Source organism: Eschrichtius robustus, chromosome 2, assembly GCF_028021215.1.
Source record: "Eschrichtius robustus isolate mEscRob2 chromosome 2, mEscRob2.pri, whole genome shotgun sequence".
In the NCBI taxonomy this organism is placed as follows: domain Eukaryota; kingdom Metazoa; phylum Chordata; class Mammalia; order Artiodactyla; family Eschrichtiidae; genus Eschrichtius; species Eschrichtius robustus.
This window is the reverse complement of record NC_090825.1, coordinates 33,553,751-33,820,323: the sequence shown is the minus strand read 5'-3', so window position 1 is coordinate 33,820,323 and position 266,573 is coordinate 33,553,751. Positions and strand designations below refer to the sequence as shown.

The window sequence follows — 266,573 nt, the reverse complement described above, 5'->3', positions numbered from 1 at the left end:
GGACTCATTTAACAACACCGTTATCAGGATCATTCATGAGCAACATTATTTTTTTGCTATTATTTTTATCTTATTGACATTTAAATTTCAAACACTGAGCTCAAGTATATGCTGGCCCTTTGTTCAGATTTTTGAAATAAAGATAAATAGACAGACAGCTTTAAGGGTGCAATGTATTTAACATTGCACGTTAAATAATTAGAGAAAATCTAAGGGGTGGCATAATTCTATACCTTTATACATTTAGTAGCACAAGTATAGGGACTAGGCATGCAATTGGAGGAAAAAACCTGTTCAGGACCGAACAGAGAGGTCCTTGGCTGCTGACAGAATCTCCCCTTAACTTCAGACTTGAGAAAAACCAGGAGTCTGTCAGTGTACAAAAACCACTGAATTCAGGACAAACAGTAACAGGATATTAAGGAATTGGCTCTGGCCAGTTGGGATTGTGGAGGCCAGTCTGAAGTAAGCAGGGTTGGCTGGAGGCTGGAAATGTTGCAGCTCAAGTCCAGGATCTGTAGATTAGAACAGCAGTCTAGAGACAGAATGGTTAGTGCATTCTTCAAAGATCCCCAGTTTTCCAAACAAGTTCTAGGATGCTTTACTCAAACAGCGGCAACTTATTAAACTGATGTTCCTCTTTATAAATCCCTATCACCTATATTCTAACCCCTTCATCCCCAAGCTCTTTGGGAAAGCATCTTTGGTTTCTACAAAACATTTTAAGAACCAAAGGAATCTTTTAGGTCAGAGATTTTAGATCAGAGTCCCATTTATTCATTCACTTAACAAATATTTGTTGACTGCCTATAATTTACAAGGCACTGTTACAGCCACTGGGGCTACAACCGTGAGGAAAAAATTAGAAAAATTCTACCCTCATGGAGCTTATACTCTATGACATCTGTGTAGAAATTCCAGAGGATGGAGCCAGCCTCCAAGATGGCTCCATGATTCCTTCCTCCTGATGGTTATGTACCTCCCTCCCACAGTGAACAGAAATGCCCTGTGCAATCAATACAATAGTTCAGAAATAACTGTATGACTTCCAAGCCAAGATCGTAAATCGTATTGCACTCTCTTGAATCACTCACTCTGGGGGAAGCCAGCTGCCAACATAAGGACACTCAAGCAGCCCAGAAAGAGGTCCATGTGGCCAAGAATTGATGCCTCCTGCAAACAACCAGAGCTAACTTACTAGGCTCGTTAATGAGCCATCTTGGAAATGGATCCATGAGCCCCGGGTAAAGCCTTCAGATGATTGAAGCCTCAATTGACACACTGACTGGACTATGGGATAAAAGACGGACTGCCCAATTAAATTTGAATTTCAGGTGAACGATGAGTAATTTTTTTAGTTAAAGTATGTCCTGATTATTGCATGGGACACACTTCTACTAAAGAATTATTTATCATTTTTCTAAAATTCAATTTTAACTGAGCATCTTATATTTTTATTTGCTAAATCAAGCAACCCCAGTGCAATCTAACAGGAGTCCTGAGCTGGAATCACTAAGCTAAACCACTCCTGAATTCCTGAACCACAAAACTGTATGAGATAATAAATCCATGTTGTCTTAAGGCACTAAGCTTTAAAGTAATTTGCTACACACCAGTGGATAACTATTACACAGAAAGTCTGTGATTCCACTCAAAGTCGTATGCAAATTTCTGTGCATAATTGCATAGGTGTATTTTCTGGGTAATGGCTTTGATTAAATTCTTAATGGAGTCAGAAGCTATTCCCAAGCATAACATACATGAAACAGAGCAAGAAAAAGAAGGCAAGAGACGCGGGTTTAGTTGACCTCTTTGGCGGGTTAAGTCAAATGACATTTCCAATAGAACTTTCTGCAGTGACGGAAATGTTCTATATCTGCACTGGCCAATATGGTGGCCATTAGCCACGTGTGGCAACTGAACATTTGAAATGTGGCTAGTCCATCGGAGGAATTAAGCTTTTAATTTTAAGTTTAAGTAGTCATATGTAGCTAGTAGCTACAGTATTGCACAAGACGATATCAGAACATGGGGCAAAGAGTCGTAACAGAATTTGGGCTGAGCCACCCAGAACTATAGGACGTTCTCAAGAAGTATAAATTCACTGACACAAGACCTTGTCTGATACTTCTTTATATATCCATCCCCACTGTTACTCTCCACCCATCCTAGCAACCAGCAGAGCCTTCCTTATCATTGATTGGTGGAAATTAGGTAGAATGGCCCCACAAAACGTGCATCACAGCTAAATCTTTGTCTAAACCCTAATCTTAGAAGGATTCACCCTGACAAGAATTTCCAAGACTCTTTTTATCATATTCCAGCTTCACCCCTTACTAGCTGTGTGACTTGGGAAAATCATTTTACCTCTCTGTACTTCAATTTCCACATCGGTAAACTGGGATCATAATTATCTACCTCAAGGTGCTATTGTGAAGATTAAATGTATTAATGTGCATGTAAAGCACTTAGAAACCTCGCACAGAATCATTTTTACGCAAATGTTAACTATACAATGTAAATATTAATATAGTAACAAATTTATTATTAGAATCACAAATTTTAACATAAACTCAGCGGCTGGCATATAAAGCCAGCTGATTATCCTACCCCGCGTGGCCACGTTCCTGGCTCGGCGAACGTTGCTGCCCTTCTGGAGAGGATGTAGACAAGGCGGCCCCTCTAGTCAGAGGATCCCAGCTCAGCTGCTCTGGCGGCTGCTTACTGACTGCGATTCCCCATCGCAGCCTTCTTACTTGCTGTCTTATACAGAATGAGCCACAGTCAGGCTGTGTGACAGGGGAAATTTAGACCTATTTGCTCTCCCCAACAATTATTTCTCGTAATCCCTCCCAACCACTACCATCCGCTCTCAAAGAGTTGCCCCCGCCCCCCTTGATGCCTCTCTTTCCGTCAGTCCTCCACTGGCCTCCGTGCTTCATCTCTATGGTTCAAACACAGCCATGTTACCTGGAGCAGAGAGACTTACTGAGGGTCTTAGGGAAGGAGAGCTCTAGAGAAAAATTATGTTCAAGAACTCGTGAAGAAATTACAGATTTGTTTTTCATTGTTACTCCTGCTGCTTGCCTCACTATTATTTGCACATGTAATCGTTTTTCAACTTGTGTTTACTTTAGGATAGAGATTCAACGATGTTCACAGACTGCTTAATGGGCCAGCGCTACTTTGAAGCGCTCTGAATCACATTATTTTGCAATTCAGCGCTCTGCCCTTTAACCCAACAATGAGAGCCAGTGTTCTGCTGGTAAATCAGGGACGTTTAGCTTGGCTGACCTTGCTAAGACGGCAGTTTTACCAGAAAAGAGGAAAACAAAAAATCACAGATGGGAAGAAAGAAATAGGCTTCCAAAGAAAGAAGCCAGGGGGATTGCTTGATTGGAATTGTCGCCTTACCGCCATAGTTCTAAAAGTTAAAATCAAGACCAGGCACTTCTTCTGGAGCCCTCAAGAGACTCCAAGATTGCAGCAAAGTATTTTCTAAAAGTGTTTTATTATCACTTGATTTAGTCCCCAACCCTGCCACTTTCCTTCAGATTACCTAAGTATAAAGCTAGAGAATGCGTGTCAGTCACACATGGTAGCATCCTGTGAGCTAATCAGGAGCTTTGATCTACACCCCTGACAGAAGGCAACTCTCTGACAAGCAATCTTCTATAGCTGCAGTCTGGGAATTATCATTTCTTGGAATTTCTCTTTCTTTCTAATTTACTGCAGGTATCCCTAAGACTGGGACAGTAGAAAACATGGGTAGAGTCACGAGCAACATGAGGGAAAGACAGTGGGGTTCATTACAAAAATGTACGTGTGTTTGCGTACATATAAAAATCACCAAGTCATGACCTGAGAAACGGCATTTACTTCTTACCTCTACTTTGTCAAACTTTATTTATCCAAAAAAACAATCTTACTTATTTGTATTCCTTCTGGACACACTGTCCTGGATTTTATTTATTGAATTATGTGGTCATCCTGAAAGCAAGATAAATTTGGAGAGCACGATTTTCTAAATATATGTGACTCATAGTTTCTTTTTCAATTTGGGAGCCACCAAAAAACACAAGATAAGAAATCCTTCCTTCTACCTTACCTACCACTTCCTCCAAATATTCTGAGGTAAATCTTGAGGATTAAATTGACCAATGCCCTAACACCTCAATTGAACATTGGTCAAAAAGAAGCTCAATCTTCAAAATGGGAAACCTGGAGAATTGCTTATTAGTCTGCAGGACAGTTTAACCAGGACTTTTAAATTTTTTTCTGGGAAAGATGGGGGAGTTGAAATTTATCTTTACCTTGAGTCCAGTGGAATTATAAGAAAGTCATTAATTACCCCACATCCAACCCTCAGTGACTCTGCTTAGGGCTGGGATGGTGAGAATGTGCCAGACCTGTGGATGGAGGTAGACAGGCCTGTGGGGCCATTATCCAATCTGCAACTTCCATAGAGGATGGAATGGAGCCCCGTGACAATAGCAGAAAGGTGTTACTAAGAGATGAAGACGGCTAAATAGCAAAGGGCCAAATATTGAATGACAAATCAGGTTACACTATATCTGGAGGACACTGGGTAGCCAGAAGAAGTTCTTGAACAAGGTAATAAAATAATAACTTAGTATTTTAGCATGTAATTACCAGAGTAGATAAACTGGTAAGTCAGACAGTAGGTGATAGACTTTTGGACTCAGGAACTATTATAAAAAGAAATGACAGGGTGGTCAATTACTAGTAAGGAGACTGAATCAGTAATCAAAAACCTCCCAACAAACAAAAGTCTAGGGCCAGATGTCTTCTCCGGTGAATGCTACCAAACATTTAAAGGAGAGTCAATACCAATCTTTCTCAAAAGCTTCCAAAAAATAGAACACTTCCAAACTCATTTTATGAGGCCTGCATTACCCCGATACCAAAAGCAGACAAGGATGCTACAAGACAGGAAAGTTACAGACCAATATCCCTGATGAATATAGATGCAAAAGTCCTCAGCAAAATATTAGCAAATCAAGTTCAACATTATATTAAAAGGATCATACACCACGATATGCTTGAGTGAGATTTATGGCATAACTTAGTTCATAGGAATCTAGATCAACTTTCTCTTCTATGAAATATCATGTCAACCAATTGCATTGATGACATGCTGATTGGACCTAGTGAACAAGAAATAGCAACTACTCTAGACTTATTGGTAAGACATTTGTATGTTAGAGGTTGGGAAATGAATCTGACTAAACTGAGAGTATCTCAGTGAAATTTCCAGGGGCCCAATGGTGTGGGGCCATGTGGAGACATCCCATCTACAGTGAAGGATAAGTTGTTGCATCCTGCCACTCCTGCAACCAAGAAAACACAACGCCTAGTGGGCCTCTCACTTCACAGCAAAAAAATTTTAAAAAGTCCTGGAACAGGCCTTAGTATTTTGGAGCCAAACCCTGCCATCCTCTGCAAATAACTACTCTTCTTTCAAGAAACAACGCTTGGCTTGCTACTAGGCCTTAGTAGAGACTGAACACTTAATTGTGGGCCACCAAGTTACCACGTGAGCTGAGCTGCCCATCATGAACAGGGTGTTATCTGACCCACCATGCCAGAAATTTGGGCATGCACAGCGGCACTCCGTCATCGAATAGAAGTGATGTATATGTGATTGGCAAGTTATGTGAAGAAGTGATGCAAATGCCCATAATCCTTACTCCTGCTACACTGCCTTCTCTCACCCATGTTCACCTATGGCCCCACGGTACACGATGAGCACCGTGATCAGCTGACAAAGGAAGAGGGAACTCATGCCGGGCTTACAGACGGGTCTGCACAACATGCAGCCACCACCCATGAGCATACAGCGGTGACACTACAGCCCCTTCTCTGAAAACAGCAGTGAAGGGAAATCCTCCCAGTGGACAGAACTTTGAGCAGGGCACCTCATTGTCCACTTTGCTTGGAAGGAGCAGTGGTCAGACGTGCGATTATATACAGATTCCTGGGCTGTGTCCCATGATTTGGCTAGATGGTCGGGGACTTGGAAAGACATGATTGGAAAATTGGTGCCAAGAAAATATAGGGAAGAGGAACATGGATAGACCTCTCTGAATTTTCAAAAAATATGAAGATATTTGTGTCCCATGTAAATATTCACCAAAATGTGACCCCAGCAGCAGAGGGCTTTGATAATCAAGTAGAGAGAATGACTTGTTCTGTGGAACCAGTCAGCCTCTTTCCCCAGCCATTCCCATCATAACCCAATGGGCTCATGAACAAAGTGGCCATCGTGGCAGGGATAGAGGTCATGCTTAGACTCAGCAACATGGAGTTCCACCCACTAAGGCTGACCTGGCCATGGCCACCACTGAGTGACCAGTCTGCCAGCAGCAGAGACTAACACTGAGTCCTCAATATAGCACCATTCCCCAGGGTGATCAGCTAGTTACCTGATGGCACATTGATTACATTGAACAAAACATCTATTATGGAAGGGGTAGTGTTTTGTTCTCACTGAAATTGACACTAAGCGTGCATATGGATTTGCCTTCTCTGCATCCAATGCTTCTGCTAAGACTACCATCTGTGGACTTACAGAGTGTCTTATCCTCTGTCGTGGTATTCCACACATCATTGCTTCCAATCTAGGAACTCACTTCACAGCAAGTGCCGCAATGGGCACATGCTCATGGAATTCACTGGTGTTACCATGTTCCTCACCATCCTGAGAGAGCTGGCTTGACAGGATAGTGGACTGGCCTTTTGAAGACTTAGTTACAGTGCCAGCTAGGTGGCAATACCTTGCAGGGCTGGGGCAAGAATCTGCAGAAGATTGTATATGCTCTGAATCAGCATCCAATGTATAGTGCTGTTTCTCCCATCCACTATTCAGAGATCCAAGAACCAAGGGATGGAAATGGGAGTGGCGTCACTCACTCACTGGCATCACTCACTGTTATTATCCCTAGTAATCCATTAGCAAAATTTTTGCTTTCTCCTCCCGTGATCTTATGCTCTGCTGGCCTAGAAGTCTTAGTTCCAGAGGGTGAATGCTTCCACCAGGAGACACAAAAATGATTCCATTGAATGGGAAGTTAAGACTGCCACGTGGCCGCTTTGGGCTCTTCAGGCCTCTGAATCAACAGGCAAGGAAGTAAGTAACTGGGCTGACTGGAGTGACTGATCCTGACTACCGAGGAGAAATTGGAGTACTCCTCCACAGTGGAGGTAAGGAAGAGCATGTCTGGGGTGCAGGAGATCCTTTAGGGCCTCTCTTAGTGATACCATGCCCTGTGATTAAGGTCAATGGAAAATAACAACATCCCAATCCAGGCAGGACTACTAATGGCCAGGACCATTCAGGAATGAAGGTGTGGGCCACTGCATCATGTAAAGAACCACAACTAGCTGAGGTGCTTGCTGAAGGCAAAGGGAATACAGATTTGGTAGCTGAAGAAGAGAGTTAAAATACCAGCTACAACCACATGACCAGTTGTAGAAATGAGGACTGTAATTGTCCTGAATATTTCCTCTTTATTTTGTTATGAATTTGTGTGTGTATATTAAGCAAATATTTTTTTCTTTCCTCTCTTATTTCCGGATCATGCAACATAAGATTATTTACTTTACATCATAGTATTTAAGTATTGTTCATTTTACATCATAGTATTTAAGTTACAGGATATCAAGGGGAAGTGTAAACATCCCTCAAGTTCTCTACCTCCTCTTCTGGGGAAAGGGTTAGTATGTTTTCAGTTGTATGTAAGATAGTTGTATCATGTGAGATGGAATTCTGACCTTATTATTATCTTTATTTGGGGATTAAGTATGGTTTATAGAGATGTGTATGGAGGTTAATAAGTTAAGCCAAGTTAATAAGGGGTGGACTTGAGATGACTAATTTTCTGCGTCAACTTGACTAGGCTGTCGGATGCCCGGATATCTAGTTAAACATTTTTTCTGAGTGTGTCTGTGAGGGTGTTTCCAGAAGAGATTGACATTTGAATTGGTGGACTGAGTAAAGCAGATTGCCATCCCCAATGTAGGTGAGGATCAGTCAATCCATCGAAGACCCAAATAGAACAAAAAGCAGAGGAAGTTTGAATTCTCTCTCTCTCTCTACCTAATTGCTTGAGCTGAGACTGGTCTCCTCCTGACCTTGGAATAAGGCTTAAACCATTGGCACTCCTGGTTCTCAGGCCTTCAGAGTTGAACTGGAATTTACACCAGGGGTCTTCTGGGTCTGTAGCTTGCAATGGGAGATCATAGGACTTCTTAGCTTTCATAATCACATGAGCCGATTCCTTATAATAAATTATATATATATATAATTATAGGGTTCTCTGAAGAACCCTAACTAATACACTCTACTTATATGTACAATATTTATATACACTACTTCTAAAATCAAATGAAAACTGAAGTAGCTATATTAATACCAGACAAAGTAGACTTCAAAACAAAGAATATATCAAAGAGACATTTGACTGGCAACAAATAGGTCAATTTATCAAGAGGACATAATAATCCTAAAAGTTTATGCACCTAAATCCACACAAAAGTTAGAGATTTCAATACTCTCAATAACTGATAGAACAGGCAGTCTGAAGGTCAATAAGGATACAGAAGACTTGAACAACACTATGAAGGTGAACTTATTGACATGTGTGGGAACACTCCACTGAACAACAGAAAGCAAACACTTTTGCAAGTGCACATGGAACATTCACCAAAATAGACCATATTCTGGGCCATAAAACAAATCTCTACAAATTTAAAAGGATTGAAATCGTACAAAGTATGTTCTCTAATCACAGTGGAATTGAACTAGAAATCAATAACAGGAAGATATCTTGAAATCTCCAAAATATTTAGAGAATTAAATGTTATTCAATAAAGAACAAACCAGTGTTTATTAAAGCTCCATATCCTCAAGATCAAAATCTTGGCAGTCCCATTCCTAGGTGAGTATACCCCTAGACCCATTCAAACACACATACACACACACACACACACACACACACACACACACTAGATTCATGGAGCATTAGAGCTTTAAAAATTTATTTCAATCCATTTTAAAATATCAGTTTGAGAAATTCATCATATGTATACAGCTGAATCTTTCTGAAAAGTTATGGAAATTAACTACTGTATTTTTATTTCAGTAACCAAATCTTATCTTGAATGTTGGCTTATCTTGAATAGGACAAAGTATTGCAAAAAATTTAGGACCTGTTAACGTCCTGTATCAATGAGAAGTGCTATTACCATCTTCAACATACCAGAATAGTGGTTAAGAGTATGATCTACTGAACCAAAGGGCTTGGATTTGAATCCTGTTTCCTCCATTTGTTGTCTGTGTGAAATTGGGTAAATCACTTACTTAGCTTCTCTATGCCTCCATTTCCTCATTTGTAAAACGAGGCTAATAATAGTACTTATTCCTAATGTCCTTGAGCTGATTGAATGAGTTAATATAGGTAAAGTGCTTCCAGCAGGTTTAGGTTTAAATATTAATGTTGCTCTTTTCCTGCATTTGTGTCTTTGCAATCCACAGCCCAAGACTGAGTTCCAATGTTCCTTCTCAGAAGAGATGGCATATCCTAGCCTGAGTTGCTTGGGACTTGTATTAGGCATTTAAAACGCTGTCATTATAATGTGAGAGAAAAATGTCTCCTAGAATATGTAGAGAGAATATATCACGTTCCATAAATTTACTTTGCTCTCTTTCCATTATTTGCCAAGATTGCCAAAGGGCAAGCTCGTGAGATAAGATTCCTCACCAACCCACTGGATGAAGCAACAGGCTTGACCAATAAATTACAGTAATTTATGATCCCTTCTATGGGCTAAATGTGTCCCCTCAAAATTCATATGTTGAAGCCTTAATCCCCAAGGTGATGGTATTTGGAGATGGAACCTTTGGGAGGTAATTAGGTTTAGATGAGGTCAGAGGTCATAAGGGTAGAGCCCCCATGATAGGATTAGTGCTCTTATAAGAGGAAGAGACCAGAGCTCCCTCTCTTTCCATCATGTGAAGATACAGCAAGAAAGCAGCTGTCTGCAAACCAGGAGGAAGGCCCTCACCAGACACCCAATTTACTGGGACCTTGATCTTGGACTTCCCAGCCTCCAGGACTGTGAGAAGTAAACGTTGTTTAAGCCATCCAGTCCGTGGTGTTTTGTTATAGCAGCCAGAACTAAGACATTCGTGTTCTCTCTCCCACCAACATGGGAAAGACTGTTGATCACAGATTAGAATTCCCAGTCTGCGTTCCAGGGAACCGTCAGCTGCAGCCACCCCCACTGTTAGAAGCAGGAAAAACAATCTCTTAATAAGCCAGCATCCCAAGATCAACTTTCCCAGAACTTAGCCTTGCTTGTCAATATCGTTTGGATCTCAGGAATTTCTGTTTCTAACTTAAGTCCTCTGCCTCATTCTCTACTGCAATTCTCAAGAGCGGGCATCCTCGCCCTCCGTCAATCTTCCACAGGGGACATGAGACAAAATCTCCTAACTGTATTCAAAAGAAAAAAGGGAGAGAATTAAGAGGCCCACACTTCCATGGCACAAAAGATTAGTATTTCAGAATACCTGCCCTGTAGGTGTCTCAAGAGAACACTCCCACACTGCACATGAACCTGCCCCTGCCTGGCAAGACACAACCCAAACATAACAGCCACGTGTCCACAGGACAGTAAAGGGGCCAGGTATAGTGAAACGGGATGAGCACCCCCCTGGGAGGCAGAAGAGCCATTTCTGGAGTAAACCAGCTGTGTCACAATGGATAATAACTGGAAAATGGCCGTTTTATTGAATATATACAGCCAGTGTCCTGAGTCACAGCGGGCACAGAACCATATCGTCAAGTCCCTACCCCCACCAGTCCAGAGGAGGCTTGGGGACCAGATCTCCTCAAAGGTGGCTTTCTCCCACATTTAATGAATCTGTGCACCACGTCCATGGGAAACAGCCAATCATTGCATTTTTAAGAGACTCCAGACGCTTAGGAAATCTCCTCATCATCCTACCAAAGTATTTAATCCTATGGGGCCACAATCATCCCATCAGAGAGCTTGTCCAGGTTTACATCACACCTGACTTCAGCAATTCCCCCCTCAACACCCCAGTGCTCAGTGTCTGTGCAGAGTAGAGTTTCTGGACTTAGAGTTCAGTGGGGGCCCTTTATGAACTACTGTTATGGTACACACTAGGGCTGCATATGATCTAATAATACACCAATCCTGAGACTTTCATGTTAATCACTTTCTCCTGAGGGTGTCTGGTAAAACTTTCCTTTGATGAGAAAATTCCACTTCACTATTACAGAAAATTCCTTTGACCTGTCTGTGTTCCCAGCCCACTTGGTCAGCTCATTATTGCATAACAGGCCCTCATCCAGCAGCACATCTGCTTCATTCTTTCAATCAATGCTTCTCTGTCTTGAGCATCATTGATCTGTGATGTACTTGAGGCCCCTCCCCTGGGATTCAGTACCAGCCCCCTCTCATAGGGATGCACGGAAATAAGTGATAACAGAGTAGTTCTTAATGTTTGTCCTTTCACAGGAAATTGTCCTCAGCCTGTGAATCAAAAAGAACATTTTATTGTTCTTTCTTGTGCCCACCTTTTCACCTTCAGCCCACCCCTTCTGAAACGACAGTCTTCCCATCTAGTCTGGTTAACCCTTGGATGAAAAAAGCAAATTTTTTAACATGATTGATGTTTTGAGGATAAAGCTGGAGCTTTGCCTGACAGGAATAAATAAAAAGACAAATTGTAGGTGCTTTGGTGGTCACAGCAGGGACTCCTATCGTGCCATCAGCTTTCTTGTCCCCAAATGTGTGAACTGCCTGAAAGACCAAGGTAATTGAAAAGCATGCATATACCTCGGGTTTCTCAGATATTAACGGAAATTGCCTCCTACTGCGGTTGCTTTCTGGCTCAGTGTTCTGAAAGAGAACAGGTCATTCCATTTCTAGCAAAAGTACTGAATACACTTTAACTAGTCCATCAAGGGGGAAAAGTCTCAGTGGACTGGTGGGTAGCAGGACTAATGCAGCGGCTCAATTCTGCCCCTCCTGTACTAAGGATGCTCCAATCTCCCCCCCCTTCCCTCCCTCCCTCCCTTCTTTTCATTTCTCTTCTCTCCTCTTGTGTCTCCTCCTCCTCTCCTACCTCAGAGAAAGAAAGAGTCGTAGATACACCTGAACACCCTAAGTTTGTAACATCTTCCTTTATCTTCAAATTTATGATGACCACCTTCACTAGCTATTCTGCTCATCTTACAAATAATCCAAACGCCTGTGGTGAGTCAGTATGTGTGTGAGTATGAGGGTGTAAGGAATGTTGGTAGGTAGAGAAAAAAATCTAGAACAAATGATAAACTGTGGGGTCGGTCCAAACATACTGATGAATCCACATATCTTAACCAAAAGGAAAAGTGATGAATAATTCATGTGCAGCTGTTTCGGGGAATGCTGAGTAAACCAGCCGCTCAGCACCTGCAGCCCTGAGTGGCTACTTAACAACAGGCGGGACTCACAAGTCCCATATGAAGCTGAGATTAGCAATGACCTGCCTAGCTGAGAGGGGGAGCTCTCAGTCCAATGAGCCAGTTACCTGGCTTGTTGCTAGGCAACTCAAGAGTTCCAGGGGTCATTTGTCAGATATTCCTCTTGCCACTCCGCGTCCCCACCGTACCCCCACCTGAATACCAGGAATATTCCCTCTGTTTCAAGGGACTTACAAGCACCCTGGACCGTTGCTGTTGGGAGGGAGGTTCCATACAGAGCAGTTAGGACGGGGCTCACTAAATCTCAGGGCATTGATAAGCAGCACTCCTGTTGGTCAATTATTAGGAAATGTGTGGAGTGTCACAATAAGGCACACTCCGACGCAATTAGGAGACCTTCCAAAGCAGCGTCTCTGCCCAGGTGACTTAAAGTGTCCACTGAAAATGTGAGTGATGGCCAGTAGGATGTGACTGGGCTCCCATGTAGCTCCCTGAAACTGGTCAATGCACCAGCTGATTCCCTCCTCTCCCTCTGTCCCCTGCTAGGTCCAGATGACTTTAACTTCAGCACTTTCTGCCTTCTCTTCCAAGGCTAGATCCCATCCCAGCCCAGGTGTCCCTCACCTGGTCTGAGGCAGAGAGAAGGGCAGATGGGGACATTCTCACACTCTCTCTGCTCTCATTGCAGTCAATTTTCATGGCATAAACAGTCCTCCCAGCTTTCCTCAAAGCCTTCTCTTCAGATGTTCAAGAACTTATTTTGGAAGTTTCAAAACGTGTTTGAAGTCTTAATGTTGAAAGTTTCTTTCTTCTTGCAGCCCTGCTGCCACGATCCTAATTCGCGCATAGACAATTGTGAAGGTCTCTGTCCAACCAGAGGAAAAGTCAAGTATAAGGGTGTTTGGAAAACGTAAAAAGGCATGAAATTTCGTATTTCAAGACAGCAACTCTCTGCAACATCATTCACTGGTCCCCTCCTTCTCCACCAACTATTCACTCATCCCTTGGATAGACCTGGAGGACATGATGCTGAATGAAAGAAGCCAAATACAAAAAGATAAATTCTGTATAATCTCACTTTTAGGAGGTATCTAAAACAGTCAAACTCATGGAGCAGAGAGTAGAATGGTGGTTGCCAGGGGCTAGGGGCAGGGGAAAATGGGGAAGTGATGGTCAAAAGATACCAAGTTTCGGTTATGCAAGATAAATGAGTTCTAGCGATCTACTATATAGCACAGTGCCTGTAGCTATCAATGTTATAATGTACACCTAAAATTTTCTAGCAGGGAAGATCTTATGTTAAGTGTTCTTACCATAATAATAATAATAATAATGAGGGTGGGAGGAAACTTTGGGAGATGTTGGATATGTTTATGGTCTGGATGGTGGTGATGGTTTCACAGATGTACACTTATCCCCGAACTCATGTACAGATCTTTACATGTCAATCATACCTCAATAAAGTATTTTGAAAATTTTAAAAATATAAAAAAGAGCACATTAGCCATCCTTCATGGAAAGTCTTTAAAATTAAACATAACACAGATTTTAAAATTCTAAAGTATAGTATCTTTAATGAGTTTTTTAATCATTGTCATTTAAACTAAAGTTTCATTGAAATGTATCAGAAAAATACAGAGATATTATTTGTATATAAAAGCGTATTTTAGATTCCATTGAAGCCCACTCATTTCATCACCTACAGCTGTTATTTTGTTTTGATGAAAGATGAATAGGGACTAAATAGAAGGCTGATGCCTCCCATGGATCTACCTGTAGAGCCCCCTGAAAAGTCTAGGTGTGTGTCCACATTAGAGAGCGCTGTTCTCCCAAATACACAATCACTCAACGGCTCAGGCACGAATGATGCTTCCTGCAAAAGGAAAGGGGAGGAGGGGGACAGATTGCAGGTCTTGTGTCTGGAAAACACAAGAAAAGCTCCAGAGAGAAGCCTCAATTGTAAATACTTGTTCTCAGACAAGAAAGTAGAAGGTGCCCCTGTGACCATAACATGATGGATTCCACTCTGATAGCAGTGATTCAACCTCCTGACAAGATTAGGGATCTCTAGGTGTGGTGCCTGGGATGGAATAATTGTATCTGCCTTTTTCCATTCAAGGTCCCCTTTGTACTCGGTTTCACTGAGCGAAGCCAGCCTCTCTAATCTTTCTGTTTTTGTAATCAATTTGTAGAGTGTGTTCTGGTCGGTTCTTTTAATCATACTTAAAAGAATCATAGAGCATTCAGATTTCTCTAGTCCAACCCTCTAATTTTCAGATTAAAAAGAAGTCAAGGTCCAGAGAAGTCAGCAATTTTTCCAAGAACATAACAGCTCCTTCAAAGGTTCATCAATAGCCTTCAGCCTGACTGACATTTAAAAAGAGAAGAAAAAGAGGATCTGGATTCAGGTTTGGGAGAACAAAGGGTTGTGTAATTATGCAGGGCCTGGGGATTGCGAGAAGTGGACACGGAGCGGAAGGAGAAAGAATGGGCCCGCGTGCTGAGAAGCTGTCTACAGGGCCGGGCGTGCAGAGGTTCTAACTCGGCCACGCGGCGGCAGGATCGCGAGCAGGCCCACCGGCGCCGGGAGCTACGGGGCTCCGGCGGCGCAGGGCCGGATGCTGGTGACGGAGATGCTCTGTCCTCGGCATCTCAGGACGCCGGCCTCACACTCTGTCATCGTCCGCTCCCTGCCATTCGCTTCCACGCAGACGCTGAACCCTGTTTCCTCGCACTCCGAGGCGGCTCTGCAGACACATTTGCTGCTCTGGGCTGGAAAAAGAGGCGAGAGAGGCTTGGTGGCCCATGGTGGACGCGGGGAAGACAAGGCGCATCACGTCCAAAGTCGTGATGTTTGGTGACTGGAGAGCTATAGACGCTCCTGTCTCGTGTGATTCAATCAACTACCCTCCCCTCTCCCGGACCCCCAGGAAAAGCCGCAGGATTGGGCAAGGGAGGCATTTCGCTCCACTCCGACAGAATAAGCAGGTTTTGAGGCTGCTGCCAGGCTTCCTATCGATGGACCCCCGCGGATTGGTTCTCTCCTCCACGTGCTGCACGGGGGCGGGGGGGGGGGGCCCAAAGCCCCGGTGTGATCCCTCAACCCCCAGACCAAATGCAGAGACCTCAGCAAAGAGCCGGGCGGCAAGGCTCAAACAGAGGGAGACAAAAGAAGAATTAACTTGCTTTGAGAGAGAGAGGGCATGAGATGCAAAAGGCCTCATGTCCCGTAAAGACCCATCAGAAACGAGTAGGGGAGGAAAGCAGTGTGTGCACTGAAGGTGCGAGGCTGGAACACACCAGCCAGGCGTCCCCAGAAGGAGGGTAACCAGGTCTGCCAGACCACTGTGGTGACTGCCAAGCCGAAAGTGACCCAGACGCGGCTATACGTGTCATCGTCTGTGCTGCAAATGGGACGGGAGTGAGGGGAAAGGTGCCCAGCGGGTACCGGCCAGGAAAAGGAGGGCCTGAGGAGCTAGCAGAGACCTTACAGATCAAGATCACACAGTCCGGCTCCCAAATTGACAGATGGGGAAACTGAGGACGGTGACTTGGCTCTGGCGACCCAACTCTTCCCCCCGCGGAGGAGGGCTGGCCGGTGCTGGTTGTCAAGATCACTGTTAAGTGCTCCCTGGACACGGCACCAGCAAGTATGGAATCGCAGCTTGAGAATGTAGTACCTCCTTTCCTATTCTCTTCACATCCTTCTGATTGCTTCTAGGAGGAAGTGTCAGCTTGGCACGGGTGTGCTTTCAACACGCCCCTGACACTTGCTAAACACCCTTTATCACCAGGAAGCATCATCCTCCAAGCTTTGAGCAGCATCTGGCTAGAATCTCCTACCTTGTTTTGTTTCATTGTATGTATTTTCATGGTTACCTAATATTTACGGCAGGGGACATTTCCTATTAAAGATGTGATACAAAGTTTCTTCTTTTAAAAATTGTTATTTTTATGGGAGTCTGTTTCTTTCTCAATGAGTACATAGTATGGATAATACAAGGACAGAGCAAAGATCATGAAGGTGGAACGTGATGTTTGGGAGGACATTCAGACCGTCAGGGAGAGTTCTTGCTCCACCCCCTCCCCGGGGAAGGCAGTGGGGGAGGATCGTTCATGCTCAGACCAGTCGGGGTCTTTGACATCCTCAGGCATTTGCTTTGATCTGCTGCTAAACTAGAAAGCTACATGTTTGAAAACTTCACTCCTATTACTTTAGCATTTTTATAGTTACAAATATGAAATGCCCCTTACCATCACATTTTCCCCATAGTGGACACACACCGCAAGCTTTCTCAGCTGAGGCAGGTAGAGTACAGCTCTCCCTACCAGCAACAGTGTAATTTCTACCCTGACATTGGAGAACATGCATCTTGCAAACTGTCAGAGTCAGTATCCTTTTGCTTCTCTCATCTCGAGCACATACATCCAAGGAGGATCTGAAACAAATTTTTTAAATTACTTTATTTACAAGATTTTCATTCTTCAAAGCTGAGAATGAGAAGTGAAAGGTGAGGCTCTGGGTTCAGTGCCTCAGATGTTGTCACCTACAGCAAAAAGATGGAACAGAAATGCAAATGCCTCTCATTACTAGGGCCCAACCCCCTCCAATCTTCAAAATGAACATATTTTGCTCCTTATTTACTCACAAGTTTTACAAGCTTAGATATCTAGTGTCAATGTAGTTTCATCTAGAACAGACCAGATACAGCAAATTAGAAGAGAAGGCAACGTCTGCTAGCCACAGCTGGTAGATTGACGACAAAGAAGGAGACAGAAAATTAGCAAAGATCAAAACACTCAGAGGAATGGTAGTCAAATGGGACCACTGACTGCAGAAGAAAGCACCTCCTCCCAGGCCAGCAGCCCTGAGAGTTCAGGTCCATATTATAGCATTATCCACAGCTGATGACTGAATCCTCAAGGGAAAATGAACTCTATTTTTCAATGTTATTTTTAGAGTATCTACATTTACAAAATAGTTTAGAAATATCTCCATAAAATGGGTTACTTTTTTTCGTATGCATTGGTGTTAAAATAGTGCCAACTATTTGAAATGCCACTAATAAAAACAATCACATTTCTGAATGCTGATGGGTAAGGAAACAATTACTGTAGTGAAACCCTAGACAACAAGGCATTTTTGAATAGTAAACAGAATCTATATTTACTTATATATATTTAGCTCTAATGCTTACTTCTCTGACCAAGAGTTAAATTTATCTGGACATTTACATAACAGAAACAAATCCTAGTATCTCTTTTTTATCTGTTTATTTAAACTTTAAATAGAAGTACTCAGAACAGCTTAAAGGGCAGAGAACTTACAAGGCCATCTATCTGATTGTTATCAGTATCTGATGTTAAAACTCTTACGTATTTATAAACAGGTTGCAGATAAACTCGATGAATCAGAGAAGTTGGAAAGAGGATGAAAGTGAGTCAAAGTAAACAGTGATTAATAGAGAATAACAGCACAGTCAGAAGATTCTGGGCTGACCATCTCCATTTATGCTATTCAGTTTTATGTTCTCCTTCACATGAGAAGTTACTTCTTATAAGATACCACCATAGTCATCATTACCCAATGTAGGTGTTCAAGGAGATGTGTTTTGATGACCATACTAATTGAAAGCCAAGTAATTGGCTAATAATTTGTGTTTTGATTCTTAACCTTAAAGATGGCTAGTAAGTCCTGGGGACTGGATAGCTTCCATTTGCCTCTCCCGATTCACCCTCCACTCTTCTCCACCCTGCCTGGGAGGCTGACACGTATGGACCACATCAATAGACTTCCTTGTCCTCTAGCTTCAGGGGTGTTTGATCAATGGGGGAGTCTGGCAAGAGACTGGAGGGAGAGAAGAGGGTACAATGGGGGGTTTTATTCCCCTGGCTCACTGCTGGGGATCTCTGACGTCCCCAAATGAGGGACTCAACTCCTCCTCAACTAGCCCTCTGTCAACAGGTTTTCCTAAGTGCTCCTCTCTCACACCTTCTGGCTTGGGCATGGAGATACTATAAACCCGAACTGCTACCATCCCAGGAGTACTGCCCTGTGGCTTGCAGTTTTCTTTACTCTGCCCACATTTCTGTAAATAGTACCACCAGTAAACCTCCTCTTGTCCCAATTTAATCATGCCATCTGTATCCAACATACAGTAATTACTTCAGATATCTTTCTACAATGGAGTGATTTCAAGTGTGGTGGTGTTCTTAGAATGCAAATCTAGAAATAAACATATTTCAAGAATCAGAAAAGCAGCTGCTTTTGTTTCTCTTGGTATCTTTAAGAGTTTATGTCTCATGGGAATTTCAGCCCTAATCTCCTCAAGCTCTAAATCCTCAGGTGACAGTTTTGTCATTTTGCCCCATTTTATGTAGAGAACAAGCAATCTCAAGCAGTCCTTCAGCCTTTCTCACCAGCCAGATTAGAACACTGCCTAACGTCACCAATGGTCAGCCCTGGTGACCCAGGCAAATAACAAGCAGCAAATGGGCTGGATTGAAATGCAAAGACCCTTAACCCGTGGTAAGTAACACCTTTGAGCTAACAGAGACTAGCATCTAAGAAATCATCCCATCTATTTTTTTTAACTTAATTATTATTTTTTAACTTTTTATTTTATATTGGAGTATAGTTTATTAACAATGTTGTGTTAGTTTCAGGTGTACAGCAAACTGATTCAGTTATACATATACATGTATCTATTCTTTTTCAAATTCTTTTCCCATTTAGGTTGTTAAATAATACTGAGCAGAGTTCCCTGTGCTATACAGAAGGTCCCTGTTGGTTATTTATTTTAAATACAGCAGTGTGTACATGTCAATCCCAAACTCCCTAACTATCCTTCCTCTGCACCCTTCCCCCCCCCCCCGGTAACCATAAGTTCGTTCTCTAAGTCCGTGAGTCTGTTTCTATTTTGTAAATTAGTTCATTTGTACCAATTTTTTTTTTTAGATTCCGCATATAAGTGATATCATACGATATTTGTCTTTCTCTGTCTGACTTACTTCAGTTAGTATGACAATCTCTAGGTCCATCCATGTTGCTTCAAATGGCATTAAGAAATCATCCCATCTATTTTAAATAAAATAAAACAGAGAAGAAGACAGAGCTTACCCACATTCATAAGGCATTTTACAAACACATCTTGAATTCTGCAGTTTCTCCCAGCGCTGACATTCAGGCACTTCCGGTGCCAAAGGGGCATCTAAAAGAAAACGATAATGGAGAGGCGATCATTAGGTGAAAAGCTTCTTTATAGCAAACAAGGTATTATTTTAATTGTTGAACCAGGCTCTGTAATAGTCTCAACTGCAACAAGTTTGTACAGTAAAAAATAAAGCTATAAAGCATTTTACAAGAGCTAGAGCATTCCTAGGACCACCCAATTTCATTGGTCATAATAGCCGCCATTTCTTGAGCATTTACTCTTGGCCCTGCCCTTTTTATACATTGTGATATTTAATCCCCTTAATAAATGCCCGTTTAAGAGATGAGGAAACTAAGAGACAGAAAAGTTAGGAAATTCATGCTAGTTAACAAATTGGCCAAGCCAGGATTGAAGTCCATGTTTGTCTGAATTGAAGGCCCACAGAGTAGGTTCCCTTTCATCAAGTACATGGGGGTTTAAAAACTGTTTGTTATGTGGACGCATTTTGCCCACTGTGCCTATAATGAGACAGAAAGCATACCATCACTTGACCTATACAAGAAGAGCTCTCAGTATCTCAAGGACAACTAGAATAACCTCTTACATGTAAATGTCCAAGTGGTCTCCCCTCAACAGTGACTAAATGTCTGGAGGTACTTACGTTAATAAAATCCTTTCCTTTATTTTATGTTTCCTACAAACTGATAGAAAGCCAATCATCATTCCAGTTTTGACAGGAAAACACTTTGGTCCAAATTACAAGAGCATAATTTGCCACGGCCTAGGCTATGCCTGCCTACAACGTGAACAGTCTATACCACCCTGCAATTTCCACCTCCTGCCAGCTTCATTACAATGGAATTCAGTGGCATATACTTTTGCATCATAAAACTAGCTACCTGCTGGATATATCTATAAAGGTCATTTGCCTGAAGGATGTGTTTTTATGGGTACACAAACTATGGAATACTTCCTTACTTCAGAAAACATAAGAGCTTTAGACATGACAGGAAAATCTCATGAACAAGGAAGGCATAAACTTGTAAAAATGGTAGCAAGGTGAAGTATGCCTGCCGTGTCCAGCAAGGTCTCTACCAAGTACTTATTCTTTAAACATTCTCTTTGAAATGGTATTATCTTTTTTTTTTTATACAGCAGGTTCTTATTAGTCATCAATTTTATACACATCAGTGTATACATGTCAATCCCAATCGCCCAATTTGAAATGCAACGTAGTATCCTGAATTGGATCCTAGACCATGAAAAGGATATCGGTGGAAAAACTGGTGATGTATGAATAGAGTCTGTAGGGTAGTCAATAGTATGGTACTGTTTAATATTAATGTCTTGGTTTTGACCAACTAAATTGTGTCAAGGTATGTAATGTGTTAATATTATGTGAAGATGGGTAAAGGGTATATGGAAACTATACTTGCAAATTTTCTGAAATCCTAAGTAACTCCAAAATAAAATATTTTAATGGTATTATCTAGATCAATGCTTCTCAACCAGGGGCAAATGTTTGCTCCCCAGGGGACATTTGGCAATGTCAACAGACATTTTTGGTTGTCACCCCTGTGAGACGCTACTGGCATCTAGTGAGCAGAGACCAGGGATTCTGCCAAACATCTGATAAGGCACAGGACAGGCTCCCACAACAAAGAATTATCAGGCCCCAAATTCCAGTAGTGCTGGGGTTGGGAAAGTCTGATCTAAATGGACCAAAACTGAAGTTCAGTGATTAAGTCATGTACATTAGTTCTGCATTATTATTAGCAGTTTATTTGCTAACCGTTCATAAGGATAGAATTTCAAATTTTAAATATTTTCTCAAAGTTATTATAATTTCTTTGCAGAAAATCGCTTGTAGAATTACCTAGACCAAAGACGTTTGCATTTAAAAAGAATATAGCTTTGTTATCTTCATGGCTTGACTAACCAAGTAAACACACTCTTAGGACCCACCTACAGTATATACGTTTACTGTTTTAAAATCAAATATCTTCACATCAAGACTAAGTACTGATGCAGGTGCGGATAAATAACGGGCTAGTGTTTAAAGGATACAGAGTTTCAGTTTGGGAAGATGGAAAAGCTCTGGAGACGGATGACAGTGATGGTTGAACAATAATGGGAATGTACTTAATGCTACTGAATTGCACATTTTTAAATGGTTAAAATGGTAAATTGTATGTTGTGTATATTTTACCACAATATAAAAAAGACTAAATACTTGTACATCAGGTATTTTAAGACTCTGGAGGCTGACAAACCTGGAACTTTTGGTTTGTTATAGGCTTATTTTAAGGGTAGTTATTATTGTTATCTAAGTCTTCCGAAAAACATCCTTAATTAAAACCTTAATAGGATTTGCTACTGAGTGGGAGAAAATTCATACCAAATGTGTTATAAAGTGACTGAAAAAGACATTTCAGAAAAAAACAAGTATATAAAGTATATAATCTCATTTGGAAGAAAAGAGCAACCTCATCAACTGTACATTGTTCTCCTTAATTTTAGCATTATTGGTACAGGTCCATTACTTTATCCCAAATAAACTCATAGTTATACTTCAGTGCATGTAGAAAACAAAGCAGCTGTCTCTGCTCTGACAGCTACAAAGCACGTGAGAACAGGCAGGGCAGCCATTCCACTGGACACGCAGCCCTCCCATTCTGTCCTCTGTGATCTATTTAACACAATCAGTCACAGACTGCTCCATCAGTCACAGCCTGCTCTCTTTTCAGCTGTGAAGATCGAATTCACCTAATATTACTACTCATGGAATCAACTACTTCATCTTCACCATAGAAGATAAATTTCAGCATTGAATTAAAAATTATATACTCAACAAATAAGAATATCATATAAAATAGAATGCAAGTGCGATTTTCTTCTTTCTTGTTTTTAATTGTTACAAACATAATATTTTCCATTTCTTAAAAAAAATGTAGGGCTTCCCTGGTGGCGCAGTGGTTGAGAATCCGCCTGCCAATGCAGGGGACACGGGTTCAAGCCCTGGTCTGGGAAGATCCCACACGCCGCGGAGCAACTAGGCCCGTGAGCCACAATTACTGAGCCTGCGCGTCTGGAGCCCGTGCTCCGCAACAAGAGAGGCTGCGATAGTGAAAGGCCCGCGCACTGCGATGAAGAGTGGCCCCCGCTCGCCGCAACTAGAGAAAGCCCTCGCACAGAAACGAAGACCCAACACAGACAAAAATAAATAAATAAATAAAATTTTTTAAAAAATGTAAACAAAGAAGAAAGAGGAGGTTATTTTGAAAATAAATCTATCCCATTTTAAGTATCTCTAAAAGAAATAGTTTGGCTTTCTAAATCTCTTCCTGCCTTAGCTTCTTAAAAGACCATTTTATACCAGTGGACTTATTTACAAAACAGAAATAGAGTCACAGATGTAGAAAACTAACTTACGGTTATCAGGGGGAAAGGGGGGAGAGGGATAAATTGGGAGATTGGGATTGACATATACACACTACTATGTATAAAATAGATAACTAATAAGGACCTACTGTACAGCACCGGGAACTCTACTTAATACTCTGTAATGGCTTATATGGGAAAAGAATCCAAAAAAGAGTGGATATATGTATATGTATAACTGGTTCACTTTGCTGTACACCCGAAACTAACACAACATTGTAAACCAACTATACTATACTCCAATAAAAAATTTTTTAAAAAACTATTTTAATTTGCCATGTGTTCAAAATACTGGATATTTGGATTTCTACTATTAAGAACAACTTCACAAACCACAATACTTTTCCTTCAATAACTCTGCTTTGCAGGGTTATATGTAAGCGCTTTTAAATTTTCAATTTCAATAGCACTAATAAACTCTAAGAGCCCAAAAACGAAACATACAGAATTTTATATAAGTTATGATCTCAACTCTGTACTTCATAAAAGTACATTTTTAAAAATCAGGAGGAAACCAGAAATCAGCTTTTAGAAATTCTTTATTTTCTTGGCACCTTAACAAATATAAAGCTAATCTTTGATATGAAGGATTTAAGTTAAAATTTCAGAATCCCCGGGGCAATTCTTGCCTTTCCTTGAATTCTGTGAGTCTATCTGTGCCATGTGCAAAAAAGTCTGTTACCCACTCTATGAACTGACCTCCTTCTTGTAGCAGGGCAGGCACGGAGGGAATGACTCCGTTATGGAGGTTCAGTGCCTTGAGGAACTGCCGCAAGGACTCTCATTCCCTGAGTGTATGTGTCCTTGGACAGACCCAAGAGCCACTCACCTTTTTGCACACACTGGACATTCTTCATCTCAGGGCTCCACTTAAGGCTGGATCCACAGAGAAATGTCGAAGGACCTTCTAAGGACCTGCCACCTGAACAGGAAAAGGTCACCTTCTCACCAACGGTGTAGAAAGGTTTGTGGGGATGACTCTGTATGCCATCCATCAGTGCAGGCAGAACGCAGGCAATTTCTAAAGAGAAAAGAGAGAAGAATACAAGGGTCACTGCTTTCCTAAATCATCTTTTAAAAAAGAAGTGACAGCCTCGAATGGTGCTGATACACTTGTTCTGCTTTTTCTAATTAGAGGACAAGGAGGAAGAGGTGAGTTCACTCTTAGGATGCCCTGAAAGACATATCCCAACATGCCTGGCATGTTAATGACATGAATGACTGAAGGCCAAAACAGTTCCCACTCTCTCACCCCTGCCCTCAAAGCCATGTGACAACTTAAAATGAATAAGCCTTTTGGAGTCCTGAAGTCCAGCCTGCTGTTAAAACCAGACTTTTTACAGCTGCTACTTCTTGTCTGGTGAAGCCCCACTAGAATTTTCCCAAGAGTTGTGTTCATTTGCATATCATTAGCATATACCCAATTAGATATTTTGCTATCTGAAATCTTTAAAGAACCACCTTTAACCTTGCAACCATAAAAGTGTTAAATCATTTTTGGTTTCCCAGTTCTATCTTTTCTTATTCCATTACATTCATTAGCTCAAATCTTCTACTTGAAAAAACAACAAGGAGAAAAATGAGAACCATGCATAGTCATGGAAAGCGAGTCAGAATTCTCTCTAGTGGACTTTGGACAATATTCTACAAAGTACTGCTTTATTTTTGCACCATTTTAATCAGAAAACCCATTCATTCATTCAAAATCAGCATTCATTGAGTGTCTATATTTTGCCAAATACGTTGTGTGCTACTAGGGACACAAAACACTAGTCACATAATCTGCCTTCAAAAAGCTAATAATTTAGCATCAGATTTGTTTATTTCTGGCCATGACACATTTGCTGGTTTCACACTAATGCTCCCACTAAGACATATAGAAAGGCTGTACAAAGTTAAAAGAAAAAGTATTTCTGAGAGCATCAGACAACAATCAGAGCAGTGGAAATTTGAAGGCCCAAGACTCTAGAAAAAGGGAAGTCTAAAGTAGTGATTACAACGTTTGGTAATGCTTTTGCCCTTGAGGTTATTTGTAAATTTGAAAAAAAACATTTTTTTTTTAATGTGCTGAAGGGCTGCTAAACTAAGGAGAAAGCTGCAGCTCAGAGGCTGAATAGCTGCATGGAGTTTTTAGCAGTCTCACAGGGCTAGGAGACCAAAAATTAGAGTCCAGTCCTGTTACAAAGGAGGAGCCTCAGTAGAAATCCCATACTTTCCCTTATGATCCCTTAATGGATACAACCTGAGATAAAGGTAAACCAGACATAAACAAGCCTTGTTCTTGCCAGAAACAAACCTAAATCTTTTCTAGAGGAAGATAACATCATCCATATGTATTTTTTTTACATATAAATCTGGCATTCAACCAAAACTAATCCAACATTCAAAAATACAATAGAAACATCAACAGCAGATCCAGATGATGGGGTTAACAGACATGGACCATGAAATAACTATGATTAATATGTTGGAAAAATGAAATTAGAAGATGGAGAATATCAACAGAGAATTAGAAAGTATAGAAAAGTAGACAAATGGAATATCTAGAATTGGAAAATGAAATTAAGAACTCAGTAGAGTTCTTGAAAGCAGATTGTCACAACTGTACAGAGAATTAATAAACTGGAACATAGATCAATAGAAAATATTTAAAATGAAAGAGAGAGAGAAAAATCGATGTAAAACAAAAAAATGTAGGGAATTCCCTGGCGATCCAGTGGTGAGGACTCGGCACTTTCACTGTCTTGGGCCTGGGTTCGATCCCTGGTCGGGGAACTAAGATCCTGCAAGACACAGGGCATGGCAAAAAAAACCAAAACAAAACAAAGATAGATAGATATATAGATATATAGATATATAGATATATATATATATACACACACACACACACACACACACGTATGTATATGTATATACATTCTAAAAAATGTATAATTTGTGTCTCATGAGGAGACGTGAGCAAGAATGAGACAGAGCAATATTTGAGGACAAAGGTGAAGAATTTTCTAAAACTGACAAAAGACATTAAAGCATAGGTTCAAGAGTGCTTTGAAGATCAACCAGGACAAAGACAAAGAAAATCACACCTAGGCACATCAGAGTAGAGTTGCTTCTGGAAAAGAAAAAAAAAAAAAAAAAAAAAAAATCTTAAAAGCAGCCAGACCAAAAAAATATGATTTCCAAAGGAGAAACAATAGACTTGAAAGTTGACTTCTCACTAAAAAACAATGAAGTCAGAAGGCAATGTAATAAAATCTTTAAAGGCTTTAAAGAAAATAACTGCTAACTCAGAATTCCTTATCCAGTAAAACTATCCTTCAAAAGTAAAGATAAAATAAAAACGTTTTAGATGAACAAATACTGGGACAACTTTTCACCGGTAGATACACAATAAAGAAAAAGAAGCTCTTCAAGCAGAAGTATCTTATTAATCTTTTAAAAGAACTAAATTTTGGCTTTAATACTCTTAGCTAGGGAATATTTATATTCTATTTCAGCAATATTGATAGTTTATTTCTTCCCAAGGACTCTAGGGCAGAGAGACAGAAAGACAGACAGAAACAGAGAGAACAAGAGGAGACCTTACAAATCAGTAAGAAAAAGACTAACAAACCAACAGAAAAAATGCCCAAAAGATTAGACAGCCACTTCACAAAAAAAAGTATCCAAATACCCAATAAATATATGAAAACAGGCTTAACATCATTAGTCATCAGAAGAAATACAAATTTAAAAATACAAATTAAAAAATAAGATATTGCTACACACTCACCAGTATAGCTAAAAAAAAAAAATATTTAAGATAGACAATATCAAGTGTAGGTGAGGATACAGAGCAATCTTGACGTCTCAGATTCTGTCCAGGATGTAAATTGGTACAACCACTTGGAAGACTGGTAGCAGCTACCAACTCTAAATGTATGTATACCTGACAGCTCAGAACTTTTACTAATATGTATGTACTCAAGAGAATAAAATGTACCTGTGTGCACTAGGACTTTCCTCACATAGCCTAGACCAACTGATATAGAACAAATACATCCCTGTAGCTCTGTCTATCCATCTGCTGAAGAATCTTACATTGTAGTACAGCTGAGATAGAAACCAGAAAATAGCGTTAGGGTGATACAACATGCAGAAGCACTTACTCAGATGCCTACATCTAAACAAAATAGGATCAAAAGCATTTAAGGAAGTCGATTGTGGTAAATCCCTGGTGATTAAACTCTAAAGAATGTCCTGATGGTCTTAACCAGAACTGAGCTCCCTGACCTATTCTAATTTGCACCAGAAACTTTAAAATTGCAATAAAATGTGCCTCACCTAACAGGAGCACTAGCAACTAGAGAAAGCTGAGGGGTTTTTCAAGATATTCCTGAAATTTGGACAGGATCATATAAGCTTTTCAGGAAAAGGAGATCAAGACATGGGCATATGGTAAGCTGTTATTTATCCTGATTTTTTCCTTTCCACACTATTCTTTCATCTTAAATTATGTACTATAATCAAGGCCACTCACTCTGACAATGCATTTTCCCGACAAGCCACTGTAAATTTTCTCCACATCTGGCAACAGGGTCTCCAACAAGAGAGTATCCTTCATGGCAAGTATACACTATGTTTTTCCCAGCAGGAAACATGGCACCTTCATCCTAAACAGAAATAAAAGATGGAGAAAGGAAGAATGTATCTCTTTTGCATTAACAAAATGTTTCTTTAGATATATTCAGCCTATAAATCATGACTTCTTTAATCGTCAGGCAGCCTACATTCAAATAACTCATTTTGAAAATTGTCTGTAAAATTATTTTTTCCTGTAGAGTCCTAGCCAACAACACTGGTACCACCATTAATTGAAATAAAGCTATTAATGCCACTGTACTATAATTTATTGGCAGCTCCCCAAAACCAAACATTGTACTAAACATTTTACTAAAATTACTTTAGTGGACACTGCTCAAATAACTTCTATTACACTTTCAGGAAAGTATCGGATTTTGGAAATGTCCTTGTCAGTCAACTCTTCCTAGTGAGGTGTTATGGGCTGTCCATTGGCAATACTGCCCAAAAAATGTCATTAGGAACAGGCAGAAATGTTCAAATGTCCTATCAACATGTTCACGGAAGTTTGAGGTTCCCACGGATGACTTTCAGGGGAAGCATGATGTTGATCGTCACCCACTACCCTCCCCAGCCCCATCCTGTAAGGGAAGTGATGCTGAGGCTGGGTCAGATTCAAGGACGTGCCATTAGCCCATAATGCCAGGAGGTGAGATTTCACTGTGAAGCAAGGAAGAATCTGAGGTCTGAGCCTAGAGGGAGTCATCATTCTTGTTTGGTGTCTCTCTTGGTTCCTTTCCTTATCCATCTAGTTCTCGGCTACTCAAGAAGATGGGGAAGAAAACTGGCCTGGGAGAGGGCGTGGAGCTGGACCAGCTCTGCTGTAGGCAATAGAACAAAATTCTGTGGCGCCTTCTTCTCACAGACAGTCTTGTTCCTCCTGGCCCAGTCTGGCTCCATCATGAGAGTTGGTAGGAAAAAGAGCACCCAGATTGGCATTGTGATTTGAAGAAAATGGGGAAAGATATTTGATCTGCCTTGGTTCTAGCCCCTAGGCCTTCCTCTGCCTTGCAGAAGGGACTTCTATGTGAGAAAGTCTAACTCCACAGTGTCTAAACCTGACCTCTCTGTCAAAACCATTAGTAACAATTAAAAAAAAACAAAACTCTCAGGCTCTACACTAAACTTACAAAAAGAGGGAAAAAAAAATGGAGAACAAGGGGCAAGCAGCAATCTATTGTTAAGTTTCCTGGGTGCCTGTGATGTAGCCAGTCCACGGGACAGTGTTTGGAACCCCCAGCTCCTTACAGGACACCACATGCACTACAGTTGAAGACAGCGGCTTCGTGGTTTGCTTAAGTGTATGAGTCTGCCTGGCCTCATTCTATAAGCATGTTTCCTTCAGGAACTTCATGGATTGTGGTGGGACAATATGAGTGTTAGAGATTCTAGGTTCACTTTCTCTCTCCATACACACACACACACATCTCCTAACAGTACCTACATTCGAGGAAATTTCAGCAAACACTCAGTGAGTATATGTTCAAGGGCCTGGCATTTGAGAGACAAATTCTTCACCCAGAAACCAAGGCTGGTGGCACTGAGAAAATCCTGATGAACAATAGCTCCTATGTACCATGAAGAGATACTTCCTGGTGTTTGGAGGTAAAGCCTCATCATAAGAAGGAGTGAGAAGAGCACACGAATTAATATGGCCCCAAAGCCATATTAATTTCCCAGAATGACAAATGGCAGATGACTTGTGTTCCTTCCTGAACAAGAAAATTGCTCAAAGTATAATACAATGACCCATATCTCACCAGACACTGGCTAAATGTCTTACTGGCCCCTGGAATAAACCTAATGCTTTACCCCAACCCTTGTATTTATGAAAAATTTAAAAAGACTCCTTGCAGTGAAAAGAACAGGGTAAGTTCTCTATGCTGAAAAACTTGCTTATAGATTCCTACTTTCGTGTTCAGAATGGAAATGTTTAGCAACCCTCTGGCATGATTACATTTCTAATTCATTGCGTGGCGATATTGATTTCCCTTACCGCAGGAGATATATTACCTCCTGAAGAATTCTAACCACCTTGGGCCAAAGAAGAAAACTCACAAACTAAAACCCTCACTGCTAAACTAAAACGCACACATAAAATGTTTTTAGCACTGTTTCATCATGGAAGGAGGAAATAGATTATGACATCAGTAGAGAGCTAGAACTTGGAATGAACAGTGTATGTAAAGGAAAAAAGTATCTTTTATAACCAACTTGAACATATCCGTCTTTCAAGGCAGGAGGTGATGGACAGAATTCTGTTGGAACCAAAGACAAAGGAAAACAATGTGGTTCAAGCAATCTGAAAGGAAAAGGAAACAAAACATAATTAACATGATGGATTTTCCACAGTTTAATAAATATTTTACAGCACAGTGAATTTTTCATTTGCATCTGAAGGGACTCCATCAAGTGAGTAGTGGACACTGTGATGTGATGTGATGTTTTTGTCATTCTCAGAATAAAATATCTGATCCCATCCCATGATAGAAAACACAAATATCAACTCAAGCTTCCAAAAGATAACTACCAGATCAGTAGTATAGAAAACAAAGAAAAGAAAAAGAAATAAAGCCATTGGACAACACATATGCTTTATGTGCTTCCTAGAGGTCATCTGTCCCACACCCACTTTTTCTCCTGCTATTTGGTTCTTAAATACCTTTAACACACAATTCATTCGGTATTGAAAATAAGGTAATTCAAGTTCGTGATCCTGCGAGAGAGGTAACACAAAATAATAACTGTTTTTGACTGAGTGCTTACTATGTGCTAAGCACCTTGGCAGATGTTCGACAAATGTGCCTCAGCTCAATTCACACTCACAGTAACCCCATGAGATATGTGGAGAAAGGCTCAGCAAGTTTGAATAACTTGTCCAAGGTTATAGAGTAAAAAATACCAGGGCTGGATTCATGTCTAGTTAGTTAAGCTCCTAAAATCATGCTATTTCTACCTCTCACAAGGCAGTCTCTAGGGGAGCTCACAGTAACTGAAACCGAGCAGGGCCCTGTGGGGCTCCAAGGCACAGAGGCCTTTTTTTGTTCCCCATTTCTTGTAGGCAAGACTCCAGCCTCCATGACCTTCCCTGAGTTCCAAAGGGCAGATTTGGACAGTTGCTAATCAAGGGAGGAGCATCCAAGTAACCACCTGAGGCAAGATTAAAGAGGCCAGAGGGACTTCCCTGGTGGTACAGTGGTTAAGAATTCACCCTCCAACACAGGGGACTTGGGTTCGATCCCTGGTCAGGGAACTAGATCCTGCATGCTGCAACTAAGGAGCACACATGCTGCAACTAAGACCTGGTGCAACAAGGAGAAATTAAATAAGTAAAAATTTAAAATAGATGTTTTAAAAAAATTTTTTTAAATGTTTCATTGCTGAATCATACCCCTGGGTTAGAGTTCTTTATGCCACACCCCACTCTTTAATACTGTCCTTATTAACCTTTTCTGATCAGGGATTGGCAAAAAATCTAGAAAGATAATTTGAAGGTCATGTGAGTTGAGGAAATGTGTAAGATGCTTGGGTGTCTGGTATTAACATAGGGAGGTGAGATGCCTTATTCCTGGGTCTTGGGTGCCTCGTAATCCAACAATAACCAATATCTCTTGGCTGAGGAAGCTGGCGAACATGTGAGATTCTGGTAGGAGAACAATGTTGCCTTCGAGGGCACAGATCTCTGGGGAGATGAGGGTCTCTGAGGAGACCTCTCCCTCCGTGGGCATATTTCCTCTGCCTGTAGACATAAAGCTGGATGGACAGGGGCATCCTAAGGGAAGCACTGAGAGAATTCTCACTCTTCTTGGTGCTCAGAGGAGAGGAAATATCCTCTTCCTCCTTAGTATGAAAAGGAAAATTATGCTTAATACTTCACATCTCTGAGTTTCCTCAGTGTGTGGCAAGAATATAAGGAACTCAGCTCAGAAGGAGGCGACATTCACAGGCTATTTGTAAGGCTTCCCCTCAGATTTCGTGTTTCTGGAGTGGAGATAATACTGGTGTAGAGTGACCTCAGAGGCACTGCTGAAAATCAATGGTTAATGATAGATGTCATTGTTATCATGATTATGATGCCAAAATCTCGGCCTCTCTGTACACCAATGCCGAATCAAATCTCGGAGACAGAGTTTTGGGTGAAGTAGAAAAGGATAGCTTTATTACTTTGCCAGGCAAAGGGGGACACAGCGGGCTCCTGCCTTGAAAAACTATGTGTCCCCACCCCAGAGGATTTGATGAGGGGTTTATAACAACAGTCCAAGGGTGGGGTTTCTGACAAGATCAGGGTGTGTGCAGGGCTTGCCCTCCCTTGTCTCCGGTTGGGCTCCTAATCTTGATGAGCTTCTCTGGTCCCTCCTACCAGAATCTCATATGTTTGCCAGCTTCCTCAGCCAAGAGATATTGGTTATTGTTGGATTACGAAGCACCCAAGGAATAAGGAATAAGGCATCTCACCTCCCTATGCTAATACCAGATACCCAAGCATCTTACACTTTTCCTCAACTCAATGACCTTCAAATTATCTTTCTAGATTTTTTGCCAATCCCTGATCAGAAAAGGTTAATAAGGACAGTATTAAAGAGTGGGGTGTGGCATAAAGAACTCTAACCCAGGGGTATGATTCAGCAACGAAGCATCTTTTTTTTTAATATTGATTGATTGATTGATTGATTGATTTTTGGCTGTGTCGGGTCTCAGTTGCCCTGTGGCATGTGGGATCTTAGTTGCCGACCAGGGATCAAACCCGCATCCCCTGCATTGGAAGGCGGATTCTCAACCACTGGACCACCAGGGAAGTCCAGCAACGAAGCATTTTTGAAGATAGCTTTTGCAAGATCCTGGCAAACAGGAAGTTGGTATCAGACACCTGGACTAATAAGTGAAGATGTTAGCCGTCTCAAATGTATGCTTCATGCTTAGTCCAAAGTAAATAAATAAGAGAGAGTGGTATATCTGAAAAATAATGCAACTATTAGTGAATGCCTACTATATGCCAGGCACAGTACAAATCACTTTATCTTCTTAACCTCAGGCAATAAACCTATTAGCATTGTATCTACTATTTTTATCCTAACTTGCCCAAGTTCACAGAGCAAGTAGGTGGCAGATCTGCCTGATGCCAAAGCTGCTGCTCGCATGCACTGAGCCAGACTGCCTTCCAGTTCCCCAGCCTTTTGTAACACCTGCGTCAGGAAAACTTGAAGCACACAAGTGCAAATTGGCCACACTATGCCTCTCTCCTTCAACTGACCCCAATGCTAAGAGCAAAGCACTCCCTGACAAAAATCACCATTTAAGGTTTAAATCTTTCAATAGCAGCAATCGTGTATTCTGTGCTTACTGCAGAGGGCACTGAGTTTTACATAACTGCCAGGAGGTCTGGTCTCTATTACCGCAAGTGCTCCAACTCCTCGTCTTCGCATTGTCTGGTTTCTGACGTTTCTCCAATGCAGGATTTCCCACCCTCACTGGGAGGTGGGTTATTGCATTCTCGGCTCCTTGTTTTCTTCCCTTGAACACAGGGGCCCCAAGAGGACCAGCAGCTCCACCCTCCATCAACCCCTCCTGTAAATAAGAGACACGTTGTTCAGAGAGTCCTTGGAGAGGAAGATTTCAGAGCTCAGTAAGCTAAGCTTCCTACTATGTGGTTATTGGGGGAGGGGACGATCTGGGGTTTATTACCTTCACTCTGTTCACAATGGCCAGACTGTCTCTGCACGCTGACTAGGATTGTCCGTTTTAAGGCTGCATTAATGAACTTCTTGCAATACTATCTTAAATTTGTTTATTATTTTACAACTGTTTCAAAGCACTTTCACATGCATTTTATCATTCATTTACTTCTCACGAGAACGAATGGAGGTGGCCAAGAGGTCTGTTAACATTCTCATTTGATAGGTGTGGAATCCAAGACAAAGTGGTTAAATGATATGTGCAATGCTGTACTGGTGGACAAGAGCCACATCCAGACTGTAACCTGGTCTTATGGCTGAGTCCAGGCTCTTTTTATCACCCCACAGTCTCTTAGTAAGGCAAATAAGTTCCTAATGTTAAAGCAGTGATTGGGCATGAGAAGAGCATAGTCTATTGCAGCGGTCCCCAACCTTTTTGCCACCAGGGACCGGTTTCATGGAAGACAATGTTTCCACGGACTGGGGAGGAGGGGACGGTTTGGGGATGATTCAAGCGCATTACATTTATTGTGCACTTTATTTCTATTATTATTACATTGTAATAGATAATGAAATAATTATACAACTCACCATAATGCAGAGTCAGTGGGAGCCCTGAGCTTGTTTTCACTTGACACTCACTGATAGGGTTTTGATATGAGTCTGCAAGCAGTTGATTTATTATGGTCTCTGTGCAGTCGAACCTCTCTGCTAATGATGATCTGTATTTGCAGCCACTCCCCAGTGCTAGCTTCACCGCCTCAGCTCCACCTCAGATCATCAGGCATTAGATTCTCATAAGGAGCACGCAACCTAGTTCCCTCGCATGCGCAGTTCACGCTGTGAGGGTTTGTGCTCCTATGAGAATCTAATGCCGCCGCTGATCTGACAGGAGGCGGAGCTCAGGTGGTAATGAGAGCGATGAGGAGCGGCTGTAAATACAGATGAAGCTTTGCTCCCTCGCCCACCGCTCACCTCCTGCTGTGCAGCCCTGTTCCTAACAGGCCATGGACCAGTACCGGTCCGTGGCCCAGGGGTTGGGGACCCCTGGTCTATTGGGTACTCCAGGCTGGCAACCCCAGGGCTGGTGCTGTACAAAATGAGGAAATATGTAAGTAGGAAAAATGCTTCTACCCCCTGTCAGCATCCTTCTCCAATCTACAGGAACCTCCTCAACTCACTCTGGCCACCTTCTACCTCAGGGCTGGTTCATGGCTCACAGTTTTTAGTATTTTTCCCATCATATTCCTTGGAGGAGGTAAGAGAGAATTTGAAGCATATTCTAAGAGCTTTGCTTTCCTAGGTAGAAACTGATCTCAGGAACCATTCTCCCAAAGCATGACTTCTGATAATAGATGGGTGTGTTTACTGCTCCTTAGCTATTTCTTTTTTTTTTTTTTTTTTTTTAAGATTTATTTATTGATTGATTACTATGTTGGGTCTTCGCTTCTGTGCGAGGGCTTTCTCTAGTTGCGGCAAGCGGGGGCCACTCTTCATCGCGGTGCGCGGGCCTCTCACTATCGCGGCCTCTCTTGTTGCGGAGCACGGGCTCCAGACGCGCGGGCTCAGTAGCTGTGGCTCACGGGCCTAGCCGCTCCGCGGCATGTGGGATCTTCCCAGACCAGGACTCGAACCCGTGTCCCCTGCATTGGCAGGCAGACTCTGAACCACTGCGCCACCAGGGAAGCCCCCCTTAGCTATTTCTACTGTGTGACCTACATCCCTCTTCCCTCCACTCCCTCCACAGCCAGTCCTCAGTATCACACACAAAAAAACTAAAATAATTTATACAATTTTTCCCATGATCTTCCTAACCCCTTCTTCCACAATTAGAAATTGAGTTAATAATATAGTCCCCTGAGTATGTTAATAGTAGGTAATAAGAGCTTGATGTATTATGATTGCTACTCCATTCCTCACCAGCAGGGGGAGCTTCCATTTTATCAAATAGCTGTAAATCTAAGCCTCAAAGGAATGAATCACCGTGGTGGCATTTTAGTTTACCAGGACAGGCCACTTGGGGAGACATTTGGAGGCAAGGATGCTTTCCTGATGCTTGTCTATAAGCAACCGTGGTTTAGTCATGTACTTATTCATTGATCAAACATTTATTAAGTGACTTTATGAATCAAGAACTATGTCAGGCTGTGGGAATAAAGAAAGGAATCAAACAGTTCCAAATTTAAGAAGTAAGCTTTCTAGAGGAGAGAGACACACAAATAAATATAAAAATAAATATACACAAATCATCTCATACTTTGCCTACTCATAAAGTGAACGTCACATACTAAATACTTAAAACACCAAATGCACTGTTGAGCACACAGCCAATGTTCAACAAATATTTGTGAATGATTGATTGGTGGGACATAACACAAAATAGAAACAGAGGTGTTTCCAAGAGCTTGCCACCAGAAAGGTTAGTCAGTGCAGACGCAAGCTCTGTAGACCTAAGTTATGACAAAACCTTACTGAGATGACTATGGAAGGATGGAAGGTGTTTCAGGCATAAATCTGTTCTAATGGAGGAGAGTGGAGAATAGAAGGCAGTTCTGTTAGTTCAGATGGGAAAATAGAGAGATAGCAAAGGGCCCGACCTCAGTAGCTACAACCCGGAGGTGGAATAGGGAGGGAGAGACAAATTCAAAGCCCTATGAGACTTCCCCTTCTCCATACACGAAGAAGCACAATCTCAGAGGCCAGAGGGAAAGGGTAATTCCCTTTTCATTGTGTCCAGCATAACTTGAGAGAATGCAGCACACTGACCTGCTTGATCCCCTACGAGGGCTCCTTGTTCACACGCCACACCAAACGTGTATGGTTTGCAATGGCACTGACACTGGGTCCCCTTAACAGTGGCCATGCCACCATTTTGACAAGGCCGGCAATGACAGGGGTCAGATTCATCCAGATATTCCTCAATGGCCCGTTTCAGGTACAGCCTTTTCACAGAGGCACAGGGTACTTCCTTTACCAGCTCATACAAAGGTGTCAGCTACACAGATAAAGACATCACGGTCAGTAATCAGGGTTTTGGGCGAGAATATTTTCCTTTCAGCATTTTGGCTCAATCTCCACTAAAACAAAATCAAAAGCCACTCTTATCTTAATTCCAACTATTTCTTGTTCAAATAAAAAGAGAAAGCAATTCACTACCTTTACAAGACAAACCTAGGGGAAATTAGAAACAGATAGGGAGGGAATATTTTTTGTATTTTGTGTGCATACATAAAATTTTAAAAAACCAACAGGATGTTCATTTTCTAGTTACTGAAAGATTATTTTGAAGACAACAAATTTCCACCTCTGCAGAGGACAGAAGAAAAGGAAATGCACTTAAATTACAGTAAGGAAGCAAATGCAATTAAATTTGAGATTAAATATCCTGACTCTGAGATACTTAACATATCTCTCTAATGGAGACTATGATTGTCTCTCCCTGAAGAAATTTAAAACAGGTAGGCATTATCGCTCTGTGCTGGATAGTTCTGATGAAGAGCAACTTCAAGACCGGAGATGGATTGGCTACGCTCTAACAATCTGCTCTCCCAGAAACAAAAAGGCTCTCATTTGTAGCCTTTGCCGATTTCTGCAGCGTAACTACTCTCACCATGGCCAGTTTCCGGCTGCCACCATGATGTCACTGAGCACGGAGCTGGGAAGAGATCTGCACCATTGGCTCTTGAGAGAGTCTGAGTGAGCTGGTTAGAGCACCACTGCGAGTATGCAGATCAGCTCAGAGAGTCACATTGCCCTCCGTCTCTGCCCAAGCTCTTCTGAACTGAACAGCATTGCATGGTTATCTACCTGTAAAATGTCTCTTCTTTCTCTGTCCCTTTCCTGTCCAGCTAATAAGTTAGCATAGCTACGACAGTCACAGTCCTATGCAGGAAAGCACATAGTTGAGAATAGAAAAGAATGTCTGTTTTTTACCCTAAACAACAGTTTAGGGTTTTTAAAGATTTGCCTGAGATACTGACAATGAAAATAGGTCATTTTGAATATTAGTGAATGACACTTTAAGGTAAGGCTTCCCAGGAAAAACTCCCCCTCCCACTGTCACTGTTATTGGGAGGCAACCGGGGTCAGTATGGTGTTAGGAGGGTACCTGAGGAGCACTCGTAATTTTTGAGTTCATAAATGTGTCCAAGTTTCTTAATCTCAAACGTCAGGTTGGGCCTGGGATACTGCCTGACTCCTGGGGCAAGGAATAGATCATAGAATCACTTCTGCTACAACATGTGTTTTGGAAATGTGAATTTGCTCCATTGAGATTGAGATATTAAAAAATAAAACGAGCATATCACAAATACTGTGTTTTCTTATGTACGATTTTGTCCATAAGAAACACGGGCTGAACACAGAAAACTGCACACAGCGGAACCAAGCTGCATAAGAACACACAAAACACTCACACGCAAGCGCACATCTCAAACACCCATCTAGTTCACCGCCTGTATAATAAACCACACCAACCACAAATTGGTGCTACGACTGTCTGTCATTTCTGATAGCGCTCCTTCTACCACTTCACAATAATTCACAATCTGTAACCCTCCCATCACCCAGCAAGCTTCAGATCCTCTTCCAGGTTAACGTGCCACCTTTATTGTCGTCCGTGCATTTCTCAACAATTTAACGTGTATAAGACTGCTACTGTTTTTATTGGTGCCTCTCTTTTTTTTTTTAATGAGTGTCACAAAAGTTGTTGAGTGTTGGTTTCCTAACACCTTTTTTCCCACGAGCCCTGTGGTCTTTATTGTGTAATTTTGCCTAGCTCTCTGATTCTGAAGAACACATACGTTGTGTTACGAAAGAACTGACTGTGCCAATAAAACGTCCTAAAACTCTGCCAGCCAAATTGATTCTATCTTTTCAGAACTAATTTGCATGACCAGGAGCCTACAAGCCATGGCCACAGGAAGAAAGGTGACCTGACAAATGTAACACTAGACAAGCCCCTAAATGCCTTCCTCTTGCAAGAATCTGTAACTCCTCTGAATCAGGGACCAAGGAAAACATAATCGAATTTAGGTCAAAAGCTCGAAATGCAAATTTTAGCATTAATTTCTCTTGGGATTTACAAGACATTTAACCTTTACAACTGAAATATGGACATACAAGATAATGAAACTTGTTTCCTATTATGTATGCATTCATTTTACTATACAAAACGTAACTGAGATACAGAAAACGCTAATTACAGCCTTCTCTGTTTAACCACCTTAATTTAATCTCGTTTTCCCAGTGCAAATAAACATGACTGCTTTCTGGTGCTTTCAACAGAGTGTCACGTACCTTTTGTTTTACGACTTGGGGAAGTTCAGTCACAGATCCTGCCCAGCGAGAATATCTCCATTTGTTTCCAGCAGGATTGTCCAGTTCCAGGTAACTAAGGCCAGACACAAGGCCAGGACGTCCCCCTCTGACAAATGGGACCCCTCGTAACACATTGCCCTGAGCTCCTACTCAAGGAGAAATCAAACGAAATAAGTCTGGATGCACAAATGAAATGAGAATGAGAATATGAAATTGAAAGTCAATGAAGTAACACAACCCATTCAACTGTATGACATTCTGGAAAAGGCAAAACCATGGAGAGAGTAAAAATACCTGTGGTTGCCAGGAAGTGGGGTAGGAGGGATTTTTAGTATTTTTAGTGGATTTTTAGGATCTTTAGAGGACTTTTAGGGCAGTGAAATTGCTCTGTATACTATAATGGATACACGTCATTATGCATTTCTCCGAACCCACAGAATGTACAAGAGTGAACCCTCATGTAAACTATGGACTTTGAGTGATTATTATGTGTCAATGTAGTTTCATCAGTTGTAACAAATGGACCACTAAGGCCTGGATGCTGATAATGGAAGAGGCTGTGCCCACGGGGACAGCGGGGATATAGGGATTCTCTGTACTTTTTGCTCAATTGTTTTGTGAATCTAAAACTACTCTAAAAAATAATATCTATTAGGAGAGAAAAGAAAAGAGACACAACCATTACCTAACAGTAGATGATTATTAAGAAATTATTATTCATATTCTTAATGTTCTTAGTGTAAGAAGAAAATTTGTTATACAGGTGACTATCTTGTTTCTTAGAAGACACATGCAAGTATTTAGGGATGAAACATCATGACATCTGAAACTTCCAAATGGTTCAGCAAATATCACAAATATTTTAAATATATATTTCTGCATTGCTAAACAGTCAACATTATAAATACTATATGTAGATGTATATATCAAAACATCAAAATAATAATTATTGCATGTATGAGGTGGGTACGTTGGCGTTTTTTACTATGTTTTTTCAACTTTTCTGTATGTTTGAAATTTTTCATAAGAAAATGTTGGGAGGAAAAAGTTCATTGCATCTGGAATACTAACAGTAACCAAAATGCTATTAACAGGCATATATTAACACATAAAAAGTGTTCTAAGAAGTTTGAATACTAATCAAATCCTTTTTCTCATTTCTGTGCCTTATAATTTCAGAAATATTTTCATCTCCATGTATAATTGATTTCCACACTGGTCATGACTGGAAGTTCCTAACTTGCTGATCAGACTTATGTTGATTTTCATTTCCTTTTTTTAATTAAATTTTGCAATTTCATAACATTTTCATAAAATTTTGCAAGTTCAAAAATTACACTTTTATCATCAGAAGTGATTAAAGTCTCATATTTTTAAAGAAATGCCTGAGTGCTTCCTCATCTTCCTTGTTAGCTACGTTGTAAAATGCAAATAGTCACACTTTTAATGCAGTGTATTGCCAAGTTCAGTCCCTGAACTACTGGAATCAGAATCACCTAGAATGACTGCAGATTTCTGAGCTCCAGCCAAGACACAGAAGGACGTAGCTGAGAGAAAAGTCAAGTACTCAGCATTTGAACAGGCTGCCCCAGGTAATCCTCTTGCATACCAAAGTTTGAGAATCACCACCTAAACTGACATGCTTGTTTACAAACTACAGAGTCTAAGAAATCAGCTTTTATATTTATTTCTAAGCCTGTAGCCTCTCTCTCTACACCTCAGTGAGCTCTGTGCTCCAGCTGGCCCTCTTCCCCTAGACAATCAGCCTGGGGCAACAGTGAAGGGCCCAGATTGTGAAGCCAGACATTGGAATCTTGTGCCTGACCCCAACTGTGGTCTTGGGCAACCTTTCTGTGCCTCAGTGTCCCTGTCGGTAAAATGGAAATATGAATAATACCCAGTTCTTAGGTAGGAGTACATTGGTTAATTTTTGTAAATCACTTAAAATTGTGCTGGGCACATCATAAGTGCTACATGTTTGTTAAACACAAAATAAAATAAGATAAAACAAAGCAAAATTAGAATAAAATAAAATAAAATCAGTAAGTAGCTTCCAATCACCAGCCCAACTGATAACTGATGTCAACAACTTCTCAAAGCTCCCACTTTCATTTCTATTTCCAGATCAGTGTATTTCCATGTTGTTCAAAAACTTGTCCTCCTCCTTCGTCATGTCAGGTCCAAGAAGACAGGCACTTTTTCTGGCATGTTCACTGCTGTATCACCAGTGCCTAGAACAATTTCTGCAGGCACTATAGGTTCCGTAAATAGTTGATCAATAAAGTAAGTGAATGAGGAATTAAGCCTGGCTTAACACTTTGTCTCCCTCCTTATTGCAGTCATCTACTAAATGATTCTCACTTCCTTGATGAGGACTTCAGCACCTGGGTCAGTCTTCTCCTTCATCCCAATTTCTGCCATCACCCCAAGAGAACTTGAGCTCTAATGCTGATCCATGGCCTCACACAATGCACCACAGTCTCATTTCCATCCCTACTACACTAAGAATCTCTTCATTTTAAGGCAGTTAAGCCTTAATCACCAAATCCAATGAAGTCTTCAGACCTTCTCTTACGTCACTTCGCTGTAGCATTTCTCGCTGTCGATTTCTTCTCTTTTACCTTCCATGTTACTCATCTTTTCTGGTTCTTACCCTATCAGATTATTCCTTTTCAGTCCCTCTTCTTTCGCTACAACTTTAAATGTGTCATCTTTCATTTAATCACTCCCTGTATTAAATCCTTTAACGGCATCCCTTGCCATCAGGATGAAACCCAAACTCCCTAACACAGCATCTAGACACGGTCTAAATCAGCTTACCCTTCCAGTTCCTTCTTTTTTTTTTTTTTTTTTTAATTATTTATTTACTTATTTATGGTTGGGTCTTCGTTTCTGTGCGAGGGCTTTCTCTAGTTGTGGCGAGCGGGGGCCACTCTTCATCGCGGTGCGCGGGCCTCTCACTATCGCGGCCTCTCTTGTTGCGGAGCACGGGCTCCAGACGCGCAGGCTCAGTAGTTGTGGCTCACGGGCCCAGTTGCTCCGCGGCATGTGGGATCTTCCCAGACCAGGGCTCGAACCCGTGTCCCCTGCATTGGCAGGCAGATTCTCAACCACTGCGCCACCAGGGAAGCCCCCAGTTCCTTCTTCAATCACTCAAAGACTAACACTCCACCTCCCGCACTCTGCCACCACCGTCACCACCACCACCACGCACCAAAAACTTTTAACTGCACTGAGTATCCATGTCACAGAGTGAAACTGAAGCTTCTCCTCTTGCTGTCATTTTTCTAGGCTTGTTTGTCAACCTTCCTCACAGGAGACAAAGATGGTGTTCACTGAGGACATAGTTACAGTACACAGAGATACCCAGTGAAATTTCCACTCTGTATGATGGCTCACTGCCATGACATATGACAGAGAGATCAGAGGTAAAAATAACCAAGTATTTCAAAAACACAAAACAGAACACCCGCTAGAATTTCAAAGGCCCTTGGAGACCAGGAATTAACCACAAGAAAGAGGGATGGAGGTAAGTTTGTAATGAAAATTACCCCCTTCTCATTTACCTGAAACCAATTTTAAGGTCTCTTCCATCTGCTTGCATGTGTGCTCTGATAATTTAAACAAAAAATTGATATGTGAGGAAGCACATTTCTTCTTCTCCTCTGAACTAAGACCTGGGGGGAAAAATTTTAAAGGTGCTTAGTTTCCACATTTGTTGAAAATCTCCTTTGAGATGCTGGCCAGGTGTGAGAGTGGGATAAGAGGTTGTTTCCTACCACTGGGGCCATATAATCAAAAATATACTATACGTACAGTTTCAAGTGCTCTAGAAGGGTCAAGGGTCAGAAAAAGCAATATTTGATGTTTGTTATAAACAAAATAAGATACATGCATTATATTTAGGGGTAAAGCATCATATGTCTGAAACTTACTTTCAAATGGTTCAGCCACTCTTGGTTTCTATTAACTTTGACCAGAGGGTGGGGGTCGGTGAAACAGTGAAGGGAGAAAAAACTGAGCACTTCACAGATTGATACCTTTTACCCAACTGCAGTCAGCTTCTCAGGCATAAGGCAAATAGGTAAAAGTAGACGTGCAATGGCCTCCAGCCCACCCACTGGAGACCCCAAAAGCTGGGTTCTGGTTCTACAGTAATTAATTCCTAAAATCCTAGTTCTAGTGCCTCAGTCTCTCTATCTTTAACATCTCTGGTTTCTACATTTTCTTCCTATGACACATAATCTTAGATGGTTACAATTTCTACTCATTATCAAAGGGAGTTTTGCCAATGCATTTTTTTAAAAGAGGATAGAAAATAATAAAGGGTAGAAATATATTTTTATATAATTTTACTAACTATATTATAATAAACTCAGAATTTCTTAAAGAACAATTGGGGGCATATAACATATCCCAGAATCCTTGATTAATTTCACTTAAAACTTTTAAGAACATAAACTGCTCAAGAGTAAAATTTTTACTCAAAATTTTTTTACCAACTCAGAAAGCTTTAAAAAAAAAATCCTCTTCGTTTCTTTTTAAGTGTTAAAGAAAAAAAAAATGGTCATGAAACTGAGTTTAGATCAAGCCCCTTTCCGGATTAATTCCCCAAAGAAATATTACCTCTGTTGTTGCTACAAAAACCTGTGCTTGTGCATTCATTTCCAACCTGCTGAGGTTGGAAAAGCTCACATTCTAATTAAATCTTAATTGGTAAAAATTAAGCCCAATAGAAAAAAAAAAAAAAATAGTCAATGGAAACACAGAAAACTATTGTAGTTCACTCACAAGAGAAGGCTACAGGGCCTCCTCCGAATCTCAGGTAAGCAGTCTTACTCTCCTCCAAGGTGGTAAGAGTCTTGACTGAAGAGTAAGATGCTAAGGAGACGATTTGGGATAGAGAAGCAAGTGTGGCCACGAGCTTCAGGTCAAAGTTGGAAAGGAGCAGGTTGGACTTGGAACGTAAATAAGCCAAAAGGTCTCTGGAAAGGAGGAATGGATACCAGGACACACACTCTTCTCCAACATGGCAGCAGCTGGTGAGGAACATCCTCTCACTGTGAAGTCAACCAAGTATGAACTCAGTGGTGTGCCCTGAGTCTAACAAAAAGCAGGCAATTCCAGCAGCAACATAGCGTAAGGAAAAAGCTAAGTTGACGCTGGAGCCAGTTAGACCTGCTTACAATCAGTATGCCCCTGGATTTCACTTGGTAGCAGTGAGGATTATTGCTAACATAGGCAACCTGCCTGTCTAGAAGAAGGCATCCAATAAATTTAAGCTATTGTTACAAGTTTTAGGTAGTAAGCAAACTCATGATATCCAGAGCAGATTTTTTTTAAAGGAATGTGAGTGGTAAAGAACAGAGGTAAATAAGAAAAGACTTCATTGAAACGTTTTGATTTCTGCAATATCAGTAAACTCCTCATTAGTTTTCCTCGAGGAATATTACTTAATCTGAGAAACGGGGAAGATTAAAAAGTATTCTAAAAATCCAGTCAACACCCTCTAGAGATAGCAATAATGATAATGGCTTAACTCTCACTTTAGGGTACTATCCAAAAGAGTAGGCAGGCTTTTTCTTAAACCCTGGAAGATTTTGAGTAGAGTATAATAGATTCTTGCAATTTTGGATTCTTTTGCAATTTAATCTCCATTTGTCATATTTTAAAGCTCTAAAGTTTAACTACTCATTAAAATCCCTGCGATGCTTGTATATAACAATATTTTTAATACTCTACCGCTTTGTTTGATTTTTTCTGAGTCCAAATAAAAGATAACTTTGTATTCTCCTCCTAAGGACCCAGACTGAAGATAATGTGTCCCATACTGGTCGATCAGTCTTCGATAGGCGCTGTAGTCATACAGAGAGGGAAGGTAGGAGAGTTCCTTCCAGAATGACTCAGCAAGTTGTAAAAAGTCCGGATTGTTATTGATAAACTGAGCCACTTCAACACTGTTCTGAAGAACCAACAGCTGATAACTCTATAGGAAGAAGAAAGAGTAAAAGGAGTTTTAGGATGAAGACTAAAAGGCAATGGAAATAGTTCCTTGTCCAATGTCTCCATCAATAGCCACCTCCATCAATGCAGACTAAATGAATTTTTATTTTTGATGCATAATGAGGTCTCTTCTGGGCCCACCCACTTGAAGCAATCTAAGGAATTTTCGGAATCCCAAACAGAAATAACATCTGAGTGATGACATGGTAACTGGTTTTATACACGACTTTTAAAACCCCCACGACCAAGTTGTTATGCCTTCCTCAACTAGAAAAAAAGATTCAACATTGTTAACTGCTAAATAATCTCACAAACAGGGATATAATATCCCTAGAGTCCACATCATAACAATGACTTATAGGTAAGGTGACCATATAATTTATCTCCCATACTGGAGTATTTACAGGGTAAGCTACTTTATAATGAGGTCTTTTAAACCCTTCCTAAGCATCTTTTCATGATGTCCAAGACAGAGCTACCTCACACCAAATCCTCACTTATGTGAACAATATAATATGGGTATAATAAATGTTTTTACAGCTCATATTTCCACAATCAACTTCTTAGTCATAAAACAAACAAAATTATATTCCTTTATACCTCGCTTATGTGATTTATTAATCGTTACTGACTTTAAGAATGAGATGAATTATGTATATTATGAATGATGATCAGCCTGAAAAATTCTTCAGCAGTAAGTGTGAATCAATTAGAACAATTCATTTCAACTGTTCAGGCTGCCCATGATGAAAGTTTTAGTATCTCAATACAACAGAGTATCTAAAATTAAGTCTTTTAACCTCCTCGGATGAAAATGTTGGTATCTCCAAAGTAGTAAAGTATTTTAACATCTTTTATTTTCATGCACCTTCTTTAAAAAACTAGTATTAGTGTTTGGGAAGCACATTTCATTGGATTTTTGAAATTGTATATAATACTTAAAATAGTAGCATCAGTAATCATGAATTAGAAATTTAGGCTAGTTTTAACTAGAAGATTTGAAAGTAATAAGTTTTTTTTTTAGATTTTTAAATAAGAACAAATACGTCAATGAGAAAATAAAAAGTGTAAATAAATGTATTATCAAAGAGAATTAACAAGACAAAAACCATATCTTTTAAAGAAATACATTGGATTATCTCTTTGAAGAAGATACTGTGCCCTAATTAAAAAATGAAAGCTGATTCTTTTAGTAAATGCACTTCTGTTAATGTTAGAAATACCTAAACCAGTAAAATATGGAAAAGTTAACTAATATTTCATACTAACCTTTTCCTTATGGATTTCTTCAATATTTGAAGAGTAACTGTACGAAGAAGATGAAGAACTAAAAAAGAGGAAGCGTCCTTTACTAGATGATGAATGTTCTGTTGATGTATCTTTTACATAAGACCAGGTACTATTGTAAAATTCATAATTAAAATCATTATTTATTTTCACCTATAAAGAAAATGAAAAAGTTAGATCTCTGGGGCTTTGTTTTTGAAATGTTCTATGTGATCCAGTAGTGGATTTAAATTTCTAATTCTGTTCGACTTGAACAAATGTTAAGATTGGAATTGTTTTTCCTATGCTAGACAGTAGAAGAAAAAGTCATCCCAAACAAATTTAAAAACAGACAACAGGATAGTCACATGTGGTTGAGAAGGGACAGCTCCAGCATTCATGAAGACTACTATTTCTTTATCCTTTATTTTGTCCTAGATCAAGTGTCAAAATGAAATGCCCACAGAGGACTGGCAAGTAATATAAATGTTGGAAGCATCCAGTGGAAGGCGGGGTAATGAAGAAGTGAGCACACACCCTGTCTAAAAGGGTCTAAAAGGTACCCAACGCTCAAATCCATCCGACAGTCCTATACATTACTACAGGTTCTAGCACTGACAGATATCTGATTTTTCAAGAAAAGAGATATATCTGAATCTTCATGAAAAAGTCTTTAGTTTTTTTTTAAATCATAGGCAACTATCTTGCTAAAAATGTCAGTCACCATGAGAATAAAACAACATGAAATATGACTCTCAGTCTGTTCTATATAAATATTCAAATCAGTAACTCTCCTTTCACAAGTATTTGTGTTTTTATTATATGTCCATACACATCTGTATTTGAGATCAAAGTATAAATAAACACAGAGAAAATTTAAATGATGAATATGATACATTTTAAAAATAAAGCTAAAATCTAAAAAAGAGTGGATATATGTATATGTATAACAGATTCACTTTGCTGTACACCTGAAATTAACACAACATTGTAAATCAACTATACCCCAATAAAAATTAAAAAAAAAAAAAGCTAAAAAGAAAATAGAATATTATGCAGCCATCGTAAAGGATGAGTGTGAGGACAAATTGTTCATGTTAAATGAAAAAGCAAGTATAAATGTGATATTTACAAATTCTATTAACCACAAATATGCAAGTATATGCCCAGTCAAAAAAAGACTAGAAGGAAATTCAACAAAATGCCAGAAAATATTAAAAATACTTTCATCACTACCCATGTTAAAAATCAGGCATTCATGCTAGAAGCATGACAGAAGAGAAGAAAAAATAGATTTAACCATACCTTTTATTCCAACATTATTTTCATTATATTATGAAATTGGTTTGTTTAAAAGTCAAACGCAAAAATTCAGCTCAAGTCAAAATGAAGAGTATATTATTATTCTTAACTACAAAGAGGACATTATTATTATTATTATTATTATTGAATACAAAGAGGACATTATTTAAAAATGTACTAGAGATTTCTAGAGTCACTAGATAGTGTCTCAGTCCTATTTGGTTTTGGACAGACACAGAATTTAGTTTTTTCTCTCGAGAAAGAAAAGTTACCTACCTTCCTTTCAATGCAAAAAAAAAAAAAAAAATTAGCCTATTTTTTTCTCTTCTTCAGATGTACAATTCAAATACTTGATTCATGATTTATGCAGATAAGCCTCTTACGAACTTTAGTTCAGCGTCTCCTCACTCCCATGTACTCTACACATAGCCACAAGAATCCTTTCTCAGGGTAGTGTGATCTTAAATTTTCTTTAATACCCTCTTCCTTCCAGCTAAGATCCTGAAATTTCCCCAGACTGAGTCTTCCTCTGAAGTCACAAATTCAAACATCCTACACTCTGACATCTCTTACTCTTTTGAAACTCATTCTATTATTGCCATATCTATTATTCAACCTCATAGAGACAGCCTTTCAACTTACTTTCCCTTCTCTTTCCCTATCAGCACCTTCATTTTGTCACTTCCTTCATGTTGTAGTTAAGTTTCATGGTTCATGACTTACTATTCTCTTGCCAATGAACCTAACTCCTGCCAATGAACCTTGCCTAGGTATGTTCTGCCACCATATTTGCCAGGCAAAAATTCAACCTTTGTTCAGTGCTCGCAGCCAAGCACCTTAGCACTGCTATAGAAAAATCACACAACTATCGATTGGTGTTACTGTAAGTCCATTCATAATTTCCAACCTCAGTGGAATCCTCAATACATTCCAGCAACCCTAAATCTCTAGCCAATTCTTTCTCTCATTCCCTACAGTGTCTATTTCAAAAGTTCTGCACCCATCTCAATCCCCCACTCTTACAATCATTTCCTTCAGTCTCAGAAGATAAACTTAACCTCTTTCTTTACAAACACTCCCACTATCAGACAGAGACTTCTTACACTTCTGGCTAACAAATTTACAGACTTACGAATGTCTTCGCTTCCTTTCCTGTGCAGGTGTTCCTCCTCCTGTCTAAGGCTAATTTCTCTGTCTTTTTTCTGTACTGCATTCCCTCTCACCTCTTCAAAGGACTAATTAAATTGATTGATTACTCCCTGTCTTACAGCTTCAACTTTTCTTTCTCTACTGGCTCATTCCTATCAACGCTTATACATATTCTAACCCCACCTAAGTACAGTGCGCTGCAAGGGCTCTGAGCCACACTTCTAGGGTTCAGACCCCATAGTTGTCATCTGCTACCTCTGTGATTGTAGGTAAATTACTCAGCATTCTTTGTCTCAGTTTCCTCATCTGTAAAAACAGTAGATGACAGTACCTACATACTTAGGTTATTATTAAAAAAATGTTCTATTTAAAGCACTTGAAACGGTGCTTAGTATATAAAAGGTTCTTAATATATGTGAGCTACTTTTATTATCATTCAGATTATTTTCTGTTAACAAAGTAGATTTAGAAATCTCAGATATCTAGACACATACCAACAGAGGAAGCAGAGGATCAGATAACTAATCATTAGTTAAAATTGCCTTTAGAATACGTTTTTGTTATTCATTTGATATACATATAGGATCTTGCTTTAAAAAATATAATGAAGTATACTAAGTGAACTAAATCAGAGAAAGACAAACATCATATATCACTTATATGTGGAATCTAAAAAAAGGATACAAATGAACTTGTTTACAAAACAGAAACAGACTCACAGACACAGAAAACGAACTTATGGTTACCAAAGGGGAAGGAGAGGGAGGGATAAATTAGGAGTTTGGGATTAGCAGATACAAACTACTATGTATAAAATAGATAAACAACAAGTTCCTACTGTATAGCACAGGGAACTATATTCAATATCTTGGAATAAACTGTAATGGAAAAGACTCTGAAAAAGAATATATATATCTGAATCACTTTGCTGTACATCAGAAACTAACACAACATTGTAAATCAACTATACTTCAATAAAAAAATTTTTTTAATATAATGAATTACATTCAAGAGCAAAACAGGAGGGTTCAGGAAGCTCTTTTCTCCATCTTAATCTTTGCTCACTCCCATCTGCAACTCATTACACGCTGAGAATAAACAAGACAGTCTTTCAGCATCTCCCAGGCTAAGCTAAGCAGGGTGGCACCTTCCCAAAGTGACCGTGGAGCTGGAATGTGCTTATGTTTCAAAGGCTTCCTTGTGGTATGAAAAATATGAGCAAACAGAGAATGTGCATAGCATCAAAGTAAGTGGCTTACTCAATAAGAAACTGGGTTTGTCCTAGATAAACTACCATGCTGATTTCCAAAACAGAGATTAGAAGAGAGACTGACTGATTCTGTTTTATGTTTATTTACTAACATTTATGTTCCAACAAGCCAAAAGTCATGTTCCACCTGTAGAGGCCTGAATCCCCAGTGGCTCCCCCTCTATTTGAACTGAGGAGGACGTTGAGTTTCCCGCGGCAGTGATTGACTCACTGCCTATTGCTTCCACCTCACTTCCCTCCAGCTGGATCCTAAAAAACAGGCTATAATTTCCCTCTGCCTCTGACAAACACCTTCAAATTCAGTGACTGGCAAGGCATTTCAGATGTCAATCCAAAAACCAAGCCATGCTGTAGAAAATGAATGTCAGGATTATGCTGTTATTAAGTTATTTTTCTTCTTCAGAAGCTGCAGGTTTCCAGCATGTCTCCTTTCCAACCATGTCAGAAACTCTCTCCCTTATTATTCCTCTGTTCTGTAACTTTCTAAATTTGACTACATATATAAACACACACACACATATACACATATATATGCATATATATACATATGTGCAATTCTCCCCCTTATAATTATGACAGAATTATCAACACATCCTCTTAGTTATACGAGAAGAAAAAATTCTCTTTATATGCCTATCTCACATTCTCCCTTCTGGCCAAAGGGTAAATTACAATATATGTTTTTCACCAAGTAGAATTTAGAGTCAAAAAAGCGGTTAATACAATACTTTGGGAGAGTAAAATATACTAGAAAAATGAAGGGCTGTGAAGTCTGACAGACTGGATCCAAGCTCTACTGCTTATTAATGTGGTGACTTGAAGCAAGTCTGCTGAAGTCCTCTGAGCCTCGATTTCTATATATATAAAACAGTAAAATATTACTTACCTTCCACAGATGTCGTGAGGACTAAAATTACACAAATTGCCTAAAATAGTGCAGATGCCACAGGAAATATTCAAAAATTGGTAGCTATGATTATTTTTCAAGTCAGTTCCACTTTCTACTTTCATGATTCAATAACTCTTGAATGTAATTTAATTCCATTATAAGTTGGAGGTTGGTGGGTTTGCTCCTTATAATCAGAACTGCTTTCTGAAGATGACTAATTTTGGTAAACTAAAGCCCCTTCCTTCTGAATATCCTAATAGTTTTGGTTTACAAATTTGGGAGTAATCAGTAAGGAGGGCTGAACGGGAAATTTTTGAGCTCTGGGAAGATAGGAGGAAAGGCATGAGAGAGGAGATCTTGGAAGAGATGAGCAAGAAAGAGGCTAAAAGAGGATGAGACCAGAAACTTCTTTTGGCTTAGGTTGTGGAAGGACAGACAATTTAAGATAGAGGATCTCAACTGTTTTTGTCGGAGGCATTGGCACTATGAGGTAGATAATCTCTCCTCTGTGTTCCCTCTAAATCTTCAGGAATTTCCCCTAAAGCCATTACTGTTTTGTGGGAGTAGATTTTGTGTTGAAATCAATAAACAGGATGAGTTTAGGTGTGTAGGACAGAAACAGCCTGCAAGAAGCAGAAGCCTGCAGAGGAAACCTTGAGACCATAAACAAAATTTTAAAGTCTGGCAATATGGTTGCTGGCAAGGATGTGGAGCACAGGCCACTCTTCCACACTGCTGCTGGGGTATAGATTGGTCATATATAGGGTTTGGAAACTTTAGTAAAGTGTAACCTAAACATAGCCTACAAAGCAGCAATTCGAGTTCCAGGTGTCTGCACTAGAGAAGCTCTAGCTCATTTGTATGGAACTCATGCACAAGAATGTTCAAGGCATTTTCATAAGAAAAAAATAGAAACAGCAGTAAAAATGCCATCTACATCAGCATGAATAAACTTTAAAACTCTAATTTTGAGTGAAAGAACGATTCATAGAAGAATATATACTATATGATTTATCTATATAAGTGGCAAAGAACAAGCAAAACTAAATCACAAATTTTTCTTTAGGGACAAAGACTTATGGGATAAACATATACAGAAAAACAAGGAAATGATTAATACAAAATATAAGATAGTGGTTGCATGGGCAGTACAGGTAGAGAAGATGTGACAGAGAGAGGTAGATAGGAGCCTTTAAGTCACTGGTAATATTCTATTTCTTGAGGTGGGTGGTGGGTATATATAGTCCTGTTTGTATTATTAGTTTTCTCCAAACTGCAAGTATATGTTATTCACAGCCTTTTGTACATATGAAATATTTCATAATTTAAAAAAAAAGCATTTTTAAGTAAGGTGACTCTGTGGCAGTGGTTAGGAGACTATCACAACCAGTCATGAGCAGGGCCTTAGGTTTTAACACCCACACAGGGACAGACCATCAGGTTCTGGACCCACATGGAGTATGGAGTTCAAAAGGAGACAATGGATATTTCAGCTTGAATGACACAAATTAAAAGTATCATTGCCTTATAACACAGATTTAAAGAATATATATTCTTAAATAGTGAATGTAACATAACAGAAGAAGACTCACAGATATAGAGAACAAACTGGTGAAACGGGGGGGCAATATAGGGGTGAGGGAGTGGGAGGTACACACTACTGTGTGTAAGACAGGCTCAAGGATGTATTGTACAACACGGGGAATAGAGCCAATATTTTGCAGTAACTGTAAATGGAAAGTAAACTTTAAAAATTATATAAAAAAAATTTTAAGAATAAAACATTTCTTAAAAAAAGAAAAGGTATTCTTTTTAAGCCTATATAAGACATTTCTAAGAATTGACCACATATGAGGCCACAAGTAAATTCTCAACAAAATACCAAAAAAATCAATATCATATAAATAATGATCTCTGGCAACAATTCACAGATTAGAAAGAAATCAAATCAATGTCATTAAGTACCTGGAATGTATAGGAGAGGATATTTCCGCTCAGTCTGTAGAAATCTCTCCCATCCCCGCTAAACACCTTTCTGCATTGACCACCAAAACTTTTAGTGTTGAGGACTTTGTTCCTAAACTGGCCCGTGAGCGCATTGTAACTGTTTTTAAAAAAATGAAAGAAGAAAAGGCTGTTAAAAACCAGAAATACCACTTGCTGAAACAGGCATCATTAGAGAACTCTAGATATTCTTGAAATACATTACAGTTAAACATCTCTGCGAGAGCTCAAATAAAAAGCCTCCTAAAGCACACTATGCATTACCCAACTCCCCCTGCTTGCTATAATGGCTAAAACTAATAGCTGGGGAAACCCAACATCCTTTTAGCCTAAGAACATATTTAGGAAACACACAGCCCTTTTGTATCTATGGCAACAGCTGGTTTTGAATTGAATCTATAGATAAAACCAAACAATTAAGATTACTCTTGAAGAGAGAGAACTCTCTACAACGATTTACAACTAGTTGGCCTCTTAGCATGCTAACTGGTATACTCTTTAAAGTAATTTTACCATTTTTCCGTTAATGAATTTTATAGTAGTATAGAAAAATCACATCTAACTATCACTCTCAAAGAGATTATTTTAAAACCTTGAAACTTTAACTTGGGTCTGACCATAAAAGTTTTTCAGAATTCTTTTTAAAAAGGTTAAGAGGATTGCCTCAACTTCACTTGAAAGTTTAGGTGATTACTTTTTAGTCTGAGTGTTCCAACACACTTTCTCTCTTCTTCCGCAGCTCTCATTCTGTTGTCTCTTCATTCCCTTAAGTAGCCCCACATCATTGAATTAGTTCTCCCCCCTTCCCTCCCATAGCGGGACTGACTGGCCAGGTTTTCCCAGGTCTGAGGGGTTTCCTTAGATGCAGGACTTTCAGTGCCAAAACTGACAGTCCAGGGACAACTGGTCCCTCTGTGCTTTACCACATATACTTACAGGTATATAGATAGGAATTTTTTAATTGTTTCAGGATGTGGCAAAGAGCTCTAAGCAAAGTCTTGACTATTAGGTGATTTGTTATTAGACTTACCAAACCACAAACTAAAATACAACAAAATAAAAACTACAACCCATCGATGGGTACAGGAAGACACCCAACACCTTACCCATGTCCAGTAAGTTCTATGTTGGGAGGAGGTTTATCGAGGTCACAGGAAGGCCTGCTTTCTGAGTCCTCACACTTGTCTTCATCAGCACCGTCCTCTTCACAGTCAGAATCCCCATTGCAAACCAAAGATCTGCTGATGCACTGACCTGAACACAAGAAAAGCCACCACACAAAAATAAAAGAGGTGAAAAGGAAAACGCTACCTGGGATCAACAGATTTCACCCTGGACCCCCAACATAACACTGATACTCTCATGTGAGTTCGAGATAAACCCTCAGCGCCCAGGGAAGGACTGCTGATTATTTTGGTCCTCATTTTTCAACATGCAAATTGATTCTGACCTTGGCTGGACACAAGATTGAAAATAGAACCTGAATTCAAATTCCAGGCTCTCACCCATAAACATCAAGCACTTTGTCTGAATTCTCCAAAATCACACAATGCCAATCATTGGGAAGACAGATTGACCTCCTGCCCTTCAACTTTCCATTTCTCTTCTGTAATCACTGACCAAGATGCCAAAGTGCTGTCTTTCTTGGTGATTTAGATATATATGCTTTGAGAGCATGGGAACTGGATTAAAAGATTACAATTCAACATTTCTTTAGCACCTTCTCTGTTCAGGACACTCTTGGGTGTTGGGATACAAATATGAATAAAAAGGGTATTCACCAGGGTTTTCATATACTTTACAATCTAATAGGAAAGAGTATGAAGTTAGATCATTACAATTCAGCAATGTAATTGTTGTGATAGATATAAGCCCAGGGTACCAGAAGCACGAGGAAGCACTAGAGGGTCCCAGATGATCTAGCCCCGGCCTCCCTCCTCAGAATTATATCCAACCATTCTCTTACTAGCTTCCTATGCCCTAGTCATACTGGATCATTTACATAAATCAAAGACCAACCTTTTTTGCCATCTCCACTGACTTTGCACCTACAGTTCTTCAAAAACCAAATCACACATTACCTCCTCTCAGAAACCACCCTTGCCCCACAAGCTACAATGTATGTCCTTCATCTGTGCCCTTATAGTATGCATGGCACAAAACTGTCCTGATAGCACATCCCACTGTGCTGTCACTTGATCCAATGCAGCAAACATTTGTTGAGAGTCCACTATGTACCACACACTCCAGATGCAAAAATAAAAGAAATATAATCCACACCTTCAAGGAGTTCAGTCTACCAAAAGATATCCAGGGCAACAAATATTTCAGATTACAGATGATACAATGCACATAGAGAACACAGACAGGTGATCTGTTGAATAGCTCTATCAGTTGGGCGTCTAGGGAAGGTCTCCCTAAGGCGGCGTCATCTGATTTGGGTTTTGAAAGTACAGTAGGAGTTTGACAGGTATTGTTGAAAAACACGTCTAACACAGGAAATATTTATGTACTATTTTGCCCATAAAACTTTAAGAATTTTGAGGGAAGAGGCTATGTGTTTCATTCTACATCCAAAACCCTCATTTCTGTATCTGGAACATAACAAGAATAATAAATGTTTGCTAAAAGTTGTTGAATTAACCTTTCTGCACAAATGCAACATAGACAATAGGTCAAATATTAGTCAATCCAAAACTGTTTCATTCCCCCATGCATAGAGATGACCCGTATTGCTCCTTGATTAACTAATTAGAGTTGCTTTTCTTGTAAACATAAAAATAATTTGGGCAGTAATATTGTTTTTGCCCAATTTCAGTCTTCATTCCAGACTCATTCTACATCTTCACCAAAAATGCAATGTCAAGAACTGCTTGGGTCTGTCAATAGCCATATTTCTTTTTCAAAGAAGCAAAGAGTATCCCCACCTTTATTACCAGATGACACCCGTGCATTTAAAAGAATGACAGTTGAGTGTGCAACTAATATGCCAATAAAAATCCAACTGATTTGGGGGAAAATTAATTTATAGGCTAATATAAATGCAGTACAATTCAACAAATACATACTGAGCAAATTAAACAAATAGCATTTGAATTTACACTCTGCATGCCGAACCTATGGGAAGCAAATACCTGAAAAACACCTGAAACGTTCTCCACATCCCTCTTCTGTTGGACATCCTCGTGTAGGTTCACACGATTGTGGTTCAAAAGCACTTCCAACACAGGGATGGCCGCCATACTGCCCATAAACAGCAACTGACCGCCTGCGAGTCTAAATACAAACCAAATAGCTTTTCAATATCTCCAGTTTCCTTTATCTGAGAAATAAAATCTGGGATAAATTAATACAATTGGAGAAATAATGTTTGTAAAATTGTTCTGGTGTACTACAGAAGTAAAGCCTACAAAATCAATGCACCCAGAAACCCACTTGTCTTTGAGTCCAGTGACACTTGGGTTATTATTTATAGAGCACTCCCAGTTATATATTTACTCTTAGGGTTGAATGAAAAAAAAAATTAGTGAATCTTTAAGAAAGTATGCTGGATAGACCAGATCACAACACAGAATGACTAATTTTTTGCCAAAGCAATGTACCAAGAGCTAATTAGAAAAGGTGAAGTGAATTTTGCTGGAGAAAGGGTAAGCATATTGGGAAGGGAAGTTAAGATGAACAGGAGTAAGGGAAATCTTTAGAAAAGTGGTAGTAATTAATTTGAGCTGAACCTTAAGCCTTCTTCAAGAAGGCAAGGTGAGGCAAAACAATCCAGAGAGACATATATGCTAACATGGAAGTCAAATTTACAAAACAGAAGCCTAAGTGGTCCACAGGTGAAGGTACATCTACAATGATACTTTACTGGACAACCAAAATTACTGACCTCTGAAATGGGAAAGATGTCAAAGGCCTATCTTAGGGTGGGGTGGGGTAGGAGGGGGTAGAAAAAAATTTGAGGAAATCTCTAAGGAAAATGAGAAAACTAATTCATCCTAAAATTCATTTACTCAATATGAAGACATGTATCTAATGTTTAAACAAAAAGAAAGATCTGCAAAATCCTTTTCCTCCCCAAAGGCAATCAAAGGTGCATCTTTTAAGCCTCTTCCTATACTCAACTCTTACCAGTTAATAAAAATGGACAAAATCTGAGATTCCAGAGAATTTAAACCTTGAGCAACAGGGAAGACTAGATATACAAACCAAAGTTGAATCTATTCATTCATCCTAAATTGGGACAAAGGGTCACAGATATGTAATTTGAACTCTGAGCAGGTTTGCAACAGCCTGGGGCTTTCATTGCGCCTAAGCAGAGGAGTCATAGAGGAGTATGAGTGAGGAATGGAACTCAGTACAGTTTCTCAGTAAGTTTTTAGTTTCTGTATTTAATTGATGAAGACACCTCTTATATGTGGCTTAGTAACATCGTGCTTTTCTGAAGTTCCAAAGCATAGATTGCGTTGTCGTATACGTAATGTTTTCCTTCTCCATAGACACCAGGATGACCTTGATGGCTGTCTGCTCTCAGGGTCTCATTCTCACCTATCAAATTCTGACCTTAGAACCCCTTTTTCATTTTCACTTGTCTTCTTCTGGATGAAAATTCTGTTTTTATAATCTAAGCACGATGACCTTCACTCAAAAAAATTACTCATATGAAAAATACCTTCTATCTACCTCTATTTAATGTTCTTTCTTAACTTGTTTTTAAATTATAAAAATTTTTTCTGAAGTTGGTGTTTGACTTTTGTTTTGTTATTCATGTACCTGTTTGCCTGTAATCAGAGTTGTCATCTAATATTATATTTGCCAGAAACCAAATCCTAGTTACTTGTGTAACTTGTTTTGTAAATACCCCTCATGTAGATACTAAATAAATGCTGGAAAATGAGGATAATGATGATGCTTCAAAACACAAGTTATCTTCTATAATACGGTTCTGTTATTTTAATAATTTTAAAATGATTTTAAATGCACATTTTTATCTAAACTGAACCACCTTTAAAATATTTTACAAATATCAAATCATGTTGTACACCTGAAACTGTATCAATTGTATCTCAATACAAAAAAAAAAAATTTAGCCATTCAAATGTCCAGAACCTTTGAAACCAACATTATATTTTTGGAATTTATCCTAAGATGATTATCAGAAAAAAGACATATCTATGTGCAAAAATGTTCACTAATGTTTTATTCATAATAACAAAATATATAAATAACCTAAATCTCAAACAATAGGAAGTGGATAAATAAGATTGGTATATACATATAATGGAACATAATTCAGCTGTTAAAATTCATGCTGATAGTATAATGTTAAGTTAAAATAGAATACAAAATCATGATCAAATAATCCTATTTTAAAAATCATAAGCACATAGAAAGAAAATAAATTGAGGAAACACCCAAATGCCAGTAAATAGAACTCTTATTACATTTTTTAAATGTACATTCATACAATAAAATGCCATGTAGCTATTCAAAAAGAATAAAGCAGATTTGTGCTTACATGGAAAAAAAAAGAAAAGAAAAGAAATTGAAAGAATAAATACTAAAATGCTGACATATTGGTTTTTTCTAAATGGTAGAATTATAAGTAGTGTTTTCTTTATTATATAGAAATAAACCATTTTATTTCATTTATAAAACAATAAATCATTTTCTCCAATGATTAATTTATAATAAGGAAAAAAAACAGACATTTTTAGAAGTACTCTATAATCTCCCAGTCAAGTCTGGTATTTAATTTATATTACTTTTGTATTAAACTTTAAAAATGTTTGACTTTCCATGGTCATTCACTATTAGTTAGGTAAAACGAAGCAGCTATTTTGCTACTCTTTAGTGTTTGTTTCAAATGAAAAGAAAAGTTGAATTCAGTAAATATGAAATTTTGAATTATCTGCTAACTTCATTCCACGCTATTCTTATTTCTCTGATAGTGAAAGAGTTAGTGAGTTGCTTTTAGCGTCTCTCCTATGTGTATTTCTAGGCTCAAATGTAAGATTTAGAAAAGTCCTGCAAGAAAAATGAGAATGCAGAAATTTTTTATTACAATATTAAGTATGAAATAAGTCGTACTTTTTCCCTTCAAAATTACTAATTACATTTTCAAAAAATAAAACAACATTCAAAATTAATGTCATTGTGTCCACACCTAAGCTATTTCTACATATAAATAGTAAATACAAAGTTTTCACATGGTCCTACCTGAGTCTTGGTACAACCATTGCATTCTGACCAAGGGGCATAGGAAGCCCACTGGCAATTGACTGGCGAGGAGGCACTGTCATAGTGTCAAATTGTCCATCATAAAGCCGACAGAAAGGTAGGAGAGAAGACAAAAAATTGGCAAGAATAGTCAAAAATTGCTTCACGATTTTTTTCCTAAGAGTCACCAAGAGGATCCCAAAATATATAAAAATATATGTGGGAAGGGCTCACTTTCTCAGAGATTTATTTAATATCATTTATGAAATATCTAGAATGTACCAGGCACTATTTAGACACCAGAGCTATAAACATAAAAGAGATAGGATACTAACAATTGGTGGAGGGGAGGATGAAGACACAGATGTGTAAACAAATAATCATAACACAATAATATAATCATGATCCTTTATAGAGTATAGCTAATGAGATAGATTTCCTAACAGAGATGTGTACAGTATAATGCATTGTGGAAATACACATAAGAGAGTGTCCAAAGTTGGGAGGCTAAGTGAGAACATATACAAGAAAGGTATTATGGCCTTTGACGGGATTTTGGACGATGAATTGAAGAGCTATACAGAAATTTAACTGAGAGACAACAAGCTCTAAAACAACCGTATGAGAAGTAGGAAACCAAAATCTGGCAAAGGCTAAATGGACAAGAATTTAGTTTAACGTGCTCCCCCTGTTTATTTAGGTCACTTCTCAAGCACACACCCAAGTACAGTAGGGTCAAGTGGAGCTCAAAGAATTCCACCCAAATAAAATACATGTGGAAAATGGCAAGTTGACTCTCTTACAATGCTTAACTCTGGCTGTGTCCAAGAGGTCATGTTGCTTAGTCCAAAGAGATTAAGGAAGCCTTACCTAAAACCACACTTTACAAGGGGTAGTGGAACCAGGACTCCTGATTTCTGGACTTTGAGTACATTCCTAATCTGGGAGACATCTCAGGTCAAGGTGATTCCTGCTTAGTTAAGCATAGCACTGCCAGGTGCTGCAGATAAGGAGTCCCGTTTGTGGCTCAGGTGCCCTCATGGGGCTAATCTTGCTAACCTGTAGTCTTGATATGGCATCAGTGATCCAAATGCCTTAGTGTTTTTGACCTTTAAACAATCTGAACTTAATGCTATCTGTCTATTTTGTCTCCCAGAGACAGGCAGAGGCCTTCCCCAAACACCGAGGCTTAGGAATGGAAGCTCGCTTGGCCTCACCTCCTCTGTGCCCCCTGTCCAGTCCCCTCACAGAGCCCTTATCACACCTGCATTGAAATCAACTCTTTCAAGATCTCAATCACCCCCTCTACTCTCAGTACCGTCTGGCTCCTCTGTGTCCCAGTCACTGGCACAACTCCAGACACATGTTCTGACAGTTCGATGAGGTAAACCGACCTGGTCCTCTCCCATCAGCCAGTGAAAGCAAAGCAAGGCCGTGAGTAAATGACGCTGGCTTTTTTCCAGGTCTCAAGAGCCGATAAACCTATTTTCTTAAAAAAAAACTCTCAACTTTTAAAATCCCAAAGACTATTTTGCAAAGATTACATTTAAAAATCAAATTCTGCTCTAAGATGTGTAAGTCAGCTGCCATTCCCTGAATTGCAGGTAAAACCATGATACTGGGAGAAGCAGGAAACCTTGAGGTGTTTATAGTTTTCAGGTTTCTTCCTTACAGGGAATAAAATAAAGTAAAATAAGAATAAGAATAAAACACACTTTCTCTATAATTGCCTTTTCTAAAAAAAGGGAAAGAAAAAAAGTGTTGAAGGGTTAAACATGCTCAGGCTGCAATGTAAAAATCAGACCATACTTAAGAATTTCCTTAAAATAAAAGAAATAATTGTTAATGATTTCCACACACAATCCAAAAAATTCTCACCTTGGAAAAACTTGGAACTCTCCTATAAATCCCACCAAGAAGAATAAACTTATTGCCTAGGAAGGGGGAAAAAAAAACAATAAAGCAATATTTTAGTTAGCATTGCTTTAATGAGTCAAAAGTGAATACATTTGTACAAGTCAAGATTTGTGAGTTGGGAATAGAAAGAGTGAAAGAACCATGGAGAAGCCTCAATGATTCTGCTTGACTTTTAAGTTTTCATTTTAAATAAAAATTTAATGCAATTCTTTTTTTTTATTTTTTTGGCCGCATTGGGTCTTTTGTTGCTGCGCATGGGTTTTCTCTAGTTGTGGAGAGCAGGGGCTACTCTTCGTTGTGGTGCGCAGGCTTCTCATTGCGGTGACTTCTCTTGCTGCGGAGTGCAGGCTCTAGGCACGCAGGCTTCAGTAGTTGTGGCGCACGGGCTTAGTTGCTCCGTGGCATGTGGGATCTTCCCGGACCAGGGCTCGAACCCATGTCCCCTGCATCGGCAGGCAGATTTTCAACTACTGCGCCACCAGGGAAGTCTCTAATACATTTCTCTTGAGTTCACCTCCCACTATTCATTTCTGGAAAGACAACTAGGGGCTAGGTGATGTCATTGACAAATAAATTGAAAAGACTCCCTAGAGTTAAATGTTCACAAACATTTCTTTAGGGTCCCATCATCTTTTAATTCCTTACTCCACTCTCCTCTCTAACGTTGGTACCCGTGAGGACACCAGAGAAGAGAAAGCCTGGAAAGAAGAACAGTTCCAAGGGCTGAGAAGCTAAAAGAGAAATAGCTTCCTAAATGGAAAAATCAAAAGTGGAGGTACATTCCTAGCCAGAGGTGCCGTGATGATCTTCACAATCCTTAGTTCTGCACGTGGTTCCTTCAGCCTTTAAAACACCACAGAGGCCCTTTATAATCACATTCATGTGATAGCAGCAGCCTAAATATTGAGCATCTGACAGGTTATGAAATTGTATGTGAAATGTGATTACATTTTGTTTGAAAATCAAATGTGTATTGAAAACAAATCTAGAAAGAAACATAACAAAGGAGAATAGTTCATTTCTGGTTGTGAAATCATAGGTGACTTCTATTATTTTATTTTCATTTCTATGTATTTTCCTACTTTGACAACTGAAGGTGAAAGGAAATACAATTCAAATCTGTACCGGAGACTCTTTAAGAATATCAAACACATTCAATTCATAACCCAGTAAAAAAAAGTCCTTAAATCATCTTACCTCACATTTTACCAGGCCAATGTTCTTTCTCTTCTCTTGATCTCCCCAAACCTCTTTTCTCTCAGGGTAGCTGTGGAATGGCTTCCCAACATTTTTTCCAGACCCTTCTACTCACCTTCCTAGATCACCCATCCTCTTATTAGGTATCTTTTTTTCAGTTGTAAAATCCTAGTTGCCTTCTTCTGCCTTTTACAGCCTTACAGATTTTTTAGCCTATAATCTGATTAACATAATCAAAAGGGCAGAGAGGTACCAACAGCTGTGGGCACCCTGGAAATGTGAACAATGGTGGGAGAGGCTATGGATACTTTTCTGATTTTTCAACAAACACGTGAAGCACATAATGGAAAGCAACACCTTTTAAACGTTGTTTTTTGTTTTTTTTAAAATATAAACTGCAGTGGGTTTTTTCTTTTCAACAATATGTCTTTTTTTGTATTATGTAAGCTCATTTTTCCTGCCCTTGGGCCAGCCTATCTCATAGCTTTATTAGTCACTCCCAGGCGTTCTGGAACAATCTAACAAGTCAAATTGCAACGTATCATCCAATTTTAAATGTCTATCCTACTCCCAGGTCCTGCGGGAGGGGTGGGGTCCACTTCGAAATTCCTCTGCTTTATTCTCCTTCTTCTCTTCCCCACCTTCCCAAGATGCCTGTCTTCTTCAGAGTCAGAGCAGCAGGAGTGAGAGGGGTAAGAGCCAAAAGGATCTTGCTTGCCCGATGCAGCTGGAGTCTAGTGATGGTAAATCAGGGTGTGTTAGATGTTTGAATGCCAATTCTTTATCTCTCATGGTGTTTTTGTCATTGTTTGGATATCCCTCCTTTGGGAATCTACAACCACTGTTCTCTGGCACAAATGATTCGTCTCTTTGTTCAGCTCTCTTGAGTCTCACCAGTGCCTGCTTGCTTCCTGATGCTGTCTGCTGGGGTTGCTTCATCCTGCAGGCGTCTACCAGGCAGAGTCCCTGACAACCCAAGTCTGGCCCCTTTCTAAAGGTCCACATCTGGTCCATGGGATACCTGCACACATCCTTGTCCTGTCAAACTCTGGATGTCAGGATGTAACCAATACTGCTGTGTTGACTTACTTGCTAACCACAGGGCAGTGAACCAGCCTATGCCTTTAGATTTTCTCAAACGTGAGTAGGGTATCATTCCCTATACACCCTCATGCTCCAAGGGACACAATATTGCATACTTCTGAGGATGGAGATGGCCAAAGGGTCACCAAACAAATTTAGGGCTACTCTTTTGGTATTGCAATAATACTGCATTGAATGTACAATATCTCACTTTAAAATGTGAGGGTACTGAGCACCTATTACTATTGGCCTTTGACTCTCAGGCAAAACAGGCATCATGAAAAAATCCATTTTAACATTCTATTACATACTTTTTTAAATGTCAACGAAGTTTTAAGGGATATACTTTTTCATCAGAAAAGATAACTTTGCCACCATCCTCCTTGTATACATATTATAACCCATGAAGATCTGCTTATCACAAGTTCATGAGTTATACAAGCTGAATCTCTTAACCAAAAGAATGTCTTGAAAATTTGCTAGCTGGGTACCTGAAAATGAAGCAGTTGTCGTTCCTTGCCTTTGGAAAGAGTATCTCATCAAATGGACAAGAGAGAACAATTACAAATTAATAAACAAATTAATGACAGACATAGACATACAACTGAGTTAACTCTATAAAAGAATTGCTTCGTTGAAAAGATACCATATCTTCGCAGTGTGTAATGTAGCTAAGCTGGGACTACATTTCCCAGAATTCTCTTCTCTTCTTTCTTATGACTGAATGAGCATTAGCTCTACCTCCTTCCTCTGAAGTGTTCCAGCTACAACCATTGTCTCTATGCTTCTAATTTCTCCACATCTGGTCCTTTACATTTGTCTGTTGAATCATGAGCCCATTTGAGGTAAAAAATAAAATATTAATTTCTGTAGCATACACTGGGTTCCAAATATCCAAATTCCAAGAGAAAAAAGTATGGAAAAATCAAATCTAATTTCTTAACATGCCCTAATTAATATCTTGATCAATAAATTTAGAACATAGGGCACCAAACAGATGAAGAAGAAGGTAGATTTTAAAATCAATTTACTTACATCTTTATCAGAAATAGACATCAATTTGCAACACTTCTAATGACAAAGAAATGCAAAAGGGCACAATAATATGATTTGAGTACTTTGTAGTCATTAGAAGCACGTTATAGATTGAACAATGACAGGAGAACATGCTTATGATATACTGAGTAAAAAGATTCAGATCCAGATTGATAGCAATTTCATAAAATATATTTTGTACATGTTCATATAAAAGTCTGAAAAGAAATAGATTAAAATGTTAATAGTGGTTATCTCTGAGTGGAGAAATAATCGATATTATCTTCTCTTTGAACTTATTTTTGCCAAGATGGTAGTATTATAATCTGGAAAAAGACATTTTTTTAAAGGCACAAACACCATCACAGTATAATTGACAGAAGACAGCTGATAACATCAGATCAGCTCTGGGTGTGGCGAGGAAGCAGAAAAGCCCTCATCTGAGACATCACTGTGCCTGACCACACCCCAGTACCATGTGAATCATGCTTTAGGTTTACAAACCCCAGGTTCATCTCAGTCCACGGAAGAGAAAGTGAAGGTCTGGACCACAGCCAGCTCAGAGGGAAACACTTTTTGCTCTAAAGCCCTGAAACACTTCAGACCCAATTATCTCCTATCCAAGGGATACAAAGAGAATGAAAAGAATTCTGGGACCACCTCTCTGAACTTAGTTCACATGAATGGGGGGTGGGGGGCGCGGGGTAGAAAAAAGAATACTCCCTCTTAAAAGGCCAGACCTGAAAACCATTTCTAGTGGTGTCTTCATAGCCTAAGTTTACCTTCTCCGAAACGTATCACAAAAGCATACCCTTCAGATTTACTGTAAAAATATGAATCTCTACTTTCAAATATAGGTGAGAACTCTGCATGCAACTCACAAAGAAATCATTTCTTTATTTGTTGATATTTTATCAACCAACTGAAAGATAAAAGTAAATATGTCACCCCAGCAGAAAAATGTCATAATAATCAATGATCCATCTTTAAGCACCAAACAATTATTAAGTTGTCTCATCATAAAATAGTAAGGAAATTGATTGATGGTTAATACAAATATTAGGAGAAAGTATACTAGCTAGATGACTCTAGGAAATGTATCCTATTCTTTTTGAGCTAACAAACATTTTAAATTTTTAAGTAAAAATAAAAGACAGAGTGATAGAGATTAGATTATATCATAATTCTAACTTTGTATGGTTACTTGACGTTCTAGCATCATAACATTAAACAAATTAACTTTATGATTTGTGTGTAATTTTCAATAACTTAATTAAATGTAATTTCACCCATGAGTTACTCGAGACCCACCTCTCACTCCGCCTCCAAAGCCCCTGGAAAGTGAGCGTAGATTCAGCATTGCAAATCGGTGGCATAGTGATGACAAAAGCAATCTAGCAGCTGACAGGGCTGAGAAATTATTGTTCCAGCATTGTAATGTAAAATTTTTAAAGTTTAAATACAAACGTCTGCAATAATAAAATTGTAATAGCAGGTTCAACTTATTTTTGCATCCCAGAATTCTAGTCTATGATAGTGATTTCTGTCTTCAGTCCTGCATTTTTTTTTCTTAACATTTGGCCATTTTCCATTAGACCAATATGTGTTTTTGGTAAACCTTTAGTTTCATTCCATTTATCTGTATCTTCTACTCTCACAAGCCTTATCTTCTCATCCAGATTCCAAACTCTAAAGTTTCAAGTCTCCAAATTCACTTTTCTATAAAGCTCTTAGATAAGTCAGATCAAGGGGGTTCATTGCGTGACTCCAAATCAAACAAACGAAATCCATGGGAGAACATTTTTCCCTAAGGAATAACAATTGTATTATTGTATTTTATTTCTTAATGGCTTTCTTGGGACTTTCATAAACATTGTCTCCAATCTCTGATTCCCAGACCTCTAAACCAATAAATTAACTGCAAGAAAAGAAAAACAAATTCACTTTGGCTGAATTGTTAACTATATTTAATTAAGGATTTTTTTAAAGTCACCCTCGGAGACTTCTCTTTCCTATTTTCCCATGTATTCTCATTTTTTTTGTTTTGGGTTTTTTTGAGTTATTTAAGTTAAGCCTTACTCCCTTTTGAGTTAGCTTCGTTCACAAAAATAATGAAGTTATCTTACCTTCATGTTTGGGAAAACATTCAGGGCAGAAGACAGAAGGAAAATTTCCTCCTCCAGCGCCCAGTGAATTTTCAACAGGAGGAAGAGCCCAGCAGTCTACTCCCCGCCTGTCTCTCCCTGCTGGGGATTCACTTGGCACTCATATATACAGCAAGTGGTTCCAAGACTTAGCTGTGACCCCAACCAGGTTCTCTGGGGACACGGAGAGCCTGCCCTGTACTTAGTCTGTGTCTTGAAACCAGATGCATCTTATCAATTTACCCAGGCCTTAGCTACAGTCAGCTGGGACTGTTTGGAAGTGTAGTTCTGAGAAAACATCTGTAAATCAAGAAAAGCAGCAAATGTTCTCACTTCAGTGTTTAAGTGATTTTCAACCAAAGGAGACTCTGTGTAAGGCAAGGGATAAGCCTCCTTCCTGTTTCAATCTACCACGCTAAGCAGATGTTTTCATGATTCTCTAAAAGGTTGTTATACAACAGACTTTGAGATTAAACACTTTGTGGAAGAAAAAATTTAAATGCAATTCTGTCACTCAAAATGTAAATGGAACATTCTGGAGTGGAATCCCCCCAAAATATATAATATCCTAACACAATATAATGCACATCCCTTCATGCTTGACTTTCAAAGAATGATCAAAAAGAGCATGTTTTTTTGCAAACATATTTAAAGGCATCACTAATTTCCCCAAGAACAGCCCTTAATCCTATGATATTCAGATCACTCTGTTGGAAAGTTCTTGCCACGGTCATCAACCATGTCTATGTTCTCTTCTTCAGTTGCCTTGTCTTATTCTGCCAGATCCTCACTTTCCATGGCTTTGCATTGATTCTAGCACTTCTCCAACATCATTTTCATAGATTTCACGAAAGGTTGCATTTTTGCAAGATTTCAGATTTTCTATTAAAGTTGAGCTACAGTTTTTTGGGTTTTTTTTTTGGTTTTGGTTTTGGTTTTTTGTGAGCTACAGTTTTATTTGCATGGTTTGGCCAAATATTCTGAAACTTGCTGTTAGGGAATTATGGGTAGGAGTGACATAAGTGTGAAGTAGGAAAGGAAATTTGAACTGAGAGTAATTTTATAACTAAACATTCCATTCGTGAATATTTACCAGTTTTAATATTTTTTCTTTTTATATCCAAAAAATTTGAATAATAAAGAAAGACCCCCACCTTCCATTTATAAATTAATGGTGGTCTTCCAGAGGCAAAACTTCCACATCTTTTGTGCAAACTGTTAGTGCTTTGTGTGGGAAAAAATTTGCCACAGAGAAGATGATGTCTGATTCCTGAAAGAGTTCTTTTTTTTAATTCGACTCCAGTTGCATGAATTCCAGATGTCATGGACTCTCCTTAAGCACTCAATGTACAATTCCACATTCAGTGGCTGTCTTAGTTTGGGTTCCCCCAGAAGCAGATCTGAGACAAGAATTCAATTGCAAGTGGGTTTTTTTTTTTAGTTTTTTTGGTTTGGGGGTTTCTTGTGTTTTGGGGGTTGTTTTGTGAAGTGAAGTGATCCTAGAAAGCACTGCTGAGGGATAAGAAAGTGAGACTGAGAAGGAAAGGAAGTCAATAAAAGGTACTTTAATATGCAAGATACTGAGGCAATTATAGCTCAGTCCCAATGAGGAAATCTGGGAGACATTGAAGAGCACGTCACAGAGTTATTCCAACGAGGGGGTAAGGCTATATTTACCAGCACCCTGTTTATCATTGGTTAAGGGTGGCTTCTGGACTCATCAACTCTCTGACACTTCCAGCTTGAACGGGAGGTAGGTTGAGAACACATCTGTAGCCAGGAAAGAAAGAAAAAAAAGACTTCCAGTAGAAAGTTGCTGGTATTTTCAGTATTTGCAAGATATAGGCAGGACACCACCAGCACCTGCCACAGTAGTTTTCCCATTCATTCATGCATGCACTCATTAATTTGTTCATTCTAAATTCAACAAATATTGACAAAGGTTGCATAATATGATAGGCTAGGGGCTTTGACAGATGGGAGGCTTGAGCAATATCCTTCTTTATTTTCATCATTTACATGCTATAAAGATCATAGTAGCCCATTTATAGAGTTTCCTTAGTCTAGAGGATGAGTCACACACATACAGATGTTTCTGCGATAATTTAGAACTTGCATTGTTTGGCTTCCAGAGATTGTATGCCAGAAATTAAATCTAAAAAGTTTACAAAAACTTCCTTTCACGAAGTGCTTTGCACTTGCCCCTCTCCACAGCTTTGCTCTCATATGAACAGTGTTTTTTCTTTCGGGAATTTCAATGGAGGAGCCATTGGAACAAAGGTTTCAAATATAGGTGGGAGCCACACTGTGGGAAATTTGACTGCCGGAAAAAGTTGTGTAGACTTTATTCAAAGGACAATGGGAACTCACTCACTGGAAGTTTTAAGGAAAGAATCAAAGTGATGTTTTAGGATGATTTAAACACTGGTAGTGTGCAGGCTACATGGAAAGGATAAGGAGGGGAAACAGGAAGTGTGATTTGGAATTTATTTCAGTAATCAGACAAGGGGCAATCAAGGCCTCATTTGAGAAAAGAAAGACGAAGGACCAGAGGATTCACCAGACTTAGTGATTAAACATAATCACATATCAGATTGACTGAGAAAATTGGAAGAATTTAAGAACAAATTAATGAAGGAGGGAAATAGGAAATTGATGAGAAAGAGGTAGTTTTAGAAAAGGGACATTTTTATTTTGAAGAAAATATCCAACACATAACTGGAAACGTAGATCTCTTTGGGACAAAATATCTTGGCATGAGGGAGAGAGTTTACAGAAGAAGGAAAACCAGAACAATTAATCGTCAAGCCAATGGAGGGGAATTTCAAGGAAAGGCCAGTCAACAAAGACAAGTGCCACATGGAGGTCAAAGAGAAGTATTAAGGGAAGACCACACCACGCAGCAATTAGAACATTGTGGATAAACTGAAGGCAAAGTTTCCCCACAGATTTTCCACTCTAGTCCTACAAGACAATTCAAGAAGAAATAATTAATTTCGTGGTTGAATGAGTGTTAACAAGCTGTGTATGTTACAGAGCAGGGTTTCTCAATCTCTGAATTGCTGACCTTTTGGGCTTGATCAGTCTTTGTTGGTGGAGTGGGGGGGTGCAGGGCGCTGTTCTGTGCGTTGGAAGACGGTCAGCAGCATCACTGGTGTCTACCCATTCGATGGCTATAACACCCTTCCCCAGTCAGGACAATCAAAAATGTCTCCAGACAATGTCAAATGTCCCCTGGAGGCAAAATCACCACCCTCCACTGAGAACCACTGTTAGAGTATCTACCCCTAGCAAATGCCCAGACTTAGATTCACAAAGCGCAATGCACAGGGTAATGTCAATTAAATGTTCTGAAAGTTCTACAGCAAGTAAAACTTTTTAAAACTTTTTCAAACCAGAATTTCCCAAATTCATGTGACCACAGAACTTGTATTTTCTTTTCTTTTTCTTTCTTTTTTTTTTTTTAATTAATTTTTTATTTTTGGCTGCGTTGGGTCTTTGTTGCTGCGCGCAGGCTTTCTCTAGTTGCGGCGAGCGGGGGCTACTCTTCTTTGCGGTGCACGGGCTTCTCATTGCGGTGGCTTCTCTTGTTGCAAAGCATGGGCTCTAGGCGCACGGGTTTCAGTATTGTGACACGTGGGCTCAGTAGTTGTGGCTCGCAGGCTCTAGAGCGCAGGCTCAGTAGTAGTGGCGCACGGGGTCAGTTGCTCCGTGGCATGTAGGCTCTTCCCAGACCAGGGCTCAAACCTGTATCCCCTGCATTGGGAGGAAGATTCTTAACCACTGTGCCACCAGTGAAGTCCCAGAACTTGTATTTTTAACAACCCCCAAAACTGGTACATGTGCCAGGCTTTGGCAAATTGTGTCTGAGCCAACACTGAATCAGTAGAAGGGGAAGCAGATTTCTGCCATACTGTGGAAGAGTCTGCAAGGACCCAGCCCTCTCCCCTTCTCCTGCAGAGACACACTCCCTGTTCCCGACTAGTCCCCACTTCCTGAAGTAGCACTTCAAAAACTGTTACTGTCCCCAGACCCTAATGAAACTGTTAGACCACTGATGATATCAAGAAGCTGTTCTGGTCCATCTCGGAGAGATACTAGAAAACATTTTAACAAGCCTATTTCATTTACTAGTTATTTTGTTTTGTTCTGAATTGTTCCAACAGATTCCACTTACTCTGGGGACATACGAGGAACACACTGGGGAAGGATAAATCCTCCTTTTTTCTGTTAAGTCTGACAAGGTCAGAATTGAAACCGCCAGAGGTTGGAGTAAAGAAGCAACAGCACCCCCTAGTGGCAAGTATGCTCCAGTCCCTTGAGGTAAACAATAGCATTACGCTCTGGAGTTAAACCACTCAGAGGGAATGAGAAACATGGAATCTTCTTAGGCTCCCAGTCAAGGGCTTGTTAAGCTAATAAGTACTCCAGATGGTATCTCTTTTTCCATTAAATTGTCACTGTGTGAATAGTTTGAGAAAGAAAAATGGCTGCTAGGCAATGACTTAGCTAAAGGAAGATTTCAGCAAAATAATTATTGTTAATGCTTTATCATTACCCCTAAATACTGTGATTTGTGCATTAATTTAGAGTGAGGTCACTAGATGAGTATCCTCTGCTGGCATCAAGTTCTTCTTAAGAATGTTGTTTTAGGTTTAAATAGATTAAGACGTATGAACAGGGCTTCACACTTCCCTTTTAGGCAAGCTGTCCTTGCCCTTTACAACACTGGACACACCTTTGCCCTGGTGGTCCTGATGGCTGCAGATGGCAAGGATCAAATGACAATCAGGAGGCGATAAGACATTTTGTCATGATGGTTTTCAATAGTGGCAGGCACTTGCTAAATTTAGGAGAGGACCTGGATATTTTTGGGTTTCTAGCTATCATCTGGGTTTTTCAGTTCTTTGCAGTATGTGGCAGGAGCCTGCAAGTCTAAGAAACATTTCATTTGGTTTATATTTGAATGAAGTCAAACAGCTCTGAGAAAGCAGATAAGAAATGCAAAGATTTCCGTGGCTCTATAACTGTATTGGGTAAAATCCTGCAGAGGAAGTGTGAATATCAAAGGGCAAGGTCATTTATTTGATCTTCACTTTAAACTTGTGGTGCCCAAGTAAAAAAAGGTGGGTTTTTTTTTTTTTTCTCAGACTAAGACTTCAGCATATTATACTAAAATGAAAAAATCAATCACTTACAGAAAAATGTCAGTCTGCCCCATAATTTTAAACATTACCTCCTTAAACTGTCTTTAAACAGATATATTTTGATATCAGATTCATCATTACATACTTCACAGGTCAAGAAAGAGTAAAGAATGAGTGGTGGAAAGGAGTAAAATCCTGAATTGTACAAATTTTTCAAATGTTTGTGATAAAATCTTAGAAACCAATGGAAAACAGTTATAAACACATAACTAGAGACTTTTCCTTAAAAGTAGGACTTTCCCCAAAAGCAATAAAGGGTACTAATTTGTGTTTCACTAGTACAAATATGTGCTCTAAAGGTTGACAGTCTTTGTTCAAATCTTGAGCAAGTTGCTTAGCCTCTTTGATCCTCTTGATTCCTTATCTGAAAAGTGGAAATAATACTATCTAACTCAAAGGGTTGTTATATTAATGAACCCGAGTAAAGCAATTAGCACAGCACCTGGAATATAGTAAGCTTAGTCCAATAAATGTGAGCTAGCATACAAAAGATTAGAGACAACCCAAATATTCATCAGCAGTGGATTGGTTAAGTAACTTGTACAGGATACACATTAAAAGAAATAATTTGCAGCTATTAGAAAAAACTGAAGAAATTTTCTATGCACTGATATGGAAAGATCTACAAAATACACTGTTAAGAAAAAGAAAGATACAGAACAATAAGTTACTTTGGAGTTAAAAGGATGAGGGAGAATAAGAATACGTTTGGGGGAGGGGGTCTCTGCACCATCCCCAGGTGCAATGGTGCTTCTCTGGGTTTGTGGGGCTCACTGGGTGCCCAGGGAAAGTCAGGAGCAGAGCTCGGCACCAGCTGTGGAAGTGGGCTGCGCTTCAGTTTGGTCTACGTACCCAGATGATTTTCATCCACCTTGGGTAGTTATCCCCTTTGATAATCAGCACTGCTATATGTTATATATGAAAGTTGTTAAGAAAGTCCATTCTAAGAGTTCTCATCACAAGGAAAAAAAAATTTTTTTTCTGTTTCTTTAATTTTGTATCTATATGAGATGAGGGATGTTCACTAAACTTCTTGTGATAATTATTTCATGATGTACGTAAGTCAAATCATTATGCTGTACACCTCAAACCTATACAGTGCTGTGTATCAATTATATCTTAATAAAACAGAAGAAAAAAAGTTTAAACAATTGATTCAAAAAGAATACTTTCATACTTCTTTGTATTTGCATGAAGAAACTCTGAAAGGATACATGAGAAACTAATAAAAATTATCATCTGACGGGGGATACATGGAGAAGGGGACTAGGTTGTCGACTGAAAAAAAAAACCACGCAACCTAGAAGTGGAGAATTGTGTTTTATTCAGAGGATCTTCCAAGGGCTTAAGCCTGGAAGACAGCCTCCCAGAGCACTCTCAGGCACCGCTCCAAGGAGGCAGGCGGGAGCCAGGATACACAGGAGTTTTGCAAGAGAAGCCAGAGAGCTGGAACATCAAAAGATTACTGTTAACGAAGAAAACCAGACATCTCAAGTTATTGAATTTAGCGCTGTTCTGTGTATGGGAAGATGCAAGAGTCTGGGCTCACTGAAATCATTCCTTTGTCATGCACCTTAGCTATCTAGGGCCAGTATCCTGCTTTTCTCCATCCTGAATCCCCTCAGGGTGCACAGTTGGGGGTGATTGCAGTGGCTGCAGGCTTGGTGGCTGCAACATCCTTTGTTTACTGATAACATTTTTCACCCACCAGGCGAAAAGATGGAAACAGGTTAGATGGAAAAAGGGATGGAACTAAGACTTTATACCTTATACTAGCTTATATTTTTAATATGTTAATGAATGCATTTCTTATTCGCAAAAGAAATTTTAAATTATTTAATTTTATTTTGTTAGCTGCTATTACTTTTTTATTCACAGTGCAATAAGATGAGCATCCTAAAGATGCTCTGTCTTTTGTATGTCTGCTTGTTTGTTGGTTCTTTCGTTTGAAGGAACCGGAGAATATTGTGATGATACACAGAGCCGTGATAGAAACAGGAATCTTACTGAAATGCTTCATGGGCACCAGGGACAAAAGGATGGTCTGGATGCAAAGTAGATCTGGTGATTCATAGATCTTCACTTTAATGCACTGCTGGTATAGTTCCTTGATATTTACGTGACCGTGTTTCCAATGTATGCTCTTTAACAGTGAGCATGTGGGACTTCCCTGGTGGCGCAGTGGTTGAGAATCCGCCTGCTAACGCAGGGGATATGGTTTCGAGCCCTGGTCCGGGAAGATCCCACATGCCCTGGAGCAACAAAGCCCGTGCACCACAACTACTGAGCCTGCATGCCACAACTACTGAAGCCCACGCGCCTAGAGCCTGTGCTCCACAACAAGAGAAGCCACCGTGATGAGAAGCCCGCGCACGGCAACGAAGAGTAGCCCCCGCTCACCTCAACTAAAGAAAGCCCGCGGGCAGCAGCAAAGACCCAATGCAGCCAAATATAAATAAATAAATAAGTAAATTTATTTAAAAAACAGTGATGGGGATATATGTATATGTATAGCTGAATCACTTTCTTATAAAGCAGAAACTAACACACCATTGTAAAGCAATTATACTCCAATAAAGATGCTTAAAAAAAAAAAAGTGAGCATATGAGTGAAGTGCACTGATGGTATGTATTTAAATATACATATAGATGTAATAAGTTACTTGTACTCGTAAAGAAATTAGTTTCACTCTCTTCTCTCTTCTTGCTCCTTCTTCAGCTTCTACTAGTATGAACCTGCTTCTTGGGAGAAAATGTGGCTTGCCAGAAAACCATCAGACAAATCTTGTCTCAAACGTAGGCTTTACTGTTTGGTATCTGAGTTATCCTCTTAAGCTTCAATTTTCTTACTTAAAGGATAATGAAACCTTCTTTATAGGGTCGATGAAATCAAGATATATAAAATACACACTGCAGCATCTTGAACACATATAGGCTTCCACACCCTCCCCACCCATGGGCAATAAGTGAGTTTTTAAAATATATGCATAAGCAAATATGAGCCAAAGAAAAATTTTAGCAAATATTTTTAGCAGTTTATCCAAAGATATTCCTCCAGTGATACACAGTTTGGGTGTCAGTCTTCCTGAGAATAATCAAATCAACTTACAAACATTCAGTCCAGAAGGAACCTGATTAATAATTACCAGGGAGATTACCCACTATCTGACATTAGATTCTTATGAGTCTGTGAAGATAGTTACTGGGGAACCTAGGGCTATTTTACTGGTCTAAGTTTATATGATCTAAAATGAGAATGTACAGGCTTATTAAAGTATCAAGACCCTTTTCTTTAGACTGAAATTATATCAACTAGCATTGCGATAGTGATGGTACAGTTCACGCAATGGGAAAGGCCAGTTGACAGTTGCATTACTATAACTTTGATTAGGCAAACAGTGAAACCAGTTATGTTAATAACTGCTTTTATTGTCAAGAAATCTTTCAAAACCTGTGGTCCAATGCAGGGTGAAATGAAGAGGGCACCTCATTTGTGAAAACATCAGGAAGAACTTGGCAGAACATTTAGCACTTAAGAGTCAGTAGAGGTTAGTGGCTTCTCCCATCAAGACTAAAGTGGGGAAACCTCAAAATGGGAAGTAGCTTTTCACCACTGTCCAAACACAGGAAGTAACCTCTCAGTTCACAGGGGAAATTGAGCAACACTCTTGAATTGTATAAAACAGACCCATGAAAATGGACGTACTTGTTAATGTTTGCTCTGAAGTGTGTCTAAAACTGCCACTTACTTCTCCCCCAGAATAGACCCTATGTTTTTAGGTAGCAGGGTGAGAAAGACATATTTTAACAGGATGGGTACATACATAAATGAATCAGTGCAATACAAGGTGATGAGGCACCTCAGAATCATTCTTGACTTTTTCTTCCTTCTCACTACCTCCCACACCCAATTAGTCAACAAGTTCTGTAGAACATACTTCTGAGTTATACACCACTTCACTCTGTTCTACTGTCAGTGTAGAGCCAAGCCCTCCATATCTTTTACTCCCTATCTTCTGTCTGGTATATTTGCTTATTGGGATATAATTCACACAGCATAAAACTCACCCTTTTAAAATGTATAATTCAGTGATTTAAAAAATATTCACATGAGTGTGAAGCCATCACCACTATCTACAGAAATCCTGTAACCCTTAGCAGTCACTCCCTATTTTCCACAGCCTTCTAGGTCCTGGAAACCACTAATCCACTTTCTGTCTCCGTGAATTTGCCTCTTCTAGACACTTTATATAAATAGAATCATACAACAAGTGGCTTTTTGTGTCTGACTTCTTCACTTAGCACAATGTTTTCAAGGTTCACCCATGTTGTGGCATGTATCAGTACTTTATTCCTTTTTATGGATGAATAATATTCTATGGCTGTACTGCATTTTGTTCATCCATTCATCAGCTGATGGACATTTGAGTTGTTTCACTTTGGGGCTATTATAAATAATGCTGCTATGAACATTCATATAGAAGTTTTTATATGGACACATGTCTCCATGTCTTTTAAGACTATACCTAAGAGCAGAATTACTGAGTCATATGGCAACTCTTTGCGTAACATTTTGGGGAACTACCAAACTGTTTTCAAAAACAGCTGCACCATTTTACATTCCCACCAACAATGTATGAAAGTTTTTATTTCTCCACATCCTCAGCAACACTTCTTACTGTCCAACTTTTTAATTACAGCCATCTGAGAGGGTACAACATGGTATCTCATTGTGGCTTTGATTTTTATTTCTCTAATAACTAATAATATTGATCATCTTTTCATGTGCCTTTTGGCCATATGTATTTCTTCTTTGGAGTAATGTCCTTTACACATTTTCTTAATTTGGTTTCTCGTTTTTTTTGTTATTGAGTTGTAAGAGTTCTTTACATATTTTAGTTACTAGACCCTTATCAGGCATATAATTTACAAATAGTTTCTCCCATCCTATAGGTCGTCTTTTCACTTTCTTAATAGTGTCCTTTCATGGACAAAAGTTTTTAGTTTATATGAAGTCCAATTTATCTAATTTTTTGGTTCTTCCCTTGCTTTTGGTGTCATAGCTAAGAATCCACTGTCAAATCCAAGGTCATGAACATTTAGTCCTATACTTTATCAAAGAGTTTCATAGCTCTTTTTAGGTCTTCATTCATTTTGAGTTAATTTTGTATATGGTCTGAGGTAGGAGTACAACTTCATTATTTTGCCTATGGATATACAGTTGTCCTAGTACCATTTGTTAGAGACTTTTATTTACCTATTGAATTGTCTCAACATCCTTGTTGAAAATCCCCATCTTAGGAGGAAAACTTTTTTAAATCCTTTACCATTAAATGTGATGTTTGTTGTGGGTTTTTCATAAATTCTCTTTATCGTGTTGGAGAAGTTCCCTTCTACTCCTATTTTGTTAAGTATTTATATCATGAAATGGTGCATCTCATCTGCATCTACAGAGATGATTGTGGGCTTTCTGTCCTTTATTGCTTTAATATGATGTATTACCTTAACTGATGTTCATATGTTGAACCAACCTTGCATTCCTGGAATAAACCCTCATTTGGCCATGGTATGTACTCCTTTTTATATGTTGTCAAATTCAGTTTACTAGTATTTTCTTGAGGAACTTTGTGTCTATACTAGTAAGGGATATTGTTCTGTAGCTTTCTTTTCTTGTTATATCTTTCTCTGGTTTTCATGTCAGAGTAATACTGGCCTCTTAGAGTGAGTTGGAACATGTTCCCTCCTCTTCTATTTTTGGGAAAAGTTTGTGAAGGATTGGGAGGACTCCATCTCTGTCACCTTACCCTCCTATTAGTAAACATTTGTATAAGTAACCATTTGTGTTTGTTTGGGGTGTCTTTCCAGTATTTCTTTCATGCAAATATAAGAAATACAAATATATGTTCTTATGATTGGATGGATGAAAAGAGAGAAGAAGGATGAAACAGTTATCCACAAGTCTTTCAGTGTAAGAAATCTTGGATTCTTACAGTCAAAACTACCCTTGCCAATTCTCCCCATTCCACCCTGTCAATTATCCCTAATATATATGTCAAAACCGCAACGCTTATTAAATTCAGTCTGCCTGTTCTCTTCCTGTACCTTGTGATTGGTCTTACTTTAAAGGGATGATTATGAACCTCAAGTGGGCCTTTAAATGGTAATCACACTACTTTGCCTAGTCCATTCAGTTGCTCATCCTGACTATTTCACACTTCTTTCTCTAAACCGTTCTCCACAAATTCACTCTCTGGTAATAACCTTCTTCTCTACCTCCCTGAGAAAACTGAACCAAAAGAGAGAGCTTCCACATACCCTCACTGAACCAATGTATTTTCTCTCTGGTTAGTACGTTGCTTCTTTACACTCCTAACTCAGTAGCTAGAAATTCTACCTCACGTTTCTCTACTAGAGTCCTGAAGAAAAGAAAGATAACTTTGGACTCATACTGAGTCTTTTTTTGATCTCTAGAATCCCTGGCATGCCTATCAGAGAACATTGGTTCAGAATACTCTCAGGCAGGCATTCTAAACAAGAAAGGAGCCTCTGCCCCAACTTCAGCCCTGAAACTAAACTGGTGTCTTTTGGGGCACTGGGATGGATGTGAAGATGGGTGAGTTGATGCTAACAAGATTTTTCTTTTTTGTGTGTGTGTGTGTGTGTGTGTGCTTTAAATATTTGTTTGGGGAAGGGGGTCACACACTTCTACTCAATTAAGAGAAACATTTATACAGTCCAGTTCTTTTGTTTTCTTTACACCCATCATGCCATGAATTCATAGGGAATGGGCTCCAACAGTTCAGCTTCCTTTCCACTGGTTCTCAAGAAGTGTGCTTCTCTGGGTGGAGCAGGCTGGCGCTTCAGTTGAACCCAAGTACCTTTCTCTTTGGCTTCCTTCTTTTTCTGATTATTTTCCTTCACCTGTTTCAGGAAGCTATCTTGGCTCTTAGAGTGCTTAATATGCTTGATAGGCACATTAATTCTCTTGGCAAGAATCTTGCCCTTAACTTGTTTGTTTACAATGATGCCAACAGCATGCTGGGTAACATTGTAGACTCTGCCAGTTTTGCCATGGTAACATTTGTGGGGCATTCCTTTTTGAACAGCGTCCATTCCCTTGATATCTACAATACCATCTTTCTTGTAGATTCGCACGTATGTGGCCAAAGGAACAACTCCATGTTTTCTAAAAGGCCTAGAGAACATGTAGCGGGTGCCCCTCCTCTTTCCCTTTGTGTTGGTCATTTTGGTGAATTACTGGAAGATGGCGGTTCCGGCCAAAAAGCTTAACAAGATTTTAAGTGGCAGGAACAGAGCTCTCTCTTAGCCCCATAAGGCTTAGTAGAATCAATACTGGGCTTAACCAGTGTTTGTCTTGCCTGTCTATGCCCTATGACATTCCTCTCTTATTTGTCTTGTCATGAACCTTTCTTTACTGGTTTTTACTTAATATTGATAATTGGGATGCTAGGGATAGGTAGGGGGTGCAATGGGGAAAGCTGGTGCCTATAACTTAGACTGAAAACATCCAAGAATTCTTACACTGAAAGACTTGTTGATAACTATTTCCTACTTACTTTCCCCCTTATACTTTCAAGATCTACTATCTCACATTTGTTCTTAATCAATGGCTTTCTTATTTCACTGAAAAAATGGAATCCATTATAAAGGACTTCCACACACTCCCACGGTGCATCCATGCACCTACCAGCATCTAAGACCGAATACTCTGCCTTACCCTTTGTTACCACAGGTGAACTCCACGTGTTACTAACTGAGGCCAACTCCTCCAACTGTTGACCAAATTCCATCTTGTTCACTCACATTTAGAACCTCCAAAGCCAGCGTTCATTATCCTTAAAAACTCTGTTTAGAAACAGTCCTGCACTCAGTGAGATCACATCCCCACTCCCTTTTACAATTAAGCATTGCATGGTGGAGTGATTATGTGACCCTTGTTCCAGCAGAGAGATTTCAATGTTTCCCCAAACAAGTACATTTCCAAGACCCAATGATTCTCTGCATTTGGGCCCAAGGTAGGTACTCAGAGCATTTTGCAGAATGAATAACATTCACAGACACAACCCCAGATCCCAGGGTTCAACTCCAGCCAGAGAGTTTCTAACTCTCTCAGGAAAAGTTTTGCCTAGTGTTTGATTCATTACTGATGAATGCCCCCAATAAAGTACAATAAAGTATGTTGATTAGGCCTATTTCAAGAAGAAAGCTTACTATCCTTTTAAATCCAATAGGTTCCCCACACCTTATACCAGAGGAATTTTTTTTCACTCTCATAACAACTAAGCACTCTGCTGAGTGATATGCCCCTTTGGTTTAAAAAAGAAAAGATAAAATTGAACCTCTACTTACCCTAAGTTTCTTCAGCAAGAGTATAAAAAATATGATGCTGCCCATAAATAAAATTGAATTTCTAAAACATTTTATATTCTATATGAAAGCATCTTTCAAAAATATATGGGAAAAAAATGCCACTGACGATTTAAGCTCCCAGGTAATGAAAGGAGCTATTGCTTAATTCTTCTAGGATAAATTCAAGACATTAAAGCAGTGTTTCTCATGAATTAGTGGCAACATTAGGTCATTGCAAAAACTTTTCCATGTGTCCCAGCCTCTGTCATCTGCCCTCTCTTTTTTCACTTCTCTTTCAACCAAAAAAAAATTCCCCCATGTCAATTTTCAGGCATATTTTCCAGATACCCTTAACCCCAATATTTATCTCCCATGACACCTGAAATTACAGCTTTAACAATTTCTTCTTTGCTTCAAACCATCCTCCCCCAGGCTGGACAACTTAAAAGTCCTACTTGAAGAGAATAATGACTATGTAGAGGGAAAGAGAAAAGAAAGGTAAGGAAAAGATATAAGAAAGAAATTAAGCATATTAGCCTTTCAGTCTGTGTCAGGGCTGAGCCAGTGATACCAACATTCCTGGATCTCAAAGCTCCCACTCTGGCCTTGCATCCTCCTCCAGCCCATTCTGCTGCCATGAGAAAACAGGTCATCTACTGTCTTTGTATAGTGACAGATGGTAACTAGACTTATCATGGTGATGATTTTGAAATGTATAGAATATCGAATCACTATGTTGTATACCAGGAACTAACATAGTGTTATAGGTCAATTATACTTCAAGAACAAACAAACAAAAGAACTCATAGAAAAAGAGATCAGATTTATGGTTACCAGAGTCAGGGGATGGGGGAGGAGAAATTGAATTGAAATTTATGGTTACCAGAGTCAGGGGATGGGGGAGGAGAAATTGAATTGAAAGGTACAAACTTCAAGTTATAAGATAAATAAGTATGAGGCATGTGATGTACAATGTGATTAATATAATTAACACTGCTGTATGTCATATATGAAAGTCTTTAAAAGAGTAAATTCTAAGAGTTCTCATCACAAGAAAAAAAACAGGTTTTTTCTTATTCTTTTATTTTGTATCTATAGGAGATGACGGATGTTTGCTAAACTTGTGATAATCATTTCATAATGTATATAAGTCAAATAATTATGCTGTAACCTCTCTGCTCCCATGCTGCAGCTTCGCCCACTTGATTGGACCACTGCAGCCTGGGAGATGGCAGTGGTGATGCTGCAGTCAATAAACCCCTTGTAAAGTAGATGACCTTTCAAGTTTTAACCTTTTTTTTTTTTCTGGCCGTACCGTGTGGCACGCGGAATCTTAGTTCTACGCGCAAAGTAGTTCTACGTCCAGAGATCGAACCCGTGCCCCCTGCAGTGGAAGCACGGACCCTTAACCACTGAACCACCAGGGAAGTCCCAACTTTTATAACCTTTTTTTATTCCAGTTTTATTGAGACATAATTGACATAAGGCACTGTATAAGTCAAAAATGCAGGCGGGGACTTCCCTGGTGGTGCAGTAGTTAAGAATCTGCCTGCCAATGCAGGGGACACGGGTTCGAGCCCTGGTCCGGGAAGATCCCACATGCCGCAGAGCAACTAAGCCCGTGTGCCACAACTACTGAGCGCCTGCACTCTAAAGTCCGCGAGCCACAACTACTGAGCCCGTGTGCCACAACTACTGAAGGCCACGTGCCTAGAGCCTGTGCTCTGCAACAAGAGAAGCCCGCACACGGCAACGAAGAGTAGCCCCTGCTTGCTGCAACTAGAGACAGCCCGCGTGCAGCAACGAAGACCCAACGCAGCCAGTAAATAAGTAAATAAATAATAAATTCTTTTTTTAAAAAATGCAGGCACATAAGCCTTTTTCTAGGCGCTTTATTCAAAATTCTTAGGGGCTGCATGGAGTCCCTGTGTTTGTCCTGTACGATAAATTGAAGAAAGCCATCTAGATGCTGTCTAACTAGAAATGGAAACCAAGGGAATCATGTAGAGTACTCATCATACTTACCATATGAACCACTGGCCTTTGAGAAATTTCTGGTGTCTTTTTATCCAAGGCAGGTTATATTTGCAGGTTGCTAGGGAAAGCTCTAGAAACAAGAATCAATTATGATCACACCCAACCACTGGCTCTGATGCTTCCACATAATGACTATTTCAGTTTGGGCAGGGAAAGAATAACTGTAATTTGGGGTCTAGAGATAAGGCAGCTCAGCCAATTGGATTTAAAGATCATCTAATTGAAATACTATTCTGTAAGACCTCAAATTACTTTCAAGTATTTATCTTGACAAATTAAGTTTTCCATTTGAACTTAAGTCCTACGTACCATTTTGCACAATTGAATATTTTCAGTTATGCTCTACATTGGACATTCTGTTGTAGAAAAATAAATACACAGAACACACTTTAGAAAAGATCTATTGAAAAGGAAAGCACAAGTTATGAAAGAAAAGCTACCTTACTTATCATCTCACACTGGTCAGAATGGCTATTCTCAAAAAGACAAGAAATAACAGGTGCTGGTGAGGATGTGGAAAAAATTGGTGCAGCCACTATGAAGAACAGTATGGAAAATTCCTTTAAAAACTAAAAATAGAGCTACCTTATGATCCAGCAATCCCACTCCTAGGCATATATCCGGAAAAGATGTAAACTCTAATTCGAAAAGATACATTCACCCTAATGTTCATAACAGCAGTATTTACAATAGTCAAGACATGCAACCTAAGTGTCCACCAACAGATGAATGGATAAAGAAGATGTGGTATATATATATATATACCATGGAATATTACTCAACCATAAAAAATGAAGTATTGCCATATGCAGCAACATGGATGGACTTAGAGAATATCATACTAAGTGAAGTAAGTCAGACAGAGAAAGACAAACATTACATGATGTCACTTATATGTGGAATCTAAAAAATAGTACAAATGAATCTATATACAAAACAAAAACAGACTCACAGACATAGGAAACAAACTTATGGTTACCAAAAGGGAAAAGGAAAGAGGGATGAATTAGGAGTATGGTATTAACAGATACAAACTACTGTGCATATAATAGATAAGCTACAAGGATTTACTGTATAACACAGGAAACTATATTCAATATCTTATAATAACCTATAATGGAAAATAATCTGAATATATATGTATATATATATGAATCACTTTGCTGTATACCTGAAACTAACACAATATTATAAATTAACTATACTTCAATAAATAAATAAAATATTATTAAATGCAAAAGGAGAAAAAGAAAAAAGAAAAGAAACATTACTTTACTTACCATTTTGCCTATAGTTGACCTTGGATGAGAGAACTCTTTCTTATTTCTCTCTTGGCTCTTCCAAATGAGAAAATATATGTGAAAGTATCCAATCAGGTGCCTGGCACATTGCCAGAAATAAATAAATACTCTTTTCCATTACGTTTTATCTCCTCAGCTCCCCAAGCATTGCTATGGAACATAATAAAACCCAGAGTAAGTTACAAAAATAGCAACCTTTGGAACACTAACTAGAAATTATGAGTAGTAAACCATACACAGATGACTTGAAATAATTGATGTTACTCCACCTAATGTCTACTTCGGGGCTTCCCTGGTGGCACAGTGGTTAAGAGTCCGCCTGCCAATGCAGGGGACACGGGTTCGAGCCCTGGCACGGGAGGATCCCACATGCCGCGGAGCAACTAAGCCCGTGCGCCACAACTACTGAGCCTGCGCTCTAGAGCCCGCAAGCCACAACTACTGAAGCCCTCGCGCCTAGAGCCTGTGCTCTGCAACAAGAGAACCCACGACAATGGGAAGCCCGCGCACCGCAAGGAAGAGTAGCCCCCGCTCACCACAACTAGAGAAAGCCCGTGCACAGCAACGAAGACCCAACGCAGCCAAAAATAAATAAATAAATAAATAAATTGATTTTTAAAAAAATGTCTGTTTCATAACTGGATCAGAGACTGTTTCTGGTCCCTTTATGTTCATTCTCCCCTTGTTATATAGCAATGGAACTCTGATGTTGAACTGGACACACTATGACTTGAAATAAAGACTACATGTTATAATCTCCCTTGTAGTTAGGTGAGGCCATATTGCTAACTTCTGGCCAAAGTGATATTAGCAAAGGTGGTGTGTGCAACTTCCTGGAAGAGACCTATTCCAGCCCCTCCCCCTAAACACAACAAAACCCCAAGCCTCTTTCCCTGCTCTCTCAAGCCATTTTTGGACCAGCTGGAAAGCTTGCCCAGGTCTTTTTCCCCCAGAAAGCTTCATTATGTAATTCTGATACTCTCTTGATATGTGTATGCGTCATCAGTTTTGACGTCCAAACCAAAATTTTGGGTGGAGGGTATAAAAATACATAATGGAGCTTTCTGAGGATCTACTTTTTGGGGGGTATCTACATGTTTAGCAAGATCCCAGGAAGTTTCATAACCCCTAAAACTTGGGGAGCACTACTCTGAAGTATACAAATTATACAGAAGAGCAAAACAATAGTAAGCTAACATGGCACAGTCAAAAAGAAGAAAAAAGGAGCAAGAAAATCTTCTGGTCTCTCAATCTAGGTGTCAAATGTTTGCTGAGAAGTTAATATGAGCTGTCTTATAGGCCTCAGGAGATAACAGTGAACAGAACGGAGAAAACTCCTGCCCTCGTGGGGCTTATGCTTCATTTGAGTGTGAAGACATTACAGTGCAATTGAGAATTTTCAATGGAAGTGTTGAGTGGGAAGGATGCTCGTCTGTGTCACTTGGTCAAAGACCTACCCTTATTGTCCTCTCAACATAATAAAAATAACAAGAGTTATACTCAACCTTTTTTGAGTATTTATCAATATAATATGCCAGGCAGTGTACTTGGCACTTCATATATATTACCAAGCATTCTAATATAGGCATTTACACCTGTATGTTTTTCCCTTTTGACGCATTTGGGTGTAATAAAAAAAAAAAAAAGCACTGCATCCGAATTCAGAATATTTGGACTCATTTCCTGATTTGACCATGTGCTTAACTTTCCTCACTTAACCTTCCTCACTCTCAATTTCATTAAATAGAAATATTGTCTATATACTGTCTTTCCAAAGTCATGGAGAAGATCAACTGACTTCTCACATGCTAAGCACTTAGGATAGGACTTAGCACATAGAAAAGGCTTGACAAATACCAGTCATGATTACTGTGCCTAGTCAATCTTTTATTATTAAATAATAAAGGTAAGTAAAAAGACATTGCACTGTAAATTTGGCTTCATGGCATGGATTTCACGGAGTACTAAGTTTTTCTCCCCGGTAGTTTAAACTTTTCTTGAGTAGAAACCACAAAATATAACTTACACTCACATTATCTTTGTCTTATTTATTGTACCATTGATTATGGAGCTAAGATTGAGGACTTTATTGCCTCACGTTCCATTTTTTAAAAGCTGAGTTTATCACTCTTTTAGAGGCAGAAATCCAAATGTAGTTTTTTGCTACATAAATATCTGTTAGTAAAAAATATGAAAGAGTATTTAATTTGCATAGCATCTTCCAGTTCTAGGCCAAAATATTTTAAACAAACCTCTTAGAAAATCAGTCATTATTAGTTATTATTACCAGTGTACTTAGAACTACACCATTATTTTTAAGCACCTTCATAGAACCACATTGCATAGATGTAGTAACATCGTTTACTGAAGCATGCTGGGTTTTTCTAGCCCTTTATAAACAAGGTGAGATTATACATCTTATTCAAAGATATATACATCTTTGCATACATTAACAAGAATATATGTAGGATGAGTTCCTAAAGTAAATTTACTGGGTCAAAAGTTACAGATAGTTTATTTTTACTTTTTAAATAAGCAATCAAATTGCCTTCCTAAAGGACTGTGATAATTTATACTCTCACCAGCAGTGGAAATGCTTTTCTAGCCAACAGCTCTATTAACATTAATTTTAAAAACTGTCATTGGAAGAGGTTAAAATTAATGGCCAAAAGGTGGAGGTTGAACTACTTGTAAATTTTAACTATGTACGTTTGCCTCCATCCCCTACAAACAAAAATAACTGACCTCTAAATACATCTACTTTTTAGCTTCTATATTTAATATGTATTAAGTTGTTTAAAGAAAACTTTTCCAATTAACTAAAGAAATAATTTTAATTATGCAAAGTTTAATATGTCAGCCCTAGATTAGAGAGTTGGACAGACATGGTTTTAAATATCTATATTGTCATTGATGTGTTAGCATTCAAAAGATCCAGAAGATGGCAGTATAATGATGTTGTCCCTAAATTTTAGAGAAAAATTTAAGCAGGAAAATCTGAAAATATAGATTCTTCCCATTTTTATTTTCTCTTTTCTTAAAATGATGCAAGATCACTAGATGTAAGGCACTAAGGAATGTGTAGAGGAGACCTCACACTTACAGGAAAGAGAAGTCATAATGGGTGGAACACACAGCAGACAGGGAACTTGAGGACTCCCGCTTCAAATTTCAGCCCTTTGGGCCAGGACACTCTAAATCTACACTTTCCTGTAGGTGAAATCATCTAGCAACACCCTCCCCTCAAGACTATTACAAAGACTAAATGAGATAAAATATATAAACCTGTGCAGCACTAAGAATGTAATGAGCATTCTGGTTTTAATTTTTAAAATCCTCCTCTGTTAGAGGTATCTACTGAAATATGTATGGTTGAAATAATATGGCATCTTAAATTTGCTTTTAAATGCTTTTTTTTAAAAAAAGAAAAACGTTGAGATTAAAAAAAGATTGACAAGTTATTGATAATTTTTGGAGTTGCTATGGTAAGATTAAGGGGATTCGTGATACTATTCTGTTTATATGTTTTTAAATTGCCATGTGTATACACCATGTTTATACCTCAGTCTGGCTGAGATTCAGAGATTGGGCTGCAGGGCGGCAGCAGCGGACACAGAGAGGGCAGGTAGAACGCTACTGCAGTGGTCCACGTAGGAGGTGATGGTGGCTTAGATGGGACTGGTGGGAGTGGAGATCTTAGAGAAGTGGATGGACTCAGAATGCTATGGAGATAAAATTGACAAGACTTCTTGGTGATTTGGGATGGAGGGAGGTGAGGGAAGACACTGCCAGAAGTCCTGGGTTTGGGCATTATTATAATTAAGGGAGTGGGCTATGGAGGAGGGTTGCAAGTTTGGGAAGGGTTCTCTTTTGCCCATGATAAGTTTGAGATTTCTATCAGGCACGCTATGGAAATGTTGAGTAAACAATTGGATGGAGTTCACAACACAGGTCAGGACTAGAAATGTAGATTGGGTGGGGGGGTGGGGTTTGCAGGCAAAGTCATGTAGATAACACTCACAGTCAGGGGACTGAGTGATGTCACCAAAGGAATGAAGAAATAGAGAGCGAAGCTCAGGATAGATGTGCAGAGACTGAGCAAAGGAGAAGCCAGCAGAGGATTGATCTCCCCGTCTGTATAATAGGACTATCTTAGGGCTATTGGAAGGAGTATATAGGCTTTTTGTATGTAACACCCCTTGTGGCACATAGTAGGGCTTCAATAGCCATTATTCCTCTTTGCCCCATTCATTTTTCACAGAGCGCCTCTCCTCCTACTTCCCTGGGGAAAGCAGAAAACAAAGGCCATCACGAGGCAATACCATCAACTTCCAGTTTCCCCACAATTCAAACCTACCTGCAAGTCTATCATTCACTCCCTCTTCCTTCCAGTGTCCCAAGAAGACAAATTCCCTTTTCTCTTCAAAGTTCATTTTTCCCAGGTGCCAAGTCTATCCCTCCTACCTCTTGTAGGACATTGCCCTACCAATTATGACATTCTGTCTTATACTTTCTATTCTTTCCCCTTTACAGATTCTTCCTCTCAGTAACTCTGTAAGTATGAGTTCATTCCATCTTAAAAAAAAAAAAAGGTTTCCTTATTTCTTTTAGTGATTTTTCTCTAAAAAGTGCTGCTCGATTTTTATTGTGCGTATGAGATACAAATGAACTTATTTACAAAACAGAAATAGACCCACAGGCATAGAAAACAAACTTATGGTTACGCAAAGGGGAAAGGGGGAGAGGGATAAATTAGGAGGTTGGGATTAACATATACATATACAACTATATATAAAATAGATAAATAACAAGGACCTAGTGCATAGCACAGGGAACTATACTCAATATTTTGTAATAACCTATAATGGAAAAGAATCTGAAAAGAATATATATATATATATGTATATATCACTTTGCTGTACACCAGAAACTAACACAACATTGTAAGTCAACTATATCTCAATTTAAAAAAAACCAACTGACCATAAATGTAAAACCAAATTTACTGTGCATATGAAATATCAAGGGATATTGTTAGCACGCAGATTACGATTCACTAGGTAGAAGGGCTGCAGAGTTGAGCTTCTGCTGAATGCTAATGCTGACGCCACTGGCCCACAGGCCACACTTCGAGCAGTGGTTCCCAACCTTGACTGTGTGTCGTTATCACATAGAGAGCTTTAAAGAAGGCCGATATCTGGGCGCCACTCCCAGAGATCTCTATATCTTTGACACAGGCTGTGGGTTCGGCATCGGGATTTTTAAAAATCTCCCCTGATGATTCTAATGTGCAGACAATATTGAGAACTCCTGCTATCCAGAGGGTAGAATTATGAGGGACTTTCTACACCATATATTTCTATAGTGTTTGAACTTTTTGCCAAATATTATGTTACCTTGGACTTAAAAAAAAAAAAAGATGAATTAGAAGAAGAATGAGGATGGGACTTGCCTGGCGGGCCAGTGGTTAAGACTCCACACTTGCAGAGCTTCCATTGTAGGGGATGTGGGTTGGATCCCTGGTCAGGGAACTAAGATCCCACATGCCATGCAGCACAGCCAAAAAAAAAAAAAGAAGAAGAAGACGAAGAAGAATGAGGAGGAGAAGGAAAAGGAAGGAAGAAGAGAAGAAAAAAGGGGGGAGGGAGAGGAAGAAAAAATTTTCTTGATCCAGTAGGTACAGAACTTTCCTTTTCAATCAAATTTCTTAAAGTGTCCACTTCCTCACTTTCCATTCACATCTCAACCCTCCCCAGTCTGGCTTCTGTGCCCTTTTCTCCCTAAAGCTGTATTGACAACAACCACACAACGCAAGGGGTCACATCTCAGTTCTTACCTTACTGATCTTTGGCCAATGTTGCAAGAGGTCCCAGGAACCTAAAGCAATATCCCAGCACACACCATATCATTAGTGATTTTTTTCTTCTTTCTTGTGGGCTACAAATGAGAATAGTAAATGACGAATGATTCCGTGTTGTTATTAAGCAAGAAACAGTGCTGACACCTGGCAACAGATGAAATATGCATGCATGCAAAGCTCTTGTTAAAAAAATCTCTCCACATCCAAAATTAATGTCCATCCTAAAGGAAATAAAAGAGTCAAAACATTTCTCCCTTTTTGAAGCAGACTCTCAAGAATTATAGCAAAGCTTCCCTGGGTCTGCTTTCTCACAAAGGGAGAGGGGGAGAAGTAGGTGTGTCCAAGACTGCTCAGACACTGAAAGAAGAAGAAATATTTTTCACAAATAACTTGTGCCACTTCAGGTCCTCCAGGAAGCAGATGCTAAGATAGAATTCAAGTCTGTGAAAAGTCTGTGCCACAGAAAGGGAGGAGGGAGCAGAAGTGGGGAGAGCTCATACTGCCTGCAGGTCAGACAAGGCAAGAAAGAAGGGAGGGGGCACTGGTGAGGAAGAGCATCGGACTACACTGCAGCTCAGAGAAAGTCTCAGCCAGGCCAACAAGGAGCCCCAGAGCCAAGACTGCCTGGCAGGGTCCCCACACGTGGGAAGGACTGGCCCAGCTCCGGGACCCTCACCATGCTGAGTCCCTGACTCGGAGCAGCCTGCCCAGAGTGCGGTTTCTGGACCACCGCAGTGGGTCCCTACAGAGGGCTCTTGGCCGGCGACTCTCCTCACAGCAGGATCCCCAGCAGCACACTCCCAGGCTGCCCAGGACTGAACTCGGCTGGTTACTATTTGAATAATTTTAATATGGTTTGGGCAGAATAAAGAGGCAACAGAATAATCCTTTGACAGTTCTATCTCTTCGTTTCTGAAACTTTCATCTCATTCCTTATCTTAAAAACACCAAAAGTAGGTCTAGTCTAAAGGTAAGGAAATTGGCCCTAATTTGATAGGACAGTCTCTGCTGACTTCCTGAAACACCCCACCCAGAGCTTCCAGGAGCCCGTCTCGGCTCTTCTTCCCCATCCAGTCCTCCTCTGCGTACATCACTGATCCTCTGCCTGTCCCTTAAGTTCTGCCCTTCCTCAAGCTGCGCCTGTCACTCTGTCCACACTACCTGGGCTACTGCTGTGATGGAATGATATTTGAAGTATTAACTGATGCAGTTTTTTATTAATAATATTTCCTCCTCTCTTGCATGATCCCTTCACCCATCCGATTATGGGAAGTGTGACAGATACTAAACACATGCGGTATTCGAATCTCTCTTTGGGTTTTATTGCTCACCTGGGGCCTAGGGGTAGGGTTGGGGGTTTACCCAGAACTGGGGATAAGGGGCAGGGGCCCTCTGGATAATATGCACGTCTCAGTATCTTCATCTATTCTCCTTTCTCTCTGCCTCTGCATCCCAGAGAAACTGATCTGGTCTGCGAGGCTTAGCGATGCAGGGCTGTCAAATCAGGACCCGAGCCAAAAATTATAGTGCATTAATCACTAGTAAAGTTGTCTCCCGTGTTCCCCAGGCACAGACTTGCCTAGGCTGTGACTTCCCAACCGCTCTTGCTGGCTGTGAACCCAGGGAATGGAGGTGAGCTCCCTGGGAGTCCACTTCCCCAGACTTTTCAAGGGCTCCCATTTTCTGTGGTCTCTCAGACCAGGCCTGTACATGCTGAGAAATGGGTCTTGGTGGTCTCCCAAAAGTTTTATCCATGTGACGTCCCTGAGCAGTTCTTGAAAATTTCATATATCTTTCACCTGAATAAAATCTCTGAGGTTGGAAGTACTGAATCCCAAAACTTTACCTGGACTAGGGGCCCTTGTATTCTGAAAGGGTGAAGGATGGAAACTCTGAGAACTCCGCTCTAACCAAAACTGTGAGACCATAACCCATGGGGCTGTCAAAGAAACACGGTAAAAATTACCTCCAATTCTGGTTGGTAAAGGACGGCAGTTTTTCAGAAGAGGCATGAATACTGGGGTGAGATGGAAATTCTGAAGATTTTGGCTGATCTCACATCTAGCCTCAGCCTCTCTTACTGACATCTAAGTGGGGCTTTCAGATGAGTTGTTTGGCTGACTGTGTCTTTGTGGTCCCTCATCTTCAGCTGTTCCAGCCAAGTTTTCAGTAGGGGAAACTTGAATCCCCTGCATGTTCTCAAAGTCGTGGTCTATCTGTATCCCCAACTCCCTGGCCAGGGGTGCAATGTCCTCCACAGACACACATCTGAGTGAAGAGGACATCACTTCTTTCAGGGCAGCTTGAAGACCCTCCATGTTCCTCCCTCTCTCTCCAGCTTCCTCCTCCTCCCAAAACAGTAGTTGTGATGGCTTCAACTTCAGGATCCTCTGGAAAATCTGAGCCTCCTCATTCTCCCTGGCCTGGGGACTGAGGACAAAGTAGCATCTTTCAATGGCAGCTTCCCCTAAAAACATTACCAAGTCCCATTCCTTCTCACCTAGGCAGTCAATGAAAAAAAAACACAGCTGAGGAAACTTCCATCAAGAAACCAAACTGTGTCCAAAAACTTTCTAGATCCCCACGAAGGTTGGCCACAGCAACAGCTTTCTGGAAAAAACTGGGGTTTTCCTTTAGACCATCACTATCAGGAAAACTCCATGTTACCTCAACCAGGCCATCAGAGATCTGCTGGGGAAGCACCAGAACAGGCAAATCCTGATGGAGAAAGATTTTGTGTGATTTCAGGTGGGCAGGGCTGAGCAGTGTGTTGAGGATTCTGGACTTGGAGAAGCTACAGTATCCGAGACGCACAAAAGAGATGACAGGCATCTTCATGAGAGTCAGAAATTTTCTGTATCCCCTGTAGGCCTTCCTGAAGACTGCATTGACTGCTCCTTCACAATGTCCTTCATGGCCCCCAGCATTAAAATGCTTTTGTTCTTTTCTGCATCTGGCAGTAGCAGGGAAGGGCAAACTGGCACTGATACATGTTTGACATGACTTCACGTTGCAAAGAGCTATCTGAATACAGCACAGAGGCACAAAGGACATCAAGGGGATTAATGGTTTCTGTTTCTCTAATTTCCAAATTCTCTACTCCAGTCAAAAATTCCCCTTTGCTATCTTCACCCAGAACCTTGTGTCTGAGGATTGAATCTCTGACTGTCATATCCAGTGCTTGAAGTTTCATCAGGAAGTTCCAGGCTAAGTCACCTGGAGTCTCAGTCACCCACCTACATCCTCGGTCTAAGAAGAATTGTTTAACGAAATCTGGCAGAAGCTTTCTGCTTGTATCTGGGTTTAAACAGGACAGGACATCTTTAAACACTTTTTTCTTTCTGTAGGAAAGAAGATAGTCAGTGAACGTCGTGTTCAGCATCTAAGCTTCCTTCAATGACTTTTTAAATTAAATAAGTTATTGACATTTTCATTGAAAAAAAAAGATGAAACAATACAAGTAAAGTTCTCTTTCATTGCTCTGTCAATTCTATTTCCTTCTAAGAGATATGTCAATGTAGTATGGTACATATCCTTCCCATCCTTTTTTCTACGCAAGTACATAAGTATGTTTGCATATGTAGAAATACACAGTTTGGTTTAATGGATGCTATTTTATTTTATAAATGATATTATACTGAATGATTCTTCTTCAGTATAAAACTTCTTTTTACTCAGTGGTATTCCTTGCAAATTCTTCCAAGTAAGTATATATAGAGACCTACTTAATTCATTTTAGCTAATCCATTGTACTTCATGGTTTGGAAGAACCATTATTTATTTAACAATTGTCTACTGGTGATCATTTAGGTTTTCCAATTTTTTTGGCTAATGTTTGTATGCAGCAATGAAAAACCCTGTTAAAGCTTCATTATACCCATGTATGAGGAATTCTCTAGGTTGATACCAATTTATTTCTTAAATGTTAACTCTTGCTAAAGTTTGGAGAAATGGAACATTTTGTTATCATTGACGTTTTCTCAGAATTTACATGTTGTACCTAATTTCTCCTGATGTCATTTTCTAATTTATCTTCTAGCCACTTCTTGGGAATACGGAGACAGTGCTTAGTAGAGAAAGAAAATCAGAGAGCATTTTCTGCTCCTGATGGATAGCAAATTAGCATAAGATTCTTGGATCCCCTATAAAAATAGCCTAGAAGAAACAGTAGAAGTGAGAGAAAGTATGGATTTCAAGAATTAACAAAAGTAAGGCTTCCCTGGTGGCGCAGTGGTTAAGAATCCACCTGCCAATGCAGGGAACACGGGTTCGAGCCCTGGTCCAGGAAGACACCACATGCCGCGGAGCAACTAAGCCCGTGCACCACAACTACTGAGCCCACGTGCCTAGAGCCCATGCTCCGCAAACAAGAGAAGCCACCACAATGAGAAGCCCACGCACTGCAACGGAGAGAAGCCCCCGCTGGCTGCAACTAGAGAAAGCCCACGCACAGCAACAAAGACCCAACACAGCCAAAAAAATAAATAAAATGAAAAAAAAAAAGAATTAACAAAAGTAACTCTAAGAAATCCTTGGATGGTCTGAAAGTTGCTTGAACTGGTATACATGGATAAAAAGGTGAGGGAGGAGTTAAGGCCAGCATGAAGGATTCCCAGAGGAGGCACTAAGAAGATGGGTTGCAGAAAGCATTTAATTTCTGCTCTTGCCTATCCCCTGCTTTTCCTTTGGACAACCATCCTCTGCTTCTTCAGCACAGAAATCAGTACTCACACAGCCCAAGCCAGATGCCTAACGTTGACAAGGTAGTAACAGGCTACTGTGGAGCAGTACAGTGATATACCTAATAAGCATAGAGATGGATGAAAAATTAAGAAGCAGTAATTTCTAGAACCCAATACCATTTATGTAAATTAAAAATTCATGAAAATAGCCCATGTAAGGCAAAAAAAAAATGATCAGAGATTTTAGCTACCACCCACTGAAAGGAGACTGAGTTTTGAATTTGAGTCCAGTCAGGTTAATTAGGAACTAAACCAACGAAAAAAACCCAAGATTCTTTGGAGAAGTTTCGCAATCCAGAGTCTCTATAACTGATCATACACAATGCATAGGACAAAATCCAAAGTTATAAGACATAGGAAGAAATAGGAAATGTAACGCACACTTGATAAATGGAGACCCACTCCAGGATGACCCAGATGTTGGATTTAGCATATAAGAATTTTAAAGCAGCTATCTTAACTATTTTCAAGAATGTACAATAAAATAAACCCATAATGAATGATTAAATAGCAATTCTCAGGAAAAAAAAACAGAAAGCATTTAAAAATTGAAATTCTAGAATTAAAAGTGACAATACCTGAATTTTTTCAAAAATCAGTAGATGGACTTAAAAGAAGATTGGAAATGACAGAAGAAAAATTCAGTGTACTTAAAGATATAGCAGTAGAAATGACCCAATCTAAAGAATAAAGAGAAAAAAATTTTTTTTTAAAATGAATGGAGCCTCAGGGACCTCAGGAAAGATACCAGAAACTCTAACACACATGTACTTGGAGTCTCAAAAAGAGAGGAGGGAGCAAGTGCGACAGAAAAATATTTGGATAAATAACAGCTGAGAATTTTCCAAATTTGGAAAAAAAATTCCAAATGTATAGATTCACAAACCCTACAGAAGATGAAAACAAAGAAAAGCACACCTAAACACGTCAGAGTTAACCGCAGAAAAAAATTTTAAGAAAAAAATCTTGAAATCAATCAGAAGAAAAGTAACACAACACTTAAGGGGGAGCAATGATAAAATGACAAGACTTAGCATCAGAAAGAATGCAAGCCAAATGACAGGAATGACATCCATAAAATACTGAAGGCAAAAAATCTCCAATCTGAAATTCATTGCAGCAAAAATATTCTGGATTGAAGGCAAAATAAAGACGTTTCAATAAACAAAAAATAAATAAAATTCTTCAGGATAACAGGAAATAAAATCAAATTAAAACTTTGATCTTCAGGAAGAAGAAAGGGCAGAGGAAATGGTAAATATATGGGTTCCTACCATCGACTGACCCCAACTAGTATAAGCTAGAAGGGAAGGGAGTTGATTGATATAGTCCATATACAAGTTGACCTTATACATTGCAGAGCACATAGGCAACGCCTTAAGTCTTCCTGAGACTTTGATTTGAGACACAATGTTGGGCGTGGGGGGCATAAAATTTAACATGACAAAAAGCATGAAGATCCTTCTCCTTTGAATCAGATGCATTTGGATTTTTTTTTTTCCCGGTTCCCAGCTGCATAGACAAATATTACAAAGGAAAGAGACAGAGGATAGCCACAGGCCTCCAGTCAACTAGAGTGGATTGGTAACCATTAGAACTATATTGCAGGTCATAACTACATTATTATTGAGACTTTTCTTGACCTATTTTCTTAAAGGTGTTAAATTGATTGCAAAAATAGCCCCAATTAATGGCTTTCTGGCATCCATACTTTTTGCAATACTACCTCGCAAAAGGTGGAGTCTATTTTTCCCCAACCCTTGAATTCGAATTAGTTTTGTGACTTGCTTTTGCCAACAGGGTGTGGCAGAATTGTATGCATTATGGGTTGAATTGTATCCCCCCCAAAAAGATATGTTGATGCTCCCAGTACTTCAGAATGTGGCCTTACTTGTGAATAAGGTCTTTACAGCGGTGATCAAGCTAAAATGAGATCATTAGGGTGGGCCCTAATGCAATCTGATCAGTGTCCTTATAAAAAGAGGAAACTTGAAAACGGAGACATGCACCAAGAAGATGGTCTACAAGCCAAAGAACACCTCAGGCTACCAGAAGCTGCGAGAGAGGGCTGGAACAGCTCCTTCCCTAGTGCCTTCAGAGAGAGTATGACCCTACCAACACCTTGGTTTCAGTCTTCCGGTCTCCATATCTGTGAAACAATATATTTCCCGTTGTTCTAAGCCACCATTTTGTAGTACTTTATTGTGGCAGCCCTAGGAAACCTATCATACAGATGGCGTGATAGTTCTGAGCCTAAGCCTAAAAATGCCTTCATTACTCTCTCTCTCTGTCTCTCTGACTACTCTCCCTCACCATAAGAATATGCCTCGCGGAGTCTGAGAACAAGTCCAGACTAGCTTGCTAGATGAGAGATGAGCCTATGCCAGCTGACCACAGATATAGGAGTAAACCCAGCGAAGACCAGAACTGCTCAGCCAACTATAGACACATGCACAATTATACACTCTTATGGTTTTAAGTGACCCTAATTTTGAGATGCTATGTTGAGATATTATTATTGTGATAAATAAATGATACAGAAAAATCATGCAAAACAAAACAATATCATGCAAGAAACACATAATATTACAATGTTACCTATGGAGGAAGGTGAATGGGAAATAGAGAAAAAAATGAAATAGATAAACAAAAGGGGCTTTTTGCAGAATAATGAGGGTAGTATGCAATGACTAATTAATTAATTCAACCCTATGCAACAACTGTAATATATTTAAAAAATTAAGAATGAGGTCTAAAAGCAACTATATATTGGGAAGGTACGGGGGTGGGACAAGAGCTGTGTTATGGGTTGAATTATGTACCCCTCAAATTCGTATGTTGAAATCCTAAGCCCCAGTACCTCAGAAGGTAATGGTATTTGGAAATGGTGTCACATGGTAGATGTAATTAGTTAAGATGAGGTCATTATGGTGAGCCCTAACCTAATATGACTGGTATTCTTATAAAAAGGGGAAATTTGAACATAGAGACGTGAACCCAGGAAGACAACCATGTGAAGATGAAGGCAGGTTGCGGGGGTAGGGTGAGGGGGGCGAGGGTGGAGGGGATGTTTCTACAAGCCAAAGAAGCCCAAAGATTTCCAGCAAACTACCAGAAGCTAGGAACAGATTCTTCTTTACAGCTTTCCAAAGGAACCAACCCTAGAGACACCTTGATTTCAGACTTCCAGCCTCCAAACTGTAGGACAATACGTTTCAATTGTTATTGTTTAAGCTACCGAGTTTGTGGTGCTATTTTGTTACAGCAGCCCCAGTAACTATGTCAAGGTGTGCTGAGGAGGAAATTACTCTTTTCTGACCCATAACTGGATTATGAATTCCCAGGATTTGGACTGAATGTGAGTTGGTAGTTACCTTCTCCTTCTGTACTCAGAACTTGGTGATGTTTATTTTCGCAGACAGTATCTCTCCAAATTAAGCATTTCTCATATTTTGAATTTTCATTGAGAAATATTCAAATTCAAGATTTCCTCATCAAAATGGCAATATATGGACTGGATCAAGACAAGCTTTATTTTGGGATTTTATCCATTTATCACAAATTCCTCTCCTGTTTCCACTTCAATAGTTAGGTTTATAACCCCCATATTCCATTGGTCACAAAGGAGCTAAAATGATTAAAAAGGCTTAATCTGAGGAACAGAAGGGAACAGCTAAAATCAGTGGTTATATGTATGATGGAGGTGACTGCAGAAACCTTTAAGTTGATAGTCAATATTTACTTTAGCTTATACTGTCCACTGTTCCTAGGTCCTGGGTTTTCCTCCCTGTCAACACTCACCTCTGAGGCAATTCCGAGTTAGAGAGGTCCAAGAAATTTTTGTGTAGCTGCTTTTCTGCTGCCATCTGGTGCCTTTCCTCAGCCCCTCTCCCCATTATGTCATGGCAACCTAAAAATAAGTTGTTGCCTAAGTAACTACACACACATCATTCCCATACCTTCCATACTTTTCTCCTCTTCCTCCTCCAATGACATGCCAGTTTCTGAATCCCCATAATTCTGTTCTTCATCAGAGAACTCCATGGTTTCAGAATACAAAGAGTCCTCTTTGCTGTCATAGATAATGCACTCTGGGTCATCATAAGCATCCTTTTCCACGGGGGTGTCTCCATCTTCAGAGTACCCAACAGATTCTAGATATTCCTCTTTTCCTAAGTGTAAAAAATCATCTGGCTCCTCATATTTCTGTTCATCCTGTAAATACTCAATAGTTGCTGGAAATTCATATTCAACATTCTCAACCAATTGCAGAGATGTGAATTTTGGTGTGTTGTATTCCTTCTCATTTTCCCTTGAGGACCAAGCAGTTTCCTGATAACCAGCCTTCTTGTCCGTGAAAGACTCAGAGGTTTCCAAATCCAAGTGTTCTTTCTCTTTGAAGGACATGGTGATCTCAGGATCCTCAGGCTCTTTCTCTCCAGGAATAAAAAATACCTTCCCTGCTTACCCCCAAAGGTTGCGGTGGCTCCATATACTCATGTTTTAAAAGTTCTGGAAAGAATAGGAAAGGTTGGGGGATTTTTATTTTCTTTTTTGAAATTAACAGATGTTATAATAACTTGACTTTCCATGACCTCAAAGCATCATCTCCTTTATTTCACTGGACAACAGGAATACCTACCACCTCCTACATAAATGGCAACGACTCAACTGTCAGAACTTTCTCCCACTGAAAAATATCAGATCACACTCCTGCCTTGCTCAAAAGTTCAAGTCTTTCACAGCAAACTCAAAGGGTAAATGAGTGAAATAGAAAACTTGAATCCTGTGTTTACTTGTGGATTTACTGTGACCCCAAACCAGCTCAGACTACATAAGGCCATTGCTAACAAAATCTGATCCTAATCATTTCTAATCAAGAAGCAAATAACTCTGATTTGGAATAAGTCCTGGAAATAACAAGACCTGTTCCTCTAAGCGTACAGGTCCTGTACTACATTAGAGACCATTAACATTAATCTTTTTATCTGAGCCTCTGCCTCTCTAACATCTCTTAAAATAATCTTCACTATTTTTTAGAAAAGGAGCTACACCTGTCTCTGGTAGTAATTTATAGAACTGCTAAAGAATTCATTCTCGAAGAAGTGCACCCTCATTTGCCACTAATTATCTTTGAACGTTGAAAAATTAGAATTTGATTTGCTCCAGAAAACTAAGGATCTGCTGGCATTCTTCTCACAGAGAAAACGAAGTTGTGGACTCTCCTGGTGGTGCAGTGGTTAAGAATCTGCCTGCTAATACAGGGGACACAGGTTTGATCCCTGGTCCGGGAAGATCCCACACGCCGCAGAGCAACTAAGCCCGTGTGCCACAACTACTGAGCCTGCGCTCTAGAGCCCACCAGCCACAACTACTGAAGCCCGCACGTATAGAGCCTGTGCTCCTCAACAAGAGAAACCACTGCAGTGAGAAGCCCATGCACCTCAATGAAGAGTGGCCCCCGCTCGACGCAACTAGAGAAAACCCACACACAGCAAAGAAGACCCAACGCAGCCAAAAATAAATTTAAAAAAAAGAAGTTGCTAATCTACCACATAGGTGTGTTAAAAATTATTTTTCCTATATTTTCAAAATGGCTATACTAAGTGAAAAATGCAGCTTTTGGTCTTGAGGTTGTTAATACTCATGAATTCACTTACTTCATAAGGAAATCCTGATGTGTCACTAACAGTAGTCTCTTTCCAACTATGAGTATTTCAGAATTTCACTGCCAGAATAATAAGTTTATACCAGCACTAAAACAAGTGCAGGTTTTGGGGACTTCCCTGGTGGTGCAGCGTGTAAGACTCCACGCTCCCAATGCAGGGGGCCCGGGTTTGATCCCTGGTCAGGGAACTAGATCCCACATTCATGATGCAACTAAGAGTTAGCATGCCACAACTAAGGAGCCCACCTGCCACAACTAAGACCCAGCACAACCAAATAAAATAAATAAATATTAAAAAAAAAAAAACAACAATTGCAGCTTTTGGATTGAGTTTGAACAAACAATTATAAATCCCCTAAAACAATAAGATACATCATTCCCTGCATTTTAAATCTTGGACACGTTTCCCTTTTATCATATTTCAGTGAAAATTATCTGCAGGAGAATGACAAATGAAAATAAAAAGTAAAAATTTTCTTTTTTTTCAGGAAATCTCCCTCCTCCCTCTCAGCCCAAAAAAGTGTAGAAATTTAACTTACCATGATTTAAGTGATTTAAGTCCCAAATGGTAGCTGACTCTGAAAAAGTACTAAGTAAACAGTTGAGAAAAAGCTGACCGCTCACTTCTCCCTTTTTCTGTACCAAAATTAACAGCTTCCAACTTTTCTTCATGGGATCTGTAATATTCTCCAGAATCTCATACTCTTCCTCAGAAATTAGCCTCCGAGAGGTTAATGTATCTAAGATACAATCAGGATCTTGTTGGAGGATTTCAAGTAACTTTTTTCATTCTTTTTCTATGATTTCTGAGGGAACACTCCCAGTAGCCAATGTTTCTGTTTTCTGCAGAGTAGGAAATGAACTATGAAATAGTTCCAATGCATAAATACAAGTTTTGGGGGGTTTTTTTGGTTTTGGTTTTGGTTTTGTTTTTTTTAAGGCAAAGAGTAATTCTATTTGGCAAAGAATAACTATGTCAATGACGCCTAGTGTTGGAGAGGGTGGACAGAAACAAGCCAAAGCAGCGGGGGAACCCAGCCCTCAGCCCCCACGGACCCTGGCTCCCTGTAGATTATTTATCGTTTTTTGATGACTTGACTCAGTTTCATATGACTTAGCCCCTGAGAACTCCTCTGAGTCAACTCCTCTGAGAAGCCTCTCTTGTACTTCAGATTGGACTAGGTATTCTCTACTCTGAGCTCTATCTGCGATAATAAGAATGTGAATTGATTAACCCTTTTGTAGAGAAATCTGTCAATATGCAGCAATAAATAAATAAATGTGACAGATAAAAATCAAAATTCATACCATTCAGTGCAGCAATCCCACTGCACTGAATAGGAAATTATCTTATGGAAATAATCAGACAAATGCCCAAAGATGTATGTGCAAGAATCTGCATTACAACATTTTTATAATAGCAGAAAATTGAAAATAACTCAAATATCCACAAATTGGGGGTTTATGGAACAAATGTTGATACATCAACAGTGGTGTTACCTAATCAGGTCTGGCTGTTCACCACTCAAAAAATCAATACTTGAGGGACTTCCCTGGCTGCGCAGTGGTTAAGAATCCGCCTGCCAATGAAGGGGACCCGGGTTCGATCCCTGGTCCGGGAAGATCCCACATGCCCATGTGCCACAACTACTGAGCCTGCGCTCTAGAGCTCACGAGCCACAACTACTGAAGCCTGCGCGCCTAGAGCCCATGCTCCACAACAAGAGAAGCCACTGCAATGAGAAGCCCGTGCACTGCAACGAAGAGTAGCCCCTGCTCGCTGCAACTAGAGAAAGCCCGTGCACAGCAACAAAGACCCAACACAGCCAAAAATAAATAAATAAATAAATAAATGTAAATAAAAAATCAAAAAAAAAATGAGAGAGAGAGACAAACGTTGGTAGAAAGGAAAGTTGCTTTTAATCAGAATGCTGGCAATCTGGGGAGATGGTGGACTCAGTGTCCCCAAAAACCACCTCTGAAACTTATGCTTGGCCATGAAAGTTTTTATAGGGAAAAAGGGAAGTAATCTCAGTTAATCACTGAGATAGGGGGTGGGAGTCATCGCCATCCCCCACTGTGTGCAGACTTGTATGCAGGCTTGTCAACTTCCTGTGATTTTTCTTTAGATGCTATCTTGTTCACACAGTTTGTTCGCAAGATTACTGAAGGGGAAGCTAGGGAAGAGATCTGGCCATCTGTTAATTACTTATTCTTCATTTCAACTTCTTTGATCTATAGAAAGAACCAACAGATTACGCAAGGTATTGTGTGATCAAGATTTGAAAGGCACGCTAGGGCTGGAGATGAGTAGAGCATGGGGGGCGCCTGGTTTAAGGTTAGTGACAAGGCAAAAGGGCCTCCTGCAGAGAGCTCTTTCCTGCAAAAAGCTTTCTCCTGCCAAAAGCTGCTTACAAATCCCCACTTGTCAGAACATCATTCCATTTCTACGGGATCATGGGCGAAGGTCTGTCTTCTGTAACTTCTTCATTCTGACAAAGGGCACCGTATTCTTAGAGTGGAAGATGTCAGCATGGGTTTGCAGCATCTCTTTGCTGACAATTTTAGTTGCCCACTTACATATGCAGGCAGAACAAGCTACAATTATTTTGATGCCCACCAAGATATACATTATTATGAGCAATAGTGTTAATCCCATTCTCTTAAGGCCAGTTCTTGGAATTGTACTAGCCATAGATTCAGTACTGCTCAAGGTGGAGCAGCTTATGTCATGGCTACAGTCTAGTCATCATGCAGTTAGCTTTTCCCCTCTGGTGGCAGTTATAGTATCTGTGAAACAACTCAGGAATGTGCATCAGACACTGAGTCTGTGACTCTATTGTCCTAATCATTAACGGCTTGAGCTTGCTGTTTTGCGACTCAGGGAGGCTTGGGAGACTTCAGCTTTTCTATAAACAAGAGGCAGGAGACATGAAGGAGCCTTTGTGCTTGGGGTGGGGTGGGAGCGGGGTGCAGAGTTCTGCTCAGTTCAATGCAATACCAAAATGAAGTTAAAAGTGATGAAGTAGGGACTTCCCTGGTGGTCCAGTGGTTAAGACTTCACCTTCCGAAGCAGGGGGTGCGAGTTCGATCCCTGGTCGGGGAGCTAAGACCCCACATGCCTCACGGCCAAAAAACCAAAACATAAAAGAGAAGCAGTATTGTAACAAATTCAATAAAGACTTTAAATAAATACATAAATTAAATAAAGTGCAAAAGCTACAAAACCGTTCTGCCCTCATCCCATATACCACAAAAAAAAAAAAGAAAAAAAAAGGATGAAGTGAATCTACACATATTGACAAGTAGTGATATCCATAATATATTATGGAAAACAGCAAGTTATAGATCCCATTTTTTTTTTTTTTTAACTAGAACTGAAACAAGGAACAGGAATTTTTTTTTTTTTTATATTTATTTATTTATGGCTGTGCTGGGTCTTCGTTTCTGTGCGAGGGCTTTCTCCAGTCGTGCCAAGCGGGGGCCACTCTTCATCGCAGTGCGCAGGCCTCTCACTATCGCGGCCTCTCCCGCTGCGGAGCACAGGCTCCAGACACGCAGGCTCAGCAATTGTGGCTCACGGGCCCAGCCGCTCCGCGGCACGCGGGATCCTCCCAGACCAGGGCTCGAACCCGTGTCCCCTGCATTGGCAGGCAGACTCTCAACCACTGCGCCACCAGGGAAGCCCTAAATCCCATTTTTATTTAAAAAGTTAATATGTGTATAGTGTATGTATACAATATGTGTATATACATATACATTATATTTTAAAGAAGACAGCCAGGAAAGAGATACTCCAATTGTAACACTGGTATCTCTGGTGATATGATTACAGTGGTATTCATACCTTCTACTTTAAACATTTCTATTTATTTTAATAGTTTACATTTTTTGTCTTGTTAGCTGACTTTAATTTTTTAAAAAACTATCTAGTTGGTTTTTATTTTCAGTTATAGTTCACAAGAACCTGAAAACAATCTAAATAACTATCAACAGGATACTGGATGAGTAAACTGTGGTATCTCATATAATGTAATATACAGCATTGAAAAAGAATGAACTTCAGTGACCCACAGTATATATAAATAAATCATAACAATATTAAGGGGAAATTTTAAGTCCTCAAATATTATATGCTGCATGAAACCCTTTTTAAAAAGCTCAAAATAATGTAAATACAGACATACACACACATTTTAGGAATACACATGGAATCAATATAATTATATAAAATGAGAAGTAAGGAAATGAACTTCAGAAGGATGGCTACCTTGCTTAGGGGAGGCTAGGGATGGGATGGGATTGGAGGACAGGGAAATCATGGAGTTAGACATAGGATATCATCTGGGAATGAGTTTATAGGTGTTTATTAAATTATTAAAGGTAAATAGTTAAACATGTAAGTGAAAGCAGGCCATGCATGGACCAATGCTGAGCATAACCAAGGATAATGATTCATTAAATTCTGGTGTCCCTAAGGTTGAAAAAGAATAAGAGAATCCATATATGACATTAAAAATTAACTTTAGGTTGAGAGTTTTAAAATGTGTCACAAAGGTATGGGTTTCAAGAGATGTATCCCACCTAATACTAACAATTTGATTGGCAATGTTAGTAGGTTTGCCAATCTTTTCTTTTAATTCAACTTGGTTGGTAAGGTATTCTAATAACCAGCTTCTCAAACCCCATCTCCTCCCCACTGCTCCCCCTAAATACCCTCCTCTCCCACAAGAACTTGCTCCAGGAGATCTCAAAGCTGATGGGAAGAAAAGTGTTTATTTGAAGTTACATATTTCACAGTAAAATTTAAATTTAGGGGAGGAAGTTTAAATTCAGTTCCTTGGTAACAGGAAATCTGCATTGCACACACTTAGAATGCAAATGGAAGTGAACAGGAGGGAAGGGGGCAGGGCAAAACCTTTAAAAGAATGACATAGCCTGAGGACATGATATAAACTAATTAGAACCAAATAGGTCCAAGATGGTAGACCAGTCTAATTCCACTAGACCTTGAGCCTCAGTATATGCTCATTGTAACACATCTGCAAGCTAAATGACACATCCATAGGCGCCATGACAGTTCCAAGGCCAACCATAAAGGTCAAAAAGTAGGCCTGGGCTTCCCTGGTGGCTCAGTGGTTAAGAATCTGCCTGCCAATACAGAGCACACAGGTCCGAACCCTGGTCCGGGAAGATTCACATGCCGCGGAGCAACTAACCCAATGCACCACAACTACTAAGCCTGTGCTCTAGAGCCCGTGAGCCACAACTACTGAGCCCGTGTGCTGCAACTACTGAAGCCCGTGCACCTAGAGCCTGTGCTCGGCAACAAGAGAAGCCACCGCAGTGAGAAGCACGCGCACCGCAACGAAGAGTAGCCCCTGCTCGCTGCAACTAGAGAAAGCCCGCACGCGGCAACGACCAAAGCAACCAAAAATAAATAAATACATTTATTAAAAAGAAAAAAAGTAGGCCCAATTCCTGGAAATCCCCACCCCTTCCCCCAAATAGCTGGAATACTCCTCCTACTCATTAGCCTATGAAATTACCCACCCATAAAAAACCTGACAACCCCATACCCTGGTGCCTTTCTCGCCTTCTGAGACGGCCTACACTCTTGTCTGTGGAGCGTGTTTCTCTCTAAATAAATCCACTTCTTACCTATCACTTTGTCTCTCACTGAATTCCTTCTGTGATGAGACATCAAGAAAAGACCGTGAGTCTAAATCCTGAGATCAGGTGTGTGATCTCAGTTAAAACACCGCGGGTTCGAGCCCCAATCTGAGTTACACGGTTTCAGAAGTGAGCTGGGGGAATGGTGGCCAGGAGATAAAGATTTGAAAATATATCCCTCACATCAAATACAGTGAAACAGGTGTAAAAAATTTGCTTGCAGCTAGGAGTTTAAATTATGTGATTTCTTTTAAAGAGAAAAGTCAGCACTAATTTTCATCTATTGTAGGAAAAAAAGGCAGGTCAAGAGACCTGAACTATATCAGAACAATAGATGCAAGATTTATGAAGTCTCTATCACTCTCTGCTAAATGGCAAAACACCATAAGTAACAGCAGAGATTGCAACAGGGAAGAGCCAATTTTGACTCCATGTTGGATCTGTTTCTTTGACTTTAGCACTTGCTTTTCGTAGCTTTTGTTATTATAATCATACATAATGGACTGCCTCAGGGAAGCCTACCCACCTGTGAATGGCTGCAAGAAAGAAGAAATTAACCAACCCCTCCCCAGGCTGGTCACTCCAGAAGATGTTTACCCTTTTTACTTTACTTCCTCCCCGAATCTCCCTCTCTATTTTGCCTTTTTACTTTACTCCCCTCTCTGATTCTATGAAAGAAACTGGCATCCAGACCCCGCTAAGATGGTTTTTTGGGGACCCTAGTCCGCCATCTTTTCAGTCCGCCGGCTTTCCAAATAAAGTCGTATTCTTTGCCTCAACACCTCGTCTCCCAGTTTATTGGTCTGCCGTGCGGCAAGCAGAGAGCTTGGACTCTGTAACAAGATCATCTGTTTCAGAAGTCATTCTACTCCCGACTTAAACCTGGCATTTGGATAGAAATCTGGAAATTCTAAACTGGCTTCATAGGCCTCTATAGAGCCAAGGGCCTACCTGACCAGGGCCAGAATGGTGTGATTTCAAGCACACCAAAAAGGGAGAGGAGGAAAAATATTTCACTCTGATGTTTACAGTTTGGGGAATGTCTGGGGTAAAAGAGACTCGGACATAGTGCCTGTCACACCATTTGTGTCCTCAGTGGTTGCTACCTGTCCTACCCCTCCTGAAACCGAGCAGCACCCTGTGGGGCCCTCCTGGGTACAAAAGCCTTTCCATGTCCCCCTTTTCTTGTCTGTAGGAAAAAGGCTTCAGCCTCCTAGATCTTCGCTGCTGTGTTCCAAAGGGTAGATTCGAACAGTTACTAATTAGGGAAGTGAGGGAATGCAGAAACAAAAGAAAGGCAGTCAAGAAACAACAGTGCAGCGATAAAGCAGAGTCCTAGTTACTCCCCAATGGATATACATAGTGATCTGATACAAATTTTTGAGTTCTGCTATGGGAACTAAGGCCCCCAGGTGGAGGTGGAGGGTGGCTGAGCGCAAGATTCCTGGAACACCACTCTCTTACCTCACCACCAACCAATCAGAACCTGGAACACCACTCTCTTACCTCACCACCAACCAATCAGAACCTGGAACACCACTCTCTTACCTCACCACCAACCAATCAGAACCTGGAACACCACTCTTACCTCACCACCAGCCAATGAGAAGAAAGTCACATGCCCTGCAGCCCTTATTTTGCCTTTAAAAACTCTTCCCTGAAGGAATTCCCTGGTGGTCCAATGGTTAGGACTTTGGGCTTTCACTGCAGAGGGCCAGGTTCAATCTCTAGTCGGGAAAATAAGATCCTGCAAGCCGCGCCATAGGGCCAAAAAATAAATAAATGATTTTTAAAAAAAACCCAAAAAATTCTTCCCCCAAAACCACTAGAGAGTTCAGGTCTTTTGAGCATGAGCTGCGCTGTCCTCCTTGTTTGGTCCTTTCTCTGCTCCAAACTCCAATGTTTCAGTTTGTTTGGCCTCACTGTGCCTCAGGCACACTAACTTGGGTTCAACAACAGTCTACACTGATCTCATTTGTCATAACACTTGTGCTAAGCAGAATAATGATCTTCCCCAAAGATGACACAACCTGTGAATACGTTACAAGGCAAAGGACAGTTAAGGCTGCTAATCAGCTGACATGGAGATGAGAGAATTATCTGGGTGGGGCCAGAGTACTTACAAGGGCCTATTAAAAGATAAACAGGCATAGTTAAAATTTAAGTTTATTTTAGCAAAAATCGATCCAAAAAGGGCAGCACCAAACCGGAAGTGGTTAGTAACATTCTATGAGCCAGGGGAAGAAAGACTTTATAAAGTGTGAAGCAAAGAAAGGAAATTATTGGATTGACTGTAGCTTAAAGACTAGCTGGTGGTTTGTGATTATCGTCCTTAAGTGTAAAATACAGTATTGTCAACTGTAGATGCAGTATTGTGCTGCAGATCTCTAGAATGTATTCATCTTGCATAACTGAAACTTTATACTTGTTGATTAAATGTTTCGTATTAAGCCGTTACGTTTGTGGTAAATTGCTAGAATGGCAATGGGGAACTAATACAACACCTAATCCAGTTAAGTCTCCCCTGAACTGCAGTTTGGTCCAAACACCCAAATGTTGGCCTTCTCTCTCTCTCTCCCCTGGCTGCACCTCCCCCTGAACCCCCTACTCCCCACCTACCACTTCCATGAAGACAGGGACTATGTCCTGTAAATGTTTCTATTCCCAGTTTCTAGAAGAGCCTAGTACTGACTAGGCACTAATCAACTGTTAACCTGTCAAAATTAAACCTCTAATTCCTAGACGTCACCTTGTTCTGCTGGTAGTTAGTTAACTTTGCCAGTATTTCACAAGTGATAGGTCACGAATTCTGTTTCCTTTAGAAAGCACGCACATTTAGGATCGTTTTTCCCTAACTCTTAAATGTTTGGATATTTTATCCTTTTGCGAGGGTGGGGGCTTTCCTAGGCAAGAAGGTTACAAGTGGATTAGCGTTTATCAAGAAGGTCTGGGAACCACCAACATTAACACTATAGTGTTTTGAAGTACAGATGTCCAAGCCCCATCCAAAGCTGCTGAACCAGATTTCCTCACGTTAGAGTTTAGGAAACAATATTTAACAAGTTCCACGTCTGATTCCTTGGCATAACAAGATTGGGGATCAAATCATTTGCCTCTAAAGTACTACAGTTATAAAAAACATTATTTGCCTTTCTCTTCATATTCTGAGCCCAGCTCCGTCCTCCTAGCGACCTCTCAGCGATGATCAGCGTCAGCCGAAAGCTTCCGGCGGGACTGAGGAAGAACCTGGCGAAGAACCCCAGTCCCACCCCGAACCCTACACAGACGCCCACCCCGGGCCCAGAAAGCTGTGAGCCCCGCCCCTCTGAACCTTCTATTGGCCCCGCCTGGCTCGGGATCCTCCTCTCGGCCCCACCCACGCTGCAGCGACGGACGCTTGAGAGCGGTGCACCGCGCCCCGCCGGAAGTACTTTCCTGGGCGGAAGCTTCTGAGCGCGATATAGCGGAAGTGCCTTCTCTTTCGGTCTCTTTGGTCTCGGCGGCAGAAGCGAGATGGTGAGTGGTCTGCAAGGGCTCTCGGAATCGGCTTGCATCCTAGCGCTCTGCGCCGCGTTCCTTGCTGTCCGTGGGGGCCCGGCAAGGTTTCCGATAATGGGAGCCGGTGGGCAGGAAAGGGACATGCGGTGGCCCTCGAGAGGCAGAAGAATGGCCCCTATCTGTCTGGGAGTGCGGGGCTTGCAGTCGTGGAGCTGCAGCTGGTCTAGGCGCCTTGCTTCTGTCTGACCTTTGGGGAGCCCGCACAGCCCTGCTCTCCTATGGGAAAGGACAGAAGAAGCATAGTTTGAGAGTGTTGGGCTCTGTAAGCCAAGGAATCGTTGGCGGTGGTCCCTGGGCAGGAGCTCTTAGTTTTTGGAGTAGGGTTGGGTAGGAAAACCACGTTATCTCGTCTTTTGCATTATATCTTTTTTTCTTCTTTTTAATAATGTAGCGAATTTCAGAAGACAGCAACTCTTGCAGGGGGCTTTAGATGACGTGAAATTCCGGTAGAGGTTTCTGATTTAGCGTTAAAGAAAAGTCAGACTTTGCTGTGTTTATAGCATTTGAATTCTTAATACACTGCAGTCGATTTGAAAACATGTAAATAAAATAAATAAACCACATTTTAAAAAAAAAAGAAAACTCAAGACTCCCACAGTTGGAGACCCTGTGGTTGTCATGATGTTTCTTTAACTGAAAACGTAAGAACGTGTGTAGAAATTGCCAGATTGAAGAATCGTCTGTGCCCTTAACTTGTAGACGAAGGGAACGTCCTCGTTTGGAAAGCGTCGGAATAAGACGCACACGTTGTGCCGCCGCTGTGGCTCTAAGGCCTACCACCTTCAGAAGTCGACCTGCGGTAAATGTGGCTACCCTGCCAAGCGGAAGAGGAAGTGTAAGTGCATGTTTACTAGACTCTGGTAGAGTGTATCCTGACGTTGAGAATTGTCCCGTGTTTGTTTTGTACCTCAGTGGGGCATGACTGAGCATTAGGCGGTCCCTAGCAGAATGGGGCATCTGTATAGCGATGAAGTGGGGTTAAAACCCAGGGCAGGCATTTTTAAGTATATTGACTGACTGTGCTTACAAGGTGTGTGGGGAAAAACCTTATAGAACCTTCACCTGAATGTGTGTTTTAGATAACTGGAGTGCTAAAGCTAAAAGACGAAATACCACCGGGACTGGTCGAATGAGGCACCTAAAAATTGTATACCGCAGATTCAGGTACAGTTTTTATGTTTCAGTTGTAGTTGGTTCTGTGAGCTTGCATAATTATCCTCTCAACTGCCCTGGTTGGTGGGATGAGGTATTAGCAAGGAACTTTTCTCTTCTGCCACCATAACCTGCAGATCAGTTAGTTTAGATCTTGTGAATCTTTCAGTAAACAGTAGTATGAGCTATACATGCCGGGGCTTAGTTGGAGCTAGACTCCAGAAAATGTGATGACATTTGTTAGCATACCTACATTTCACTTTCCTACCAAAATTTGTCAAGATAATCATGCATAAAGGAGACTTTCCGGTTTTGTGGCTTTGGGCAAGTCTGCTCTAGAAAACTGTCAGTTGCTATTGGCGTTTGTGTAGAAAGAAATTTTATAGTCTTTTGTTACTTAAAGACAGGCCTTAGAGTTTTAATTTCAGCCGCCATCTAGACTTAACAGAGAAACTGCATTTTAGTGGTAGCTTTTGAGGGGTTAACCCATGTAAGGTCTCAGCTGAGGTGATTTCTTTGTTGGGGAGGGCGGTTGTCCTGTGCAGTGTAGGATATTTAGCAGAATTTCTGACCTCTACCGCTCAATTCCAGGTTTTCAAATTTTAAAAGACCTCAAGACAGTTTGGGCGTTTGTAAACACGACACCCTTAGATGTGCTTGTGTTCATGTGCTGAAGTGACCTTTCTTTGCGCTTTGCACTTCCTAATGTATAAGACTATTATACAGTAGTATGGGCTTAGGATTCAGTGGTCTGCTTGTTCAATGTAAGAGTTAAGAGCATGAATTGAAGCCAACTTTAACCTGTCTGTCCCTCAAAAAGAGGGATAACAGTACACTTCAAGTAGGTGTTAATATTAAATGAGTTAAGGTATAGAGTAGTTAAGCAGTTGAGAAAATGTCTACCATTAAACACATTGTTTTTCTTTGGCTAAAGGAGAGTAGGATCTCTGGCTCATACTTTAAGAACCCGTTTTCACAAATGCCTTAGGAATCTTAAGTGGTGGGGAAATGCTGGCCCAGTGATCAGTGCAACCAAATGTGTTGCCCTTTTTTCTTTATTTTTTCTAATTAAAGTTATCTGTATTCCTGAAATGGCTATCTTGAAGCAGAAGGAAGTAAATACTGCAGCTTATCAGTGATGTTGTAAAAATAAATGTCTGAACATATGAATTCAATATTGATTTCGGATTTAACTGAGATAAGCTCATAAAAATCTGTTTTAGCAAAAATTAAAATGTATGTGTTGGCATTGCTGAAGTAACTGTTCTTGTTTTTAACACGGTGCAGGCATGGATTCCGTGAAGGAACAACACCTAAACCCAAGAGGGCAGCTGTTGCAGCATCCAGTTCATCTTAAGGATTTCAATTATTAGTCACGCAATAAATGTTCCGGTTTTAAAAAAGTGTCTGGTGTGCTAAGGTATTTTTAATAGGCTTGTATCGATGATTTATATAGGTTTGCGAATGGGACAGCTTAAAATCAGATTTACTTGTTAAGTGGCTGTTCTGGAACAGTAACTTTTGAACTGGGTTGTGGTACTGCTTAAGAGGACAAGGAACAAGCAGAATTCCAGGATTCCTTCAAGCAGACAACACTGGCAGGTGATGTGAAGAATATAGTGAATTTACGTAGTACAATTCTTAGTACAACACATACGGATATTTAAAATGTTAGCATAAGTGAAAGAGCATAACTTAATTTCTTTTAGTAACATCTATGGTGTTTGGGGAGTGGTTGTCAATCGTGTACGATAGGCTTTGGAGTACCGGTGAGAACATGAAGGATAGGAGTTCAATGAATTCTATTTCAGAAAGGTGATTTTTTCTTTTTTCTTAAAATGTTTATTGGCGTATAGTTGGTTAACAGTATTGTGTTAGTTTCTGGTGTATAGCAAAGTGATGCAGCTATGCATATACTTTTTCAGATTTTTGGAAAGGTGATCTTAACTGTTGCTTGGCACCTAGGTTATAGGCTGTGCATGCCGTTTAAGGTGGTCAGCTAAGTGAAAAACTAAAGCAACCTGCTTAGTGTGAGTCAACAACAAAAGATGGAAGAAGGTTTGTAGGGCCACGGACAAATGCAGTGGATTGAGTAGAATGTAAAGGAAGGCCAAGTATAAACTAATATTTGTAGGCTAAAGGCAATGATAAATAGATCCCTGGAATTATTTTAACCCTTAGTTGGGTGATCATTGATTTTCAGTGCTCTGAATTTTTTTGCCTTGCTTTCCCAGTTCTGGTGTTACTGCTATACAGTTTTTTGAGGTGAAGACAAGGCTGAGTTTGTTGGACTGCTGAATGAGAGAACAGAAAATTAATTAAACAGCGCAAGTGTTGGAACAACTGGCATAAAATAGCAGTGTGGCCGTGCTGTGCAGTCCTAGCTTTTAGCTTCCCATTGTATTAAGTATAACATCCTTAACCTGACCTTGAAGGGGTCTTCATGATCATCACTGCCTCACCAATCTTACCTTTAGAATGCATTCACAAAATTCTAGCTAATTCCTTTCCTCCCGCTTTTTTCCTAACTCATCCTTCAGGTCTTAGCTTACACTTGACTTCTACAGAAGCCCCTGCTGATCTAAATCTACATTGGGCTTCCTCCCAATATGTGAGACTCAATATAATGACTCAGTACTCTGTACTTTAGGGATGCATAATTGAGAGCATGGTTCCTGGATCCAGTTGACATATGTTAGTGTGATTTTACTGCTGTGCCTGTGCAGTTGTAAGCTGGAGGTCTTAACATTATGGGCTTCCGAGTTAAGTGAGTGAAGGTGCTTATACAGTGGCTGCGGCCTAAAGTTGGTATGGTAGGTTCAAGTTTATGAAATTGCTTTTGACCTACAAAAATAGTGGCTTTAATACACTTTGGCTTCAGAATACTGAAATAATCTGACTTGGTATTAAGATCTTTCTGAAATCTTCCATTGTTACTAATGGTTGGTTCCTGAGTGATGGAGAGGCCCATTAAGATAGGTAATGCCCAGGATGGAATAAATATTAGGCCTTGAGGTGAGTGGGCACTGACCTGAAGACGTGGAATTTCTAAATCCTGGGCCAGAAAACAGTTGGCACAAAGGGGTTGTGAGAGGTGGGCAGTGATGCATTAAGAAAGTGTTTGAGTGTAAGGTGAGCTTATCTCGTTTGCCAGTGCCTATGACCCTTGACAAATAGGTTGGGTTTCAGTGGGAAATTGTCTGATGCAATGGTAATTATCTCCATAGATCATAGGTGGCTCACAGACCAATTAAAGCTGCTCCGATCACAGTTAAAATTAATTTTAAGACTCAGGGAGCAGCAGTGGGAGAGAGAGAGCTGGGTTAACACATTCAGTATAGAATGCAAGCAGGTGGATTAAGGTTCATTGAATACTAGTTTGCAGGAAGTTCACATCTGACGTATCTCATCATGTCCTGAGGGTCAAAGTTGGTTTGGACAGTGGACCTCAATCTGACAGAAGATGCCTGGGGCCAATGCCACAACTAAGGAATTTGTGTTTCTTGGGCAGAGGATACTCAGGACCAGATGGGTGTCGGCAAAGGGTATCTGAAGTGAGACCCAGGAACATGTCTTAATGTTTTGTGTGTTTACTTGGCCTTTCAATCACATACTGTGGTTTGTCAGGTCGAGAGAATGTGAGGGGGTTGGTAAGAAGAATCTAGAGGGGTGAGGATGATCAGATTGTGTAAGGTCTTGAGTATTATACTAAGGAGTTTGGACTTTAGCTTGAAGCAATGATAAATCATTGGAAGGTTTTAAGCACACACAATGGCATGATTAGTTATCATTAGCAAGATTAATATGATGGTGATGGAAGGTGATGGTATGGATGTGATAAGTTTTGAAGCTGGAAAACCAGGCAACAGGTTCTTAAATAGTCTGAAAATCAAGAGGTCGTGGACTAAGGTAGCAGTGGGGCTGGCTGTAGGGGGGATGTGTCTACTGAGAACATGTAAAACTTGAATCAAAGGGAGTAGCTTCCAAGCCCCCTCTTCCTTCTGTATCATAGGCTGTGTGAGGCTTCCATGAGATCACATATAAAAATATAGCGGGACTTCCCTGGTGGTCCAGTGGTTAAGACTCCATGCTCCCAATGCCGGGGGCCCGGGTTCAATCCCTGGTCAGGGAACTAAGATCCCACATACTGCAACTAAGCCCGAGAGCCGCAGCGGAGACCCAGAGCAGTCAAAAATGAATAAAATAATAATAATAACTTAAAAAACGTAGCATTGTGTCTAGTGCGGTAGGCCTCAGAAATATTGGAGGTAGGAGTCTTGGATGTTTTGGACTAGGGGCAAGGAGGTGGTGCATTCACTGAGGGAATATAGGGTGGAGGCAACAAGGGGGAAAATATTAAAGTTAGGTTTTGTTGCCTGTGGGATACCAAGAGGAAGTTCATTGGAAGAAGTGAGTAAGCCTGGTGGCTATTCAAGTGGGAAGCCTGGGCTGGAGGTCTGCACTTGGAAGTAATGACCAGAGAGTTGTGAAAGAGAACTGATTTTAGGGGTTAAAATGGTGAGGACAACTTAAATGGAGGTATGAGGTGATGGTGAGACCTGGTAGGCATTTAGAAATGATGAGAAAAAAAGGACTTTCTTTTTTCTTTTTCTCTTTTTTTGAGGATTCAGTTTCTTGACAGATTAACTTCAGTAAACCATCCTTGACTCAGTAATGGTTGAAACCATTTGAAAATACAGATACTCTAGAAAGAAAAGACAATTTGGAGAGGCTCAAGGAACGATTTGGGGAGATGTCCATAGGAGACACGAGAGAGAGTGGTTCATTAATTTGTTCAACATAATACATATGTTGCTACTATGTGCTAGGCAATGTTAGAGATGCAGTGGGAGCAACAACCGACATGGTTGAAGTTGATGGTTGACTCTAGTGGTTGCAGAAATAGCCCAGGACCAAGGATAGGGTTGAGTCACACAAACCAAGTATTGTATGTGGCTGAGGCCAAGGAGAAAAAGATTTTAAAATTAAAAAAAAAAAAAAGACTTCCGGGATTTGCAAAATTTAGGTTAGTGTTTACTTCCATAAACCTTGTTTCAATAGAGCATCAGGAACAAAGCCAACCTGCTAGAGGTTCAGGGGAGATTGGGCAATGAGAAACCAAGAGTTTAAAATTAAACAGACACTTTTGGAAGAACCTAGATGTTCTATGATTCCCTTTCATTTCTATTGATACAGTGCCCCTTATGAACCAGATCTAGTGACCTCTATGTGTCAGAAGCAGTTCTAGGCCAAGGAGATACAAGTGGAAAACAAGGCAGACAAGGGTCCTTGTCTGACTAAGATTTCGATAGCATGTGTGTGTGTGTTGGGGGTTGACAGACCTAGAACAGGTAAGCAATTTCGGGTAGTGATAAGTGCTGTGAAGACATATAAAGAGTGTGATAGATTGGGAGTGGAGGAACCTTTAGAAAGGTGGTTAAAGTTAAATTATGGGAATTCTGTGGCAGTCCAGTGGTTAGGACTCTGTTTTCACTGCTGAGGGCCCGGCTTCAATCCTTGGTCAGGGAACTAAGATCCCAACCCTAACTCTTACCAAGTTAAATGATAAGGAGCTTTCTCTTTCTCATTCGTACTACGTGTGGATTATATTTCATATTTTTGTTGTTTTTTTTCCTCAAAACAAAAGGTAGTTCAGATCATAATCTAAGAGAAGCACAGGGCAGAGGCTATCAACCTCAGGAACCAAGAATGGAATCTGAAGCAAAAGCTTCCTTGTATGGTATGGTATGTCTTGTTCAAAGAAAATACCAGTGAAAAAAAATGGTTCTCATGTATGCAGGTGGCATGTAGATTACCACAGGCATGGTATGGATTGAGGTAAAAACAGTTTTATTTTTGTGTCCTCATCTTTATACAGTGGAAATATGTTCCTGTGCCCCAGGATGAAGACTTGGTCTGACCCTTGTTTTTTTGGATTATTCACAGATAACAAAAAATACCCTCCAGTCATGATTAGTTGTAAAAACAGTTTTATTTCAGTAAGTTATTTTTTTATTTCAAATAAAATTTCCAGTCCTATGTTATAGTCAAACTTCAAAGTTGACTTAACCTTATCTCACATCTTCCAGCTTGGGCCTCCTTTGGGTTGGAGCCAGCAGTGGAGAAGGGGGCATGGTCCCTCTGATCTCAGCCTTCCCCCTGTATACATTCTCTGGGGCTTGTGAGCTGCAATTTCACTCCTCAGTGGGGTTAAAGAGTAGACAGGAGGAGGAAGGAGAGGTGGAATGGAGGCTGGTTCTTCCTTGGTTGGGTGGGTAAACAGTGTCTGGACCCTGCAGATTATTAAACTTTTCCTCTCGGGCATTTGTATGACCTTTCCTGTAGTTCCCATCTTAATTCAGAATAGTCTTTTGTGATTCCTTCCTAGCCCCTAGGATCCAACCTCTTTCTCCTGAGGTTTTCTATAACTCTGAGGGCCCTATGGACAGGATTCAAAATTATCCCATGCTTTCCCTCTCTCCTGAGTGGCCCACATCTGGTCCACAGGAAACATTCCCACCTCCCTGGCCTGAACAAGTTCTTAAGTGCAGGGAGATCGCATGGCAGCAGCACTCTCCTGGCCCCCCACCAAAACAGTTGCAGGAAGCAAATTTCCAAGCTCTCTGAGTGGTTCCTTTGAAGTTTCCTTCCCTAGGTTTAGAGCTAGAAGGTAGTAACCCCCTTTTCCAGGAAGGTTGAGTTGAATACTTAACTCTTCAAAGAAATTTCTTTACCAGTCTTTCCCTTGGACCCCCCTATATCCTTGATCTGGCTGAGGATTCTAAAAGCTGTGACCAGATGTAAACTTACAGAATGGATAAATAAGGTCCTACTGTATAGCTCAGGGAACTATATTCAATATCCTCTGATAAACCATAATGGAGAAGAATATTAATGCATATATATGTATAACTGAATCACTTTGCTGTACAGCAAAAATTAGCACAACATTGTAAAACAACTATACTTCAATTTAAAAAAAAATGGTTCTTGTATACATTTCCAGTGTGTGTGTGTGCATGTGTCTGTCTAATTTGGTACTTCGGGCCCACTGCAGTGAAAGCGCCAAGTCCTAACCACTGGACCACCAGGGAATTCAGAGACCTAATCTAATAGTGTTACATTTATATAGCTCTGCAAATAAACATCTAGCACATGTAAAAAGTGTGTGATTTGCCCTCAAAAATGTTTAAAATGATTTGAACTCTAGAGTTATGTGGAGGAAATTAAGGCCTTTAGGGGAAAGGTCTTTTGTAAAAAAGACAACTGATAAAACGGTATTGGAGAAAGGTCCAGCTTCCTTAAGTTACATCAAGTGGTAGAGGTGGCTGAGGAAGAAGCATATGGGATTAATACCAGGTGGCCAATAGTACTGTTTCAGAAACATGACCATCTTGGGCAAATGGGAGGAAGGATGGCCTGTCAGTAAATGGCTCAGCCACCTCAAGAGTGGAGAGGGCATAGTCAGAGCAGAAACTGTTTATGGTCCCTGTTTTGCAGGGGAGCAGCCCTCAGAGGAGAAGCAGCTCCCCAAGGCAGGAGAGAGGCAGGAAGCAGGAAGCCTCAGAGAGAAGTACTGTTCAATTAGGATGACTCTGGAGAGAGAAACCTCTGGGAACATACACCTCTGAGGTAGCACAGCATGGCGCAGTGCTTTTAAATTTGCAAGAGACTTGAGATGGTGTAATAAAACTCCTTTATTTTGGAGAGGAGCAAACTAATGCACAGAGAGATTGTGAAAGGTATATATTTTCTTTTTCTGGTAATAAGGATTCTGACAATAGTGTTGTTGGAATGCATTTAATTAATACAGACATTGTACAATGTAAGATTCCTTTTGTAGAAAATTTGTCTTTATTAAATAGAATACTTACTCATCTATGGCCTAGGTGTGGAACCACAGTGCTAGTCATACATCATATAGTACAGACATCTCATTAACATGTAATTTTAGCACTGGATTAACTCTTTAAAGGGAATAGCAAGCCATTTTCCAGTCATCTTGATCAGAGCAAATCTGCCCTTTCCTGATTCCTGCCCTCTCCCCCCCAAAAAAGTCCTATGAGAATATACTACAGAGTAAAATCATCAGTAGTTTAAAATTTTTGAACAGCTAAATTTTGAATAAATTTCACATTCATCAGAGACAACTCTTCGAATCTAAGTAGATGAACTATATAGGCAGATTTAAAGACTATCACATGGGACTTCCCTAGTGGCGCAGTGGATAAGAATTCCAGTGCAGGGGATACGGGTTCAATCCCTGGTCTGGGAAGATCCGACATGCTGCGGAGCAACTAAGCCCGTGCACCACAGCTACTGAGCCCTCGCGCCTAGAGCCTGTTCTCTGCAACAAGAGAAGCCACCGCAATGTGAAGCCCACACACCACAACGAAGAGTAGCCCCCCTCTGCACAACTAGAGAAAGCCCACGCAGAGCAACGAAGACCCAACACAGCCAAAAAGTAAAAATAAAAAAAAAAAGACTATCACATGATGCCTTCTGGTATTTTTCAATTACTTGAATTTAGACCAATGCTAAAATCTGCAGATGCAAGCACAGAAAAGTCATTTAGTATTTGCAAAATAAGAAAACTTCAGTTACTGCTCAAAACATGGTAATTATATACATATATAAACAACATGCAGAGTATAAAAATACAAACATCCAATTAAAATAGCTGGTATACCAGTGAGGGTTCAATGAGGAGACAGAAGTCACATAGTAACTTGAACAGGAAAAGATTTAAGGGATTAGGGTAATAAGGGACTGGCTAGGAAAAACTGAAAACTTCAGGAAGAGCAGAAATAAGCAGCCACTACTAGAGCAGAGATAGAGCACCCAGGAAAGAGGCCTCCCCACCCCCAGAGTTGAGATCCAGATGTCTGAGAAGATGCAGCATAGCTCACTGGATGTTGAAGTGTTTTGTTTCTGGGACTTGCTGGGAAGCCACCAGAAGGATGATGGCGGGGAAGCCATTCATGGGGAGGTGCCTTGCCCAACAATGTTCTGTTTTGAAGCTGCCTGAAGGGGGTCCAGGGAAAGCTTCTGGTCATTAGGGGCACCTAGCCAGTGCACAGGGCAGGAACCTGGCACTGGAGAAGCCACCAACACTGCAGGGGCCTGGCATTGGGAAAGCCCCCATACTCTGGGAGCTTGGTCCTGGAGAAACTGTAGGCCTCTTTCTGAATCACCAAGAATCATTTTGATACAGCTTAGAGCTCTTTGTCAGATTCAATCTGAGTAAAATCTGTGCTGAACTGGCCAATATAAATGTCTAAAATGTGCTAGACAAGCATTGTCTAGTAGAAATATAACACGAGCCACAAATGCAAACCACATATGTAGTTGTAAATTTTCTAACAGCCTCATTTAAAAATGTAAAAGAGGTAAAGCTAATTTTAATAGTATGTTTTATTTAAAGTTATGCCCAGCATAGTATTATTTATCTTGTAATCAGTATAAAAATTGAGATATTTTATATATATTTTTTCATACTAAGTCTTCAAAATATAGTGTGTATTTTATACTTTCAACACATCTCGGTTCGGACTAGTTGCATTTCAAATGTTCAATAGCTGCATGTGGTGGTGACTATCCTACTGGGTAGCCCAAACCTAAACAATAACAAGTTTAGTGTTTTGGGGTTGAGTCATCATTTGCTAAAGTTGTCTTCATCTAAAATAATGCTGGGACTTCCCTCATGGCGCAGTGGTTAAGACTCCACGCTCACAATGCAGGGGGCCTGGGTTTGATCCCTGGTCAGGGAACTAGATCCCACATGCGTGCTGCAACTAAGAGTTCGCATACCACAACTAAAGGAGCCTGCATGCCGCAACTAAGGAGCCGGTGCAACAAATAATAAAAAAATAAATATTTTTTAAAAAGTAAAATAATGCTGCATTCACCATGTAAGTATGTAGGTAAAATCAAAACAAAGTTACTGGCTTTTAGGTCAATTAAGCCGAGATTTTTACCTGTAAAATGGTAACAACAAAAGTTGTGAACGGAGCAGGACCCTATGGTCCTTGCCCCCCATGTCCTCAGCCTGCCTTTTGTCTGTGAAAAACTTTAGCCAAAGAATAAGTTTAATCAGAGAAGTGAGAAAATGCAGAAACAAAGACAGTCCAACAAGACTAAATAATAGTTTAGTCATTAAGCAAAGTCAAGGACCTTTAGTTCCCCCTCAAGGGCTATAGATAATATTCTGAGCCATGTCCTGTGAGCTGTCGTATAGATACTGAAACCCTCACCAGGAGGAAGAAGTTAACTACGTGATGGCCAGACTGTAGCCATGACATAAGCTGCCACAATTCCGAGAATTGGCCTCAAGGAAATGGGAACAAACCAACCCTGGAACTGAAGATTAATCGTACTTAAAACAGTCAAGATGATGCTGGTCAGACCACCAATGACCAATTTCAAGATGACTGTCAGAGCTGACTGTATTGTTTCTGCACGTAGCCCCCTCCCTCAGCCTATAAAAGCTCTTGCCCCCTGATTATCAGCTGGGGGGGGGAGTCGGCCTTTGGACAGGTATCCGCACCACCCCCCCACCCGGGTTGCCGGCGTCCAAAATAAAGCAAAGTTTCCTTTCCACCAACCTTACCTCTTTATTGCTTTTGAGTGGCGAGCAGCCGGACCCCACTTTCGGTTACAGTTGTACCTACTTCATAACGTTCGTTGTGAAGTGTTGCTGTGAGAATAAAATGGGATGGTGCATATAAAGTGTTCAGCATGGTGCCTGGCACAGGGTAAGAGTCTGATAAATGTTAGTGATCATAATTATTACTATATAGGTAATACTCCTGGATAATGGGTATCACTGATAATAGCAGGAAGACAAAACCCTATAAGACAACATTCATCTTCGTGAATTCACCGTGGTCAGTGGTGTCTGCTATATGCTAGAGACTCTACAGCACTGTAGGCTCAGAAATTTGATTTGATCAGAACAATGAGGGTGGCTTATCTCTCAGGGGAAGCTCTTGTTAACCAAATCATCAAGATAAATGTATATTCAATAAACTAATTTTTAAAAACATTCTCTCTACAAATGTAAACTGTACACTGTCTATGTGCCAGCCACTGATCTAGGCATTGGGAATATATCAGTGAACCAAGAAGGGTAGGAAGAGGGGAGAGTGGTCATGCATAAGCCCAAGTCATGTTTAAAATAAAATTACAGTCAACTCATTATTCAGGTAGGGTGGGTTAACCACTGGGGGATTATCTTTGATTGAGGTTCAGAAGCTACTTGTTGTGCATTAGGTTGAAAGGCAGAGGGAGCAGAGAAAGCATGGTCCTGAGATGCCTACCACTTGAGCTCAGTTTCAACCTCAAGGCCTTAATTTCTCCATCTACTCAACTTCTCCACCACACCATGCACTTCACCCGCCTCTGTGGTTGATCAGCAAACTGACTAATCCACTCCCAGATTAAATTAATAATTGTTTGAACATAGGCTTGCCAATTGATCAAAAGTATAACTGTCAAACAGGCAGAATGCCCCTGATGTTCTGACAAACACTCTCTAACTCTGACAGCACTCTTATTTTTGTGTTCTCGAGGAAGCATCTTTCTATAGCTGACCAAAGAGGAAAACATGAACTGACCAAAGAGGAAAGCAGGGAATCTTTGCTTTAATACATAGGCCACAAGGCACTGCTCAAGATCAGACAGTGTCTTAGAACACAGCCAAGCACAGCCTAGTTAATTACACTATAAGTCTTACCCAAATGGATCTATACCTGAAACTAGACCCAATTACTAGGGGAAAATGTGGGCAAACACTGATCCAGCATTCCCAATTCTAAACACGCGCCCTACACAAGCACTATCACAAGGGTACAGAGTTATATGCCCATGGGCATTTGTTGCATTATCTGTAATATAAAAAATAGAAACAACTAAATCCCCTAAGTAGAGGCTGAGTTAAACAAATTACTGTACATCTTTACAATGGAATAGCAATACAACTGCTTAAAAACAGAACAAACCAAAAAAAAAAAAAAAAAGGCTTTACTATAAAGCTACAGTAGTCAAGGTAGTGTAGTATTGGGACTTCCCTGGTGGCACAGCGGTTAAGAATTTGCCTGCCAATGCAGGGGACACGGGTTCGAGCCCTGGTCCGGGAAGATCCCACATGCCACGGAGCAACTAAGCCCGTGTGCCACAACTACTGAGCCCGCATGTCACAACTACTGAAGCCCGTGTGCCTAGAGCCCATGCTCTGCAACAAGAGAAGCCACTGCAAAATTATAGTTACAGAAATTAAAAGGTCAAAAGGGAATTCTGGCAGGTGATGCAATTATTCTAAATCTTGATAGTGGTGATGCTTACACAATAGTATACATTTTTCAAAACATTGAAACCTACACCTAAAAAGAGTGAGATTTATTTTATGTCAATTACACTTCAAAAAACTTGTCTAAAAAAAAAGAAGGGAAGTTAGAAGACAATGGAGCAATGACTTCAAAACCCTCAAGGAAATTCTTTACAACTTAAAACCCTATGTCCAACCAAACCATAAGGTATAAGGGTAGAATAAAGACATTTTCAAACACATAAGCTCTCAGAAAATTTTACTTCCCTGAGGCTTTCTCATAAAACTACTGGTGAGATTGTTCCACCAAAACGAGGGAGAAAGGACAAAAACAAACAACAAAAACGGAAACCACGGCATTAGGAAACAATAAACCCAACATAGGAGAAAGGGAAGGGACTCTCCAGGACAATATTGAAGGGGATTCTCAGATGAGAACTCTGAGACCGGTATAGAAGGTAAACAACTGAAGCAGGTAAGAAAGCTCTAGGAGAGTTCAAGAACCTTAGACTGATAATACACATCACATGTTCCATGTCTTTGAGAGATTTTAGACAATTGGTGGAAGTTCGGGTTGAATCAATAAGTACTTAGAAATCTAAGCAAGTAAAAACCATGACAAAGTATTAATTCCAGGCAAAACATAAAGCCTTTTATAAAGGTCAATTATAATGTACATAATCCAGTAAGGCACCTAGAACATTCTCCATGTTAAAATTTCAGAGTCAAGCAATCTAGAAGCATTTCAGTAAAAATAAAATATACTAGACTTAGAACAAATTCTTAACATATAAAAAACTCCTGAATTCCCATATAAAACCAACTTAATTTTTGAAATTAAATACTCTACACATGTTACAATGTACTTTAATTGTGCTTTATTTTATGTAAGAGAAATAATAGAGATAGAGAATATGAGAATTACATTAGTAATTTCACATGATGGTCACATAGGTAAGGAATAATATTCTTTACTAAAAAAAATCAGGTCTTTAACTCTCTTTTCTTTCTTATATAATTTATTAGTTTTAAGGAATCCACCAGGGGCTTCCCTGGTGGTGCAGTGGTTAAGACTCCGTGCTCCCGATGCAGGGGGCCTGGGTTTGATCCCAGATCAGGGAACTAGATCCCACATGCATGCCGCGACTAAGAGTTCACATGCCACAACTAAGGAGCCCATGTGCCGCAACTAAGGAGCCCACCTGCCACAACTAAGAAGCCCACATGCTGCAACTAAGGAGCCAGGCCAGTGAGCTGCAACCAAGACCTGGCGCAACCAAATAAATAAATATTAAAAAAAAAAAAAATCCACCAAAGCTATATTACAGCTCAGTTCTTCAGAGTATATCCTCAACACATTTAACACAACTTTTTTTTCTTTTTTTTTTTTGGCTGTGCTGCATGGCATGCGGGATCTTAGTTTCCTGACCAGGGATCAAACCCATGCCCCCTGCAGTGGAAGCGGTAAGTCCCTTACATAACTTTTAATAAATCTCTATCCTAGTAAGATTCTTTTAGAAAGTATAAAATATTTCAAAATATTTGAAGAAAATATTTTAGAATGGAGACCAATCTTTTTAAAATTTTTTAAATAGTGTACATTTTCCTTGTTTCAAAAGACTTTAAGTGTGACAGAAAAGATATAGATGAACCTTAATGGAAATTGCTAAGGGAAAGAAGCCAGTCTGAAAATACTACATGCTGTATGATTCCAATTATATGATATTCTGAAAAAGACAAAATTATAGAGACAGGAAAAAGAGGAGAATGGTTGAACGTGTGAAGCAACAGGAGAGTTTTTAGGGTAGTGACACTATTCTGTATGATACCATAATAGTGGATACAAAAAAAAAGAATAGTGGATACATGACATTGTCGAAACCCACAAAAATTTACAGCACAGAGTGAAGCTTAATGTATTCAAATTTTAAAAAATCATATGGGAAGTCATAGTATAAGGCCTAATATAAAGTCTAAATATTATGTGTTGCCTTAACAGTCATGTTTATTACCTGGGAAAACTGGGAGGGCCTACAATGGCCTAACTGTATGTCCCTCTCTCCATTCTTCCCATAGATAAGTTCCTCTAGCTAAACCTCTAACTCTCCGTACTGAAGGGACCAGGCACAGTCAGTGCTGATCCCTGAGTAGTTAGTTTCAGTTCCCTGCCAACTTGTGGAATTATTCAAACAACTAATCAAATTCTTCACAGGAACCAGAGGGCACCTCATCCTCTTGGTACTACAAAACTCTCTCCCACAGCCTCTGGTTGTTCCTTCCGTTCCTGAGTGCAACTTCCGTGTGGCAGTGCCTTCTCTATGTGGTACCCTCCTGCCCGAGAGACTGTGAGTATATGTGGCCAACAGACTGCTGTTGATGTCATCTGTCCTGTGTCGGGTGTTGTGTGTTTGGCTATTCCCAAAACCCTAGGGAGGGAACTCTTCCCTCACCAGCAGGGTGACTAGGAGGCAATGAAAACAGAGCTTGGCGGACCTGAGGATGGAATGCAGATTGTGACAACATAATCTGTCTGTATTGTACATATATGAAACGACCTCACTGAAGAGGGTGGAGGAAATAGGTGATTACCTAAGGAAATGGTGGCATTCAAGATTACCACTTGGAAGTGAGTGAAGTCGGTAAAACTAAAGACAAAAGCAACTGCACACAAGCACTGGACTCAAGTTGATAAAACTGTTATCCACAGGAGTAGGGTTAATAATTCTGATACTTCCATAAATGTACACTCAAATTGAGCAATTAGGTAAATGGATGTTAGATGATGGAAGCTAGGTTTCTCACTGTTGGAGCAGGAATTTACAGATAAGCAATGGGAATGGCTAGAATAATCTACGTGGCAATGAATTAGAGTTGGTTGTATGGATCAGTATGAAGTCATGCTTAGCTTAATATAGACAGGGGTGGTTCCACATAGAGAAATAGAGATATGGGTATATTTATTAGTTAGAATACACACATATATTTCCTTGCTCTGTCAGCTGAGAGGGTCTAGAAGCAATTACACTCCAAATACCAAATCTTGGTTTCTAATACCACTCTCCAATAAAAGTAACAAGGACATCTTTGAGAAATGGCTGATCCTAGGACCAGGACAGGAAATATACAAGTTGAGCATCTTGTAGTGTCAGTAAGTAAGCGACAGACAAACAAACAACAAAAACAACATTGATGGAGGCATGTCAAAGGGATACAAGAGCCAACTGAAAGAGCACCCAATGACCAAAGCTGGAACAATCTGAGCAATACAATGAAGGAGTATTGGATTATAACTCCGTGTATAAAGTAAATACTCATGAGTCTATACTGCTATAAATAAATGATCAAATAAATAAATGGGAGAGAAGAGAGAAATCTCCTGTGAAGAATTCCAAATAATTTAAATAAATATCCCACCTCAAGGGAGAGGAAGCATAACTCCCCAGTCCTTGAGTGTGGGCTGTGTTTAGTGATTTCCTTCCAAAGAGTGCAGGATGGAAAGGAGGAAAAAATGAGCGACATTACTACAGAGAAACCCGAATAAACCTTTGATGTGATGTGATTAAGATAGACCATTGTTTGTGTTCTTCCTCCCCAAACCTGTAACGCCAATCTAGCCATGAGAAAAACACCCAATTCCAATAGAGGGGCATTCCAGCAAATATCTGACTAATACACCTCAATACTGTCCAAGTCATAAAAAACAAAAACCAAGATATCTGAGAAATTGTCACAGCCAAGAGGAGCCTAAGGAGACATGACAATTAAATGTAATGTGGTATCCTGAACGGGATGCTGGAACAGAAAAAGCACATTAGGTAAAAACTAAAGAAATTGGAATAAAGTATAGACTTTAGTTAATAATAATATAATATCAACACTGGTTTAATTTTTTCATTAATTGTAACAAATGTACCATATAATGTAAGGTGTTAATAATAGGGGAAGCTGGGCATGAGTATATTAGAACTCTGTACTATCTTTACATTTTTTTCTGTAAATCTAAAGCTGTTCTAAAAATAAAGTCTACTTTAAAAAAAGCATCTGGGAAGCCTAGAGAGTGATAATATCCAGCGAAGTAAATAATAAATAAATAAGGAACTGAGGAGAAGGAAAATACGTTAATCCAGGGATGAGGTTAGAATACTAACATGCATGCCTTTAGCAACGACATGCTTGGTTAGAGGTAGGCTGTACATTTGGGTCCGCAGAAGTAAAGAAGCTTTGCATGTCTGTGTCTCATAGTAGCCCTCAGCACCCTCCTGCACTGAGGACAGAGACAGCAGCAGTAGAGCAGAGGGAGCTGAGCTGGCCTGTGGCCCGGAAGCCAGTCTATAAAGGATACTGCACATCTCTGGGGCGCCAAAACGTCACTCTAATCTTTATTTACCTGAGTTCTTCTTGGAAGGATGCAGCTAAAAAGAACTACTTTGGTAAGTCACTTGGGGTGGGATAAGACCTCCTCACGCCACAAAATGCATGCTTAGATGGCCTGTGGGCTGCTGCCTAAGAAGTTAGGGTCTGGGAACCGCAGGGTCTTTGCTTCCTGGGACACCGCTCCAGACATCCTCTTTTCTCTGCCTTTCCACTTAAATAAACGTTGAATAAATCTTTCAAGAATACAGTTTTGAAGGGAACCGAATTACTAGTTGGAACAGAGAGCCCAATTATTAGCCTATTCAAGGCATCCACATGTTATCAGCCCCTTGTATTACCAAACTGAGTAAAAACGAATCTAACAGTAACCAGAGCCAGACAGTCCAACGACCTCTCTCTCTGATAGTCTCAGATGATCCAAGGGCACAATTTAGACGATCAGCCTACCCTTCAGGCAACCATCCAAGGACATTATTTCCCTTAACTGATAAGAATAGGGCAGCAAAGAGTTTGGAGTTACATTTTTTTTGGTGAATGACTATTCTTCCTGCTGCTGATCACGGACAGATTCACGTGCCTGATACTCAGTGAATCAACTGAGAGGTGGGCAGGGTTGATATTTTCTTATTAAAAGCAAGGAACCCAACCAGGACTAACCAACCACATTTACCTAGAGATGGACCGAGGGAGTCCTTGTGAACAGTGCTAAGATTTTCCCTAGAAAACAGCTCTGGGCCTATTTTTACAAGGGTAATTGAAGCTTAAAATTCATCATCGTGAGGGGGTTGCAAAAGTTTTAACCTAAAAATATTTCAAACCAGGAGTTGGGAATCATCTACCCTAGATAAATAGGGGGAAACTATCCACAAACTGATTTTAATCACTGTAACTTCCTAGAGAATGTCTAACATAAATCGGCTTTTTTTTCCTGTTTCTTTCATAGGCTCACATTGCTTCTGCATCTTCTTAATTATCCATATTCTCTAAGTGAGCATTCCCTCCTTGGGTCCCTTAATGCTACAACCTGGGGAGATCTCACCCAAATTCACCGCCCTACTCTGCCATTTGTTTGGTGAGGACACCCAATCTGTATCTCTACACTGACCTTTTTTTGGGCTAATAGACCTGTATTACCCGTACATTCCTGGATATCTTTCCTGAAGGTCTCTCAGATGCCTTAATGTTACAGATAGAATTCATTATTTCTGTTGAACCTCCATTCCTCATCCTCCTGACAATCTCTCCAGAAACCTGGGAGGTAATTAGGATTCCTTCCTTTCCCCCTCTGTCCACACCAATCTCTGTACCTCACTGATTTCATATCTAAATAGGTCTTGAGTTTTTCCTTTTTATACATGGTGCCTGCCTCATCATTCCTTCACTAGGCGATTGCAAGTCTCCTGTTACACACATTGGTCTTGCTCTTCTCCAAACTATCCTCCACACTAAAGTCAGAGTTAAAAAAATTTTTTTTCTAACAGTTAATTTTTTCAACTCTGTAATATATGCATAAAGTTTAAAACCAAAATGTTACAAAAGAGTACATAGGGAAAAGTCTGCACTTTGCACCTCTCAGTCACCCAGTTTGCCTTCCCAAAGGCACCATAGCTATCAATTCCCTTGGTAAAGATTGTATTTCTATTTATTTATTTATTTATTTATTTATTTATTTTTGGCTGTGTTGGGTCTTCGTTTCTGTGCGATGGCTTTCTCTAGTTGTGGCAAGTGGGGGCCACTCTTCATCGCAGTGCGCGGGCCTCTCACCATCGCGGCCTCTCTTGTTGCGGAGCACAGGCTCCAGACGCGCAGGCTCAGTAGTTGTGGCTCACGGGTCAAGTTGCTCCGCGGCATGTGGGATCTTCCCAGACCAGGGCTCGAACCCGTGTCCCCTGCATTGGCAGGCAGATTCTCAACAACTGCACCACCAGGGAAGCCCAAGATTGCATTTCTAAAAGGCATCTACTTCACATCTTCCCATGGCTCACCACTGTCTGTAAGAAAATGGTGAAACTGGGAAGCACATATGAGGCTTCTCAGGGTTTTGTCCTGTTTCTCTCTCATTTCTTCTAGTCAGTCCCTCTATCCATCCAGATTTTGTCTGCTGTAAGCATTTTGCTCTTCCCTAAAAAGTCTAAGGCTTCCTTCCCTCTGTGATTTTGTATATTCTGTTTCTCTCACCTGGGATGCCTTCCCCAAGTTCCTTCATCCCCCATGCCACCCTTTTCTTTGAGTACAAAGTACTCTTAATACTCCTCTAAATATGTTCAATTTTAAAAGACTTTGTGGACTTCTGCAGATAAAGGTTATGCCCTTGTCTCATGAAGCCCTTTTAGGACCATATGTATATATATTTTTATTATAGCACCTATCACATTGCTTGGCCATGTCAAAGGCAGTAGTATGTTCCTTTGTTTTTTGAGTCCTCAGAGTTTAGCAATCTACCTAATACCTAGTTGTTGTTGAATAAATATTGAATATTAGTTACAATGTAACTACTACTAAGGATATATTAGGCTGCATTAATAGCAACACAGTACTTAAAATTTTTAGTTCTGGCCACCACATATACAGATAGATGTTGAGGAAGTATAGCATCTCCCTGACAATGTATGGTTTACTAACACTGTGATGGCCTTAACAAGAAAAGACTAAGAGAGTGCACAGCTCCCTTAGAATCTCTGAAGGGCTAAAGAGGAAGCAGCTGACAACAAACTAGTGAGTTTCCCCATGAGACCAGAGGTTCTCCACCACAGTGTTGGGTCATCTTGGTTTTTCTTCATCAGTGCTGAGATGTATTGTAACTTATTTGCGCCAGTAAAAGTTAAAGTACTGAAATTTGATAACAATTTACTTTTCCCCCTCCTAAACTAGACTGGATTCAAGGTTACTTCTACAAAGTCACTCCTGCCCACTTCTATTCCAATATACTTTGTTGAGATAGGGGTACAACTGATGGGTCCGGAAACTGGGTATAAGTCACAGTTTACCTTATCTTTACTTCCCCCCCGGAAGAATGCTGAACATGTGAATGTTATCTATTGTGGGGTTGGGGGGATACAGAGAACTGCCCTCCTAGATTATGAGCTCCTCCAGGGTAGGGACCATGACTTTTCATTTTGTGTCTACCCATAGTGTCTGGGTGGAAGAAAATGTGACAAAAACTTTTAAAAAGGACTGAAGGAAAGAGAAAAAGCAAAGGAATAAAGGAGGTTTATCATTTACTTTCTTAGAAATTGTTAATTGAATTCCATTTTTAACTCAACATAAGAAACAAAAAAAAAACCCATTAATAAAAGCTGCTTAGGGACTTCCCTGGTGGTGCAGTGGTTAAGAATCTGCCTGCCAATGCAGGGCACACGGGTTCGAGCCCTGGTCCAGGAAGATCCCACATGCTGCAAAGCAACTAAGCCCGTCCGCCACAGCTACTGAGCCTGCGCTCTAGAGCCCGCGAGCCACAACTACTGAGCCCTCCTGCCACGACTGCTGAAGCCCGTGCGCCCAGAGCCGGTGCTCCACAGCAGGAGAAGCCACCGCAATGAGAAGCACGTGCGCCGCGGCGGGGAGTGGCCCCCAGCTCGCCGCAGCTGGAGAGAGCCTGCGCGCAGCAAGGAAGACCCAACACAGCCCCAAAATAAATAAAGAAAAAAAAACTGCAGAAACTCACATGACAAACAGTAAAGGTGAAGAAACAACAGAGTAAAAATTACAACAGTAACCACTGCCTGCCCCCCAAATATCTCAGTAATCAAATATTTCTTAACTTTTTGGCTCTTCAAAATATGTGCAGTCCATAATACAGTAGGAACTGATTATCTATCCAAGGCTAGTTGTAAATGTCCTCTGATTATCTGATGTAATTCTAAGCTCAAAGGCTTTTGCCTCTCCTGCAGTACCTTGCTTGGAACAAAGCTGTGCTTAATGCATATTACTTTTATTTCATAAATATAAAGTATATAAAAACCAGAAGAGTTGAGTAACTTTCACTGGGAAGGAAAAAGAACATTTTTAGTCTTTTTCTCTTTTATATTATTTTCATGAAGAGTCTAACTCTTTGCCCATTGACACCTGTCCAAATGCTATGACACTGCAAAACTGAGATCACATAAACTTTTTTTGGACACTTGATTTTGCCCATGTTAAAGGAATATAATTGAGTAACACACTCACTTAAAATTCTATTACAAATAAGCATACTTTCTTTACTCCCCCTGTGATATGCCATGATCCCATCTGTATAGACTTTTACTCACTGAAAGTACAATAAATATTTGTCGATTGATTTGGTTGATGCAACTGTAAGCCTTGTTTTCAGTTCAAAGTCTACATTTTACTGATAATCTAAACATATTAATTCCTATACATCCAAATGTCTGGGTAGCATCCTGCTTCCCGAACACACACACATTCACCCTTAATCCCAACCTGCTCCTTCCAACAGAGCTTGTCGTGGGGAGGACATTTCAGGAGGGCATCCAGCAGGAGGAAAGACCAACATCTCTCGCTTCTTGAGCTGTCGAGGTGCCCAATAGCAACTTAGTGGCTCAAAGTAAAAAAGAGCAGCGCGGGTGGCGGGTGGGGTGGAGGAAAAGGAAACTTCATCAAAGATGCAAGGGACAACTCCCAGGGGCTTATAGATTCCATCCGAACAGGAAAAACGAAAAGGTTAGAAAACAGTGGCAGGGTGGTGTCTCCAGCCATGTTTCAATTCACGCTGCACTGATAACAAGCCACATATCTGCCTTACCCAAGCAACTTCCCCAGTGCCCATCTCCCCACCTTGGAACAGGAAGGGCAGCGGTCCCCACGACTCCGGAGTAATAATTAGGGGAGACCACTGCCTGCAGAGACTCCGCCAGAGGAAAGGAACCGAAGGGCTGCGGCCCTTCTCTGCAATCCAGGAAGCCCCCTCCCGCGCGCAGGTGGGGGGGCGTCCCATGCCGCAAGGATGCAGGGCATGGAGCGGGGTACCGGGGCCCCTCCCAGAGACCCCCGCCAGCCCCGCCAGGGGGAGTGTCTGCGCCCGACGGCCGGCTGCGGGGACACGGCGGACGGCGCAGGGCGGCGGCTCGGCGGCGCGGCTCCCCTCCCGCGTCCCCACCCTCTCCCCGCCCGCCCCCGGCGCGGCCCTGCCCGCCCCCTCCGCCCCCTCCCGCGGCGCCATGCGCAGACTCAGTTCCTGGAGAAAGATGGCGACAGCCGAGAAGCAGAAACACGACGGGCGGGTGAAGATCGGCCACTACATCCTGGGAGACACGCTGGGGGTCGGGACGTTCGGCAAAGTGAAGGGTGAGGACCTCCGGGGCAAGGCTCGGCCCCAGCCCGGGATCCGGGTGACTTCCGCCTTTCGCATCTCTTCATCCTCCCCCGCCCCTTGCGTTCCTCGTCCCCCGGGCTCGGCAGTCCCTGTCCCGGCTCCTGCCGGAGTAGAGCCGGAGGCCACGGCGGGACTGCGGAGCGGCGCCCCCAGGGCGGGCGGGGGTAGGGTGGGGACTGGTCGCCATGGCGACGGTGCGACGGCCAGAGGGGCTCGTCCGTGCGAGGGGCGGGGATGCAGAGGTGCGAACTTTCCCAGGCCGGACGGTCGGGGGCTGCACTACCCGCTCCCTTAGCCGGGTGGGGGCGCCGGGGTCTTGGCCGGGAGCCCCGGCGAGGCGGCCCGCCGTTCGTCCTAGCTGTGATCCCTCGGCTCAGGGCCAGCCCATCGGTTCCCTGGCCGTCCTCGGCATTGTCCATATTTCCGTCCTCTTCAGAAGGCTGTTGACTTACCTGCCCTGGCTGATTCTCAAGTGTGAAATGTGCTCCCCCGAAGTAAGGTTGCTTTGGGGAGTAGTTTACAGAGTTTAAAAAAAAAAAAAAAAAAGGCCATCTCGTCGGAAAGGATCACTAATTTTTTTCGGAGCAGTTAATGAATATAACTGTTCCTCCATGTATTTGCGATCCTTGGTTTATGGTCTGAATGCAGACGCCGTGCCTTCAGTGTTTCTGAATTACCAAACCTGGTAGGCAGTGCAGATTTTGCTTCCAGATAGTGTTTATTAATTCATTGATGCAGTTAGTTTCCGTTTATTTTCACAGGATATCTATATTTTTAATAAATAGTTTTATGTACATTACTTGAAAAAAAAATTTTTTTAAAGAAAAGTGGAATCGCTTACCCTTGTTTCAATACAGTATTCTGGAAATAACAAACTTGCTCTCCAGTCCACCAATGCTGGCACAAAAAGTTTAATTGCAAATTTTGTGAGGCATAAATATTTTTTCTTCAAAATATTTGACGTTGTTATTAGGGATGTAGAGGAAGGAAGTATGGAACTGATAGAAATAATTCATGCATTGGCTTTGGATAAATAGCCTGTGACTTGAATATACTAAGCTCTTGGTAAATATTTGACTTGAAAGGGAAAAAAGTTTGTGAAAGTCTGTACAGTGAATTAACTAACTGAGCCTTGCTCTATCGGAGCTAAATAAACATTTTCTGATTTTATCTAGGGATGGAAGAGAGGAGAGCCCTTCCTTCTCTTGCTCTTTCTGAGTCATAGAACTGGAAAATTGCTGTATAGCCCACAGGGAAGCAACTGCCTAAACCTTCTTAAGAAAATCAGCAAGGCCAACAATGTAAGAAAGTAAGAAGCAAATGCCAGAATAGGGTAATAACAGCCATTAGGGTGGGTCTGTATTAGGCCAGTAAGATGTTTCTGTGCTTTTGAAGTTATTTATTTTTGGCGATGTTGTCTCTTTACTTGTTAGCGATTACAAACTTTCAGTTTATAAGTATTTGTAAGAAATACTCATTAACGCCACCCAAATAGTAATGACAGTTTTGATGCCTTCACCCCTCCCAGAGTTCTGTTTGGATTAGGATACTCATTGTTTTCCCAATATAGACCTGAGCAGAGTCAGGTCTCACTTTCTTATTGGCTAGGTGGCTTTTGGCCTGGCTGATAGGAAAGCAAGAGGATATTTCTCATTTCCTGGGTTTGATCTGTGATGTGGCTGTGCCTTGAATCCCTCCAGCGACTGCTATTCCTTAACCTTCACTCCTCCACATGTGCTTCTCTTGAAATACCACACACTGTCAAAGTCAACAATCTCTCCAAATATAGAAAGGCCAGTATTAGTCAAAGGATCATAGGTTTTACAGATATGGTTCATTTGTTCATAAATACATTAATTGATGGTGGTCAAAATCTTCAACCAGTGTATTTTTTAAAGTTGTTAAACAGTTGGGATGCTTTCTGCCTCGAATAAGAAAATGCAACTCAGCCTAGCCAAGAACATCTCTTTCTGTGGTTCTCTGTCCAGAGCAAGGAAGCCCCAGCATAGCCCTCATGAGTCTCATTGGCTCAATCAGTCCCTCTGGCCAGGGATACCATGTGCTAACTGGCTTAGGTTTGTGTTCCTATAAGTAGGCACTAGCAGGGGAGATGGTATTACCCTTAGAGGAATATGGCCCACTCTTGGACGTGTGTTGTGTGTGGGGGACATCTTCTTCTGAAGTACTTGAATAGTATGGGGGGACAGAGTAGATACCTACACAGAAATGGTTTTTTTTTAGAAGAGAGGAAGGGGGACATAGCTGCCCAGTGAGCAAGCAAAAATAGCCACTGTAGTGGTGACGATGGTAACTTACAGTAGCCAAGAATTTGACAAGAATTCTTATAAATTATATGATTAGCTACATATTTCAATGGAGACAATTTGGATTAGATAGAGGTTTTAAAATTAGTCATACACATTGCTAAATTTAACATAGAAAAGGAGTCTAATGGAGGATGTGATACAGATATGCAGAAAAATTCCCGATATGGTATTCCATCTTATAGGAAACTTATTGGGGGGGCAGAGAGGACTTTAAATTCATATGAATTATTTTGTTTCTTGTTACAGGTTTAAAAAAAATCCTTTGGTAATTTAATGGTAACATTTTGAGGGGAAACTTTAAATAGACAACTAGGGTTAGTTTGGGATTATGCTTGAATTATCTTATTATTTCCAAGATACTTCCCCGCCCACCCCCTCCGGTTGTCAGGGTGTTAGTCTCCACTCCCTTGTGGTGTCTACTCTCCTTTCCTCCCAGGTAGAACAATTATAAAAGCATGGATGAACAGAGTCATGTTACTATTGCAGTAAATTTAAATGACAGTTTTTGTTAGTTTTCCAAAAGAAGATGCCTCTTTAGTAGGGTGGGTAGCCTTTGGCAAATGAGTTGTTTATACATACAATGGATTTATTAATTTGGTGAGTATTTCTATATAAAACTGCAATTTCAGATAAATAGGTGACTCTTCTAATGAATCAAAGAAGTTACTTAAAAGCTTCTTTAAGTAAAAAATCGATATGTGAATTAGAGCTATATATATCAGCATGGGTGAATTTCAAGTGTATAAGGTCAGGCCACAAAAACAAGAAGTTGAAGAATATATACAGTCATGTTATTCATATAAAATTTTAAAACATGCAAAAACACTCATGCATTACTGTTAGAAAAAATAAGGGGATAGTAGAACAAAGTATATAGTATTCCTACCATTTGTGTATAAAGAGCAGGGACAAATTAAAGTAAGTGTAACTACTTGCATATGTATAGAGTGTCTCTTTAAAGATACACACGAAACTGTTACATTAGTTGTTCAGGGGAGGGGAACTAGGTAGCAGGGGGACATGTCACTGTATATCTTTTTATAGTTTTGAATTGTGTAGTGCAGGTATTATGTATTCAAAAGAATATATAAAATTAAATTTGTAAAATAACCGTATGAAAAACATTGTTACTGTATCATTTATGGCTTCATACCTGTGGGAAAGACAAACACCACATTCAAGATAGTGGTAACCTCTAGGGAGAGAGAAAGGAGAAAGGAATCTGGGAGGAGTCAGACTGGGCTTCAGTTGCACCTGTAATGTTTTACTGCTTAAGCTGCTGTTGGGTGGAACATGGGTATTTGGTTTGCCTTTTGGGATGCCTGAAATGTTTGGTTAAGAAAAGGTACCTTTCTCACATTTCCACCTATAGCTTTTAAAATTCATCCCTCTCTAGGATTAAGTTATTTCCCTGCTACTTTTAGCAGTGAGATTTTTATTTTTTTCAATTTTAGAGTGAGAATGAAATGGTTGGGTGATTAGAATATCTTTAGTGAATATTTCCATCTTTGTGGCATCTCTTTATCAGTATTTAAAATTCTCTCTTTCAAAGTATGATCTTGTTTTACTTCAGGATTACATATCTGATTAGAAGAGCATCTGTTACACTGTTCTACAGTTAGACAAAGTTCCCTTTAGAAAGCGATAACGGGTTGTTAACTAATATTTAGTTGACTCATCTGCTGCTGTTGTTGTGCGGGAGACATTGTGAGTTCTGGTAACCTTTGCTGTGAATGACTCAAGTCTTCCATGGCAGAAATACCTGTCTTCCATTTCACTCAAAAGCAACATCTTAACATTACTGTAAAACAGTGACAGTCTGAAGAGTCACGTTTTGAGCTTTGGAAAAGGGGAGAAATATCTTAGTAACGCATACTCCTGACAAAGTCCATTTACTGCACTGATTGACTTACGGAGCAGCAGTTAATTTGGCTGCAACTGAGTTAAGTCACTGGAGGATCTTTAGCCTACTTTTGAGAAAACAGTTCAGGTTTTGATATTGTGCCAAGGCTTTTTTTCCCTTCCCACTGCACTTTGATGGTGGGGTAGAGCAGAGAGGTGCAAGACTTGGAATATTCCTAATTAGAAGACCTGTTCCAACTTGATCAGTTAATAGCTTTACTTCAACAAATTAATCTCCCAGAGCCTCATATTACCTGCATCCTAGGTTTATCGTGAGGATCGAATGTGATAATGTGTTTCCTAAGCTATAATAAGGTAACTATATTTTCAAAAATATTATGCTACTGAAATTCTAATGCTGAAGTATATTGGCAGTTGGGTTCAAGGCAGATATCTGTGTTCCTACAAGTAAGGAAAACATGACATATTATCTTATGGCCTTAAATTAGTAAGATTTTGCTGGGAAGAAAAAGGGAGAAAAATAATAAGAGATACTGCCTACTCTGAAAGAGAAAATACTTAGAGTCATCAGTGTTGGGACATATTTTAAAACTTTGGAGGGAAAAACCTGTATCCAGTTAAGACTGGGAAATACCAGGTTAAACGTTTGATAGGTTTCTTTATGGCAGGGCTCTTTAGAGCCATTACTGTGTTAATATGTATAATGAGTTTCCAAAAGGGAGAGCAGACATCCTTTCCCAGACTCCTTGATTATGAACTCTTTTTCTGTGGAGAGTCTCCAGTCCTAGTGTTTTGTAGAGCATACTTTAGAAAGTCTATTCTAATAATTTTAGTTTTATGATTTTTTTCTAGCCCATAGAAACTTAGAATCCTGAAATTAGAACATTGGACAGGAGGCTGTGAGTTGACTCCTGATAGGCTGTGAAGGATGAGACACAACTTCAAAAAGCAGAAAACCCTAGGAGCTGGAACATAATAGCCTGGGAGCAAGAAGTAACTCCCATGGATGTCACTGTGTGAGGGCATAGGGAGTAACTGATGCTCATACAAGGTGAACATTTGCTTGGTTCCCCGTCATCACTGTGTTCCATTTAAGAATTCTTGGATGGGACTTCCCTGGTGGCACAGTGGTTAAGAATCTGCCTGCCGAGCAACTAAGCCCATGCTCCACAACTACTGAGCCTGTGCTCTAGAGCCTGCGAGCCACAACTACTGAGCCTGTGTGCTGCAACTACTGAAGCCCATGCGCCTAGAGCCCGTGCTCCGCAACACGTGCACCGCAATGAGAAGCTCGCTCACTGCAATGAAGAGTAGCCCCTGCTCGCCGCAACTAGAGAAAGCCCATGTGCAGCAACAAAGACCCAACACAGCCAAAAATAAATAAATAAAATAAATAAATTTATTAAAAAAAAAAAAAGGAATCCGCCTGCCAATGCAGGGGACATGGGTTCAATCCCTGGTCCGGGAAGATCCCACATGCCGCGGAGCAACAAAGCCCGTGTGCCACAACTACTGAGCCTGCGCTCTAGAGCCTGTGAGCCACAACTACTGAGCCTGTGAGCCACAACTACTGAAGCCCACGCGCCTAGAGCCCGTACTCTGCAACAAGAGAAGCCACCACAATGAGAAGCCCACGCACTGCAATGAAGAGTAGCCCCCGCTCGCCGCAACTAGAGAAAGCCTGCGCACAGCAATGAAGACCCAACGCAGCCAAAAATAAATAAATTTATTTAAAAAAAAAAGAATTCTTGGACATGTGTAGTTCAGTTTAGAAAACCTGTTTTCAAAAAAGATTACTTTTGTTAACTTGTTGATTTTAATGTTGAATATCATAAACCTATCAGTTTCCTAGGGCTGCAGTAACAAAGTACCACAAACTGGGTGGCTTAAAACAACAGAAAATTGTTTTGGAGTTCTGGAGGCCATAAGTCCGAAATCAAGGGTTTAGTAGGGTTACACTCCCTCTGAAGGCTTTAGGGGAGAATCTGTTTCTTGCCTCTTCCAGCTTCTGGTGGCTCCTGGTGTTCCTTGGCTTGTGGTAGCAAAACTCCATTCTCTGCTCATCTTCACATGGCCCCATTTGTGTGTGTGTGCCTGTGTTCTCTCCTTTTCTTATAAGGACACCAGTCATTAGACATAGAGCCCACCCTACATCTAGGATGATTTCATCCTGAGATCCTTAACTAAGTACACCCCCAAAGACCCTATTTCCAAATAAGATCCCATTCTGTGGTTATAGTAGATGTGAGTTTGTGGGGAGGGGGACACTTTTCAACCCACTGCACTTGCCATTACAGTTTATGTGCTTTTATTTATTTATTTATTTGGCCATGGTGCACAGCTTGCGGGATCTTAGTTCCCTGACCAGGGCATGAACCCAGGGCCTGAACCCAGGGCCTGGCAGTGAAAGCCCTGAGTACTAACCACTGGACCGCCAGGGAAATCCCTATGTGCTTTTAGTTTTATGTTCTTAATTTCTCCCTTATGATGCAGTCATCCCTCAGTATCTGTGAGGGATTGGTTCCAGGAGTCCCTGAGGATACCAATATCTGTGGATGCTCAAGTCCCTTATATTAAGTGACATAGTACAGTCGGCCCTCCATTCCCTCAGGTTCTGCATACGGGGATAGGGAGGCTGAATGTTTATTTACTGAAAGAAATCCTAGTATAAATGGACTCTTGCAGTTCAAACCCATGTTGTTCAAGGATCAATTGTACTTTCTGAGTAACTTTTAAACTGGTTTAATAGAATGAATAAAATGTCTTCTTTGATATCTTGTTTTAAAACATTGAAATCAATAGGAAGCAGGTTTTTATTAGACTGGATTTATTTTTCTTATACAAGAAAAAGGTCATAGTAGCAGTGTCTGGCACATAGTAGGTGCAGGTGCTCAATAACTATTTCTTAAATATATGAATGAATTTTTAGAATAAGTCTTATTAGTACGGGGAATTCAGTCTATTATTCTTTTCAAAACTATAAGACTGTAAATTAAGGGTTCTGCTTATATGTTCAACTTCTACTATTTATGTTTTATTAAAAGGATATTTAGTATTATTATACTATGTAATATTCTTTTGAGGATTATCTTTTTAAAAATATCACGTTTCACTTACCCTTTTTGGAAAAAGCACAAGTTTTTGAGACAGATCTGGCTTTGTATTTTTGCTTTGTCAGTCACTAGCTGTGTAACTTTGGGCAAGTTATTTCATCTTCCTGTGCCTCAGTTACTTGTAAAGTGTTGCTAATAATACTAGTCTTCCAGGGTTGTTGAGAGTTAGAGTCAGTATGTTTGGGTACAAAGTGGGTATGTCATGAATATTAACTAGTGAGTTGTATACCTTAATTATAAATCAACTAGATTTATATTTTAAAAAGTAGTAGTCATTTAAAAAAATCTGATTTCAACTTAAGTCAAATGAACCTGTTTTCACCTCTGTGCTCTTCTATGACAGAATAAGTGTTTCTATAGTTTTTGTGTAGTAGGTGAAATCCCTGTCAAGGACTTGGCACTATGTATATATATATGTCTAGCAATATTATGTTGAAAATTAACCAAAGTTAGGAAATGGGTTGAACTTTGGAAGCTAGAAATCTCTGGTATTGATGGGATGGAGGAGGATGGAGCAGGTTAGTGAAATTGAAGCTTACAGGGATGGAAACTAGATGCATAGAAATTACAACTATTATTTATTTAGTACTTATTATATACCTGGATCTAAGTGGATAAAAGGGACAAATCAAAGAGCTGAGATAAGATTGGCTATATAGGATTAAAACAGAAAATTTAGGACTGATTAGCTAGGAATGGGGGACAGGTTTGGGAGCAATGGAAAACAAATAACCCTAAATAGCAATAGCCATCCTTTGCTTTATTGAGCACTTAACTGTGCCGGTCACTATGGAAAGTGCTTTACAAAGCCTACTTCATGTCACCCTTATGGAGTATGTGGTATTCTGATTTTGAATAGAAGGTTGAAGTAATTTAACTTGTTCAAGTCAAACATTTAGTAAATACCTTCATGCAGGACCAAAACCCAGGTCTTTGTGATGGCAAAGCCCATGCTCTGTACGCAGGTTGCCTTCTCATGTGGAAGTGGAATTGGGTGCTTAGCCCTACTCCTGAAAAAGATGAATCTGTTAATACCTATCATTGTTTTTTCCTTCTCTTTGAAATTTTTCTTAATTGAAAAGAATATTAAAAAGTAAGTAAAAATTGAAAAAAAGATCAGTGTAGAATAACTTTTAATTATGGTACATTATCATTTTTATGTAAATATTTTTGTATAGCTGGAAAATGTAGAATACATATACAATTTTTGTTTGTTCTCTTCATGTTTATGAGAGCTCTTCATGTAGTTTTTCTATGAGAGTCTGTTATGTTGGAATGACAATATATTAAACCGTTCTCTGAAATTGGTCATTTAGGTTAATTGCAGTATTTGTTCTTACATAAGACACTGTAATAAACATATTTATGCACATTTTTTCATTTACTTAATTCTAAGTTAAATTACAAGTAGAGGAACAACAAATTTAAAAAAAAATGAAATAGCACCCTTAATGCTATTCTAGGACATTAATTGCCCTTTTATTGCCCTAAAATGTACTGTTGGTTTACACAGCCATGAAAAAGGAATTATTATACTAACATTCCATTAAAAGAACCAAACTGTTGGGACTTCCCTGGTGGTGCAGTGGTTAAGACTCCGCACTCCCAACGCAGGGGGCCTGGGTTCTATCCCTGGTCAGGGAACTAGATCCCACATGCATGCAGCAACTGGGAGTTTGCATGCTGCAACTAAGGAGCCTGCCTGCCACAACTAAGACCCAGTGCAACCAAATAAATAAATAAATATTAAAACAAAAACAAAAAAACCCAAACTGATCATGTACTCTGCCTACTGACTTAGTTTGGAATGTCTGTGTACGTGTGAGAATTTGAATGATATCTTTACAGTTGTTGTCATGACACCTTCCCCCTCCCTGACATTGTCTTAATTTTTGTTTGAATATTTATGCGATCACACTTTTGTGATTTCTTCCACTGTTTCAAAAGTGAAGAAGTTATGCCTCTATACTTCTAATTAATTTATAATTTGATGAAATGCTCAAGTTTTAGAAAAAAGTTGAGCTATACCTTGATTATCTTGTGATTGATTTCATTCTGTTTATTCTGCCTTTAGTTTTCTTTGGGGGGACGTCTGTTATTTATAGGTGGAATGATATTCTACTCCTTATTACTCATGAGTTGAATTTTACTTGATTCCCTATGCCTTGTCTATCACCTTCCCTCCTACTCTTGCTAATTTCTTCCTAACTTTTTGGTATGTGCTCCATAAAATTTTCTGTCACATATCTGCTGCAACTTACTGCTTTCTAAATGATTTTAGTTGTTCTGTTGTAGTTTGTCTTGCACTCTCTTATTTCATAACTTCTTTATTTTCTTATCACCATGAAATAGTTAATGATTTTCCTAAAACATTCACATATTTCTCAAGTGAGCATTATTAATGTCCATTCTTTTTGTTTGCTTGTTTAATTCTTTTGTACTCGTTTTGGTGTTTCTTACCTTACGGTTACTTTGGTCCTCTTCAGAGGCCAGGAAGGTCCCAGGGACCCAGACTGCTTTCCATTGGTACTTTCCCTGGCAGCGTTAACTGGCGTATAGAAGGGGCTCCATATATATGGCCAAATGAATGAATTTGAGAGAAAGCTTTGAATCTCCTATCCCAGGTCCTTATTTAATGACAGAGTGTACATCAAGAGTTTCAGATAAGCCCTGATTGTTTCTTAAAGTTAATTGGGGTTGAAAATAAGTTAAGCAGAGTATGGTATAAGAGGAGAGTGGTCAATGAATTGGAGTTTCATCAACCAGTTGGTGAATTGGGTGATGAATTGGAGTTTAGACCCAAATGGATTCTGCCAATATTAACTGGTATTGTTGCTGTTTCCCAGTTCTGTTTCGGTTGTGCAGTTAATGGGAAAAGGTTCCTACCAAGCCATGCTTGGAGTTTTGGGGGGGGGTAGTTGGGACAGATGAGATGAGTACTTACTCGGTATCAATAAATTAGGTCTCAGAAAGAAGATACTTCCTGAATTTGGGTTTAACAGTCAAGTTGACTCCACTTAATCACATCTGATTGGTACTGGAGACTGGAGAAAACCTTATCAGAAATTAGAATGTGCTTGATCTCTACAGTTCATTTCAGCTGTGACTATAGGTTTTTCTTCCTCACTGATTTCATACATATTTTAATGATGTTTTGATGGAAATATATCCAGTGTATTCTGTTACCGTGCCATCTTTCAGGAAGCTTCTATAATTTCTTAGCTATGAATGGTTCTTTTTTTTTTTTTTTTAATTGAGGTATAGTTGATTTACAGTATTATATTCATTTCAGGTATACAACAGTAATTCAAAATTTTTATAGATTTATACTCCATTTAAAGTTAATATAAAATGTTAGCTATATTCCCTGTGCTGTACAATATATCCTTGTAGATTATTTATTTCATATTGATACACAGTTTGTACCTCTTCATCCCCTACCTCTGTCTTGCCCCTCCCCACTTCCCTCTCCCCACTGGTAACCACTAGTTTGTTCTCTATATCTGTGAGTCTGTTTCTGTTTTGTTATATTCACTAGTTTGTTTTATTTTTTAGATTCCATGTATAAGTGATGATATACAGTATTTGTCTTTCTGTCTGACTTATTTCATAGCAGAATACCCTCCAGGTGCATCCATGTTGTTGTAAATGGCAAAATGTCATTCTTTTTTATGGCTGAGTAATATTCCATTGTGTGTATTTGGAGATATATATATATATATATATATATATATATGAACATTGGGGTGCATGTATCTTTTCGAATTAGTGTTTTTGTTTTCTTCAGATATATACCCCAGGAGTGGGATTGCTGGATCATATGGTAGTTCTACTTTTAGTTTTCTGAGGAACCTCCATACTATTTTCCATAGTGGCTGCACCAATTTGCATTCCCACCAGCAGTGTACAAGGGTTCCCCTTTCTCCACATCCTTGCCAACATTTGTTATTTGTAGACTTTTTGATGATAGCCATTCTGACAGATGTGATGTGATATCTCATTGTGGTTTTGATTTGTATTTCTCTGATGATTAGCAATGTTGAGCATCTTTTCATGTGCCTATTGGCCAGCCATGGATGGTTTTGAGATTAGTTGAACTATACAAATGGTACTTACAAGAGAAGTTAGAGATTCCCTTTACATTGTAGTAGTTTAAAAATGGCACTTTTTGGAGATTAATCCTTTGTCAGTTGCTTCGTTTGCAAATATTTTCTCCCATTCTGAGGGTTGTCTTTTCGTCTTGTTTATGGTTTCCTTTGCTGGGCAAAAGCTTTTAAGCTTTTCATTAGGTCCCATTTGTTTATTTTTGTTTTTATTTCCCTTTCTCTAGGAGGTGGGTCAAAAAGGATCTTGCTGTGATTTATGTCATAGAGTGTTCTGCTTATGTTTTCCTCTAAGAGATTTAAAGTGTCTGGCCTTATATTTAGGATTTTTTTTTTTTACATTTAGGTCTTTAATCCATTTTGAGTTTATTTTTGTATATGGTGTTAGGGAGTGTTCTAATTTCATTCTTTTACATGTAGCTGTCCAGTTTTCCCAGCACCACTTATTGAAGAGGCTGTCTCTTCTCCACTGTATATTCTTGCCTCCTTTATCAAAGATAAGGTGACCATATGTGTGTGGGTTTATATCTGGGCTTTCTATCCTGTTCCATTGATCTATATTTCTGTTTTTGTGCCAGTACCATACTGTCTGGATTACTGTAGCTTTGTAGTATAGTCTGAAGTCAGGGAGCCTGATTCCTCCAGCTCCGTTTTTCTTTCTCAAGATTGCTTTGGCTATTCGGGGTCTTTTGTGTTTCACAGTTTGCCAACAAACACATGAAAGGATGCTCAACGTCACTAATCATTAGAGAAATGCAAATCAAAACTGCAATGAGGTATCACCTCACACCGGTCAGAATGGCCATCATCAGAAAATCTACAAACAGTAAATGCTGGAGAGGGTGTGGAGAAAAGGGAACCCTCTTGCACTGTTGGTGGGAACGTTAATTGATGCAGCCACTATGGAGAACAGTACGGAGGTTCCTTAAAAAACGAAAAAGAGAACTACCATATGACCCAGCAGTCCCACTACTGGGCATATACCCGGAGAAAACCATAATGCAAAACGAGTCATGTACCACAATGTTCATTGCAGCACTATTTACAGTAGCCAGGATATGGAAGCAACCTAAGTGTCCATTGACAGATGAATGGATAAAGAAGAAGTGGCACATATATATAATGGAATATTACTCAGCCATAAAAAGAAACGAAATTGAGTTATTTGTAGTGAGGTGGGTGGACCTAGAGTCTGTCATACAGAGTGAATTAAGTCAGAAAGAGAAAAATACTGTATGCTAACACATATATATGGAATATAAGAAAAAAAATGGTTCTGAAGAACCTAGGGGCAGGACAGGAATAAAGACGCAGTCATAGAGAATGGACTTGAGGACATGGGAAGGGGGGAGGGTAAGCTGGGACAAAGTGAGAGAGTGGCATGGACATACATACACTAACAAATGTAAAATAGATAGCTAGTGGGAGGCAACCGCATAGCACAGGGAGATCAGCTTGGTGCTTTGTGACCGCCTAGAGGGGTGGGATAGGGAGGGTGGGAGGGAATCTCAAGAGGGAGGAGATATGGGGATATATGTATATACATATAGCTGATTCACTTGTTATACAGCAGAAACTAACACACCATTGTAAAGCATTATACTCCAAAGATGTTTTTAAAAAATGGCACTTTTACTTTATGATTCCCTGATAATCCTTCGGGTTAGACTATGTTGCAGTTGAACATTCGCTCATTTGCTGGGAAGATTTGTATTGTGGGGGTATTGTGAAGGTTAAGAAAGGATCTGGGCGGGTCCCAGCAGCTCGGGCGGCGCGAAGAGCGGCAGTGGCCAGGCAGCCCAGCTTCGCGAAGGCTCTCGGCGCGCCGCGGCCCACAGGCACCCGGCACACGCCCGCCCCGCCGCCACAATGCCCAAGAGGAAGGTCAGCTCCGCCAAGGACAGGGCAGCCAAGGAGGAGCCCGAGAGGAGATCGGTGAGGTTGTCAGCTAAACCGGCTCCCGCAAAAGTGGAAACGAAGCCAAAAAAGGCAGCAGGAAAAGATAAATCTTTAGCCAAAAAAGTGCAGACAGAAGGGAAAAGGGGAGCAAAGGGAAAACAGGCTGAAGTGGCTAACCAAGAGACTAAAGAAGACTTACCTGCAGAAAACAGAGAAACTAAAAATGAGAAGAGCCCAGCCTCTGATGAAGCAAGAGAGAAAGAAGCAACTCTGATTAATATCACACATCCGGTCCTATCAGTGGTCCCTGTCTCCCTTCTTGTACAATCCAGAGGAATATTTTTATCAACTATTTTGTAAATGCAAGTGTTTTAGTAGCTCTAGAAACATTTTTTAAAAGGAGGGGATCCCACCTTATCCCATTTTTTAAGTGTAAATGCGTTTTTTTTTTAAGAGGTGAAATCATTTGCTGGTTGTTTATTTTTTGGTACAACCAGAAAATAGTGGGATATTGAATATGGAAGGCTTTGATTATCTTAGGTGTCAGCTTAACATTCCATAGATGAGGGGTAGCTTTTATATCCTATAATACAAAGCATACTAAATGGCAGTTTGGAGTCAGTTGTGCATTTAATGTCTTAAACACTTTAAATTACTTCTTTTCCCATGTTGTTTTTGGTTGAATTGTTTCCTAAAGCAAACCATTCACTCCTTGATCTTGGCTCTTCTGGTCAGAATTTTGTGTACTCTGTAACGTCTTTGGTTGTGGTAGTCCAGTTCTTCTCGCAACTTTGTTAATGTGCTGTGAACGACTGACAATTTGAGTATGTAGTGTATATGATATTAAATTGTGAATTATGTGTTACAATGTAACAGCATATCAGTATTTGAAGATATTGGTACTTGATATCCTGTCAAGGAAAATTTGCCTCCAAATTTTAAGCTGGAAAGTCACTGGAATAACTGTTCAGAAAAGAATCACAACTACATGATTTTTTAGATTTTTGGTACGTATGTTAAGAATTGTATACAATTTAGGAACTTCCCTAGTGGCACAGTGGTTAAGAATCTGCCTGCCAATGCAGGGGACACAGGTTCAAGCCCTGGTCCGGGAAGATCCCATGTGCCTTGGAGCAGCTAATCCCGTGCACCACAACTACTTAGCCTGCGCTCTAGAGGCCGTGAGCCACAACTGCTGAGCCCATGTGCCACAACTACTGGAGCCTGCACACCTAGAGCCTGTGCTCCGCAACAAGAGAAGCCACCGCAGTGAGACGCCTGTGCACTGCAACGAAGAGTAGCCCCCGCTTGCCGCAACTAGAGAAAGCCCGCGCCCAGCAGCAAAGATCCAACACAGCCAAGAAAAAAAAAAAGAATTGTATGCAATTTAAATGTCTGTGCTGATCCTCAAAACAACCAGTAAAATCTCAATTTTTTTTTATGAAAAAAAAAAAGAAAGGATCTGGACAAAATGGAAGGTGAACTTAGGTGGTAAATTACATTCTTGAAAGGGACTGAGTTAGGACTCTGATTTGAACACTTTTCTTTGAGTCTTATTTAACAAAGACTTTTTCTTCCATTGTGAAATATCTGTGTAACCTAACCTTAAATTTAGTATTATTAACTAAAATATTTAAGCAAAGTAGCAAATGCTTAAAAAATTCAAAATAATGAGGAACCACCCCATCCCCTGTTCCACCCCTCTCAATTGCAGGGGGTTTCATGGGGCAGAAGATCCCTTCACTCATTGTCTTGGTTAGCTTGGTGGGGGAAAAAATGTTAAATTGTTGAAAACCATTGGACCTGCTGATCTGTAAGGTTCTCTTTAGTTCTAAAATTCTAAACTTCTTATTGTTAAATCGTCAAGAGCACATATTCAGTGAGGAGCAAACAATGCTTTTTTTTTTTTCTTTTAGAAAAAATAATAATCTCATTGCTCCCGTGATTAAAAACCTGCAGTGGTTCCTAATCCTTGGGGGTTTTAAAGGATGGTCAGGCTCGGCTCCATCCCAAGTCCCAGATCAAGCAGGAAAGTCTATCTAGATTGGAATAATGAGAAAAATTCTTTGTTTAAAATAATGTTTTAAATACAAGGAGTTTAAAATATCAATGCTGAGCTTTCAATTTGGAAATAGTAAAAAATATTGTATTAATCTGCCATAACAAAAATATTGCAGACCGAATGGCTTTGACAACAGAAATTTATTTTCTCACAGTCTAGAGGCTAAAAGTCTGAGATCAAGGTTTGGTTTCTTCTGAGGCCTCTCTCCTTAGCGTGCAGATGGCTGCCTTCTCTCACTGTCCTCACATGGTTTCCTGTGTGTACCTCTGCTCTTTCTCTGTGTATCCATATTTCCTCCTAAAGGCACACTTGTCAGGTTGGATCAGGACGTACCCCAACTGTTTCATTTTAACTTAGTCATCTCTTTAAAGGCCTTATTTCCAAATACTATCTATCACATTCTGAGGTACTAGGGATTAGGACTTCAACATACAAATTTGGGGGGAGACACAATTCAGCCCATAAGGGATTTCTTGTTATCATTATCCTTGATTTTCAGCTGGTAATTATGAAGATTGCCAGGGAAAGCTCTTTGATATTGGTCTTACAAACTGTGTTCTAATTTAGAAGAGAACATTTTCTTCCTGAAAAACTAAAACTCTAAATCACTTATTTAAAAATTGAAAAAAAATTTTTTTGAAAAGTAATACATGTATATTTTAAAATGTCAAATAGTGCTAAGAGGTCTATTTATAAAACAGAATTTCCTACCCCCACTTTCAACTCTTAGCTGTTTCTTCTTGTATTTATCTTTAAAAAAATTTTTTTTATTTTTTATTTATTTTATTTTATTTTTTTAAAATTTATTTTATTCATTTTATTTTTGGCTGCATTGGGTCTTCATTGCTGCGCACGGCCTTTCTCTAGTTGCGGCGAGCGGGGGCTACTCTTCATTGCAGTGCGGTGGCTTCTCTTGTTGCAGAGCACGGGCTCTAGGCATGCAGGCTTCAGTAGTTGTAGCACGTGGGCTCAGTAGTTGTGGCTCGCGGGCAGTAGAGCACAGGCTCAGTAGTTGTGGTGCACGGGCTTAGTTGCTCCACGGCATGTGGGATCTTCCTAGACGAGGTCTTGACCCTGTGTCCCCTGCATTGGCAGGTGGATTCTTAACCACTGTGCCACCAGGGAAGCCCTATCTGGTTTTTTTTTTAAACTTCCACATTTCTAATTGATAATGCATGCATAAAAGTTATCTTAATTCTTGTTGACAGACTTTTTGTTAAATTCTTATTATGGTTGATGAGGATTTTAGTTCTTTCTTAAGTTATTTTATTTTTATATTGAGGTATAGTTGATTTACAGTATTATATTAGTTTCCAATGTACAACATAGTGATTCAAAATTTTTATAGATTTTACTTCATTTATAGATATTATAAAATATTGGTCATATTCCCTGTGCTGTACAACATATCCTTGTAGCTTATTTATTTTATACATAGTAGTTTGTACCTCTTTATCCCCTATCCCTATCTTGCCCTTACCCAATTCCCTCTCCTCACTGGTAACCACTGGTTTGTTCTCTTTATCTGTGAGTTTGTTTCTTTTTTGTTATATTCACTAGTTTTATTTTATTAAATTTTTTAAAAAAAATTTTATTGAAGTATAGTTGATTTACAATACTGTGTTAGTTTTAGGCATATAGCAAAGTGTTGTGGATATATATACATATTATGTTCTTTTTCGGATTCTTTTCCATTGTAAGTTATTATAAGCTATTGAGTATAGTTCCCTGTGCTGTACAGTAAATCCTTATTGTTTATCTATTTTATATATAGTGGTATCTGTTAATCCCATACTCCTAATTTATCCCTTCCCACCCTTTCCCCTTGGGTAACCATAAGTTTGTTTTCTATGTCTGTGAATCTGTTTCTGTTTTGTAAAAAAGTTCATTTTTATTATTATTTTTCGATTCCACATACAAGTGATATCGTATAATATTTGTCTTTCTTTGTCTGACTTCATTCAATATGATAATCTCTAAGACTTCATTCAATATGATAATCTCTAAGTCCATCCATGTTGCTGCAAATGGCATTATTTCATTCTTTTTTATGGCTGAGTAATATTCTTGTGTGTGTGTGTGTGTGTGTGTGTGTGTGTGTGTATCACATCTTCTTTATCCATTCATCTGTTGATGGACACTTAGCTTGCTTCCATGTCTTGGCTATTGTCCTTGCCTTTCTCCTCTTATGCTTTTTTTAAAAAAAATAAATTTATTTATTTATTTTTGGCTGCATTGGGTCTTTGTTGCTGTGTGTGGGCTTTCTCTAGTTGCAGCGAGTGGGGGCTGTTCTTCATTGTGGTGCACAGGCTTCTCATTGCAGTGGCTTCTCTTGTTGTGGCTCACGGGCTCTAGGCATGCGGGCTTCAGTAGTTGTGGTGCATGGGCTTAGCTGCTCTGCAGCATGTGGGATCTTCCCGGACCAGTGCTCGAACCTGTGTCCCCTGCATTGGCAGGCGGATTCTTAACCCCTGTGCCACCAGGGAAGTCTGCATGTATCTTTTTGAATTAGAGTTTTCATCTTCTCTGGATACATGCCTAGGAGTGGGATTGCTGGATCATATGGTAGTTCTATTTTTAGTTGTTTTAGGACCCTTATGTTTTCCATGGTGGCTGCACTGATCTACAGTCCCACCAACAGTGTAGGAGGGTTCCCTTTTCTCCACACCCTCTCCTGAATTTATTACTTGTAGATGTTTTGATGATGGCCATTCTGACCGGTGTGAGGTGACACCTCATTGCAGTTTTGATTTGCATTACTCTAACAATTAGAGATGTTGAACATCTTTTCATGTGCCTATTGGCCATCTGTGTCTTCTTTGGAGAAATTTCTATTTAGGTCTTCTGCCATTGTTTGATTGGCTTGTTTATATTTTTGATATTGAGAGAGCTGTTTGTGTATTTTGGAAATTAAGCCCTTATTGGTCTCATCATTTGCAGATATTTTCTCCCAGTGCATAGGTTGTCTTTTTGTTTTGTTTATGGTTTCCTTTGCTGTGCAAAAGTGTATAAGTTTGATTAGGTCCCATTTGTTTATTTTTGCTTTTATTTCTTTTGCTTTGGGCTGATCTAAGAAAATATTGCTATGATTTATGTCAAAGAATATTTTGCCTATGTTCTTTGCTAGGGAGTTTTATGGTATTATGTCTTATATTTAAGTCTTTAAGCCATTTAGAGTTTACTTTTGTGTATGGTGTGAGGGAGTGTTTGAACTTCATTGATTTACATGAGGCTGTCTGGCTTTCCCAACACCACTTGCTGAGGAGGCTGTGTGTCTGGCTTACTTCACTAAGCATAATAACCTCCATGTCAAAGATTTTAGTTCTTTTGTACCTTTTCCTCTACACCCTCATTCTCCTAATATAATTATGTCATACTTTAAAAAAAATCCATATTTGGTGTTTTCATAATTGTGACTGTGTAAAAACTATCTGCTAAGCCAATACTATGACTATATTTACTTATAGAACTTTTCATTTTTCCTGGAGTTATTAATTTACCTCATTTTTTCATTTGCTTAGTTTTCTTCTAACCTAAGGCTAAATTCTCCACATCTTCAAATGCTTTTGTAAGATCTTTCTCAATGTAACATTTCGTACTTTCAAACCTGTAAGATAATTTATCTGTCTATCCTTTTTTCTCCCTAGAAATAACCGTCCTAGCTCCTCTGCAACATTTCTGTCTGGATTTGTTGCCTTCCAGCCTTCTACACAGCTGTTACCTAGGACTTTGCTTCATTACCTTATTGGGGATTCTCTTCTTTTTCTCCTACATTGGATCCCTTCTTACTGAATACCATCTTGGTTTCTTTTTATTTATTTATTATTTAAAGAAAAATTTTTTTATTTTTAATTTTTTTTTGAATTTTTGAATTTTATTTTATTTTTTATACAGCAGGTTCTTATTAGTTATCTATTTTATACATATTAGTGTATCTATGTCAATCCCAATCTCCCAATTCATCACACCACCCCCTCCCCACCACTTTCCCCCCTTGGTGTTCATACATTTGTTCTCAACATCTGTCTCAATTTCTGCCCTGCAAACTGGTTCATCTGTACCATTTTTCTAAGTTCCACATATATGCGTTAATATACGATGTTTGTTTTTCTCTTTCTGACTTACTTCACTGTGTAAGACTGTCTCTAGATCCATCCACATCTCTACAAATGACCCAATTTCATTCCTTTTTATGGCTGAGTAGTATTCCATTGTATATATGTGCCACATCTTCTTTATCCATTCGTCTGTCGATGGGCATTTAGGTTGCTTCCATGACCTGGCTGTTGTAAATAGTGCTGCAATGAATATTGGGGTGCATCTGTCTTTTTGAATTTTGGTTTTCTCTGGGTATATGCCCAGTAGTGGGATTGCTGGGTCATATGGTAATTCTATTTTTAGTTTTTTAAGGAACATCCCTACTGTTCTCCATAGTGGCTGTATCAATTTACATTCCCACCAACAGTGCAAGAGGGTTCCCTTTTCTCCACACCCTCTCCAGCATTTGTTGTTTGTAGATTTTCTGATGATGCCCATTCTAAGTGGTGTGAGGTGATACCTCACTGTAGTTTTGATTTGCATTTCTCTAATAATTAGTGGTGTTGAGCAGCTTTTCATGTGCTTCTTGGCCATCTGTATGTCTTCTTTGGAGAAATGTCTATTTAGGTCTTCTGCCTATTTATTTATTTATTTATAGCTGTGTTGGGTCTTTGTTGCTGCGCGCAAGCTTTCTCGAACTGCGTTGAGTGGGGGCTACTCTTCACTGAAATGTGCGGGCTTCTTATTGCAGTGGCTTTCCTTGTTGTGGAGCATAGGCTCTAGGCACGCGGGCTTCAGTAGTTGTGGCACATGGGCTCAGTAGTTGTGGCACGCGGGCTTTGGTATTTGTGGCTCGCAGGCTCTAGAGCGCAGGCTCAGTAGTTGTGGCGCATGGGCTTAGTTGCTCCGTGGCATGTGGGATCTTCCCGGACCAGGGCTCGAACCCGTGTACCCTGCATTGGCAGGCAGATTCTCAACCACTGCGCCACCAGGGAAGCCCCATTTGCAAATATTTTCTCCCATTCTGAGGGTTGTCTCTTCATCGTTTGTAGTTTCCTTTACTTTGCAAAAGCTTTTAAGTTTCATTAGGTCCCATTTGTTTATATTTGTTTTTATTTCCATTAATCTAGGAGGTGGATCAAAAAAGATCTTGCTGTGACTTATGTCAAAGATTGTTTTTCCTATGTTGTCCTCCAAGAGTTTTATAGTGTCCGGTCTTACATTTAGGTCTCTAATCCATTTTCAGTTTATTTTTGTGTATGGTGTTAGGGAGTGTTCTAATTTCATTCTTTTACATGTAGCTGTCCAGTTTTCCCAGCACCACTTATTCAAGAGACTGTCTTTTCTCCATTGTATATCCTTTTCTCCTTTGTCATAGATTAGTTGACCATATGTGCATGGGTTTATCTCTGGGCTTTCTATCCTGTTCCATTGATCTATATTTCTGTTTTTGTGCCAGTACCATATTGTCTTGATTACTGTAGCTTTGTAGTATAGTCTGAAGTCAGGGAGTCTGCTTGTTCCAGCTCCATTTTTCTTTCTCAAGATTTCTTTGGCTATTCAGGGTCTTTTGTGTCTCCATACCAATTTTAAGATTTCTTGTTCTAGTTCTGTGATAAATGCCACTGGTAATTTGATAGGATTGCATTGAATCTGTAGATTGCTTTGGGTAGTATAGTCATTTTCACAATATTGATTCTTCCAGTCCAAAAATGTGGTATATCTCTCCATCTGTTTGTGTTGTCTTTGATTTCTTTCATCAGTGTCTTATAGTTTTCTGCATACAGGTCTTTTGTCTCCTAAGGTAGGTTGATTCCTAGGTATTTTATTCTTTTTTGTTGCAATGGTAAATGGGAGTGTTTTCTTAATTTCTCTTTCTGATCTTTCGTTGTTAGTGTATAGGAATGCAAGAGATTTCTGTGCATTAATTTTGTATCCTGCTACTTTACCAAATTCATTGATTAGCTCTAGTAGTTTTCTGGTAGAGTCTTTAGCATTCTCTATGTATAATAGTATCATGTCATCTGCAAACAGTGACAGTTTTACTTCTTTTCCAATTTGTATTCCTTTTATTTCTTTTTCTTCTCTGATTGCCATGGCTAGGACTTCCAAAACTATGTTGAATAATAGCGGTGAGAGTGGACATCCTTGTCTTGTTCCTGATCTTAGAGGAAATGCTTTCAGTTTTTCACCATTGAGAATGATGTTTGCTATGGGTTTGTCGTATATGGCCTTTATTATGTTGAGGTAGGTTCCCTCTATGCCCACTTTCTGGAGAGTTTTTATCCTAAATGGTGTTGAATTTTGTCAAAATCTTTTTCTGCATCTATTGAGATGATCATTTGGTTTTTCTTCTTCAGTTTGTTAATATGGTGTATCACATTGATTGATTTGCGTATCTTGAAGAATCCTTGCATCCATGGGATAAATCCCACTTGATCATGGTGTATGATCCTTTTAATGTACTGTTGGATTCTGTTTGCTAGTATTTTGTTGAGGATTTTTGCATCTATGTTCATCAGTGATATTGGTCTGTAATTGTCTCTTTTTGTAGTATCTTTGTCTGCTTCTGGTATCATGGTGATGGTGGCCTCATAGAAGGACTTTGGGAGTTTTCCTTCCTCTGCAATTTTTTGGAAGAGTTTGAGAAGGATGGGTGTTAGCTCTTCTCTAAATGTTTGATAGAATTCACCTGTGAAGCCATCTGGTCCTGGACTTTTGTTTGTTGGAAGATTTTTAACCACAGTTTCAATTTCATTACTTGTGATTGGTCTGTTCATAGTTTCTATTTCGTCCTGGTTCAGTCTTGGAATGTTATACCTTTCTAAGAATTTGTCTATTTCATCCAGGTTGTCTATTTTATTGGCACAGAGTTGTTTGTAGTAGTCTCTTATGATGCTTTGTATTTCTGCAGTGTCCGTTGTAACTTCTCCTTTTTCATTTCTAATTTTATTGATCTGAGTCCTCTCCCTCTTTTTCTTGATGAGCCTGGCTAATGGTTTATCAATTTTGTTTATCTTCTCAAAGAACCAGCTTTTAGTTTTATTGATCTTTGCTATTGTTTTCTTTGTTTCTGTTTCACTTATTTCTGCTCTGATCTTTATGATTTCTTTCCTTCTACTAACTTTGGGTTTTGTTTGTTCTTCTTTCTCTAGTTCCTTTAGGTGTAAGGTTAGATGGTTTATTTGAGATTTTTCTTGTTTCTTGTGGTAGGCTTGTATTGCTATAAACTTCCCTCTTAGAACTGCTTTTGCTGCATCCCATAGGTTTTGGATCATCGTGTTTTCATTGCAATTTGTCTCTAGGTATTTTCTGATTTCCTCTTTGATTTCTTCAGTGATCTCTTGGTTATTTAGTAACGTATTGTTTAGCCTCCATGTGTTTGTGTTTTTTACATTTTTTTCCCTGTAATTGATTTCTAATCTCATAGTGTTGTGGTCGGAAAAGATGCTTGATATGATTTCAGTTTTCTTAAATTTACCAAGGATTGATTTCTGACCCAAGATGTGATCTATCCTGGAGAATGTTCTGTGTGCACTTGAGAAGAAAGTGTAATCTGCTGTTTTTGGATGGAATGTCCTATAAATATCAATTAAATCTATCTGGTCTATTGTGTCATTTAAAGCTTGTGTTTCCTTATTAATTTTCTGTCTGGATGATCTGTCCATTGGTGTAAGTGAGGTGTTAAAATCCCCTACTATTACTGTGTTACTGTTAATTTCCTGTTTTATAGCTGTTAGCAGTTGCCTTATGTATTGAGGCGTTCCTATGTTGGGTGCATATATATGGATAATTGTTATATCTTCTTCTTGGATTGATCCCTTGATCATTATGTAGTGTCATTCCTTGTCTCTTGTAACATTCTTTGTTTTAAAGTCCATTTTATATCATATGAGTATTGCTACTCCAGCTTTCTTTTCATTTTCATTTGCATGGAATATGTTTTTCCATCCCCTCACTTTCAGTCTCTACATGTCCCTAGGTTTGAAGTGGGTCTTTTGTAGACAGCATATATATGGGTCTTGGTTTTTTTTGTTTTTTAAATTTATTTATTTTATTTATATATTTTTGGCTGCATTGGGTCTTCGTTGCTACATGTGGGCTTTCTCTAGTTGTGGTGAGCGGGGGCTACTGTTCGTTGCCGTGCATGGTCTTCTCATTGCAGTGGCTTCTCTTGTTGCAGAGCACGGGCTCTAGGCACACGGGCTTCAGTAGTCATGACACTCGGGCTCTAGAGCGCAGGCTCAGTAGTTGTGGCGCACGGGCTTAGTTGCTCTGTGGCATGTGGGATCTTCCTGGACCAAGGCTCGAACCCGTGTCCCCTGCGTTGGCAGGTGGATTCTTAACCACTGCACCACCAGGGAAGCTGTGGGTCTTATTTTTGTATCCATTCAGTGAGCCTGTGTCTTTTGGTTGGAGCATTTATTCCATTCACGTTTAAGGTAATTATCGATATGTATGTTCCCATTACCATTTTCTTAATTGTTATGGGTTTGTTTTTGTAGGTCCTTTTCTTCTCTTGTGTTTCCCACTTAGAGAAGTTCCTTTAGTGTTTGTTGTAGAGCTGGTTTCATGGTGCTAAATTCTCTTAGCTTTTGCTTGTCTGTAAAGCTTTTGATTTCTCCGTCAAATCTGAATGAGATCCTTGCGGGGTAGAGTAATGTTGGTTGTAGGTTCTTCCCTTTCATCAGTTTAAATATATCATGCCACTCGCTTCTGGCTTTTAGAGTTTCTGCTGAGAAATCAGCCGTTGACCTTATGGGAGTTCCCTTGTATGTTATTTGTCGTTTTTCCCTTTTTGCTTTCAGTAATTTTTCTTTGTCTTTAATTTTTGTCAATTTGATTACTGTTTGTCTCGGCGTGTTTCTCCTTCAGTTTATCCTACCTGGGACTCTCTGCGCTTCCTGGACTTGGGTGGCTATTTCCTTTTCTATGTTAGGGAAGTTTTCGACTATAATTTCTTCAAATATTTTCTTGGGTCCTTTCTCTGTTTCTTCTCCTTCTGGGACCCCTATAATGCAAATGTTGTTGTGTTTAATGTTGTCCCAGAGGTCTCTTAGGCTGTCTTCTTTTCTTTTCATTCTTTTTTCTGTATTCTGTTCCTCGGCAGTGAATTCCACCATTCTGTCTTCCAGGTCACTTATCTGTTCTTCTGCCTCAGTTATTCTGCTATTGATTCCTTCTAGTGTATTTTTCATTTCAGTTATTGTATTGTTCATCTCTTTTTGTTTGTTCTTTAATTCTTCTAGGTGTTTGTTCTTTAATTCTTCTAGATCTTTGTTAAACATTTCTTGCATCTTCTCGATCTTTGCCTCCGTTTTTTTTCCTAGGTCCTGGATCATCTTCACTATCATTATTCTGAATTCTTTTTCTGGAAAGTTGTCTATCTCCACTTTATTGTTTTTCTGGGGGGTTTTATCTTGTTTTTTCGTCTTGTACCAAGCCCTCTGCCTTTTCATTTTGTCTGTCTTCCTGTGAATGTGGTTTTCCTTCCACGGGCTGCAGAATTGTAGTTCTTCTTGCTTCTGCTGTCTGCCCTCTTACCATCTTGGTTTCTTTCCTGATTTTGATGGAATATTAATTCTCCACTAGGTCCTTAAGAAAGCGTGAATAGAAGCTAAATTTTTGGAGACTTTGTCTCTGTTAAAAAATGTCTAAATTGTATTATAACCATTGATTATCTGGGTATAGCATTCAAAATTGAAGGGTAATCACTTAAAATGTTTTTCTTATTTTTAAAAACAGAAACTACATGCTCATGAACCAAAATTGTAAAGGTTCAAGAGATTATAGAGAAAGTGTGTCTAACATGAGGGTGGTTTTTGGTATGATTCAGCTGTTCTGTATCTGATTATAATGGTGATTACACCAACTTCTACATGTCTTAAAATCTATAGAACTGCACACCAAAAGAAAAAAGTTCAATTTGTATGTATGATAGTTTAAAAAATGAAAAGTAAATTAAGAGAATATAAAAGTACAAAAAGGTAGAGAGCAAAAAGAAGTTTCTTTCTTTCTCTCTCCCTTAGCCTTCCAGCTTTAAACATCTAAACGTTCAGGGGTAAATCAGGCAGAATTGAAAGGAACTTGGCATATGTTCACTACTATGTATAAAACAGATAACTGATGAGAACCTACTGTATAGCATAGGGAATAGTACTCAGTGTTTTGTGGTGACCTAAATGGGAAGGAAATGCAGAAAACAGGGGATATATGTATACCTATAGCTGATTCACTTTAATGTACAGCAGAAACTAGCACAACATTGTAAAGCAGCTATACACCAGTAAAAATTAAAAAAGAAAAAAGGAACTTGGAACTGCTCAAGTACTTTTGGAGAATGCTAAGATTATTACTCTTCAAATAGTTCTAAATATGTTATTAATCAAACCTGGCACTAATTTATTAAAATTATTTCTCCTACAGTTGGCAAACATGAGTTGACTGGGCATAAAGTTGCTGTGAAGATACTCAATCGACAGAAGATTCGAAGCCTTGATGTAGTAGGAAAAATCCGCAGAGAAATTCAGAACCTCAAGCTTTTCAGGCATCCTCATATAATTAAACTGTAAGATCTGATTATATTAAATATAGTCATATCATTTTTGCATCATTTTTGTTAACCTTCTTAATCTGACAAGTGAGAAAGATGAGTGACATTGCTTTGGTCTGTTCCTGAGGGTTTTAAAATTTCTTCCTGTTCATGTATTTATCTAACCCCATTCACGGTCACTTAAGCCTAAGTTCACATTTTGCCCTTGTGATGATCAGATGTTATCTTTCTCATTCTCAGGACTGATGCCCTTCTGATAGATAAGTTTCAGTGCCCCTACTGCTGTAGAACCAACAATGATTTGCTAGTAAAAACTCCTGCCCTCCAAATTTCCAGATGATATCAGCTAGCCTCACTAGAGACAATGCAGTAGGGTCTCCACTCCCCCACACTGCTTATATCTGATAAAACAAATAACAAATAATAGATTTTCAGGAATCCAAATCCAAATCCAAATAACAGAATTTCAGGAATCCAAATTTCAAAAGGCAGTAATATTACTGTTGTTTTACAGCTGACAATTGTAGGATCTACAGTTAACTTATTTAATACTCAGCTTTATTATGCAGGCTATAAATTAAAACCATTTAGGCTTTTGTATTGAACTGGTGACTCAAAATATGTTTCACTCTCACCTCTTCTCATTTGTTGAGGTGCCATGGTTTTAAATACCATCCTTATGCTGACAACCCTTAATATACATCTCCTGCTTTGAAACCTGTTCCCTGAATATGCACACTGCCTATTTTACATCTCCATTTGGGTGACCATGAGGCATGTGAAACTCGACACGGCCCAAACTGAACCCTTTATTACCCTCCCGTGCCTGGTCTTCCTGGTCTTTTCACCATCTCAGTTAATATCAGTTCCTCAGGGCAGAAACTTAGGAACTATCCTTAACTTTCCTATTTCTCTCACTTCCCAACCTCCATTCCATCTCTTCCTTCAAAAATATATTTAAGATCTCATTCTAGTTCCTTCATTATCATCAACCCAGTGTGGGCCCCCTTCATCTTTCTCATGGACTACTGCAGTAGCCACCTGCTTCCACCCTACTGCCCAGTCAGTTCTTCACATTGCTGCCATCAATTAAAGTTACCCTTTTACTTGGCCAGATCATGTGACTGCTTTGCTTAAAACCTTCAATAGCTTTCTTTCTCCCATAGAGTAAAAGCCAAAGCCTCATCATGGCTTTTAAGGTTCTGTGTCCTCTGCTGTCCAGTTACCTCTTTGACCCCACATCCTGTTTCTCGCTCCTAGGTCACTCTGCTCTAGCCTTCCTACCATTGCTCAAATGCGCCAGGCAGGTTTCCCCCTGGGGGCCTTTGCACTTGCTGTTCCCTCTGCCTGGTTCACCTTCTTCCTAGATATTGGCGTAGTTTGTTCCCTGATTTCCATTATGCTCTGCTTAAATGTTACTTTATCAGAGAGGCCTTCCTTGAATACCCTGTATGAAAGATTTCCCTTAGTTTTGCTTTGATTCTCTTCATAGCATGTTCCACCACCTGAGATACTGTTTTTTATTTAGTGTCTGTTTCCTGGCTTCTGGAAAATAAACTCCATGAGAGCAGATAATTTGTTTTGTTCCCTACAGTTTTCCCAGCGTCTAGCACAGTGCCTGGTGTATTATAGGTGCTTAGTAAACATTTATTGAATGAATGAATATACATGTTTTAATACCGGTAGATAATGTTTTCTCTCACCAGGTACCAGGTCATCAGTACACCATCTGATATTTTCATGGTGATGGAATATGTCTCAGGAGGAGAGCTATTTGATTATATCTGTAAAAATGGAAGGGTAAGCAGTTCTGTTTTAATCCTGTATATGTTTTGTAATTCCCCTGATCCCTTACTAGCATCAAAATATCAGAAAGCAATTCTGTTAAGAGGTCTATTTAATAACCAGCTCCCTTAGTCATGTATTTGCCTAGAATCATGGACTATTTAGAGCTAAGAAAGATCTTAAAGATTATCTCCTTAGCCTACTTACACAGATATGGAAACCAAGACTCACAGTTTATTTATTTATTTTTTTAAAAATTTATTTTATTTATTTATTTATTTTTGGCTGCATTGGGTCTTCATTGCTGCGCGTGGGCTTTCTCTAGTTGCGGTGAACGGGGTCTACCCTTCGTTGTGGTGCGTGGGCTTCTCATTGCGGTGGCTCCTTTTGTTGCGGAGCATGGGTTCTAGGTGCATGGGCTTCTGTAGTTGTGACACGCGGGCTCAGTAGTTGTGGCTCGTGGGCTCTAGAGCGCAGGCTCAGTAGTTGTGGTGCACAGGCTTAGTTGCTCCGTGGCATGTGGGATCTTCCTGGACCAGGGCTCGAATCCGTGTCCCCTGCATTGGCAGGCAGATTCTTAACCACTGCTCCACCAGGGAAGTCCCTCACAGTTTATTTATTTTTATTTATTTACTTTTTATATTTTGGTCACACTCTGCAGCATGTGGGATCTTAGTTCCCTGACCAGGGATCGAACCCATGCCCCCTGCATTGGAAGCGCAGAGTCTTAACCACTGGACCACCAGGGAAGTCCGAGACTCACAGTTTATATATATGCTCAAGGTCACGTAATTTATTAATGACAGAGTTGGATTGAGACTCCAGAACTAACGATCTTCAGACTTTGCTTCTGGGGCATACAAATCCTTTTAATATGTATCTTAAATTATGTATGTAATCCTTAAAAAATATATTATTAAATACTTAAAGATCTAGGCCTTGAAAAAAAAAAAAAAAGATCTAGGCCTTGCTAGTCAACCCTAGTCACATTTAAATTGCATTCATTTTTTGGTTTCAGAAATCTGATGTACCTGGAATAGTAAGAACAGGCTCCATGAAGGAGGTAGGAATTAGAGGAATTAGACTTAAAGAATTTAGAGTTGGAAGGAACTTTAGAAGACATTTTGAACAGTGTCTTAAGTTACAGATACAAAAACTGAACATTGCCCCCCGCCCATACTTTTTCTTACACCCAGGGTATGTGGTATGCAAAAACCTATTTCTGGAAGAGCCACATCAAGCACTGAGAAGCCAATTTTTTTCCCTCCCAATCTAACATTCTTTATATCATTCACTCATTTGTTCTATGTAGCATATCTCTTTACTTTCATCAAAATCAAAATCATTAACCAAATTAATTTTGATTTTACCATTTCTTAACATGGTTCATTTCGATTTCAGGTATTCCACTTGTCTTTTCACTCCCCACTCCCCGCCCCCCGCAATCCCGCACAAATATTCTGCCTAGAAAAATGGAAACAGACACAAATTGAATTGGTATCTTGCTTTCTTATCTTTTGTTTTTCACGTCTTGATCATTTTGCTTTACATTATGGGAATTTTCCTCAATTTTATCTGTTGCATATTAAAATTCCAGCTGTCATTTTTTATTTCTTTCTTGTTTTCTGAAGTTGTCTTTCTTTAAATAGACTATTTTTTGTTGTTGTTCCACAGAGATAATAAATGTATCTGTCTGAGGATGACAATTAGTTTAAAAATATTTTCTTCTTCTCTTCCCTGGATTGCTTCTGTACCTTCTGTGCTCCCTGCTCCCTGTTTTTTTTCTATTCATTTTATTGGTCTTTGTCTTTTGTGCATGACCCTTGCTCAGATACTTGGTGATTCTGGGTTGTCCACTCATATTTGAGAGTGAGATTCTAAAAGCCAGGCTCATGAGGATGGAACTTATTAATTGGTGGGGCTTCCCATAGGTTGAATAGGTACGGACCTGTTTGTTTTACTAGGAAACACCAAAATGTTAACAATTACAAATATTTTTCCTTGGATCAGAAAGTTGCTCCAGAAGAAACCTTCCAGTTTCCTTGAGCGTGTTAGCTTAGCTGCCAGTGCTCTGCGAGCTAAATGGGGAAAGGCCCACAAGCCTCACTGGTTAGTATGTTGACTTTCATTTTATCCCCATGTTTTCCTTCTGGTGCCTCATTCCTACTCTGGTGTCCTTGAGAACAGAGCTGGTTCAGCCTTATTAAAGAGTAAGTCGTGGGTCTTATTCCCCAGTAAGGGTGAGCTTAAAACTTCTTTCTTCCATCAGTTGTTCTGTTTTCAGTCCATTTCTCCCTTCTACCTTCAGAAATTCCCAACACTTCCAATATCTAAGCCCTTCCAGGAGTCTGTGTGCAGATGAGTTTATCACTGATTTCCACCCCTAAAGGCTTATTAGATTTCAGCTTTCTGTGGTTGGCCAAGTCTTTATCACTGTTCATCTACTCTCTAGCTTAGTGACTCCTCTTGATTACTGCTGTCTCTTCTCTTGCTCTTTTGTCTTTATATGCTGTCACCTTAGTGATGTTTCAAGGAGTGGAGACAAAAGGTTCCATCTGCCATGCTTAAATGGAAATATGCTTTGACTTTTCTAATCTTTCTTTGTAGACTTCCCCTCCTTGATCCTTTGTACTCTATTTATTATTAATAGAGTATAATTTTCATTTTTGTAGCCTATCCAGTTATTTTATCTCTTGTATTTTGCTTAACCAATTAAATTTTCTTCTCTTTCACATTTAGAACACATTCTTTTTTTCATTTAGTGTATTTGATATGAAGTCATATTAAAAAATGAACCTATATTCTAGAAATAAAGGTATTAGATTGCTAACGCATTATTACTTTCTCTAGAGGAAGGGTATCTCTGAATACTTCGAGAGTTTTAGTTTTGCTTTCAAAAGAAATTACTGGTTCATATTCCAGATTATCCATACCATTTAAGGTGTAGGAACCTGGTTTTAGAATGCTAATTTGTGACCTGTGTTAGAGAACTGCATATTAGAGTCCTTTGCGTAGAGAATTAATAGGTTATTTATTAAATATGACTTCTTGGGAGCAGGCATACCCAAGTAATGGTTTTCATTTATGGAAAAAACATCATAAAATAAGAAAATATGGATAAATGGACAGAGAAGTTTTTAAAGAATATTTTTTAAAATGTAATTACAGCATGAGGTGTAATTTTTTCAGTAAGCAGAGTAAAGATAAATGCTGTTATATTTTATAAAACAAATGAATTCAGGTTTTTCTTTTGTTAAAATTAAAACATCTTTTATTTCAGGAGATATGATAACATGGTTGCTTGCTAATTCATTAACACTGCTTAAATGTTGCTTTCTCATATAGTCCACAACAGTATTCCCCACCCCAGCATAACTCTTTGTGCCCTTATCCTGCTTTGTTTTTCTTCAAAACACTCTTACTCCTTATATTGATATTTATATGTTTATTGTCTATTTTCTTTAACTAGATTACGGCCTTTTTAAAAATCATTGCTCTATCTTGAGTGTCTAAAACAGTGCATGGCACATTGAAGGTATTCAATAAATATTTGTTAAAGGAATCAAGGATTAAATATTTGTAATTTACAGGAGAAAACATGCGTACTTTCAGGTAGAAATTGAAATTATTTGAAATAGTGCATGAGATTAAGTGAAAGCAAGTTATTAGAGTGTAGTCAAGAGAGCGATAATATTAGGAAGCTGAGTTACTGATTTGGGTTCTAAGATCCTCCTAGCATTTCTGTTTTGTGCTGCCTATATCTCCTCCCCGTTTCAAAAGTATCTCATGAGTGAGGTTCATTTGGAAGGTTTCTTCCATTTTCACAGTTTTATAGGTTGGAGAATTATAGGTAGAATAATTTCTTTTGAAAGACACACGTTTAAGTTGCCTCTCTACTTTTCTTAGCTGGATGAAAAAGAAAGTCGGCGTCTGTTCCAACAAATCCTTTCTGGTGTGGATTATTGTCACAGGCATATGGTGGTCCACAGAGATTTGAAACCTGAAAATGTCCTGCTTGATGCACACATGAATGCAAAGATTGCTGATTTTGGTAAGGAGATTTTTATAGTTTCATATATTCATTATGTTTAACAAACGTCAGTAGGATTCTTCAGATAACTTTTGCTTTTATATCATAGACTGAGTATCCCAAAGTAGCATATCCTCACCATTTGTCTGTGAGCTACAAAAAGGAGTAAAAATAAGGAATTCTCTTAGCTTTATGTCTTTAAAATTGACTTTTATGACATAGGCAAACAATTTAAATTGGCAGCATTAGCGACATCACTTGAAAAGAGACCATTATTTAACTATTTGCTAAATAGTGTTATCAATAGAACACACTATTTCCAGTGTGTTCTTCTGATCAAGTATGGAGCAAGAGGAAAGAGACTGGGCTGGAGTTATTCAAACTTTGAAAGCCAGAAGGCAAACCATATGAACAAAATTATTTTTAAAAAAAGAAAGTAAAATATCTTAAATAGAAAAGCATAGTTTCAGCTTGAGGAAAATTTAATGAATTTATTTTTCCTTTATTTCTTATAAAAATTGCCATTGACATTATTAAACCTAAGATAAAAATGAATATCTACAAGTCTCTTTTTTTAGTTTCATTTCAAATCAGAGGAGATACTTATATTTTCTTCAGTTTTGTATATGTTTATATATTTTAATCTATAGAGATTCACTAAATAGTGCCCAACAGCTCTGAGCTACTGGGTTTTTTTGTAACTGACTAAATTATTTGACTTTCTTATTCTTTAGTTGTCATTATTTTTTATACATTGTATTTTTGAGGAGGCAGAGTTTTCTTTTTTTCTTTTTTTTTTTTGGCCGCACTGCGCAGCTTGTGGGATCTTAGTTCCCCCACCAGGGATTGAACCCTGGCCACAGCAGTGAAAGCACCGAGTCCTAACCACTGGACCACCAGGGAATTCCCGAGTTTTCTTTTTGTAGTAGAACTATGAAGGAACTTTGATATTAAAAATTATTATTATTTTTTTTAAAGAATCAGAATGGAGGTTAATAGAAACTTTGAATTTTAATTCTGTTCTACATTTTTTTCTAGTAATTTCTATATTAATAAAACTTAAACATGCCCAGTTTATTCTATTAAGCAAAATAACCAATAGCTTAATATGTACTCATTAAACTCCAACAATGCACTAATGCACTTTATATGTTGAAACAGAGTACAGATTTTATGGCGTAAAGGCAAAATATTTGGGAACAATAAAGACTGTAGGCTTCTGTTGAAGCAAAGAACAAAATGATTATTTATCACTTTAATGCAAACTCAATTTTATTGTATAATGGAGTTTTGTTTTTATTTTTGTTCTTGGGAAATCCTGAGCAGTGGATTTTGTGCATTTTCAGGTCTTTCAAACATGATGTCAGATGGTGAATTTTTAAGAACAAGTTGTGGCTCACCCAACTATGCTGCACCAGAAGTAATTTCAGGAAGGTAGTGTTTGCCACCTCCTCCCCGCCCAATATATTTGTAATTGTCTTTTTTTCCTAGACTTTGTTAGTCTATAGTGTAATATTCAATTCTAGTGAAAGGAATTTAAAGCTTATTCTTTTCTTATCCAGAAAGTATTCTATTTTAAGAATAAAACATTATAAGTGAATAAGGATTAAGGACTCCTCCATTTATCGAGGAGGATGTTGGTTTGCAAGTCAAAATTATATTAGTTAGATGAGAGTACTTTCATTTTTTCCCCTGGTGGAAGAAACTGAAGGTTTAAACCTAGCAAGTTTTAAAGGTGAGACATTAAAAACTTGAATAATACAGAAATATCTAGTAGTGAGAAATAGTGTACTATTTGCTTAGATGAAGAATTAAAAGTGTAATGTGTAGCTTTAATTTTTCAAATTAGCTTTAGCTTTTATGATAAAGTACCTTGGGGAATTGGACTGAAGTATTGATAAAGTCCTCAGATTTTATTTAATTTTCATCCTTTAAATCTTCTGGCGACTGAAATATTTTAAGAATTCTAATCTCTCAATTTACTAACCACCAGCATTGAGAACATGAGGATCTTAGTATAGGGCAGCTTTTCGAATAGTTTAGATAACAGGAAAATTTAATTTTTTGAAGAGTAACTGTTCTTCACTATACTACTGAAATGGAACACAAAGAAGCTAAAGTTTGTTTACTAGTTTTTATAATTAACTTTTAATAACTTTTCATTCAAACCATGTTTCTTTGTTTGAATGTCTTACATCCTGATTAATTTAGAATGCAGAAATAGAGTAGTATTTTCTTTCTATTTGCATAAGCTTGCTTGCCTAGACTGCTCAGAGAAATTATATTTGTGTTAAGGCATGGTTATGAGTAAGGCAGAAATATCTAATTTTAGATTTATCAAGATTCATCATTACCTTTTTATATTAACTTAATGTTTATTATTTCATGTGGGTTGTCTAATTATTTTGGGAAGAAAACAATTTAGGACCTGGATACTGGGGGCAGTGTTAATTAAATAAACAAAAAGAAACGTAATTGTGCATATATGTAATGGGCCATTACTGAAGTCTAATTTTCCCAGTTTGGATAAGGTCTTTCTGTGAGGTCTAGATGTATGGAAACTTTTACTTTCAAAATAGTATTTATTGATCAGTTCAGTAATTTATTTGACCAATTTAAAGAAATCCTTTCCCTGAAGCCAGACTTTGAATGGGTTATCTAATTAGTCAGTAGCTGGTAAAGTCAGTAGGTTACAGTGTATTGCAAATAAGAGTTTAAAATCTTCTGTGAATTAGTTAGCTGGGCGTCATTCTACAGCCTCAGGCCCCTTTTACCTTGGTATGAGGTCTTGGGTTATTGCGGAGAGTGGGTTTAGAGTCCATCACTAAAGAACATTCTCACTTGATGAAAGATCACTTAACCTCTCCTCTGTAACCAAAAAACAATGATTTTAAATTCAGTAATGATATGTTTGTTCAAAGTTTGGCCCTATTGATTGGATATCATGAGGACCCTTGTGAGGTAGCATGGAGAGAATTTTAGCTATAGTCTGTAACTTAAAAAAATTCTTAGTTTTTGTTTTCAAAGATAATACTGATAGAATTAGTATAGAATCTGTACCAGTAGTACACAGCAGTGACTTACAGAAACCATATTCTGACTAATGATTCTCTATGAAGTATCTATATTTAAAATGAAAAATTGACTTACTCTTTAAGTTACTAATGAGTGTTTAATCCAATTGGTATTTCCTGTTACAGATTGTATGCTGGTCCAGAGGTAGATATATGGAGCAGTGGGGTTATTCTCTATGCTTTATTATGTGGAACACTTCCATTTGATGATGATCATGTGCCAACTCTTTTTAAGAAGATATGTGATGGGATCTTTTATACCCCTCAGTATTTAAACCCTTCTGTGATTAGCCTTTTGAAACATATGCTGCAGGTGGATCCCATGAAGAGAGCCACAATCAAAGATATCAGGTGATAAAGCAACTTGATTATCAGATCTAATAGTATCAGTGATATAAGTGAAAGAAAATTTTGCAGAACAGTATGTACAATGTAATCCTGTTTTTATGTTAAAAATAGCGTATAGACTCATTTATTTTATTTTGATATTTAAGAACACATACTAACCTGGCTGCTTTAGGGAAGTAAGATTGGTAGGAGGAAGGGCTTTCACTTTTTTGCTTTTGTTTCTTTATTTGTTTTGAAATTGTAGCAGTGAACATTATATTACTTTTTTTTTTTATTCCATACATCTACAAAGTTGCTTTAATGAAATTCTGAATACAATATTTCTTATTAAAGTAAATGTGTATATTGTAACTAAAATAGAGGGGAATTCACTCTTAGCTAAGTATTGTAATAATATACTTGGGGTTCAGTAAGGAAAATATAATCTCTTTTAGGCATTTCAAACAGGATAATATCTGATCAGAAAAAGAGGTGCTGGGGGCTTCCCTGGTGGCGCAGTGGTTGAGAATCTGCCTGCCAATGCTGGGGACATAGGTTCGAGCCCTGGTCTGGGAAGATCCCACATGCCACGGAGCAACTGGGTCCGTGAGCCACAACTACTGAGCCTGTGCATCTGGAGCTGGTGCTCCGCTACAAGAGAGGCCGTGACAGTGAGAGGCCCACGCACCGCGATGAAGAGTGGCCCCCGCTCGCAGCAAGTAGAGAAAGCCCTCGCACAGAAACAAAGACCCAACACAGCCAAAAATAAATAAATAAATAAAATAATTAAAAAAAAAAAAAAGAAAAATAGGTGCTTACAAAATAAAGTGGAGGAGTTAAAGTCAGAAGTGGAGGAAGGGTGCTTTGAGCTGTCAGTTTTGTCACTCCTCACTAGTTCTTAGGACACCAGTAAGTACTTTTTTTTTTAACATTTTTTTTAACTTTTTTTTTTTTAAATTCAAACAGGAAGTCACAAAAATTATAATCATCCTCATCAGTTCACTCAGTCCCATGTAATTAATATCTTTTTTCATCTTGATCTTTTGTTAGCACTTTTATGAATTCGTCAGTTTTCCATTAGAGTTCTGAAAATGCTTATTCCTTCAGTTCAACAGTATAGTCAGTTACCAGAAAGCTGTACTTGTCAGTGTATTACTTTTTAATTTAAAAAAAGAGCTAATAAAAAATAAAAAGGACCCTGTTTGGGTATTAGATTTGTTAGTGATTCTTTAAGATTTTCTATAGTATGCTTCATGTTTGACTTTTACATATTCTCATGGGGACTAATATTTTTTCGTAGTAAATTTGTGTGTTGCTATTTGAGTTCTGATCTTATAAATTATTGTATTTTTTCCTTTTGTTCATCTCAAGGAATGAGAAAATTTTAATTCAATCAATGACATGTTTGTTTTTGTAGTAGTATACATTGAATTACATATGAAATTACTGTATTGTAGGTAAAAAAGTCCATCAGTTTTGCCAGTTGCATATGGTTCCACGGAATAGTTTAAATAAGGCAAAAGTGATGATAAATCTCCTTCTCAAATTTGGGCAGGTCATTTCTGATGAAGATTTTTTTTTTTTAATATTTATTTATTTATTTATTTATTTATTTATTTAATTTATTTATTTATTTATTTATGGCTGTGTTGGCTCTTCGTTTCTGTGCGAGGGCTTTCTCTAGTTGTGGCAAGGGGGGCCACGCTTCATCGCGGTGCGCGGGCCTCTCATTATCGCGGCCTCTCTTGTTGCGGAGCACAGGCTCCAGACGCGCAGGCTCAGTAATTGTGGCTCACGGGCCCAGTTGCTCTGCGGCGTGTGGGATCCTCCCAGACCAGGGCTCGAACCCGTGTCCCCTGCATTGGCAGGCAGATTCTCAACCACTGCGCCACCAGGGAAGCCCTCTGATGAACATTTTTTTAAAAACTGCAAATTTTGTTTCTTCTACCATCATTTTTCTTTCCTTTTTTTCCCTTATGGAAATTTCTCTTTTGGTCTTCCAATGGCTAGACAGCACACTTCTCTGAGATGGAGGGAGAAGGACGAAAGAAGTCAGATGTATATCTGGGAATAGTAAAGAAAAAAGCATTAGGGTAATGAAGAAGAAAGAAAGATCATATGTAGAACTTCAAGCTTGATTCCTAAAATAGATAACTAATAAGGACCTACTGTATAGCACAGGGAACTCTATTCAATACTATGTAATGACTTATATGGGAAAAGAATCTAAAAAAGAGTGTATATATGTATATGTATAACTGGATTCACTGTGCTGTACAGCAGAAAGTAACAAAACATGATAAATCAACTATATTCCAATTAAAAAAAAAAAAGAAAAAAAAGCTTCATTCCTTTCCATTTACTCCATATGTTGCAGACTAGCTAAAAAACAGACTGTGAGTGGCAGGGCATGACTTTACCACTAGAGGAGAAGGACTAGTCATTCTGTAAAATTTATATTTCAGAATATCTTAGTGAGAGATGCTTTTTCTTGTGTTTTACATGTTTTTTCCAATTTAAATGAAATATGTGACAATTGGAAAAGACTTAGAAAACACCAAAAAAATTAGAGAAGAGAATTAAAGTGATCTTTAGTTCCATTACCCAGAATATAATCATTGTTCTTTTGGGTGTTTTCCTCTTTTAATGTTTTTAGTTTTAGCATATTTTTTTTACATAGTTCAAGTCAAAAATATCCTTTTATATATGAAGTTAGGAAATCCTCAGTTCCTTCATTAAAATAAGGGGTATTATCTTCACAGAGTTGTTTGAAAATGAGGTGAGATAATATATAAGAAGTGTTTAGCCTAAAATCTACCACATAGTAAGCACTCAATGAATAATAGTTGTCTATTTTTGTTGTTGTTATATATTTTTTCACTTAACATTATATCCAAAGAGTATTATAATGAATCCACAGACTAATTTTGTTCTCTTTCTGAGCTGGAAATAACATGGTCTTTGCCATTTGTTTGTCATTGCTATTTGTTCCAAAACCTTAAAGTGTAGACACTTTGTTTCTGGTTGCTCCAGCAGTGTTTTCTCCCTCTTAATATCAGAGGAAGGCTGGAGAATTTCCCTTAACATATACCATGAAATGTGAGCCAGAAGAGGAAAATCTCAGTTTTAAAAAAATGATAATACAGTATGAGTATAAATATAAATGAATTCATATCCTAAATTCCCCCAAACTGTTACTTTCAGTCTCCTCTCTCCTCGAAGTCCTTCTGACCCCTGCCGTTTTCTCTCAGGGAACATGAATGGTTTAAACAGGACCTTCCAAAATATCTCTTTCCTGAGGATCCATCATATAGTTCAACCATGATTGATGATGAAGCCTTAAAAGAAGTATGTGAAAAATTTGAATGCTCAGAAGAGGAGGTTCTCAGCTGCCTTTATAACAGAAATCACCAGGACCCTTTGGCAGTTGCCTACCACCTCATAATAGATAACAGGAGAATAATGAATGAGGCCAAAGATTTTTACTTGGCAACAAGCCCACCTGATTCTTTTCTCGATGATCACCACTTGACCCGGCCCCATCCTGAAAGAGTACCATTCTTGGTTGCTGAAACACCAAGGGCACGCCATACCCTCGATGAATTAAATCCACAGAAATCCAAACACCAAGGTGTAAGGAAAGCAAAATGGCATTTGGGAATTAGAAGTCAAAGTCGACCAAATGATATCATGGCAGAAGTTTGTAGAGCCATTAAACAACTGGATTATGAATGGAAGGTAAGAAAGAAAGAGCATTCTGATTATTAGCACATTTGACAAACCTGTAGTCTGTATAATGTTTTATAGAAGAATTCCTTTTGACTTTGTTTTTCTCCATACCATATGCTAGGTTGTAAACCCATATTATTTGCGTGTTCGAAGGAAGAATCCTGTGACAAGTACATTCTCCAAAATGAGTCTACAGTTATACCAAGTGGACAGTAGAACATACTTATTGGATTTCCGTAGTATTGATGGTATGTACATCACACAGAACAACATAGATGACATATTAGACCTTGTTACCTAATTTGGCATTTTAGTAAATCTTTGATTCTTTTGAAGCTTTTTGAATTGTTCCTAGTAATTCAATAGCAAAAGAACACAGAATATAAGATTTTGTGCCTTTGTTGACGTGAACATTTGTGTATCTTGTGAATAGTTTATTGTCCTTTTAAGATTATCTTCTAAAATCCTTAAAGCCTGATACAGCCTGATCCTAAAGTGATAGCTTCTGCTACATTTCTGTTTTTTGTAGTTCATTTTGGTAAGATCAAATGTTTTATTTAGAATAAATGTTGACTTCTAGTAAATGGTGCAAAATCATACCGTGGTTTGAAATGTACATTAATTCAGAGCTCCCATGCATATACACTCTTAAAACTAATTTACCTTATCTATTAAAAAGCCTGATGGAACACATTTGACTCATAATTCAAATAAATATCAATAATAATTCTACCCCAGCATTATGAAAGGCTATAGCTGTGTGTGTGTGTGTGTGTGTGTGTGTGTATATATATATATATAAAATGTTCTCTCACAAACAGAACCTTTTTCTAAAAATTAATTAATTAATTAATTAATTTTGGCTGCATTGGGTCTTTGTTGCTGTGCACGGGCTTTCTCTAGCTGCAGCGAGCAGGGGCTACTCTTCATTGTGGTGCGCGGGCTTCTCACTACGGTGGCTTCTCTTGTTGCAGAGCACAGGCTCTAGGTGTGCGGGCTTCAGTAGTTGTGGCACATGGGCTCAGTAGCTGTGGCTCGCGGGCTCTAGAGCACAGGCTCAGTAGTTGTGGCACACGGGCTCAGTAGTTGTGGCTCGTGGGCTCTAGAGTGCAGGCTCAGTAGTTGTGGCGCACGGGCTTAGTTGCTCCACAGCATGTGGGATCTTCCCGGACCAGGGCTCAAACCTGTGTCCCCTGCATTGGCAGGTGGGTTCTCAACCACCGTGCCACCAGGAAAGCCCCCCAGAACTTTAATTAAGTAGAAGTTTATGGCACTTCTTCATTGGCCAAATCAATTGAATTAAGATATGTTGCCACTTTTCTTCATTTAAGATTATATGGAATTATTAGATGAGATTTACCTGTGAATTTTTTGTCTTCTTTGTAAACTCAAAGATAGTACCCACATAGTATCAGAAAGACACAGTTTTGAGCTATGATATGTTGGCTAAACCTGTTTGTCTATGTCTAGATGGTATTTTCTTCTAACACTTACTAACGCAGTCTGAGATACAGAATGGGTTTTATTTTTTTCCATTGTACTTGGTTTAAATTCATGAACCTTAGGTTTATTAGTACCTGGGTTTACCAATTGAATGGACATTTACTGTTTTTATATTGTGTTCCCAACTTAGGTTTTCCTTGATTTTTGTTCATTGGAATTGTTTTTCTTTTATAAGATCTTAAATCACATATGAAGACAAAGTGGGAGAATGAAGAGCACCAAGATGAGAGTTAGGAGACTTGGGTTCTAGATTTACCTCTCTGTTCATTTGTCACTTAACTCTAAAGGGGTTTATGTGTTTTCTTATCAATAAAACGAGGAGTTAGATGAGATGATTTCCAGGATTCAAATTTCAAGTGCATTTATTCTATGATTTTAATATAGAAAGATTGACTTTTATTGCTAGGGAATGATGTTTATTAAGCCTCATTATTAGTTTATTGGGCTCTCTTAATCCTGGATTGCAAGACTGATGAGTAGCCAAATATGTACCCAATCTTAGTAAGTCATTAGGGGCATACATTGCTGTGTGTAAAAAAGGCAAGTGGCATAATACAGATTCATTGCCTCTATTTTAGGAGGTATTCAAAATAAACATGCTCTTGATAGCTGGTCAGTGATGTCACTTAAAGAAGCAAATTAAGTACTATTAAAATTTTGGGGAGGGTGTCATGGATTATAATAAATTGAATTTTTTTTTTTACCCAGATGAAATTACTGAAGCCAAATCAGGGACTGCTACTCCACAGAGATCGGGCTCAGTTAGCAACTATCGAGCTTGCCAGAGGAATGATTCAGATGCTGAGGCTCAAGGAAAATCCTCAGAAGCTTCTCTTACCTCATCTGTAACCTCACTTGACTCTTCTCCTGTTGACTTAACTCCAAGACCTGGAAGTCACACAATAGAATTTTTTGAGATGTGTGCAAATCTAATTAAAATTCTTGCACAGTAAACCTAAAACTTTGCTTATTTCTTTGATAGCAATAAGCATGCATAATAAATCATAGCCAAATGCTTCCATTTATAATCAAGTTATACATAATTATAACTGAGGGTTGGCCTTCCGGAATGCAGTTTGCACAGGGACTGGAACATGATTAATCGTTAAAAGCATAATGTGCAGAAATGAATTAAGATAATTTTGTTCATTGTTCAGTAGGCATATAGAATAATATAATATACACAATGAATTATAGTTCTCTCAGGCTCACTTGATTTTTGGCTATTTTATATTTAGTGTATACAGGGCTTTGTCAAATATTAATTTACCATAAAGGCCTTCATATATTAATTACATGTTGATGTGTTATATATTTGCTTCATAAATTTATTCAATAAATATTTGCCTAGAATCCCCAGAGAACTTTATACGTGATTTTGTTTTCTGGGCTCCTTAAATAGCAAGTATCTTCAACAGTAGGGACAGCCTGGATGATTCTTCCATATCCCCTCCTTAATATTCTTAATATTCTGTAGTATATGGTAAGTCACCTTAAAGATATTGGACACATTTAAATTTTTTTCTTTCGTTTGGTAAGTCCAGAACTTATATATTCAGATACTCTAAGCACTAAGTTTAATTTTACAATTTGTCCCACTATATTCTGTACATAAATTGCTCTTTTTGTCACAAGAGCTGCGTTGCATATACTGTAAATAAATCATGCTGGTTTTGCCAATATCACAAAGTCCTCTGCTCATCATGTCAGTCAGTATTAAATGTATGCAAAAAGTTCTAGTCATTCAATCATGTATCTTTTAAATTGATTCAGTGCATAGAACATATCTTACCAACTATTTGAAAAAAGATATGACTTTTTTTTCCTAGGCTTCATTATGGACATTTTTTAAAAGAAAAATTGAAAGGCTGTAAGGTGATCACATGTGTATCTACCACTTAGATTCAACATTTGTTAACATTTTGCCATATATGCTTTATCTATATCTGTATATAGATACAGTTATATATATATGTGTGTGTGTGTGTGTGTGTGTATATGCTTTTTTCCCCGGAACCATTTGGATTTCACAGACATATTCATCACCCCTCAACACTGCAAGCGTCTCCTAAAAAATGATGACATTCTCCTAAAAAACCCCATAATACCATTAAAAATTAATAATTCTCTAATGCCATCTAATCATGCATATTTAGATTTCCCCCGTTGTCCTACAAATTTATTTCAAACCAGGCTCCAATTAAAGTTTATACATTGCATTTGGTGTCTCCTTCATCAGCTATTACTTTATTATTGTTTCGATAAAATATGGAACGGATCAGTTCTTCTAAATAGTCACATTTGCTTTGGATTTTAATTACTTTTTAAAAAGTAGCATTATGGAAACTGCCGAAAGTTGCTTAATCTTCCTAAGAGCTCTGATTTATATTTTCTTTTTCTTGCTCTTAGTATAATGCATTACATAATAGGTGTAAGAAACAAATTTAGAGTCACCTCAGATAAAATTCGTATCATGTGTATGGTAATAAAAAATTACTGTGTCACCCATAATTGCCTTATACTATATTTTAACTTCAAGAAAAATTTTTTGGTATTAATTATTTTTCCATTGCAATGGAACTATCTTTTTTTCTCTTTTAAGACTCTTTGTATTGTAGTATTGTTTTTGGCACCTCTGTAACCAGATGATAATGTACTCAAGTGTCATGATAGCTTGCATAGTTACCGTAGTTGTAGATTTGGCTCCAGTACCCCTAGAAACATGCACTGAATTCAAAAGAAAAACCTTGCTTCCTTTTGTCCAGGGCTTATTCTATTCAACTTAGAATCTGAAAGCTGTATAAAATTATAGGAGTTCCATTTAAATATAAGTTCAAGCTGTATTTATAACTTGTATGTGGCCCTCTGTTTTGAGGATATTGACTTCGTGTAGGCTCTAAATGCAGCATAATGTTCCTAATGTTAAGAACAGAAGACTGTATTTTTAAAGCTACAGATTTGTATATAGAACTAAGACATCGTTGTAATGTCTCTATAACCTGTTGTGGGGAGCAGGGAACAAAAAGAGGAACCAATTAAATAGGACCTTCTAAAAACTGTTGATTTTGTAAACTGCTTCTTTTAAGTTATTGTGGTTCCTTTTAGTTACTGAGTTTTATTTTGAAGATATTTAAATATTGCACTTGTACAAAGAGTATAATAAATGCACAGACTATTGCAGTAAATTCTTTTTTTAAGCTGGGATGTTTGAAATGACAACTTTTGGTTGAGTATGTCAAGGTTGCATCAGAATTTTCAGAAATTTACTGTTGTTTGCAAATTCTTACGCATTGAAGATGTAAGGGAGTCAATGCAAATGATTTTTAATCTTTTTTTATTATCTTTTCAGCAATTTATATTTTTTGTGATTTTATGCAACCATATTTTTACTTTGTCTTGACAACTGAAAGATGTATAAGGTTTTTGCCAGAAATGTACTGTATACATAGTTTTAAATATAACAGATTTTACTGATATGTAAAATTTTTGCCATTAAAATAAATGATTTCTCACTGAGAGGAACTTTTCTACCAGGTTGGGGGATATGGGAGCTTAATATATCATATCTAATTTAAAATAATTTCACTGAAATAAACTCCTTTGCTTTTACTTTGATTATATTTTTTCTTTGGATGGTTCTGTAGTTTTTCAGAGTTTTAAATGATTTTGTACAAAAAGTCCTGCCCTCTCACCCTGCCCCCCCCCCCCCCCCCCCACTTTTTGACCTTGTAGTGATACCATTCACACTGAATTAATGACTGGTGGACTATGGGTGGATGTAGAACTCCATGAACCTTTGGAATGAAAGAAAAAAAAGTATTTAAATCTTTTCCCCTTAACTCCTTCCATCTCCCCCATCCACAAGAGAAATATTTTCATCGTGAGTTCTCTTCACTAGATGAATGAAAGTCCACATAAAACATAACTATAAATTGGTAGTATGGTAGAAATCAATCTTTGTGGTACAATATTTCTGAGACTTGTTCATGTATGTCTTGACCAGAGTATATTTAAGGATATAATTTCAAATACTTTGATTTGGAAAATGGATAATAAAGAAAAACATCATTTTTCATCGGCTTACAATGTGCTTAACTTTTTTAACTTCTGGGAAAACTACATGGAAAAAAAAAAAGGCACTTGTTATGGCCGACCATCTGTGCACTTTTTAAACAATGTGCCTAAAGTATAGTGCTTGAACAAATTTTAGCACTTGAACGTGGTGGTTTTTGTCTCATCTAAATTAGTGAGTTTTTGTTTCATCTAAAAATTAACCACCTGAACAAAATATTAAGTTATATACAATAAAAATCAGAGCAGTTATCTTTGGCTGCTAACATTAGATTTGGTTAGAATTCCACTACTGTTAGAACTCAATCAGTATGAAATCTTATATGGCATTGTTGGCAGGGCTTGTGTTAGATTGCTGACATTCCGAATCCTTAAAATAGCTTGATAATTTTAACAGAACACAGTACTAGACTGTTATGAACAGCACGTAGATTGTTCTTTTAGGGAACTTATAAATTACTGTAAGTACCCTGACTGAACAAAATTGTACAAGGAATTCTCTTGTCTGAAAAATAGTTATTGAACTGTTTTATTTATTGTAAACAAGTAGGCTGTTCTATTTATTGTGGATGACAATAAACGTTAACTATGACAAATGTAGAGGATTTCTAGCAACTTGGAAGATCATGTCTATACAGACAGCATGGGAAATTATATAAATAGATGCATATGATCGTAGACCAAAGTAAGTAGGAAAGTGGTGGGTGAAGTGTGAAAACTTAGTGTTGGAGGTCGCCTTTACTAGGGTAGAGTGGATCAAGATTAAGTTATTTGAGAGATTTAGGAAAGACTCCTTTTAGAAAGGGGTACAGCTTCGAGCACCGTTTAATTATTTTACTCTGCAAACTATATCCCCTCATAAGGCAACTATGAACCAAGCACTACGAATGTGACCATAAGGCATAAATCCTGCTCTGAATGCCTTGTTAGGGAGATACATATATTTTAAAGAGTTTTATAGAGGTATAACATATACAGAAAAGTGCACAAATCATAAAATATTTGGCTTGATGTATTTTCAGTGTTTTGGGTTTGCAATGAACATGGCCATGTAAACCTCTAACCCAGATGAAGTAACATTGCCACCACCTTAGTAGTGTCTTTTTTATTAATATCAGAAGTGATATAATATCAGAAGTGGTATACTATCACTTCTGCCCTATCCTACAGGCAACACAGAACAATCTTGGTATGATGTGGGAAGGAACTACACAAGAGTATGAATGCCAGGTAGGGATCATAGGTGGCTATCTTGGAGGTTGGCTACCACAATTGCATATTGCTCATTTTGAAAAAATTGGTTCACTTCCACAGTTCTTACCAATGTTGAAACATTTAATCCAACAATATATTATAAATAAAAATCCCATCTGATACCACCGCTGATCTCATCGGAAAAATCTGAAAGTACTGGGAAGCTGGCAAGATCACTGTGGCAAATACATGTTTTCCAGAATGATGATTTTTGCTTAAATTCTTGAATTTTATCATTGGTAACTGTCGATTGTTTTCCTTGATGTAACAGGCTCCCTTTGTTCATTTTCACGAAAAGGCCTGTCAGACCCAAGCCTGAATAACCAGCAGGGGTGTCAGCCCTTCTAAGTAAAAGTTGTATTCCACAAAAAAAGCATCTACTTCAGTTTATAACGCAATTTCATGAGTGCTTTTATCTTGAGACATCATACTTCAATATACAGCAAAAGTACTTTGTACCTCCCATTTTTTTAAATTTAATTTAATGTAATTAATTAATTTATTTATTTATGGCTGTGTTGGGTCTTCGTTTCTGTGCGAGGGCTTTCTCTAGTTGCGGCAAGCGGGGGCCACTCTTCATCGCGGTGCGCGGGCCTCTTCACTATCGCGGCCTCTCTTGTTGCGGAGCACAGGCTCCAGACGCGCAGGCTCAGTAATTGTGGCTCACGGGCCTAGTTGCTCCGCGGCATGTGGGATCTTCCCAGACCAGGGCTCGAACCCGTGTCCCCTGAATTGGCAGGCGGATTCTCAACCACTGTGCCACCAGGGAAGCCCCCCTCCCATTTTTGTCACAATATTTTAAAAAATGTGTGTACTCAAGGGTCATTTTAATAAAATAATTTTTACTGCTTCTTCAAGGACATTGAGGGACTGCATATTTTTTTCCTTACAATGAGTGTGTACAGTGGTGGAGAATACAATGACTACTAGTACAGCTTGGTAGCATTGCCCTGATTCGGGCTGAGGTTTTAGCCACCATTGCTTTTGCACTCTCAGCACAAATGTCAACATTGTGAAAAAGGTAAATGATGTCTTCATGTTAGTATGAAAATAAGGATAGTTTTGACTTTGAAAGGATCTTGACGAATCCAAAGGATCACCTTTGGAGAATCCTTGCTCCCCATCAGTGGTTCTCAATGGGGTAGGGGTGGGGGATCCATCTTTTTTGCAGGGACATTTTCTCATGTCTGGAGACATTTTTGCTTGTCACAGCTGGTGGGGTGGGAGTGGATGCTAATGGCATCCAGTGGGTAGAGCCCAGGGATGCCGCTAAACACCCTGCCCCGCACAGGAGAGGCCCCCTTCTCCCAACAAAGAATCATCCCGTTGGAAATGTTACAGCCTTGAGGTTGAGAAAAACTGGTCTACAAAAATGATCCACAGCGACATTGAGAAATCAAAACGATCTTAATTTTTCAATTTCCTAAACACTTCCCTGTATTACATGTCCCCACTTTTTTAAAATTTTCAAGACAGCTACTTTCGGGCCATAATTCTTTCTTCTTTAGAGAAACTGAGTCCAACTGTTTTGGGTTTTTTTTTTTCCCCGACAGTTGAGCCATGGCCGTACCCTTTTTCAGTCGGGTTTGCCTCTGTCTTCAGCGTCTGGACGACCTCATCAACTAGGTTGTAAACTCCTTTGGGGAGAGTCGTGAGTCAATGCTCTGGATTCCCCCCAAATCGTTTTCCCGCGCCTCTTCTGCTTTACCTGATGACCGGATGGACCTCGTGCTACCGCCAGGGCTGTCCTCTCCGCGCGCACTCAGCCCGCGCAGCCGCAGTTTCCCGCGCTCCCGACCTGTGGGCGCCCGCGCGCCGACGCTCTCGTCTGCCGATAGAGGGCGCTCCCGGCCCGGGCGGCCAGGACTACCAGCCTCGGAGGGTAATAATGGGGTGGGGGCGGCCGCAGTGACTTCTGGGATTTGTGGTCCCGGGGAAAGGATTGCGGAAGAGAAAAGCGCTAAGAGTCGCCTCTTCCCTGCCAGCTTCTCTGGGCTGTTCGCACGCCCCAGATCGGGCAACCCCCTTGGGAGACCCTGCGCCTACGGCAAGCAGGTAGGAGGTCGGGCGCGGTAATTTCCGTTTCCGGTGGGCAAAGGGCAAGCGGAATGTAAACACGGCACCCGGGGAGTGGTCATCAGGTAAGAGGGGCTACGGGTCTGTGGTGGAAGCTGGAGGAAGTTGAGGGAAGCGAGGCTGGTGGGTCTTGGGGTAACGGGAGACAGGAGCTTCAGAAGTCGGAGTTGAGGCCTACCGCGGGTGTGGCAGAGCCGGGACGCTAAGGTTGGTCTCTAGGGACCAGCAAGTCTGGGGATCAGGCCCTCCCTGGCGCCCGCGCCTGGGGCGGCTTCCGAGGCGGGCGGGTCGGCTTTGACCCGCCCTGAGCGGCGGGAGGAGCGGAAGCGAGCTGGCTTAGCCCCCGGCGTGGCAGGGGCCCGCGGCCGCGGGCGGGGCTGTGAACTCGCGGGTGAAGTCCTGGGCAGCCTTTATGAACTTCGCTCTTCTTTACTGTTGTGCAAAACAAGGGGAAATCGCTAATGCTGGTTTCTCTTTTGCGGTAACATTTTCGGGTAAATCGGTTCTTGAATTCCTCACCTCCGACTACATCCCTATACCTGGAAGGATGCTGTTTTGATTACCTGTTTGTGTTCATCAGGTTTCTCGTCTTGGGTGCTGCATTTTACGTCGCAGGGAAGAGAAGCATTCTCTAGCTTGTGGCAGGGTATAATGTCTGTATTATTAGAGTTCCCACACTTCTTGGTCCCTCACATTGCCAACTTGGAAACTTGAAGCCAGAAAACTTAATCATCCTCATCCTTGTCACCTTTAGGGACAGTCATAAATACAAGACTTCTTTCTTATCTTGACTTATTCTGTTACCTCGTGAGACCTTCCTAACGATCCATTCTCTCATGTTGTTCTTCTGGGCCTCCGGACTTCTGTTCCTTAGTAACCACACTTACATTTTCAGCCATTTCTTGGTTCTTTCCCTAAGTTACTTGCAGTCATCCTCAAACAGAGGAAACTCATTCTCCTCTATTATAATGGGTCTGGGGAGAGAGTTTGGCGTTGTCCTGATTCCCTAGTATAGCTTATAATCCATTACTCCTACAGGCTTTTCTAGAAATCTCTGCTCCTGTGGAAAGCATGTGGTTTACCCGTATCAACCTGTACATTTCTTGATTGCTGTAATTTATTGGCACTTTGTCATATTCATTAAGAACTTAGGCACATGACCCACAATTTTCTTACCCCTCCAAAATCTGCCATTATCTTGGGCCTTTCCATGTTAGTGACCTCATAGCCAACCTCACTTTTTTTGTCTCCTTCATTCTAGTGGTTGCTTATACTTTACTTCAGCATGTGCATTAGTGATAAAGATCTTGATATCTGCTAGAACTTACTTGCTATTTCATTTCTCTCCCTCCCTTACTCCCACAATGCCCATTCTTTGATAGTTTTATGGAGACCTCTGGTTCATTGCTTTTCCTTATCTCGATAGTTGATCAGTCAGTTGATCATAATCTTCTTGGGGTTATAGTCTCCTTTAAGAATGGAATGAAAGCTTAGAGACTCTTGTGCAGATTGCACACAAGCATATAAAAATTTATATAGAATTCCAAGGGTTTCTCAGTATCTTTAAACCCATCCATGTAACTAGCAAGAGCTCTTGATCCCTCAGCAAATCCCTTCTCTAAATAAATATTTGTTCAGTTCTTCCAGGGTTTCCTTTAACTTTGTTCCATCAGTTATGCTGTCTCGCTTAGCCCTTACATTTGTATATTATTGCAGATTTACAAAGCAGTTTACCATTTCTTATCATTCTGATTAACCTTATAGTTCTGTGAATTAAGTCATTTCCCAAGTTTGAATCTTTCAGAAACTTTTTTTGTGAAAAATTTCAAACTTATATGAAGGGAGAGAGGAAAGTACAAAGAATCCTGTGTACTCATCACCTAACTTCATCGCTTATCAACTCAAAGCAATCTTTTTATCTATATCTCTCTTCTATTGCACTCCCCACTCCCGCTGATTACTTTGAAGCAATTCCTAGATGTCGTGTAATTTCATGTAAAATATTTTAATATGTATTCCTAAAAGATAAGCACTCTTTTTGTCAACATAATCACAGTACTGTTATACCAAAAAAAAAAAGCAGGAACTTCTTAATATCATCAAATATGAAATCATTGTTCTGATTTTCCCTATTATTTCATAAAGATTTCCTCCCCATTGGCTTGTTTGAACCTGTAGCTAAGCAAGCTCCACACATTATATTTGATTTGTGTGTTTCTTAAGTCTCACTTTTCTTTTCCTCTTGAAGAAACCTGGCAGTTCATTTCTTGAAGAAGCCAGTTTTTTCTTTAGTTTCTGTTTCTTGCTGTCTGCATCTCTGACATCTTATCTGGCATGCTCATCTGTATCCCATATTTCTTGTAAACTGGTAGAGGTTTGATCTGATTTAGCTTTAATTTTTGGCAGAAGTACTTCCTGGATGCTGTGTCACTTCCGTCAGGAGATACAGTCGTGGACTTGTCTTTCTTTATGATGTTAGCAGCCTTCAGTGATTATTGCCTAGATCCACTATTTTAATTAGGGGTCAAAAAATGGTGACAGTCTAATCCTATTATCCTTTCTTTACCTATTTGTTGGACTACTTCTGTAAAAGGCCGAGTTTGAAACTTAAAGCTCTTTCCTTGTAATTTTTCCAGAATGGCTTCCTTTGGATGGAAAAGGAAGATTGGTGAGAAGGTCTCAAAGGTCACTTCCCAGCAGTTTGAAGCTGAAGCTGCTGATGAGAAGGATGCAGTTGAGAACGATGAAGGGAACTGGCTTCATGCCATTAAACGGAGGAAAGAAATTCTCCTTGAAGGCTGTGCTGAGAAAAGTAAACAGCTGAAGGACGAAGGAGCCACTTTGGCTGAAAATAAAAGGTATGTTTTTAGAGTTTTCTTCTCAAGAGCAGTTTTGGTCTTTGGTAGGACAGAATACTCCTCAGATCATCCAGAGATCTACAGTCAGGCCTTTGTGCCTTTGACTGGTATCTGCCTTGTGGTGCTGAAGAGTTTGAGAAATTAAAAGTAGTGCTGAACAAGAAGCACTTTTTAAAAATTCTTTTCTTTGTTCTTTATCTTCTTTTTTCTTTTTTTTTTTTTCTATTGGTAAGGATGGTTATAAGATTCCTTAGTTATCATTTTTGTCATAATTGAGTCAAAGTTGAGGAACCAGCATTTTCGTTTCTAGGCATGTTATTATTTTTGATTCTGGGAGTAATCTTATTAATGCATTTTAATGTAAAACATAAAATAATCCTTAAGCTATAATATATTAGCACCTCAAATTGGGAGTGAAGGGTAGACAATAAATCAAGGACAACTAACAGCTTAACGGCCTAATGTTAGATTGTGTATTCTCATTTGCAGTGTTTTAGGCAAAGATTTTTCTCTTGTAGAACTTTGCAAGATTGGCCATTCTGTCTTAGTCAGAAGAAAACCAACTATAAATTTTCCACATTTATGAAATCATTTTCAGAATATCCACAAAACATCTTTAGAAATTCCTGTAAATGCCTGTTAAAAGTTCATTAACTTTGTTGTTTTTATCTTTTTCTCTAGACCACACTAGTGTGTAGAAGGGAAAAGCTATTCAGTTATTGCCATGGGATTCCCTCTGAATTTCCTGTGGTAGATGAGAGATACCAACTTTGTGTATAAACAAAATAACTCATTTTTTTTTTTCCTGCATGTCAAAACACTGAGTCATTTCACTGAAATCAGCTGGATTGGATGCTTTATTTTGAATGGAGAACACTGTGAGATGATTAAGTTTTTTAGCTATTTAGCATTTGTTTTTGGAGTAATGTATACGCAGCTTTAAAAGATAACAGAATTAAAGGAATCTGGTAGAAATGAGTCGTTCGGCTACTCTAAGCCAAAAATAAATAGAAATAATGGTTTAAAAATATCTAAGAGAATATTCAACTTGATTGAAAGTAATATAAGGAATAGGAAATAATATAAGGAAGAATAGTGAAGTTAAATTAAGAAAAATAAAACTCAGTCCCTGTCTTCCAAACTTTATTTCAACTTTATTTTAAACCACCATCATTTTCACTACATTTTTAGCCACATTGGCCTTCCCTGTGTTTTTGAACACAGTTCTTAATACAACTTTGTCTTATGACTCCATCTGAAAAGCTCTTATTTCCTGTGTTCTGATGTCGGTCGTCTTGTCCTTCAGATCTCTGCTCACATGTCTTCTTCTCAGCGAACCCCTCCCTGACTACCCAGCAACCCCATACTCCCTCTTCCTCCATTATATCAGCCTTTTTTATTGTTTCTTAAATATTTATTTATTTATTTGGCTGCATTGGGTCTTAGTTGCGGCTCGTGGGCTTCCCTAGTTGTGTCGCGTGGGCTTCTCTCTAGTTGTGGCATGTGGGCTTAGTTGACCCGCGGCATGTGGGATCTTAGTTCCCTGACCAGAGATCGAACATGTGTCCCTTGTATTGGAAGGCAGATTCTTAACCATTGGACCACCAGGGAAGTCATGTTTTTGTTGTTGTTGTTGTTGTTTTTTAAAGATTTTTAAACTTCTAGGACTTCCCTGGTGGTCCAATGGTTAAGACTCTGCTCTTCCACTGCAGGGGGTACTGGTTCGATCCCTGGTCAGGGAACTAAGATCGCACATGCCATACGGTGTGGCCAAGAAAAAAAAAAACAAATTTTAAACTTCTATTTTGTGATTAGGTGAAAGGAATACTAGTCAAATAAACCTTACAAATGAATGAAAAATAAAATTCTTTACTCATGACTTACGTGTATGTTTCTAAATCTGTGTTTCAAAGGATATCATTAAGTTGATCTCACCTATGGTGACAGATCAGGAAGTTATTTAGTTGCTAGGGTGGCAGTTATTGGTTCAGGAACAGTATTAGACATTTATTGATGTACCAATTTCTATAAAATTAGTCAACTTTTAAGAAATGTGTAATGTCATCATTAAAATATAACATCAAATATCCATTCATCCATCCATCCTTCTTTAAAAAATACATTCAAAGAGAGGTAAGATATATTATCAGACGTTAAGGAGCTCAGCCTTTGGTAAGATGCACAGAATACAGATAATTATCAATACGTTGCAGAGTAGTGTATGCAGTAAGACAGGTTAGTTCATACAGAATATTTTAGAATCACAGGGAATAGAGCCACCAGTTCTGTCTGGTATATCAAGGAAATTCTGACAGATAAGTTCAATCTTCAGCTGGGTTTCAAAGAAGGAGTAGTATTTTGCCAAACCAGTAGTGGTGGGAAGCATTTCAAGAAAGTGGGAACAGAATATGGAAATGCAAAGAATTTTCCTAAACATGTAGAAGAAATTGTTTTACATGTTTAGGAAAATTCTACCAACTTGGTATTGCTGGAGCAAAGAAATACAAATAAGTTTGCAGTAAATACTGCTGAAGAAAAAAAACTAGACTGATCTCTTTATATGCAACAGTAAGACCCTTTTCATTATATTCTATTGGCAATGGTGAAAAGTAATTTTATGACTTTAACAAAGTAATGAAAAACCACAGTCACATCAGCATATTAAATTTTCTTATAGTATTTCTCCCTTTTTGAAGTTACCTTATACACTTATTTAGTTGTTTATATTTAGTTGTCTTTCTTCTGTAGAAATGTAAGCTCCAGGAATGTAGGGACTTTGTCTAGACAGACTTTTGTCCTCTACCTTCAGCTCTTGGACCAATTTGTGGCACTTCCCAGGCCCTCAGTAAATATTTATTGAATATTTATAAGGCTGCTGTGTTTTGCTATATTATGGCTAAATAGGTTTTTGTGGATTAACTACCATATATTGCATTGTACTATAGGAATATATATTGTAAACTCCAGATTAGAACACAGTATTCTGAGAACATATTTTATTTCATATCCCAACCACAAAGGACCTTTGGGAATAGAATTTTCCTATCTGTATGAGAATATGACACTTGAAAATTACTGTTCTTTTCTGAGTCTTATTCCTTTCCCTATAACCTATGATGGTAAGGATTAAGTAATAAAATATGGAACACCTTTGAACTTGGAAGAGTAATAATCCTTAGAATGGTAGAGAAGTAGGGATGCCTCTGAAGGAATTGCTAAAGAAGGAGAGAGGGAGGAGGGAGCACCTTCTATTTCCTGGGATACATCCTTTTGCCTCCTTGTGATTTTCTTCGTTTTTGCCCTCAAGATTCTCTTATTTAGTTTTATTTAGCACAGAGAGAGTTTTCTGAACGCATTGAATATGCATGATCCAAGTGTGTTAATGTCAGTCTTCCTCCAAAGGAGGCATAGTTCTTGAGCATCAGAGTCTCCTGTTGTCCAGTTTATTTCGTTAGTAACAAACTGTAACTGCTCTTAGAAAAATTCGGTTTGCAGTGGAATGGTTTTTAAGTTCTGAAGTTCTACCTTGTAGTATTCATGATTCTGTGTAACAGAAGACTAGTTTACTTTTCTACACAAGCCCTAAGTAATGTTGGTGCCTTATAGAGACTGTATAGTAAGTCTAGTGGTTATGAGTGTGGATTTTGAGGTTAGTTTAACTCCATTCAGATCCTAGTTTTATCATTTCTATCTGTATAAACTTGGGGCACATTCTTAACCTTTCAAGGGTCAATTTCTAGTTTCCTTATATTAAAATGGTGACACTTATCTCATAGACTATTGGGGTATTGAGGAGCAAGTCCATGTAAAAGAGCTTAGCATGCCACCTAGCACCTAGTAAGCACTCAGTAAATATACTTTAGGTAATTTATTTTAAGATTTTATATGTGATTGGTATATTTCATGCAGTATTAAAGTTTTTTTTATAAGTTCTTTTGTTCAAACAGCTTTTTCTTGAATTAATTCTAACTAGGATATATCTTCTCAAGAATCACAGTGTGGGTCCCAGCTTTGATATGTTGGCTTTTAAGGTTTCAACCACTAGATGGTGATATTTGATTGTGTAGCTAAATGGTTTCATTTTTTTCTTTTGAGTATTAGTGTGTATGTGTGTGAAGCTAGCATATAATTAGAATTTACCATGAATTTTGTTCCTTGTCTAGAAAAGCATACTTACCAGAGTGAACTTGAAGGTGACCTGGCTGTGTGAAACACAGTCTGTTGAGTGCCAACCTGAATATATTTAATTACTGTGATCTTGCCTCTTATTCTTTGGAAGAGAATAGATGCAGTCAGTGTAGAATGCCTTTATTTTCTCACCACCACATCTCCCAATCTGAGTGCGTTTGCATTCAAGCCATCTGCGTTCACTGTGTTGTAATGAAGTGCCCCTTCTTTTATCAAAGGCCCACCCCTCCACTTGTGCACTACACTTCATCTCTCTTGCCTTTTCAGGAATACTGTTCCTAAAACCCCCTTTCATTTTCATGTCATCTGTTGTCTTCTCTCTCTCTTTTTTTACCGTATTTTTTTTTTTTACTGAATTATATTTGATGTACAATATTATATAAGTTACAGGTGTACAATATAGTGATTCACAAGTTTTGAAGGTTGTACTCCATTTGTTATTATAAAATAATGGCTGTATTCCCTGTGTGGTATGCATAATAGTTTGTACCTTCTATTCCCCTACCCCTTATTGCCCCTCCCCCCCGCCCCCCCCCCCCCCCCCCGGCTCCCTCTCACTGGTACACAAACATACCCTGATAGCATCCATTTAAAAACCTTCCCTTGACTCCACACACCCTACCATTTCTTTGCTCCCCCTTCACAACAGACTCCATTTCTTGATGAGTCATCCTCTCAGTCCATTCCAGTCAAGTTGCTGTCCCCACTAATCCACTGAAACCACCCTTCTAAAGGTTGTTGATGACCTCCATGGTCAAATCCGGTCATCATGTCTTGGTTCTCATTTAGTGTGCCTCTTGGTATTCAACGCAGCTGAGCACTCCCTTCTTAAATATACTGCCCTCTAATCTGCAACACCACACTCTTCATGAGTTTCCTTTTGTCTCAGTGTCCACTGCTTGTTAATCTTCTTTGCTTGCTGTTTTCTTTTGCTCATTTTCATTTTCTAAATATTAGTGGGCACAGTATTTAGACAATACCTTTTTCTTTTCCATATATGTTCTTGTCCTTCTTGAACCTATGTAGTCTCTTACTTTCAGTACCATCTCTATGCCAATCACTACAGCCTGCAGTGCTGTCCTCCCACCTCAATTCCAGACTCTTTGTCTCCCATGCTTGCTTTATACCCACTTGGATGTCTAATTAGTATCTCAAACTTAACATGTACCGAGCAGAACTCTTGAATTTTCTCCCCAACATCTGGTCCTTCCAGTCTTGCCTCAGTAATAAAAGGTGCCACCATTTACCCAATTACTGAAGCCCAAAAGCCAGGAGTCATCTCTGCTGGTTTATGTGCCATTCCAGAGCTAATCAGCCCCACTCACCTCCAAAACCCTGCCCTTGAGACAGCTCATGGTATTCTTTTTTTTTTATGTTTTTTTTAAATTGAAGTGCAGTTGATTTGCAATGTTGTGTTAGTTTCAGGAATACAGCAAAGTTATTCAGTTTATATATATATATTTTTTTTCAGATTATTTTTCATTATAGGTTCTTACAAATATTCTTATTACCATAAAGTCCTGGCAGCTGCTGCTGTCAGCACAGACCAGAGAGCCCCTAGGTACGGTGCTAACTGATAATGAAAGACCATCACACCTTGACACTGGCCAGGTTGGACCTATAGGTGCTTTAGAGGGACTGGGTCACACACCCAGAAGTGTGAGTGGGTTAAAGACTTGTGGGGCTGACTTTGATCTAGGGGAGACAGGATATGGGAGGGAGGCTGCAGATAAATTCTTTTTCCTCCTTTCCCCACTGGACTGTTTCCAATACAAAGAGGTTTCATACTGTCTCTGAAGAAGTTCTACAAGATTAACAATCATCTGTGTTTGTTTTGAAGCTCTTGTCAGCTTAACATATGCCTTATATTTATTCTCCCTCCTTCCTGACTCACTTTTCTTTCTTTTTTTTTTCCCCTTACCCTTGCTTCCCTTGGATCCTACTCCCAACACAGCGTTAGCCTATAATATAGCTTAGGCCTCAGGCTTTATTTCCCAGGTAACCCAAGCTAAGATATCATCCTGGATTCCTTTCTTTTCTTCACTCCTCATATCCAATCCAAGTTGAGATGATTTTACTTTTTAATATATTCTAAATCACTTTTATCCTCCCTTCTGTTTTCATGGCTGTCATCCTAGTCTAATCTACTGTCAGCTCTTACCTAGATTACTCTGGTAGTCTCCTAACTAACAGGCCTCCCTGTGCTCATTCTTGTACCCCTACGGTTCATTCTCCTCCCCTGGGCCTGACTGATCTTTTCAAAATGTAAAGCAATTCATGTCTCTGTGTTGCATGGAAACTTTATGGATTCATCACTCATACAGTGAAATCCACACTCACAACTATGGACTACTAGTTTCATGATCATGGCTTTGGACTACCTCTCTGGCCTCGCAATCCCCTTCCTCCTTCTTCTATAGCCATGCTCGTTTTCTTTTCTTGCCTCAAAAAATGGGGTGTTTGATCCTGCCTTGGGCTCTTCCTTTGTCTGGAATGAACTTCTCCAGATTTTCCATTGGCTGGCCGCTTTTTGTCATTCAGCTCTCAGCTCAGATGCCTTCCCAGAGAGACCTTTTCTGACCATGCATTCACCCCCATCACATCCGTCCATGTGTTTTTCATCATGGCACTTAACCATGTTTTAACTTACGTTTGTTGTCTTTCTGTGCATTCTTCACACACATATACAGTCTAGGATGTAAGCTCTAGAAGAGTAGTAGGGTCCTTTTATATCTTATTGAATGCTGCACCCTCAGTACCTAGAATACTACCTGACCCAGAGTAGTATTCTGCTCTGGTGCTCAAAAAACGTTTATTAAATAAATAAGCTGGTAACTATATAGCTCATTAAACTTGATGCTACAGTAAATTACAAATATAATTGGGAGCAAAGTAGCTAAACACTTTGATATTTCTATCTGGTAATAAGCGTGCTGACTTATTTGGCTTGATCACCAGCTGTTCTTTTTATTTTTTTTTAATTTATTAAAAAAAATTTTTTTAAACATCTTTGTTGGAGTATAATTGCTTTACAGTGGTGTGTTAGTTTCTGCTTTATACCAAAGTGAATCAGCTATACATATACATATATCCCCATATCTCCTCCCTCTTGCTTCTCCCTCCAACCCTCCCTATCCCACCCCTCTAGGTGGTCACAAAGTCAGCTCGGTGCTTTGTGACCAGCTGTTCTTTACCTCAGTGTAGGGTATTATCTCACCCCACCCTTGGGCAGTCCCTGGAACTATTCACTCTGCTTCCTTCTTTGTGCTAGTTCGGTTGCATACTGTTAAGGTTGTCTTTAAACTGGCTGAATCAGACTTTGGTCACTTATTAACCAGAGTGACTTTAAACCAAGTTTTTATCTTTTAATGTTTCCTATCCAGCAGCTGCAGTAGGGCTGTGCCTGTTCGGTCTGTTCCAAACCAAAGTTGAATTAAGAGATATGCTGTGGAGCTTACGAGAGACCATTGATTTATTAGGTGCCAAGTTTCCTGTGATCCAAAAGTGGAGGAACTAGATGGTGCCACCTTTTATTTGTAGGCCAGGAGAAGTAAATCAAAGAGGAAATGAGAAATGAGGGAGGGGAGGGAATTCACCAAGCCCACAGTAGTGAAGTAAATGCCCACCAGTTCTTGCTTCTCTTTAGCCAGTGGAAAGCAGCTCGCTTGTTCCTTTAAACCTTTGTATGCCTTGGTGAACAAAGCACGTTTCATTTGGCAGTGCCTCTGCTAACAACAGTGGCTATGTTTTCAAAACCAAAGCAGTGCAACGGGAAGAGGACATTTTTCTTTTTGCCTCAAGTTTGCATGCCTGCCTAATGAAAAGAGAAAACAGAACTAGGGATGGTCAGTGTCATCTTGAACTTCTTAGTTTATTTTGTACTTTGGGACAACTTAAACTTAGGTGCATAAGCAGCTTTGTGGCAGTGGGTGGGATGAGCCGGCCTGATTCTTAGGAATAACGCTCTTGGCATTTTGGGCAGGACAGTGTCTTGTGCAGGATTGCCTTTTGCCTTGCAGGATGTTAACATCCCTGAACCCCTGCCACTAGTGCCTCCAAGTCTTAGTGACAACCAAAAAGTCCTCTATAAATTGCCATACATGCCCTCCATGGGGTGATAACTGCCCCTGCTTGAGGTAGGCAGAAAATAGGACTGAAAGAAAAAAGGACATTTGACAAATGTGGCAGTTTAACAGTAGTTGGCCCAAGTAGAGTAGGTGTTGGCAAACCTTAGTCTATTTTTATAAATAAAGTTTTACTGGGACACAAACATGTACTTTTGTTTGTGTACTGTCTGTGGCTGATTTTGTGCTACAACAGAATTGAGTAGTTGTGTCAGAGACAATATGGCCCACAAAGCCTAAAATATTCATTGTATGGACCATTACTACGCTGACCTTGGCTTTAGGCCCTTCCTCAAAAGCCACAAAGATGCCTGAAACCTCAGACATCCCAGGGTCTTAAGGTACCTATAATTCTAATCTCTTGATTCTTTCTACCCATATTTCTATTCCCCTAGTCTTGGGAATTTCTTGTAATTTCTGTACATGGAATGGTGAGATGAAACAAAGTAAGAATTAAGGTGTTTGCTACTTTTGTCTTAGGGTAGAATTTGTTTTTACATCTTTCCATCTTTTTTTTTTTTTATGTATTGTAAGCATGCTAGCTTCTGTCCTCTTTTCATGTCTTCCATGCTTCTCTCTGCTGCTTTCCAAGATTTCTCTTGGAGAAGGTAGGACAAATGAGATAGGTAGAATCTGTGATATTAGCACCTTCTGTGTGCCCGCTCATGTTCTGGGTGTTGTAGAGAATACAAGCAAACCCACCCTTTGGTCCCTGAACTCATTAGTAAAGAGAAGATAGAAATACATGGAAGAATTAGAGAAAAATTAAACGAAAACAATATTGGGGTAGTTAGAGAAAGCATTGGTCATGTAGTTATAAGAGCTAGCTTCAAATCCTGGTTTGTGTAGGCTTAGTACCATGTGCCTTTGGAGTAGTCCTGTATTTGCTCTCTACTTTTGTTTCTTCCATCAGTAAAATGAAAACAAGTAATGCCAATCTTATAGGACTTTTTGTGAGCACTAAGTGAATTAACTTTTTATGAAAATAATTGTATGTTAAGTAATTGTATGGAAACTGCTTTGTAAAACATAAATTACTTTAGAAATATAAGTGTGACTGTGTGGTCAGTTAAGTGGTACTCATGGTCTTCATGAGAAAAGGGGATTTTCACTTGGTCTTAGAGGAGAGAGAGCCTTTGACTAGGTGAGGAGGGGGAGGAACAGGAACCTAAATGTGCACATGTTTGTACACTGAGGAACTCACACGGACAAAGGAGTGATATGTAGGTAGATACAGGGCAAAGACACAGCTAAGTGAAGCAGAGGTGTGGTGGGGAGAAAAAAGACTGGACAGATAGGCTAAGACTGGGAGACATAGACTTGCTACTGTTAAATCCTGTGGAATTTACTACTATGCTATTAGTTAGAAAATTATGATTATAAAGATTATTATGAAGCAACAATTTAATTTTCCAGAGAAAGAAGGTAGAACATAACATACTTCCAAAGTTTTTCATGTTGTGTCTATAATAACATTTGGAAATATTATTTAGAGACAAGTTTATAATCACCTGTAATATACCTAAGAAGTACAAATGCGTTTCTTTAGGTGACACAGTTAATGCTTTTAGAGGTAATACCATTAATACTTAGTGGGTAATAGCACCAGGGAACTAAATTTCTTTAATGTTGTATATACATTTTGTTAAAACATTATAGGTGATAGCTATGAATAATAAAAAATGGGTATTGAATTATAGTAAGCATTGTTGAGTGTCATATACTTTTTTTTCTCCATTATCTATTACGTATGAAACCTTTTCCAATGTTTTTCTGAGGTGTACCCTACATGGTCATGTAGATTTTGTACTTTAGCAAGTTGCTGGATTTAATTGCTAATCCTTTATTTAGGATTTTTACATTTATCTTATGGACTAAAAATTCTTCAGTGATCACTAGGATTAATTCTCATTTCTCAAATAATGTATCTTTCTTAGGACAAAAGTGTACTTTATTTTTATTGTTAGATTCTCCAGATATGCTGAAATGCATTAGGACTCTTAAGACTACATTTCTAATTGTGGAATTTAAAATTTTGGATTAGGCAGTGGCTGCTATTTTCCAGTCAGGGCCCCTCCCATATTGTCCCAGTTCGTCCTGTGTTAGCTGATACAGCTGCATATACTTTGGTGAGCAAAATAACTATTGCACTGTCTACATAGAGCTTTTAGTTTAATAAGCACAGAGGTAAATATAAAGTTTCAAATAGTTTTACAAAGATAAATAACCAGGTACCATGAGCCAGAGTGATTTAGATCAGGGGTCACAGAAGGCTTCTCCAAGGAAGCAAGAAGACAAATGATTGAGTTCATCCAGGCGAAGGGAGTTCTACTTATTGTTTTGCCTTTATTGTGATTTTATCATATTTATCATTAAAATAAGGGAACTACTGATTTATTTGTAAATGTTTTCATTTAATCCAAATTATACTAGAATTAATTTCTGGTGAATTTTATTTTGTGACATGTATGTGTATGCTAAATGAATGAGTAATATAGGTGGTAAAATATTTCAAATGATTTTTGTATCTAAAGTAAAAATTGGGATATTAAAATGATGACTTTTTAGAAATTTTTCAGAAAATTGTCATTGCCTAGTGTAGCAAGGAGTAGAACAGGGTAATTGCTTTCAATACAGTAACAACTAAGAAATGTCCTGTACTAGTTAGACGTTGGCATTGTTGTTTCAGTTTGCTTTGGAAAATGACCTTTATTCCGTGTGTGTGCACTTCCATGTAATTTCAGAGGACCTTCCTACTGTTTCCAGAGTGAATTGATCTGCTGTAAGTTGTTTGTTCTTGTCTATAATAAATTAGAAACTTTTAAAGACATGTTTGTTCTTTTGTGTAGGTAAATTGTTTAAATTATTAGTGAGAGTAGACTTTATGACTTAACCTAATCCTGTGTCCACATAATTTCATTAATTGATAGTGACTAAAATTCAGAGCAGTTTAGTATTTATTTATTTATTTATTTTTAAAAGGAATTCCTTTATTTTTATTATTTATTTATTTATTTATTTACTTATGGCTGTGTTGGGTCTTCGTTTCTGTGCGAGGGCTTTCTCTAGTTGCGGCAAGCGGGGGCCACTCTTCATTGCGGTGCGCGGGCCTCTCACTATCGCGGCCTCTCTTGTTGCGGAGCACAGGCTCCAGACGCGCAGGCTCAGTAGTTGTGGCTCATGGGCCCAGTTGCTCCGCGGCATGTGGGATCTTCCCAGACCAGGGCTCGAACCCGTGTCCCCTGCATTAGCAGGCGGATTCTCAACCACTGCGCCACCAGGGAAGCCCTATTTTTAAAGTATATTTATATCGTGTCTCTTGCTCTTGCCTCGTAAAACATACTGGGACTCCAGTCTGAGCATCATCTCAATACTTCTTCCTGTTTTAGATCCCCTTTCCTTCAATATGCCTGTCTTGAGAGAATATGCAATTAGGCAGTATATTTTTTTCTTTCATTGTTTTTGCTTCTTTTTTTCTTCCTTTCTGAGCCTATCTGAAGTTGCTAGAAGTTAAGTTCCTTACGATGAATGCTCACTGTATGGAACTGCACATTATTTTCTCCTTGCTTTCTTCAGAATGTTATTCTAAATTCTAGACAGAAAAACTCAAAGTAATTTATGGAGGGTTTTTGTGTGTGTGTGTGGTTTAATTCAGGGAATTGACCTTTGTCTAAAACTTGGAACCTGATCTGCCTACATTGGAAATCGCACGATTCTCAGTCAAATCTCAACATCATTATAATTTCTCTATGAAAGCTCCCACAAAATCAAGGAAGCAAACTAAACTTTAATTTCAAATATTATATACTGAACTTCCAATAACAAAATCTAAACTAAGCCAGAAAAGTTATTTATGTCGTTAAACATTTTGGGGAAACAATGATTATAAATATTAGAAAACAATATAAAATAAGGTGAAAACTTTAATATTCTTTTTTAAAATTTTTAAAACGATTTATTTATTATTTATTAATTAATTTATTTATTTTTATTTATTTTTGGCTTCGTCGGGTCTTAGTTGCAGCACGCAGGATCTTCGTTGAGGCATGCAGCATCTTTCGTTGCGGTGCGGGGGCTCCTCGTTGTGGTGCTCCGGCTTCTCTCTAGTTGTGGTGTGCGGGCTCCAGGGTGCCTGGGCTCTGTAATTGTGGCACGCAGGTTCCAGGGCACGTGGGCTCTGTAGTTTGCGGCACGCGGGCTCTAATTGAGGGGCGCGAGCTCCGTAGTTGTGGCACGCAGGCTTAGTTGCTCCGCAGCATGTGGAATCCTAGTTCCCTGACCAGGGGTCGAACCTGCGTCCCCTGCATTGTAAGGCGAATTCTTTACCACTGGACCACTAGGGAAGTCCCCTTTAACGTTCTTGATGATATAGTTTTTAGTAAGGAAATAAAATGATGAATCATATATTAGCTGCTGATTTACTGCAATGTAGCTGTATAGGAATAGCTTTTAAATTTGTTTTGGTATTTCCACATGAGCACATAAAATTGTATGATAGAAGTCTATCGTGATATTAGTGGAAAGTGGTGATCAATGTGTTTAGTTACAATTTATTTGACATTGACAAAAATGCTCTAAGATTTCTTCTTAAATACAGTTAGTCCTCATTCATGGATTTTGGATTTGTGAGTTCACTTACTCAGTACAATGTATTTGCAACACCAAAATCAATACTCATGGTGCTTTCCCATCTGAGTTCCCAGCTGAGTCAAACAAGGCAATGCTCCCTCTGCCTTTGTGTTTTATCTCTCATAGTGAAAACAAGCGTGCTCTCTGTGGTCTGTTTAGTGTTATGTTTTGCACTTTTTTTTTTTTTGCCTTTTCTTGGTGATTTTGCTGTTTAAAAAGGCCCCCAAGTGTAGCACAGAAGTGCTGTCTAGTGTTGTTAAGCCCAAGAAGGCTGTGATGTGCCATATGGAGAAAATACGCGTGTTAGGTAAGCTTCATCCAGGCCTGAGCTACAGTGCTGCTGGCCACGAGTTCAGTGTTAGTGAATCAGCAATGTGTATTAAAGATGTCTTTAAACAGAAACGGACATAAACAGGGTTATATGTTAATCAGTTGATAAAAATGTGACCAGAGGCTTGCTGGAACTTAACCGTAGAACCAATGATTCAGTATTCATTAATTCAGTCTTTATGGTGACTTTATAGAACAAAACCACTGGGAATGGGAATCAGTTACATCTAGAATAAAGCTTTTAAGTTTAGCAGTGTTTTCATGTATGCATCTTTTCTTTTGTCAAGAATTTAATCAGGACAAGTAATTAAAATTTACTCTAAAGCTGCATAAAATCTAGCAGTGTGATTCAGCAAAGATAAATTATGTTCAACATCATTTGTCATTTGTTGTTTCATATTCTTCTCCCTTCACTCAAATTAACTTAGTATATTAATGTCTTGTATCTATTTTTACTCATTTATTTAGTGCTTTTGTTAGGCATTGATGCCACAAAGAAAATATTAGATAAGCATCTTTTGGGGGGCAACACAAAGAGGGAAGCTGTTTTGATATGGAGTAAAGAGTACTGTTTTAGAGAGTTCCTTGGATGATGTAAAAGGGGGGTGTTTAACTAAATGGGGGAATGGAAGAATTCAAGCCTGTTTTACAAGATTTTTGGGAGGAGATAGCATCAGAACAGTCATAAAAGATAAATGGAAATTAGCTGAAGAAGGGGCAGAACAATGTTCCAGTCGTAGGAATCTGCATGTGCAAAGCCAAGAAGAGGCCAGAGAAAATCTCTCCCTTTGGAGTATCAACAATAGTTCAGTAGAACTGGAAGGAGCATAATGTACAACGTCAGTGAAAGGAGTGTCTAGAGGAGAATGGGGATTTGGAGCCGAGACATGTCTATTGGATGTCTAGTTAAATGTAAGAGGCCTGAACTTGAGTGTCTTGAAGGTAACCAGGAGCTATTGAAATGTTTTTATCAGTAGGTGAACTCATTAAAACTATGTTTTGGAAATTTTTTTCTGAGATAGAGTAGAAAATGGATTGGAGTCAGGCAAGACTGGTCTCAGGAAGACTGGTTTATTGAATTTTTGACCATCCTGGAAGGCTGAGGACCTACACTAGTAGCAGTGACAGTGGATTAAAGGAATTGAATTAGAGAATTGAAGACTAATGTGACCTAGAGCAGGGAAAAATATACTCAAGAATGGCTTCAGGATTTTCTTAATGACTCGGTGGTGCTGTTCTTTAAGTCAGGGATATACGGGTAGAGTAAGTTTGGAGTAGGAGATGATAGTGAGTTCAGTGTGAACACGTTGTGTTTGAGATATGTCAATCACCTCTTTTTTTTTAAAATAAATAAATAAATTTATTTATTTATTTTTGGCTGTGTTGGGTCTTCGTCGCTGCGTGCGGGCTTTCTCTAGTTGTGGTGAGCGGGGGCTACTCTTCACTGTGGCTCAGGCTTCTCACTGCGGTGGCTTCTCTTGTTGCAGAGCACCGGCTCTAGGTGCACAGGCTTCAGTAGTTGTGGCACGTGGGCTCAGTAGTTGTGGCTTGCGGGCTTTAGAGCACAGGCTCAGTAGTTGTGGCGCACGGGCTTAGTTGCTCCGTGGCATGTGGGATCTTCCCGGACCAGGGCTCGAATCCAGGTCCCCTGCATTGGCAGGTGGATTCTTAACCACTGTTTCACCAGGGAAGTCCCTATAAATCACCTCTTGATCTTATATTCTTATATGCGTAATCTTCTCATTTCTCTCTTTGATATTCACAGGAAAACTTCCCAAGTGAGTCATTCACTGTCCCTACCTTTTTACTTCCACTTCACTATTCAGTCGGGCTTCCATTCCCACCATTCCAACAATACTGTTTTGGTCAGTGTCCCCAATGACCTGCATGATATTAGAGCTTTCTGAAGTATTCAGTACAACTCGTCACTCTCTCCATGACAGACTTCTCTCTTGGTTTCTATAAAATCACACACACTCCTGAATTTTCTCCTTCCTTTCTTTCTCTGCTTCTCAGTCATCTTTGCTGGTCCTTCCTTCTTTGCTTGACCTCCAGATTGTGAAAACTCCAGCCCTGGTATCTTTTCTCTTTCTTATCTACTCTCTTCTGTATGTGATCTTTCCCAGATCCATGGTTTATTTAATTTATTCTTAAAATGTTTAATGAAAAGAAAAAGGCAATGAAACATACTCATGATTCTTAAAAAGCAAATGCAGTAACAGCAGAGGATGCACAGCGAAGAGGCTTGCCCTTACTCCTGTCCCCTAGCCTCTTATTTCACTTTCCCAGAGGCAGCCACAGTCACCAGTTTCCTGATATCCTGCCAAGATCATCTTTATATTTATAAGCTTGTGGGTCTATAGATCTTTTAAAACATCATTAATGGTAGCATTCTAAATATAATCTATATACCATTCTCTCCCTTGTCTTTTTAACTTAATACATCTTAGAGATCTTTTTTTTGGGGGGGGGGGGCTGTGTTGGGTCTTCGTTGCTGCACACGGGCTTTCTCTAGTTGTGGCGAGCAGGGCTACTCTTCGTTGCCGTGCGCAAGCTTCTCATTGCGGTGGCTTCTCTTGTTGCAGAGCACGGGCTCTAGGCACGCAGGCTTCAGTAGTTGCAGCACGCGGGTTCAGTAGTTGTGACACATGGGCCCTAGAGTGCATGGGCTTCAGTGGTTGCAGTGCGTGGGCTCAGTTGTTGGGGCACGCGGGCTCTAGGGCGTGTGGGCTTCAGTAGTTGTGGCGCACGGGCTGTAGAGTGCAGGCTCAGTAGTTGTGGCGCACGGGCTTAGTTGCTCCGCGGCATGTGGGATCTTCCTGGACCAGGGCTCGAACCTTTGTCCCCTGCATTGGCAGGCGGATTCTCAACCACTGTGCCATAGGGAAAGTCCTTTTTTTTTTTTAATGGCTGTGTCGTAGGTCTCTTACTATCCAGACTCTTACTATCTGAAATCAGGAACCGGAAAGATTTGGATATGAAGGTATACTTGTATTTCACTATATGATGTTCTAAAATGTATTTAACCTTACCTCTTTTGAAAAAGAACATTTTCATCTTTAATTTTTACAAATGATGTAGTGGGTATCCTTTCAAAGATGTAAGTGTGCACACATACAGGTCAGTCCAAGAAAGGTTTATAGAAATGGAATTGCTAGATCAAACTGGATGTGCATTTAAAAAAACATAGTTTACTTTTTTTCCCTTTTTGTTTTTGAGTATATTGTTATCAAGCAGCAAACTTGGCTTTTAATGATTGTGTGCATGTGTGTATGTAGAAAGATAGGGGACATGCTTATAACTTCCCATTAAAAACTGTTTTCTAACTTTTTATTGTAAAAATTTTGAAACATACAAAAAAGTTGAAAATTACAGTGAACATCTGTTTACCCACCACCTAGATTCAGCAGTTGTTATCTTGCCATATTTGCTTTCTCTGTATATGTTTTATGAACCATTTGATAATAAGTTGCAGACATCATGAAAGCTTATCCCTGAAAACTTCTATATGAATTTTCTATCAATAAGGACATTTCCAAAATAACCATAATATAACTAGCATGTAAGACAACAGTAATTTCCTAATATATGTTAGTATCTCATACGTATTTAGTTTTGCAGTTGTCCATAAAATGTTTTTTATAGCTGATTTTTTGGCTGAAGATCCAATCAAGACTCATACATCGTTACCGGTTGTTAGGTGTTTTTAGTCTCTTTAAATTTAGAGCCGGGTCTAAGACTACATACAGTTAGTGGATCAAACTTTGTATGCCATCTGTTTTTCTAAATAAAGTTTTGTTGATACACAGCACCACTCATTTGTGTTGTCTGTGGTTGCTTTCACATTAGAGCAGCAGAGTCAGGTAGTTGGAACAGAGACTGTCTTGTCTCCAAAGCCTAAAGTATTTACAGTTTGGCCCTTTACAGAAAAAAGTCTGTGGACCCTTATTTAGAACATTAGAACAATTCTCTGACCTTTAAAAGTTTTTCCCATGGCATTGACTTTTTGAATTAACTAGGCAAATTGCTTAGTAGACTGTCTCACACTCTGGATTTGCCTGATTTTTTTCCCTCTGGATCATTTAATTTTTTTCCCTCCATCTCTTGTATTTTCTGTAAACTGGAAGTTAAGTCAAGCAGCTTCAATTGAAGTTCAGGGTTTTTTTGCTAGAATATTCATGGTGTTGTTTACTTTCTGTTGCATCACATCATGACATATATAATATCTGAGTGTCCCTTTAGTGATGCTAAGGTCAGTTACAGCATTCAGGGGAATATCAGCCTTGTCTTCCGTCGTACAGTTCCGCGTCCATCTTTTCCCTAATGGTTTTAGCATCCACTGATGGTCTTCGTTTAGATCCATCTAGATCCATTATTTCATAAGTGATGATTTTAAAAATTCTAATATTTCTCCTGCATTTATTAGCTGTTTTTTTCCCCCGTTAAGAACTTGCCTTCATCAGCATTTGTTTAGAGGTTTATTTTTATGTTTAAGTTGTTGAAGGAAAAAAGTTTTTTGTCCCTTACAAAGGTTTTGAAAATAGTGTTCCTGTACATGTCCTCTTATTGTTTACAGTAGTTTAAAAGTAGTTTTTCATTTGAAGCAGAGCTTTTAAGTGTATGTTTGTGTGTGCGTGCATGCACCTGCGTGTATTTTGGATACTAGATTGAGGAGAGAAGATATGAGAGGCTGCTGCTGTATTTGTTTTTCACTATAAGGATTTCCTCTTTTTTCTATAAGACCAAAATTTTAAAATTATAATTCTAATTGTTAAACACCTAGGCTAGTTTCAGAGGATTAAACAACCTGAATATGATTTGTATTTTAGATATAATCTTATTATACTTAAAAAGTACTAGTGTCATTTGAATTTTTGATTAGTTTAGAGATTGCTAATTCTGATAACTAAACCAACCTGGAACTGTCCCTTGTACGTCTGGCATATTAATAGAAAATCTGAAGGGGGGTTGTATAGACGAGTAAATATAATACTTATTTTTCCCTCAGTGGCTTTTTTTCTTAATTAAAAGAAATCAATGTGAGTGATATCCTGAGTTATACAACCTTCCTTCTAAGGTGATCTCATTTCCAGTCAGTTTTACATCAAATATAGTATGTGTATTCTGTTTGACCTCCAAAATACATTTTTTCTTCTTTAATAATTATTATTCGTGGCACACTTTCTTCCAAAAGAGAATTGTAATGGCCGAAGGGTAACTTTTTTCCAGCTTTATTGAGATATAATTGATATATAACACTGTGTAAGTTTAAGGTGTACAGTGCGATGATTTGAACATGTATATATTTCAAAATGATTCCCACAATAAGGTTAGTTAACACATCCATCACCTCATAAAATTACTTTGTTTGTGTGTGGTGAGAACATTTAAGATCTACTGTCTTAGCAACTTTCAAGTATGTGATACAGTACTGTGAACTAGTCACCACACCATGCTGTGCATTATGTCTCTAGAACTTATTTATCTTATAACTGGAAGTTTGTACCAAAGGGTTACTTTTAATATCTAACAAGGGAGGATCCATTTGGAACAGTAGTAATCAGTCTTTAAGTATTATGCTGTAGAGGGAAGCATTTGATGATTTCAGGACCTGAGAAGATGTTTTGTGTGTGTGTTATATACATTATATTAAAATATACTGGAAGGGTATACAATAAAATGTTAACTATATTAACTATGGTTATGATCTTTGGGTGGTGAAATTGTGTCTTTAATTTCTCTGTGTGTGTGTGTGTGTGCGCGCGTGTGCACACACCCACGCCCACTTTCCTCTGTTATCTGGTTCTTCTCTATTTGTATACCCAGGGAAAAATTTTTTATATCAAAACAGGTATCATTTACTCAGGTAAAGAATATAAGGAAGACCTGATTTAAGAATATTTTTTGTTTAAAAAAATACTGAATACCCAATATAAGCCACCAGTGCAATTTATAGTTGCCAGCACAGATTTGCTGTCTTAGCTGCCTTAAAAGATGTACGTGTGCAGATCAAGGAAGGAAGAGGTCCATTGGAATCTGCAGGCCCTGTCTTCCTTCTCCTTCCCTTTTCCTCCTCTCTGCAAGCTGTGGTTTTTATCTCTGTTTAAGCGTCTGCCAGTAAAGTTCAGACTTTCTCTTTCCTTTTCTGTGTGTTTCTTTTTTTTTGCTAAGTGCAATACCAGGTGAAATCCTTGTATATCCTTTAAAGTCCATCCTTTTTTAGAGGGACTTTTGGCTTAAAGGAAGCTGCTTTATCTGAAGGGGCTGGGAAAGGAAAGACTAAGAATGGGCCCCTTTAGGCATTAGTATATGAATCCAAGCAGTGCGACCTGATAGGTGGTGATGCTACAGAAGGAGCTAGTTAATTAATTCTGTAGAGTTGATAGTATTTTAATAGAATAATTGGAATTCATAAATAAAGAACTTTAATGGTACCTGAAAAGATACTTAAATGTCTTACTTTGAAGTGCATTTGGTGGGTCTAAGCTAACACTGACGTGACAATTATTTTAAAATAATTGTGAGCCTCAGGTTCCCATTCAGGGTAACTAGAAAGTAACGGTGGGACACAGTGGTTTAGCCAACGTGTGTATACCACGTGCTAAGCACAGTTTGTGTGGAGTATTGTGTGCCAGCCACTCAGGCCTGTGCAGGCCAGACTAGTGGGCATAGCCTGACTCTGCACGGAAGTGCCAGGGCCCGTGGAAAGCAGAGCAATGCATGGAGCACTCCAAAGGATCTCTGAGTGAGACGGAAGGAGGAGCATTGAAGGACAGCAGCCAGTGAGACGGCATGTCTCCACTATTACTTCCCACCTGGGGGACCCTGGCTCTAGACAGGTGCTTGAGTTTGGCAAAATCCTTGATAGAGAAGCAATTTTCACTTAGTGAAGCTCTTAAAGATTTGATTTGTGTCCTAAGAATAGGTCTGTTGCAGGCAGAGATAGGGGAAAACATACAGCATCGTGGTAACACATCATAAAAATGAGGTGAATAATGGTCGCTCTGTCTTCAGGTCATTGGTAGTTCCTAAAATTCGAGTAGTCTTTCACCCAGAGTTTAACAGTCTTCAAACAAATATCTCCTCGGGGCTCAGCAGGGACCGCTGTTAGGGAAGACGATATTAACAGTGGTTCCGATAATCATTTCTGCATATTCAGATGTGGTTTGTCTAGAAACAAAGACTGCCAGCCATTGTGGGGTGAATCTTCAGCTTATTGTTACATTGATACATTAGCCTGCTGCTACAGAATAACAGTAGCCATTGCTACAACCCATGTGGCAGTTAAGTCAGGCTTTCTGTAGTGCACTTGCGCCCTGCCCACCCTCACCCCTGCTGCTAGCCGTGGAGTTGGCAGTGTGGCAAAATTCTTCTAAGATAGCTGCCGCCCTTTTGCTGTGGCCACGGTGGCACAGGACCCTGGAAATGGTACTGCCATTTGTATTATTTACTAGTAAAGGAGTGCTGTAGCAAGGTGGAAGCAGAGACAGAGAATGTACTTTTTTATGTTTTTCAGCTTTGTATTTTCTACCAAATTCTGCCTTTATTTCTTTAGTTTTCTGCTCCCTGCTTAAGTAATAATCAGTGCAGGTTAGCCCACATTTTGGTTGTTATGTTTGGTTTGGATCTTCACATAGAAGGTAGGAAATTATACACTAGAATACATAGAGGAAAGGAAGGGTAGCAAGAAGAGATTTAAGAGAAGACAGTACACGATAGGGCTTAATATCCCAAGAGAGATCTTATCAGTGGTTCTGAACTCTGGTTTTTATTAGCATAACTTGGGGAACTTAAAAAAAATACAGATGCCTGGGCCCTACTCCAAGAATTTGTTTTCATTGATCTGAGACAGGGACCAGCATATGTGTGTGTGGGTGCATGCACGTGTATTTTTTTCCCCTCCAAAACCTCCCTAGATCATCTGTATGTAGCCAGGAATGAAAACTGGTGGATTATATATTTTCTGTTTAGCTCTAGAAAGGAGAATGAGTAGCATTGAGGGGAAGGTACAGGATAGAAAGCTTCAGCTCATTATAGTGAAGAATATTCTAGTAATTTGAACTTTGTCCTCCTAGAAATAATCAGGTACACATGAGTTAACTGCTTGGGAAGGATGCTGTGAAGGTGACTGCTTTGGATAATGTGCAGGACTTAATCATTCCTTAATTTTATTTAAAAAAAAAAAAAAGAAAGAAAGTGCTACTGTGCTTCTGCAGATTTGGCATGGAGTATGCTAAGATCAGTTTGGGGGATATTCAGTTTGAGGTGTCTATAGGGAATCTAGGTAGAGATGTTAGCTCAGAAGAGAGTTGTGACTGGGAGAACATCAGTGAAAAGGTGATAGTGGAAATCACTGTCTTCATACTGTTTTTCATTCATGTGACCCATATCTTATAAACTTACCATTTATTGATAGTGATAAATAAGACATGGTCCCTGTGCTCTTGGAGCTTATAGACAAAAAATCTTAAAACTGAAGAATCTTTACAGAATGACCTGGCAACATCTTAAATTGTCATCTCTGTCAGCTAGATTGCTGCAGTAGAGCCAAGGGTTGTAATTAGATTATAAGTTCTTGAGAGAAATCCTTTGTAATACATCTGAAATGAGTGACAACACATGCAGACATTGAGGTTGATGAAAAAAAGAAATTCTGGTGGTGATTTCTTAGGCCAGAAAATAAAATCTCGAAAAATTTCATAAGTCTTTTTTATTTAGGTTTTGCCTTTTTCTCTTTTGCTGTCCTTTCCCTTCGTGTCTTAAATTTTCCTGCTTTTGTAACATCACCATTATCAGTTCTTGAATAGAGATATTTCTTGGTAAACAATTATTCCTTATTTTCTGATTTTTAAATTTGGTCATGTACTCTCAAAGACATACTGAAAATATAATATTAATGTAACTTTAACAACCATAGATACCAAGAGGCGATTCAGAAGTGGGATGAAGCACTGCAGTTAACCCCAAATGATGCTACCCTGTATGAGATGAAATCACAGGTAATAATTATGAAGAATTTCCCTTTCATTATGAAATTGCACTCACTATGCCTGGTGAGCGGTGATGAACCAAAAGAGCATTTCCTGCCATTTTCTTTCTTTTTTTAATATATTTATTTATTTTTGGCTGCACTGGGTCTTCATTGCTTCGCACGGGCTTTCTCTAGTTGCGGCAAGCGGGGGCTACTCTTCATTGCGGTGCGCGGGCTTCTCATTGCGGTGGCTTTTCTTGTAGCGGAGCACAGGCTCTAGGCGCGTGGGCTTCAGTAGTTGTGGCTTTCAGGTTCTAGAGCGCAGGCTCAGTAGTTGTGGCGCATGGGCTTAGTTGCTCCGCGGCATGTGGGATCTTCCCGGACCAGGACTCGAACCCGTGTCCCTTGCCTTGGCAGGTGGATTCTTAACTACTGCGCCACCAGGGAAGCCCCATTTTCTTTTTTTTAAAATATAGTTTATTTGGGAAAAACATATGTCACCATATTATTTATGGCTCTTCCTCATGCATCAGATTAGAAGTTTGTTTAAAACACTTCACAATGAAGCTAACTTTCATTTCAACCTAACTGCTTAAGATATGAGCAGATGGATGTCTTTTAAAAAGTCACTGGTGATCCCTTAAATGAATGAAATGTGTTAGCTTTCCTTGGAAGTTAATTGTAGTGGGCTTAGCAATAACTCAGTCTCTTTAGAATGAGGATGGATTGGATTCTAGATGATGATATTTCTCTAAAAATGGCCTAGTCCATAGCAAAAGGTCAGAATAGACTCAATATAAAAATAACATTTCTACTTAAAAATACAGTTTTAATATTTTGTGGGAAAGTTCATAAAGAAAACCTCTGAGCACTTGTATTAGATTATCCAAAAGATGTTTAAAATCTCAAAGAGAGAATTAAACATACTTCTGGCAGGGAATGGTTGCAGTTCAGCCTTGATCCGCACACCTAGCATATCTTTCAGATGATGATCCCAAACGTAGGGCACATCCTTTTTCAGCTTTGATTGTAGTTTATCCAGGAAAAACCCAAATAAATTATTTCCACTGAATGGAGTGCCATGAGGACCTTCATTTGGATAAGTCTTTAATTTTTAATCTTAAATATGTATATATTAAAGATAGGATTTGTGGCAAGCTATATGAAATGAGTTGTTTTATTTGGAACCTGATAATGATGGTGTCACAAATCTTGTGAAATGCAGATGGTCAAAATATTATAGATCAAAGCCAGCCCTTTCCCATAAATTGAGGTAGAGGGTTCTGGAACTCCCTGATTTTTCTGATGTGTATGATTTGAAGAACCCAGTTGTGGGGAGGCTGGTGGAGTGTTTAAATGATTTTTAGAGCAGAAAGATGTTCACTAGGAACAGGATGGGTAGTTGAACAAATTTAAATTTACCTAGTTTGACAGCAGGACCTGGAGTTCCCTAAAAAAACACATTGTAAGTAGAATAAATAGAAGGGGAATTGGGGTTCAAATAGCTGTGAGCCACCATGGCCAGAATATGCCCACCTGGTGTTGACCAGATGGGCAGTAGGGTTGAGCAGTTGAAAAGGGAATGCTTTGTATTTTTCATAGTTATTTCAGGAGTAGGAAGAATATAATTTCTCACCCTGAATAGCAGAGAAGGCGGTCAAACCCACTAAAATGTTATATTTTCCAGACTAAAAATATATTTTTAAAAATGAAAAGAGTTGTTTACATACAATTATCCATTTTTTTCTTTTTGGCTAGTGTTTAGTTTGCTAATTTATGAATATTACTGATGGGTTTTGTTTCTTCTTTTTTGGCTATAGGTCCTAATGTCTCTTCATGAAACATTCCCAGCAGTTCATGCTGCGGAAATGGCTGTCCAGAGAAATCCACATTCATGGGAATCTTGGCAAACTTTGGGACGTGCTCAGCTTGGATTAGGAGAGATAGTCTTGGTAAGTACGTCAGATTATTACAGTGATGACATTTTATTTTGACATGCTTTTCATCAGCTGAACCAAAAAGTAAATAGTAAATAGCAAATAACCTTTTAAAGGTATTAACCCATAAACACAGATCAGTTATTACTGAACATCTTTTTCCGTTACAGATATCAATTATATCAGGATCAGAATATTTTTCAGGTATTTGGCCTCATGGGAATTAAAAAAATATTAAAGTGAAATGTAGGCATTTGGTAAACCTTTTATTTAAATATAAAACAACTTTTAGGTTAGTTCCTTGCATCATTAAATTTACCACATTATAAAGTGGTATTAGTATCACCATGGAGACAAAAACCACTAAAAGATTATGTTGAGGAAGGAAGAAAGTGAAATACGGGAGAGTAATGGTGATAAATATTCAGACTGAAAAATTGCTAGGCTTAGTGAGGGGAGAAATAGGGAAGGGTAGAAGCTTATGAAAATGAAATACTCACTGTGTAAAGTTTACTCTAAACTGGTACTTGATGCATTTCTCACCTTGTCTGGACTATACCTTGTAGGTAGCAAAGGCTTGGTAGGTCAGAGTTGGCTGTGAGCTTTGTCCTGTTTTTGTTTTTCTTTTGACTGAACTAGATATACCTGACAGCTAATTTCCTAAAAGACTTCTGTAAATCTAATATAGTGGTGCCAGATTTGCTCTTTGTCATCAAAAATTAAGATTTTTCATGCTTTTATTAGCTTTTTACAGTTAAAAAACAAAACAAGCAAAAAATCCCAAAGAAGTTTCTTTAAAGGCTAAAATTATTGGTAAATCCTGAATTTAACATTACTAATAATGGCTTTAGTCAGTTGTAGATAACTTAGATTTTCTGGTACTCTTGTAAATATATCATTATTTCTAATTACCAAAAAAGGTATTTATCAGATTCTCAAAAATCATAAGGAATTTTGATGAGAAAAGGATTGCTTAAAGTAAGGTAACTTAAAAATGATAATCTGAAATAAAATTCACAGTGATGGAAATAAGTTAAATCAAAGGTTGTTTTCTTTCCTTGCCATTTAACATAGTCATCTTTCCTCTTTTTTATCTGAAGACTTAAATCATATCAGAGTTGGAAAAAGAAATTCAAGGAATTTAGTTTTCTAACAGGTGAACAGCAAAACAAAAGTCTATTCTGTGATACTTTTTACCCATTTCTCCTTTATTAAAAACTTACAAATCATTATCTGTTTTGCTTATAAGTACCTATGGTAATGGGAAAAATCTCTAGGACATAATGTTTAGCAAAGATTGTCCTATAAAGAAAGAAAATAAACCGCAGGTGAGACAACAGAGATACTTTGAATAAACCAATAAAAGTAAAATTATTCAATATTTTAAGTTTTCAAAATAGGAGTACCAGTTGTTCAACTGTTATTTTTTCCCCTTGATACACTTCTTTCTATTTATATTGTGAAATTCATGGAATTAAAAGTGTTTTTTCCCCCATTTAATACAGTTTTAGGGCTCTACTTGAAAAAAATCTAAATTTGTAATTTTTATGTAAACTTAAGCCGTTCTTTTGAAATACTAGAATGGTTAAAAACATAACTTTACTCATTGTCATAATGAAGGGAATACTGTAAAAAATATATTGAAAACAAGCTAAAATTTCTAACATCTCACAATTCTTTCTACATATACATATGGACAAAAACATAAGAAAATACATAGGTAAATAGAACAGGCAGTAAATTAAAAGTCAATAGTTGTATATACATCTATGAGTATTTAGATTTTTATGCGGAGCTGGGTGTGTATGTTGGAAAATGTTCATAGGCTTAGTTTGTTTTTCATTTTCTAATTCTTTGAGGTATAAAGTTAGGTTTTTTTCCTTGAGATCTTTTTTTTTTTTTTAACATAGGCATTTATCATTATAAACTTCCACTTAGTTTTGCTTTTGCTGTATCCTATAGTATCAGGATGTTACATTTTAATTTTTGTCTCAAGATATGTTTTAATTTCTCTTTTGATTTCTTCTTTGACTCACTGGTTGTTCAAGAGTGTGCTGTTTTATTTCCATGTATTTGTAAGTTTTTCCAGTTTCCTTCTGCTGTTGATTTCTAGTTTTATTCCATTGTAGTCAGAAAAGATACTTGGTATGTCTTCTTAAATTTAAGACGTGTTTTGTGACCTAAGATGTGATCTATCCTGGAAGTGTTCTGTGTGTTCTTGAGAATAATGTGTATTCTGCTGCTGTTGTATGAATCATTCTATATACGTCTGTTAGGTCCCTTTGGTCTATAGTGTTGTTCAAATCTTCTGTTTCCTTATTGATCTTCTGTCTGAATGTTCTATCCATTATTGAAAGTGGGGTGTTGAAGTCTCCTACTGATACTTTATTGCTGTCTATTTCTCCCTTCAGTTCTGTCAGTGTTTACTTTATATACTTAAATGTTCTGCTGTTGGGTGCATATATATTTATAATCATTATATTTTTCTGGTGAATTGACACTTTTATCATTATATAATGTCCTTCTTTGTCTCCTGTGACACTCAAGACATGTTATCATTATTATGATCTAAACTCTTGGCTTCAAAGATATGCATTCCTGATACCTTTCTGATCATGGGTTAGCCCAGGAAATCACCAGATTTATATATTTGCTGATCTGCAGAAGCTGACCAATGCATTTGCCTTGTTTTGAGCCATAATATCACAGTACCTCTGTTTTAATAGACTTTTAGTCCTCATCAACGATTTGTCAGCCACTTTCTTTTACACTCTGACTCTTTTTTTTTTTTTTTTTTTTTTTTTACCGTAACCATCATCTAGTGGGTAGAGAACAGCTCTAACTTCCATCTTTACATTCTAATACACTGAGGAAAAAAAAGAGAGAGAGAGATGGATATTGTGGATTATATTAAATACACTCCTTTATTAAAACTAAGCAAACAAAAAAGTCTGACCTTTTCTCCTCCCTAGGCAATTCGAAGTTTTCAAGTAGCCCTTCACATCTATCCAATGAACCCTGAAATATGGAAAGAAGACCTCTCTTGGGCACGAACGCTCCAGGAGCAGCAGAAGGTAGCACAGAGGATTAAAAAAAGTGAAGCACCAGCAGAGGTAACACATTTCTCACCAAAGTCAATTCCTGACTATGACTTTGAAAGTGAGGAGATTGTAGCTGTTTGTGCAGCTATTGCTGAAAAACAGAAGACGGTTGCAGCAGATAAAACAATGGTTATTGTGTCGGCTTCTGGGACTGTAGAGACTGTGACTGAGAAGGAAGATGGTGCTGCTTCACCAGATGGCTCTGTTTTTATCAAAGCCCGATGAAGCTTAGCAGGAATCATTTGAATCTATCTTTGCCACCTAAATTTTAGCCGTGGGGGCGTTTAGAGAAACAGGGCAAAACTCCTGTTTGTAAAATAAGTTTTTCAGATGAGGCATATAAAAACTAAACGGAAGAATTATTGTGTAGTGTTTGGACTCTGCTTTGATAAGCTATGATTTCAGCTTCTTAAGATTAAAATTCTGGGGACGGTGGTTTTTTGATTAATAAGCTTAACTTAATTCAAATACATAAGTGCATGCATTTTAAAGATACAGCTTGAAAAATAAATTCTCAAAGAGTGAATAACTTGATGGCCAGTGTTATTAAAATATTGACTTGTTGGCTTTTATGATAAAGGAAGTAGGCTTCTTTCCCTGCTAGAAATACACTGCTGTTACTATTCACTCTTCTTTTTCTCTTCTTTCATTAGAGTAAGTCTGTCACAAAGCTTGAATCTTTTTGACATTCATTTTGATTCAAAGTTGTCATTTGGTCATATGTGGGATCCTTGAAAGTTTGACTGAAAATGCATGCAAATGTGTACATTCTGAATACTTTCTGAAGTTTCTCTTAATTCTGATTTGTGCTTTTGTTTTGACTTTATTTATAACAATGGTAGTTGCTAGTTTCAGTATTTGTTAGATGTGTGAAATACTGATAAATGTCAGAATCATGGTTTTATTTTTTAAATTATTAAAGTAGATAGAGTAGTCCTTAGCACCAAGGGAGTCATTTTTAAGATGTGCATTTTTTAAAATGAATGGCTCTTATAGATACATCATAACAAATTGCACTGCTTTTGTCCCAGTCAAAAGCAGTTATTTTCTTTTCCTTACTTTTACAAGATTAAAAACCTTGAAAATAACTTATCTCTTGATATAACTTTCCAGCTGATGGTTTGGAATTCCTTTTCTAGTTAACTTTTCTGGAACTACTCAGTGAAATGCGAAACAATCACAGTTTTAAATAGCTAAATTATACCTTTCTAAAAATCGGAAAAAAAAAAAAAGTAGAGATTTATTAAAGTGCCAATGAGTGAATACCTTAGGCACAACATACATAGAAACTGAAATGTGACTTATGGTTCAGTCCCATGAGTAGAAAGGATATATTGCAGAATATATTTCATTGAAAGGCCACAGTCACATCCGCAAGTCAATACTGTCATTGCTAATGTTAATTGTTATTTTTATGCCACATATATGTTAGGACAGTAGAACTGCTGTGTACTGTTAACTTCTGAAACTCAGGAAGCTATTATTGGTTTAAAATTAATTTTATCCTTGTTAGAGAGGAAGTAAGTTATTTTAAAGAATCTTACCTTACCCTCTGAGGGCATGTACACGTAATAGTGTACATTTTTCTGAGATGATTTAAAAATCATTTCTTTTAGTGGAATGCTTACCTCTTCTTTTCGGAGTTGGAGAAGCCAGCACTTGCCTTGAAAAGTATTACATTTTTTCCCCAAAGTTGTATCAGAAAGTTAGCTCTGGTTAAAGAAGTTAGTTTTAGAAAGATCCAAAAAACAAATATTAATTATATTTTATTTTGTTTAATAAGGCATATTCTCAAAAGGCAGATAGTTGGGTATCGAGAGAAGTGAGCACTTACTATTTCGTACGTTGTTTCGAGTAATGGATGTTTATTGTATAATTTGTGAATAAATAGGTTTTTTCTGCATTTAAAGGTTTGCCTATTATTTTGTGTTGTTAGCTTTTGAAAAATTAGATTGATTTATTTAATTCATTTCTTATATGAAAATAAAATATGTAAGGCACCTTGTATGGTGTCTTGTGTATGAAGTACTCAGTAAATGCTAGCTATTTCTATGAAGAACTTGAATTGGTTTTATTTAACCTCACTTTCTTCTGATTTTAAGAAAGGAGGAGAACTACTTTGTAATCTTTTCCTTTTGTGAAAGTGAGAAGTCACTACTTCTGATACTGTAGGACAGATGGCTTTCAGTCGAGGACTCTTCTTGGTGTAAGGTCTATACCTCAACCCAAAAGAAGCAAGACCCAGGATGGAGTGCGTGTAGCCACTAAATTCTGTTTATGAACCTAGCGTTTCCTCTTTATTGACATCAGTAGGCCAGGTTTGTCTCTTCCTTACACAGAGATAAGACATAAGATGGTTTAGATGCAGGATGGAGGAGAGAAAGAAATAGTGAATTATGCAGAAGGAAGGCAGCTCATTTCTTCAGGCCCCAAAAGATGCTTAGCTAACACTCTTCTGTGTGTGAAGAGAAGAATGCATACATTATTTTATAAGGATGTGAATACCGATAGATCTTTACCAAGCTTGGTAACTATAATAGCAAATGCTTTTGAATCTGAGAGAAAAACAATTGATGTTCATGATAAAGATATAATTAAAGATATTTAATATACTTTCTGAAACAGCACTAAACACTAATATTATATTGAACATAATTTGTAGTATTCTTGTTTGAAAATTGTATTGGCATAGACACTCATTAGTCGGAACAGTACACATCCAGACCATGCCTGATGATTTGAGAATCATATATTATTCTCTAGACAACAGGTTCTTTTTGTTGTTGTTGTTGTTGTTTTTTGGCCGCACCAGTGGCACGCGGGATCTTAGTTCCCCGACGAGGGATCGAACCTGCACCCCCTGCAGTGGGAGCACAGAGTCTTAACCACTGGACCGCCAGGGAAGTCCCGACAACAGGTTCTTAGATTATAGAGTATTTATCTTAAATGTGCTAACACTACATAAACGTTGAAAAGTCATGCACGGTATAGATCACAGAACCTGGATCTACTTTTTTTTTTTTGAATTTTATTTTATTTATTTTTTTATACAGCAGGTTCTTATTAGTCATCAGTTTTATACACATCAGTGTATACATGTCAATCCCAATCTCCCAATTCATCACACCACCACCCCCACCCCCGGCCATTTTCCCCCCTTGGTGTCCATACTTTTGTTCTCTACATCTGTGTCTCAATTTCTGCCCTGCAAACCGGTTCATCTGTACCATTTTTCTAGGTTCCACACATATGCGTTAATATACGATTTTTGTTTTTCTCTTTCTGACTTACTTCACTCTGTATGACAGTCTCTAGATCCATCCACGTCTCTACAAATGACCCAGTTTCGTTCCTTTTTATGGCTGAATAATATTCCATTGTATATATGTGCCACATCTTCTTTATCCATTCGTCTGTCGAGGGGCATTTAGGTTGCTTCCATGACCTGCCTATTGTAAATAGTGCTGCGGTGAACATTGGGGTGCATGTGTCTTTTTGAATTATGGTTTTCTCTGGGTATATGCCCAGTAGTGGGGTTGCTGGATCATATGGTAATTCAATTTTTAGCTTTTTGAGGAACCTCTATACTGTTCTCCATAGTGGCTGTATCAATTTACATTCCCACCAACAGTGCAAGAGGGTTCCCTTTTCTCCACACCCTCTCCAGCATTTGTTGTTTGTACATTTTCTGATGATGCCCATTCTAACTGGTGTGAGGTGATACCTCATTGTAGTTTTGATTTGCATTTCTCTAATAATTAGTTGGATCTACTTTAATTGGAGCCTATGTACAAAATTTTATGGTACTCAAGTACGAAATCAGCTTTTAAATTGATGTTGTATGTCAAAACTATAAGGAAGACTTTAAATTAAAAAAAGCTTTGTCTCAGAAAACTAGAGTTTCCAGGATTATAACTGACCAGTTTGAAAATTATACTTTATGTAATGATGTCAGAAGCTTGTTTCCCTTCCTTTTCCCCAGCAGTGGGAAATTTTCAATCATTTCTTTAATTTCAGGTTTCATGAGTCAGAAGCCCTTCTAAATTGACTCTGGACTTTGATTTCATGACATACATGTATCTAAATGAGCTGTGAGTTGACACAAAAACCATAGTTCTATAATTATCTTCAAATCAATAGGTATATTAAGTGTTTTTCCTCAGAGGTTGTTATGAAACTGATGGTGTATTTTGTAATTGATGACATTTTAGGATTGAGAAAGTAGGGTTTTTCTTTTTTTAACCAATAATAAAATACACAAATTTGTAAATGATTTACTCATTACCAAAGTGAAATGTGTCACTTCTGCCACATGCAATTAAATGTGTCCACTTGAATGGAAGAGAAGGGATGGCCCTTATAGCCAGTGTACCATGAATTGTACCTTAATATGTGTTGTGTGTGAACCTCACTTGCTGTGTGTGCAGGGTGGAAGAAAGGGTGAGAAATGCTGGTCTACACTTTGTTGGGAAGGCAGAGGGTGGGGATGGTGCTGCTTTGGACATTCATTAACCAAGGAATTCCAGTCTCTCCCTTTCCTCCCCTCTCCACCTCACCAGTAAAGGGAGTTTAAGATAAAGAACTGGACCTACAAGCCCCATTCTGCCTTTTTTTTTTTTGGACGTGTCATGCCTGCAGAGAGCCTATGTTGTGGTCTCTTGCCAGAAATGTTGTAGGTTTTGCAGTGAAGACTCTCTGTCCCTGCGAGGGGAGACCTGTAGTTGTGTAGGACTGCCTATGCCTTGGTGAGCAGGTCTGTCTAATTCTGGGTTTGATATTAGGTGGCCATTGTTGTCACAAACCTAAATCACATCCTCTGACCTAGACTTTTTCAGCATTAAATCTGACATATTAAATCTCTACATGACTTTTTGTCTCTCAAGCGGCTCAAAAAGTCAGGAGGAGAAAAGGGTGTTATTTTATGACTCCCTCAAACCCTAACAAAGATTAATGCAGATTATATTTCAGTGTAAGCATGAGACAAAAACTAAATTTTTTCTAATGTTAGATTTTTTTTTAATCATGGAAGTTCTATTGAAAATGTTAATTACATTAACTTTTTTTTAATCATGGAAGTTCTATTGTAATGTTAATTACAAGGCAACATGTAAACATTTGTTCAGGGTATTTAAAAGGTCTGCTGACTTAGCATTGTGCTAGACCACAATATCAACTCTAGATTTAATTTGAAGGGAAGAATATGAAACAATATCTCTGCCTGCCCTGTCAACTTTAAGGGTGTAATTTACGTGTAATAAAATGCATTCATTGTAAGAGCTTTGACACCATTACCGTCAAGGTGTAGAGTATTTCCATCACCCAGAAAGTTCTCTAATGCTCATTTATAGCCAGTTCCCCTCCACCCCAGCAACCAGCACTAGTCAGCTACTAATTTGCTTTCTGTGACTATAAATTGATTTGACTTTTCTAGAATTTCAAATAGATCATACAATATATACTCTTTCTGACCTTTTTCGCTTAGCATAATACTTTTGAAATCCATCCATGTTGAGATCCATCCACGCTATTGTGTATATCAGTAATGTGTTCCTTTTCATTGCTCTTACTCTGTTGTATGGATATCATGATTTGCAATTATTCATATCTGTTGATGGACATCTACGTTGTTGATGAGCATCTAAGTTTTGATCTATTATGAATAGAGCTGCTATATACATATGTCACAAGTTTGTGTGTGGATATATGTTTAAGTACCTGGGGGTGGAGTTACTGAGTTTTATGATAAATATATGTGGAGCTTTAGAGGAAACTGAATCTTCCAAAGTATCCGTACCATTATGCGTTCTGACCAGCAGTGGATTAAAAAAGTTTCAGTTGTGCCGTATCCTTGTCAGTGCTTGGTACTGCTGTTCGTTTTCACTTCAGTGACTTCCGTGGATATGTAATGGTATCTCATTGTGGTTTTAATATGCATTTCCCTGATGATGTTGAGCATCTTTTATATGCTTATTTGACATTTGTATATCTTCTTTTGGGAAGTACCTTTTTAAACATTTTGCCCATTTTTTAGTTTGGGTTATCTTATTATTGAGTTGTAAAAACTTCTGTATTCTGGATAAAAATCCTGAGATATATGTATTGTGAATATTTTGTCCCCATCTGTGGCTTGCTTTTTTGTTTTCTTAATGATACCTTTTGAAGAGCAGAAGTTTCTAATTTTGATGAAGTCCAGTATATTTCTTTTATGGTTGTATTTTTTTGTGTGCTGAGAAATCTGTGCTCATTCCAAGATCAGAAAGATTTTACGTTTTCTAGTAGAAGTTTTACAGTTTTAGCTTTTATATCAAGGTCTGATTCATTTCACGGTAATTTTTATGTAATGTATGAGGTGAAGGGCTAGGTTCGTTTTTTGATTTTCAGTTATTCAAGTACTATGTATTTAAAAAAAAATGCTCTTTCCCATTGAAATACCTTCACCATATATCTGAGGGTCTGTCTGAGTTCTGTATTCTGTTACACTGATCCATATGTCTATTCTTATACCTATATCACACTGTCCTATAGTCTTAAAAATCAGTGTGATTTTTCTAACTTTGTTCTTTTTTTCTCAAAGAAAGAATCGTTTAACTATTCTAGTTTCTTTTATATACATTTTAGAATCATTTGTCTCTATCTACCTGCAGGTCTGCTGGAATTTTGATTGGAATTGCATTGAATCTGTAAATCAGTTTGGGAAGAATTCCCATCTTAACAATGTCACATCTTTGAATCCATGATCACAGCATAATTGTCATTGTTTTAGATCTTTAATTTCTTAGTAATGTTTTTTAGTTTTCTGTGAATAAGTCTTGCCTATATTTTTGTTAAGTTTATCCCTAAGTACTTCATATTTTTTTGATGCTTTTAAGAGGTGTTTTTAAATTTTCATTTTCCAGTTTGATACTATTACATAGAAATATAATCGATTTTTGAATAATGACCTGGTAGCCTACAACCTTGATAATTCATTTCTTAGTTGCATTGACTTTTTTGTAGATTGTTTAGGCTGTTCTACATATATTATCATGTTGTGAATGAAGACAGTTTTCCATCTTCTTTTCCAAACTGAATGCCTTTTATTTCCATCTCTTGCCTTATTACACCAGCTAGAACCTCCAGCACAATGTTAAACAGAAGCTGTGAGAATGGACATTCTTGCCTTGTTTATAATCTTTTGGTCTTTCACCATTAAGTATGATGGTAGCTGTAGTTTTTATATATGTCCTTTTTTAAATTGAGGAAATTCCTTCTCTAGTCTACTAAACACCTTTTATAACAAGTGGGGATTGAATTTTGATAAATGTATTTCCTGCATCCATCAGAAGATCATATGATTTTTCTCTTTTATTCTGTTAATATGATGAATTACATGTATTTTTCAAACGTCAAATCAACTGCATTTCTGGGATAAAATAAACCCTATTTAGTTATGATGGATTATCCTTTTTAGATCCTTTTGATTCAATGTGGTAATATTTTATTAAGGATTTTTATGTCTATGTTCATGAAAAATATTGGTCTGTAGCTTTCTTGTAATACTCTTTTAGCTCTTGAATCAGAGTAATGCTGACCTCGTTAAAAATAGAGGTTGAAAAGCATTTCCACCTACTCTTTTCTCAAAGAATTTCTACAGATCTGGTATTTTGTTCAATAGTGTTTAATAGAACTAACAAGCATTGTCACCTAGACCTAGCATTTCCTTTTTGGGAAAGTTTAAAATTACAAATTAAGTGTCAAAAATAGCTACAACGTAGACCTTGTCAGTTGTGTCACATTGAGTGATAGTATGATTTGATTAAATTAGGATCCCAAAAAAGTCCATTTGTTGCATTGTTGATATGTCTCTTAGTCTTTTATAATCTATAGGTTCCCTTTCATTTTTTCCTTGCAGTTTATTTTTTTCAAAACTGAGTTGTTTGTCCTTTAGAATTTTCTGCTTTTTGTATTTTGTCTCTTGCAGCCCACCTAACATCATTAATGTTACTCTGTACCTACATTTCCTATAAAATGTTTAGAATTCTTCAATTTTCTGGTAAGAATACATCATGGGTGGTTTTGGATATTTAGACCAGAAGTTAAATATTTCTGGCTATTTCTTTCTCTTTGTAATGTCAGCAGCTGTTGACTATCATTGCCTAGATTCATTGTTTCATTAGAGGCTACAAATGGTGATAATTGTTAGAATTCTGGTGCTAGAAAACATCTTTGAAGAAAAACTTCCCCTCATCAACTATTTTGTTACCTTGGAAACAATTTATGTAGTACAGGCAGTTTATGTAGTGGAGGCTTTGTTCTTCCCCTTTATGTAGCACTTTTCAAAATAATACGTTGGTTCTCTAGCACCCTCCAAAGGTGATGAGTGAGGTGTTCTGTTTCGTTTTTGTATCATTATGAAGTCATGCATTGAGACATATATGTTTCAGTCCTTGCAGTTATTATTCGTATTGATGTTGTGTACATCCTCAATTTCAGTAGATCACGCCAAGTTCATTTTTTCAAAATGGTTCTAATTTTATACCCCACCAACAATGTATTAGAGTTTCTAAAGCATACTTGGTATTTTCATACTATAAAATTTTTACAAATATGATTGGTGTATAAGGGTGTGAATATATATATATATATATACACACACATACACACATGTGATTTCACTGCATAGATACGTATGTGTGTGTATATATAATTACGATTTCACTGCTTATTCATTTTTTTTTTTTTTTTTTTTAGAAATTTACGACATGAACTATTTGGAATATGATTTGGCTCTCTTACATTTCCTCAATATATTTACTTACTACTTCTGCATCTATTTCCAATACAGTTGATTATAATTTTGGCCTCAATCTATATTCATTGTTTAATATGACTATGTAATTATTACACATAGTTAGTCTCACCTAGTCTATTATTTTTATTTTACCTTTCTTATACTTCTCTTTGTTTTTCATGGAGTCAATAATTGCCTTTTTTTTTGTTCTTTAGTTTTCCATGTATATATTACAAATATCCCCTCTAATAGAAATATAATACTCCCCCTCAATATTCCAAATATAAAATAATCCATTGATTTTCTTTTTCTTTCTTTTTTTTTTTAACCTAGAGACATCCAGAACCCCCTCTCCTGCCTTAGGCTAGTTTCACTGTGTTCTACTGCAGAGCTGTTGCCTTGAGTTCTCTTTCATCACTGTTCTTGGAATTCTCTTTGTTTCTTCCTTGTATTGAACTCAAGAAAGAGAAATATTTACCCAGTTGTTCAGATTTTAGTGTATGGACTTGCTGTGGTAGAAAGTTGTTAGGACACAGCTATGTCTGGTGTGCTCCTCTGTCCTCCTCTTCTGTGGTGTGGAATGGGGTGGATGACCTGGGAGGGTAAATATAAGGTTGTGAATGAATGGTAGAGATGCTGATATTGATACAAAGACAAGAAGCCCAACTATCTTTCTCTCTTCTTTTCTTCCAAAGCACTTCCAACCTAGGGCTACAGCCCCATGTGTGGCCTAGGGCAGCTCAGGCTAAACAATAGGGTCGAATGTTCTCTCGAGCTGAGTCTATTTTTCTCTGGTTCCACTTCTGGTGTACCTTGAGAGCAATCGTAAGATCACACTTGCAGCATCTTAGACTCAGGTTCGGTGGTGGTAGGAAGGGCCTGAGGTGGGGAAGCAGTGAAAAGAGAGCAAACTTCATGGCTTGTTTTGTTCTGAAACTATGACAAGTAGTTTAGGAAAAATGACTGTTTCATGTAGTGCGGATATTTCTGCATTAAAGTCTAAGGCCAAAGGTATAGCTAACAGTGAATACTACTATGCCTTGATTTTTCCATGGCCCTTTGTGTTTGTGGCTCCAATAAGAAACTTGTGCAGAGGGGTGGCTGTACTTTGGGAAAAGACTCTTGCATTCCATGGTCTTCTAGTCAAAGTACCACTTTAATAGCTGTACCAATATCACAATCTTTTCTAATACACTTGACCTGGTTGGTTAGATTATGAGATTGTCTTAAAGATTATGAGATGGTGTTAAAATTATCTTCCTGTCTGCTATATCCTACTGGGACCAGGTAGGATTTAATACTAGCCAGTTAGATAATCAGAACTGTCCTGCATGGAAAGTTGGACACTCTAAATGATCAGAAACAAGTTTCCCACAACAAAAAAACTGTCTTTGCATAACATAGTTGGTAAGTTTTATAAGTAAATGTGGAATAGATGGTGAACAATGCTGAAGTTTTTCTTCCTTTGGTTGTTCTTTTTAGAATAAGCCAGACTCAACAATAAAAAGATAGTGTTATGGGCTGAATTGTATCCCCCCCCCCCCGAAATTAACATGGTGAAGCCCTAAAACCCCCAGTGTGACTGTATTTGGAGATAGGGCCTTTAAGGAGGTAATTAAGTTTAAATGAAGTCATAAGGGTGGGCCTTAATCCAATGTGACCGGTGTCCTCTTTTTTTTTTTTTTTAATATATTTATTTATTTATTTATTTATGGCTGCATTGGGTCTTCATTGCTGTGCACGGACTTTCTCTAGTTGCGGCGAGCGGGGGCTGCTCTTCGTTGAGACGTGCGGGCTTCTCATTGCGGTGGCTTCTCTTGTTGAGGAGCACAGGCTCTATACGTGTGGGCTTCAGTAGTTGTGGCTCGCGGGTTCTAGAGCGCAGGCTCAGTAGTTGTGGCACATGGGCTTAGTTGTTCCGCGGCATGTGGGATCTTCCCGGCCCAGGGCTCAAACCCGTGTCCCCTGCATTGGCAGGTGGATTCTTAACCACTGCGCCACCAGGGAAGATCCTGACTGGTGTCCTCTTAAAGAGACACCAGGGATGCATGTGTACACGTGGCAAGACAGCAAGGAGGCAACCATCACAAGCCAAGGAGAGAGGCCTTGGGAGAAACCAAATCTGCCAGTGCCTTTATCTTGGACCTTCAACCTCCAGAACTGTGAGAAAATAAATTTCTGTTGTTGAAGACAACCAGTCTATGGTACTTTGTTATGGCAGCCCTAGCAAACTAATACAGACATAATATCCAATTTAAAAATGCACAAATGATTTGAATGGGCATTTCTCCAGAGAAGATATACAAATGGCCAGTATGCATACGAAAAGATTCTCAACATTGGGACTTCCCTGGTGGTGCAGTGGTTAAGAATCTGCCTGCCAATGCAGGGGACACGGGTTTGAGCCCTGGTCTGGGAAGATCCCACATGCCACAGAGCAACTAAACCCATGCACCACAACCAGTGAGCCTGTGCTCCAGAGCCCGTGAGCCACAACTACTGAGCCCACGTGCCACAACTTCTGAAGCCCGTGCGCCTAGAGCCCTTGCTCCGCAACAAGAGAAGCCACCACAACGGGAAGCCCGAGTGCAGCAACGGAGACCCAACGCAGCCAAAAATAAATAAATTAAAAATACATATAAAATTACCATTTAAAAAAAATTATAAGAAAAAGATTCTCAACATCATTTGTCACTAGGGAAATGCAAATCGAAACCACAGTGAGACACCACTTCATACCCATTAGGATGACCGTAATAATTTAAAAAGACAATAACACGTATTGATGAGGATGTGGAGAACTTGAAACGCTTGTACATTGCTGGTGGGAATGTAAAATGGTGCAGTCACTTGGGAAAACATTTGGCAGTTCCTCAAAAAGTTAAATATATACTTAATAAATGACCCAGCAGTTTCACTCCCAGGTATATAGGGAATTGAAAACAGTATGTTCCCACAAATACTTGTACACAACTGTGGCTATCAGCAGTATTAATAACAGCCAAATAATGGAATCAACCCAAATGCTCATCAACTGATGCATGGATGAACGAAATGTGGTATATTCACACAATGAAATATTATCCAGCCATAAATCAGGAATGAAGTACTGATTCATGCTGCAACATGGATGAACTTTGAAAATATTATGCAGACAGTAAAGGCCATATATTGTATGATTACATTTCTGTCCAGAATAGGCAAATCCATAGAGATACAGTGGTTGCCAGGGTCTAGGGGGAAAGGTGAATTGGGAGTGACTGCAAATGGGTATGTGGTTTCTTTTGGGGGTGATGAACATGTTCCGGAATTAGGAGTCATGGTTGCACTCTGTGAATACGCTACAGTACTTTACAAGGCAAATTTTATTATATGTGAGTTTTATTCCAATTAAAAAAAAAAAAAAGAATAAGCCAGGATCAGCATTCTGGGTGGTGAACCCGAAGTAAAGGATGAGTGAGATTATGCCTTGACTATTAGTAATGCTAACTTCTGAATGAGGCTTTGTTTTTCCTCCATGAACATGGGTGATGAATATATATATTCATTTATACATAAATTTAGATGTTGTCTCATTGTCCGTATACATGGAAGAAAAACAAAAGCTTCTCTCACAAGTAAAATATTCTCTGAAAACATTGTTTCTTATTCATTGGTTAGCACGGCAAAATACAACATTTCAGAAGTTTGAGCCAGATCTCCTTTTCTGAGGTAGCCCTCCCTCAGCCGAAAATCACTAAGCCATCAGGACTGTGAAGATGACAGTCTTGTTTTTCTGATATCATCCAAAAATCTCTCTAAAAAAAAAAAATCACACACACAAAAAATCATAACCTCACTCCTGGGGATTGTTGCTACTCAGCGTGTTTTAATACTGCCAGCGTCAGCATCACCTAGGATATACCCCAGACCTACTGAATCAGAAACTTCGTGTTTTCACAAGACTTGCAGATGACTGTGATGCATGCTAAAGCTTGAAAAGCACTGATCTAGAGAATTAACAAGTAGGAAGGGTCACAAGTTTATGCTAATTGTTTAATATTAAATATTTGGATCCTTTACATGTAGCAAGTAAAGCATAATACTGTCTCCCCTACTATCCATACAGACTGGTAATTTTGAGTACACTTCGCACCCAGATCTTGGTTTCTAAATGCCCGTCTTCATTAAGTGGATCCAAGGCTCTGTGCTATTCTTGTAACTTTACCTCCGACATTATTTTAAAATAAAAATTTTTAAATACTTCAATTTAAAAAGATGAAAGATGACCTGAAACAAACACACAAAAATCACACGAGTTTTCCGAAACTGATGATACGGAACTCAGACTGACTGTATTTATTTATTTTAATCTCCAAAATAATTTCAGTTGGTACAACTGCTTAAAACCACATCACTATCAGGCTCAATTTAATTACAACCAAGCAATTCACGAAAACAAACACTTTAAGCAACAAAACATGCTTAATATTTCTTTGAGAAGGTTCTTCAAATATGTGTACAGCATTACTGGGCGTTAACACAAAACTTTTAGAAGATGACCCTTACGTGCCCAATTTCTGTACCCCTTCTGTTGTGACATCTGTGAAAGGCTAATTTAACCAATCCTTCCACGCCTCCAAGTAAAGCCCTTCATGGTGCAATCTGCCTTTCTCTTAAATTTTAAAGAATATTCTAGATCATTCCTTAGGAAAGTAAAACTATGCACACTTCTGGGGGGGAAAACAAGCTGCTTAGACTTTTTATTTTTATATTATACACTTCAATTATGGGTTACTTATTAAACACTTTTTAAAATTTATGTTACATTTTAAAAAGTACCAGCTAGAGAGGACAGAAGTACAAAATATTTATCAGCATGTTAGGTTCTCCTGAAATCAGTTTCCTGGATAAATGCATGCAGCATCACTAAACGTTTTTCACTATGTATTACACATAGCTTAGAAAGAACTTTAATATTTTGGCCTGTAATTTTCATGTCTTAAATAGTATTTTGCTTTATTCCTTTAATAGTGCTAAACTCTTTCTTTTAAAAATTTATATCTTTTTTATAGATATGACTCTCACTGTGAATTTTCAACACCATAGCCTGAACCTTGGTTATGAAAAATATCTAACATCTGCAACTTCAGCTGGTTATACTAGGGGGAGAGGGGTTACCATAATTTTATTATACCTTGTATTAACAATAAACCTTCTCACAGAGAAGACAATACTTTAAATACCTTAAATCATATTTACAACAATAAAATTCACATTTCATGCTTTAGTGAGACACTTAAATCATCCATAAGATAGTCCTCCTAGTTTATTGGAATGGAGCCCTTCTGTACCTGGCCTTCTGCTGTGTGCCAGATATAAAGCTCTTGATGTTATGAAAATAACAAACTTATGCCATCCTCCTATCAAGTAGAAAAACTGAGGGTACATCTTCCCAGCCATCAAGTTGTAACCGAAATCCTATATCATAGCGAGGTGGCAACCAATGTGCTTCAGACCTCGGGACCCATAGGAATCAACTTGATTGTTTGAAAAGTGCTCAAAAGCCAGGATATTCTCTAATGTGCATTGTAGAATGAAGAGGGCCCTTCTGAGCACGGCTAAACAGTTCATTTATGTGTCTATTGCACAGGATCTTAGAAGCTTCCAGAAATAGTGCTGTATTTCTTTCCTTCACTACTATATACATTTTTCTGATAAGTTCAGTGTTTCATTGGGAAATGTGACTTGCAGGGAGCTCCCCTTTGGGGCAGGTCCAGCTCTGCCACTCCCACCAACCTCGTCCACCAGTAAGACACTCTCCGAGTCCTGCCCCTGTGAGGAGTCTGAGGTTTCTGATATTCGCAGAGTCCTAAGTGATGTGCTGTCTGTTTGGGTCAGGCCCATGCCAGGCACGCCCGGAAGCAAATTCCTGCCTCCAAGGCCATTTTCACTGAGGTCTGGCATGTAAAGGAGGGTCTGAGACGTGCTGCTGACCTCCTTCAGCTCCCGGGAGAGGAAGGAGCGAGAGTGGCCGGACACGGCGGAGGATGTCCTTCTACTGTCTGAGCAGTGCTGCCCCGAACGCTCTCTGCGCGAACCCCCGATGCGGCAGAAGAGGCATTTGATCTTCTCTATCGCTTTACTGAGCACTGTCTTCCGCAGGAGGATGTATATCCAGGGATCCAGGATGGGGTTCACAGCAGCAATTCGGATGGCCTGCAAATCTGGGTTTTTGCTGATTACTCGCTCCAAATTTGGTTGATATAACTGGTTGATGAACACCCGCACCTGTGTAAATGAGATGCCCACATTTAGTGTTTATCATTAAGCAACTGGGAGAAACATTTTTATGCAACGTCTAACTTAGTAACATTAGGTAGCTGCCCTCTTTTCTGTTAATAAGTGCCAGGAAAAGAGCAGCATACACAATTAGCTTCAGAAAAACCACCGATTAACATTTATGTTTCAAGTCAGTGTAACTTTAATATATTTGTAACTACCTTATGAATATCTTCCCAAGATCAAAGATGGTATAAAAGAATGCAATGTGTGTACAGGTAACATATGCATGAAGTTCCCTGGAGAAGAATTTTATTAACTTCATTTCTGTGAGTGCTTTCAAGTTTTTGTAATTCTAATGAAGTATCCTTTTTTCCCCAATAGGCACTGATTTCCTTTATGCCAGTTGGCTTTGTATATATTTAAATGAAACTTATTTTGGAAGTCAACTAATCATCTAATCACAGAAAAGCCCAGAAATTTATTTTAGGATCTAGAAAGAATAGCCTGGAAACTTTTAAACCAATATCTGAATCTATTATCATCTAGCATGACCAGAGAACAGTTTTTATTTTCTCTATATGAATCTGTTCCCCAGTTATAATAATCATCTAGTGTTATCAACTCTTCCTTCAAAAATCTTTTCTATAAGCTAACTATATGTCAATAAATAAATAAATACAATAAATGAAAAGAAGAAAAAAAGAAAACCTTTCCCCTTTTTTCCCCTCTAACTGCATTCCTCACCTGGACAACTGCATCAACCACCAAACTAGCTTTCCCACCTCCGATTTCTATTCTTTCCAATCCATCCTCCAAACTACCACCAGGAGATTATTTCTAAAATGCAGATCTGATTATGCTACTTGGCTGCTAAACCTTCACTGGCTCCCTGCTGCCTGGGAACTATAGTTTCGCTCAACAACTGCCACTCAGGGAATCCATCCCTCCTTTGTGTCTGTGGAGCATTTGAGCCAGTAAACAGCCAAGAGCACTCTGGACAGCCCAACAGGGATGACAGCTCATTCGAGTGCAGTTTGAGCTATTCAAGGGAAGGGGCACGTCTGCCAGCCCAGCACAGGCCGGGATGGCATGAATGAAGTAAACACAAGGAGACCCTAATGGCCTTTTTGCTGTTGTGGAGTCTTATTTTTGACAGTTAAACGTTTTTGCTCTTACTGTAATCACTTATTTACTCATATTCTTTCATGCATTTAATCATTTAATAGTAAGCCTTTATTGTGTGTTAGGCATTGTGATAGGTTCTGGGCACAAAAAGCTGCATTAAAGACCAAACAACACTTGAAGGCAGAGAGTAACCTACAGCATGCAAAACAGGAAGGTAGATCAACTATTGCTGGGGGTAAATGATGAGAGGCATTTACAGGGGGCACAGCTCACCCAGACCTGGAGGGGAGGGCATCAGAAGATGCTTCCTGTGGGAGAGGAGCTTGGACTGAGTTTTGATGGATGAGTGGGAGTTTGCTGAATTTAGAAGGAAGGACATAGCATTTTATTTTATTTATTTTTGGCTGCGTTGGGTCTTTGTTGCTGCGCACGGGCTTTCTCTAGTTGCAGCGAGCAGGGGCTACTCTTCCGTTGCGGTGCGCAGGCTTCTCATTGTGGTGGCTTCTCTTGTTGCGGAGCACGGGCTCTAGGCGCACGTGCTTCAGTAGTTGTGGCAAGTGGGCTCAGTAGTTGTGGCTCGCGGGCTCTAGAGCACAGGCTCAGTAGTTGGTGGCGCACGGTTTTAGTTGCTCTGTGGCATGTGGGATCTTCCTGGACCAGGGCTCGAACCCGTGTCCCCTGCATTGGCAGGCGGATTCTCAACCACTGCGCCACCAGGGAAGCCCAGACATAGCATTTTAAGTAGAGTAATTCTATGTGCAAAGTCATGGAAGAATGAAATGATATGCCAACTTCTGGGAACTTCAAATGACTCAATGAAAAGAGTATGAATTTGTGTAAACTTAAGGAAGACTATCATTTTATTCCTTAGAGGTAGAAGCACTTATTATTTTTTTCTCTTTTTAAAAAATTGAAGTATAGTTGATGTACAATGTTATGTAAATTACAGGTGTACAATACAGTGATTCACAATTTTTAAAGGTTATACTCCATTTATAGTTATTATACAATATTGGCTGTATTCCCTGTGTTGTAGAATATATTCTTGTACCTTATTCAATACCTAATAGCTTGTACCTCTTAATCCCCTACCCCTTTGTTGCCCCTCCCCCTTCCCTCTCCCCACTAGTAACCACTAGTTTGTTCTCTATACCTGTGAGTCTGCTTCATAAAAGTACTTGTTAAATGTACACTTTCACATTTACTCCTGAAGAGCAGATCTTAGAAGCTCTCATCATAAGAAAAACATCTTGTAATTATGTGTGGGGATAGATGTTAATTAGACTTATTGTGGTGATTATTTTGCAATATATAAAAATATTGAATCCTTATGCTGTGCACCTGAAACAAATATATTATATAACAATTATATCTCAATAAATAAATATATGTGTGTGTATATATATATATAAACGAAAAAAAAACCCCAGAATTTTTCTCTTAAAGGAGGATGATGATGAGGATGATGAGGATGATGAGGATGATGATGATGATGATGATGATGATGATGGTGATGATGATGATGATGATGATGATGATGATGTCTGGGTCTTACCTCTAATTCCACCAGGATCTTTTATATAAAAATCTCACTGCAGGGGGCTTCCCTGGTGGTGCAGTGGTTGAGAGTCTGCCTGCCAATGCGGGGGACACGGGTTCGGGCCCTGGTCTGGGAGGATCCCACATGCCGCGGAGCAACTAGGCCCGTGAGCCACAACTACTGAGCCTGCGCGTCTGGAGCCTGTGCTCCGCAACAAGAGAGGCCGCGATAGTGAGAGGCCCGCACACCGCAATGAAGAGTGGCCCCCGCTTGCCACAGCTAGAGAAAGCCCTCACAGAAGCGAAGACCCAACACAGCCAAAAATTTAAAAAGTAATTAATTAATTAATAAAAAAAAAACTCACTGTAATTCATATAAAAATAGTGGTTTTAAGGTAACTGCCATCTGTCTTTAGTAATTATTTGATAATTATTATTGCCTTCAGTAATTATTTAAGGTTAGGGAGAAGTAAGAAGTGAGTCTCACAGCCAAGGAGGATGCATTAAAAACCATAAAAAGAAGAAAGAACTCATAAAAGCATAGCTGGAGCCATTTAATTAGGGACAAATATCTCTAACTTTAATAAGAGTTGATGACATTGCCACTTTGCCATACAGTATAATAATTAATATTCATGGTGTATGAGTCACTAAGAAAGAATAGGGATATTTTAGAAAGATTTATAACAAATTGGATAAAAAAGCCTAAAACGTGTGAATAAATTTCATTAATCTGCAAAACTCAACTTATATGAAACTTATTTCTAGATGATGCTATAGATCAGTGAGGTGTAACTGCATTTCTGTTTCTTCCTACACTGGAGTTCAGACCTCAATCAACCACAGGCTTATAATCCTTTATCAAGAAGTTGTTATTGTTTTGTTATTCATTTGCTTTGTTTTGTTTTTGGTTGTAAAACCTGAACTGACTAGACCATGAGGTGATTTATAATTTTATTTATTCCACTTAATGTGAATATTCCTATGTTTTGCTCCAGAGGTCCTGTTCCAGTTCTGATGGGGATATTACATTTTATACATTTATACATTTAGTGTATTACTAAATAACTCTTCTAAAAGCCAAGAAGTTCTGAATTGAAAACACATCTGGTGCTAAGTGTTTTGAATAAGCAATTACAGTCCTGCAAATCTCATAGAATAATGCGGTCAAATGGCTCTAAGATGAAATTACCTTGATCTCTGGAAGACAGCTAAATAAAAACTGAACTAGAATGAACAGCAGTTTATGATGACTACTCTTAAAATACTATTAGAAACCATGTTTGGATAAATGATACTGTCAAGACAAAGGATGACTGATTTTCTATCCTTTCAAAAACCAGTGAAACAAAGCATCTTGGTTTCCTTCCACCATACTCTTTATTGAGGTTCTCAGCTGCGCCTGGGCACCGAGATTCCCTCAGGTCTACGGACCTTTTCTCAGATGAAGTGTTACAGAAACCTGGACGTTTTGAGAACCTTATTTAGATCCCCCACCCTGTTGGTGGGCGATTTTGGTCTGGGCCCCAGGTCTCCAGATGACTTCCATGTTGCTTTTTCTGTTTTAAGGCCGGCTGGCTTTCTGTTTAAGAATTATTTCCTGACAAGGGAATTATTGGTAAAAAGCGTGAGATCTATATTTTACTCACATCACACAGTAGGTTCCTAAGGGTGAAAGAAAGGATAGATTTAAATCTGTTAGTATCAGGCCCTCCCTGGTGTGTAGTAGCCTCTAGTGAAAAACCTAAGGCAGGATTTGTGCGAATTTGAGACTTCCAGCCTCTAGGTGGCAGTGTTGCTCCACTTGGGAGTTTTTGGTCCCAAGGGCCGCTTAAGAAGCGTTGTGCGGGCTTCCCTGGTGGCGCAGTGGTTGAGAATCTGCCTGCCAACGCAGGGGACACGGGTTCTTCTGGGAAGATCCCACATGCCGCGGAGCAACTAGGCCTGTGAGCCACAACTACTGAGCCTGCGCGTCTGGAGCCTGTGCTCCGCAGCAAGAGAGGCCGTGATCGTGGGAGGCCCGCGCACCGCGATGAAGAGCGGCCCCCGCTTGCCGCAACTGGGGAAAGCCCTCGCACAGAAACGAAGACCCAACACAGCCAAAAATAAATAAATAAATAAATAAATTAAAAAAATAAAAAGGAAGCGTTTTGCCCAGCCACCTCCAAGACCCTCTTTCAGAACAGAATCTTGGTTAATTCTAAACTTTGCATTTCTCAGATTTTTAACAGAAATGTTTTGTTGCTAGTTGTTTCTCCCACTGCTTCCTCTAGGGAAACATGGTTACTACTGAAAGGAGGAAGAATTTTGAACAGCTGAAATGGATATAGAAGGAATGAAATTTGTAGCTATTTAAGGGAATGTAATATTAGGAGTTACCATTCAATTTTTAAATTCCCATGACCTTTCAGAAAAGTCAGAGTGTTGTAAAAAAATTAATAATGGACTTTCATAATCAAAGGTGACGAGAGGCAAGGAAAGAATCATCTTTGTCGCTCACTTCATGTTCAGCAGTAATTAATTCTGAGTACTGTTAAGGGAATGAAAGAGAGCCTTATTTCAGAGTTCCGTGGTCGGGGGGTGCTTACAATTAATACAAGCTACTGAACCTGGTCATTTAATGTCTTCTCAGGAAAGGAGAGCTCATGGGGTAGCAATAAACATGAGTTTGAAAAGCAACATTCCAAATTCAGGTAAAAACATTCTCAAAAGTTGGTCAAATCATTTGAAAAAAATCAAGATGAAAGAGTTTTCCTTTGCAGCATGTTCTCATTGGAGACTGACTTGAAGTAGAGAAAAAGAAGGCAAAAAAGAACAAAATGCCCACCCACTTCATAAGGTTTGAAAAAAATATAGCCATCTCTGCCTCGCTTTAAAGGCTACTTGATTTGCTCTGCCGAAAGGGGGGAAACCCCAGATTAAGATGGGACCATCCGCAGCAGGACTTCAGTGTCATGTAGGGAGGGGAAAGCACTTTTCTGCAATTCCTGTCCAATGGGCTCTTGTTACACAAATAAACACGTTCAGGCAGTTTTCAGTTTTGGAAGAGTGTGCTGCTGAGAAAACTGAACCTCTGAGTCAGAGGCGGGCGGGGAAACACCTTAAAAGAATTCACTGAATACAAACAACACATACAGTCTCTTGCAATTTTAAAAGTTAGTCTATTTTTCAGTAGCTGCAGATTTGCGCCTATGGCTTATTGTTAAAATTGGCATACACGACAATATTCTAAACTTCTCAAAGATGACTAGACATTAGGATTCAGGAGCATTGGAACATAACTTGGAGAAAAGATGATAAATTCAAAATTAGATGTGATGACAGGAAAGCTATAAGGGGGGCTACATGTTGTAAAGATGAATGCCCACGTTCTGTTCAAATCCTGGCTCTGCTCCGTAAAGAATTTATGAGCAAATTATGAAAGGGCTTAGTACAAATATGTGGAGGCTTGGCCACTGTGGAATATACCAATAATTTTTAAACCACAGCTTAGAGGCAGCTTTGGGGTATATAGTTAATGACACGGTATCAAAAACACATACTTCCTGTTTAAGAATTAACTTGTTGGCGGGGAATGTCTAATTGAAAAAGAATGTTGAAATTTTGATTAGACTCATTTGGTAGTTGACTGTCGAGGTAGAAATGTTTTCCAACAAATGACAAGAACCTGTAACTGGATTTGTGTGTGTGTGCTCCTTGTTCTGTTCTGAGCACATAAAAGGAATGATCTGTGTGTGCTCAGTTATCTAACTGCCCCGTGAAGAGTCCAAAATTGACACAGCTGGTACTAGAAATGCTTACCTTTTTTTTTTTTTTAATTTAGTGACAAAAAAATCTCTAAGTAAAGGAGAGTGGAGAGAGTGCTTGGCTGTGTGGTAGAGTGACAGCTCTGTTCTCCTTCCCTCTGCCTCACTAACTGGCCATTTAACTGCAGGCGAAGTGCCTCGTCTCTGTAGGTCAGGTCTGTACATTGAAAATTTATTTATGAAGTGTTTGGTTTTTTTTTTAATAAATTTGTTTTATTTAATTTATTTATTTTTGGCTGCGTTGGGTCTTCGTTGCTGTGCACGGGCTTTCTATAGTTACGGCGAGAGTAGGCGCGTGGGCTTCAGTAGTTGTGGCACGTGGGCTCAGCAGTTGTGGCTCGTGGGCTCCAGAGCGCAGGCTCAGTAGTTGTGGCGCACGGGCTTAGTTGCTCCGTGGCATGTGGGATCTTCCCGGCCCAAGTGTTTGTTTTTTTAAACTCTAACTTTCAACATTCTAATAGGAGCCTGCAAGAATCACTTCAGCTCTGGGGGAAAAATATCTTATTAGCAAATGTTCCATAACCAAGCCTTGACAGGTCAGCACAGCATGGCGAAAGGAACATTAGACTAGAACTCACCCACAGCCACCCAGGAAGTAGCATGATATAGTCTTCATCTGCAGTTGAGGAATCTGAGGTGCAGAAGGAGCGAAGATATTGGTCAGCCCTCCTTTCTGCCTAGAGCTTTTTTTAAGACTCAGATGAGATGCAGGGAAAACACCTTACTTTTATGTGCTGCTTTGCAGTCTTCAAGGTACTTACTGCTGGGTCTGCAATTTTATGTTATGGCTAAAAATCTGCTTTGGGGCATTGCTATTTTTTAATTTAGCCAAATATATTTGAAAAAAATAATCAGATCCTTCAGGTTCTGCTGTAATAGTGCCTGGATTTATGGTATTCCTCATGTACCTCTAGATGTGATTTTTACTCATCTGAAACCCCATCAGTTGTTTTAAGATTCCACTTCCAGTCTGCCTACAGTAAACAAAAGTCTACACAGCTTTCTTCTGCTCTAATAAACCTTTGTTGATCAGATGCTGATGAAGTCTTTATGCAGACAACTAGTTTATAGTAAGGAAACAAATAAACACTTACAGGAAGCTATTTTCCTGAAGACCTAAGTTTCACCCGTCCCAGGCAGAAGATGAGTCAAATTGGCCATTCTGCCCTTAACAGAGATGAATGCTTGCTACTTCAGAGTAAGAAGAAAGAAAATAAAGAAACAAGTAAGCAGTAAATACTGCCATGGCTTGCCTGTGCATGGGGGGAAAATGCCTTTTCAAATCCTACAGTGTAACTGTTTAGCCCTGAGGCAAAAGATTGGATTTTAATCATTACCGTAACATTAGTAACTGCAAAATTAGGCACCAGACGTTGATCCAGCTGCAGCATTTAACACCAGGACCTTAGGAGGCTGTCTCACATATTTCTAAAGAATTCAATCCCTTTTATTTATCTTAAGCATAGAGTCTTTCATTTCTTTAGCTTCTCTTGTATTTTAAAAACCAGAGCCTGGTTATAAATAGAATAGACAAAATGACAACCACCGCCTTCCCACTAAACCTTGTCATGTAATGTTCCCTGTCCATTGTATTTACATCTTTTCTGTTCATTGTTTATGACTCACTTTAGAAAATTTTGCAACTTCAGCACAGTTCCTTATATATCCACAACTAATTTTCCAGCCTTTCTCAAATTTCCATTCCAAGGTCTATTTATGCGACATATATATTTTGGATAACAAATTAAAATTTACTTTTGATCCTAAATTCAATATCAACTGCCCTCTAAGAGCCACTGTAGTTTCTCCTTCCCTGGTGTCCAAAATATAAAAAATGTGGGTCCTTTGCAGTGACTGCTTGTTTTCCTTACATGTTGTGAGTCAAGCTTTGCTAAACTGCACATAAACTGTATTTGCTCTATTATTTCCAAAGCATTTTAAATGTTTCGAAGGGTTTGATTTGCCTCAAATAGGATTAATGACCATCTTTATTTGATAAAGTTAAAAGAGATGCTTCATTCGTTTCCTTGGAACTGAAGATAGATCTGACTGTTTTAAATGTCAAAGTTCAGAAACTTTCAACTTAAATTACAATATGAATAAGAGAAACATGAAACAACAAGGAAGTTGTAAAAGTAACCCAAGGAAGGCTACAGTTGTGGATGTTTCCCTTTTAATTCTTTCAGTAATTGCTAAACTGTGGCTGGGTGAGTAGTACAATGACACCATTCTTATCATTAATTTACAATTAAATTGATTCTGAAATTAGATTTTAGTGGCCAAAACTAAAGGCTAAAAACTGAAGCTGCCATTACTTGTATGATTCCTTATTACTTACAAAGGTATGTCCATGTGATTAATTCTCAGCTGAGCCATTGTCAATTTTCAGGGTAAAATGACTTGATATCTACTACAAGATACTGACTTTCTATAGCGTATAGTCCCTGTTAGTTAAAATGTGGTTAATTTGCAAACCACAAATATAGCTCCTATAATTTCTTGCCTCTTGCTTCTCAAATAATGTCAAAGGCTTTGTGATAAATGGCCCTGCACCATCGGGTCAGATCTGCTATCTCAGCCCATAAGAGGCTTGAAGAAAACAATTCATCTGTGACTGTGTGCGGTAATCAACAGCTTCACATGCTTATCTCCAACCAAAACACATTTTAAAAGTATGTGCATGTTGCTAAGCTTCTAGCTCTAATTCCTCTGTTCCTTAAAGTGCATGTTCTGCAAACGACAGCAATTCACTTTGGCATTTACTGTTCTGTAAAACATAAGGCAGAGGCCACAGAAGGAAGCCCCAGCAGGAGCAGAGTTGTTTCTTCCAAAATCTCACTTTATTCTGAGTTGCCATTACAGACAGTAAAATATATTTATGTGGCTCAATCAACTCTGTAAATTATACTGGGTCCTGCAATGGTTTAAAGGCCCTTCTGGCCAATTACATTTACTTCTGTTTATACAAATTGGCAAGAAGCTACTGTATGCTGGCTCTCAGCCACCTTGAAGTTCCTTCCATGTACAGTCAATTTTACCAGAGATATAATATTTTTATATTAAAGATCTCTGAACAGCATTAATAAGGGAAAAGAAGGAATAATAACCTGTTACATTTTCTCTTGCTCCCAGTCAGCATAAAAAAAACCCAAACTTTTTTGAGTTGATAATTTAGAATTTCCAGGAATGCGGTGTTCTGAGAGATGGAAAAACTCAGAACTAGTTGCTTTCATGAGAAACTCTAGATACAGTAGTATGTGCATCTGCCCACGGGTTTCTAGTGCAAATAGAGGAGAACTAGGTAGGCTTTCAACCTTTCTGCTTATGACATTTTAAAACATTTTGAAAGTTAATCCAAAGGCAATTTTAAAGAAGGTGGTGTCCTGAAAATAAAGTGTACCAAAACTCAAATACACACACTGCTGCGAAGGCCAAAAGTAGAAGCGTTCTAGGAGGGAGACATGACATAATATAACAGAAGCAGGGTTTGGAGTCAGAAGGGTCTGAGGTTCATTTCAAGCTGCAAGGCTTTGTCTTGGCAATAAATAAGATGACCATCTCTAAAACCCCATTTCTCTAGAAAGGCACTGTACCTCTCACAGCTGAGGATTCGAATTCAATACCCCATGTCCATCAGCCTGCCCTTAATATGCCCCCTGAGAAACCTTGCTTTCCTGGCCCCTAGAGAGAATGAAGGAACCGGAGTCTGGACCATGCCTGTGTAGGGCCACATGTGCACTGCGATGTGCTTCCCAGCATGGTAAAGAGCAGGGAGTTCAGCTTGATAGATTAGCTCTGCTGGATTATTTTAAGCAAGTCACTCCCTGTGTAAAGTGAAGGAGTTAGACTAGACCAAAATGCATCCAATATCCATTCTAGCTCTAAAATTCTACATAAGCTACCAAAAACCCCGACATAAATCAAAACACTAAAAACCCCACTATTGTAAGGAGTGTACACCAAAGAGATCACCACCCCTGACGTTTCGGATTCTGCCCTAGACAGTGCAGAGGACGGGGCTAAGTCACACTACAACGGTTTCCCCTCCACATCTGACAGTGCGGCGGGTGTTCCCGGAAGGCTCAAGACCAGTGTCAGGCAGCAAGGGGTAGGGGCTGTCCCGAGAGAGAGACAGAGACAGAGACAGAGACAGAGACAGAGACAGAGAGAGGAACCCGGCTTTCAGGGAAGGAAACGGCGATGTAGGGGAAAAGCACCTGCTGCATCTCTTTAGCGACGGGGCGTAAAAAGAGGTTGGGCCTGCTCTGAGAAGCAGAGCGTGGAGATCCAGCCCCGACCTGGAGGAGACGCGTTGGTGGCCGAGGAATGAGAGGGAGAGGAGGGAGCGGGAGATGGAGGAGGGAGGTGGATGCAGGAAAAGGGCCGAGTGGGGCCCTGGCCCCAGCCACTCACCACAAGCGGGATGGAGCAGATCAGCACCACCAGAGAGGTGGCGATGAGTAAGATGACCATCTGGATCTCGGCGCCCGCGATGCGGCGGAAGCTCCGGCGGCGGCGAAAGTCGCTGAGGCGCGGCAGGGCGGGGGAGGCGGCGGCCGAGGAGCCCCGGCAGGCGGCCTGGGCCACGGCGACAGCAGTTGCGGCCGCGTGGTGCTGCTCGGTGCCCAGCGAGGTGCGGCGCATGAACTGACGGTGCATGCGGAGCAGCGCCGCGCACACGAGCACGTTGCAGAGCACGGTGGCGAGAATGAGGAAGGAACTGAAGCCCGCGTACATGTAGGAGAAGGCGGCGTGCGCCGTCACATTGGTGGTCCAGTCGATGAAGCACCAGGTGTCCGGGTACTGCAGCCGCGAGCTGCCGAGGCCCATGTTGGGCAGCGCGCAGAAGAGCACGTTGGACGCGTAGACCGCGAAGAGCGTGAGGCCCGCCAGCCGCTTGTCCACGTAGTGGCTGTAGAAGTAGGCGTGGTTGATGGCCAGGTAGCGCTCGATACTCATGGCACAGATGATGCTGAGCCCCGACAGGCCGAAGAAGAGCAGGATGAAGGTGCTGTACTCGCACAGCGCGGGGCCCCCGGGCCACTGGCCCTTCATGTACGTGGCGATGGTCACCGGGCTCACCAGCAACGTGCCCAGCAGGTCGGTGACCGCCAGCCCGCATACCAGTGTGTAGAAAGTCGTCTCCTTCTGCTCTTTGCGCGACTTGCACAGCACCACGATGGCCACCAGGTTGCCCACTACCCCGAAGATGAACATCACCGCCGGGATGGTCACTGGGCTGTTCAGTCGGTCGGAGGCCAGGGCGGATGCGTTGCTTCCAGGGGTGGCCATGGTGGTGGCCGGCGGTACACTGCCTTGGAGTGCGAGGCTGGGTCTGCGGTTAGTAGGGGAGAGACAAAGACGCGGTGAGCGGAAATTACCACTTGCAAAAAGGTGTCAGACCCGCGCCCAAGAGACAATATGCTGAGGAGACCAGGGGAGCAACTCGATCCTACCTTGCGGATTGTAGCCACTTACCAACTGCGGCTACCGAAATCTCCAGGCTCCGGATACGTCCTGCCAGCAGCACCACTCTACTGGCATTAATATTTATACGTTGGTACTGCCATTCTCTCCTCCTCCCCCCAAGCCAACTCATCCACTGCCAAGATGAACAAGACTTATCTCAAGGGAAAAGTGTTTTGCTCGTTTTCCCGACAGATTCTGAGTCAATAAAAGTCTCACTGAAACCAGGTTACGGAAGATAATTTGGAGAGCGCGCTCCTCCCTCCCTGGCTCGGCTCAAGGGGCGCTCGCCCACCGCTCTCTGCCCAGTGCCTCCAACCCTATCTCACCTGTGGTAGCCGCGGAGATGGCAGCCACGTAAGCCCCCAGGGTCAAGCCTCGGATATCCTGGACACGCCTTCAACCTGCCCTCAGCCTTGCCCCGCTCAATGTGGAGCTTACCAAGCCTTTGCCTTCTCAGAGCCTGCTCTCTCGGTGGCTGCCAATTTTCCGGAACAGGGGTCAGAGTGGTCAGCTTTCAAAAACTTGGAGAACCAGAAGGACAGCGAAATGGGTCAGTGAAGCCTGATCTTGGGATTTTTTTTCTTTCTCTTTTCCTTCGTTTCTTCAAAGACGATCCAAGCTTTGCGAAGCCCGCGGGTCTCGTCCGCGGGCGGACGGCGCTCAGGTGTACTGCCGCGCGCGCAGGTGGCACCGAGCCTCGATCCTCGGCTCGGGCCGCCTTCCTTCCCAGCCCAAGGCAGCGCGGGCGGCTACCGGGGCTGGCGGCAGCAGCTGAGGCCGCTTTTGGCGCCCTGGGGGCGGCTTGAGGTCCACTCGGCCTGAGGCTCTGACCTGGGGCCGTTCATTTTCCTCACGCGCTGCCTGTTCGGAGCTCCGCTCTTGCCCTTCCAGCCTCTGTACAAACTTTTCTCCTGCTTCAAGTTTCCCTGGCGGAGGCGGGGCCACACAGTGCGCGGCCCGGGCGCCCATTGGCCAGACCGGGAGGGGGCGGGGCGCGTGCTCGCTCCTCTGCGCGGCGAGGAGGCTCCGCGGGCTGGAGGGAGGGGCTCCGGGCTGCGCGGATCCCACCGCGCCTCGGGGGGCGGCTCCCTGCGGCTTTCCCGCCCTCCAACGAGGTGGTGGGGGGGGAGTGTTGGAGACTTGGTCCCCTCGCCTCAGGCAGGTGGTGCGGAGAAGCAGTGGTCCGCGGGAACCCTGGGGAAGCCCCAGTGCTCTTCTGTGCACCCTCTTAGGTACTCTGAAGTCGGCATCCAGGGGGGCCAGCTCTGAAACCGGCATCTCTTCTTCCTCACTGCCTCCCGCTCCAAGTGGGCTGTTTCTCGCACCTACTTCACGCGGGTCGCGACATCTGGGTGCTGGGAAGGGAGGTCAGCGGCTTATGACTCAACTTTGGAACGGCCGAGGTGTGTGTGTGCGCGCGCGCGCCCGCGCGTGGTCCGGGGAGGAGAAATAGGGTGTGTGCGCGCGTGGCCCCGGGTCAGAAGTAGGGTGCGCGCGACGGTTGTGGTGGGTGGATGGGCGGGTGGGCACCCGGCATGGGCGGGGAAACAACGAAGAATCCATCTTCTCACCATGAAAGGAGTTAGTTGGCAGCGCCCAGGCTGTGGGCTGCGCTCGGTAGGGCAGCCCCAGGCAGAAAAAAGGAGCCGGGACAGCAACCTCTCCCGGCGCAGGTGGCAGGGCCCTGCGGCTGCGGAGAGGTGGCGCGCGGTCCCCCAGGGCAGGGGTAGTGAGGGGGGAGGGCTGCCTGTCTAACCGCGGAGGCCTTTCTCCTCCTCTGGGGAACTTCTCCGCCTGGTGAGAATGGTTAGACTGAGCTTCGTGTCTTGGCCCTGTTACGTTCGTGCTTAGATACCTTCACCACGAATCCTTGGAAAGGCTGATGCAGAGTGAGACTGGGATTTAAAAGTCTTTCGAGTAAAGGAATTAACCCTAACCCTGGTCAACTCTTGGAAAAGCCTAATTGCTCTTTTTACTTTGAATTACACTATAATTTCTTCTGTGATGGGAACAGTTTTTTTCGACTACTCGTTATTCACTTCTTTCTATTCTACTTCCTGAAGTAAGAACTGAAAACTAAAAAAAGTGATTGTAAAACTTTATGGCATAATTATAACTGCTTCACCATTTTTTTTTTTTTTTTAACCATGAAGTGAGATTGTGTGAGCCTTCACAATTTCGGTTCCTAAGAAAACCTCTTTCCAGGGATTGTATACGTGCATTTTAACATATTGCATCTCCTCACAGGGTAGGTAAATAACTTGATTCTTCTTATGATAAAGCAGGCACTCATGCCTTAAATATTATTTCATGAATGAACAAACCTAAGAATTTATCTGGTTCTCCAGTTATTCTCAAATGACACAGTAACAAATAAGTAATAGGAGAAACAAAAGAGGGCATTCCAGATTTCAACTAATTACAGGACATATTAGAATTGTATTTACACATTTTGCGTAAGGCACCATGTGGATATATTGATACAACATCATTCTGTTGTTTGTATTGTTTCCTCGTGAATATCAGGGATTCAGAAAGAAAAACACACATTTGTTAGCCAATATAAAATAATTGATGGCGATTTGTCAGTTTCTCGGAGTCTTAATCATCACTATAACCACTCCTGTTGTCTGTGCTTCCCATGAGTAGCAAGCTCTAGGATTGTGTCAGCACTGAAAACAAATCAACACTAGAAAAAGGAAACTGCACCTTCTACCCCCCAGTCTTCCCTGACTACATTGTATCACTATTACCCTGTCACGTGGTTGTCAGTCATAATATGAAGACCAAGTGGGAAGTTCCACTTATAATCAATCACTTTCTGCTAATAAAAATTTTTTTCCAGTTCTCTTTCCACTTGAAGTTCCTAAAATGGAGAACAATTAGGATTAGTACTTGTCAACTTTTCACGATGAAGAGTATATTAAATATAAAAATTGAGGCACACTGTTGAGAGAATTAATATTACAGGTTTTAGCGTGTCGTTGATAAACTGGGCTTGTTATCAATAGAGCTGTTTTTCTTACTAGTCCTTTACATTTTCTTTCCACAGTAGCTTTAGGAAAATGAAAATAAGAATCCAGAATACAAGACTGAAAAAATGCAGGTTTACCTGTAACTTCTTTTGGTGCATGATTCTTAAAACTTAAGTTTAGCCTTCAGAAGTAGAAGTTGAAGATTTGGGAAACAAATAATTATTTTATTTTCTTAACTTGAAAAGCTGAGACAGTGTAGTTCAGTTTCCCTCACACTCTACCAGGAATCTACATTGCACAAGGAAATGAAGAATCGCCATGATAATGTGGACAATTCTTGTCGTTGTTTGTATATTTTAATGAAAAGATTTTTTTTCTAAGCATTGTTTGCTATCCTCCCTTGCAGTTGCTGCCTCAGTCCCTATTTCTCTGCACTGGAAGCCCCTAGTTCAGTTCTTTAGAACTGTCATTAAATCCTCTCTGAAGGTTTGCACTAGTCTAAGGATGGCCTGACTGATCAGTTTGATTGCTCTCTGCTAGCTAATTACTGGACTACTCTTTTAAGTAAATACCATAAGCGGGGAACTCATTTAAAACCACAGTCTGCTTGCAGGGTACCAACCACGTTGCCTTTGACTAGGTTGAATCTTCCTTGGGTCAAAGGAATGGGTAATAAAGGGGCTAATTCCTGGAGGGAAGGCAGCAGGATGAATCAGATCTAGCCTGGACCCCCTACTAAGCCGAAGTTGGCCACATCTTAGAGCGTTCCTAAAGCGCTAACATTCATGTAGCAAAGCCTGTGCAAACTGTGTTTGCTCTCTGTCATTCTGGACAGGCCATACGGATATTCAAAACAGTGAAAAAGGCATCTGTCTGGTACAAATAACACAGTGCCTTTGGATACATCTGCCTTCTACACCCTCACCCAGTTGGTTCAGTAAATTAGAAGCATGATGTTAACCTGACCTTGGGCATGAAAAGAGGTCCACGGTTGTGGTTGTGGTCCTAAGGACTGCCCTCCCTTTTTAGTGGTGCATTTCAAATATGCACCTAATTATTTTCATTTTGTAAGCATAAATTTTGTGCTGAGTCTAGTGCTTGGAGCTGTTACACGTGTCAGTACTGTGATTAACTCCCCAGCGTCTTCATGTGGGGATAAATTACTGCTGTGGAGGCTGGTGGCCACCAAGTGACGGTTTCAGGCTGCCTTCTTCTCCGACAGTTACACTCGTTAACGGCATGGCTTTCTACCCTTGTATTCTTCCCCTCTTTTTTCTCCAAACAAATATTTCCACTGCACTCCCATTGTGAACTGGACTAATGGACAAAGAAAGGAGATTACTTACTTAGTGTTGCTCATTTTTGAAGATACAGGTGGAGAGATAAAGCCTTACGAGTCCAGGCGTCTCTTCTACAGGAAGATGGACATTCTGATTATATTTTAGTTTCTTCTCACACCCCCAGAATCGCTGTATTTTTTAGCACTTCAGAAAATAACACAGAGACTCCCTGGTTTAATCATCAACACCAGCATCATCTGTAGCTTGTTGGCTGCTTTCCACAGAGCTTTCACAATTGCACTCGCATGTGTTCTTATTAGCAACCCCTGAGGATGTTAGGTAGGTGTGATGGAGACTCATGTTTCACCAAATGCTGTTTCCATTTCTGCTTTAACACATAGCTGGATGGTGTTTCCCAGACTTCTTGTGGTCAGGTAAAGCCCGTGTGACTGTATTCTGGCCAGTGGAAAACGGGAGGATGTGATATGTGCCACTTCCAAGCCTGGTGCCTAAAAGACCCTGATCCTCTGTGCTCTCTGTCTTCCCTTTTCTGCCAACAAGATGCAAGGCCCTGGTGTATGGCAGAACCACAAGATAGAAGTTGACCGGGTCCCTGAATGCCTGCATGGAGTAGGGACCTCATTCCAATCCCAGCGACCTTCACTGGACAATGAAGTGCAAGAGAAATAATCCACTGAGATTTGAGGGGCTGATTGTTTGGGCAGTTAGCTTATACTGACTAATACAGTATAATTGGAATCATCTGTCTTCAGTAATGAGCTTGTGGGCACAGAAAAGCTATGTGACTTGCTCAAAGGCACAAAAATTAGTGAGGCCAGCTGAAATTTATCCAGTGCTTAGTCAGTGAGGCACTGTGCTGAATGATTTGTGCATATGTCATATAATGCTCACAAGAAACCTATGAGGAGGGTACTACACTTAGTAGGCCCAGTTTACAGATAAGCAAACTGATATTTGGTTAAGGAATGTGGAAGAGGACATAGTCATTTCTTTTTTAAAGTGGTTTTTTTTTTGATTTATTGATTTATTTTTTATTTTTGGCTGTGTTGGGTCTTCGTTTCTGTGCGAGGGCTTTCTCTAGTTGCGGCAAGAGGGGGCCACTCTTCATTGCGGTGCGCGGGCCTCTCACTTTCGCAGTCTCTCTTGTTGCAGAGCACAGGCTCCAGACGTGCAGGCTCAGTAGTTGTGGCTCACGGGCCTAGTTGCTCCGCGGCATGTGGGATCTTCCCAGACCAGGGCTCGAACCCGTGTCCCCTGCATTGGCAGGCAGATTCTCAACCACTGTGCCACCAGGGAAGCCCTCATTTCTTAAAAGACTACACAGCATCTGGGGATGGTGGTGTGAAGGGTCCCACAGTGTAAGTGGCTGCTGGTTGAGGCATCCTTACCATCTTGGTCAGGTGTGACCTTGGCTGAGTTTGCTGCTGCCAGCCTTCCTGTTGACTCCTTGTGTGATTGATTGTTTTCCAATAAATTATTTTCCTGCTTAAATTGACCATACTCAGTTTCTGTTGCTTGCGAATAATAACCCCACATAGCACAGAGAGATTGAGTAAATTACAGATCACAGTATTGATAAATGGCAGAGCAAAGATTTTAATCTAGGTCTGTCTGATCCCCAAACCTCTATCCCTAACCTCTATATTTCTTAGCGCAAACTGGAACTCCAACCATATGACTCTATGTCTTCTTTTTTTCCCCCTCAATATCATTGGCCTTGGGATAAAGAAAATCTGGATTCAAGGTCATAGTAGGTAAGTTAAGTTGCCTATGCCTTAGCAAAAAGGAATTTTTACTAAGTTGGTTCCTTTGCAGTTTAAGTAATATAGTAATCCATATAAACAAAATATCTGGCACATGTTAAAAACAGTAGTTATTATTATTACATTCCGTTATGTTTCCCAGGTTTATTTCTAATGATTATATGATTAGTTGTTGTGCATAAAATGTTTAGAGGGCATAATAATAAGTTGAGTATATATTACTTTGATAGAACTTATTTTTGCCTGGGCCTAGCCCCAAATATCCAAAGACTGGTTGTGTATATAATCACAAAAAGAGAATTAAGGTACTTTTTCAGATAATTTAGGCAATCTCCCTCCCTTCCCTTGATGAAAAGGAAAGAATTACTTTCAAAGAGATGATTTCTGTTGCCTACTTATATTGATTAACTTTATTAGATAATTTCTCAAAGGTATACCTAATACTGACTGTAATCACAGTCTAGCTATTGAGGTGATATTAGTGAATTTTACCCAGACACAGAATTCATCTGGATTTCTTCCAAAATAAGTTTCCAATTTTTAAATTTTGAGATGTTTATAAGAAGAACTGAAGCACATTTATTTGGGAGAAATGAATGCAAACCCGCCTGGAAGCAGGGAGCCAATGTGGGGACCTTGCAGAGGGAAGGAGGACCAGGAGGGGAACATTTCCAGTCAAAAATGGAAAGAAAAAGAACAAGCGTCTTTGTGAGGAAAGATGTGTTGAGGAAAGAAGCTGTTCTTCGACAGGCATAAGGACTCAGCTTGTCCTACCAGATACTATCTATAGCTATGGGGTCCCTTGACCTGGCATCAGCTTATCCAGGGTACCATTGGGGCCCTGTCCTGCAAAAACTGCTAGTGCCCTAGCACAATGCGTGGCACATCCAGAGTAGAGTGAGTGTTCAGAACTTAGCCTCTTGACCTTTGTCATCCATACACATTCCACTTTGCATCTGGTCTCACAGCAGTCTCTTCACTTTCAATACCTATATGCATATAGATACGCATCCAACCTAAAGAGACATATACACAAGTTGCTGCCCTCATCCCACCAATGAACACATCCCTGCATGCATCCTCAGACACAGATCTCTCCAGTTGACCCAGAACATGGAAAAACATGATGTTTTCATTCTTCCGTGAGCAAGGTACTTTACCTGGTGTACTCATTGTGCTTGAATTGACCAGCCACAGACATTTCTTCCTTTCAATCTGCCATTCATTCATCCATTCAACAGGTACTTGTGTAAAAGGCTGGGATAACCTCTGAGTGCATCCTTTGAACAAAATAAACAGTTCCTGCCCTCACGCAGCTTAACTGTGTAATGGGGGAAAGCTTACTGTCCAGAAAGGAAAACAGACATTCAAATAAGCACACACACTTAGATATTTACAACTTGGGATCAATGCTATGAAAGATAAGAAAGGACAGCCTTCATTTAGATTTAAAGCAGGAATGGCCATTCTGAAGAAGTTGTATTTTCTAACCAGGGTATTGTTTGTTTCCCTCCAAATTGGCTCTCTAGTTAACAACAGGTTATCTTTCATTCCAAGTACAGGAAGCTTTAAGCATATTCTGGCTCAGAGCTTCACATCCACTCTGTCTGATGCCTCAGAGAAGACAGGTGCACATCCTACAGGCCAATATCTAGAACAGAGAAGGTTTCTGAGAATTCAGAGAACAGATCTTGAAGAAATTAGGAGCTGAATAACCCGAGTGAGGTGCATTGAAGTAAAGGAAATCATCAAAGTTTGAAAAGAGGAAGCTATGACCAGAGAGAATCTGCCACTTGACTGTGAACTCCTGAAACAGAGGTTCAAAGCTCTTAACTGGGGAGGGCGAGGTGGGAGGAGAAATGAAGCAGGATTTCTTTCTGAGGATAATACCAACTTCACCGTCTGTTGAAATTCAAGCCAAAATTAGTCTCAAGCCTGGCCTGCTCCTTGCATTTCAGGTTAGTAAGTATCGGTCACAAAGGAGACTAAAAGTATAATTAAAACTTTGCTGTAGTTTAAGAAGGCCTAAAAGTATGAAAGTCAAAGTCAATGAATAAGGCTGTTTGTTTTATAGGAAAACAAAAAGCTACAGAGCTTGATCGAACAAGAAATGAGATTTGATTGTATAAACAGCAATTTTAAAAATAAATTTATTTATTTACTTATTTTTGGCTGCGTTCGGTCTTCGTTGCTGTGCGCAGGCTTTCTCTAGTTGCGGCGAGCGGGGGCTACTCTTCGTTGTGGTGCGTGGGCTTCTCATTGTGGTGACTTGTCTTGTGGAGCACGGGCTCTAGGTGCGCGGGCTTCAGTAGTTGTGGCACTCAGGCTCAGTAGTTGTGGCTCGCGGGCTCTAGAGCACAGGCTCAGTAGTTGTGGCACAGAGGCTTAGTTGCTCCGCAGCATGTGGGATCTTCCCGGACCAGGGCTCGAACCCGTGTCCTCTGCATTGGCAGGCAGATTCTTAACCCCTGCGCCACCAGGCAAGCCCAGCAGCAGTTTTTTAATATGACTTTCTGATGTCAAGTTGTTTCGTGTATTTTCCTATGAAATAATAGATTATATATTAAAAGAGCTATAAAATTTGCCTAAGACATTTCTGCAGTAAGATTCATTCATTTAATGTAACAGAAGAAAAGCAAGTACATTTTTGAAAATTGAAGTATAGTTGACATACAATTTTATGTTAGTTTCAGGTATACAACAGTGATTTGACGTTTGCATACATTATGAAATGATGACAGACCTATTAACCATCTGTCACCATACAGAGTTATTACAATATTATTGACCATATTCCTTATGCTGTATATTACATCCTGTGGCTTATTTATTTTCTAACTGGAGGTTTGTATTTCTTAATCCTCTTCACATATTTCTCCCCACCATTCCCGTCCCCTCTGGCAACCATCCATTTGTTCTCTCTCTCTGAGTCTGTGTTTGTTTTGTTTGTTTGTTTGTTTTGCTTTTTAGTTTCCACATATAAACGAGATCATACTTTGTCTTTCTATTTCTTTCTTTATGATTTATTTCATTTAGCGTAATACCCTCTAGATCTATTTTTATTGTCACAAATGGCAATATTTCATTTTTGTTATTGCTGAGTAATATTCCATTTTGTGTGTGTGTGTGTATATATATACATATATATATCGTACATCTTTTATCTGTTCATCTATCGATGGACACTTAAGTTGAAAAAGCAAGTACATTTTGAAGGTATTGAATGTGAGGACTGAGAATTGAATATGAATTCTTTTTCTCTCAATCGCGAATTAGTGTAAAAGTGTCAGTTGCTAAGAAGTAAAAATTTTGTGAAATTTTAGTAGCTGAAAGAACAGCATACACTTCTCAAAACTGTCCTGTTGTGTTAATGATTTGTCTTCATCTCTGATCCTATTACACTAATGCTGCAGGGATTTTAAAAGATCCGCTGACAGTCTAAATTGTCTGAAGTGTAATCCACTCTAAACTATATATGTTGAATTTAAGCTTTGATAGCAGTCACTTCTTACTGAGTGTTCTACCTATGGATTAAACTTTTTTTTATAACCAAACAAACTGTAAGAAGAAAAAGTATTATTTAGTTTTGTTTTCCTTTTCCTGGCTTGCATCTCATTTAAAATTTTGTTTTCCAAATTGAACATTAAAAAAAAAATGCCACAAAGGAATAGAAATAAAATATATCTTCCTCTTGAGGAAGAGGCCATCCTCTAGGTGAGGTTTTGCCTGGACTCACATAATTTTGGAGATCCTGTTTACAGACTCCTTTAGGTTCTTATACGTTGCACAGTCACTTGGACTTGAAGGTGTGGCGCTAGAAATGCCCATTTTATGAAGTGTTCATAAGTCCTTGATTGTCAAAGAAAGTACAAAGGTCTCTCTTTTTGGCCCAGATGACATACCAGTCAGCTTTAAACCCCAAATCAAATCTTTTAACCCTTGCCAAGGACTGGCCTTGAGAAAGATTAAAAAACACATTTAAAAAAATTCAGTACATTCTATTTTTTAAAGATTTTCCCTGGCAGTTTTTTTTTTTTAACATCTTTATTGGAGTATAATTGATTTACAACGTTGTGTTAGTTTCTGCTGTATAACAAAGTGAATCAGCTATATGTATACATATATCCCCATATCCCCTCCCTCTTGCGTCTCCCTCCCACCCTCCCTATCCCACCCCTCTAGGTGGTCACAAAGCACTGAGCTGCTCTCCCTGTGCCATGCAGCTGCTTCCCACTAGCTATCTGTTTTACATTTGGTAGTGTATATATGTCAATGCTACTCTCTCACTTCGTCCCAGCTTACCCTTCCCCCTTCCCGTGTCTGCAAGTCCATTATCTATGTCTGTGTCTTTATTCCTGTCGTGTCCCTAGGTTCATCAGAACCTTTTTTTTTTTTAGATTCCATAAATATGTGTTAGCATATGGTATTTGTTTTTCTCTTTCTGACTTACTTCACTCTGTATGACAGACTCTATGTCCACCCACCTACAAATAGTTCAAATTCGTTTCTTTTTATGGCTGAATAATATTCCTTGTATATATGTGCCACATCTTCTTTATCCATTCATCTGTCAGTGGACACTTAGATTGCTTCCATGTCCTGGCTATTGTAAATAGTGCTGCAATGAACATTGGGTGCATGTCTCTTTTTGAATTATGGTTTTCTCAGGGTATATGCCCAGTAGTAGGATTGCTGGGTCATATGGTAGTTCTATTTTTAGTTTTTTAAGGAACCTCCATACTGTTCTCCATAGTGGCTGTATCAATTTACATTCCCACCAACAGTGCAAGAGGGTTCCCTTTTCTCCACACCCTCTCCAGCACTTACAGTTTGTAGATTTTTTGATGATGGCCATTCTGACTGGTGTGAGATGATACCTCACTGTAGTTTTGATTTGCATTTCTCTAATGATTAGTGACGTTGAGCATCCTTTCATGTGTTTGTTGGCAATCTGTATATCTTCTTTGGAGAAATGTCTATTTAGGTCTTCTGCCCATTTTTGGAATGGGTTGTTTGTTTTTTTGATATTGAGCTGCATGAGCTGCTTATATATTTTGGAGATTAATCCTTTGTCAGTTGCTTCATTTGCAAATATTTTCTCCCATTCTGAGGCTTGTCTTTTTGTCTTGTTTATGGTTTCCTTTGCTGTGCAAAAGCTTTTAAGTTTCATTAGGTCCCATTTGTTTATATTTGTTTGTATTTCCGTTTCTCTAGGAGGTGGGTCAAATAGGATGTTGCTGTGATTTATGTCATAGAGTGTTCTGCCTGTTTTCCTCTAAGAGTTTTACAGTGTCTGGTCTTACATTTAGGTCTTTAATCCATTTTGAGTTTATTTTTGTGTATGGTGTTAGGGAGTGTTCTAATTTCATTCTTTTACATGTAGCTGTCCAGTTTTCCCAGCACCACTTATTGAAGAGGCTGTCTTCTCTCCATTGTATATTCTTGCCTCCTTTCTCAAAGGTAAGGTGACCATATGTACATGGGTTTATCTCTGGGCTTTCTATCCTGTTCCATTGATCTATATTTCTGTTTTTGTGCCAGTACCATACTGTCTTGATTACTGTAGCTTTGTAGTATAGTCTGAAGTCCAGGAGCCTGATTCCTCCAGCTCCGTTTTTCTTTCTCAAGATTGCTTGGGCTATTCGGGGTCTTTTGTGCTTCCATACAAATTGTGAAATTTTTTGTTCTAGATCTGTGAAAAATGCTGTTGGTAGTTTGATAAGGATTGCATTGAATCTGTAGATTGCTTTGGGTAGTATAGTCATTTTCACAATGTTGTTTCTTCCAGTCCAAGAACATGGTATATCTCTCCATCTGTTTGTATCATCTTTAATTGTTTTCATCAGTGTCTTATAGTTTTCTGCATACAGGTCTTTTGTCTCCTTAGGTAGGTTTATTCCTAGGTATTTTATTCTTTTTGTTGTAATGGTAAATGGGAGTGTTTCCATAATTTCTCTTTCAGATTTTTCGTCATTAGTGTATAGGAATGCGAGAGATTTCTGTGCATTAATTTTGTATCCTGGTACTTTACCAAATTCATTGATTAGCTCTAGTAGTTTTCTGGTAGAGTCTTTAGCATTCTCTATGTATAGTATCATGTCATCTGCAAACAGTGACAGTTTTACTTCTTCTTTTCTGATTTGGATTCCTTTTATTTCTTTTTCTTCTCTGATTGCTGTGGCTAAATCTTCCAAAACTATCTAGAATAATAGTGGTGAGAGTGGGCAAACTTGTCTTTTTCCTGATCTTAGAGGAAATGGTTTCAGTTTCTCACCACTGAGAACAATGTTGGTTGTCGGTTTATCATATATGACCTTTATTATGTTGAGGTAGGTTCCCTCTATGCCTACTTTCTGCAGAGTTTTTATCATAAATGGGTGTTGAATTTTGTCCGAAGCTTTTTCTGCATCTATTGAGATGATCATATGTTTTTTCTTCTTCAGTTTGTTAATATGGTTTATCACATTGATTGATTTGTGTATATTGACGAATCCTTGCATTCCTAGGATAAACCCCACTTGATCATGGTGTTTGATCCTTTTAATGTGCTGTTGGATTCTGTTTGCTAGGTTTTTGTTGAGGATTTTTGCACCTATGTTCATCAGTGATATTGGCCTGTAGTTTTCTTTTTTTTGACATCTTTGGTTTTGGTATCAGGGTGATAGTGGCCTCGTAGAATGAGTTTGGGAGTGTTCCTTCCTCTGCAGTTTTTTGGAAGAGTTTGAGAAGGATAGGTGTTAGCTCTTCTCTAAATGGTTGATAGAAATCACCTGTGAATCCATCTGATCCTGGGCTTTTGTTTGCTGGAAGATTTTTAATCACAGTTTCAATTTAAGTGCTTGTGATTGGTCTGTTTATATTTTCTATTTCTTCCTGGTTCAGTCTTGGAAGGTCGTGCTTTTCTAAGAATTTGTCCATTTCTTCCAGGTTGTCCATTTTTTTGGCATATAGTTGCTTGTAGTAATCTCTCATGATCCTTTGTATTTCTGCAGTGTCAGTTGTTACTTCTCCTTTTTCATTTCCCATTCTGTTGATCTGAGTCTTCCCCCTTTTCTTCTTGATGAGTCTGGCTAATGGTTTATCAATTTTGTTTATCTTCTCAAAGAACCAGCTTTTAGTTTTATTGATCTTTGCTATTGTTTCCTTCATTTCTTTTTCATTTACTTCTGATCTGATCTTTATGATTTCTTTCCTTCTGCTAACTTTGAGAGTTTTTTGTTCTTCTTTCTCTAATTGCTTTAGGTGTAAGGTTAGGTTGTTTATTTGAGATTTTTCTTGTTTCTTGAGGTAGGACAGTATTGCTATAAATTTCCCTCTTAGAACTGCTTTTGCTGCATCCCATAGGTTTTGGGTTGTTGTGTTTTCATTGTCATTTGTTTCTAGGTATTTTTTGATTTCCTCTTTGATTTCTTCAGTGATCTCTTGGTTATTTAGTAGTGTATTATTTAGCCTCCATGTGTTTGTGTTTTTTACAGATTTTTTCCTGTAATTGATATCTAGTCTCATAGCATTGTGGTCGGAAAAGATACTTCATACGATTTCAGTCTTCTTAAATTTACCAAGGCTTGTTTTGTGACCCAAGATATGATCTACCCTGAAGAATGTTTCATAAGCACTTGAGAAGAAAGTGTATTCTGTTGTTTTTGGATGGAATGTCCTGTAAATATCAGTTAAATCCGTCTTGTCTAATGTGTCATTTAAAGCTTGTGTTTCCTTATTTATTTTTATTTTGGATGATCTTTCTATTGGTGAAAGTGGGGTGTTTAAAGTCCCCTACTATGATTGTGTTGCTGTCGATTTCCCCTTTTATGGCTGTTAGTATTTGCCTTATGTATCGAGGTGCTCCTATGTTGGGTGCATAAATATTTACAATTGTTATAGCTTCCTCTTGGATCGATCCCTTGATCATTATATAGTGTCCTTCTTTGTCTCTTGTCATAGTCTTTATTTTAAAGTCTATTTTGTCTGATATGAGAATTGCTACTCCAGCTTTCTTTTGATTTCCATTTGCATGGAATATCTTTTTCCATCCCCTCGCTTTCAGTCTGTATGTGTCCCTAGGTCTGAAGTGGGTCTCTTGTAGACAGCATTTGTATGTGTCTTGTTTTTGTATCCATTCAGCCAGTCTGTGTCTTTTGGTTGGAGCATTTAATCCATTTACATTTAAAGTAATTGTTGATATGTATGTTCCTATTACCATTTTCTTAATTGTTTTGGGTTTGTTATTGTTGGTCTTTAACTTCTCTTGTATTTCCTGCCTAGAGAAGTTCCTTTAGCATTTGTTTTAAAGCTCGTTTTTTGCTGCTGAGTTCTCTTAACTTCTGATTGTCTGTAAAGGTTTTAATTTCTCCATCGAATCTCATCGAATGAGATCCTTGCTGGGTAGAGTAATCTTGGTTGTAGGTTTTTCCCTTTCATCACTCTAAATATGTCCTGCCATTCCCTTCTGGCTTTCAGAGTTTCTGCTGAAAGATCAGCTGTTAACCTTATGGGGATCCCCTTGTATGTTATTTGTTGCTTTTCCCTTGCTGCCTTTAATATTTTCTCTTTGTATTTAATTTTTGATAGTTTGTTAATATGTATCTTGGTGTGTTTCTCCCTGGATTTGTCCTGTATGGGACTCTCTTCGCTTCCTGGACTTGATTGACTATTTCCTTTCCCATGTTAGGGAAGTTTTCAACTATAATCTCTTCAAATATTTTCTCAGACCCTTTTTTTTTCTCTTCTTCTTCTGGGACACCTATAATTTGAATGTTGGTGCGTTTAATGTTGTCCCAGAGGTCTCTGAGACTGTCCTCAAGTCTTTTCGTTCTTTTTTCTTTATTCTGCTCTGTGGTAGTTATTTCCACTATTTAATCTTCCAGGTCACTTATCTATTCTTCTGCCTCAGTTATTCTGCTATTGATTCCTTCTAGAGCATTTTTAACTTCATTTATTGTGTTCATCATTGTTTGCTCTTTAGTTCTTCTAGATCCTTGTTAAACGTTTCTTGTATTTTTTCCATTCTATTTCCAAGATTTTGGGTCATCTTTACTATTATTACTCTGAATTCTTTTTCAGGTAGACTGCCTATTTCCTCTTTATTTATTTGGTCTGTTGGGTTTTTACCTAGCTCCTTCATCTGCTGCATATTTCTCTGTCTTCTCATTTTGTTTAACTTACTGTTTTGGGGCTCTCCTTTTCGCAGGCTGCAGGTTTGTAGTTCCCATTGTTTTTCGTGTCTTCCCCCAGTGTGTGAGGTTGGTTCAGTGGGTAGTGTAGGCTTTCTGGTGGAGGGGACTGGTGCCTGTGTTCTGGTGGTTGGAGCTGGATCTTGTCTTTCTAGTGGGCAGGGCCGCATCCGGCGGTGTGTTTTAGGGTGTCTGTGAACTTTTAGGATGATTTTAGGCAGGCTCTCTGCTAATGGGTGGGGTTGTGTTCCTGTCTTGTTAGTTGTTTGGCATGAGGTGTCCAGCACTGGAGCTTGCTGGCCATTGGGTGGAGCTGGGTCTTAGCATTGAGACGGAGATATCTGGGAGAGCTCTCGCTGATTGATATTACATGGTGCCAGGAGGTGTCTGGTGGTCCAGTGTTCTGAACTCGGCTCTCCCACCTCAGAGGCTCAGGCCTGACACCAAGCTGGAGCACCAAGACCCTGTCAGCCACACAGCCAGGTACGTGGGGATTTTCTTGCCTTTTGGGAAGTCTGAGGTCTTCTGCCAGCGTTCAGTAGGTGTTCTGTAGGAGTTTTTCCAGATGTAGATGTATGTTTGATGTATCTATGGGGAAGAAGGTGATCTCTATGTGTTACTCCTCCGGCATCTTGAAGGTCCCCCTGCAATAGGAGACTCCACTAAAGACGCCAACCTCTGCAAGAGCTAGAGATGCAGAGGCGTTTTTTTCAAAGGGTTTGAGGCTTGCCTTTTTTTTTTCTTTTTCTTTGTGCTTCATCTAGTTTCACTTGTCCACAGGGTGCTTCATGCAGAGGCCTCATACCCGGCACTTTGGATCAGAGTGCCTAGTGAGAAATAGCTGTGCTGACACCTCAGCTCGCAGGCTGGGCTGTGTGCCTCCCTTGCTGTTTTTAAAGGGTTAGTTTTCTCTCTTTGGATATTGACAAAATGTGCTTTTGCAGTTGACATTTTTTCCTGTATTTTTCTGAGATGAGATTTGTGCAGGAGGGTTGGAGGATTGGGTCTGCTGTTTTACAGATCTGCCCAAGCATTCACTTTTACAGAAAGATGCCTGAGATCTCTGCTGCTTTGTAAAAGCTCTATTTATTAGAAAGTGTTCAGTTCTGTCCAGGTGATCCCTACATTGCTCTGTAGTGATTAGTGGGACACATTTTTTTTTTTTAGGAGTTTGAGGAAATCATTTGTCTTGCAAAGCCAGTATCAATCCTATGATCCCTGAACTAATGTGTTACTTGTAGTGTCATTTTAAGCTTGGGCAAATGCTCATGTCTTTTTCCCCACTTCCATCCATAATAATGATAAAAGCTTTCCTATAATTCAAATTAAGGCCCTCTCTTGGGAGCTTCCTTCTTATATGACTTCTCTCTGCTCTGCAAAACTGCCTCCCGCCCTTCTTAGGATAGCTGTCCCTGAGCCCTGAATCAACAAACCCAGGAATCCAGAAGGCCACTGGTCTAAAAGGATTGACAGAGCAATGCCAAGCAGAGCTTCCCTTCTTCTCTTTCCCCCTTTCTTTCCACTTCTCAGTAAATCAACAACCTCAATAACTAACATTTAGTAAGCACTAACCATGGTGCCAGGCAATGTGCAAAGTGCTTTTAGTGAATTATTTTCCCTATGCTACAAATAAGGACACTGAGAGAAGTTATGTAATTTTTCCAAGGTCCCAGAGCTCACAAGTGCTGTGGCAGAGAGTGTGTGCTGCTGACCACTGAATTACAGCATCTCCTCCTCCCCAGCGCTGATCAGGGGCCCACTCCTTAACACTTCACCCCATCCCTTAAAGCACAAAAGGACAAAGCCGCCACATTTCAATAAAGGATAAAGGTAAAACTTCTCTGAGCAATAATGGTGTACTTAGTTTAGCTACCCACCACCCATCCCTGGGTACCCAGGAAGCGGGTACAAAAAGCAGGAAGTAGAAAATTCTTCACAGTATTTCTGATTGGAGCTTATAGGCACTTATTTTAATTTTCTATTTTATGTGGAGTAGTTTACCACTTCTGCAACTACCAAGGGTATCTATAATAGCTTCTGTGAAGTTTAAATGATCAAATACTTCCTTATACTCTGTCTTATTCTGTTCACAAGCACCCAACCAAAGTCAGTTTTCCTGCTTAAGCTGAACATATGCATGGATAAAGTGGAGAGTAGACTGAATAACATGAAAAAAACATCGATGGAGTATAAACTATGTGCCAGGGATTATGCTAAATCCTTTGTATTTATCTTAGATAAGCTTATGGTAAACCAACAAGGGAGGTGGCATTATTGCCCCTGCTGCTCTATTGGGATGTAAAGTCAGTCAGAAAATCTGCAGTCGTTTGGTACATCTCTTTTACGGGAGATGGGGTTGGAATGGGCATAGGCAAGAAAGATTAGCATAAACTCAGATGCAAATGGAGGTAATGGGAGATACATCACCTACCCCTTTTTGTCTTTCTATTCTCATTATAGACGTTGCTAATCCACAGCACCATTCCTTCCTTCAAGGGCTCACCACCATCTACTAGTGATGGCACAAGAGATTTTGCCATGCTTGACCTAGCGTATACTGTGTGTAGAATTGATTCCAAGAGACCCTAATGCAAGGTGGTTTTGTAAACTTTGAAGGTATGTTGATGAGGTCCTCCTTGCCTAGGTGATTATGGAAGGTCTCTGAAGATCTTTCATCAGGGTTTTTTGCTTTGTAGGGCGAACTTTTTGCAAACAGAATATGAAAGGGATGTAGCAGGAGAGAGATCATGATCATTAAATATGTAACTAGAAAAAAATCTCACCTAGGATGGAGGGTCCTGCAAGGCATATTCACCTACAAAAAAAGTACCTCAAGAATGTCTGGAATGTATCTAACATTATCATACATGCCTTTCTGCAAAATACCGACATTTGCAATTCAGAGAGCAGCAGGACACAAACTGAAGAGGCAGGAACAGATTGTATTTGGGTCCAACTCTGACATTTAAGTTTTCAACTCTGTGAACCAGCTAAATCTTCCAATACTTTAAATAGAATTTTGGGAGCCAAGTAGGGAGTAAATGATTTTTAAAAATAGATGAATTGCAATAATTAAAACCTAACTTTATTTAGTAGATACTTTGTGATGTTTAAACATACACGAAAATGAATATTTGGACAATTGAATCATTTGAAACCTATGGCATAGAAGTTTGCTATAATAACACAGCCCTTTGGGGAATATTTCCCTAAAGGATCAAACATTTATTCATTATCTCTATTTTATCTTTTGTTCTTGATGCTTGTGTATTTTAATAATTCTCACTCATATAAGGTAGGAGACACATTTTAAATTATATTTATACAAGTTGAACTCTTGTTTATCTCCCTTACTGAAAGAGTGAAACACCATTTCTTTATTATGAATGCAGTGCAGTGCACAATTGACTCTAGAACCAGAGAGAGTAGAAAACTCAATCTTTAGTTTGTTTGTAGCTGCCTTAAATATTCGAGGGAATTCAGCTTATTCAGTATGATTCTGTTGCAATGCATTAGTGTTTAATGTGGACACTCGCAAGAACTGACTCATTTTTCTGAATGTTTTCCTGGCCTCCAGTGTTTGGTGAGGAACCTCAGAAGAACACAACTTTCTAGTTAATAAATATTTTTGAATGAGAACATAAAAAGCATTCTACAGAATAAAGATTTACTTGATAACTTGATAACCTCTGTAAGGTGTAGAGGAAGAATATATTGAGATTTTGGTCGTTGGGAAAAAAGTAAGTATTTAAGAGTAATATACTCAACATGGTCTGTGACTTGGTGTATGGTTGGATGAAGGACTATCTTGTTCTTAACACATTAGCATTCTTCCTGACTAATGGACTGCTTAATTTCATTAACAGGAATACTGAAGATAAGGTATTGCAGCATTTTCTTTGTCTTGAGTCCTAGTTCTTAATTTTATTTGAAAATGCAACAAAAGAAATATTTGTACACTTTGGCTTTAAAGCACTAGTTTAGTAGCTATGGGATGTTTTCCCCATGATAACAAAAATACTTTAAAATGCCTAAAGATGAAAAATACTTTTTAGTTTTTTATATCATAGCATTTGAAAAGGGGGAGGGTGGGAAAGAGAGAAAGGAAGAAGGAAGGGAGGGAAGGACCAGGAGAGAGAGAGAGAAAAAAAAATGCCTAGGTGGTAAATCTGTTACACATTTTCCCATGGTCAAACCCACAGACCAGCGTGATGTTATGGACCTGTCACTCTTGAAGTTCCACTTTGAAGTCCCCAAGGCAACAAAAACAAGCCTTCATAAAAAGCCTGTGTGTCATCAACTACAATCAATAATGTAGGAGATTTAGATGACTTATTAGAAGTGATATATACGTTTTTATTTATTTATTTATTTATGGCTGTGTTGGGTCTTCATTTCTGTGCGAGGGCTTTCTCCAGTTGCGGCGAGCGGGGGCCACTCTTCATCGCGGTGCGCGGGCCTCTCACTATCGCGGCCTCTCTTGCTGCGGAGCACGGGCTCCAGACGCGCAGGCTCAGTAATTGTGGCTCACGGGCCTAGTTGCTCCGCGGCATGTGGGATCTCCCCAGGCCAGGGCTCGAACCCGTGTCCCCTGAATTGGCAGGCAGATTCTCAACCACTGCGCCACCAGGGAAGCCCGATATATACGTTTTTAGAGTGCCAATATTATTACACGGTTTCATTATAAACAAGGTGAGTTACCTTTACCCAAGAGCCTGACCTTTTGAAAATGACAGGAGGAAATATCGATTTTCTACCCATTCTTTTTTCCGACCATAAAAATATGCTAAGTGTTCTAATAGGGATACAGGGTAAATTATTATATACAGTATCTAGTTTTGTAATTTATGGGCTCAAAAAGAAAAACTGTTGCCTTTTGAAAATTAATACAGCTTAAAACATGTTTTCAATACTGATTCTGCCTAGAAAGAAGGATTTCATGGTCAGGTAAATTTTGGAAATATTGTACTATGTTCCCTCCTTAGGCCCTGAGGTGTCTAACCATTAAAAAAATTCAAAGCTCTTTAATTTCATTTCAGTTAGCATCCCCTAGGTTTATTGATCATGCACTCTTTCCTCACTAACACCTATTAACATGATAAAGATTAGAATTCCTTGGAACACATGTGGGAGATCTTTCCAAATATGGCAAAGGATGGTTTACTTTTCTGAGGAATAGTTCAGAGACAAACATTGTAATTTCAGTAGATACATATTTATTTTGATGTGTTAGGAAAAAATGCACATCTCATTCATGACTGAATGGATATTGTTGCTTAGAATGAAGCTAAGTTAATGTATGAGAAAGGAGTATATTCAAAGAAAATATAAAGTGAATAATAGTAGAGATAATATATAGTGTGGCAAAATCATTCAGGTGAATGTCTGAAGATTGGGAAATGCTGGTTTTATCTATAAGTACAGCGGTCCCCAACCTTTTTGTCACCAGGGACCGGTTTCTTGGAAGACAATTTTTCCGTGGACTGGGGAGGAGGGGACGGTTTTGGGATGATTCAAGCACATTACATTTATTGTGCACTTTATTATTATTACACTGTAATATACAACTCACCATAATGCTGACAGGAGGTGGAGCTCAGGCGGTAATGCGAGTGATGGGGAGCGGCTGTAAATACAGATGAAGCTTCACTCGCTCACCCCGCTGCTCACCTCCTGCTGTGCAGTCTGGTTCCTAACAGGCCACAGACCAGTACCGGTCCATGGCCCAGGGGTTGGGGACCCCTGTATAAATAGGTTGCAGTACTTTGGATGTGCCTATTCAAAACTTGGGGGGAGGAGGGAGTTAACGCTCTGGTTCTGGCTTAAAATAATTTTGTGACCTGGGAGGAGAAGCCCTTTCTAGACCTCAGTTTCTTTGTAAATAGGGAGAGCTGGATTGGAGATCTATGGTTGACTTCAGCTCAACATTGTTGGTGTGACAGAAGGTTATCGTGGTGGTCTGATCTGCTAGCCCCTTTATGCACTCTGAGACTCAGGGAGGACTCTTATTTCTGCATAGCTGGAGAATTACAACTTGCATTGCTATCTTTACCAGGAAAATAGTGGCCAAATGTTGCCCTGACCACACCTTAGTGAATGAATGTTAACCAGGCTGTCATGCTGATGCCTTGGTTCCGGGGTAGCAGTGGAGCAGAACGCTTCATTCTATGGCCTGCCACTGTTTGAGACCTACTTTTGTCTTTTTCTCAAAGTAGCCAAACCAGATTGCTGGATTTGAGCTACCTTTGTGTGAATGGAGCACCCTGCAGTTCAAGCTCCAGGGACTTCCCTATGTGACTGGCTGGAGGACTGGACTATCTGGAAGACAGAGCTTACTCACTTTTTTTTCATGCCCCCCCCCCAATTTTTTTGTTATTTTGGAGAATTGACATCCATTTATTTTACTGAGTCTTCCAATCTGGTCTTGTTTTAAATTTTTTAAAATGTGACTTTTTGGTTACATTTATTGCTAGGGTTTTGTTTGTTTTGATTTTTGTTAGTGTTTTTAATGATCCTGTATTGTTTTGTGAATGAGATCCTGTGACCTATAACATTTCCTAACTGCTCATTGTTAGGGCAATATAATGTATTGGCTATGTGCACAAACTCTGCAAGGCTCTGTCACTTACTAGCTGTGTGATCTCACAGAGTTACTTAACCTCTCTATTCCTTAGGATTTTATTAATCCTTAAAATCAGGATAATAATACTAACCTCCCTCAGGATTAAATGAGTTAATATATTAAAAAGCATTTAGTACAGTGCTTGGTACATAGCCCTCAAAAATTGTTAGCTGTTACTATTATAGCTGGTGTCCAGGACAGCCTTGTCCCCTCTGACATCAATCCTGCACTAATGGAACACTAGTCAACCAGAGTCAGGTGACTAAAATTGCTGTTATAGATATCATCATTAATGTACAAACTCAGGTTGTTTCTCTAGGGCAAGATGAGCTAACGCATCCCCAAGTTGTGGACTACTGTAAACCATAGACATCCTGACTCCTGAAACTACAATTAAGAAATGTCAGAAATGTCACAAGCTGATGTTTAATCCCAGCCTGTTTGTTCATCCCCTTTAAAAACCCCCTAACTCAAAGACCAGGTTGGAGTGAATCTGAGGCTTGTCTCCTACTCCCTTGCTTAGCTCCCTGCAATAAAGGCTCTACTTGCCTTCACTACAACCTGGTATCAGTAGATTGGCTTTGCTGGGTGTTGGGCAAATAGACCCCAGTTTGGTTCTGTAACACTGTCAGTTGATTGTCTTGAAAGTTCTAGGTGTATAATTATATCACATGAAAAGAATATCAGTTAGGTGCATTCTTCCTTTCTTTTGTTTTGAGATGATTTCTGTGTCTTTGTAGTGATGATCCCAAGCTTCTTTGACATAATCTATATACAATAATTTATAATTAATTTTATGTCCTTTTTTTAAAAAAAACTCACCATTATACATGAGCATGTTTCATGTTGATAAACTTTTGGTAAATATGATTTGTTATGAATTTTATAAAAATTTGTAATTATAAAATATAACATATATTTGTATATATTAGTATATAAAATTTATGTACAGTTTAAATAATGATGATAATCAGACTATCTGTATATGCAGCAAACTTAAATAGAATATTAGCAAGCACTTAGGAGACCCTTGTGCCTTTTCCCAGTTGCAGCAAGAGTTTTGTATCAGATGCAAACTATTATATATAGGATTAACAACAGGGTCCTACTGTATAGCAAAGGGAACTATATTCAATATCCTGTGATAAACCATAATGGAAAAGAATATGAGAAGAATATATATGTATAACTGAGTCACTTTGCTGTACAGCAGAAATTAAACACAGCATTGTAAATCAACTATACTTCAATAAAATTTAAAAAAAGAATTTTGTATCAATTATTTCCGTGCTTTTCTTTTTACGTTTATCACCAGTGTATACTTATCACCATATAGATATATTAAGATTTCAGTAAGAGTTCCCCTATTGTGATTATTTAGTTGGGTTTATATTTTGGATGTTGGGAATAGAGCTTTTCTCATACTGAAGATTACTTCCTTGGTATAGATTCAAGAAGTAGAATTACTAGGTCAATGGGTATGACTGTTTTAAAAAGCTTTGGACAAATATTGTCAAAATGCTTTCCAAAAGGCTTACATCCGTTTATATTTCCAAAAAACAATGTATATGAGGATGACCATTTCAGTTCAACAGCCATCAATACTAAGGGTTATTAGTTTGAAAGACAAGAATATCTTGTTAAAGTAGTAAGTAGTTTCATATAGTTCCTAATGAGGTTGAATTTTTTTTAAAGACCAATTAAATTTTTTTTGAAGGATACTTTGTATAGAGAAGTGTTTCCATATCACAAGTGTTTGGCTTGAAGATTTTTTTTTTTTTTTTTTTTGGCCTTGCCATGCAGCATATGGGATCTTAGTTCCCCTGACCTGGGATTGAACCCATGCCCCCTGCAGTGGAAGCGCAGAGTCTTAACCACTGAACCGCCAGGGAAGTCTCTTGAAGAATTTTTATAAAGAGAACATGGCTTTTGTAACTAACACCTAGATCAAAAAAAAGCAGAACATTATCTGGAGATAAAAACAGAACATTAGGGCTTCCCTGGTGGCGCAGTGGGTGAGAATCTGCCTGCTAATGCAGGGGACACGGGTTCGAGCCCTGGTCTGGGAAGATCCCACATGCCGCGGAGCGACTGGGCCTGTGAGCCACAACTGCTGAGCCTGCGCGTCTGGAGCCTGTGTTCCGCAACAAGAGAGGCCACGATAGTGAGAGGCCCGCGCACCGCAATGAAGAGTGGCCCCCGCTTGCCGCAACTAGAGGAAGCCCTCACACGGAAACGAAGACCCAACACAGCCAAATAAATAAATAAATAAATAATAATTAAAAAAAAAACAAACAGAACATTAACTGTCCTTGTGCTCACTTTCCGTTTGAAGACCATTTTGTATGCGAAAACCTCTGAAGAAAGAAAATTGACGTTGCTTTGACCAATTTAGTTTTGACAGCCAACAGCAAGTTTTCAAATTATGAAGAATGGAAGATTTTGAAAGATTTATATGAATTTAGCACTGTCACTCTCCTCAAAGTAAAGTAATAGATGTATAATTCTGCCTGAAAATCTCTCTTTCTTTGGAAACGGTTTGATGTCCTTTAGCTATCAAACCAGATAACTTTGCATATACTTAGAGTTTTTATCAAGCCATGATAGTGTATCCTATAGTACAGATACTTAAATTCTAGTGTATATAAATTAGGTTTCCCTCAATGCTCTTTAAGACACAGGTTCGGGCTCCCCTGGTGGCGCAGTGGTTGAGAATCTGCCTGCCAATGCAGGGGACACGGGTTCGAGCCCTGGTCTGGGAAGATCCCACATGCCGCGGAGCGACTGGGCCTGTGAGCCACAACTGCTGAGCCTGCGCGTCTGGAGCCTGTGTTCCGCAACAAGAGAGGCCACGATAGTGAGAGGCCCGCGCACCGCAATGAAGAGTGGCCCCCGCTTGCCGCAACTAGAGGAAGCCCTCACACGGAAACGAAGACCCAACACAGCCAAATAAATAAATAAATAAATAATAATTAAAAAAAAAACAAACAGAACATTAACTGTCCTTGTGCTCACTTTCCGTTTGAAGACCATTTTGTATGCGAAAACCTCTGAAGAAAGAAAATTGACGTTGCTTTGACCAATTTAGTTTTGACAGCCAACAGCAAGTTTTCAAATTATGAAGAATGGAAGATTTTGAAAGATTTATATGAATTTAGCACTGTCACTCTCCTCAAAGTAAAGTAATAGATGTATAATTCTGCCTGAAAATCTCTCTTTCTTTGGAAACGGTTTGATGTCCTTTAGCTATCAAACCAGATAACTTTGCATATACTTAGAGTTTTTATCAAGCCATGATAGTGTATCCTATAGTACAGATACTTAAATTCTAGTGTATATAAATTAGGTTTCCCTCAATGCTCTTTAAGACACAGGTTCGGGCTCCCCTGGTGGCGCAGTGGTTGAGAATCTGCCTGCCAATGCAGGGGACACGGGTTCGAGCCCTGGTCTGGGAAGATCTCACATGCCGCGGAGCAACTAGGCCCGTGAGCCACAATTACTGAGCCTGTGCGTCTGGAGCCTGTGCTCCGCAATGGGAGAGGCCGCGACGGTGAAAGGCCCGCGCACCGCGATGAAGAGTGGCCCCTGCTCGCCACAACTAGAGAAAGCCCTCACACAGAAACGAAGACCCAACACAGCCATAAATAAATAAATAAGTAAGTAAGTAAATAAATACATACATACATACATACATACATACAAACAAACAGGTTCAAGGGGCCCAGCTAGGACTTACTGAATCAGCACTTGTATTTTCATGAGCATCTCGGGTGTTGCCGATGCATGCAAATGGCTCCTGAACCACACTTTGAGGAATGTTGCTCTAGAGGATAAATGTCTCTAATTGAAGAAAGGAGTTCTGAAGCAGTTACCGTCCAAGAAAACTCTTCTACATAGCATGACCTCAGTTTTTTAAATGTGCTGTCAAGTATGTTTCGCCCTTTCTTCCTTTCTAGCCTTTCCTAGTGTAGACCTAGACACATGGTATTTAACACAGGAGTGGTGCAGTTTAGGTAACCAGAACAGGAAACATCGAACTCAAAACACACCCCTTGATTGCAACATCTTTGGAACTGACCTGGTAGAATAGGTCTAGCTTTTCAAAGGATCACCCTTAGCTTATTTACCTTGGCAATCTTATGTGCACATTATCTGTATAATTGTGGTAGCCAGGTAAAACACTGTAACTTAAGATTTTACGTGACTATACAAGTAGCAATAAAATGGAAACAGACAAACAACGGACTCCCTCCCAAATAGTATTCTATTTAACCTAAGTTAACCTCTTTGGTGCTGCAGCTATGTAATTGGATCATTTTATAAAAGTCTTGATAATTCACATTTTTAGTCAAAAGAAAAGTTCAGAAAATTATTCTTCTGTTTCCTTTCTCTAGACACTAACATTAGAGTTCATATGCTTTTGGAGAGTCATTTTAGAAAAAGCGGAATGACTATTAAGCAGTAAAATATTAGGTAATAACTCACAGAAAAATTTATATGGGATTTGACTTTGACTTTTTGACCAGGGATCGAACCCGCGTCCCCTGCATTGGAAGCGCGACATCTTAACCACTGGTCTGCCAGGGAAGTCCCCTAAATTTTCTTAATTAGAAGTTTTGCTTTTTCTGCTAGACTTGATGGATTAAAGTCTTAGTGATTCTGCGCCCTTGGTATTGCTTGAATCCATTTACTTCTCTCCATATCCACTACCAAGGCTGATCCACTTTCTTTCCCCTCCTGGTCTACATTCAGAGGCTCCTAACGGTTCCCCATTCTATTCGTGTCCCTTTCTAATCAATTCTCCATGTGAACTTCAGAGTGGTCATTTAATAAAATATACTGGATCATGTTATTCTTCAGCCTTCAGAGCATTTCCTCAGCTAAAAAGTCCTCATCATGGCCCACAAGTTTCTGCACGATCTGCTTCTGGCCTCCGTTTCCAACCTCAACTCAATCCCATCTCCCTCCTGCTCATGACACTCGAGTCACATTGCCTTCCTCATCCCCTTGGTTCTTTGATCCATCCATGCCTTCGCCTAACTCAAGGCCTTGGTGCAAGCCGTTTGCTCTACCTGAAAGTCTCTTCCCACAATTTCAGCTGGCTAAAGCCTGCCCCTCTTTTAGATCTGTGCTTAAATGCCACATCCTTATAGAGATCCTCCAAATCTAAATTACATCTCTCCCATTTTTCTCCTCATTGCATACTCTTTTCTCTCAGTACTTACCACGATCTGTACATATAAATGCATGTGTTTGTTAATATCTGCCTTTCCCATTAGTCTATCTTGAGAGAAAAATTATGCTCACGTTGTTCATTACTATATGCAAGTGCCTACGAGCGCACCTGGCCCTGAATGAATAAAAGTAAAGATTTGTAATTACCCAGTGTATTAGTTATCTACTGCTGTGTAACAAATTAATGCACAAACTTAGATATTAACTTAAAATGGATGGCTGTCATTCAGAGAATCTCATGAGTTGTAGTCAAGGTGTCAGCCAAGAGTGTACACATCTGAGGGCCCAGGTGGGGCTGGAGGATCTTTTCCAAGAGGGCTTACTAACTAATTTTTCTGTGGGTTATTAAGGCTATTGGCAGGAGGCCTCAGTTACCTTCCACAGGGGCTGCTCTGTAGGGCTGTTTGAGTGTTCTCCTAATGTGATAGCTAGCTTCTCCTAGAGAGATGATCCAAGGGAGAAAGAGATTAAGGAGGAGGCCATCTATAACCTAATTTTGGCTATCACATATTGTTACTTTTACTGCATCTTATTTATTAAAAGCAAGTCAGTAAGTATAGGTCACTCTTAAAGGGAGAGAAAATAGCTCCATCTTGGAAGGGAGGAGTATCAAAGAATTTGTGGACATATTTGAAAACCATCACAGTTCTTCCTCTGGCCACAAATTACTTTTAATGTCTCCACATGCAAAATATACTAAACTCTTCCCCTTACCCCCCAAGAGTCTCATTCACTTAAATTATCAGCTTAAAATCCACGATGTTGGCTTCAAAATCAGGTCCAAGTGTGGAGAGACTCCTTGGGTATAGTCCCCTTTAATACCATTCACCTTGATCTGAAGACGTATAAACTGAAGAGACATGTTATCTACTCCTCCTGCAGCCAACATGCAATGGCGAGATGAGCCTGGCGTAACCACTATAGACCCTCCTGTTAAGAAAGGGGAACATGCAGTGTGCACAGGAGTCCTTGGTCCATGGCAATTCTGAAATCCAGCTGGGCACAGGCTGAAGTTCTTGATTAGGAAGGAAGGCCTGGAAATAATTATTCATGGCTCTTGGTTCCACCCTCTGCTCTTATTTCCAACCTGTGAGCCATTGGTTTTTTTTGTTTAGTGAAAGGTAGTATGTGTCTGCAGCTGAGTAGTTTTTTTTTTTTTTTATAAATTTATTTATTTATTATTTATTTTTGGCTGCATTGGGTCTCCGCTGCTGCACACAGGCCTTCTCTAGTTGCGGCGAGCGGGGGGCCACTCTCTGCTGTGATGCACGGCCTCATTGCTGCAGCTTCTCCTGTTGTGGAGCACGGGCTCTAGGCATATAGACTTCAGTAGTTGTGGCGTGCAGCCTCAGTAGTTGTGGCGCGTGGGCCTAGTTGCTCCGTGGCATGCGGGATCCTCCCGGACTAGGGCCTGAACCCGTGTCCCCTGCACCGGTAGGCGGATTCCCAACCACTGTGCCACCGGGGAAGTCCACCTGAGTAGTTTCTTGCAGCTTACTTCCTGCTCGTAGAAGTTTGGGGTTCTAATGGCCTTTTTTTCATTTTTCACTCTCTCTGTCCCTCTCAGTCCAGGCTGGTGGTATCTCTGCCAATGTGATATATGTAGAAACATAAATATTTACAAGGCACAGAAATTATATGGAGGAAGAGATTAATTCTGCGTGAGCAAGGAGGGACTGGGAAGGCTCCAAGATGAATGAGGCCTAAGGGGCCTTTTCAAGAATGAATAAAAATCCATTAGGAAGACCACACAGAGAGGAGCAATCTAAGTATAAGGTAGAGTGTGTGCGGAAGTACAGTGGACTCAAAATGTAACATATCTACAGGGACATACACATAACTTGGTATTAGTAGAACATGTGACACGTCAAGACTTTGGGGTTTTTCCTGTAACTCATTATTTCTCAAAATATGGTCTACCAACCTCCTGCATCGAAATCATTTGGGCATTTCTTAAAACTGCAGCTTTCTGGATGCTACTCTAGACTTGCAGCATGAAACTCTCTGGAGGAGGGACTCAAGGATCCCTGAGTTTTAAGAGTAGCTGCTCTAGACCATGGGTCTTAGAAGGTTTTCAGTAGGAGGTGGATTCCACGGCATGATTTGTATTTTTGATAAATTACTCCAGGAGCTGTGTGGAGGGTGGTAAGATGGTCAGAAAGGGAGATCAGTATGGAGGCTTTTGCGATGGTCCAGGTAAGAGATACTGAAGGCCTACAGAGGTGAAAAAAGGAAAATTGAGAGTTTTAAAGATAACGGAGAGAACATGAACACGAATATAATACAATGGGGTTTTTATGTATATGCATATAGATGTGTAAAATTGACTGCATAAATGTTTCAAGTTTTGTGAGAACACAGTGGAGTCAGAAAATAACACTAGCTGTTGGGGGAATGAGAGATGGGGAAGAGTGGGAGTCATATTTGAACTAGGACTTGAAGTATGAATAGGATTTTACAAAACAAAGAAGGGAACTTAGATGTAGCAAAGCAGCGTGCATAAAGCAAAGTGAGGACCTGACATGCTTTAGAATAATAGGAAGTTGGGTTAGATTTGAATATAGTTGCTTAAGGAAAAGTGGTGGCGCATGAGGCAGAAAAGGGAAGGGAGGTCACCAGAGACGGGCTGGCTGCTCACAGGCTGTTTCTTCCTCTTCCTGAGTGCAGCCATTTCCTTTGCACTTAAATGAAGCCATGTGGTAGAGTCCTCACAATTGCCAGGTGGTTGGAAGTGATCCGCACCATTCTAGGTCTACATCTCCTACATGCTAATCTCCATCTCACTGTAGGTATGCATGGCAACCTTAGAAGC

The 266,573-nt window shown here is 39.4% G+C and overlaps 7 protein-coding genes, 1 non-coding gene and 1 pseudogene across 12 annotated transcripts; 5 read left to right on the top strand and 4 right to left on the bottom strand.

Annotated features, from left to right (window-relative positions):
• Window positions 1–14,075: 14,075 nt before the first annotated feature.
• On the bottom strand, window positions 14,076–66,288 carry C7 (complement C7). Its single transcript, XM_068535283.1, has 18 exons — window positions 66,179–66,288; window positions 60,699–60,754; window positions 58,821–58,896; window positions 55,739–55,880; window positions 53,711–53,858; window positions 52,566–52,704; window positions 45,994–46,164; window positions 44,464–44,707; window positions 42,288–42,398; window positions 38,701–38,867; window positions 36,169–36,397; window positions 33,124–33,295; window positions 29,945–30,032; window positions 27,630–27,762; window positions 23,940–24,131; window positions 19,636–19,726; window positions 16,770–16,954; window positions 14,076–15,287 (listed from the first exon to the last, which is right to left on the bottom strand). The coding sequence occupies exons 1-18, from the start codon at window positions 66,182–66,184 to the stop codon at window positions 15,106–15,108; spliced, it is 2,532 nt and encodes an 843-aa protein (XP_068391384.1). The 5' UTR covers window positions 66,185–66,288; the 3' UTR covers window positions 14,076–15,105.
• Window positions 66,289–78,165: 11,877 nt separating this feature from the next.
• On the bottom strand, window positions 78,166–78,675 carry LOC137756203 (large ribosomal subunit protein eL21-like). Its single transcript, XM_068532525.1, has one exon. It carries the CDS (start codon window positions 78,646–78,648, stop codon window positions 78,166–78,168), a length of 483 nt encoding a protein of 160 aa, XP_068388626.1. The 5' UTR covers window positions 78,649–78,675.
• An 11,817-nt stretch (window positions 78,676–90,492) lies between these two features.
• CARD6 (caspase recruitment domain family member 6) lies at window positions 90,493–101,700 on the bottom strand. The gene is given in 10 exon segments (XM_068534804.1): window positions 90,493–90,812; window positions 90,815–91,493; window positions 91,495–91,826; window positions 91,829–91,936; window positions 91,939–92,308; window positions 95,992–95,996; window positions 97,673–98,166; window positions 98,168–98,225; window positions 99,921–100,224; window positions 101,641–101,700. Coding segments are annotated over 10 exon segments (2,730 nt in total).
• A 6,781-nt stretch (window positions 101,701–108,481) lies between these two features.
• RPL37 (ribosomal protein L37) lies at window positions 108,482–111,167 on the top strand. The gene is made up of 4 exons (XM_068532509.1): window positions 108,482–108,570; window positions 109,312–109,447; window positions 109,692–109,776; window positions 111,052–111,167. Exons 1-4 carry the CDS (start codon window positions 108,568–108,570, stop codon window positions 111,119–111,121), a joined length of 294 nt encoding a protein of 97 aa, XP_068388610.1. The 5' UTR covers window positions 108,482–108,567; the 3' UTR covers window positions 111,122–111,167.
• Window positions 110,891–110,969, top strand: LOC137760365 (small nucleolar RNA SNORD72). Its single transcript, XR_011073319.1, has one exon. It is a non-coding gene; the product is annotated as a small nucleolar RNA SNORD72 (small nucleolar RNA).
• Window positions 111,168–131,622: 20,455 nt separating the features above from the next.
• PRKAA1 (protein kinase AMP-activated catalytic subunit alpha 1) lies at window positions 131,623–175,798 on the top strand. 3 transcript variants are annotated; one of them, XM_068535281.1, is made up of 10 exons: window positions 131,647–131,749; window positions 132,953–133,078; window positions 157,609–157,750; window positions 159,442–159,535; window positions 163,427–163,571; window positions 164,897–164,984; window positions 166,751–166,975; window positions 170,203–170,689; window positions 170,802–170,928; window positions 172,892–175,798. In XM_068535281.1, exons 4-10 carry the CDS (start codon window positions 159,476–159,478, stop codon window positions 173,134–173,136), a joined length of 1,377 nt encoding a protein of 458 aa, XP_068391382.1. In that variant the 5' UTR covers window positions 131,647–131,749; window positions 132,953–133,078; window positions 157,609–157,750; window positions 159,442–159,475; the 3' UTR covers window positions 173,137–175,798. The 3 variants fall into 3 exon arrangements, with proteins under 3 accessions (XP_068391381.1, XP_068391382.1, XP_068391383.1); XM_068535280.1 differs by lacking the exon at window positions 132,953–133,078 and having other exon boundaries at window positions 131,623–131,749; XM_068535282.1 differs by lacking the exon at window positions 159,442–159,535.
• Window positions 145,053–145,442, top strand: LOC137759257 (non-histone chromosomal protein HMG-14 pseudogene; annotated as a pseudogene).
• A 3,582-nt stretch (window positions 175,799–179,380) lies between the features above and the next one.
• TTC33 (tetratricopeptide repeat domain 33) lies at window positions 179,381–211,631 on the top strand. Of its 3 annotated transcripts, none has more exons than XM_068535278.1 (5): window positions 179,381–179,563; window positions 182,221–182,442; window positions 204,631–204,712; window positions 206,505–206,636; window positions 209,594–211,631. In XM_068535278.1, exons 2-5 carry the CDS (start codon window positions 182,222–182,224, stop codon window positions 209,945–209,947), a joined length of 789 nt encoding a protein of 262 aa, XP_068391379.1. In that variant the 5' UTR covers window positions 179,381–179,563; window position 182,221; the 3' UTR covers window positions 209,948–211,631. The 3 variants fall into 3 exon arrangements, with proteins under 3 accessions (XP_068391379.1, XP_068391378.1, XP_068391380.1); XM_068535277.1 differs by lacking the exon at window positions 179,381–179,563 and adding an exon at window positions 179,590–179,649; XM_068535279.1 differs by lacking the exon at window positions 179,381–179,563 and adding an exon at window positions 179,663–179,791.
• A 12,353-nt stretch (window positions 211,632–223,984) lies between these two features.
• Window positions 223,985–237,442, bottom strand: PTGER4 (prostaglandin E receptor 4). Its single transcript, XM_068532497.1, has 3 exons — window positions 237,134–237,442; window positions 235,640–236,561; window positions 223,985–224,762 (listed from the first exon to the last, which is right to left on the bottom strand). Exons 2-3 carry the CDS (start codon window positions 236,516–236,518, stop codon window positions 224,172–224,174), a joined length of 1,470 nt encoding a protein of 489 aa, XP_068388598.1. The 5' UTR covers window positions 236,519–236,561; window positions 237,134–237,442; the 3' UTR covers window positions 223,985–224,171.
• Between the last annotated feature and the right edge of the window lie 29,131 nt (window positions 237,443–266,573).

Coding starts and splice junctions, on each gene's coding strand:
- C7 (XM_068535283.1), bottom strand. Junction 53,859..55,738: donor ACGTTTCAGGTGTTTTTCAG/GTATTTGCTTCC, acceptor TCTTGTGTTCAG/GTCAGTGCATCAGCAGATCT. Junction 30,033..33,123: donor GAGGAGTTGGAGCACTTGCG/GTAATAGAGACC, acceptor TTTTCCTTTCAG/ATTGCTTGAACCACATTGTT.
- LOC137756203 (XM_068532525.1), bottom strand. CDS start 78,648: ATGACCAACACAAAGGGAAAGAGGAGGGGCACCCGCTACATGTTCTCT.
- RPL37 (XM_068532509.1), top strand. Junction 109,448..109,691: donor TGCCAAGCGGAAGAGGAAGT/GTAAGTGCATGT, acceptor TGTGTGTTTTAG/ATAACTGGAGTGCTAAAGCT. Junction 109,777..111,051: donor ATTGTATACCGCAGATTCAG/GTACAGTTTTTA, acceptor AACACGGTGCAG/GCATGGATTCCGTGAAGGAA.
- PRKAA1 (XM_068535280.1), top strand. CDS start 131,623: ATGCGCAGACTCAGTTCCTGGAGAAAGATGGCGACAGCCGAGAAGCAG. Junction 131,750..157,608: donor GACGTTCGGCAAAGTGAAGG/GTGAGGACCTCC, acceptor TTTCTCCTACAG/TTGGCAAACATGAGTTGACT. Junction 159,536..163,426: donor ATATCTGTAAAAATGGAAGG/GTAAGCAGTTCT, acceptor TACTTTTCTTAG/CTGGATGAAAAAGAAAGTCG.
- TTC33 (XM_068535278.1), top strand. CDS start 182,222: ATGGCTTCCTTTGGATGGAAAAGGAAGATTGGTGAGAAGGTCTCAAAG. Junction 204,713..206,504: donor TGTATGAGATGAAATCACAG/GTAATAATTATG, acceptor TTTTGGCTATAG/GTCCTAATGTCTCTTCATGA. Junction 206,637..209,593: donor GATTAGGAGAGATAGTCTTG/GTAAGTACGTCA, acceptor TCTCCTCCCTAG/GCAATTCGAAGTTTTCAAGT.
- PTGER4 (XM_068532497.1), bottom strand. CDS start 236,518: ATGGCCACCCCTGGAAGCAACGCATCCGCCCTGGCCTCCGACCGACTG. Junction 224,763..235,639: donor TCTGCTCCATCCCGCTTGTG/GTGAGTGGCTGG, acceptor TCATTTACACAG/GTGCGGGTGTTCATCAACCA.